General features: G+C 48.6%; 17 protein-coding genes, 2 long non-coding RNA genes and 4 other non-coding genes across 69 annotated transcripts; 11 read left to right on the top strand and 12 right to left on the bottom strand.

Annotated features, from left to right (window-relative positions):
• The first annotated feature begins 7557 nt into the window (after positions 1 to 7557).
• MYMK (myomaker, myoblast fusion factor) lies at positions 7558 to 15414 on the top strand. The gene is made up of 5 exons (XM_030507316.1): positions 7558 to 7913; positions 10602 to 10716; positions 13069 to 13217; positions 14133 to 14249; positions 15261 to 15414. The coding sequence occupies exons 1-5, from the start codon at positions 7779 to 7781 to the stop codon at positions 15405 to 15407; spliced, it is 663 nt and encodes a 220-aa protein (XP_030363176.1). The 5' UTR covers positions 7558 to 7778; the 3' UTR covers positions 15408 to 15414.
• Positions 15415 to 36889: 21475 nt separating this feature from the next.
• SLC2A6 (solute carrier family 2 member 6) lies at positions 36890 to 41866 on the top strand. The gene is made up of 10 exons (XM_030507317.1): positions 36890 to 37117; positions 37710 to 37872; positions 37959 to 38165; positions 38709 to 38808; positions 39382 to 39593; positions 39741 to 39893; positions 40225 to 40333; positions 40569 to 40742; positions 41047 to 41192; positions 41275 to 41866. The coding sequence occupies exons 1-10, from the start codon at positions 37017 to 37019 to the stop codon at positions 41428 to 41430; spliced, it is 1521 nt and encodes a 506-aa protein (XP_030363177.1). The 5' UTR covers positions 36890 to 37016; the 3' UTR covers positions 41431 to 41866.
• Positions 41867 to 42014: 148 nt separating this feature from the next.
• On the bottom strand, positions 42015 to 53462 carry CACFD1 (calcium channel flower domain containing 1). The gene is made up of 5 exons (XM_030507315.1): positions 53087 to 53462; positions 48216 to 48288; positions 47749 to 47874; positions 47498 to 47605; positions 42015 to 47046 (listed from the first exon to the last, which is right to left on the bottom strand). The coding sequence occupies exons 1-5, from the start codon at positions 53208 to 53210 to the stop codon at positions 46953 to 46955; spliced, it is 525 nt and encodes a 174-aa protein (XP_030363175.1). The 5' UTR covers positions 53211 to 53462; the 3' UTR covers positions 42015 to 46952.
• Positions 53463 to 54323: 861 nt separating this feature from the next.
• On the bottom strand, positions 54324 to 75121 carry ADAMTS13 (ADAM metallopeptidase with thrombospondin type 1 motif 13). Of its 7 annotated transcripts, none has more exons than XM_030507298.1 (29): positions 75013 to 75121; positions 74640 to 74706; positions 73530 to 73813; positions 73193 to 73334; positions 72705 to 72844; positions 71864 to 71947; positions 71665 to 71789; positions 70763 to 70909; positions 70295 to 70429; positions 69591 to 69741; positions 68848 to 68952; positions 68250 to 68401; positions 68071 to 68134; positions 67409 to 67535; positions 67042 to 67190; positions 65628 to 65748; positions 64887 to 64967; positions 64433 to 64614; positions 63869 to 64004; positions 62097 to 62226; positions 61247 to 61436; positions 60434 to 60551; positions 59972 to 60101; positions 58397 to 58601; positions 57616 to 57916; positions 57114 to 57260; positions 56463 to 56639; positions 55931 to 56115; positions 54907 to 55645 (listed from the first exon to the last, which is right to left on the bottom strand). In XM_030507298.1, the coding sequence occupies exons 1-29, from the start codon at positions 75085 to 75087 to the stop codon at positions 55487 to 55489; spliced, it is 4209 nt and encodes a 1402-aa protein (XP_030363158.1). In that variant the 5' UTR covers positions 75088 to 75121; the 3' UTR covers positions 54907 to 55486. The 7 variants fall into 7 exon arrangements, 5 of the variants coding, with proteins under 5 accessions (XP_030363155.1, XP_030363158.1, XP_030363156.1 ...); XR_003994507.1 differs by having other exon boundaries at positions 55434 to 55645; positions 57616 to 57699; positions 57803 to 57916; positions 74640 to 75105; XR_003994506.1 differs by having other exon boundaries at positions 54324 to 55645; positions 56463 to 56560; positions 74640 to 75105.
• Positions 75122 to 75149: 28 nt separating this feature from the next.
• On the top strand, positions 75150 to 80582 carry REXO4 (REX4 homolog, 3'-5' exonuclease). Its single transcript, XM_030507312.1, has 8 exons — positions 75150 to 75620; positions 75903 to 76261; positions 76551 to 76706; positions 76873 to 77066; positions 77505 to 77593; positions 78186 to 78266; positions 78988 to 79062; positions 79799 to 80582. Exons 1-8 carry the CDS (start codon positions 75441 to 75443, stop codon positions 79898 to 79900), a joined length of 1236 nt encoding a protein of 411 aa, XP_030363172.1. The 5' UTR covers positions 75150 to 75440; the 3' UTR covers positions 79901 to 80582.
• On the bottom strand, positions 80210 to 94256 carry STKLD1 (serine/threonine kinase like domain containing 1). Of its 12 annotated transcripts, none has more exons than XR_003994510.1 (20): positions 94046 to 94256; positions 93626 to 93721; positions 93104 to 93148; positions 91727 to 91801; positions 90930 to 91034; positions 90654 to 90724; positions 90316 to 90431; positions 89716 to 89828; positions 89454 to 89614; positions 88878 to 89008; positions 88161 to 88244; positions 86858 to 86974; positions 86155 to 86289; positions 85134 to 85262; positions 83959 to 84087; positions 82928 to 83056; positions 82255 to 82802; positions 81860 to 81939; positions 81263 to 81316; positions 80210 to 80499 (listed from the first exon to the last, which is right to left on the bottom strand). XR_003994510.1 is itself a non-coding variant. In XM_030507301.1 (20 exons), exons 1-20 carry the CDS (start codon positions 94058 to 94060, stop codon positions 80452 to 80454), a joined length of 1971 nt encoding a protein of 656 aa, XP_030363161.1. In that variant the 5' UTR covers positions 94061 to 94253; the 3' UTR covers positions 80210 to 80451. The 12 variants fall into 12 exon arrangements, 9 of the variants coding, with proteins under 9 accessions (XP_030363161.1, XP_030363162.1, XP_030363163.1 ...); XR_003994509.1 differs by lacking the exon at positions 81263 to 81316 and having other exon boundaries at positions 82255 to 82392; positions 82703 to 82802; XM_030507301.1 differs by having other exon boundaries at positions 82255 to 82392; positions 94046 to 94253.
• Positions 94247 to 106828, top strand: SURF4 (surfeit 4). Of its 2 annotated transcripts, none has more exons than XM_030507313.1 (6): positions 94247 to 94497; positions 101504 to 101690; positions 102863 to 102939; positions 103535 to 103578; positions 104526 to 104712; positions 104960 to 106828. In XM_030507313.1, exons 1-6 carry the CDS (start codon positions 94450 to 94452, stop codon positions 105224 to 105226), a joined length of 810 nt encoding a protein of 269 aa, XP_030363173.1. In that variant the 5' UTR covers positions 94247 to 94449; the 3' UTR covers positions 105227 to 106828. The 2 variants fall into 2 exon arrangements, with proteins under 2 accessions (XP_030363173.1, XP_030363174.1); XM_030507314.1 differs by having other exon boundaries at positions 94307 to 94497; positions 101382 to 101690.
• A 1208-nt stretch (positions 106829 to 108036) lies between these two features.
• SURF2 (surfeit 2) lies at positions 108037 to 111486 on the bottom strand. 3 transcript variants are annotated; one of them, XM_030507288.1, is made up of 6 exons: positions 110875 to 111486; positions 110446 to 110589; positions 110149 to 110252; positions 109580 to 109762; positions 108839 to 109005; positions 108037 to 108137 (listed from the first exon to the last, which is right to left on the bottom strand). In XM_030507288.1, exons 1-6 carry the CDS (start codon positions 111111 to 111113, stop codon positions 108054 to 108056), a joined length of 921 nt encoding a protein of 306 aa, XP_030363148.1. In that variant the 5' UTR covers positions 111114 to 111486; the 3' UTR covers positions 108037 to 108053. The 3 variants fall into 3 exon arrangements, with proteins under 3 accessions (XP_030363148.1, XP_030363150.1, XP_030363149.1); XM_030507290.1 differs by having other exon boundaries at positions 110446 to 110600; positions 110941 to 111087; XM_030507289.1 differs by having other exon boundaries at positions 110446 to 110600; positions 110875 to 111021.
• Positions 111036 to 116097, top strand: LOC115617120 (surfeit locus protein 1). 2 transcript variants are annotated; one of them, XM_030507286.1, is made up of 9 exons: positions 111036 to 111174; positions 111857 to 111938; positions 112053 to 112180; positions 112546 to 112628; positions 113427 to 113618; positions 113918 to 113990; positions 114368 to 114530; positions 115273 to 115354; positions 115599 to 116097. In XM_030507286.1, exons 1-9 carry the CDS (start codon positions 111112 to 111114, stop codon positions 115663 to 115665), a joined length of 933 nt encoding a protein of 310 aa, XP_030363146.1. In that variant the 5' UTR covers positions 111036 to 111111; the 3' UTR covers positions 115666 to 116097. The 2 variants fall into 2 exon arrangements, with proteins under 2 accessions (XP_030363146.1, XP_030363147.1); XM_030507287.1 differs by lacking the exon at positions 112546 to 112628 and having other exon boundaries at positions 111085 to 111174.
• Positions 116098 to 116800: 703 nt separating this feature from the next.
• On the bottom strand, positions 116801 to 121289 carry RPL7A (ribosomal protein L7a). Its single transcript, XM_030507292.1, has 8 exons — positions 121124 to 121289; positions 120392 to 120512; positions 119804 to 119953; positions 118821 to 118961; positions 118434 to 118513; positions 117964 to 118094; positions 117468 to 117537; positions 116801 to 116964 (listed from the first exon to the last, which is right to left on the bottom strand). Exons 1-8 carry the CDS (start codon positions 121124 to 121126, stop codon positions 116860 to 116862), a joined length of 801 nt encoding a protein of 266 aa, XP_030363152.1. The 5' UTR covers positions 121127 to 121289; the 3' UTR covers positions 116801 to 116859.
• On the bottom strand, positions 118168 to 118240 carry LOC115617262. The gene has a single exon (XR_003994553.1). It is a non-coding gene; the product is annotated as a small nucleolar RNA SNORD36 (small nucleolar RNA).
• LOC115617263 lies at positions 118674 to 118750 on the bottom strand. The gene has a single exon (XR_003994554.1). It is a non-coding gene; the product is annotated as a small nucleolar RNA SNORD36 (small nucleolar RNA).
• On the bottom strand, positions 119032 to 119097 carry LOC115617254. Its single transcript, XR_003994547.1, has one exon. It is a non-coding gene; the product is annotated as a small nucleolar RNA SNORD24 (small nucleolar RNA).
• LOC115617264 lies at positions 120024 to 120096 on the bottom strand. The gene has a single exon (XR_003994555.1). It is a non-coding gene; the product is annotated as a small nucleolar RNA SNORD24 (small nucleolar RNA).
• Positions 121209 to 127463, top strand: MED22 (mediator complex subunit 22). Its single transcript, XM_030507293.2, has 4 exons — positions 121209 to 121392; positions 121578 to 121658; positions 121970 to 122178; positions 126293 to 127463. Exons 1-4 carry the CDS (start codon positions 121270 to 121272, stop codon positions 126489 to 126491), a joined length of 612 nt encoding a protein of 203 aa, XP_030363153.1. The 5' UTR covers positions 121209 to 121269; the 3' UTR covers positions 126492 to 127463.
• Positions 126572 to 158699, top strand: CCDC180 (coiled-coil domain containing 180). 12 transcript variants are annotated; one of them, XM_030507259.1, is made up of 36 exons: positions 130824 to 131189; positions 132027 to 132109; positions 132672 to 132781; positions 132878 to 133006; positions 133171 to 133281; positions 133849 to 133944; positions 134226 to 134389; positions 134487 to 134606; positions 135290 to 135369; positions 136026 to 136114; positions 136647 to 136769; positions 137392 to 137565; positions 138113 to 138228; positions 139119 to 139245; positions 139445 to 139484; positions 139583 to 139812; positions 140396 to 140613; positions 141103 to 141278; positions 142373 to 142553; positions 143100 to 143246; positions 143519 to 143663; positions 143873 to 143989; positions 144397 to 144495; positions 144836 to 144961; positions 145351 to 145550; positions 146275 to 146330; positions 147130 to 147262; positions 148343 to 148417; positions 149400 to 149466; positions 149807 to 149957; positions 150377 to 150537; positions 151309 to 151446; positions 152503 to 152614; positions 152852 to 152948; positions 154440 to 154578; positions 158173 to 158699. In XM_030507259.1, exons 1-36 carry the CDS (start codon positions 131083 to 131085, stop codon positions 158227 to 158229), a joined length of 4494 nt encoding a protein of 1497 aa, XP_030363119.1. In that variant the 5' UTR covers positions 130824 to 131082; the 3' UTR covers positions 158230 to 158699. The 12 variants fall into 12 exon arrangements, with proteins under 12 accessions (XP_030363124.1, XP_030363125.1, XP_030363123.1 ...); XM_030507258.1 differs by lacking the exon at positions 158173 to 158699 and adding an exon at positions 155012 to 156297 and having other exon boundaries at positions 144848 to 144961; XM_030507264.1 differs by lacking the exons at positions 130824 to 131189; positions 158173 to 158699 and adding exons at positions 126572 to 126609; positions 155012 to 156297 and having other exon boundaries at positions 132027 to 132781.
• On the top strand, positions 127559 to 130517 carry SURF6 (surfeit 6). Its single transcript, XM_030507284.1, has 4 exons — positions 127559 to 127938; positions 128355 to 128570; positions 129152 to 129243; positions 129691 to 130517. Exons 1-4 carry the CDS (start codon positions 127791 to 127793, stop codon positions 130360 to 130362), a joined length of 1128 nt encoding a protein of 375 aa, XP_030363144.1. The 5' UTR covers positions 127559 to 127790; the 3' UTR covers positions 130363 to 130517.
• Positions 134562 to 153250, bottom strand: LOC115617126. Its single transcript, XR_003994505.1, has 3 exons — positions 153238 to 153250; positions 147920 to 147924; positions 134562 to 135168 (listed from the first exon to the last, which is right to left on the bottom strand). It is a non-coding gene; the product is annotated as an uncharacterized LOC115617126 (long non-coding RNA).
• On the top strand, positions 158294 to 165079 carry LOC115617122 (globoside alpha-1,3-N-acetylgalactosaminyltransferase 1-like). Its single transcript, XM_030507291.1, is given in 6 exon segments — positions 158294 to 158376; positions 158710 to 161208; positions 161307 to 161342; positions 163355 to 163489; positions 163949 to 164243; positions 164245 to 165079. Coding segments are annotated over 5 exon segments (915 nt in total). The 5' UTR covers positions 158294 to 158376; positions 158710 to 161161; the 3' UTR covers positions 164647 to 165079.
• A 3443-nt stretch (positions 165080 to 168522) lies between these two features.
• Positions 168523 to 225920, top strand: RALGDS (ral guanine nucleotide dissociation stimulator). Of its 6 annotated transcripts, none has more exons than XM_030507277.1 (18): positions 168523 to 168748; positions 217333 to 217443; positions 217964 to 218157; positions 218552 to 218626; positions 218829 to 219022; positions 219432 to 219553; positions 219709 to 219924; positions 220042 to 220145; positions 220477 to 220561; positions 221257 to 221334; positions 221434 to 221520; positions 221810 to 221842; positions 222082 to 222203; positions 222376 to 222471; positions 222637 to 222838; positions 223172 to 223417; positions 223562 to 223676; positions 223875 to 225904. In XM_030507277.1, exons 1-18 carry the CDS (start codon positions 168728 to 168730, stop codon positions 224048 to 224050), a joined length of 2277 nt encoding a protein of 758 aa, XP_030363137.1. In that variant the 5' UTR covers positions 168523 to 168727; the 3' UTR covers positions 224051 to 225904. The 6 variants fall into 6 exon arrangements, with proteins under 6 accessions (XP_030363137.1, XP_030363135.1, XP_030363133.1 ...); XM_030507275.1 differs by having other exon boundaries at positions 168525 to 168748; positions 223058 to 223417; XM_030507273.1 differs by lacking the exon at positions 168523 to 168748 and adding an exon at positions 181498 to 181982 and having other exon boundaries at positions 223058 to 223417; positions 223875 to 225134.
• A 1327-nt stretch (positions 225921 to 227247) lies between these two features.
• On the bottom strand, positions 227248 to 236608 carry GTF3C5 (general transcription factor IIIC subunit 5). 5 transcript variants are annotated; one of them, XM_030507282.1, is made up of 11 exons: positions 236497 to 236608; positions 235159 to 235381; positions 234713 to 234911; positions 233162 to 233357; positions 232704 to 232808; positions 232044 to 232158; positions 231312 to 231392; positions 230665 to 230762; positions 229911 to 229993; positions 228731 to 228873; positions 227248 to 228221 (listed from the first exon to the last, which is right to left on the bottom strand). In XM_030507282.1, the coding sequence occupies exons 2-11, from the start codon at positions 235199 to 235201 to the stop codon at positions 228064 to 228066; spliced, it is 1221 nt and encodes a 406-aa protein (XP_030363142.1). In that variant the 5' UTR covers positions 235202 to 235381; positions 236497 to 236608; the 3' UTR covers positions 227248 to 228063. The 5 variants fall into 5 exon arrangements, with proteins under 5 accessions (XP_030363142.1, XP_030363141.1, XP_030363139.1 ...); XM_030507281.1 differs by lacking the exon at positions 236497 to 236608 and adding an exon at positions 235852 to 235996; XM_030507279.1 differs by lacking the exon at positions 236497 to 236608 and adding an exon at positions 235773 to 235963.
• LOC115617125 lies at positions 236108 to 258088 on the top strand. Of its 6 annotated transcripts, none has more exons than XR_003994502.1 (4): positions 236108 to 236197; positions 251621 to 251717; positions 255063 to 255164; positions 257387 to 257879. It is a non-coding gene; the product is annotated as an uncharacterized LOC115617125 (long non-coding RNA). The 6 variants fall into 6 exon arrangements; XR_003994504.1 differs by lacking the exon at positions 236108 to 236197 and adding an exon at positions 251566 to 251580 and having other exon boundaries at positions 251676 to 251717; XR_003994500.1 differs by lacking the exons at positions 236108 to 236197; positions 251621 to 251717 and adding exons at positions 253117 to 253194; positions 257905 to 258088 and having other exon boundaries at positions 257387 to 257501.
• CEL (carboxyl ester lipase) lies at positions 236621 to 244643 on the bottom strand. The gene is made up of 12 exons (XM_030507278.1): positions 244583 to 244643; positions 242699 to 244162; positions 242034 to 242184; positions 241483 to 241605; positions 240942 to 241139; positions 240711 to 240841; positions 240169 to 240276; positions 239824 to 239941; positions 238717 to 238903; positions 238038 to 238241; positions 237338 to 237535; positions 236621 to 236830 (listed from the first exon to the last, which is right to left on the bottom strand). Exons 2-12 carry the CDS (start codon positions 242762 to 242764, stop codon positions 236644 to 236646), a joined length of 1671 nt encoding a protein of 556 aa, XP_030363138.1. The 5' UTR covers positions 242765 to 244162; positions 244583 to 244643; the 3' UTR covers positions 236621 to 236643.

Below are 258088 nucleotides of genomic sequence, written 5' to 3'. Positions count from 1 at the left end.
ATATACGTATCGTATCTGATCTGTGTGTGTGTCAGGGAGAAATGCCTATACATAAGGAAGGACACAGTTACACAGTGTATAACCTATATACGATATATGTGGTCCATTCTCTGCAGTCTTGACATTTAAAATGTGGTTAACGAGACATCTCACCCCTATAGTGACCACACTCCTATGCACTCCTTGGCACATCCCCCTGCACACATGGCAGTGTCATGCCAGCTGCTCTGAGCAGCCCACCTGAATGATTTCCTTTGTTGCTTCAGCTCGAGCCTCTCTCCTTCCCCTCTAGACCTGCCCTGCATAGGGTAAAACCAGTGCTCCCAGCAGGGCACTGCACCCCATCACTGGTTTTGTACCCAAGGCGATCACTGCAGCTTATTGTGGTTACGGCTACTGGCTGCTCCCAGCCCTTGGTGGCAGCATTCGACCCCATCATCATCTGCCATGGGCCAGGAGCTCCCATCTGCAGGGCCTTGGGGTGAGCTCCCACCACACCGCGGGGCACAGATCCCTGCGCAGCTACCAGCACCTGGTGAACCACTGCGGGTCCATGGTGGTGTTCATTTGGAACCAAGGGTGGCTGTGTGAAGCTGAGCAGAGAATCCGTCCCAGGAAAGTTACATGGGAAATGAAGTCTCCTTTTCTGTTTGGCTAAATGTCTGCCAGCCTGTTCTAATTTACCAGCCAGGTTGATTTGCAGCCAGGTTGATTTGCAACTTTCAATTTTCCATTGGTTGGCTGCGACCAGGACACTGCGAAAATTTAGCACTTGAGTTCACCCAACTTCTGCATTTCAAAATATCCCAGCCAGAGACACGCAGGAGAAAACCCTTTCCGTTTTGGAACGGCCAGGAGGGAAAAGTCTGAACACGAGAGGTTTTAAAAGCATCTAAATATTTCACATTGCAAAAGCCAGAGCAGCCCCAGCGTCCCCCCACTGTCCCCCCAGCCCAGGGCTTGGCAGGAGCTTGCACCCCAGCAGACCCCATCCCAGGGTGACCCTGTCCTGCCGCAGGGATGCCCCAGGGCTGGGGAGCTCTGGGGCTGGGGGGCTGTCCCTGACGCAGGCGCTGGGCAGCGGCAGCAGGCGAGACGCGGTCGGTCGGTCTCTGCCTTCACCAAAGTTCACCAAAGCCAAAGGATTTTTTTTAATTTTTTCATGAAGCAGTTGAGATGACTCAGCGGTTTCTGACGCAATCCTCGTTTCATCGGAAAATTCCTAACCAGCTCCTAGTGGCAACTGATTGCTCCCATAAATCACGCAGTGTTATCCCTGGCTGCAGCAGCGCAGCTTACGCAGCCCTAGCCCATCCTCATGAAATCAGCAGGAGCGATGCCATTGCCTCGGTGGGAGCAAAATCAGCCCCAAAAACAAAAGGCACCAGAGAGCAGCACGAAAACATGAGCCTCTGTCCAGCTTCATTTCGGCCAATCCGCATGGCTCCACCTTGGGGCTGGACCGGTCCCTGCTCCCGACACCCCAAAACCCTCGGGGCCAGTGCTGTCCCCAAAGCCCTGCTGCTGCTGCTGCCGGGGCTGCTGGCAGGTTCGGCATCAATCACCGGCAGCCGGGCTCAGATGACAGCAGTTTTTATCTCCCGGTTTTTGGCATAAGCATTAGAAATTATTTGCAGATGTTATTTACTGCTTTTGGGATTGGAATAAATTGAGACAAGATGCACCTGCATGGACAGTGAGAGGCTTTCCCACCCAGGGCTGGTCACTGAGGGCTCAGATCGGACTTTCCCAGGGAAATTCAGGATTCAGGCGAGGGTCCCTGAGCCAGACCTGCTCCTCCATCCTGTGCTCTGGCCAGGCGGCCCAGCGGTCCCGGTGCTGCGCATTCACCTCCCAGCACTGCACAGGGTGGCTCAGAGCCACTGGCACAATACCCGGCCCCACAGCGGCGTGGGGCTGGTGGGCTCCTGCCCCAAGGGACACATAGCAGCCGTCCGGCAGGCAGCTGCCAGCCTTTCCATCCCAAACCAGTGCCATGCATCATTCAGAGAGCAAATAAAAGGAGCGACAGACACTCAAAATAACCTCCTCCAGCCAGGGGAATGTCGCCGGCAACTGGTTGCTGGTTTGGCCAGAGAAGTGCCTGCAGAGGAGAGGAGTTTCCTTGGCTGACATGAGTTCAGCAAAGGGCTGGGCTGGGCACTGCCGCTGCTCAGCAGGAGCCGGGGCTGCTCTCTGTGCTCTGCAGGATCGGGCCCTCTCTCCCCTAGGGAGGGGTGGGGGGACCCCTTGCTGTGGTCGAGGGGCCTCCATCCTTGACCTGGAGCAGAGAGTGATGGTCAGCTCTGATGCAGGCACAAGACAGTGACTGTCTCACTGTGCTCCCCATCATGGGCCACCTTCCCCATCCTGACCCAAGAGCCAGCCCTCTGACCCACCGGAGCTGACACCCAGCACCACCGAGCCCCAGGCATGTCCCTGGAGCAGGTCCTGCTCTCGGCGAACCAGAGCCATGGCCTGGCCATGGGCTGAGGCGTTCCAGCACTGCTTTCCCAGCAAAATCAGCCCTTTCCTGGCTCGGGCCTGGTGCTGGCATGGCAGACAGGATGGCTCCACTGTAGCCAGCCCCACTGAAACACTCACTGAAGTCCAGGCAAGCCATGCTGGAGCAGGAGCAGGAGCATGGTCTGGAGCCTGTTGGCCCAGGACCCCCCAGCAGCTTTGTCTTTGCTCAGGGCCACACGACTAACCCATTTTCTTCTTTAAGACTTCTGACAGAAGCAACCCATTTGTTCAACACTTCTGCACAGCCACAGGCATTATTTCCAGGCGAGCCTGGTGCTTCTTGGGCAAATTCAAGCCACACATGGAGCGGGTGAGGTCCTTGCATGGCCAGAACATTGCCAGGGGGGTCGAAATGTGGCAAAGCTGCAAAAAAAGGCCCTGGCATCCAGCCCTACCTTCTTCTCAAGAGCTGTGGCTATGGCCTACCACTGGGTAACTAAAACAAGCAAGAGGAGACCAAAAAAAGTGTCCTGTAGAGACAGTGCGGTCCCTTGCAGAGTGACCTGCGGCGCAGTGTTGGGCAAGGCACTTCATCTCTGCGTGCCTTCCTGGAATGTGAATAGGATGATTTATGTCTGTCAGCGTGAGGGCTGCGTCCACAGAGACTTGCAAAATGTTGAGTCAAACCGAAAAAGCCGAAGCCACCAAACTGCTGTTGCCACCAGACTCCTGCTCAAAAACATCTCTGGGCAGTTTGAAAGCCCCAGGTGACCAGAGTATCCCCAGGTATGGTCCCGACTGTAGAGCTTCAATGGCTTTAAAAGGCCCTTTTCTTCTGTGCAGACTTGAATTTTACCTGCCCCCAAAGAGTCAACATCCCTGCAAGAACTTGGAGGAGCTTCAGACGAGTTGTGCTTGGTTCACAATTTTAGCTATACAAAGATTAAAAACCCCAAAAGTACAAAGCCTTTTCTTTTAATGGAATGAGTCTTGCAGGGAAGCTGTGCTGAGGGACATCAGCTATGAGGCATTGCCAACCACAGGCATTCAAAAGTCATGAGTCAGACTCCCCAAAAACCCAAGACCTGTTTTGTTCCCTTCTGGATTTTGAGCCTGGAAGCATCACAGCTTCAAGCTTTTCTCTTCAGAAAATGACATTTTTGACCATTGGGGTGAGAGAGCTGAGACCCTCACATTGTCCCTGGGCTCCAGGAGTCGTGACTGTAAAAAACCCATCAAACACCATGAAACTGGCAATATACCCTTGCTCTGCCTCCTGGGATTAGGCCACCCCGGACACAGCAAGGGGTACAAGCAGTGACAAGAAAAGACATGTCATTGCCATTAGTGGTGACATGCTTGTTATGGGCCATGACAGGATAGAGGAGAAGGGAAGAGTGAAAAAAAAAGCCCTAAAGAAAAAAGAAGCAGGGATACCTGTAAGAAATATGCATAATAGGTTTATTCAACATCGAGACAGGAAAGGGGAAATTTTAAGGGCAAATATTCAGTAAAGCTGCCTAAAATGCGGCCAGACCTTACAGAGAATGGATATTTTAAGTGGCAATTTATTCCACTAATAAAAAAAAGAAGGATGCAGGTGCTTTGGCAGGGCTGTGGACGGGACTGGGCGAGCGCTGTGGCAGATCAGAGCTGGGTCTGCAGCGCAAGGGGCTCAGGCACAGCTGGTGGCTCTGCCTTTGCTTGGCTCCTTTTCCCTGGTGTTTGGATCCCAGCTATCCAGAAAGCACTACCCGCACTGGCGACCCATGCAACAGCTCTGGCCACAGGCTGCAGTGGATGGTGAGAGGCGTTTTATCCAGGTGCTGCAGCCGTGCCTTCTCCAGCTGGGCAGGGAAGGGATTGTGCCCATGGGCTGCTCCACACTTGCACCAGGTCCTTTCACACGAGGAGGTTTCTTGATCAAATTCCCATGGCAGAGCAGCAAGAAGACAAGGAATCTTTGCCAGCTGGATGGTGCTGTGCTCATCACATTGCTCGGGGCTCCTTGGGGCTGACCGTGCTGCTCCAGGGCCACGGCTCTTGCACATCATCCTGGCCAGGCCATCGTCCAGCTTTTCACCATCATTCCTAAGACCAGAGTGCACAAGTCACAGTGTTGTGGAGATGCAAAGTTGGACTCTGAAGAAATGGAAGTGGTAAACAACACTCTGCAGTAAGCACTGAGCTGGCACAGCCATCCGTGCATACCTGCTCACATTGAACTCACATTGCAGCACCACGAGGTGCAGCCTGTATAGAAGCTGCAACCTTGACCCTGCATTTTAGTGCCACTATCACAATTATTTCAAACCTGGCAGTAACTGGGGGCACACAATGGAGCAGGTTTCAATTCTGATGCAGTCTGCACCCCACACAAATGAAAGATCATCCTATACTTACCCCAAGAAGAATATACTCTCAATACTCTCAATAGGCGCAGGCTCTGCATCCTCTGTTCCAATATATACTACTTTCAAACTATCACCTTAATATTAAAAATAAAACAAAACTATCTATGTCTCTCTCCTTCACTGCAATGTCTGAGTTGAAAGGATAGGCGTGCTTACAGAAAGCCATGGTTAATGTTACCCTGGAAGGATCCAGGACAGCATACCAGAACCTGGTTTTGGCATCTGGGAACAAGTTTTCAGCCATATGTATCACCGTTGCTGCGTGCACTCTGGTCCACACAAAATTAGCTCTGTGGAATGCAGATTTAAAATTTGCTTTCCAGAAGTACTTAAATGCACGAGCTAAAATTTGCTCTTTCTACATTTCCTACCTGTTTAGGAGAGCAGGAACAAAGTCCTGGCCTTTTGTTACTGGGCTCCTTCCTGGGAAGGTCTGCAAAGACCACGTCTTGCACTGTGGCTCGTTTGCAGCCTGAACAAAGACCTTTTAAGCAGCAGCTCCCAACAGGAGCTCGCCACCTGCCTGCCCCTTTCCTTGCACTTCTCTTTCGGGTCTCTTTTTCAACAATGGCTGGAACACGTGTGCAAACCGGTGGGATTTTTTTCCCTCAGTGCCTACAGCGCTGGCTGCAAACCAAACACCAGCCCCGGGTGTGCAGCTGGGGGAGAAAAACTGGGAAAAAACAAAACCCCAACAACCTGTGGAATGTTTTCTTGCTCCTGACAGCTCCAACACTTCCCTGCTCGGGCGAGCGCTTGCCATAGTTGGCACTTGCTGCATTCAGCAGTCAGCGGGGGTTTCCTCTCCAGTGGGCTCCAGCTAGATTCTGGGCACATGATGGGGGCAAGGGGAATGCATTTAACTGCGTGATCTGATTTTTCACCTGGTGCCATTCAGCTTGTCGCACAACCACCAGCCTTGCACATCCTTGCAAGTAGGTGGCTTGTAGCACCACTGCATGGCTTTGCAAATGGTCCCACAAGGATGTGGGGGGCTCCTTTGCACACAGATGTGGAAGTTTGTCCTCACCAACGGGTTCTGAGCTGTGTTCTCACCTCTCTGACACCAGCCTCATGGCCACAGAAGCAAGGTGGTTTTCTTAGCCACCTGGTGGTTTTCTTAGCCAGGAACCCAGAGCAGTTTGCAAAACCAGCCAACCCCAACCCCACCGGGACAAGCACTGCTGTGCAGTGGCCCCAGCACCTTCCTCAGTCCAAGCAGCTCATGTAAGAATAACAGGGAATAAAGGATATGTCTGAGAATGTGGCACAGGAAAGCAACAGGTACTTTGGGGCACACTGGCTCTCGGTTCCACTTTCCGCCCAGGGCTGGACGTCTGGGGAGAAGCAGGTATTTATGTGCTGGCCTGCAGGGGTTAATTTACACAGTAAATACAGACACCAGTTTTTCGCTGTTTATGGGTAGAGAGATTAAATTTTGCAGGGGGTTGTGGTAAGTTTATGGCTTGTCCACGCAGGAGGGCAGCCGGAGACGTGGTGTGAGCATCATCCCGCAGAAGGGTGCTGCCTGCAGCCAGACAGGGACCGTGGATGGTTCCTGCAGTATCAGCTGAAAACAGGAGCCATACCCAGCTCATCTCAGCTGAGCCCCGAGCAAGGCTCTCAGCACAGCCCTCTGGGGTCAGTGCTTTAATGCTGTCATGCCATTCTCACTGCACACACAACCCCCAGTTGCTCCCCTTCTCAAAGCCCTTTCCAACATGGAGTGGTTTAAAGAGCATTCTTTGCTGTGTGCATCCTGCTTCCCAGTGGACCCTTCCCAGGGACAGGCAAGCCTGTCGGCCTGTCAGCCTCAGGAATGGTGGCTCATACCACAGCTCGCACCCTCCCCCCAAATCCACAGCCACAAGGGCGGTTGCTCAAGTGCAGCATTCCTGGTCCCTGCGTCCCGGGAACAGCTGTACCGAAGAGATGCCGAGAATCCATGCGAGGCTCCAAGGAAAAGATATTAACCCAGGAGGGGAGCAGCAGTGGTATCATAAAAAGTCATAACAAAAAAAGGGAGAAGCCACTGAGTGGATTAACAGCCCCAACGCTGGTTGGCTTTTGGTCTCCTTTCCTCCAGTTTTTCTGCTCAAATTCCTCCAGCCCAGAGAAACTCAGCTCCTGAATTTCAGACAGAGCTCCTGGAGGTGGCCACGCTGCAAAGCCTGAGGGCATGCCTGAGAAACTTCTCTGCACTTAACTCCACTGAGTGCACAGGAGGGCACATAGGCACGTAGCTGGTGTTAGACCCTGCACCAAACAGGCTCCCCATGCCTGTGCTCTGCTAGAGCAGGACAACCTGCTCCAGGTATGTCCTCGTGAGGAAATAAAAGGCAGATCTGGAGCTTGCTGTGTATTTCTCAGGTACAGCAAAGGTAGCAGGACACATCCCACTGTTTTAGAATTGCCTGGTACCTGCCACGTACCAGTTCTTCCCTACTTCATGCCAGCATGGCACAGAGGATGGTTTTTCTCTGCAGGGCTGCTCCAGCAGCACTGGCCCAGGCTCAGCACAGGGGCAGTGGGATGTAGATGCGGGGTGTCCCCATGGGGAGCAAGCAAACCCTCAGTCCTCGCCCACCATGCACCAGGTCTGACACCCAGCACAAGGCGTGCGAGGATGACATTCCCCCCGGCTCCTTTAGGAACACCAGCACAATACTGGGGACAGAGAGCATCTGCTGCAGGAGCCGCCGGCTGTGCCAGGAATGTTGCTGCTGGGGAGAGCCGGGAGCAGAGGGGCAGCCGCGGCGGCAGCTGCTCCCTGCCCGAGCCCTCCCGCACCCAGGACATTTAAACTTTAAAGCACGCTAGACACGGCTCTTTCCTGCACTATCCCCGTCCAGCACGTGGAGATCGGGCCCCGGGAGCCACCAGCACACAAGGGCACCCATGGGCTCACTGGTGGCCAAGCTCCTTCTGCCCACCATCAGCACCTTGGTCTTCCTCCCCACCATCAGCATCGCGGCCAAGCGGCGCTTCCACATGGAAGCCATGGTCTACTTCTTCACCATGTTCTTCGTGGCGGTAAGATGCACCCAAACCCTCCCTGCATGTTTCATCCCCCAAATGCCCCTGGCACTGGTCTCCATGGGGAGGGGTACCTGGATCTCACCCAGCAGCAGTGTGACCTCCAGAATATCCATTTTCCCACCATGTGCAGTGCTGACACTAATTCTTCAGTTTAGGATGTCCTAAGGGGTGGCCTTACATAGATTTAATGGTGGTTTATGATTGTGACGTTAGGGAGGATGTCTGGGTGCAAAGAGACTTTATTGATTCACAGTGTTTTGGAGCTGTTTTTTTCTCTTTGTTTACAGCTGGTAAGTGGCCATGCTGAATTTGGGGTTTAAATTGTATCCAGAGTCTTTTTCTATGCTTCTGTCAGTTTAGCCAAAAGCACGTAGTCAAATTATTGATTTTGCAATTGCTAACTGGTGGTGGGAGCAATGCTGGAGTCAGGGGAGTTTCTGCACTGTGAAAGGAAAGACTAAAACACGCTGCTGAACTATCAAGAAAAATGATTATTAACCCTCCATCCTGGCAGAGCAGTTTGAAACCATGTGTTTCACCAGGCTCAGGATCACCCTCCTTCCCTTGGCTGGGAATACTGAGTGGAGAAAGTCAGTTGTCTTTACTTATACAAAATAATTCATATCCTTGCTCCTGGCAGTAAGCTGCCCTGCACTCTGTATTCCTGCTGAGTGCCTCTGCACACACACGGGCTGACCACCTAAAGCAGCATTCCTATTAGGAAAAATCTCCTATTTTACCCCCTGGCAATGCTCTGCTAAAGAATATGAAGGAAATAGCCCATCAACCCAACCAATACGGCATTTACCTCTTTTCCCTACCCATCTCAAGGCATCTCCATGAGGGTTGTCACATCCCTTGCACAGAGACAGAGAAACTGAGGCAGGGAGTAGATAAAGGACCTTCCTGGTGTGAAAAACTCTTCCATATTAGCAGGGCTCTGAGCAAGGCCAGTCTCTTAGTCCTAAGGATCCACCATTTAATCCTGTAATTAGTGCACAATGCAAGTGGGGAAATTCTGCCAGTTCCATCAAAACTACAGGACTAGTTAATAAAACGGTCCCAACCGAGCCTCCCCCCCCCCTCCAGCTCCCTGGGGAAGCCAGACATCTACGATTTCATTTGCAATGGTTTTGTGTCTGCTTCACCTCCCCAAGAAGTCAATAGGAAAATTGGCATGTGTTTCGGTGGGAGGTGGAACAGGTCCTCACCGAAGAGCCTGAAAAGGCAAAATATCTGTGTGTGGGGAAGGGAAGGGAAGGGAAGGGAAGGGAAGGGAAGGGAAGGGAAGGGAAGGGAAGGGAAGGGAAGGGAAGGGAAGGGAAGGGAAGGGAAGGGAAGGGAAGGGAAGGGAAGGGAAAGCAGCTGCCAGCATGGTCGGGGGGGTAGGAAGGGCAGCAGCTGCTGCTGTTGCCTTTCTTGTAGCATCCCACTCCTCCTCCCTCAGGAGACCTCATGAGAGCAGTGAAAGCATATGTCCATCGCAGACAAGTGCTGCGATGCCGGCCAGAAACACGCTCTTTGTCTTCCACCTTTCTTCCCCCTGTCTCCAGACTCCCCGAGCCCAATCTCAAACAGAGGAAAGAATTATGGTTGTGGTGCAATCTTTTCTAGAAACTGCAGCAAGCCAAAGGACTTGCAGCTATTCCCATTATAAATAATATCAGCATCCCTGGTGGGCCATGGCAGCAGGGATTGTTCCAAGGGCGTCCTGCCAAGCAGTGAAGGGACTTCTTCAGAAACAGCAGAACACACTGGTGCTACCACTAGCAGATCTGCAGGGCTGAGTGCTAAGAGGAAAAGGCGAGAGCCAGGCAAACACTGGGAGCATTCCTCTGGTTGCACTGGAAAATTTCTCTTGGCTCAGTTTGCATTTATGTTGCATGACAATGGGCTTTTTGCAAATAAGCTGATCAACGAGCTAATGGGCAGCAGCCAGCGGCTTTTAGGAGACTGCACTAATGAGTGAATTCCCCAGTATTCAGACTCTGGCCATGTAAACCCCGTCTCGCTGGCCAGTGACCTGGCATCCATACACATTTCATCAGGACACTCCTTTTTTTTTAATTGTTTTACAAGAATCTTTCGCAATTAGAATCATAACTCCAGAGTCCTCCTTCTGCTGGAGAGGACATCCTCGCACTGCCTGGGGCTTGACTCAACACAGCTTGGTCACAGAATCACAGAATCACAGAACCCTTTATGTTGGAAAAGACCTTTCAAGTCATCCAGTCAACATCGAGCCACTCAAGATGATCTGCTCCATAACCTTCCCTGCCACCGAGCTCAGGCTGACAGCCTGTAGCTCCCCCGATCCTCCTTCCAGCTCTTCTTGTAGATGGGCATCCCATTTGCTAACTTCCAGTCAACTGGGACCTCTCCAGGCCATCAGATTGCAAATTCTGGCACAGATCAAGAGGCCAACTAAAGCTCATCCACAAAGAATGTGTACTAAGAGAAGAATTCTAATTCTCTGGAAATGTGTGACAGTATCTCTCAAATATATTCATTACTGTATATCAGTAACCCTGGTGTATTTGAGACTGTGCTGTTGTGGCTGGCCATCCTCTCAACAGCCACAGAACGGCTGTTTCAGACCAGTTGGTAAGGGCCTTTACCTCACTGCTCTGTGAGTAAACAACTAATTTTCTATTCCTTTCTTCTTTTTTTTCTTTTCCCTAGATTTACCATGCGTGTGATGGCCCCGGCTTATCAGTGCTGTGCTTCATGCGCTACGATATCCTGGAGTACTTCAGCATCTATGGGACAGCTCTGTCCATCTGGGTGTCCCTCATGGGTAAGCACTGGTTTCTCGTGGTTCCACCAGTGTTTGCAGGTAGGGCAGGATTTGTCAGCATCGCTGGTGGGATGGTTAGTGGGTTCAGCCCCCGTGATGCTGTTGAGCTTCCATCCGCAAGACTTTGCTCTGAGACTGTCTTTCATAGCAGTCAGCCCATGCTATGGTTTAATCCATTTTTATATCACTAATGCCTTGGAACGCCATTGCACTCAGTGGCGTCCAGACATACATGCAAACTGTCCTGAGTGGTGGCTGGGGAAGTTTTTCTCTTGGATAAACAGAGCTGTGGCACCTCGCGTTTATGTTAGTTGGGTGCTCCCCTGCCCTCACCAGCTCTTCTGCATGTTCTTACCACAGTAGAATTATTTATTTCAAATTGGCAAGTCACACATGCAGCCTTGTGCTTTAGTTCAATGAGCCCATCAGCTTGTCCTGTCATGGCTTCGGGGACATTAAGAAATGCAGAATCTACCATTTCTGTTGGTAACATGCGAATCAAAGTAGTTTAGTCAAAACAAATATATCTTCCTAGTCTACCAAAAGCCTAGTCTGGGTTGATGAGAAATACTAGATCTGCTTAGAAAAAACAGAAATACATTTTACTTCCTTTTTATTAAAAATCCTGACCCTTGCCTTATTCCTCAGTTTTCCTTTTCCCACATTCCCTTCACTCTTTTTTCTCATTTTGTCCCTCGTTTGCCAATGAAACAAGGTATAACAAATTGAAAAAAGAAAAAAAGTACAGTACTAAAGAAGGATGAAAACGTCAAACCTATTCTCTTCCCATTTTGTCAACATCTTTTTTGGAAGGTCATGAGTATTTCTGACAGAAGAAGAGAGTAGGGTAAGGGGAGAGATGAGGGACAGTCACTTTCCAACAGCAAACGCTTTGCCCAACAGACCCGGACCATCTTCAGCAGCTGCACACCCAGTCCTTGCTCCAGCAGGCGGGGATCCCAGCCCTACCAGTACTGAACTGGGGTCACCACACTGATGTACAGCCCCAAAACGCCCACAGGACTCTCCCCTCTGCTCCTCAGGGCTCCAGGGATGGTGCAGGACCTCCGGCCGGGATGGGGGGCTCCTGCAGCCCCTGAGCCCAGCATGAGCTGTGGGGCAGCATCCCCTCCACTGGGCACAGACCCATCCCTCCTCCCTTCACCACGAGCAGTGCAGAGAGCGCATCATCCCCCTTGTAGGGTATGCAACAGGATAACTCTTCCATGCAGGGAAAACTGAGTGGGGAAAATATTAACCTTAGAAATGGCTCTGTTCCCCCAAGATGCAAGTCTCAAGGTGGGCTCCCAAACTGGCCATGGCACTTCAGTGCTCTCTCTGCTTAGCTAGAAAAGGCAATGAGGCAAATAATCTCTGAAGGGCATTTTCAGTAGATAACAGCAGTGCCAGGGTAGGTCAGAGCTGATCCAGACACTCTGGCTCCTTGCGGCAAAATTCAATTTGATTGCTTCATTACTGCATTCAAAAACCTTGCAAAAAAATACAAATCCTGGACTCTGGTGTTTAAAATACTGACCCGCAGGGAAACAACAGAGATTAAAATGCGGACATTATCCCTTAGCCAAACTCCCTATAAAACCACGATCCAAGGACATGGAAGGTGTGGTGACTGAAGCCCAGGGAAGCCTCTCACTGTGGCTTGTAAAGCCCAAGTGCACATGTGTGGACGCAGACCCTTGGGCACGCTTCCCGGAATGCAAATCCAGGACAGCCATAACACAGCTGTGTGAGCTGGAAAAGCATGGAGCCCACTGGGATCCATAACTTTTATCAGTTATTACCCCATTCTGTGCTAAACAAAAGCCTCTAATAATTCACTCACACTGGCAACTTCCAGCTTGGAACCTCAGGCAGGTGCCGGCGGGGCCGGGCAGCCCAGTCCCGTTGCTCAGTGAGCACGGTCCTACCACAGCGGTGTGGTGGAGGCTGCTTAGCGCTGAGCCAGCAACTTCGGGAGGGCTGGAGATGCAGGATGAACCCAAGAGCTGATGGAGGGCTCACTGGATGCAAATGTCTTTGCAATCACCTCTGACTTCTGGGTCGAGGCAGGGAAGGGGAATATGGGTAGGAAATCTCCTTTAGCTCCCACACACAACACTGAATGTAAGACTCTTAAAATCAGCTCCTACAGCCACCACTCAGATGTCTCAGGGTGGTTTGCTTTGCCCCCGTGTGCCTCAGTTTCCTTATCAGTGAGGCATAAGAAGGGCAAACCAGACCCGGATGCTGAGGGTCCCCAGGGCAGGCAGGACAGACCCCAGTAAGGATTTAGGGGAGCAGCCAAGGAAGGGGGTGGGTGAGCTGATGCTCCCTGTGCTCGGTGCCATGCAGCTCTGGCAGAGTTTGATGAGCCGAAGAGATCGACCTTTGTCATGTTTGGTGTCCTCACCATCGCCGTGAGGATCTACCACGACCGCTGGGGCTACGGCGTCTACTCGGGACCCATCGGGACGGCCGTGCTGGTGATAACCGTGAAATGGGTATGTGGGGAAGGGCTCAGGTCATCACGGTGATTAAACAGCACTTGTCCTTCAACCTGAGCAGAAAGCAGGCAGACAGCAAGCAGCCCTGGTGATAAACGCCAGATTCGATCAGTCTGAGCAATCTACCACATCTCCTGTCCCTGCATTTCTAATCAGGAGGAACATATTTATGGAGTTTTTACAGCTACTTGGAGGCAGAAGGGTCTGGTAAACTGCCCCGGAGCTGGTGGAGGATGTGCATAAAACACAGTGATAAAGTGGGAAGGAATCTGTCTATAGCCTGCCTGCAGCGGGCTGGGACAGCCAGGCACTGCGCTGCATCCTGTGCCCCACGCACAGCAGATGCTGTGGGCCGAGATGAGAGAGCACTGGTGGAGCCACTTGCAGGAGAAGGCAAGGAGAAGGATGCAGTGATGGGATAAAAACTGCAGGAAGATGCTGCCAAGCATCACAGAAATACAATGCTGCAAGTCGCAGCTATATACCATCACTAAGCCCTGTCCAACTGCTCAGCCAGCAGCTAAAAGCAAGTGGCCATGATGAGGAGGGGATGGGCAAGGAGGGGACCAAGGCAAGGGACCACCCTGCATCCCCCAGCTCGCCGATGCTGTGCTGGGACGCACTCTCCCAGAGACTGGGTTTGTGAAGGCAGACTCCCTGAGCTGGCTTTGGGGCTGAATATTAAAAGAGCATTATGATCAGGAATGAGGCAGGAGGATCTACTGCAGCACATGGGTCCTCCTGCACATGACAGGCAGAGGTGCTTCCCATGAGCAGGCAGACCCCGCAGCCGAGGGGAGCTGCTCTGTGGGTCTTGCCTGGTCTTATTTCAGCATTCACGGGATCTTTCAGATGCGGAGCAGCAGCTAAATCCGAGTCAATACCCTTGGTGTGCTCTCTCTTTCCTTCCAGCTACAAAAGATGAAAGAGAAGAAAGGGCTCTACCCAGACAAGAGCGTCTACACCCAACAGATCGGCCCTGGCTTCTGTTTCGGGGCATTAGCACTGATGCTGAGGTTCTTCTTTGAGGTACCTGTTTGCGCACTCAAACTGACTTTACAAGGTGTAAAGGACATTACCAAGATAGGAAACCTACCCGTTTGCACTGCTGGGCTGCCTCCAGCCTTGGACAAAACCCAGCCCAGGTGTGGGTCTCTGGGGTTAGCAGCAGGGATGAGGGTCCCTCCCTGCCTGCCTCCATCCCAGCTCCTGGCCCGTTAACTGCGGTGTGGGCAAGGACAGACATGGCAGCAACTGACATGCAGGGTGATGCTCCCTCTTTCCCCCCGGTTAAGTGAGTCACAAAGACATGGACCGTGCTTTCTTTAGCCATACGTGGTCCTCAAAACAGCTTTGTCAAACACAAGTGGGGTTTTTTGGAAACTGGGCATGGGTGACCTAAGGACAGCGTGCGGAGCAACGACAGGGCTGGATGCGGCCCAGGCATGGCCAGATCCAAAGCTGGCTCACGCCAAAGAGAAAACAATCAGTGGACTCCCAGGGGCACTCAGTCCATGTTTACAAGCTCTTGCTCCCACCGCTGGCCAGTCGCCTGTCCGGTACGGAAGGGTCTGTCCATCCCGTGGGGACGGTGATAACCCCCCGACATGGCTCCGGTCCCGCCTGAGCCCAGCCCCGCCGCTGCGGCCACTCTGTGCATCAGGAGCTGCTATGCACAACCTCGCAGCCATCCCCAGGGGTATTTTTCAAAGCATTTAGTAATTGCACATTCTAGCAGAACATAAAACCGTCACTTAGCAGAAGCCGCCTCCCCCCGTGCTGCAGCCTCACCGCCGCGGCCTTTGCGGGGTAGTGAAACACTTCATTCAACGACTGGGAAAAGTGCAAATTAGAACGTGTTAAATCCACTTTGCTGTTTTGTTTTAAAGGCTGCACATCCTCTCTTCTCTGACAGAAAAAGAGGCAGAAGGCTCAGGAATTTGTTTTTATTCCTTTCCTTTTGGCTACTTGTAGAATCCTAATGTTTTGCACCTAACACAAACACCCCGGCAGGTCTCACTAATGCTCTCCCCATTGTAGGAGTGGGATTACACCTATGTGCACAGCTTCTACCACTGCGCCTTGGCCATGGCCTTTGTGCTGCTGCTGCCTAAGGAGAACAAGAAGGCCGGGGGCAGCGGGACCCCCGCCAGGCTTGACTGCTCCACGCTTTGCTGCTGTGTCTGAGGCGCCCGGCCGAGCAGGGCACTGGCTCTTCTGCTCCTGGGGCCATGGAGGGGCACAGCCAAATGCCCGCTGCATTTCCCTCTGGGACACGGGCATCTTTTCCCATCGGCTCTGTGCACACCCTGGGATTTTCTTCTCTGGAAGGTCTTCACCTTTCCACCATCAGCCCCAGCAGATGTTGGGCTTCCAGATGGCCACATACCCATACTGCTCCCTGCAGAAGCACCTGCCCGGGCTGGTGACCCTGTCCCTGTCCCAGGAGACCCAGGCACTCCCAGGCTGTCACCACCCAGGCTGTCCCGTGCACTGGCCCAGGAGGACCCGAGTTGTCCCCTTGGTGCAGGTTTGCCCACCCCAAGCGCTCAAGGCTTCATTTGCAATGCCCACTTAACAGAACCTGTATTTTTGTTAGATGATTACTATTTTATTTATGCGTTCTCTTGATGTAAATAATACATACTAACAAAGACTTCACAAATGTGCGATGCCAGCATTTCTTAAGCACCACAAGACACTTCCCAGCTTAGCTCCACACAGTTGGGGGCTGATGCCAGCCTCAACACAGAGCTCAGGGCATAGCAGTGCCCTCCCCTGCCCACAGCCCACAGCCTGGGGGGTGCTGTGACACTGGGCACGCTGTGCTTGCAGCCTGGCCAGGCTGCAGGTGCCTCCTTAGCATGGGAAGTGCATGGAAAATAGAGGCAGAGAAAAGAAGCTCCTGCGGCGGGGAGGGGGGGGAGCTGTGAGCCTATAACATCTCCTCTAACAGACTATTTACTATAGCAGAAGTGTATGATTTATTTAGACTGTCTGGGAAAAATGCCAAGACTGTATGTCATGGACAATTAGAGCAGTATTGATATACAGTGATGTCCACAGAAAGCCCACATTAAGCCTGGGTTCCTCTGGAAGAGAAATCCACCCCAGTCATTCATCAGAGCAACTTCCTGCGACAGGGCAACAACCAAAACCAACTGGGCTTCCAACAAAAATATAAATGAATTATGAGCCCTGAGCATCCAAGAGTCACTGGCAAGCAGTGGCACAGCTGATGCAGCTGCATGCAGAGGCAGTGCTAGCAAAGAGCTTTCAAAGGGCTCGCCAGCACCTAAACCAGCACAGCACACTGGGTCTTTTTCAGCATCCAGCCCTGGGGAGGTTTTGCAAAATGTGCTGAGGGTTTACGTGCTTTCTCCTCTGCTTGCACGCTACTGGAGTACCTTCACATGAGAGGACAGCTCAGGGCATCCCCGAAAAATGGTCCCAAGTGCTCCAACTCGTGATTCAGAGCCGAGCGCAAGCAGCACCTCGGCAGCATGTGTGGGAGCTGGTCCGAGGGTGCGCAGCCGCTTCCTGCAGCCAGGCCAATGCTGAGCACCCCGAGCACGTGTTTGGGTGCAAACACTCAGTGCTGCCCGTCCCCAGGAGCCAGACCAGCCATGCCCACAGCCTCCATCCCTCTGCACAGCCATGGCCACTAGCTGCAGCCACTGAGCAGGGGCACCCTGAGCCCCCGGCTCATTTGGCGACTGTCAGGTCCCTCCTGGGCTGCAGGGACATGCACAGCCCTGCAGCAAGCCATGGGCACTGTGGGCATGGGGAGAGCCTTGTGCGGGTGAAGCGCTGAGAGGAGAGGCGCTGGGTAACTGCAACACTTTACCATGGCTGAGCAGGAGGGAAAATAGGTTGGTAAACCCCATGCAAACAAGGAGGACACATTAGCTAAGGCCCAGCTGAGTAAATGAAAGGTCCTGTGCCCACCTGCCGTATATTTAGGTTTTACACCAAAAAAACCACCCCAAGAGTATATCGCATACAGTAAAATCCCAGGCAAGGTTTCCTTTTCCCCTCTCGCTGCTGCTGCCCCAGGGCACTGCTCCGACTCTGCAAACCATCCATCCCTTTGCACCCTATGCAGCAGGACCAGCATCACCCCTAGGGCCTAAGTGCAGCTGGGCACCTCCGCAGGGTCCCAGCCAGCGGCAGCACTGGCACCCAGCACCCAACAGCCGGAGGTGCACGGCCGGAATTCGCTATCGCCTGGGCAGGATATCCCCTGCAATACAAATGCAGGGAAATATTCTAAACATTTTCAGCAACTTAGACAAAACAGTCTTGCAACCTTTTAGTGCTGCCGAGAGCTTTGCCTGTAAGAGCTCTTGAGCTCCTGCCAAAAATTCTTGCTGTTTTCATAAGAGTAGGTGTTTTTGTCTAAGGTGCAGTCTGAGTGCTGTGACCTTTGTCATGTCTGCTACTGAAATTTCCTGCTTCTCTGTTATTCTCTTCTTTGGTAAGATGATATGAAACCCAAAACTTTTATTGCCCCTTTTAAAGTGTCTTTATAGCTCCCCGTCTACTTCATATACTGTCTTATTCTCAAACGCTGGGATATTACTTATGGGATCCGGGCTTGATGCTGCAAAAGGCATTTGGGTTTCATGAAGCCCAAACCGCCTGGGTTTTTTTAAGATCAGTCGAAGGGGGGAAGAAAAAAAGAAAGAAAAAAGGAAAGAAGGAATGAGAGGGGAGGGACTGGGCTTTCCGCTCCGGAGGCATCAGCTTCTGCTGCCAGCGCAGCGGCACAGAGCAGCGCCAAGGGCGGGCAGGAGCTGCCAGCATCCCCCCAGCTCTGCGATACCTCCCCAGGCACAAAACCCCATTTGCTCTGTGTCTGCGCCAGCATGGGGTGCCTGCTGGGCCCGTGGGGACGGCACCGCTCAGCCTCTTCCCGCACCTCCGTCCCCTGGCAGCTCTGCCCCAGAGCCAGCAGCTCGGATGTGACCGGACACGGCAGCCAGTGCCTAATGTGGTGTGCAGAGGCTGCGGCACATCTGTCCCGGAGCTGACACTGGGGGAGGCCGGTGCTGCCCGGGGGCTCCACGCATGCCATCTCCCTGCTCAGTCTCGGTCACGGAACAGGCCACATGAAGGACGCGTGTCCCAAGGCGAGGGCTGAAGCCGGGCACCAGTGCCAAGGCTCTGTGCTCCCATCCCACCCCATCGCAGGGCTTCCCGGGACCCTGCTTGCCTCCGCATGCTCCCCAGCGTCCCCAGCCATGGGAGGTGGGGGGGACCTCCAGGGACACACGTCCCCCCGCGTCACCTCCAGCAGGGCCAGGACGAGAGGGGAATTAGGACCTGCTCCTGCTCAAGGGGAGGCTTCCAGAGATGTCTAGTCGGGCTTGGTGCCAGCTAATCTTCCAGGCAAACTTTATCCAGATCCCTTTGGCTGCAGAAAGTGAAAATCTAGCCAGACCAAAACATAAAAGCCTTGTTTCTGCTGCCAGCTCTATGGGGCACTCCAGAAAACGTCTTATCACCATGTGATTTTGAAAGACTGCTTCAGGTTTTGTTCCAGACGCTGCTTTTCCCTCCTCACCCTCACACCACCATTTCTCTGTGCATGTTCAGGTTGTGAGCCAGCCCAGCCAGGTTAACCCACAGACCGTGGGGCCAAGGTTTTCCTTCTAACCATTTTTATGCCCTTTAGGCCACAGTGATGCTATCCCACTTCAGAAAGTCCTGTTGCTCCATCCTGAGGCACATGCAGCTCATTGTGATGGACAACATAAAGAGATGCATCCACCAGGACTACCAGAAAAGTCCTGCCTCCTCCCTGGCAGGGAAAGGAACCTGATTCTTCTGGAAATTTGAGTGGTGGTTTTTTGTGCAGGGAGGAGCAAAAGCTCTGTGGGGAGCCCCAGGGTGAGGTCTTAACCTGGGGTCCTCCATCACCCTCTGGTTCTGATGTGCAGGAGATGACTGTGCCCTGTAACAAGGATAAAACAGGTCTGCAGGGGCAAAGGGGAATCACTACCAGTGTCCTACACAGACCAAGGACATTGGTACATAGCACAGATGCACTATGAGACACCAGCCCCATCGTCAGCCTGGAAAAAAGGGAGATAGAGCAACTGAAGCACCTATTTGGGACCACTTTGTATGTCTCAGCTTTGCTCCAGCTATCCCAGCCCCAATACACATCTTTTTCTGGTGCTCAAAGAAGTTCTCCTGCACTTCAGAGGAGGCGGCGGGCACCCAGGAAGAGCAGGATGGGATTTCCAATGGCTGGTGCTGTTCTGCAGTACCACCACCTTCTGCACCAGCATGGGTGGAGATAGCGCAGATGCAGCCATGGGGGTCAGTAAAGTGGTTCCTCCTGTGTGCGTGCAAAGCAGCCTAACCCAGCACCAACAAGAGAGAAAAACCACGGACGCACCAGAGTTTGGCTTAAAGCAATGCCCTGCGGCATCCCGAAGGTTTCCCTTCTCTTCCCGCTCAGCCTTTCAGCAAGGTTTCCACCAGAGCCTCCCCCCCGTCGCGGGTGTTCCCAGGGCACGGGCGGGCTGAGCCCCCTGCAGGTGTCCGCTCCCCACGGCCGCGGGTGACGGACTCTGGCCGAGCAGCGCAGCCGGGCTCTAGCGAGGACGCGCTCGCAGCTGCAGCCCCGCGCCAGGGCCAGGGTCGTGTCTCCAGCCACCCCCCTCCTCCGGCAGAGCCGTCCCAGCGAGCCGGGTCCAAGGGGTTTGGTTTAGGCCAATCTCCCAGAAACTCTGTCATCATGCAGTGCATCACGCACGCTCCCGGATCCGCATTACACAGGGGATGGCCCCGGTCCAGCACCTCTTAAAGTCAGTGGAAAAACCCTCCCTCGCTACGATGGGAGCTGGCTCAGGCCATGTATGATCTGACAGATACCATGGAGCGGGAGAAGTTGTAATCTGGGAATACCTTGTGGCCCCAAAGCTTCTGGAGGCGGACAGGGCAGTGTGTCTGCAGAGCGGGTGCTGCTAAAAACAGTTCCCAACCTTGCAGCAGCCTTTCACTGAGCATTTAAGGAACCACCGTTATCTGATCCATGTGCTCCGAGTGCAAGGGAACCGCTCAGGTTTCCAACTGCACACATCATCAGATGCTCATAAAACAAGCTAATGTGTCTGGGAAGCCCAAAGAAACATTATTTCAGTGGGGAAATAATGCTTTAAAAAACACCCGCATGGACAGACAGAGCTGGTGGCTGCTCTGCCCTGCCTACCTGCGGTTTTCCAGCAAAGCAAATGTTCTTTGACGAAACTCACGGTCTCCTTATAAAGGCAGGATCTGCTTTGCCTGTAAAAGGGAAGCTTTGGGGAAATTTTACATGCCTCTCTCCTCTCTATGTCTTTATTTGCATTTTCGTTTTCACAGTAGTTGAGCTAATCTGAATGGAGCAGGAGCGAGGGTCCAGGTTATAACCAAAGTATCAGGTAGCACCTTCACATCTGGAAGGGATTTTGACACAAGTTCTCTCAGACTGTTATAGACAGTTTAAAAGTAAAATCTGATAAATAGCAAATGTTTAACAAGTCAATAGGAAGCTGCATTCACTAGAACATGTGGCTCTAACCCGTCTAGTGCTGCCACACTGCCAAGGCTCTTCAAACACATACACACACATACCTGCAGCACGTGGTGAGGGTTTGCCGTGCCTCTGCCTGGTCCTGGTCTCAGCTACAGAGGGAAGGATTAAAGACAGATGTGTCTTTGTATGTCCAGACATGTCCAACAGCCCTCTTCAAAGCCTGAACCTCCCTGCTTTGGTGGTAAGGGGCTTGCTTCTCCTTCCCAGCCTAAACTGATTCCCTTTCATTTTCTCTATGCCCCCAGCCTTGTGTTTAAGATGGGATGCACAGCCTGGAGTCCACCAAGGCCCCAACCCACCAGCATCTGCACCTTTGGAAATGCTCTGACAGCCCCAAGAGCCACAATCCCGAGCAGAGGCTGCTGCTGCCCGGGCAATGCCCTCCCAGGAAAGTGCCACCGCAAGCAAAATATCCCGACACAACAGCTCTTGTAGTGTCGCAACCCTGCCTGGTCTGAGGAGGCTTCAGACCAACAAACAATAACTACACAAAATGTGGAAAGAGGCATCAAAATAGAGAGAATTAAGCAAGGAGGGGGGAGCAGAGGGGGAGACGGAGGAATAAGAAGTGACCAGGAAAACCACCAGAAACCCTCTGGGATGCTTGCCTATATTTAAAGATAATGCATCCAGCCATTTTGCCAAGTCCCACTCATTTGGAGCTGGGCTCATGTTTTGGATTAATTTTAAGGCAGTTCCTAAAGCATCTCACTTGTGCAAGGAAGAATTTTTGCCTCCTTGGCCAAGGTGACCTTTTAAAAATCTCACTCGCTATTTTTCGACCTCTCACTCTCTTGCAGCCATTGTCTCCCAGGAGCTGTGGGCACTGGCACTCACAAGCCCCGCAGTCCCAGAGCATCCTGGAGCAGGGCTGGGGCTGGAAATGAGGATGGGGGACCAGGAGAGGCATTTCTCTGTGAGTCTGAGCCCTCCCCTTCTCCTGTAAGCATCGCTCAACCAAGTACTGAGAGCAGAAGTCACCCCTCCTGGATACCTGAGCCCCTCCAGGCACCATAGGCTGGTTGAAAGTCTTCCACAAAAAGTCAGATCTATCTTTAATTTTTCAACCAAAATACTGTGTGGATGCATGCACATGCTCTCCAGACCGGCGCCTTCGAGACAGGGAAAAGTAAATTGCAAATATTGCCCCCAAAACTGTGCCTGTTCCATTGCACGTGAGTTTTCTGCTCAACTCTTTGCTCAGAGCTGCCCCAGAAGGAGCCACCTTAAGAGATGCCCCAGTTGCTCAGTGTCTATGGGGAGGATGAATTCAAGCTCCCAGCCACAACAGGGGCAGAGGTTTTGAGCAGAAACATGAGAGTGGTTGCCCCCAGAACCACCACCCAGCCCACCTCACCCCGGCATCCGCAGCATCCTAATCGCTCTGGAATCCAAAGCACGTCCATGGCAGGGCCCTCAGATGCTTCCCATTTAGTTTGCAAAATGCTCAGCCACTGACTCATGCAGGGCCTGGCTGCCACTGGTGCTCAGCTGCCCTCACCTCAGCACTGTGGCAGGATCGTGCCCACTGCCATGGGGGTGTTTGGTGAAATAAGGGGATTTTTTGATGCTTCCTTTTGCAGCTGTCTCAGCATACCCAGGGTGCTATCGGGGAGTCCCAGGGTGTCAGGCAGTCAGGAGCTGCTTGGGATGCTTGAGCTTTTGGAAGCATAACAGGTAGGGCCAAATACTTTCCTTCTCTCACACCTCACACCCTAAAGATCCAGCGGCAATACCCAGTGATAGCAGTGATCAGAAATTGTCCCTCTGGCTAGAAAAGAAATAAATCACAAGATCTCACTGCTCTCCAACTCCAAAGGTGCCAGACGCAGCACCAGACGAGGTCCTGCTGCATCCTTCCTGCAGCAGCTTTGGTACATTAGCATCCAGCCCCTGGGGAATGAAGACACACAGAGACAGCCACGAAAAGGAGACAGACATTTGGGGTTTCAGCTAAGCAATTTTCTTCCAACCAGCAAGAAAAGTCGAGCTTGGATTTGGCAGGATTTGGGAGATGAAGTTTTTGGGCAGCTCCATGGTTTTAGTTAAACTAGTTCGACCAGCCATCGCATAACCTCATCCCACGAGGGGGACGCAGAGACTCAAGGTGCCTCTTGTGCAATAGATGCTGCTCTCTACCCAAGCAGATCTGGGATAGTGCTCAGAGTTTTGCTCCATCTCTGTCCAGGCTAAAGGAAAGACCACACACAAACGGTTTCGGGATGCCAGCAGCTGTGCACAAAGCATTTGGTTTACATTAATTATGTCTGGACAAAAAAAAAAAAAGGGTGAGGGGGATAAGGAGAGCAAGCCGGGAAGACAGGAGGGATGGAGAGAGGCTTCTGCCTTGTCCTGATAAGATCTGCTCAGATCCCAAGGGCAGATTGCAGCACATGCTGCGTGTCTTAACACCTCCCGTCCTGAACAGCTTCTGCCACCCAGAGCGGCGCAGTCCCGCAGACGCCAGTGAGTGCGAGGCACAAATGCAGCTTCTAACACTCTGGAAGACCGCGGCGGGACCCTTTCCCCCAGGCTTCGCTCCCCACTCTGCTTCCCTATTTCTCCTTTTCTGAGCAAAAACGGTCCCAAGAAAGACTGGGGAAAGTAAAGCAAATGCTGCTGCTACAGGGGGAGAGATGCTAGTGGGTACCAGGAGGGGAAGCAGCAGAGGGGGAGTAAATAAAATGGGGAGGAGGAAAAGGGTAGGCAGTCATTAGAAATTAAAAATGCCCTTTATTCCCCAGCAGTGGGTGAGCGAAGCCCGTCACTGCTCTCTGGATCTACATGAAGCAAAGCCCCATCACGGCAGGTCCACAATGCCACATCAAGCATGGTTCCCACCTTGGACCGTGCACAGGGCTGCACCAGCATCACCCCACTAGCCCAGCTCAAGGTCATCAGCATGCAGAGGGGGGGACATCCAGTCCCGAGCCCCCGCCAGCAAATACGCACCTGCAGAGACTGGGGTGAGTAACTACAATAAGCTGCCTATGAGCTGCTGTGCACCCACAGCAGCTGCACCCCTTCTATGTCCTGCACTTCTCCTGCATGCTGCTCATTTCCCCAGCCTCTCCCAGGCTCTGTATGCCCATGAGCATGCCAGCAGCCCCTGACCAAGGACTCTGCTTTGCCAGAAGCTGCACAAATCCTAAATACATTCCTGTCTCCCAGGGGCTGCAATGTGCAGCAGCCCAGCCAGGCCCCGCTCCAAAACAGGCGATGGGTACTGTCAGGCTTTGGCATCACCAGACGCTGAGGGTTGTGCCACCAGCTGTAGCCAGCCGAACCCCCCCCAGCAGCAGCTGCACCCTCCCAGCCCAGCCACAACACGCTCCTCTCTGGGCAGCCTCGCTCCATCATCAACTTCAACTGCAGCAGCACCGTCTCCCCTCGGCGGCTCGGGGGGCCCAGCCTGCACACGCCAGAAGCTGGACTGACCCATGTCAGAGGTGATTAATTTATCAGGCTTTTGGCACCCACCGCTCCCCGCCAGAAAAACAATATCCCAAATTCCAGGCCCTCCCGCCCAGCAGATGTGTCTGCGGTGAGGGCGACGGTTCCAGCCCGTCTCGCAGAAGCTGCCGCAGGGATGCAGCACCCGGGGCTCCCGCACTGCTGGCGCCTTCCCCATCCCCACTGTGCATCTGCGGGAAAACCTCCCCTGGGAGCAAAACCCAGGGGCTTTGTGCCGGGGGCCCGACCTCTTGCCCTGCAGGGGTGCCCATGCTGATGAGCCACCAAGAACCGGGATGGCAGCAGGGGCCGGGATGGCAGCAGGGGCCAGGATGCCACCGCACGGAGCCCTCGCATCCCAGGGAGGAACAGCACTGTCCTGTCCTGGTGCTCAGCACCATGGAGCTGCTGGGCATCAGGGAGCGTGTCTGAGTTTGAACCAAACAGGCACTGATTATGGCCTAATTAATTGTCATTAATCTGTATCACCAGGGAAACATACCAGGCCTTTAAGTGACAGATTAACATAGTTATCGTCATTAGCAGAGGGGGTCAGAGGATAGGGATGGGGTGCAGCATTGCTGCAAATGCTAGCTGAGCCCTGCAGCTCACCCTCCCTGCCACCATCAGGGGCTTAAAGCATGAAACCAAATGGGCAGTGGTATCATCCAGATGCCACAGAGCACTTGGACATGGGGGAGAGATTTTTCTTCCTCTCCCCACATCCTGCAGCCTCTCCCTAAAATTTGGAGGAGGGTTGGGAGCCCATCGGAACATGGGACCACTCATCCCCTCTGCCTCTAAGCACTGGGAGAGCTGCTGCCCAGACGAGGGCTGAGCTCGACCTGACGTCAGGGTGAGGCGGAGCGGGGGGGACACAGGCAAACAGCCTCTTATTTATCCCAAAAGGTCACAAGCGCCTTGGAAGAGGCCAGAGCTGGATCCCCGCAGTCCAGAGGAGGCCAGTGTCTCCTCGAAGGAGAGGTTTCACAATTCATCTCATTTGTTCCCTGTAGCATTTTCATCACAGTAGTTCGACTTATGCAATTACATAAAAAACATCTAATGAAATCTCGGTGACACAAAACATGAACGTTTATATTGGCATCCCCGTGCCGCAGAGTTGATCTTGGCTGCGGCGTCCAGACAGACATTCTGCATTCTTCAGAGATTAAGCACTGAAACGCTCCGGAGAAACCCAGCTGCCCGCTCCCCCTGCAGCCGCGCTGCTAATTCCAACCACATGCTCGCCGGCCGGGAAGGGGAACACGGACCTTACACACACACACACGGGTACCCTGCGTGCCCCCACCCGCATCCCCCTCACCATGAGTCCTCATGGGTCTCCATAGCTGGAACACATGCACAGCGAGTGTGGTGGCTGGTTGGTACAGTGGTAGTTATAAACAAGGTACTGCAGCAAAACTGTTAAGGAAAGGAGTGATGGGTAACCTCAAGCTGGGGCTGGAGCCCCCAGCCCTGTGGTGGCAATGCCACCGCTGCCCACGCCGCACGTCACTGGGTTATCAGCCTGTGAGATTTCAGTCCCCAGACAAAACCAGTGAGCCAAGGAGGCTCTGGGCAATGAAGCCCACATCCTGGCTTGGTTCCCACCTCTCCCCTTTTAAAAAATTCTTCTGTCTCTCATTAAAAATCAAGCTGATCTTTAAAGAAAGGAAAAGGAAGGGGAGGACGAGGCATGGAAGGCAGGGACTTTGTCCTCAGTAGCACACGAGGAGCCATGTAAGGAACCACAGCGATTCCAGAGGTGGGGATGGGATGGGGGCAGAGGACACCCCATCCGATGCTGCCCACATCACCCATCATGCACGAGCGTGCCCTGAGCTGCTCAGACCTGCACCCAGGTACCACTGGGCGACGCTGCTCATGGGTGGCTGCAGTGCCGATGAGCACATTCCGCCACACAGTCCTGTTCCCTCCACGGCCATGCCTGTGTTTCAAGACCCAGGGCAGTGACTTGAATCTGGGTCTGCAGATCCCCAGCCCGGTACCCACTGCAGCTTGGGGAATGCAGCTCATCCTGCAAAAGCACCCATGGGCAAACACGCTGTCTGGAAGGACACCCATCATGCCAGGTGACATCCTGCTGGCACCATCAAAGCAAAAGTCACCGCAGCACTGTTTGCATCATCGGGGCATGTGGCTGGCTGCAAACCCTGCACGAGATCTCACTGCCATTGCAGGACGAAGAGGGGCAAACCCTGGCCAGTGCTGCTCACACCACCAGCAGTTTCTCCAAATGCAGCTTGGTTCAGGGACAGGGACCAGCACAGGCTCATGGGGCCAGGCGCGGCCACCAGGCTCCTGCCCTGCACCACTGCCTGCCGCTGGAGCTCTTGAAAAGGCCCAAACTGCCTCTGCTGCGAGGACAGGGGGGCTGAAGTACAAAACCTGCCTCTCCTGTCTGCTGCCAGCACCCTCGGTTTAAGGGCAGAACATTTCTGATATACTACAAACCATCAGCAAAACAAGATGTCAGGGCTGTAACTGCTGCTGGCACCGATCCTGCCCGGGCGTGGGAGGGATCCAGCAATAACAAAGGGGGGTCAGCGAGCAGCAGCCCCTCTTCTGGGCTGCAGCCGGGCTTCAGCCCTGCAGGCACATAACCGGCTGCCCGCAAGGGATGTCTGCACCGGCTCGGGCTTTATCACCTTGCATGGGAGGAGGAGGAAAGGCAGGAGGGGGCGAGAGAGAGAAGGGGGAGAGGAAAAATAGCCCCTTATTCCACTTTCATCAAGGAAGCATCCAGCTGTCCAAAAAATTTAATGTCATATTTTAGCAAGAAAAACAGCTGTTGTGGTACTTTAAGGCCCAGCATATTTTGGCCACAGCTGCATGTTGTGGATATTGGCTGAGTCAAGGTTAGCTGTTAAAAGGCAGAAATTTTAGACCCATATGAAGAAACATCGTGTTCCTTTGTATTCAGATAATATTTACTCCCAGGCCTGTTTTGATTTGTTTTCTTCTCCTCCTGGAGGGGGCCTGGCCCCGGGGCTGTGGCTGCCCGTGGCATCGCCACTCCACAGGCAGGGGATGGCAGTTTGGAGGCGATGGAAGCAATGGTAAAAGCACGTGAGGCTTCGCCTGCACCTCAATTTGAGGTCTGCCCTCTGGTTTTCAGCACGGCTTTGAGCACAGGCAGAGGCAGCGGGGCAGGAGCCGGAGGTCCGCTGCCTGTCGGGAGGTGACAGGTCCATTCCAGCAGCTCAGGACTAAGGGGGGCAATTGTTTCCCCACGGTGCCATAGGCAGGATGGGGACCCATGAGACACCCCCTGGTCTCATGACACAGCACCTACAAAATAGCATTTTGCCATTCAGACTGGGTGTTTTTTCCCAAGGGAAAAAGATGCCAACAAATCCGTGCCATCAACCCCACACCCTGACCCAGCATGGGCAGCTCTACTCTGGCTAAGGTACCAGCACACCTACAAATCCCGCACAACATTAACCAGACAGAAATCAGGTGCAGTTCTTACATAGTGCTTTGCAGCATTATCTTTTCATAACTTTGCTTTGTTAGAGCAGATCTGTGCTCTTCAAGTCATGGGCCATGTAAATGTCTGAATGTAAAGCCTGTCCCCAAATCAGCTGTGCCGTCCAAAAGGTCTTTGTGCGATGGCTCCTGCCAGCTCCCACCTGCACTGTGCCCTGAGAGGAAACAGAGCTCCTGGGGCGAGAAAGGGTAAGAACCCCAAAAGCGGACAGAGAGCCGCCGGGCCCCAGCCCTGCGCCCAGCCTGCGCCACCAGGCTGGACGTGATGCGGCTTCTCGTGGAGCCGGTTTGTGGAGGAGGGCAGAAAAGCGCTCGCACCGAAACAATTGCTCTGCGCTTGCCAAGCCCGGCAGGAGCTGCCCACGCGGTGCCTGCGCTCCGGAGCGCTGATGCCACCCTGGTGCCACCTCTGGAGCCCCCGGGGCCCCGCAGCGCTGGGCCCAGCACCGAGCCTCCGCACGCCACGCGCAGGTCACCAGCCTCAGACACCCGGGAGGGGAAAAAGGAAAAAGAGGGGAAAAAACCAAAAAAAGTCCAAGGTGGAACCACAATGTTTATAAAGTGGGTCACTGAATTATACATAAAAATATTTTCCTTGAGGATGCAATTACTTCCTGGACTTGTTATTCCACAGATGCTTAAGTTCGCCTCAAGCAACTCCAATAAATGCTTTACAGTCTGCTAGATCAACAGTAGCAGCGCTGGAGCGGATTGAGCAGCGCTGTTTCAAATTTGTCAGAAAACCACACAGTGTTTTCATGCGCACGTTAGAGAAACCCAAACAAAATGATTCCCAACCGTCGTGCTCCCTTTCCTTACGCTTTTAATGGGTTTCACATGAGCTCCTCCAGACGCAGGCAGAGCCCTCGGGGCTCAGGACACCCAGGCAAGTGCTCCCCAAAAGGCAGGTAGCCCCAGGGAGGAGACAGGAACCAAGCAGGGGCAGCAGCTCCCACCAATGAACCCTGCTCCCTCTTGCTCCTAGATCTTCCTGACTCATCCTCCTGGCGGGTTGGGACCACTTGAGCTGGGTCACACACAGTTCTTGGGGCCTGAAAGTGCAATGGAAACCCCAGAGGAGCTGCAGCAAAGCTGAGAGAAGGGGAAGGAGCTGAGGCAGCGGCTGGATGGTTCCCAGAGTGGGCACAGGCTGGCTCCAGCTCTTCCCCCAAAACACTGGTTCAGGTTCTTTCTCTCCTGTCCAGTCACCAATTTTCACAAACACCAGAGAAACTCAAAGCCATAGAGATGCCTTAAGACTTTTTTTTAATGCATGTAAGGCTTGGCCCAAAGGCCCCTGAATAAAATCCTCGTCCATCTGGTGCATCTTGAGCTTCAAAAACCTCAAAGCTTATTTTGTTAAAGACCAATTAAAAGTATTTAGTGTCCCTTTCAGTGACCTTGAATGGGAAAGCAATCGAGGGCTGGGGTGTTGGGGGACACCCCAGGATCATGGGACAGAGGACTGTTATGCCAATAAGACAAATTAATATCTGCCCAGGAATACTCAAGATTCACTCCAGGACTAGCAGGTGGCTGTTACAAGATTATCGCATTTACAGATCACCAGCAGAGCAGAAATGTGCTTTCAGGTCTCTGCTTTCACTCCAAATTTCATCCATGAGATCCTCTGTCAGCAGGATAAACAGGTTAAAAGGTGCCTGCAAAAAAAATGGGCTTAAAAAAGCTCCTTATTCTCCTGCTTTGAGGACACAGCTGCCTCCCATTCCCCTTATATGGGAATCCCAGCTTATCTTAGCCTTTTTATAGGCCACTGCAGCAATCCTGCTCCTCTCCTGCTCTTCTCTGCCAGCAGCTGGGGATCGATGGCAGCTGGACACCATCGTGCCTGTGGTGCCGCAGCCAGGGCACAGCCTTTTCCCCATCCCTTACCCCGTAGGGAGCCAGCAATGGCAGGCTTGTGGCAGATGACGCACAGCATCAAAGTCCCAATGGACCCAAGAGAGCATCATCCTCCCTAGCAAAGGCAGCCCAAAGGTTGCAATCCCGGAACTCCCGACGAGGCAAAACCTTCATGAGCAATCCCCGCCCCACCACCAGTGGAAGATGCTTTGCCAAAGGGAAGAAGCAGTGTTTCCCTCTGCCCTCGCAGGATGGGATGCCCCGTGCATCCTCGCATCCTGCCCTCTCAGGGTGGGGATAGGGACAAGTCCCGCACACGTGGCTGCATGACCAGCACGGTGCTGCCCACCTCGGAGGTTAAACCAAGGGCCCCGCTGGGAACACACTGGCATTTTTATTTTGAATAAGATCCCAGCACAACTCAATTTTCAGTTCAACCACCACTGAAAAGAAATACAAAATAAAACGAGCAGCAGAGGTGGGGCGGGACGAGGCAGTGCCAGGGCTGCCAATGGCCTGAATTAGCCACAGAAAAATGGGAACATTCCTGCATTGGCTCCCAGCCCATGGACAGAGCAAGTCCGGAGATGGCAATGCAGGCACTAACAAACACACACATGGTCCGTGGGTCCTGGTGCCACAGCAGTGCACAACCCCAGGGAAACTGCTGTGGGGAGAGCATGAGCCCCGCACCCTGCTCCTGGGAGAAGCCTCCAGGTGCTTCCAAATGCAACACGCATTTTTCTTCCCAAGGCAAAGCAGCTGAGAAACACCAGACAAAAGATGACCATACTATGTCAGAGAGGTCAGATCCTGCCTCCAGATGTGGGAGTCACTGTGATTTGGGGGAGCACACCATTCCCCGGAGCACACCCCGTACCCTGTGCCAGCCCTCACTACAAACAAGCATCAACTTGGGTGCCCCCAACTCCCGGGGTCCCACGGGTCCATTGCAGACCCCAGCACTCCCCTGCAGACCCCCCAGCACCCCTCACAGCATCCACCCAAGCCACAGCCCAGGCTCTGTCTATAGCCCACGAGGCCGGCCGCCCCAGCCCTCCTGATTTTGCTATTTGCAGGGCGCGGGAGGCAGCGTGCCGCACTCGAGCAGCTCCAATCTGGTCCTCATTAGGAGGGCAGACAGCCCAGCAAGCAAGTCTGAGCCCTAATCTCCTTTCCAGTTGGTATCCATCAGCAGATGTACAACAAGTGGTGGGATATGTGAGCGGGCATGTGTGTGTGACAGAGCCAGCCGGGGGGGGATAAATGCCACAGCTTGAGCCAAGGTGCTGCTGGTTGCTCACGGTGCACCGGCACGGCGGCCAGCACCGCCCTGCTCTGCCGGCACAGTGCCTTGCTTTACCAACGTCTTTCTTGAAAGAAGTGGTGATGAAGTTAACAGCCTGCGAGCCATAATTGGCTCACATTAAATCAAGGAAATGATATGTTTTGTTTTGCCCTTTAAAAAAAAAAATATATATATTAAACAGGAAAAAACCTCACAGAGCCAGGGAAGGAGCAGGCAGCAGCTCTCAGGAATCTGTGTCCCAGTCATAAAGAAATCCAGTCCCTGCCATCAAAGAAAAAGCAGCTTCACTTCAAAATACCCAGCAGAAACACCCATGGGGAAGGGAAGGCGGATCCAAAAAAACCCAAGTTGTGGCACCACAACAGGCACCGCTTCAAAGCCCAGCCCAGCAGCCCATGGGCACACTAAAACAAAAAAAAAATCTTCAAAAAAATTATTGTTGAAAGTTCGTTTATTTCTCTTGCCACTTCTCAACCAACACAGGGTGGCAAAAACCTTGATCGTGCCTGTCCTGGGACAGTGCCGTAACACGTCTCTGGATATGGAGAATATTTCAGAAAGGAAACTTTCCTGTGCTTGTTCTTTAAATTCCTTTCAGCCCGTCTACACCCTGGAGGTGGGCAGAACCAGCCTCCCAAGGCTGCAGATCACTGAAGACATCCCTAAGAGGGGCAACGTCCAGCCCCTGCAGCCGGCCCAGGGAGCTCCCGCAGCCGGGCTGGGCTCGGTTGTCTGCTCTCCTGTCCCACATGCAACCGGCGCCGTGGCTCCACAGCACTCGACCCCTTCCCAGCTCAGCACCGAGAGCCACCAGGGCTTGCCCCCACTGGAGGCAGCCACATCCCAGCTAATCCTACTGGATTTTGTGGAAAACCTGAGCTGTTTCCCAGACCTGGCCTGTCCAAAAGCACAGCATCCATGGGGATGCTCAGCCCCTGCTCTCATGCTGCATCACTGCACAGGTGACCCTGCACGAAGATCAACCACATCACCTGAGCAAGGCATGACATGGATCCATGGGGTGCAAGGACCACAGTGGACCAGCTCGGAGCTCTGCTGGCTGCATCCCTCCCTCTCTCGGGAGCCACCACAGCCCTGGGGAAATTGAGGCTCCAGAAGACCGTGGCCCTGCACTGCCCTGACACTGCTCATACACTGGCCTAGGCCAGCGACCACCCAAAAGCTGCAGCAGAAAATGCAGCAAGGGACAAAGCCACCACATCGCACAGGCAGGGCTGGAAACCTGCAACCTGCCCTTTGCATCCACCACCTCAGTTTCACTTATACCCATGGGCACTCAAGTTGCCGGCTGCAAGATTTCACGTGACCCAAAAAAAAAAGCCCCGCAGGCAGGAAAAAACATCCCTCTTGTGGTAAATCCCAAGCTGCAGATCACACACACATCTTCCAGCTCATCCCAGCTTCTGGCTTAGCCAGGTCAGAAATCGAACACCAAAACCCCTCACTTTAAGCAAGGGGGGATGAACAAGTCTTCCATTTGCACAGCAAACAGGAAACCCCCCAAGTTCAACCCTTTTCCAACTTAAAAGCAACAAAAAAATCCCTCAGTGGGAAATTCTAATTTTGCTTGGAAATGTCATTTCCAAATGGTACATGAGAAATCATGCTCTGACCTAGCGTTGCTGACAGGCAAATATTTATCCCCACAGAATTTCCACATAAACCCATCACTTTTGTCAGTACGTCTGGACACCAGAAGCAGAAGGGGAAGGCCACAAAGGGGACCCAGGAGGCACAGGGACAGGCAGCCCTGCCGGGCAGGTCAGAGCCACCGGCAGCTGCGAGCCCCTTGACGAGATCACTTCAAACACAGCGGGTCTCCATGGGACTCATTTTGAGGCAAGGTGCAACCTTTTACAACACATTCATAGCGAATATCAAGTATTTTTCCAAAACTACTTGTACCATTTTTTTCCAATACATGAAACCAACACAAGCCTCTGCTCCCAGGCCCCACAGCACTTCATCATTCAGTGCCGCCCTCTCGCCTGGGTCAGAGAGGATCCTGTCTGACATACATTTCTCAGTCTATTAGGCAGAGTTATTCTTTTGCTCTGTGTTTTGGTACTTACAAAGCCATTACCATCTCTCGCATGCACATCCATCATCAGGCCTTCAAACTCCAGAAAGTCCAAAAAAACTATTTTCCATTCACCATGCAGCCTGCCAGGCTCTGTTCTTCTACTCTGCGTTCCTTCATCCATCGAAAGACATTTCAGCAAGTTCCGAGTCCAACAAAATAAACAGATGGCAGCCTGAAAAGGTGGTGATTTTCTGTGAGGGGGGAGTGTGGTGAGGGATACAGCAGGGAAGAGCCGACTTCTGCCTGGCTGGGGAAGCTGAGCTGGGCTGCGGGCGCCGCTGCCCACCTGGGGCCGGGGTGCGAGGCTACATTCCACAGAGCCATGAGGGTGCCCCCAGCCTGGTGCCGGCTGCCCCAAGCACCCACCCTCCCTGCATGTGCCCCCAGCACCCTGCGGTCACCAGCCTCCCCACACACAGCTCTGGAAACCCAGCATGTGCTGTTCACCCGCGTTCTGCACGGGGATGGCTCCCCACCGCACCTCTGCATGGCCCCAGTGCTCCCTGCAGGGACCACGTGCTCCCCAAAGCCATCCACAGGCCAGCACCCACCAAAACACCCACTCTGCTGCAGTGATATGGGTGATGCAGAGAGAAGCAACTGCCCCAGCCAAGGGCAAACCAGCCACAGGGCTGCCCTGAGCCCAGCGCAGGCCCTGAGCATCACTGCATCTTGACCCAGCAATCACCAGTTTGGACTTACAGGTAAGATGTATGAAAGGATGTGGCCAGATGAGCTATAGAGATGAACAGCCTTGAGGAATGACTGATTTCTCACTTACAAGAGGAATAGAAATTAATTTATGAACTTAGTTAGTAAAGTTGCCAAGTGGCTTTGATGCAGTTTATTTTTTTTCATATGTTCATGACCTATTGCACAGCTGCCAGAGAGGGAGGAAGGTCTTATTGAGCTGGAGCAATGCATCACTCTGGCTGAGGCAGCCAACAGCTCTCAACAAAACCAGACTGCCCTTTAATTGGCCACAGGTTGGTTTGCTGCTTTCCCAAAGTGGGCACCTCATTCCTCCCGGTTCCCTCTCAAGGGCCTGGAGCCCTGCTACTCGCCGCAGAGGTGGGGAATGAGGCAGGACCCTCTTCCCTGTGCCAATGGCCAAGCACAGCCCACCAGAGACTCTGCTGATGTGGAGTCTTCTTTCACCTTAGCCAGCCTTTGTGTGTTTTGGTAGGACCTACAGCAAGTAAGGAGAGTCACCACAGAGATATGGAGCAGGAACAGGCTGGTGGATGCTTTATCGCTTACCGAGACTGCACTAGAAAGAAACCACAGAGGGCAGAGTGAGGATGTGCACATCAAAAGCGAGTGCTGGGACACTGGGTGACCTGAGGGACCCCACTCCTGAGGACCCCCCCTTCCCTCCAGGGGACACTGTCCCCTGCACACAAGGAAGGGCCTGCCCGGGAGCTCGGCCACGGGGCCGGCTCCCCCGTGCTTCCCACATTACAGGTGCTTGGAGGCTTGTCAAGACACGAAGTAATTTCCTGCTTGAAGCAGTTGACAAATCTGCACAGAGACTGGATAACCCTCCACGACTCGGCGAGATCCGGCCGCTCCGGCTCAGCCCTCCTCTCCAACACACTTCTTCCCCCAGATACAATGGGGGGAGTTTGGGTCGAGTGCTCATCTCTGCCACATGTCCAAGGGGCTTCAGGTTTGGGACAGATGCGCACCCTTCCATGAGGTCAGCAAGAAGGGAATGCAGCAGCCACAGGCACCATTCGCGGTATCTCCCTGCTCTCTCCCAAAAGCCTCCCACAAACAGGGCTATGTAGGGAAAAACCTTGGTGATTAAACTATTGCATAAACACAGCAAAACCAGCCAATGCACATTTACAGGCTTGACGCTTCAGTAAATAGTTGCTTTGTAGCCAGAAGCATGAGAACTAAATCAGATGAAGGCAACAGTCCCTTTGGGGCGGGAAGTGTCACTCGGGGCTCCAACCCTGTTGCTGTGTGCAGATGGCCATTTCAGGGTCGCCTGCTCTGAGCTGTCTTCTCCCTGTTCACGTCCCCAGCCTGCACAGCCAGGTCAGCACCCCACGCCGCCGACCCCCCCATCCCATCAGGGCACATCACTGCTCCCTACTGCAGCTTTTGCCTCCACAAACAGGAAGCTCCCATCCCTCACCTTTGAGAGAGGTGAACATCCATACGATACACAGGCAAAAGAACGACACACCCGGAAGCCTTTCTTCAACTCAGCCTGAAGCACACCAGACCAGCAATGCAGGTTTCACACCTTTGCTCTAAGCACAGACCCACAAACCTCTGCGAGAAGCATGAGCACAGAGCTGGCCTGTCCGTGCACAGGGCAGCGCCCTCAGCCCCACCAGAGTCCCAAAAAGCAGCAGCCAAACAGCTCCATGATGGAAAGGGCCAGAGATAACGAAATAGCAAGCCCAGAGCTTCCTCCTTGCCAGAGATATTTATAGCAAAAACAAGCAGCAGAAAAGAAAAGGAGCAGCCCTTACCTTGCAGCAGCCTCAGCCCCAGAGACCACATTCCCCGGTGAGCACCATCATGCTCAGCGCCTGCAGCCTTTTTTCAGCCAGAGCAGCCCCAGCAGCTCCATTCTGCAGCCCTCCACCCCCCACACCCCCTGCTGCAGCACTCTGCTTTTGGGCTCCTTGTAGAGCTGCAAGGCAGCTGCCTTGGGGTGGAACATGGCAAATACTGCACTGCAGAGACTCAGTATACCTGGTTTGGGGAAAGCTGAGGCCTGGGAGAGGCAGAGGGGATAAAAAATAACTTTCTTAATGAGTGGCCTTGGGGAACCTGAAGATGAAGATGCTGCCGATTCATGCAGTGAATTTCCTCTCCAAATTCCCCCAGGCCACTTGTTTGCAGATTTTCCTTGGTATGCAAGATGCAACAAGCACCCCAAAGTCCCCTCGCTCCGTGACCTTTCTTCCCGCAGAGAAATCACAGCCCCGAGTGCCTGAGTCAGCAGGAAATCCCCAGCATCAATCAGATACTAAATGCAGCACTTGGTGATGGCAGAAGAGGAACCGGATTGCTTGGAGGGAAGAGAGTAGTCGGTCCTGGCTAACACCAAAGCATCACTGAGAGTCCCATGCAGGTTTGGAGGTGCAGAAACCCTCCATGTTGTCCCAAAAGCACGAGGGACTAAGATGAATGATAGAAATAAGAGGAGCACTACAGTAGTTTAGGGAAAGACATCATTTACTAATTTAAGTGCAATGCCAGTAGGTGTGTTCCCCTTTTCTACAGGGTGAGTTTGGACCTTGCAGCCCCCTGAGACCTGCAGATGCCCCAGCACAATGCTGTCCACAGAGCCCTATGGGGTTGGGGAATCAGGGTGAGGGGGCAAAAGCAACCGGTGGGCAGCCCAGGGCTCCCAGCAGAAATGCCACCCTCCCCTTTTCCGTTCTCATCAGCAGTCTTCATACCCCTCACCTGCTCCCTCCATGTTCACCTCCCTCTCATTTCCTCATCTCTGATCTGTGTTGAAAACCTTTCTCCAGGCTCAGACAGATGCAATTTACCCTTGTAAAAAGCAGCAGTGTTTGGCCAGTCTAACTGCTACCAGTTCCTCGAGGGGAGAGATGTGGCCTTAGCAAAGGAACGTTTCTGCTGGGGAAAATGGTCCTGTGAGTGTTGTACCTGTAAGTGCCACTGCAGCAATGGGCATTTGTGTAGATGTGAGCTGGGAGGAACAGGCACTGACTGGGAGCGAGGTGAAGGCTGCAGAGCACCATCGTTCCCCCATGGCTCTTTGCCGAGTGGTGTTCCGGCCCCCCCGGTTTCCTCCCCAGCGGGCAGCTGGGTGGGAGCCCACGAGGCACAGATTTCTGCGATTAGGCAACGCAGGGCAGCCTCTCCCCTCGCGCCTCCCGCTGCCTCTTCCTCCGCACCCGCAGCCCCAAGCACCCGCCCGAGCGCAGCAGCACCCGCACAGGGACAGGCACCGGCTGCGGCACCGCCATGGAGCCGAGCGCACGTGAGCCCCTCATCAGGAGGATGAGCTTCTCATACCGGACCTTCCCCGAGAGCACTGGCAAGAGGCTTGACAGGGAATACCTGCAGTAAGGGCCAGGCTGGGCCATGGGGCTGCCTGCGGGGTGGGCTGTGTCCCCCATCCCGAGAGTGCTGGGCTGGGGGGAGCTGGTGGAAAAGCTGCTTCATGCTACTGGTATTCCTGAATTGCCTTGACATGGGGTCTCATCCTGCCCAGGGTGTGCAGTGCTGGATGAGCCCGCCTGGGAGAGCTGCGGGTGTGCATGCCTTTGGGCCATCCAGCTCTCATGGGGACACATGTTACTGCTGGGGTTCTTGAAAAGAACCCCCTCCCTGCTGCACTGGGACAAGCCAGCTGCCGCCTGGCTCCAGCTTCTGCTTTTCTCCGTCTGTTGAACCCTCTGAAAGCTGGCTGGTGCAGAGGAGAGCATTGGCAGCGCCCGGGGTGCGGGCTCTTGCTCCCCACCACACGGCAGCAGCAGCTGCTGTTCCACTCAGAGAAACCCCCCAGCCTGGTGCCGTGCAGGACCATTTCCCAGGAAACCCCATGGGTGTCACGAGAGCCTCGGCCAAGGCTGGGGGAAGCTGCAAGAGAGAGTTCAACTTTCTGCAGGGTGCAATAAGGGCACCCAACCTCCTTCCTCTCTGTCCCTCCCTCAGGAGCCTCCACAACAAGCGGCTCTACCTGGCTGTGTTTGCCGCTGTTCTGGGGAACTTCAGCTTTGGCTTTGCCCTGGTTTACCCCTCACCCGTCATCCCTGCCCTGGAAGCTCACCACAGCCCCGCTCTGAGGCTGGACCAGAACACAGCATCCTGGTTTGGGGTAAGGAGCAGGGTTGTCCTTGCTGGGGAGGGAGCCAGAGCCAGAGGATCCCAAACCCACCGGGCTCCCTCTCTGTGTCCCTGCAGTCGGTGTTCATGCTGGGGGCGGCGGCGGGGGGGCTCAGCGCCATGCTCCTCAACGACCTCCTGGGCCGCAAACTGAGCATTATGTTCTCGGCACTGCCCTCCGCCGTGGGATACGCGCTGATGGCCGGTGCCCAGGGGATCGGGACGCTGCTGCTGGGCCGTGTGCTCACAGGCTATGCCGGCGGCGTGACGTCCGCCTCCATCCCGGTAACGTGCCACGGGATGGAGCTTGCCGGGGGGTTGCGCTGCAGGAGATGGGGCTGTAGCTGAGCCTGGGACATCCCAGTACTTTCTGAAGGCATCAGCAGAGCTCCAGCGCTGGGGCTGGTGGCTGGGGAGGATGCACTGGAAAGTCCCACCGTGCTGGACTTTCTTACCTGCAGAAAAGGGAAGGCAAGTCCTCAGCCTTTCCCTGTTCCTCCCAGCAGTGGTTCCCTCCGCGTTTACCAAACGCTGATCTCATGTCGCATGCAGAGGAGAAGGCGAGCATTGAGCAACCCTGGGGCACGACTTTCCAGTAATGGGAGTCTGAGCGTGCTGCTGGAGCACTTCTCCCATGCTGGGAGAGGGAGGAAATTGGCGGTGCCTGCAAAGCTCCTGGTGCCGGATCAGTCAGGTTTCCACCCCCAGTTTCCCAGCAGTTTGGGTTTCCGTTGGCCACAGTGGACCACTGCGAGGCGACAGAGTTGAGGTTTTGGTGGCAACAGCCATGTATTGGAGCTCTGTTAAGCATGTGTCGTCATTCTCCAGGTGTACATCTCAGAGATCTCCCATCCCGGGGTCAGAGGCATGCTGGGCGCATGTCCTCAGGTGATGGCAGTGCTGGGCTCCCTCGTCCTGTACGCGTTGGGCAAGTATCTCAGTGTTCAGAGGGCAGGAAACCCTTGGTGGGACCTTGGGGAAGGGGAGTTTATTTTAAACGTTGTCAGCAAGTTGGTGAATTCCTTTCCCTCACAGCCACCAACACAGGTGTGCAAAGGGGGCCTGGACAGGATCACCCCTGTGTGACTTTCATTTGTGTGTGTGTGTGTGTGTGTGTGTGTGTGTGTGTGTGTGTGCCCAGAGGGATGAACCCATGGACCCTGCATGGACCCATGGCCATTACCACACCTACAGACCCAGGTCCTGCCAAGGTTTTGCCAGGGCTGGAAAACAGCACACGATGAACTGTGTGTACATCTGCGAGCATGTGCCCCGGTTGCTGCAGGATCTTGCTGGATGCTCTAAGACTGGGGGAGCTTGCTGGAATTTCCTTGTATTATGCAGCTGAAAATGCTTCTTTTCTAGGAGAAAAATATGTGCAATTACTTAATGTTTTCCCCCTGCTGGATTTATTAAATTTAAATTGTGGGATTGCCTACGTGGAGGCACCAGGACACCCTTCCCCATGTGCCTTCTGCTCCTGACTGTACTGCTCCCGCAGGGCTGGTGCTGGACTGGCGCTGGCTGGCCATCGCTGGGGAGGTGCCCGTGCTTGCGATGAGCATCCTGCTCTGCTTCATGCCCAACTCGCCCCGGTTCCTGCTCTCCCAGGGCAAGGAGGACGAGGCGTTGGGGTCGCTGTGCTGGCTGCGGGGCAAGGACAAGGACTACACCCAGGAGTACGAGCAGATCAAGGACAGCGTGAGGAAGCAGGTGAGGACACTCACCTCCAGCATGGGGGGGATGTTACCTGGAAACCGCACGATCCAGCCTCCTTTAGGCAACTCCTGAGCCACCTTCTGGGAGCCACGGTGGTGCCCAGAGGGAGCCACTTTGGTTTCCTGGCTTTGTCCCCTCCAGAGCCGGCGTGTTTCCTGCGCTGAGATCAAGGACCCCTTCATTTACAAGCCCATCCTGATCGCAGGGGGGATGAGGTTCCTGCAGCAGCTCTCGGGTGTCACTTGCATCCTTGTGTACCTGCAGTCAATATTCAAGAAAACTTCTGTCATTCTGGTGAGCCCTGGGATTGGGCCCATGCTCCCATTGCCTTGACATCAGCAAAAGCTGCCCAATGCTCCAAGTCCCCTGCAGCCCTACGAGCCCAACTTTGGCGCCTTTTCTAAAGCACTTGGTTAGCAGCCAACAGCCATTGAGGATGTGCGAGGCTGGGGAGCAGTACTGGCCCCGCTGTTTCCCCACTCTTTGAGCTTCAGATCTTCTGGTCTCTTACTATAGGAGAACAGCTTTGACAAAGTCATTAGCCAGAGTCAAGGCAACACATGTAGGAATCTGCTCTTTCCCCGACTCTCCCACCTCAGCTTCCCCACTGCTTTTGCCATTGCAGAAACCAGAGTACGATGCAGCTCTTGTCGGATTGGTACGCCTGTTCTCAGTGGCGATCGCTGCTGTGTCAATGGATAAAGCTGGGAGGAAGATTCTTCTTTTTGTATCAGGTATGTCTCACGTACTGTTGTGCAAGAGAAGCTGTTATTGAAGGACTTCCAGGGGCTCTGCAAACATGCAGGAGTGGAAACTTCAGCCATACAGAACTAGGGCAGGGAGTGGGGAGGTCTCTTTCCATTGATGGTGACTCAGCTCCTAAGCAGAGGCGTTCCCAGGAGATCAGTCCTTGGCATAGGAGGGATCAATCACCCATCAGTCTCACTGTGCTGTTGCATCTCTCCACAGCTGGTGTCATGTTGGTCTCCAACCTGACCATGGGGCTCTACATCCACTTCGTGCCAGCTTCTCAGAATGGCACCATTGCCAACAAGACCCTGGTGACCTCTGCCAACCCTTTTGCTGAACTGACAAACTGCATCACCCTCATCCCCCTTCTGGCAACCATGTTCTTCATAATGGGTAGGTGCAGAAAGCAAGAGAGCCCAGGACCCACAGCACAGGACTGAGTGCCAGGCTGGGGGGACTCTTCTTACCCAGGCAGGGTGATACGGAGCAAGGAGATTGGGCTTGGAGTTGGAAGGGAGGCAGGCATTCCTGGAAGACCAAGAGAGATGGCATCTGAAGTCACTCTGAGGGCTGACAGAGCATGAATGGGCAGGAATAAAGATTTATGGGGGCCAGGGCAGGATTGCACAGAGCTCTTCTGCACTCCCCAGCAGGCTTCAAATCCACAACAGCCTCCCCTTACTCCTCCTCCCTGCAGGTTATGCCATGGGCTGGGGCCCCATTACTTGGCTGCTCATGTCGGAGATCCTCCCTCTGAAAGCCCGTGGGGTGGCCTCGGGCCTCTGTGTCATCGTGAGCTGGCTGACAGCCTTCGCCCTGACGCAGTCCTTCCTCCTGGCCGTGGTGGGTACTGCCCTGGGAGGGGGTTCTGCAGCCCCTCCTGACACCCTCTGCACCAGCTCACATTTTCCGTCCCACTTTCCAGAACACCTTCGGCCTTGAGGTGCCATTCCTGTTCTTTGCTGTCATCTGTGCCGGGAACATCTTATTCACAGGCTGCTGTGTTCCAGAAACCAAAGGCAGGTCCCTGGAACAGATCGAGGCCTTCTTCAGGACTGGCCGGAGGTCATTCATGAGGTAGGAGCTGCCATGTGCCAGCTGTGCCAGACTACCAGTCCAGTCCACATGCTCAAGGGCAACACAGAAAACTGTTATGCTGCTGGAGGTAGAGGCTGGAGCTCTCTGTGAAGGCAACAGGAGAGGAATGGGCAGCAATGATCATCTCACTTTGGATGTAGAAGTTGCCAGCTGGAACTTTACCTTCTTTTCCCATTATTCAACACTACCTGTTGCGCTCTGGGTAACCAACTCAGGTAACCAGCACCAGGCTGGAGGTAAAGATGTCCTGGAAAATAAAACATGTGCTGTGGACAAGAAACCACAGAAGTGCTTCGTGCAGCAGCCACCAAAGCAGCCTGAGAGCCCGAGGGCTTGGCTGGAACAGAGTTAGCAGCTGTAGCAGTTCTGGCAAAAGTTCATCATGTAGTTGCAAGAATAAAACGGTTTTGTCTCTGCAAGATGTTGCCTTGATTTGCAAAGAAGGGAGCTGCAGGCGGGTGGGATGGGAGAGGCGGATGAGGACTGCGACAAGGGGACCACAGCAGCCTGCGGCTTCCCGGATGAGTCTCTTGTACTTAAGGACTGTGAAAGAGGCAGAGCCAGATATTTTGTATAAAAAGCTGCCACATTTTATTGCTCTAAAAACACACATTACACTAGAAGCCTAATAAACAAGACTGAATACAGTTCACAGAGAAGATCCAAGACAAAACAAAGAACAGGAACAGACACACATTCAGCTGTAGTGCAAGCGATTCACTGTAGGAAAGACATGGTGGGTACTGTAATGGGGTGGGTGCTTCCCACCACAGGGTTTTACTCATCCACAAAGAAAGGTGGATGCGCCTCCATCACAGTTGTGTGTGAAGCCTCCACCTCCATCACTTTAAGATTTCAACGTCATAGTTAGTAGCAAATTGTCTTACCATTTTTTCCTGTGTGTCCTGCAGGATTAAGGACATTATAATTTATTTAGAGCCTAACTCCAGGTAAAACACAGCTGCAGGATGTGGTTATGGAAGGAACGAATGGCCTTGCTGATTACTTGCTGAGTAAAAGCTTCTCCCAAAAGAGCAGAACAACAAAGGCTGAGCTGGGAGATGATTTGCCCAAGCATTTGTCCAACCTTCTGAAATGCACTTGGCACCCTGAGAGCTGGTGGAGATGCTTGTGTCCTCCCATTCCCAGAACATTCAGCCCACTGTGACAAGGAAGCACGGGTAACACAGCATGTATTTGACCCAGATCTCAAGATATGCTAGCTACTACTTAGAACCCCTACAGCGGGAGATGAGAGAAATCCCTGAAGAGAAGATATGCTTTATCAGAGCATTGATTTAAAGCAGCCTGGGAGAGAGGAACAGATGGGCCAAAATTAAACCCACAAAGAAAATTCAGCATTAGATCCAACCTTTGCTGCTGAGACCCATTTCCAGAAAGATGTTCAGTCCTGGCTGGAATATGATGTTTCTAAGCATGGCCTGATTATGAGAGGTCTCAAGAGCCTCTGCTTTCCACTGACCTTCTGAAGATCAGGATCTCTAGCAGCCCTGTGCTAAAGTGTTCTCTTGCTCACACGGCTATGGACCAGGTCTTGATATCTTCACTTCAGTGAAACCCTTCCCTGAAGACAGTGGCTGTTTTTTTTCCTGAGGAAAAAAAAATGACAAAGATTAATTGAGCTTTCCAAGGCTTGGCCTAAGGAGGAAATGCCCAAATATGAAATGAGATTGGACTCTTCATGTTCTGTGAGAACCTCATTGGAGAAGTATTTTCTGAGTGACTCCTTTGTTCAATATAGAAAGTCTGAGCAGTTTTGCTACAATTTTTAGAGTCTGAGAAATCACAGTGGCTCTTTCCAGAGGTAGAATGGTCTTTTTATTCACTGCACACACAGAGAATCAATCGGTGTTACAAAATCAGCTCCTGCCCAGAGCAGCGAGGTCCTGGTGCGCAGCAGAAGGTGAGCTTCTGCTCTTCTCTTCAGGCCCAACAGACAGCCCCAGGGGACAGCGGAGTTAACATGCATGAGTGCTGTCAACTTCATGACTGAATGGGACATGGAAGCGTTGCAGCTGTATAAATGCACCTGGGTAAGAAGTGCACAGCTCATGGTGAATAGTGTAACAGTCCAGTGCCAAGTGCATGTGTGCTGCCAATGTCTTTCCACACTTGCTATCAACTCACTATGGTCAATGCATCACCTGCTCTTGAGTTCTCACGTAACAAAACTTCTGTCCCATCGTACCCCAGAGGCCTTTCCAAGACCTGGCAAGCAGAACCCCTTCCATAGAGACCCCGTGGACTAGCCATCCATTAGCTTGGATGCCATCAGCAGGGATTGGGTTGAGCCTGTAAAATCTCTAGAGCAGGCTTTTAACTTCATTTATCCTTACACAGCCCCAAGCATCCCAATGGTGCCTCTAAACACAATTAACCACCATGCACTGTGAACAGGCATATAACTACTGTGATGCTACTACTCTAACGGTCCTTTCTATCTCCACGAAAAGTGTCTTGTCCACACAGAGGTCAGACCATCCACCAACTGTCACAATAACTCTTCTGTGCCCACGAGCCCTTCAAGTGACCTGGAGCAGCACCCGCCTGCAACAGGGACTGCTGCTGGTCTGCGGCATGAGGACAATCAGATGAAGCCAGTGAGGGTCCTATAAGTTCTGTTGTTCATCACCATGGATGGAGACCAGGCTGCAAGCATTTCTCTATCATCACCTCTGCTTTGCTTTTCACCTCCTGTCACTAAAACTACTGTGGAACTACTCACAGAGCAAAGCAGTCACTACCAAAGACATGCTCGTAACTATGTGCATCAGTGTGCAACATTCCTCTACTAAGCACTACTTAAGTCCCCAAACCCCCCTGAAATCACAGCAGATGTCCTGTTTGCTAGGCAGGACTCAGCACTCGAACCAGCCAGTAAAGGTTCTGCACAGAGACACCTCTGGCTCCAAAAGCAGAGAGGCTGTCACCACTAAGGTACCCCACAGGCTGCCATGTACTCTCCCTGCAGCACCCCATTGCTGCAGGCAGCGTGACCCACTCAGGAGGCTGTGTTCCCTGTCAGTGGCCCATGTGTTGCGTGCGGCAGCAGGGATCAGCCCAGGGGCTCTGAAATGACACAGTTTTTATTGAAACAAGCTGCGTCTGGGCTAGTGGCACCTACTCTGCGTCTCACACGAGCTGGTGCCAGAGCAACTACAGTTCAGAGGCCGTGGGGGGAAAGGGGCTTAGCGCAAAGTGGCTACCCAGCATCCAGCTGCAGGGGCCCATGTGTGTAAATAAACCCAAGCCGCGTTCCTGGCTGGTGTAAATCCTCACACCTCCCTGAACTCCAAGGAAGAAACAAGAGCTAACATTAGCTGGCAGGTTAGCCCGCCGATCTCCAGGGACCGCTTTGCTCCCGCTGCAATGCACAGGCTACTCCCATACGCAGCCACCTCTCCAGGCCCTGCCAGGGATGTGCTGGTGTTCCCCTGATGTGAACACACACCGTACCTAGAGGAAAGACATGTAATATAGATAGTCTTCAACACAACACTGCTCCGAAGCTGCAGAGTGGTTGGTGGACAGACGCGTCTGACGGAGAGCAGTCAGCCTCCAACAGCATTTCTCTGATCACAGCACAACCCCTCTGGTATCCCAGGGATTCAAATGGGTCCCACAGAGTTTTGGTGGCAGCGGGAGCTCTGCTCCCAGGGCAGAGGACAAAGAATAGGCTGCAGTCCCCACTGCCACTGCTCACCATACCTGCTACCTGCCGTGGCTGCCAAGTGAGTACAAACCTGCAACCCAGCAGTTACAGCCCAGTGTTCCTCCCTTCTCTCTCCCAGTAGAGGGGGAAACCAAACTTTGTCAAGCCAGTGGCCCAGAAGAAGACAAAGGGGTCAAAAGACAACACACTTTTCAGAAATCTGAGAAATGCTCTGAAGGCTGAAATAGGATTCTACAGTTACAACATCCCAGTCACAGCAGCCAGGGCTCAGAGGGTTCATAGACCCCCCTCAGCGGAATGAGGCAGTCCTTTGAAGGACAGGAAACAGAGCGCTCCTTCCTCCTGCGTCCAAAGAAAATGACCCCAGCAAAATACTTAAATAAACAAAACTAAATTATTCCACCTTTTCCTAATGACAACAAAAAGCAATCATGTGAAAAACAAATAAATTAACCTCCACAGAAGAAACCATAACAAGCAGAGGGGGATCTGAGCTTTGTGAGCAGTTTTGTTCTGCATGTTACAAAGCAAACAGAAAATAGGAAAACCACCGATGGAGCCTGGAATAAAGAAGCCAGACATCCCAGCTATCTGCACTGAAACGGTGCAGTCTTCTCTGTGTTTGCAAAGGAAGGATATGCCACCTTCCCATACAAAACCAATTCACGATTGATACAGGAAGAACATGAGCCCAAAGCAAAGACTGCACCAAACAGAAGCAAAAAGCAGGTCCCTTGTGGGGAAGGACGGGTCACAGGAGCAGGAGCAGAGAGTGAGAGGTAACGGAGCAGAGTCCCAGGCTCACAAGAGAAGGATGCTCCTTAACACCGATAAAAATCCCTCTTGGTTCAAGCAATCGTACCCTTTCCCAGCTAAGGTAAAGCAAACCTTGTTTACCTTCTTCCCCAGGAAAAGGTAAAAAGTTTCACTTTCCCCAGGAAAAGTGAAGCTTAAGAGAAGCACCCTTATTAAGACAAAGTAATTAATTCTTGTAATTCAAGTAAATTGCAGGAAGTGCCTGCAGCTCTATGCAGAGGAAGCAGGGACTGCACTTTGTAGGTACCAGGATCCGCCCCAGCACCTCTGGCAGCTCCTCTGCAGAGATGGTTCTGGTCTTTGCATAGGTTTTTGCAGTCCTTTCCCATGCCTGCCCTAACTGGACCCAGATTAAAACATACTGAATGGAAGAAGACCAAGCTTAAGCATCACCATGCATTGCCAAACCCTGGGTTCATGTGTTATACCTGGGAAGGGCCACACCAGGGAGCGTTACTATAAATATGTAATGTGAAATGGCAGGTCACCCCCGGCGTGAGCCAGCAGCTCCCTGACTCCCATGAGACCAGTGCAGGTGAGAAGCTGGTATGTCAGCTCTGTCCCTCCTCACCCCATGCAGAGAGCAGTTCCAAAAGGAGCACTGCATCTTCTACTTGCTTGCAGGCATCACTCCAAAGAAAGGCTACCTGCTCAGGCTGGTAACAGCACTCAAAAGCCAGCACCTCTGCAGAAAAGAAGAAACACCACCACCACCCCTAAAAGAACAAACAACAAACCACAAAAACCTAAAGAATAGGGAGACTGTGAGATATCTGGCTGAGGGTTGAGGAGGAGAAAGGGGCCAACACACTGAGGTCTGGCTGCTGGTGTGAGAAGAGGGCACAGCCTGCCCCAGGCCCTGAGATTTCCAGTTGCTGCAGTGTCCAGGGAAATCGTGGTGTAGCAGAGAGGGGAGTGGGCAGAGGGAAGGGCAGTGGATTTCCATAGCTTCACTATTGCAGTGTCCAGGAGAGGTTACCCTGAACTCGCATGCTTCAGAGAGCCTGTCCCTCCAGGGCCCCTGTGAGCTTCTCTTCATCCATCTGCTTCTGCTGCTGGTGAATCCGAGCGTAGGAAATGGCATCTCCCCTGCAGAGAGAAGGGACAGTGGGGCTCTGGGCTCCAGGTGGCCACCATGGTGGGTACAGCACCCAGCAGACAGGCCTCCCAACTGGGGCCTGGGTCTCTCTGCGCTGAGGGATGCCGAGAGTGAAATGAGACTTGCTGGCCCTCTCCAACCCCACCAAAGTGGGTCGCTGCCCCCGGAGCTGGGCCCATCCATACAACCACTGCACAAAAACAGCTGGGACCCATAAGGCAACCCAGACCGAGCTCCCACGGAAAAGTTCAGAGCTTCAGCAAACCCTAGGACCTTCCCTCCCAGGGCTTGGAGATGATGGCAGGGAAATGTTCTCTGGCACCATTTACACTTGAAAGCATGGTTAGTACAAGAGGAAAGCATAGCCTTAGCAAGGCAGATGGGGTGAGGGCTGGAGGTCCACCTTCCCCTCCCCTCCACATGCAGACAGTGCTCTCTTACTTTTTGCCGAGCGCCGACAGGCCATAAAGAACCCCAGTGGCAAATGCAATGGCATTTCCAAAGAGCGTGGTGAGCGTCAGGCTGAGCACGACAGGGAACACAGCCATCCTGCAAGACAAGGCAGCCCTCAAAGCCAGGCTCCACGCCCCGCAGGATGTAGGGATGCTCATGCATCGTGGCATCCCATATGCATCCCAACGCGGTTCCCAGGATGGCTTCAGCACCACAGCGCACCCCAGGAGCATCCTCACCCGCAGTAGAAAGCAGCTTTCTGCCAGGGCCGCAGCTTGTCTGCCCTTGCAGAGACGGCGTTTGCAAACTCGATAAACTGGCAGCAGAAGGGGGCTTCACACAGGAACAGGACAAAGGCGTTGAGCCTCCAGACAGAGCAAACCAGAGTTAATCCTGCACACTTGGCCCAGAGAACGGTCAGCAGTGCCCCCAACCCCATGAGACCAGCCGCTGCCGGCAAAAGGGAATGGCAGGGCTGGACCTCTCTACACTCTCCCCACACCTTGATAATTCCCAAACACTTGCACCCCAGATGTATTTTGGATAAGGGCATCTCAGTATTTACCTAAAAAGGGGCAAAGAAAGAACAAAAGAACTCATGTCCACTGCTCCAGCAGACAGCTCTGCCCCAGCAAACAGCTCTGCCCCTTGCTCCATTAATGAACCAACCTCCCTCCTGGTGGAAAAGAAAACAGAAACTGCTCACATCATCCACACGCCAGCTGCGATGTTCAGTGGGTTGATGGTGACACAGCTCCAGAGACCAGCGAAGGCACAGGCTGGAAAGCAAAGAGATTTCAGTAACCATAAGGACCAACCTTGTGTGCCCACGGGGCCAGCAAGGCCAGACTCAGCAGGCAGGGCTGGCTGCTCCTCCCAGCTCTGCCCACACCAGACCTTCCAACCACACCAGTGCGATGCTGCTCTCCCGTATCTGGGCATGTTTTGCAGAGCACACGCTGCTCAGAAGAGCCCTTGCCTTGGCTGGCACCTCCAGGCACTGTACAGACCAGCACAGGAGGGTGGGTGGAAAAGTCTGGTGGCCTGGACAGGAGCCCAGGATGCAGCGGAGAGGTTTTCATCCTGGCTGCTCCAGCCAGGTATCCTTTTGCTCCAAGTGCTGGGTCTCTTAGCACGACATTTGCACAACTATTTCACTTGCGGAGAACAGAGCATTTGCTTTCGCATGGAGTCACGTACGTAGCACCCTGATTTTTATTTGCTGAGGAATTACTGCTTTGTCCTGGGAAGAATAAAGAAGTCCCAGCAGGCACCTGTCTCCAAGCAGCACAGGCGAAGTTCAGCAAAAACATGACTTGCAGCACCAAGGCACCCAGGCAATAAATAAAGCAGAGGTGAACCCAGCCTCTGCCACACACTGCCAGTGCTGTGCAACTCCGCTAGAGATGGGCAGAAAAGAGCCGAGTTTGTGTCCACTAATATAAATGGGAGCAGATAAAGCAGAGCCCAAAGTATCCCCCACACTCCTGCCTCTGTCATGCAAGTTGAGGACGGAGGCAGCAGCGCCCGTGCCAAGGCTGCTTATGCCTTCCTGCCTCATGAAACTTGCAGAGCATCCCCAGCACTCGATATGCCTGTTCCCTGCTCTGACAGCAGCAGTTCCTGCTGCTCACCGGGAACCCAGACCGGGCCGGAGGCAGCAGCGCATGGCTGGGGCCACAGTGACCACCCTGCACAACTCCAGCTACATTCCATAACCCTTAAAGGCTGCTTGCAGATCACTAGCAGCACAATCAAGAGCAGCAGAGGCCATCTAGAGAATGAGACCAGCCTGGGTTTGGGTATTTCAGATGGCTGCTCCTGTTTTGCTAAGGGCATCCCTGAGCAGAGCTGCTGCGAGCAGAGCTGCTGCAAGCAGTCCTGCCCTTCAAAAGCCTGGCACACGTTTGCAAGGTTTCTTTTAAAGTGATTCAGTCACTGCTGAATCCTCAAAGTTCCCTTAAAAAGAGCTATCCTTATTTATCAGACTGGAAAACAGAACCGCAGGGCTGTGACAGGAGCGATCTAAGGTCACCCCACAGGTAAGTGACCTCCTGGTTTCAGGAGGCAACCAACAAAGGTATTTTTAAAGAAGAATCCTGCAAGAACAAGATCAGCCAGCAGAGGAGATATGCCAGAGGACATGTTAATATCTGTGCTCCAAGGGCGCTTCTCAGCCCCCCAGAGCAAAGGGACCGGCGTCAGTGTCCCCAGGCTGCAGGGGAAACTGAGGCACTGGGGTGGGATGATCTGCGCAGCGCCACACACGCAAACAGCTGGAGAGCTGGAAAAGCAACAGCAGGATTGCTGGGAGCAGCAGGCAGCATGGAGAGCCGGGCACAACACAGAGGTTTCCAATTCTTCTCTGGTACCAACAAACCCTTGGGTGCTGATAGAAGAGGAGCTCAGGGGAAGCACCACAGGCTTGTGAGACCTTTTCCCCACAGGAAAGCACACTTGTGAAAATAATGCTAAATGACTTCCTGGTACTTTATAATTATCAGAGCCACAAAAAACAGCTGCATCTCAGACATCCCCAAAATGCAACCAAGGCTGGGGCAGAGGCCTGCTCTGCTGAACTGCATGGCACAACACAGAGCTCCAAGTGGTTCACAGCTACAAAACTGGTCTCCACCACAGAACAAACTGAGTGAAGCAGAATATTACTTTCCAAGCAGGTTTTTGGCCTTAGTCTTTTTTTTAATCTAGCCAACCAGGAATCATTTTGCTAGGGTTCTGGTGGGGTTTAGTCCTCAAACACCCCTAAACAACCCTTGAGCACTCAGTATCACTGCAGGAGTCTCAGCTACGCAACCACCCGCATTGCCAATGGACTAATGAGCCAACAGGCCTGAGCTGAGCAAGCCCCTGAGCACGAGCAGCCACCAGCACAGAGGAGCCAAAGGTTTATAATCGCAGGAACACGGCAGCCAGCAGCAGCAGCCACAGCCGTTGGTGACCGTTTGGTGACCTTCGGGCTCTTCTGCAGAGCAGTGTGTCCCGCAGCAGCCTTGCACATCCTTGTCCCACCGGGACGGGTTGGCTCCTGCCTCAGTAGCCAAAAGGGGATGGAGCTGCCAAGCCAGAGACAAAGGCCTCGCAATGGATTTAAAATCCAGGTAACGCTCAATGGCATGTAAGCTACAGGAGACAGGCAGTACTGCCATTTGTTTTGATTTGCTGACCCATCCCAAATCCCTGAGGTAGCACAGACAACTGGGAGCTAAAATGGAGAAAGAAGAACGCTACCCCTCACACACACAAAGGCTTTATTCATTTCGAGCAGCTGGTCACTGTCCTCATCACAATCCTATTTTTGCTCCTAGAGCATTTCACAAAAGCCACAGACTCTCCTTGTCCTATTACAAACAGGAACGCAAGGAAGAGAAGGGACTTGGCCAAGGTCTCCAAGCCAGCCTGTGCAAGAGCCAGGAACAGATCCTGAACCTTGTTTGTCTTGCTCCTGCTCTGGCCTTTGGACCCTTCTGGCTTAAGCAAGTTGTATGCTGCAGGTGTTTGCATGTGGTAGATGTCTCCCAGTCTCAACTCTGCTAACAAATTTTCTCTTCCTTTCTATAGGGAATTTCTCCTTTTGTAATAAATAATCCAGCCCTGGAGCAGGACCACAATCCAGTTGCTCAAAATCCTTATAAATGGGTTCTGTTCTTTCATAGCAAGCTCTGAAAAGAGCAGCAAACTCCAGCCTTGCTGTTGTATCAGTCACCCTTTTTCCAAACTGTCCACCTTCAACGAGGTGAGGCTGAACAAGGAGCATTTTGAAGAGAGCCATTACTAGCACAGGGGATTGGAGGGTTGCCTCTTTCCACAGTCCCCCATTTACCTGCTTCTAACAGGAAGGAATGCTGCCTCATTCTGTGCCTGACAAACCTCATGAAGGAAGACTGTCAGGGCCAAAGAGCAAGCTGTCCGACTCCCCGGATCATCAGTAATCCTGCTGAGAGCCTGGCTCTTCTTTGACTCACCCAATGTCTCGCTACAGCTGAACCCAGGACACCTAACTCTGCAAAACTCTCAGCTTCCCTTTAAAAGCAAGTCATGAGTTCTCAGAGATGTGAACAAAAGGTTGGGAAAATAATCCAAGTATAATTCAGCTGCTTTGAAACATGCAGACAGAGAAAAAAAAAAATCTTCAGACTTACACTTCTAAGCCACTTGTGTGCTGCTCTAGCACGAGGTGGGCTATGCCACCAATGCAACCCAACAGCATCCTCCATCCGCATGCCTTCCCCTGAGCTCTGCATGGGCCAGAGACACACAGAAAGCGCCGAGGCTGTGGCGGCAGCCCCAGCCCGTGGGAAAGCGCTGCTGCACTAAACCCGCCCCGGGCCCTGCGCTCCAGACACGTCCCAGCTGGGCTCTTGGCCGCCGGCCGGGGCTGGGAGCGCGGGCCTCAGGCAGAGCGTGGCAGGGCCGGCGCGTTCTGCCTCGCAAGAGCAGCCCTACCAAATCCTTTCACACCTCTGGGATTTCAGCACCTCAGACATGAAACAGCAAAAGCAGCATGTGCATCCCCAGCCTCGCCAGGAAGGGGTGGACCAAGCCTGCCCAGCGCTACCACAGGCTACAGAGTCAACTGCAAAAACACCCAGGGCTCGTGCAGTCGAGTCCTGAGGCAAGAGGCAGGGGCAGGGAAAAAGGGGGATCAGACCAAACGCTGTGGCCAAGGGAATAAATCAGGGCTGACTGCACTGGCTGGGAAACATTCTTGTTTTGCTCAAAGTCGTGGACCTGAAGCAGAAGAAATTCTCCATCCTGTGCTCTGCAGGAGATCAGACTAAGCGGTCGTAACAGTCCCTCCTGCTTTTAAGAGCCATTAATCTCTCCACAGTACGTAGCGAAACAGCACTGCAGGACAGGCTGATCTCTGGCAAAGTTGCAAAGACTCTTTCCCTGGGAAAGTTTTTTTCAGCAGGTAATTCCAAGCGCAGCCAACTCACTTTACTGTCTGCTGTCTCCCTTCTCTGTGTCCAACGCTAAACCCGTTAAAAACACACAACACAAACCAAGCCCATTATTCACCTTCAAAACACAGACAGGCCATCAACAATCTACAACGGGGTAGCAGGAAACATGCTCTGACACTCAGGACAGGGAAAGAAAGTGACAGGAACATACAAACACCCAACAACCAAACAGGATGAACCGAATTTCATGGCCCCTCTTCAAGCCTTGACCCTGACCCTGCTGCGCCTGGTCAGGTTTATCCGCCTGGAGCACCAGGGCTTGGCTGCTGCTCCCGCCGAGGGCTGTGCCCCACAGAAACTGGCGGGTTCACAGATTCCCCAGGGATGTCCCTTCTCCCAGGTCCCAGGTTCAGCAGGTTTGGCATGCACAAAGCACATCCCTTGGGCGCCGGATAAACCCACCCCACGACTCTTCCTTCTGCCCCAAACACAGCAAAGCCCCGTCTGGGGCAGACACAAACCCGTGACCCCAAAAGGCCGCCTCATGGCGCAAGCGTGACCCTTGCACGGGGCCGCAGGGCGCCTGGCGAGCGCTGCCGCATGCGCGAGCGGGGCCGGGGGCACGTCTGGCCCAGGGGACGGGGATACTTACACAGGCCCCCGGCGACCCCGGCCATCCTGCAGAGCCACCTGTACCACCAGGTCATGCCGTCATCGGCGCAGGGAGCCCCTGGCTCAGGGGCTGCCGCCTGGAACTGCTCATCCTGGGAGCTCATCGCACCCCTGCTCCCGGCGGGCCAGGGGCACCCCTCCCCGAGCCCCGGCAGCACAGGATACCACCCCCGTGACAGCCCCCCCGTGCCCCCTCCAGCCAGCCCCTAGCGCCAGCCCTGCCGCCGCTGCACCTCTCCCCGCACCCCCATGCAGGGCCCGGCCCCGCCGCCCCCCCAGGGCTGACAATGGAGGGTCTCTGCCTGCAGCAGCAATGCCAGCGGCCGGGGAGCTGCCTCCACGTCTGCTGCGTGTTGCATTGTGGGTCCCCCCCTCCAGCAGGCAGGGCCCTGATGTCACGTCATTATAAATGCCGGTGGGCAGAGCCCGTCGTGTGCGTGTTCATCCGCAGCCGTGGGCACGGACCCGCAGCAGGGCCTGGGCGCGCAGAGCTCTGGGACCTGCTTCTCCTGGGTACCAACTGGATGCTGTCATCCAGGCAGGCAGCACACGCTCAGAAGGGAAACATTCTGCCCTGGACACAAGACGTTAACATTCCCCTTAATCTGAACGGAACCAGGCTTTCTCCGTAGAAAATGTGAGTAGAAGTAGTACTTTGCAAGTAAGAGATGTCCCAGCAGGCAACCTGTTGGTATCCAAACACATAGTACATGAAAACAGCCTGAATTCTCTTAAATTATAAAAACAGCTGCATTTTTTGCAAATGAACATTAGACATACAGCCAGTAACCAGAGCCTACCTCTGCAGAGCAGGGATTCTGCAGAGCTGATCTGGAACAATAAATAGCAGTGAGACTTGGGATCCAGAGCAGAGAGGGAAGACAGATCCCATCTGCTAAAAGGTTACAAAAAAGGATTACGAAAAGGATGTCTTTTCATTAACATCTCCTGTTAGGCAGGAAATGAAGGCCCAGTGCCTGCATCACCCACGCACGGCAGCGGGATAGCTGATATATCCAGCTCCTCGAGGATCTCACTTCAAGAATCTACTTTCTAGCTCTTCCAGGAACAGAATGTAAAATCTGGAGGCTGGCAAGCAAAAAACTCCAGGCGTAACTAGCAAAAACACAACTATTAACAAGATGATAGAAGAAAGTAAGACTGTGCAGTTGTAAAAAGATTTCAGAGAATCCAACTGAAAGCAAGCAGAAGCAGGGTTAGAACTGCCCAGGCAGAATCATTTATTGCATCCAGCACAAAGAGCAAGGGCAGATGTGCCCATCAGGCCCAAGGTGCAGAAAATACCCCTTAAGCAGTATGTTGTGGTTTTGAGGACGGTGACAGATTTGGACCAAAGCATGGTCCAATGTTGAAGAATATTAAATAAGATCAACCTAAAAGTGTATTTAAATCAAGTATTTGTCACTACTCTAAAATACTTCTTCCTGCTACAACTTGTATCACACAGTCTCAACCATCTCTCATTGCACAGGTCCTGTGAGATGAAGATACAAGCAGATTAATAGCACAGCTACTGTTCTTACCCGAGTAATGTTTTGGTACCAAACCCATCATTAAGAGACAGAATTCTTTTCCCATTGAAAAGAAGTACTGGTATCACTATCAGATATATAGTAGTAGAACCACAGAAGTGCTGCCTAGGGAGGGACCTCTGGTTGTCATTTAGTCCTCCCATATAAAGCCAGCTGTCAGCAGGGCCTGACCAGGTCAGCAGTGCCTACATCCTGCCAACTCCTGAAAACATTTCAGCTTTCAGAGTGACCTGTCCTAGTGTTGTGCTCCCCCCTCCTAGACAAAGAAACTCTCTTGCCCTCACATGTCTCTAGTCTTCTTGTGCTAGCAGTTCATCCTCATACACATCTCTGCCTTTATAACGTTCCAGAATTCCAACAGGTCTCAGTTTTAAGGGGTATTTAAATTGCAGGAGAGTGAACTTAATGACTAAACCATAATCACAGCTACTTGTTGTATACAGAGGTTTGTATTGGAACACTAAGCCACAATGAAATTAAATTACTATCCTAAAAGGTCACAGCATGTTACAAAAGCAGAAGCAGGACCCCAAGACTTCAGTGTCCAAGTCACTAACTGCAGACATGTAAACTGCATTAATACCAACAAATACGGGCAGAAAATCCATATGAGGACTAGCTGCTAAATATTTGGTAGTTACATGTCCTTTGCATAAGCTTTATAATTATTAACTGAGATCCCAAAGGAGTCAGAAGGTATTACTGTTCTTAATAAATGGGGAAGCAGTTCCAAAAAGATTAAAAGATTCATATGACCTTGAACAGTGAACAGGCAGCAGTGATTAAATGGACCATGGCCTTTCTCAGTGCAGTGGCCCTGGACCCTTTTATTTTGGCTCAATAGCATGATATTCGGCCCAGAAACTGGTTTGATGATCCTTAACATTTTCATGAAATTCAATTTCAGCTTGGCTTCCTGTTGATTGCCAGAAGAACTGTTGTTTCCCATGGAACACCATAGTCTTCATGGTGTTTACATCACGGACCTGCATAAATGAAGACCAAACCATTATATCACAGCAGCCTACAAGTGAAGTACCAAAAAAATACTGGAGAGCTTGCAAATTGGTCACTCAGGAGGAAAAGCTGCCCTAAACAAAGGTTAGAAGAAATACTGTAAACATCAGTAACACTCATTCACGTCTATGTTTATGTAAGAGATCAATCTGACACTCTAGGGTTTATGATTGAACTTCACATCTGGATGGAAATCTCTATTGAGGACATGGACCCATTCCCTTCAAACCATCTCCTTTAGGTTTCTGACTCACCAAGATGTAATTAAAATGTGTTTGGTTGGTCTCATTGCCCAGGTCAACATATAGGGCACGGATAGCTATGCGATGCCGAGGAGCCACATTGATGAACGTCCGACACACGACTTCTTGCCTTTGATGAGGCAATTGCACAGGATTCACTATTTCACCTTGGGGACCAAACAGTTGCTTATCACAGTCTGAGGGGGAGAAAGGGAGCAGAGAATAAAATTCAGAGGAGTGTCCAGCATCTCCAAGAAAGAAATAATTTAAATTAAACACAGGCAGAAAAGTTTCTCTATGTATTTTCATCTGGGAACCTCCAAGCACCAGCAGACACCTGCAGGGAGTTTGCCTTTAAAATGGAGAGGTAGTCCACAAGTAATATTAATTCCAACACTCCTTAAGAAGGGGCTTATTAGCTGCTAAAAATGAAGCAAGGTTTCCATAGATTTCCATAGGCAACCATGATCTGTGGAACTCTATGGGCTTTGTTGTGGGTGCTTTAATCTAAAGCAATAGCAAAGCTTTCCTTTCAGTAAGGTACCTTGATAATATTTTTTAGTTGCAGTTCTGCTGTTGTACTGAAGAACGACCCCGTTTCCTGGCAGCAAAACACGCTGTTTCACAATCAGTGTATTCGTTCTGGAATTTATCAGTGACAAAGTGAGCTTCCTGCAACCCGTCCGCCACATCATTCGTGCAGAGAACAGCACTACCTCACCTGAAATGGATGAGCACAGGGACTAGAAATGCTTTTCCTTTAAGCAAAAGGCCACAATCTGTCTTATATAGGTCTAAAACCAAGTACTTTCTGCATCTTGTCCCTATCTTATCAACACTTGTCATTTAAACAGTCCAGTTAAGTAATTAACTGTACTGATTCCAGCAAGAGGGTATATTGCAGAGAGAGTTTATAACAGGCCAAAGCAGGCAGCTTCTTTAACCCCATAAACTTTCGTCTCGTATCTATCAAGAAGACAGGTAAGAAACCAGTATGTATGGGGAGGACAGGCAACATCTTCACTTAGTCCCATTTGCCAATGACTTGGTGGGACAGAAAAACTTGTAAAATGGTTTCAGAGGTTACACAGGCTCCAAGGCAGCAAGAACATTCCAGGGCACCAAAAGCACATGAGCAGAAGAGGTGCAGGTATCCCAAAGGACCAGGCTAGTCCCCAGCACACCCAGGCAGTACCTGCACTGCAGTTGAGGGAGCTCTCCAAGATGTGGACTGTTATCTCCTCCCTGAGAGGACGTCCGATGGCCACAGTGCAGTCACTGCTCTCTACACCCGTCATGTTGATGATCCCGCTGGCATTAAGAAACAGCTTTCCACAGACACCTGTACAGCAGAGACAGATGAGAAACACATCCAGAAGAAACTACAGCTGCTGAAAAAAAAGCCATCATTCCCTTCGATCTGCAATGAACAGACAAGTGCACACCTTCTGGGTAAAGCACAGGAAGTGCTGCCCCAAGTGCTGCCCCAAGGAGCCCCATGTCAGAAGAGTTTTGGGAAGCCCAGGGAAGGGAGTCATTGCTCCTAGCTCAGATAACATGGACAGCTCATGGCATGCTGGAAGGAACAGCATGTCATCCCTTCTATGTAGAATTCCCTCCCACACTCCTGTCCCTGTATGGCAGTAGGGTCACCACAACCCAGCTGCAACGCAGTAAGCACCTATCTCTACCCTCACCTCCACGGGTCTTAGTTTGTTCCCGAGGCACAGCAGATGGAAGAAGATCCAGGTCCTTGTATCTTGCCTCCTTGGCAGCCACAGCTGTGGTCAGACGTGTGGCTGGTGTCACTGTCTGCAGTTGTGCTCCATGGGACCCAGTCCCCACCACTGGCTCAGGACAGGGCCCTGGGGAGCAGCCACGTACCACAATGGCCTTGGGGAAGTGCCTGCAGAAGATGGGCTTCACGTGCTTACGGGTTAGCAGGTTGAGGCAGAAATCCTGCCGTGTCTGAATGCCGTTCCCACATGAAGTTGAACACTGCAAGGAAGAAGCCCACAGGCCTTTATACATGTGTTTCAGTTGGTATTTATTAATAAATGCATTTATTGGCTCAGGCATGACTGGGGGGGAGTGTGGAGGGGAAGCTGATCTTTTGTTAACTGATGCTGCTTTGTCACTTGCTCTTTCAGTGCTCTAGTTTCATCAGCTATAAGATGGCCCACCTCCCAGGGGATTTTCCAAACTAGATCTTTGAATTGCAGAACCACTTCCTAAAAAGTCTGAAAATACCTGTGTTCCAGAAGAAAACATACCAAGGACTGTTTTCAAACTGCAGCCAAAACCTTATCTGAGAAAGGTGGGAAGCAGACCCTACAACTGCTAAACACGGGGCAGTGGAAAGGATGGAAAACATCCCTAGAAACAGTTTAGCATTTGTTTGGGAAGTAAATATACAAGGCAAAAGTGGTATTTGTCCCCTGCACGCTTTAGGGAAGTGAACTGAACAGAAGCCCATACCTCTGACCACTCGCTGAAGCTCCATTCATACGAGCACATTCGGATGACACAGGGGACACTGGCAAGAGGCTTCTCTGCCACGGGACACAAATGCTCCTCCAGCAAAACCTCCTTGTCCTGGTGAATCTGCACACAGGTGACCAGCTGAACAGCTAAGCCGAGACCACAGCTTGAGGAACAGGGCCCAGCTGGGGTTACCTTCCATCTGACAAAGGACATGGAGGAGGGTGAGTTAGTGATGAATCTCCATCCTCTACTCTCTCTCACTGTAGAAATGCACTGCAACTCCCACATCCTCCCCTCTTTTGCTCGTTAGCAGCTTTCTTCACCCCTCCACCCCAGACACTTTGTTGTCTATGAAGGCAGCCTCTGAAACAGGGCTGGGCAGCCCAGAGCAGGTTTGAAGCTGGACCCAAACGGAGGGCACTCACATTTTGCAAGAAGCCCACAGACTCAAAATATACATCGAGTCTTATTCTGTGTCCATTACAGCCTTCCCCAGGGTGACATACACAGGCTTAACTGCAAAAACAATCTTATCTCTGTCCAAAACACACACCACTGAGCAGCTAGATCAGAAACCAACTCAGGGTATTTCATCCTGGGAGTGGCATCCTGTACTGCACATAAAAATAAGCTCAGATGCCAGTGGCTTTCCAGTTCCACAGCACAGGGGCAGAGCAAGCTCTGCGCCATTCATCAGCCCTGAGTCATACCCTAGATCACACCATACATATTCAGAGACAACCACTCCTCTCCATTTCATGCCCTTGTGGCTCATGTGGCCATTTGGAGGACACAGCTCCAAATTACATGGCTCCTGCTCCTCTGGGCAAGGCAAACCATCACTCTGTGTGTCTACCACAACCTCTTTTGCCTTCTCCCCAGTCTCTCTCGCATGGTGGAGGACTTTGTGCATCACACCTTACACAGCGTGAGCCCATTTTGTAATGCCATCTGGGAATAACGCAGCCATCAGTGATACTTCCAGGTGCCACCCACCTTCACTGGATTTAAAATCCAACCAGCTTATGGAAGTACAACTGGAACTCTTTTAACACACACATACACACCGGCTCATGTATGAGAGATCAGCAGTCACCCCACTGAGTGCAGTCTGCAATACCATACATCCTGAGGAAAGCGCAATCAATTTCCTTCAGTTCTCAGAGGAGCTATTCCAGATTCTTCGAACATTTAATCCTAGCTACTTTCCTTGATGCTATGTGGAAACTGTACAGATGGCAAATGTGCCACCATCACCTTTTGCAGTTATGGATTTGTTCCTACTTCCCCAGGGTAATAAGGGACCAAGAGGTTTTCAGTTTTTCCCCAGACTCAAACTCCAAAGACTGCACTTGGTTCTGCCCGAGAACGTAGCAGCCTGGGAAAGACTCTAGGTTCACTGAGTTTGGTTCAGTGTTACTGTTTTTGCAGCCAGCTGTGCTTTCAAAGCGGGGGAGAGGAAGATAACATCCTCGGAGTAGTTTAACCCTTCCTTTACTGTGTCTCTGGAAATAGAGAGAGGAAGGAATGTCCTCTCACTGGCCTGTTATCTCCTGGTAACTGCTTTACCTGGGTGGGCAAGGACTGAGATCACAGACTTCCATCCTGTTCTCTGGCTTTGGCACTGGATGACAGTTTTCTTCTTGGGTTTCTTCTTTGGTGTCAAAAGCCACACATACATATTGTAGCAGAGTCTTACCTAGAAAGGGAAGTGATCTTACTGCATGGCATGCATGCAAAGATTGCATCTGCATGCACAAAACAAGCACACTCTGCCCAAGCTCCAGGCACACTTACTGCACTCATCCCCCCCAACTCTGAAGCACAGCAGCAGCCAGCCAGCCCCCTAAAACTATTCCCTGTCTGAGCCAGGCCCCCTTGCCTGTTCCAGGCTAAAAAAAAACCCCAAACTGTAAGCTACACATGCACTTAGAACTGTAGAGGAGAAAAGACCAGGTCCCTGAGGTTCCTAGGCACTGAGCTCATGGCTATAGCCAACTAACACTTCCCCGCAGCACTGAAAGATCTCACCTCTACCACAGGAGACGGAACACTCTCCAGCTAGAGGGCTCCAGACATACAGAGTCCGATTTTCCAGTTGGGTATCCCCAAGTGACTCCAAAGTCTGAAGTACGTGTGCATCTTCCTCCTCAAAACAAAGCAAAAGGACCCAGACTGACACTGGCACCTGCTTTCCACACCAGTCCTGATCTAACGAAGCTGGAAGATGCCTCCAGATCAAGCCTACAACATATTTCCTATCACTGAAGAAAGAGGCACATTTAAACACTTTCTCAATTTCTGCAGAACATGTAAGGATCAGCAATAGCTAAGGACATCCAACAGTCAAGACCCCTCTTAATTCACACTACCTGAGAGATACGCGAGACTGGAGATGCCTAAAGCAGTATCTTCCCCATCTGTAAGTGTAAACCTGGCAGCGGCTCCCCAGTATGGATTTGGACCAGCGATCCTGTGGTGAGAAGCCCTCTTCCCTACTAGCAATCCTCCCTACCACATTAGAACCTGTTTGCCAATGAGGAATTTCCTAGTTGACCAGGGGTTATTTCTGTTTCTGGTTTTGTTGGACTCTGAGAAATTAAGAAGGAACAGCTAACTTAAACAAACCACCACTATGAACTGATGAATCCAGCAGCATAAATTAAGAGGGACAGAGCTGTCTAGAGTGACAGGATGAACCTTTAACTAGGCAGACGACATTGACGTGAACCACCCTCCCAGACTCCAGTAGTAAGGTGATGGTTCTTAACGGTAGCCTCCTGTGGATCACAAGAGCAAAGCTCCCAGTGAGACTCCTGAAACAAGCCAAGCCAGTAAACTCACTTTGTCCCAGCCTAAAGGGCAGACATTAACCACACACGGCACAGTGGAGAGGGGTTTTTCTTCTGCTGGGCACAAGCTGTCATCCACAACAGTCTCCAATCCACCATGAAACTGAACACAGGTCAGATTCTGCTGGGCAACTCCAGTTCCACAGGCAGCAGAGCATTCACTTATCTGAGACATCTTCCACCTAAATGGGAAGTAATTGTATCACCCTATTTCTCTTCTGATCATGAAGGTTTATTACGCCACTGATTACAGAAGTGGCTTATACAGAGTATTCAGCTTCTCTATTTCAAGAGCCTTGTCCAGATGTGATGGAGAAGACAACTACTGGAAATTTAAGTCCTTGCACTGACAACTCCCTAGGACTAAAAGCACCTAAAAGCCAAAGAGCTGGAGTTCACCGTGTAATCACTTTTTGTTAAAAACTAAAATGTATGAGATCAATGTCTGGGCAGGCGTGGCTCTCGGTCCTCTTTCCAGTCTAAAGAACACAAGGGTCACCTGCAGGGTAAGATCAGATCTTTATCGGCACAATCTTGGAAAGGATATGAGCAGACATCTTTTTCTGGCCATGCCCTCAAAGCATTTTCATTAGCAGACTACTGCAAAATATTGGAAGGACAATCTCCCATTGATTCGGCTGACATCTGCATTACCTCATGGGACCAGCAAAGACAGAAAATGGTTTGGGATCTGCTACACCATTATAATTGGGAAGAAATCACTTCATACTTTTTTTTTTTTAAACACCTTGCACAGTGCAAACGAGACTGCAGGGACTGCGTTCGCTGGCACTGAAAGGACAAGCTAAGCAAGAATTTAGCTGAGCTTCCAGAACACCAACCTGTACAAGCATGGCTCCATGGCACAGGGCTGGTGCTCTGGAAGGGGCTGCGGGAGCTCCAGACACCACTGTTCCTCTGTTATTTCATTCTTTGTCTGGTCAAAGCACACACGATCCACAGGCTGCATCCCTTGGATACAAAAGGAAAAGGAAAGGAAGTTATAAACAAATTGAACAGTTTACCTCCTTATGTTAGGAAGATTCATAAAGCAGTAATTTTGCTTTACTCAAATCGTGTGTATGAAAATGGTGTATTTGGGAATACAGACTTTCCATAAACACACAAACCCCTGCTTTCTGACAGAACTTTTTCTCAAGACTTTCCAAGATGAACACCCTGAAAGATGAGAAGTTTGATGGATAATCCACTGCCAAAATGGAAACATTGCTCTAAACTGGCCATTTGCAAGAACAAGGATATCAATCATAATTTGGTCCAAATAACTTCTAATGATCTTGAAGTCTGACTGATGAGGGGCAGGTTGCTGACAATAAGCTCTAGTAGTCAGCCATCTGTAAGTGAAATTCTGTACAACTTATCATGTAATATCATCAGAGCTGTGCCAATGTCCTCAGGAATCAATAGCCAAACCTAGACTAGAAGTACTGCAAGAGAAGCTGCCAACTTGCCGTTCCTGTGGCACGCAAGAAACAATATTCTTAAGCTACAGCTATAGACAAGATGTTTAACAATACTGAACCCAACAGGCAAAGCAAGTGAAAATCCAAACTCAAGTTACAAGCAGAGCTGGAAAGAGCCTCCGTTACAGTGAACGAGCTACCCGCCCAGAGACAGGCATTCCCAAATCTCAGAAAGCATGACGCTAAGATGCAAATGCGAAGAATCAAACAGCAGTGCTATCTTTTCACTACCCTCGTTTTCAAGTAATGTCACTTTCAGCTCTCAGTATGCAATTTCAACTTGAATTCTCAACTTTGTGTTATTTTAAGTCCCAGCTTTCTCATTTTTTTATTTGTGACTGCATCAGCTTGGAGGCCCTAAAGCATTTTGAGTTCTTTACTTCAGGGTTTCAGCAATCAGTTCTACTGGGAAATGTGCTGGAGAAAAGCTCTCCAGATATAACTAGTCCTATAGGTGGACTTCCAGAAGTATTCATTACTGTATTTTCTAAATCCTTATCATAAAAGTCTTGAGAGGCAGTGTCACATGTATTATCTGATGAACAATATGTCAGACCGTCTGCCAGAGTGATCTGTTACAATCGGCATTACGATTTCTTCAGGGAGACAGAAAGGATTAGCCATGGCACAGGAAGAGAACTCTAAGAAGGAAGTTTCATAATTAGCTATGAGGCTTTAGGTAGACACTAGATACCACTTTGGTCTCAGGCTTTTGATGTTCAGCCGAATTCAAACTATAGTCTTCGATAACTTTGAAAAATCTGAGAAAATTATTTAGTCTTTAAACAAAAAGTTTGGTTAAAACCTATTTAAAAATCTTCTTCTCGATCAGACATTTGTACTATCATTTTGATGATTCAGCTCATTTGCTGACTTGCTAATTCAATTCAAAAGCTGCACCACCCTTTTCTTTGGTTCAGTTTAACACTGGCAACCACAGCTCACTTTCAACAATTTGTTTTTAAATTCAGTTCAGTTGTTTAATAAGTTCTAACCAAGTATCTATTACTGATGACACATTTCTTTCAGAGCCCAGGAGAGCCCATGGAGTAAAGGTCTTGGCTGCCTGGTAGGTACCCAATAAGCAGCCTGCCCACATCTCCATACAAAATAGAGTACCGCTGCCTCACCTTCCCCACAGGTTACTGAACACGGACCCTGCTGAGGAATCCATATATACGTCAGATTCTCTTTGGGGACAAAGTAGCTGAAGGTGATGTCTGGGTTGGTGGCATTGCCATATTCCTTTCCATACCTTCGATAGACCTGGTGAAGAAAAAAGTCCTGGTCAATGCACAAATCAACTCAGACTCATTTCTTCAGATGCAGATAAGAGAAGCTAGTCCCCCTTTTTTCCATCCAACCCTGAGCCTCCACGCTATGACTCTCAATTCTTTGCAGATGCAGTCAGAGCCTCACCCTGTGATTTCTGTGCACAGGGCACAGATTAGACCAAGCAAGATGTTTAACTCAGAATGCTTTTCCCCACACCTCCATCCCCCAGACCTGCAGAAAGCCAGTAGGCAGACAACCCTCAACTTTTCCCAAGAGCAACACCATCGCTCTTAGTCAACACCATCTCCACTGGCCTTAGACACCTGGAACCTACTAAATCTGGATTCTACACTGAAGCAGAGCTACAAAAACCTGCCCAGTTCCGACTGCCCCCTTCCAACACTGCAATTTTAACTTACCTGTATCTCAATTTCTTCCTGTGTTGGTCCATCCACATGGACTTCTTCCAGACTTGGCAGGTTGTCCTTAGTGAGAAAAACTTTGTATTTGATCTGGTTATCCTCCAGAAGTGACGGATAGGTGACATTCAGTGAGATTTTGCCTTTTCCAGCAACAACATACTCTCCTTTAACTTTCACAGCTAGAAGAGCAAAAGTAGCAGTGAAGTTAACAGATATGATATGATCACCAGGGTCCCCAGGTGCTGCCAGCTACAGACCACCCATTTGTTAGAAACCAGTTGGATCTAAGTAGGGCATCCCAAAGAGCATGGCTTCTACCATTTCCCATTGGAGAGCATCCCACAAACAAATTCCATCATCAAGAACTTTCCACCCAAATTCCATTTTCTTGGTTTTACAAGCCTGTTTTAGTCCTGCCTGCAGATCCTCCTCTCTTTTCCGTTCAACTCACCCAAATGTGTGAAGAGTGGTCTCCAATTGGTAACACGGACCAAGGTGGTATTATAACGCAGAGACAGAAATGTAACATATTCTGGAAGGATGGAGAGAAAGAAGACACAGTCACCTTCCATTACTGTACCCCTGTTAAAAAGGCTGGGGATTACAGATCAACCCCTTTTCACCTTACTGGCACATTATCCATTGGAGGACAAGCCTTACAGGCAGCAACAAAGCTGAATAGCAACAAAACATAACCCCTGAAGACAGGGGTTATGTAGCTAAATTCACAGTGACCTCACAGTGCTGCCAGCTGGGCTTGAACACAGCGATAGCAAATCCAGCAAATTCTGTGTCCTGTTCTCATCTTTATTTTGTTCTTTTTATGTTCTCTGCTGATATCTCTATGTCATATTGCAAGAGCCAGATCAGTTCCCAAATGAATGTTTAACATCTCAGGAAGCATCTGACACAGCCCCCAGCTCCCACTAATTTGCTGGACTTCCCAAATGGCTACAGTTCTGATCCATGTCCAGAAAAAGTCACTTTGCCTACACAACAGCTTCCTGCTACAGATCTTAGCTGCCTTTTCTGTTGACTACCCAAACTCCACTGCCATATACTCCACAAAACAACATCAAGCAGAAGCAGGAACATGAAGTCACAAAGAAGATTATGAACACTGAATATGCATACAAATATGCAGCATATAAACAGCACCATAATGTTGAGCCTGAGGGTGAGGACTACACACCTTTAGCTTTTCCTTCTGTGTAAGATCCACTCACTTCAGTGCAAGTGGTATTATCACCCCCACAGACCTTGCAAGAGTCCATTGTCTTCCCAGAGTCCATCTGGCCATCACACCCGAATGCCTAAGCAAAGAGGACAGTCTGTCAAGACTTGCCTATTCTGAGAAGAAAACAAGTGAGTTAAAGCAACGCTGCCTGAACTCCTGAAACTGCCTAACTGCCTTTTTCATTTGTAATTCGAATTTAAGATGACAACATAGAAAAAGATGCATTTGTACCTAGATCTACTGCTGGACAGCAGTATGCAAAGCCAGGGATTGGAAAGTCTTAGCTGAGCGCACATCGAGTCTCATAATTGTGTGATGTTTTCTTTCCCATAACAAGCAGCCCAGAAAGATTTCTCCTGTGACCTAGAACAAAAGCTCTGCACTCCCCCTCTCTTCTTTAGCTCCCCAAACCCCAAACCCAAATCTAGCTCACATCCTTCAGCCTGGCCTTCAATCCCATGGAGCTCAGAAAAGAGATTCTATCCCCATTCCAATGAACAAGCCTAATTTACACAAAGCTACAGGAAGATCTCAGCAGGCTTAGCAGCAAAACATGTGCAACTGCTGAATTTATGCAAGAGGCACTGATCCCAGGCTTTAGATGCTGCCATAACATGCAGATTTACCCCTGTTGCAAATAGAACAGCAGAAATCAGAATAGGTAATGCCTACACCCTCTGCTGTTCACTAGGTGGAAATGCATTACAAAACATTGGGAACACCAGGACCATGAGAAAAACCTAGAATTTTAAAAGCGTACTCTGGGAATGTAAAGAAACGACAAAAAACATAGAATTGGGTCAGCACTGAGCAGTTACTAAATTGCAGCCAGCACAGGGGAGTTATATTCAAGCTCTTCATGAAAGAATGCCTTTCCTCACAGCAAACCCAGGAAGAAATTTTACTTCAGTTTTGATTAGTGATACTGCAACAATCACTTTGACAACTTGTGATTCCCGGGTTTTACTCCTCACTTTGGCACTGACTCAGTATGCTCAAATCATGGAACTTCCCTCCAACAGAGTCAGCATTTTATAAGGATATTTATACCACACAAACTGAACAGCTAATTCTGTCTCCTCAACCAGTGCATAAACCAATTGCCTCTTGGCTTAGGGATGAACAGCTTTATGTAGTTAATTGGAAGAATGTCTTTTCTAGAGGTCATTGGCATTGGATGCACAGACAGAACAGTATATTTCCAACCCTAACCATTCTATGATTCTATGATTTGCTGGACTCCATCCAGGAAGCTTAGAACAAAACTCTTTTTTGGTTGGGGGACAGTTTCTTCCCCTGCTCCTAGTAAACTGCCTCCTTTGGTGCAGATTACATGCCAGAGGTTCACCTGGATTCCCCAGGCACTTACTCTGCAGCTTCCCATTACACACAGATTGAAAGCCCCGTGGTGCTTGGAGTCATCCTGCTCACATCTGGTTCCATCTATGAAACTGTCTCCGCGGCTTACCATGAATTCGTTTTCAACGGCCCTGCACATGTGTTTGCATAACATGTCCCCTGGAGGAGGCAGACAGAAGAAGAAAGGAGTTTCTCTTTCAGAAAGGCACGTGGCTGACCATGAAGCAATGGGAAGAAGACAAAACCATCTGACAGGAAGAGTACCCAGTTTTCATGAGAAAACTAATCAGTGAAACGGCCTTTTGACTTCCAAGTACACGCATGTTCACGAGCACTCCCCTTCACAAAGGAGCCACGTTTTTTCAGTCTTTCCTTACCTTTGGCAAAGCCAACAGCAGAAGTCCAGGTATAAAAGGATGGTGCTTCCACAGTGAGATACAGTGGCTTTAAATTTGTTGCCGTGCATTGTTCAGCCATAAAGTCTTGCTGGGTCATCAAACAGGCCTACATCCCAGAGAGAATGGTACAGGTCACAGGAGGAAGTTACTGAGCACAGAATCCCAAGCAGCATTTTACCCACTCGCTAAAGGCAGAAAGAAGTGTAAGTAAAACACCAGAACAACTGCAAATAAAGAGAACCGCTTTAAAGGCAAGGTGTGGGATATGCAAAGAATTGTGTTTGGAAGCTGGTATCTACTTATTTTCATAAATAGCAAAGATAAGAAAGACAGAAACAATGAAAGAATGTCCCTCTGAAGAAAACTGTCATGAGTCACTATTTTCTCAGAGTCTGCCCTGCTATGAGGGTATAGAGAAAATGTTTCATTACACATGAACAACGCTATTAAATAATACTGCTATCTTCGGACACAGTGGAACAAATACCTCTCCTGTTGTCAGACAGATGGAGGCTGAATGCCAGATCTTTAGTCCTCTTCCCAGAGCAGTCAGCTGTGAGAAGCAGTCCCAAACCATGCAGCTCTCAAAGGCTTAAAGAGAGTTAAAAAAAACACTTGGAAGATGTGATGAGCTCCATTACCTGAGTATTGCACATCTCCACTTGGATGCTGGCACCACGGCATTCCTGCCCTCCAAAAGCAGGCCTGGAAATAATAGAAGAACTCCTCAACAGAGGCAGATTTGTCCCAAGGAAAAACAAGTCTCGGATCCCATGGCCCTGAATCAGCCAAGAGGCACTGCAAACTCCCCGTCACTGACCTGGGGTTGTTACAGAACCGCTGCCTTATCACAACTCCACCTCCACAGCTGCGGGAGCAGGAAGAGAATGGGCTCCAGCCAGACCACTGCCCATGGACTACAGCCGTAGGGTTCAGTTCTTCCAGCGAGCTGCACTGTCCCTTGGAGCACCACTAAGACCAAGAATACACAAAACTGGCAGCAGCACCATAGTGAACCCAGCAGGGCTGGGATCTCAAGGGTGGCACAAGTCCCCATCTTCTGGCAGGACAGACTAATATAGAATCCCAAAATGAAAGAGGCACCTTCTCACAAGAGGCTAGAAGAATCCCATTCCTAATTATGATCTAACATGAGGTTGGGGCTAAAACAAAGAGCTGATAGGTCATTTCAAGTAGAAAGCAAAGCCCTGGAGGACAATTCAAGGAACTGCAAAGCAACTCGAGAGATACAAAGTGGAAACACCAAGATCAGCTGGTACCACTTTATGACTGGAGAGTCTGGCATTAGCTCCCTGGCCAAAGGGCAGTGAGTGCCATGTACCTTCCAGCCACCAAAGTCTTGCTGTCTGGTGAGCTCCATAGCATCCACAGCCACTTCTGATCAACAGCCTCCTTACCTTATTGATTCCGCACTCTGTACCATCCAAGAGAGGTACAAGAAGCCGAGTACAGCTGGACTTGTCTGCTGGTTGTACATGGCATGAGAGAACTTCACATATGTCCTGATGTGACAAGAAAATCAGCAAATTCAGGGAATCATCAACACAACAGTCCCAAAAGATGCTCCATTTAAATGCTGCATGTCCTGGATGTTTGCTTTCCCCACAGCTACCCAGCAATGCAAGCAAGTTCCCTCATTTCTCCTGCTATTGGGCAAAAGTTGTGGGCATGACAAGACCATCACCGCCAGCTGTAATGCTGAAGCAATTAAAGTTTCACCCACCTTAGTGCTTCCTCATTAACAAGACATGTTCAGATGGCAGCTATAGCCATGCTGCATCTCCCAGACATGGAGACTTGAGCAAAGGCGGGAAGCTGAAGAAATCCAATGCACACGAGCTCCCTAAGACAGGGTCCTGGGTAGGTGCACCGATCACTAGCACCACCAGGCCCCTTTTTGGACAGAAGGCTCTGGGTAGTGTGCAAACTTTAAGGGAGACTTATGTGGATAAAGGAGGTGACAGAGAGAAGGGAAGCATTTTAAAACCCTTTGAAGGTTTGTTCTTTGCCAAGAAATCTGCAGCAGAAAAGCACCTTCCATCCCGTTAAAATAAAAATGTTCCCAGCTCCCTTTTCCCAAATCTTGGCTCCAGATCATTTCCCTGCTGCCCCTAGCAAGACAGACAAACTTTCTACCTACAACATTACTGTCAGCAAAGGTGCATGCTGTGGCAACAGTCCCAAAGGTTATTTTACATTGCTCATCTGCTCCATAGTACAAGCCAGGCTTCCACCCAGGGATGCTGCCATCCATGTCCGGCAGGTCATTTAAGCAGTTTGTTTGGCCTGCGCTGATAGAAACATAAGAAATGTCACTTTCCCAGCTGTGGGCAGTAAGGACAATGGCATGTTTGCAAACTTGTGCTGAGCTTCATTCTGGGAGTTGGCTGTTGCTTTGCCAGACAACACATGCTTCCTGTGGGCTGTGATGGATTTAGTTGCAGCAGCTGCCTGGAGACGCTCACAGTTCCCTGCTGCTGAAGTTATAACAGAAACCCATTCCTACCCTTCACGCAGCCAGCTCGCAGCCCGCAATGCTTCTTTTAACCTAGATGCTCCCACATTTGAAATAAAACTTCCAGGCTGAGCTAGTGTCTGAGAAGTTCAACACAGCCCAGGCATGTCAGCCACTAACCAAAGTAATTTCCAGCTACTTGAAGCAAAAACTGGGTTTAACCTCAGCAACAGACAAAAGTGCTAAGAAATAAACAAACCCCCAGCTTTTCAATGTTCCTCATTTTCCAAGAGTTTTATTTTGTCCCTTGACTCTCCCTGCTCTCTCCCAAGATCCCAGCACAGGGAATCACTCCCACATGGGCACACAGAACTTGACCATTCCCTTACTTGACAAGGGCCAGGAACACTTCCCGACTGCACTGAGACCAGGCAAGGTCGATGCTGTTGTGGTTTCCTGCTGAACCCATGATGTAACCGCTGCTGCTGCACTGATTCCCCTCGCCATCATGGGGGATTCCAAGACTGTAACAGAAGCAGCACAGTGCCCTGAAAAGAAGCCGAAGCCCAAGGGTTGGGTTCCCTCAGAGCCTCTCTTCTCTAAGCAAGGACTGAGCTCCCTCTGCAGTCTTTCCTTCTACTGTCATCACAAAGGTTTTCTCTCCTCTGCAACTTCCAGTTGTCACAGAGCATGCAGGAACGCAAGAAATGCAAGGAATTCTTTCCAAAAGTTTTGAATGCTCTATGGGAAGTCCCCTGTTACACCGAGATCTTCTTCCTTCTTCAGAATCCCCTAAATTGGGGAATGTTTTTACTTGAATAAAACATACTGCGCTGCTCTGGGGCTTTCCTACTGACCTGTGCCCAATCTCATGGGCTATAGTGACTCCAAGATCAAAGCCAGTGTCCTGGGTAATAACACAGCTCCAAAAGGAGGAGCAGACTCCACCTAACTGAGTCACTCCACGCAGCTCCTTGTTCCCATCAGGTAACTCCAGGTCAAACCTAAAGTAAGGAAGACAGATACAAAGGAAAGAGCAAAGAACCACTGCAGCTACTGAAGTCAGGTCTAGACACTCAGCTGAATTTATTTGGACTTTCCTGATCTAACTTTGCCAGCCAGCTAACACTTCTTTTGACACATGGAGCTCCCTGTGGCAAGCTGGTAGCAGTGTGCCAGATGGTCCCACAAGTGCACATTGTTCACAATTTGTGGTGATTCTACATTAAAAAAATCCTGATATCGCTGACAAGCAGAATAGAATAAAATAACCTAATCCTATTTGCAAAAGACAGACCATGTCATCATCTCTTTGAAGAAAGAGCATCAAAACAAAGCCATTACATTCAAAAGAAGTTTGCCTTCGACAAATTTAGCTGAGGCAATTTAGAGCAAGGTGCCTAAAAGTCAGACAAAACGTCAGAGCCAGAGTAGCACTAGGAATCTTCTATAGAAAAACTTCCAGTTACTGTTTGACTCTTCTGCCCACAAAAAGCTGCAGTGGGTTTGGCTCTGCTGCTCAAGTCTGGCTGGTCAGCGCCCGGGGAATATTCCAATTCCTTCAGCAACTGAAGAAACAGCACCTCTGACTAACTGCATTACACTAAGGGCAGGAGAATCAATCCCAAAGAGGACATTTCCAAAGGCTCTGTGATGCCCAGCTGCCGGAAGACCCGGTGCAAATCACTGTCACGTGCTAACGGCTGGATGCCACCAGCCGTGTTTCCAGTCCCCTCCCAGGGCAGGGGAGCTTCGTTACCTGGTGACGTAGAGGACAAGGTCAGCATGCTGGGGGTCAGAGTCATTCTGGGGGTTGACCTTCTTGCTCCATTCACAAACGCTGATGAGCGAGGAGGTGATATTAGTCGTGATGTTTACCTCTGCCTAGAGTGAAGGCACATGTTTGCACATTTCATACAGATTTTAGCAACCACTTGAGCATAGTCCTCCCCACTTACCTCTGGCTCTCTCAAAACAAGCATTTGCATAAGATGAACCCTGAAATGAGCACCCAGTGAGGCATCTCTCAGCAGCTCTGCCCCCTGATAAGAGACAGAAAGGATTCAATAAAAGAGGCAACTCGGTGACTCCCACTGCCTGTTTCCAATGACAGGCTGCATTCACTACAAAGGTAACACACCTGGTAACCATAAGGGGCAACTATAAAATCACCAGGAAGTACATTAAAATATGCACTATAAATGTAAATAACTGTTAATAGATGGCAACTGTTGTTAGACTTGTCAGATACTCTGAAGCAGAGAGAAGAATCTGCATGGAAAACAGTTTCATAGGGTAGGAAAGTGAATGCTAAAGACTTTTTTGCAATACACACAGAAAATGCATAAACGATTAGACATTTAGAGAAATTCTGTAATAGAAATAAAATGTTGAAATGTGAAATACAAGATTAATTCAGTGGATCTGGCTCAATCTCAGTGAAATCAACAGAGAATGGATCAAGGCTCTGGTGATAAAACTCTTGCTATTGTATCTGACTTACAACAATATTAGTAATGCAATCAAGAACTACGTTTTCTATGTGGGTTTTAAGGCTACAACCCCAATGCTTCTAACATCCACTTCTACTCACACAGCTCCTTGTACAAGGGAAAATTTGCCATGCAGTGCCAAAGGAAGCAGAGAGGAACACCCTGCACCTGAGCAGTCCTCTGTACTAGGAGCAGGTAACCACCAATACCTCTGAAAGTGCACTCAGAGGTCTGTGTGCTTGTGACACAGTCCATGACCCTGTGAGCTCTCACACTGGGACAGCAATCCAAACAGAAATCTACTCACAATGTTCAGGTTGGCAAGAATATACCGCTCCGTGTCCTCTTTGTGGTACAGGTAAACATCTGGACCTGCTATGACCATCAGCTCCAGATGTTTGACAGTTCCCTCAGCCCTCTTCTGCAGGCGAGGGGGAAACCACCCTGCTGAACAGCATAAAGGGACACAGGGAGTTTAAAATGCAAGACAACATAAACGGTCCTGCAGTTCCATTCCCTTTTCCTGAAAGACTAAAATAACTGAGGTGGGAGACGACTTCTCCAGTTGCGTGCTCAGGTTTCCCACTTCTGTTGATTTCTTTCACCTGCTAGCAACCTTCTGCTATCAAAATAACAAACACCTAAATGAAAACACACTAGTTAAGCCTCCGTGAGGTGAGAAACATATTCAAGTATACCGTTTGTAGATACCAATTTTTCCTTGGAGCTCATGCAAGCAACCCCACTACCAGGAGACAAGCAGAACAAGCAAGACTTCCCTTCCATGTGCATTACCTCTTGCTGTATTTGCCTCTCTCGCAGCACTTCTGAAGACAATGTGAGGTCTGGAGAAGCCGAGGTCCTTCAGCAGGGCCACATCTTTGCTTCTGACAGGCCTGATATGAATCTTTTCCTCATCTGCAATGACAACTCCTTGCTAAAGGAGATGAAATTCCATCTGAGTTATTCCAAAGCCATCTACTATCAGTGGAGAACCATGTGCCATATCCTTCCTGTTTCTCCTTTGTAATGCTCAGATTTCTTAAATGGATGATTCACACGTTTGGTGCATCAAGCTGCAAAGCTACAAGGACTGTAAAAGCTTGCAAGAATAAGTTCAGTGCATACTCACCAGCTGCCCTTCACAGTAAGTGACTCTACACTTCACCCCACGGGGTTGCAGTGGATTTCCACCTGCAAAACAGTTGCCGGGGAATCGCTTCAGTAAGCTAAAGGAAGAGTTCACCACCTGATTGCTCACAAAGGAAGAGGAAAGGAGGGCATGGTCCTCCAGAAATTCAAAGGCATAGAGCTCTCCCCAGGCCTCAATGGAGCAATGTTGAATATAACAGGACTTCAGCCCAATCTGTTCTTCTTTACAAGGGCAAGTTGGTTCAGCAACAACAAACTCGGGTACTGAAAGAAATGAAACAAGACCAGAACAAGGGGAAAGGTTATGAGAAACAACAATACAAGTGTAATAATCTATCTCCTTAAGAAAAAAATACTCCCCAAATGACAACCATGGCCTTTCAGGCTCATCGTGTCAATAGCCAAAGAACTTCTATGCTTTCATGCATTCAAAAATGAAGTTAATCTGATTGGGAACAGACGAGCTCTGGAAGCGGCTCCTGCTTTATCAGCGCTCTTGCTCTCTCAATAAGGAGAGCAGCTCATTTATCCTCATTTAAGGATGCTTTTACTTCCTCTCACGTTAAGTATTACTAAGTGAGAATTATTATAATCCAGACAGAGACACAGTGATGAGCACTGGGCGAACTCACAAGTAGACAATCCCCTTTCTTTTCAGGATTTGAGAGTTCAAAATGTATCTTTATTCTGAACTACCATCAATCCAAAGCCAGAATACTAGTTTCTCCATGTGCTAGTTGGTTGGGGGTTTTTAAAACCAACAAATGCATTCAAAGCTACTTTTAGTCTTCCTGCTCAGAAGACCTGGATCTGTTCATCTTGCAGAAAAATATCAATGCAGTGAATGAGGACTGCAGCAGAAACATGCACAAAGTTTTAACATCTCTCCTTCAGCAGAGTTTAAATACTGACCCAGTTCTTCAACCGCTTTCACACTGAAACAGGGATTGCCTGAGTAACAAGACTCAGAAGTGCTAAGTGCTTGTCAGATCGCAGTTCCTTAATAAGTGTTCTTAGTGTTATCAAAAATAGAGGATTAGAAATGAACCAAGACGTGTTCTAAAATCAAGGAGGAAGTAGCCCTGCATACCATCAGACACCAAGCTGGTTCCAAAATATAAGAAAACATCTTCTGCATCCAAAGCGCCGAGAAATTTCTGTAAGAACAACAACTTTACTGTTTTTTTAAGAACAACAACTGGATACAACGCTGTCGTTAACTGAACCCAACCTGGAACGCACACAGCGAGCAACTCAACAAGTACTGATGCCAAGTTCTCGTGGCTTTGTTTTACCCTAAGCATGGGCTGCACAACGGCCACCCAGAGGAAGGGAAGCAGCTCTATCTGCTCGATTACCCAGTTTGATGGCTTCTGGCTCAGAACACGTCGCGTTGCTTCTTTTTATTTCCTAGAAATAAGAAAGCGTTCCTGGAAACTGCGTTTTCTGGAGGTCACACTCACCTCTCGGGCCGGCGCGGGCCAGCAGAGCCCCCAGGGGAGCACCAGGAGCGCCCGCAGCGCCAAGCCGCCGCTCATGCTGCTGGAGGAGCCGCAACCGGCGCCGCGGACTGCGCCGGCCCGGGGCGGGGAAGTTGATCCCGGGCCCGAGGCACCACGTGGAGCGGGAGGGGAGAGCGCAGGGTTCAAGCAAACACGGTCCCCGCCGCGGGGGGAGCTCGGGGGGGTTTGCGCAACGTTCGCAACCTCAGAGCAGCCAGAGGCGAGCTCCGTCCAGCGCCGCGGCCAAGCGCAAGGGGCGCCCGCGGGGGACGATCGCCCCGGAACCGAAGCGCGGGTCCGCGTTCCCAGCCGGGCCGGTGCGGCGCTGCGCGGCCCCGGTGGCGGGGAGCGGCAGCCCTGGCGCTGGGGGAACGCGCCGCCCGCCCCGCATGGCGACCCGGCGCCCCGAGGAGCCCGAGGCGGCCCGCAGGAAGCGCGGGAGGAGGAAGGGCTGGCGCGGCCGCGGGGAAGCGGCGACGGCGGCCGCGCCGAAAGGCACCAACGTGGCGGCGGCGGGTCCCCCCCGCAGCCCCCGGGAGTTCTCCTCCAACTGGAAGGCGCTGCAGGAGGTGAGGGGCAGCGGGGGACGGGGAAGGCCCCGGGGCGGGCTGGGCCACGCTGTCATTGCCTGAGCGCAGCTCCGCCATGTGCCTGGTGATGAAGAAAGTCGTGAGCTTGGTGTCGGTAAATAAAGCAGAATGCCAGGAGCCATGTAAGGTTGGACGAGATGAGCCTTGAGGTCCCTTCCAACCTGGAATTCAGTGAGCCCCCAGGAACGATGGTGAGGTCAGAAACGGGGGGAGATAATACTTTTGTTTGGGGGTTTATTTTGTTTTGTTTTGTCGTTTTAGCTACTGAGGCAAAAGGCAAATAGCTCCAATGAGTCCCGCGCTGCATGTCAGACACACAGCAAAAAGACACAGCCACTCAAAGCAGGAAATAGCCAAGAAGTCCCAGTTATCAATGGGAACGGGAACGTGGTAAAGGTCAAATCCACAAATAAAATGGACAGTGGTTCTGGTAAAGACAATCCTCCTTTGGCTAAGGCAAAACCCAAGGGTTGTGCAATGGTTAAGAATATGAATGGAACCAGAAGCAATGGAAAAGACTGCAAAGATAAAAAGAAAAATGGTGATATTTTAAAGGAGAAAGATGATATAAAACATAAGAGGAGGAAAGCTGAAGAACATGCGGAGCAGCAACTCAAAGAGTGAGTACTTTAGGCATCATACATTTACGTGAACATTTATTTTGGGAGGTGTACCTAAGGAGCAGAGGAGTACACTCAAACCAGCTGCACACAAAGTCTAAACTTTGTGGCAGCATGCTTCTTATATCTCCCTGTTCCACAACCATAGCAAGGAACATGCATCGGTGACAGTACTAGACTAATTGTCACAGAGCTGATTTCTTAATTTTAAAATAAATTATTTTTCTACACTATAAAGGTGCAAGAGTGCTTTAAAACCACCAAATGCAATTAAATCTGTACTTACCAGGGCTGAAATCTGGTTTGATGACGTCGATCCAAAAGATATTGAAGCAGCAATAGGACCTGAAGCAGCAAAAATTGCACGAAGAAATCTGGGACTTGAAACAGGTCAATGCAGTCAGTCTGTGGAGCAGGTGCTGGTTAAGGAAAATGCTTCTGAAGGGTGAGCGGCATTCCAGCGGGAAGGGTAGCAGTAGAACTGTTGAGATCATTTTCTCATAAGCTGACAAACTGCGGAGTTTCCTGTTCCCGTCCACACGGGAGCCTCGCAAACGCCGCTCCGTGGGCCCTGACACACCGGCATCACTGGGCTGCCCTTTGTCTTTTAGGCTGACGCGAGCTGTGGCCATGGACTGCGAGATGGTGGGAGTGGGACCCAAGGGAGAGGACAGCATCGTGGCTCGCGTCTCCATCGTCAACCAGTTTGGAAAGTGTGTTTATGACAAGTATGTCAAGCCTACGGAAGAGGTGACCGATTACAGAACCACTGTTAGTGGCATACGCCCAGAGAATATAAACACAGGTAGGATTTTTTTTCCCCAAAAAAAAGTTCATTAAGGAGGGAAAATTTAACAGGCTGTCACAGAAGCATTGTTGGCTGAGCTTGGAAAAGTTTTAGACTTACGTTGGGAAATGAAATACAAAATGTAGCCTGAATGCCAAGAAAAAATTTGGGAAGAAGTACTTTTCAGAGAGTGGTCACTAATGCCTAGCAGAAATGTACGTGTGGATTATGGTATGGGAATAATAGGAAGTTTATTTACTTTTAGTGCTATGCTCTTTATGGAATTCTCTATGCTGTTCTAACAAGCAGAGGATTTAGTGTCCTGTGCCAATTTGTGTAACTACAGTCCCAAGGATACAATTGCTTTCACAGAAAAGAGACAGCATTTTAGTTTTTTAACTTGCTTAGTTGTCTCCCGCATCTAATGGAAATTGTTTCCTTTTGTGGTATTTTTAGGTGAAGATTTTAAAACAGTTCAGAAGGAAGTCGCTGACATCTTGAATGGAAGGATTTTAGTTGGCCACGCTTTGCGGAATGATCTAAAGGTACATGGCTGCATATACGGTATTTTGAGGAAAAGGCTGCAATAATTTTTAGATTAATTTTCTAGTACAACATTCTGGATCAGATGAACACACCTGAACTTCTAGAAACTACAGCTTTATTACTGCTATCTTGGTTTCTTGCCATTTCATGCTGCACCAGTTACAGCCTAGTCACTTGCCCACTAGAGTTCTTCAGCTTTCCAACTGCTTGAGGGTGCTGATAGCACTTACCTGCCTACTAAAGAGGCAGGAAAGAAACAGAATGATGAAAAAACTGCATGCTTTGCTTAGTCCCTAAAACTTAGCAGCCTGATTGTTGTTACCAGAGACAAGTACCTTACATCATGCTGTACCAGCACTGCAGAGGTAGTCTCTACAGCTGGTGCCTTCAGATTAATTTCTGTTTCTCATACTAAGTAGAACTGTGGTTCTTTGAATCCAGCCAGGGTCTGGATGATCTGGGTCTTGTCCATTCATGGTTTTGAACCCTTCTCGTATAACGGATGGAAGGAAGCAGCAGTAAGCTGTACGTTCAGCTTTATAAAGTTTCATGCAACAGCACACTTTGGACTGTAAATGTAACTTCTTCTAGGTCCTATTTCTTGATCATCCTCAGAAGAAGATACGTGACACACAAAGATACAAACCTTTCAGACAGAGAGTCGGAGTCAAGGTAAGAGACTGACGGGAAGATGCCCCTCAGCTCAGTTAACTGACTCTTGAGCTGCTGTCTCCCAGTGCTGGCTCACCCCTACACTTGCCTCTACCTGACCCTATTTCTTCTTTCCTACCTGAAATAGGGATGCCTCTTTTTGTCATTTGAAAACACTAATCTAGGTGAATCCTTTCTTAGTGTTTGAAATACATCAATAAGTAACTTTGGTTCAGTACAAACATTACCAGTAATACCTGTGCATAAAAGTCAGTGACTTTCCCATTCTTTAGCATTTGCATGGTCTTCCTAATGCTCTTCTGGATAGCAAAATAAAATGGTAGAGTTCTACTTACAGTAAGGCTTATGCCATCTTCTTAATGGTGCCATTTCCACAGGGATATTAAAAAAAAAAAAAAAGGCTTCAAGTTTCTGCTTCGACTGTAGGAGTAAAGGGTCAGATTATGGGGAAACATTTCAACTTTCACAGCTATATACTTGGGTTTCGTTTTTCACAGCAAAGCGCCCCAAACGCAAATCCGAGGGTTATGGCAATACACAACATCCTCTCAGCAGCGTACACAAATCTCAATTCATTATTCTTGACAGGTCACCAGCAGAAACTGAGATGTGCCATATTTTGAGGCTTACGCAAATGAGTATTTTTATATACATACACACACATCTCTATATGCATTTTAAGTAGTGCAGAACAACATGATTCTGTCTTTTCTGTCTCCAGAATGGGAGGCCATCACTGAAACTGCTCTGTGAGAAACTGCTAAATGTTCAAGTGCAGACATCAGAGCACTGCTCGGTACGTATCTCCTCTTAACATACATTTTTGGGTAGATCAGGAAGGTACTACACATTAGCTCTAGGATCTGGGTTCAGTCCAGAATGCTGTGGGTTCATTCTAGCCTCTCAGTAAAAGTTAACGAGCTCTGCTTAGACACCAGCATGCAGCAGGACTGTCGTCTAGCTTGCTTACCATTACGTCTCATGCCACTTGGATTATTATCTTCATAAACTGCTTTTGCACAAGTCAACTGCATTTTGTGTAAATGTTATTAATTCTTGTTATTTTAAGATCCCCAGGGGAAAAAAGTAATTTCCAAGTATTGACTTGCTTAAAAGCAGAATTCTGCACAGTTGTACTGTGGCAGGTTGGATAAAATAGTGAGAGCCTACTACTGAATTGCAGCCATTACTTCCTTTCTTTCAGTGGGCAGGAGGACATAAGAGAAGAATGGACTGAAACAGGAGGGCACATAATGATGGTGTCTCCAAGATACTATATCAAGAGTATTTTTTCATTATGGCTTTCCAGATCGTGGCCAGACACACATAGCCTTGTGTTGGGCCATGCATACTGAATACACATTCATCCCCTTCCACCAGTCACAGAACCTAAAGCTAGAAAACAGTTATGAACTGTTAATTGAAAGGATGCATTAAAATGATGAAAGATTTAGCTGCTTATTAATAATAATGTTCTTAACGCATGTCAGCTATGTTTTATTAAGCCTCCTGTTTGTTCTGTTCCCTTTTAGGTTCAGGATGCACAAGCAGCAATGAGGCTGTACACCTTAGAGAAAAAGAAATGGGAAGCTGCTGTTAAGAACAAATCTAACAACAAAAACTGTAAAACTTGAATGATTCTACCCCTGTGTTTTTATCTGCAGCATTTGCTGGTTTCATGTCACTTTCCAGGGCAAATTTAGAAATAACTCAAAACTGACAGCAGCAACTTCAAAAAAATCAAGAGACAGTACTTCCTAACCTGGTATGTTAATGCTGCCACCCAAGAATACTGCTGGCACCCCCTTTCTGATGCCTACCACTGTGTTTCAACAATATTTGTAACTAATACCTGCATTTGTGAAGTACTTCATCAGTTAAATTTCTGAATAAAAGTATTTTTAAATTACAGTAGATGAAAGAAGAAACCGTCATTGCTTTGCTGAAATTCCCAAGACTAACATCTTTATTTAAAATACCTCACAGTCTACAAAGTAGGGTGAATTCTTAATTATTGCTGTTAGTCTCACAGCTGTGGTACCTAAATCAACAAGATGTAACACTGTTTATGTATGACTAATAGCCCAGTATTAATCCTGCTCCTGAGAAAAATCTTTAAAAATCTTTGTGGAGCTTTTCTCTCTGCTCAAGAAGTACAAGTCTTGTTCTTAGGCAGAAGTTTCTTTTACTTCTGCAGTTTCAAAAGCGTTGCATCCACAAGGGTCATTATCTCCTGGAGAGGAATGAGAGTTGTCCAAGATTACCTTGTTGCTTCACTTATTTTTATATTCATTAATAAAAACAGTGTCTAACATAGGTCTTTAAAGTGGCTGGTGTTTTAAACATGTGGGGTCCAATCCTACAAAATCCAAAGCGTCTGTAATTACCAGAGTGAAGACTAATGCTGTGATTTAAATTATGTAAATGGATACTGGAAGGTAACAAGGAATCTGCTTCAGAGATTTAGCAGTTGCAGCTCACACACTGTACTGCCAGAACAAGAGTGTTCTGGCCTTCTCCGTCTTTACTGTCACCAGGGGACATAGGGAATGACAAGTGAGGTTTACAACAGAAGAGGGAGCCTGCTTTCTGCTGTGATTTTTTTTCCACTGCACTAATAGCTGCAGTGTTCATTCAAATGGTGCAGACAATGCCTGCAGGAGACCGTAGAGAAGTGGTTTGTGTGTATTATGTGGCAATTTATGTAAGCAGGCTAAATGCATAACTGAAAAGAGCAAAGCTAAAAGACTAACCAGTTTCACTGGCTCAATGAACAAACTTCCAATTACTGCTTTCCTGACAGCAAGTCATTGCAAGGGAAGTGTTAGTGTAACATTAAATAGCTTGAATAACTTTGCTGTTTCTGGTGTGTTCTACTTTCAGCTGGGATAGAGCTGATTTTCTTCCTAGTATCTGGTGCAGTGCTATGTTAGTCTGAGAATGATGCTGATAACACACTGATGGTCAAGTTGTTGCTCTTGGTAAGTAGCACTTACCCTGATCAGGGGCTTTTCAGTCTCATGCTCTGCCAGTGAGGAGGGACACAAGCCCTGAGGGAGCAGAGACAGGACACCCAACCTGAACTAGCCAAAGGGGTATTCCATACCACAGCATCTCCCATCCCATCCAGGGGGCAGCAGCTGTGTGGTACTTAGTTGCGGGCTGGGGTTAAATCACAACATGCAGTTTCAACAGTTACACTACATTTCAGCAAGTAGTCATACTGAAAAAAGTAAGTTAAATCTTCAGGCAAATGGTCACAAGGGTTTGGTTTGGTATGTTGGGGGTTGGTTTGTTTTTAAGGATGCTACTTGCAAAATAAAAGTAATTGGTGGTAATATACTTACATTTTATTCCTGTAAACTTCCCTGGTTTAGTATGAAGAGTGTAGTAAATCAATGCAGTGTGGCAAGTGTGACATAAAGAAAACCTCCAACTACTTGTTTTCAGTAGATATACAAATGCACCCTTCACCCCATTACACCTAACTCTAAAATTCTGCACTATGTAATTCCAGCTACTTAAAAACTATAAAATCAATAACCAGAAATAACATACTAAGCATGCACTCCATCTCCATGACTTCTACATACCATGCTAGATGGAAACCGGCATTTTATTTCAAACAGCAGTTCCTCCATTTTCTGGGACAGCATATCCAGCACAACATCATCTGTAATGTAGATGAACAGGGTCATTTATGGTTGCTAGCACAACTGCCAATAGTTTCAGCAGGAGTTAAAGGACAGCAGAGAGAGGACAGATGTACACAGGGGAGGTGAGAGAAGTTGCAACGTTACATCAGAGTGGCATTTATTACTCAAGAACAAAGGGGATGAACTCCCAGTTCCAACTCATCCTCTCAGATACAGAGCAAGTCTTTCCCATGAGCAATAAAGACATCCCTCAGCAGCTGCTGCTTCAGTTTTTTACTATCTTTTGGGGGCAGGGGACGGGAAGAGACACGACAAACACCACCCCATCTCACCATACTGAACCATCTCGTTAATCAGCATACAGATATTTTCCACCACTTCTGGATCATCGAAGTGAAGGCAGTAGGCATCTTTGATCAGGTTTATTCCACTGCCTTTTGAATCCATTGTAAGTCTCAAAGCTGCTGTTTCTGAAAGGGAGACAAACACTGCTGGGCTACTCGGTAGCTGCAGGCTGCATTACCTGCTTTCCAGTCTCCTGCTCCAGCTAGCACATGTGATATTTTTCCAGAAAGTCATGCCCTTTATTTTCAGTCTTCCTAAAAGCTATTCTGAAGCGTATCTGGGCAACAAGTAGCAGACCACTTAGGCAGCTGACACCATCATGCAATGGCAAAGTGGTATTTTAACATTTACTGTTTTCATATTCATTCAGCTCTAGCCTTTTACGCAGTTGAAGCAATTCCATCATAAGCAACAAAACACTCTGAAGTTACTAACAGATCAGCTTGTGCTGATCCAATACTTCTCATACACGCATGCTGGGTCCATGGGAAGAAAAAAATTCACACCTCCAGTTTCACTATTTCCTCTTCCAGCCCTGCAAGAAAAGATTAACTCAGGAGAGCAGCTGTCAGTCCCAATCCCACCATGAACTCTTGATCTATACAGAAACATCCACTTCTGAGCTGATGTGCAATTAATAAAAGAATAGCTGAACGCTACCAGATAGCCTTAGAAGGCTTGCTAGTGCCAGGCAGGCATTCTTCACCAGCACTGGTCTTCCTGGGTTCATCCTGAGCGCATCCAGCAGAAGTGCTGTTGTGGGCTCATATTCATTTTCAGTTAAGCAACCTTAGAAAAAAGACAAACACACAAACCCCCAAAACTTCAATAGGCTCAAAAGCCTTTACACTGATCAGCATTTCAACTTCTGCCTCCTGTTTCTGAAGCGATTTTTTAATATGCAATAAAAGTTACAAAGAAAACGTTTGAAAGCCTGTATTGCAGTAAAAAAAGGCCCAATGTGGTCTTTCCATGAGTTGATTCAGGGGTCTAGGAGAAACTTCTGATATATCATCTATGTCAAGATCCCCTTTCATTCTCCAAGCCAAAAGGAATGGAGAGTCCTGAACGGTCATCCTGTTCTGCTGGTGGGTACCAGAAATAAGATTGCTTAGGGTGTTTTACTTGGCTCTTCCTCGTGGAACAATGCCATAAGCACAGGGCAGTAGGTAAACATATGGCAATATTCTGCATGAGGAAGAAATAAGACAGTAGCGCTGAAGGATGCATTCCTTAGTGCACATGATCGTGAAAGATGCATTTTATTTTTTTAATCTGAAACATTATTCCAAATTTACAAAGCAAACGGCATAAAAAGAAGCCTCCCAGCCCATGCTGCACAACACTAACGCTGCCATCAAAGGCGTAACACAAATGGGATCCTTGGTCTTAAGAGATAAGCCAGAGAGCGCTCTGCACAACGTGGGATGTTGTAGCCGCCCATCATTACAGTAACCACTAGCAGCATCAGGTACATAATTGCTACAGCTCATCAAAAATAACTTCATTAGGGAGTGTCAGAGAGTGAGTGCAGGGAAGACTGGTTAAGAGACTATGCAAGTTCGTAACTCTGCTGCCACCTGCAGAGGCTGCTAAGGCCAAGCAGCCTGTATTTCAAAGATCACCACTGACAGACAGGCACGTTTAGCACACCAGCCTTTGCCAGGGGCAAGGACACTGTGAAAACACACCTTGGAGTGACAATGCCCATAGAGCTGAGCAAGCAGACTCTGCAACGGCTCCATTCTGGAGGTGCTCTTGAAGGACCTCAAAGACAACAGGGACAGCACTTGCCAGCAATGCTTGGTCTACATTAGTCTCTGAATTACCAGAACAAAAAGGAAAAGCATCAGCATTTTTTAATAAACTAATATCATATGCACATTGCATGTCAAACTATATCAGTAAAACCTTAATGGGTGATGGCATACAGTAATGTGACATTATCTTAGGATGGACAACAGCAGAGGGAAAGCATATAAAGATGTATAAAACCAAATCAAATTTTAGAGGACTAATAAAGAGTTTATCGCAGAAAGCTGAACTTCTCCAGCAACTAGTTTTCTTTGCCATTTAAATTCTATGGGGGGATCACAGCAACAAAACTCAAAAAATAGCCATCTTTCTGACAGAATATTGTCTGCAGGATGGATATTTGGCTAGTCACATATACCAAATGGGTGGTTTGTTGCACTGAGGGAATCCTGTGCTTTCAGCCTTCCTGGATGAGTAGAACACCACACACCTACACAAGAACATGTCACAGAAACAAATCCCCTAAAAAACTCCCAGTGTGGTCTCATAAGAAAGGGTCAGTTCAAGCAATGACTTGTGGCTCTACAACTCTGTGGGGTGATGCTGGTTTAGTTCTGAGGCAATGGGAGGAGTACATCACCACCTTGCTAACCACATTTCTTTTGGAAAAGCAAGTCTCTAGCAGATGTCCAACTCAAGATTTAGCCCAGTGCTGCCAAGGTAAGTGTGATGCAAAGCAATATGTTATTAACTCCAAATGCTATTCTGATAGCTGATCTGATACGCTGTTTGCACTGCACAGAGCAAAATTGTGTGTACCCTTTCATTTCCAACACCCTGTTCATAAGCTGTATCTTGGCCCAAACAGTAAAAAAATTGACTTTGACACCTTGTCACAAGAAAGCTTGCTAAAAAGTCTGAATTAGTATTTAATTTTCTCTCATTTAACTCTGGATCACTTGAAGTTATTCTAGTAGCGCTGAGGAGACATCTCTCCAGAATGGGAGAAAGGAATAAGATCCAGTCCCAGCAACAGGAATGTTTGAATTCAGGTACGATAGCTGCTGCCTTTCAGTCAGTCTAGGCACAACACTTGCTGTGTTCTACTCACCACTCACAGCCAAGCTCCAGAGAACCCCACAGCAAGGGAGGCAGATACTTTCATTATGAAGAAAATTTCTTAAAATTGACAGAAGGTCTGGAATTATTCCAAGTTCCCACAGATTCTCTGCAACGACTTCTGAAAAACACAGGAAAATAAATTCTATAGAATCTGGTTATTTTTGTCCCACTCACTGTCCTCACAACAGAGAGCACTCGCTGTATTTAAACAGTGATAACAAACCAGCAACATGCTACCACCAACCAGACAAAAGCAAGAGAACAGACCAAAGTCTTTAACAAGATGCACTTAAGCACAGTGCTCAGCACAAGTGACCCTTTCAAATGGATGTTTGGCCATTTTTTGTCCTTAGAGATCTGAAATTTACAGAGCAGAAAAGGACTTGGAGGGTATAAATTGCTATTTTTCAAGTGTCTGCAATTTAGTGATTCAAGTTACCTCAGCTTTAGAATTAGGGAACACTCTAAAAGTAGTTTGGTCTTAGACAAGTTTACTTGTACATGACACTGTACTTTTTTTTTTTTTCTTTAAGATTAACCTCTTGCTGCTAAAGTCTTCTGTAAGCATTTAGAAAAGCAGTCTTCTGATGACTGTTGAACTGACACTGAAGACAGGTAAAAAATACTGTAAGTATTTAGCAATTAAAATCTCAGGAGAAAAATAAGAAACAATTAGGTAGAAGGGTTTCAATTCACCATGGCACAGCCAAAAATACAATCCAGGTTCTATGTCCCCATTCTCCCAAGCACTACTATATGCACAGTTTGTACTTTTTTCCAAAACAAGATGAAATACAGAATTGCATTTATTAGAGTGATCCTGTAAGTACCTGAAGCCTCAGCAGTGTATTTTATACTTTCTAGAGTGTTATCTTACCAATATTACCACTATCAAACCAATACCTACAGACATCCATATCTCTCAGTGAAGTCACAAGTTCTGTATTATATATTAGATTACAAAAGCAGAAACACAAGAACGTTCCCCAGAAATGAACCAGGTCACCCACCGCTGGCTGAAAGCATCATCACTAATGTGTAGATCAATGAAATTAACTCTTCAGTTTCAAAGTGTTTTCTCGCTGTGTCTAACAGAGAGCTGATCATATTCTTATCCAGGGCCATCACCACATCCTGCTCTAGAGCTGTCAAAAGTAGACATTTGTACAGAACAAAGTCTGAACTCCCTGCTGTCAGTGCAAGTAAAATATTCAGTTAATGGCATTTCTTAACATAACATACCCCAAAGTTAACTTAAATTTTTCTTTTTCTGAAACACGTTTCTTACTATTTTCAAGCTTGTATCATTACCAGGTATTATTCAGGTAAATTGCCAAGAGAGTGACAGCAGGGACCACACAAACAACTGAAACACACTTTTACGGTTTGAAATTCAAATACCAGAACATTGAGACTCTCTTATTTACACACTCTAGTAATACTCTACATAACATTAAAAGAAACTTGGTAGCCTAAGATCGGTAACCTGTACTTAAAATTAACATTAACAGTCCTGAATCATGTCCTGAACATGCCAGTCCTGAATCAAGCCCATGAGAATCCACAATCTTACAGCTGATTAAATTTCTCTATTACTTTTAATTTATCCCCTAAAATCATTACTGAACCCATTTCAAACCTTATCTGCTACATCTAACTTTACAAGATATAGGCTGTATTACTCGGCATAAGTTGGAAGTCTTATAACTGTACCTGGATTAAGAATTTCAAGCAATAAACTGCAACCATCTACTTGTAACTTCAGAGAATCTACATGAGTCTTCATGGCAGAAGTGATCAATTCTGTGACCATTAGCAGATAGGGAAAGGCTGCGGGGAAGAGTTGAGACAACAGTCAATTTCACAGCTTCAAACGCTCAGTGGGTATCTATACTCCAAAACACAAGAGTTCCAGTTTCAAGTAAATTTAAGTCCCTATGGGCAATGTGATATGGCAGAAGAATATTCTTGAATCAGAGAGAAGAAAATGCTAGTACAGGTGGAACGATACAGAGTGAATTCTGTAGCCTCTATGGGAAATGCCTCTTTAACAGTGACAGCTGCAAGGCTATGTAAACTAAGTGCGGCCAGCATGCTCCTCATAAGTCACACTGGCATGGTTCACTGGTCATGCAGCAAGTTGTGGGGTAGAACACTGTGCATGAGCCCAAACCCATGCTTTTCAGAATCTGTGGCGAAAAGTATTTCCCTAGGTCTCCTAGTTCTGGGAAGACACTGAACTTCTGGAATAGCTAATACAGCTATTCAGTGTATCCACAAAGATACGATAAAGTGTTGAATTAAAACTGGATGTTTTTCAGGAATACATTTTGAGCACCTTCAAAGATGTGAGCAGTCATGGCAAGCCACAGAGCAGAAGTGACAAACAAGCCAATCAGATGTGTGCACAGCCTTGTATCGCTGCCAATAGGATTGAATGAGAATCACAAAGATCCATTTGTTTGGTTATTTATAACCAAACCCTGCTGTATTACTGAGTAAAGATTCCTTCAGTAACAGAGTTGAATGACATGGGTAACTAAAGAAAAAAGCAAATCACTGTTTTTCCTTATCGATCACAGATATGAACACCTCTGTTTAAACCTGATAAGCTAATGCTAGCATTGAAATGCTATCAAATGACAGCACATTTAATGACTGAGTTAACATGGTGCTTTGAAAATACCAGCCTTGATCTGAAAGATTAATCTGAAAAATGTGCAGATGCCAGGAGAAAGTACAGTCTTCCCTCACACAGCTTTACTAGACACACAGGAATTAGACACGTGTAGCTTCCTTTGGCTCCATCAGTCTTTTAGCCCCAGGCATTACCCTCAAGTTGCCCAGCACTGATATGAATTCCCTTCCTTAAATGTCAGTTTGCCAATTCAATGAGTTGCCAATTAAAATATCACTAAGGCTTTTTTCAGTGCCTACTTTTCTCACCCGGTAAAGAACCTCTCCTGTGCACCAGAAGCAGTTACAAAACAAGTTCATTAATAAAATAGTGGCTTACCACTTTTCTCTCTTACGAAGCTGGCGAGGTGCTGAATGGCTTTCACCTGTACTAATTCTATATGCCAGAAAGCCTGCATGATTTCTACATAAACCAAGAAAATTCTTTTAACCATTAGATACAAACACTTAGAAAAAGCACCCAAATTTTCTCTATTTTGTTCAAGATGCGAATTCATATAAATGAAAATAATGTAATTTGTGGTTGTTGAAAAAAAGAAAAGCTTTTCCCCTAATTCACCAAACATTTAAATACTGCAAAGTGTTACGATTCACCTGCCTAATCTGTGAATTTGGCATTATATACTTTGGGGATCTGTTAAAATATTAAATGAGTGCAGGAATAGGGGATCTAAATGCATTATTCAGATAGCCTTTTCAGATTAAGAAAATAGCTTCCTTATTTAGAAAGAATTAATGGAGCAGATCCTTTGCTGGCATAATTTGGCAAACATTGTTAGAATGTAGACAAAGTAAGTGGGCCTCCCCAGTTTTCTGAGGAATGATCTGACCCCATTTACTGGTGCAGTAAGTATAGCTGGTAATCTTACAAGCTTACATAAAGGCTGTGTAAAATCCTTCCTCCAAATAGCATCCCACTTTATTTCAAGTAAAATTAATGTCCAATAATTAATTTTCAAATAAAATACATGCTTACTGGGAAACACATGGGTTTATTTCCTGTGAAAATCACTATTAATTTCATTTTCCTTATTACCTAGGACATTTTCAATTCCTCCCTCAAGGAGCACATCTATTATTTTGGGAGGCAAAGACGTTTTCAGTTTTACTGAAGGCGCACCAGCAACAATCAGGTAGTCCCTAATAAATGGAACATCAGTCAGATCTCTAGAATTACAAGAGACAAAAGCAGTACCAATAAGTTAGAAATGGTGAGTTACAAAGAAAATCCGTAGGCTTTATTTCATTTTGATATAAAAAGCTAATATTTCTCTCAAGACCAGATTATTTTTGACAGAACTTAAACAATTTACTTCAAAACAGCTAAAGAAAGAGTTTACACTGAGCAAGCCATGCTTAGGCTTCAAGTTAATGGCTTGTAAAACTGTATACAACATGATTTTATGAAGTAACTCTATCAGAATGCCCACTTCTGAACAAACACCAAGTCACTGACTTTTCCAATACCCCAATTTGTCATGGCACTATGATCCAGCAACCTTGACTCGAGCTCTTTCAAAGAGCAGCTAACATTCCCATCTTTGTGAAGGTAGGTGAGGCTTAGGACCAAGAAAAAAATAAACCCAATAAAAGACAAGAATCCAGAACTCACTCTGCTGTGGGCCTCATGCTGGGCTGAATCTGTAGCATCATAAATAAAACTGGAAATAAAGTCAAAGAGCTGTTATCTCCATTCTGCATTAGTGTCTGAACTCCCTCAAGACAGCTGGTATCCTGTCTAATATCCTGCAGTAGAGAAGTTATCTCTTCTCCCTGTGAGAAGTGTGGTTTCAGAAGGGCTTTCACACACTTGTTTACAGACATCCTAGTAGGTCCATGACATTTTTAATCTATAATGAAGCACTATTACATACATTCAGAACGAAGCAGGTCATCATGTCAAGTAGAATACAACCTAGAGACCAGACGTCAGATTTCTCAGTAAAAATAGAATCAAATGTTTCTGGAGCCATCCAAGACTTGCTATCTGTTGAAACACAAGTCATGCAGTAATGTTGCTAACATTGTACTATATACAGTTTCTGTTAGCACATGCATGAACTGCACGCAATTGTTTTATGTCAAAAAATAAAACCTGCAGAATATACTCTGCAGGTATATTCTGCAGAGATTAGACACTTTTTACTGGTGACATGTCCCAAGAGACTAAAACACACTGTAACTAATGAGCAATTTTCTAAGATGTTACTGCATATGTATCAAGCTAAAAAGGATTCAAACTGTATCTGTTGCAGAGGTCTGAGACTCAGACATACCTATAGCTTTCAATTGCGAACACACTGCTGTAGGCAACTGCCTATGAATATCCTATTCACACTTTAGAAGACAAATAGCGTAATGCAGAAAAGGAGGAGGGAAGATTAGTTCTTCCTCTTTGGCTGGTTATTCTGAGGGCTAAGAATATCCACTATAACCAAATCTTTTAAAGTAAAAACAGTAAAACAAATAACTACTTTCTTCCACTCTTATTTTCCATTTCATCTCATCTGTCATAAGTGTTTCTGTACTGAAGTCGCTAAGCATGAAGGATGCTTCGCCAGTCACAAGTATGTTTGATGGCTTGAGATTTCTGCAACACAAAGATTTTCTGTCAACCTGTGAAATTGGAGTCTAGTGATACATAACTACATGTTCCCAGTATCTTTACACATCTGGATATGAAGTCCAGAATTTCTAGCTCCTACTCCCCCTTTTGGAATAGTAAAATCACTGCCTCTGAGCAGCTATGCTGAACCAACAGTCACTGCAAAGAACAGTGACCTGTCAGACACAGAACAAGATTTCTACTCACCTGTGGAAAATATTTTGTTTGTGTATATAAAACAAAGCATCCACCATCTGTCCCAGGAACTTCAGAATCACCTATTGAGGGGAATATACATGAAAGCATAACAAGCAGAATAACTTCAGATACCTTTTGGAAGACAGCTTCCAAAGCACCCTTCAGCAAAACACTGTGCTTTGAAGGTTTTAGGCAGAACTTTGAGAAAGAGGGAACAAAGAGGAAGAAATATAAAAGCAGTGAAGCTCTGTCACTTCAACCAGATGCCTTTTCTGTACTTTTTACCATGTCTGTTATTTTTTCTGACTTCTGCCTTTTTTCCTTGATGACAGATGAAAGATCTCCTTGGCCCGAGTGCTGCATTACCAGACAAAGGAACAGACATGACACCTGTAAAAAACATCACACCAATTTTGTCCCATTGTTTGCATGGAATCCCATATCCGGTAAGATAAATAAAACCAAGCACTTGCCCAAACTGGTGGGTGTGCTGTTCACCAATACCAAGGTGTTCTAAGACAAGTAATCTCTCACAGAGGAGACAATATTTACTCTTTTATTAAAAATACACCATGTTTGTTGTTGTTTGGGGTTTTTGGGGATGTTTTGGGTTTTGTTTATTAGCTTTTTTTTTTTTTTTAAAAAATCATCAAGCATCTTATCTGAAGCCATGTGGAACAATTCAAGTCAAACACACATCCGTAAAATCAACACAAAGTTTGCCTGAGCACTGAATAAATTCTGCAAATAAACGAGGCAGGGCTTTCAGCTTCCCACAGTCTCCTATAAAAGGGTTTTCACGCATGCATGAAAATCAGTACTGCACACTGGTTCATATCAGAAACTGGGGCAGCGTGCAGTACTGCATGCGGGTGACTCCAATCCATGTATCTGCAGAGCTTCTCAGCATGTCTATTCAGGAGTTAAAGCAGGCTCATTTCAGATCAAACCACCTCTTTTTTTTTTTTTTTTTATTTTTAGCATCTCACACCAACAACCCCAGATTTAAACTTGCAAAAATGCTGACATGCCTACAATGTTAACCCTGTGTTCCAGTGTAACCAACCCTTCTTCATTCTCACCTTATTATCCCAAGTCACAAATGATTCCTTGTAAGTACAGATGTTCGAGTGATGAAGTTTTAGCAAATCCATTGCCTGCACAGAATAAAAAAAAAAACCAAACAGAGAGCTTTCGATAGCTACACAGTCCTTCCCGTTAACGGGTCCTTAAATAATATCCTAAGTCAGTTCCCAACTTGTTCGTGTCGCATGCCTGCTCAAATTCTTTCAGTGTGCAAGCTCTGTTATCTGTTTGCATTCGCCAGTGTCAACTTAAGGAAAATACTTCACTAAGATTCTACTCAATATAATGCTGCAACAGCCTTGTAAGATTCAAGAATATAAACTGATCCTGAGGGAGATGATATGTGAACCACCCCCCTTCTTCAGTTCCTAATATCCAAACCTGAAAACACATCTTAGAATATGAAAGTCAAGATGATTCTTCTAACATAGCCATTATTTCTAGTAACTCCTATGCAATATTGACACTGGTGAGATGCGTACCTCCTCGAAGCTGTTTTCAATCTAAGGATTCTAACAATTACCAATTACTTCAGCAAGCCTGCTGATGATGTGAAAGTTCAGAAGAATTCACCTTACTCTCCTATAGCTGTGTTTGTGGCTGTGCAGACACAACAGAAGAACTCTAAGAGCCATGCTCCCAGCTGGCATAACTGCGTTTATTTCAATAGATACATACATCAGCAGAAAAATTGGACCAAGCTATCAGTAAAGCCTTGGCACATAAAGAGGTCACCCCTTGAGGAGGATGAAGCATCTGTACAGATGTGTGTTCTCACTCATTTATATCTGCAGATGTCATGCATGCTGGATATTGTGAGACTAACCTGTCATCTGCTACTGCACAAGTTTTATTGAAACAAATTTCAGTATTTTAATAGTATTTCTGGTGTTGCTTCTTATTCAAGGCATTGAAACAAGTTTAAAAAAAAAGTATAACAAAAGAAGAAAATCAGTCAAATCATTCACATCAAAAAACATCCAACTCTGAGAAAAGAACGTATCATGAAATATGTTAACTAGAAATTGAGCTATTAGTAAAACTATAAATAGACCAAGATTCTCCTTCAACTTAAAGGCCAAAACAATGAGCTTTGCTCTTTGTCTTCAGCACAAAACAAACGCAAACTTTGAAAAAGGACTATCCTCTGAGAACAGCTGTCCACTGGAATCTACGTATGCAAACAGAAGAGCAATTAATACAAAATCCTGGCCTAAGCCCAAGCAGAGGGCAGGGAGAACACCCCTCAGTTAGTCCTACCTGATTTACATCTTGACTATTTACTTAGTTAATCCTTACAGATAAAAGACTTTGTTTATTATTAATGACTTTGGTCTTTGCAATAAAGTACTAAAGAAAAACTGCACTGATACCTCCTTCAAGGCATCATTTGCTTGCTTTTCTTTAATGCACTGCACCTGCAACAAACAAAAGACAAGGATGAGATTATATTATAGACATGCAAACTTTAAGCCTGAGCAATCTTGCCAAGAATACTAGAACTGCAAGTTTTGTATGAATTGGCATAAATTTTCAATGATAGCTCCAGTCTGTAATGTTTAGAGCAGTCTTTTTGGGAGATGGCCAGAAACAGTTTCAAACAGGTCCGCAACGGTTTTAGCTGGTCCTTTCTTGCACTGCCTAACATGGAGTAAGCCAATGTGAAAACACACCAGATGGACCTAACTAGGCTGCTCCCCTTTCCCACTTCTAACTTCAACATTCTAGTAAACTGATCTGAATCAGTCAATTTCCAAAACAGAAGCACAGCAAGATGTAAGCTTACTCTTACCTAGTGGCCAAGCTACCTGTATGTGTCTGTTACCATCAAAGGAGCCACAGAGATGGCAAATGTGCCAATGGACTCTTTGTTTTCCTAGCGACCAGCTTCTCACCTGCTTTATTACATATTTCTTCTCCACACCTTTTTCTGTTTTCCATTCAGCTACCAGCATCGTGCCCAGTGCCCCAGGCTGGAGCTGCTCCAGCACCTGCAGAGCACAGGAAACACTCACGCACTTACTCAGTTACAAGTAGTAGAGCAACCAAGGCAGAAAGCCCCTTCAAGCCGCTTTCCCTGCGGGCACCCTCCACGCATCACCGTGGCAGGGTGCGTGGCACCCGCACCTCCACCCCCCCCTCAGGAGGCTTCCCCTTCACCTCTGCGGGGCAAACAGCCCGGGGTACCCACGCTACCGCCCCTAGGCCACAGACCGCTCTCCAGGGCCACGTCCTCCCCGGGGCCCCACACCATTCCCAGCAAGGTTGCGACCGCCCCCTTCCTGCCGGGCGAGGCCTGGTCCCGCAGGCAGCACCTCATAGTTCTCCATGGCAGGACAAGGGGAGGCAGAGCAGGCTGCTGGTGTGGGGGGGAACCCCCGGGCGGGGCGCGCTGCCCCCTTCCCGCAGCGGCACCTGGGGGCCAACAAATCACCGCCACAACGGCCCCCACGACCGCGCACCCCCAGCGCCGCTGCCCCGCGCGGGGCTGCCCCTTTAACGCGCGGCGCGGAGGGACGGGGTCGCCCCGCCCTCCCGGGGCCCCGCCCCTCCCCGCGTGCGCCGGCGCCGCCGCCCGCGCGGCGCCTTTAAGGGCTGGCCTACGTGGCAGCGCAGTGATCGGTGCGGGCCCGGCCCGGCGCTCCCCCGCCACGCTCCGCCCGCCGCCGTCCCTCAGAGCCGGGCCGAGGCGCGCAGCAGCCGCAGCACCCCCGCCGCCATGGGCCAGAACGACATCATGAGCACCGCTGAGGACTTCGCGGACCAGGTGCGTCCCCGCCCGCCTTCCCTCCTCCGGCCGGGCGGCCTTTGTGTGCTGGGCCGCTTCCTCGGGCGCTGGGGCTGGCTGTTGGGGGGGGGGTAGGCTGCGGGCCTGGGGGCTCAGCGGGGCCGCGGTAGAGCAGCCGGGATGGCAGCGTGCGGGAGCGGGGTCGCCACCTTGGGGCCTGCTCCTCTGGTGGGGGTGCGGGCTCCCCCGGCCGCGTCGCCCTCGAGGGAGGGCTGGGGCCCGGCTTCCCGCCGGAGAGGGGGTGGCCGGTGCAGGCCCGGCGGCTGGCTCCCTGTGGGAGTGGCGGCCCCCTGCCTTCATGCGAGCTCTGCGGCCGCTCCTCAGCCTATGTACGGCGAAGCAGACAAGTTCTCCTTGGGAGCTGGGCTTCTTCCTGGGAGTGGAAGGAGAGCAGGGTCCGAGCCGCTCTCGTCTTCCTGCAGGCCGTCCAGGCTGGCAGATAGGGCTTAAAGAGGTGCGGGAAATAGGGGTGAAGTGATGGGGACAGGAAAGCGAAAATCTAAGCCCCGACTGATACCTGAAAACCCACCCTGGAAGGGGCTTGCTAGCACTACAGTGCTGTGCTTGGATAAAAGGAGTAAAAGGGGTGAAAGGAGAGCAAGCCACTTGATGTTGTCTTGTAATCCTCTTTACGTCTATTTCAGTGAAGGTTCTTACAGATTTTTCTGTTAAATAGAATTTTGTAATCTCTTATGTGTAAGAGCAGAAACATTTTGAGCATAAGTAGTTGATTGGCTGGTGATGGTTATAGAAAGATCTTCACTGTTGTTGTGATTCGTGTAATTGAAAATAAAAGGCAGCATCTTATCATATTTAACAGGTTCTCTGGAAAACCTGATTCTGCCTGGTTCTGCAACTCTGGCTATTGAAGTTGTGTGGTGCGAGATAACATGTCACATCTCTGAGGGGGCTGTGCTGCCTCTGTGTCTTTAACCGAGTTTCACTGGGAAAACCTGTTCTGTGCTTCCTCCCCACCCCCAGATGGAAGTTTCAGAGACAGAACTTCTTATAGTGCATGGAGCATCCATTTTAAAGGGTGTTTGGATCGTCTTGGTCATCCTCTGTTTACCTTCTCCTCTCACTCCTTTTAGAGAAGAAAGTAAACTATCACTATAGTGTTCAAATTACTTGCCAAAATTTACGGCACTTGTCCTGACCTTTTTATAACTCCTCTCTATTTATTCCTGTGTGACTATTTCTAGATGTCCTTAACACCCCTTTATTCATACTACTGAAAGCTCTTTTGTCCAGCTAAAATGCAGTTTGCTTCCTCCTGAAATGAGTTTTAAATGGCACAACTTTATTTGTGCTTGGCCACATCCTATATAAAGATGAGTCTTTAGCTGCAGAATTTAGAGTGTTTGCCTACACTTACCCATCAGATTACAAAATAATTTTTACGCTTTCCAAGTAACTAGTCCCTTTGATAATTCTGCCTCCAAATAGCTGCCTAGCAGCTCAATCGTGCACTTTCTGTATGTGTATGCTGCTAAAACTCAATATCTCACCAGTGTAGGAGTGATTTACTAAATGATAACCTTTGGTATATATTGCAAAGTTAATACTTGGCATTATGAAACTGTTAGTTCATATTGGATTTAAAAAAGAATAAATACTTGGAACATTTGGACTGATTTGGACTGAAATTGTGTTGAAACTCCTCTTGATGGAGGCGGAGGTGGTAGAGCTGGACAGTGTCTGTTCTGGGAGCTGAATGCATTCTCAGTGTATCCTGGATTTCTCCACTCCCTGTACTAGTGGTCAAGAATAACGAGTCTTAAATTCTGTAGCATAAAAGCCCTGTGGTAAAATGTTACAGCTACTTGCATGGTTTATCAGTAAGTCCTGAATGTCACTTACAAAGGCAATAATAATCCATTCCTTAAATTGAAACACTAAAGCTTAACTTTTCTCAGATACTGTAATTTCTATTTGAATTAGCAAATTATGCCCTAGATGCCAAGATACTCAGCAGTAACAAGTAATCCAAGGGTGAACTAGTGCAGTGAAGACATGGTCTTACAAGGCAGCTAAGCTTTTCTGACAGCTAGCTGTCAGGGAAAGGCGCTGTCCTGCTTCTCCCATGGCTGTGGGCCCCTTCCCTCTCACACCAGCACTTTTCTGTCACTGGCCTGGAGAGCTGAACTGGCGGGGGGGGGAAAAGAGTTTATTTTTTTTGTTGGTTCGATTGTATCATTGTTTAGGTCAAGTGAGCACCAGTGCTGGTGGTGGGATCACTTGTGATGAGAACTAGCTGTGAGTTTAGCTTGGCTGTGGCATGTGTTCGTAGCCTGCAGGTGCACAGTATGGGTGGTGAGCTGTGCTCTGAGCTGTTGGTGGTTTCCAAGGCCTGCAGCAGAGGAAACGGCTGCTTGGGGCTGGGCCTGTTGAATTTGGGGAAGGCAACTTGTTAGATACTGGAGAGGGTGGGAAAAGCTATTAAGGGCTCTTAAAATCTGGGTGACCCACAGCGCAAGGAAATCATGATCTTGGTTCAAAATGATGCCCAACTACAGGCTTCATGGGCTGGTTTCTTTTTAAGCACTGCAACACCAGCCCAGTCTTAACTTCTGAGTATTTCAATTATTTATTTAATAAGCCCTTCTTTAGTGATTCTTGTTTAAAATATTACATGCTAAGCACTTCAGTGCAGTTGCCATGTACTGCTGGCATTATTGTCCTGAAAAATAACTCTATCTGGGGCCTGTGCTAATTGTTTAGGGTTCGAGAGCTGGTTGTCTCTTCCCTGTAAACCTCGTAAGAGGGAGCAGATCTCAGGAACTTTTCTAGTGTCTGTGCTAATCTTTAGGAATGTGGGTGCTGGTATTTCTGCTGTTCTAAAAAAATTATGGACAGAAGTGCAAGGAGACTATTGAGTCATTGTGCTGCAGTGAAAGGGCTGCAAGGGACACCCAGACTCTGGGGGTTTCATTTAGTTTTCCAAAATAAATGCTGATGCATGTTGTTCAGCTGATGCCAACATCTCTGTATCCTATTTTGCAGAAAACGGAAGGGAGAATAAAACATTTAATTGTTAGTCTGAACTTTTTTGTGGTTTATATTAAAAAATGAATTTGGAAATGTTCTCTGTAACTTAGTGATGTCAGTCCGTCAATCCTTTAGCATTATAAGCCACGTACCCTGTTCTGGTTAGGCTGGAAAATAATCTCCCTGTGAAGAATGATAACAAATTGCAATATACGAAAAAATCCCATGTTAAGATTTGATTACTAAATGGCTTTTTGAAAAATGGAATTGGTATAAGGCACATTCTAGAAGCGAAAAGCATTATTACAAGAAATCTTCCTTCAATTAAAAATTTGATTTAAGATTGCTGGCAATGTTCTAGTGTGTCACAGCTCCATTCCTGCCTTTTGGAATAAGTAGGAAAGCCTCTGTTCCCAGCTTTCCCAAGGAGCTCACAGACACTGATCAGCTCAGTGTGGTCAGTGCTGTTGTCCTTGTGGTGTTTAGGTGGGAGCTCTTTCAGTGGATATACGCAGGTTGGTGAAAGAAGTGATTTATTCTTTTTTCTCTGCCAGAGGACTGAGCAATCCTATTCCATGAAAGATCACAGGCTGCGGGAGGTCTCTCTCCTCCTGGAATAAAGGAAACCCTTAAATGAATACAATTTAGACATTTGGAATACGCGTTTATGGGAAGCTCTAAGCTACTAATGCTGTTCAGCACACGAGGGCTTTCTGGGTACATCAGCAGGCTGCTCTGCTCATCACCATGATCAGTGCTTCCCTGATGCAAGAACACACACGTGTACACACACAGAAAAGGCTTACCTGTTTGGACAGAATGTCACCTAGGTGACATAAAAAATTCCTTCCTCCTGGCTATGTATTGGTCTTAAAATACCTGTAGTTATGCTATGGTATATGCACTTTGAACAGCACGGACTAGAGTTTTAACAAATTTGACACTGCTAGAGGTAGAATATAGTTTAGAAAGCATCATAAAGAGTCAAAACAGAATGACTTTATTACCTCTCTTTGAGCAGGGGGGCCTTGTCATGGGTTTGAGTATTTCAAGCCTCCTTTTGAAAGATCCTGGATCCTCTTGTGCATCTCTGCTTGTTAAGCTGAGAGGAACATTGAACTCTCTCTCTGCCCCTCTGATGCTGTTAGAGGGGAAAGTGGCAACACAGAGCCCCTCTGGTGTATGCTAGTGACTTGGCTGCCAATACAGAACCAGCTGTTCTTCAAAATAGTTTTACTCCAGCATTTTGTTGTCTCTTCTCAAGTTGTATTGCCTCTTGGAAGGAGGCAGTATGTGCTAAGAACAGGTGATGCAAAACCCACAGTGGAATAAGCTATCCCGTTACTTGGTGTCATGAGTTTAGCACCGCAACCTCCATCAATCTCAACAGTTTTGCTTTGGTTTGCAAGTATTGTGCTTAGTGGTGTGCATGTTTCCAGTCCCACATCTTAGTTGGATATGTTTATCAACTGCAGTTACCAAGTTTCCTGTATGTGCTGCTTTTATCTGTGTGAATTGTAAAGGAAGTAGGAAGTGGTCTAGGCGTCAGCATTTGAGCCACAGTGATGTGCAGAGCAAAAAAACAGGGTGTCTGGTACTATTAGTTCAGTCCCACTTCTGGAGATCTGTTGTTTCTTAGAAGTTATCCTGTCCTTAGTTAAATTACTTGGGTGATTTATACCCAAAGCCTCTAATTGCAGAATCACTTGGTGTGTATGTTCTCTTCCTGTAGTTATCACATCACTGTGCTTTTCCTTTCTCTCTGGATCTCCATGGCTAGTTGTTCTTTTGGTCTTGATTTTTGTTCATACGGTCTGTTTCTGAAGCTTATTTACTTCAGGCTTGCTGTGTACTGGGGCATCAACTTGTGCGTAGCTAAGTAAATGCAGCTACATGGGTTATGGGTGTCCAGTGATGATAAGGTTGCTCCTTTACACCAGGAGAACAGGTAAATGTTAAATGCCTTCTTGGTTCCTTCACCTGGACTGTTGGCAGTTGCCCTTTCAGGAAAGGGGAAGATGAGATCAGCTTACATGACCCATTTCAAAAGAACAAAGATGAGGCCTGATCCTTTCTAAGGTTTCTGCTTTGTTCTGCCTCTCCGCAGCAGGTTTCTTCCTTTTCCTTACAGATGCCTCCCACTTTCATTAATTTTTTTTTTTTCCTAGACCAGAGTTGCTTGTTCTGTATCTTGACACAGCAGAGCTACTGCACGAACCGCTTCTGGGTTTCTACTAGTTCCAAAATAACTTTGCCCTTAGTATTCCATAGCAAGTTTGCCCAAACGCACAGTGAAATCCAGGAGAGACGAAAGCTGTAAACCAAGCTGTGTGTCTCATGTAGTGACAAAGATCACAAATTTTCTTCTGACTCATTCATCCAACTGTTGACATGGCTTAAAAAAGCCTGAAGTGGCACCCCTGAATCAGAGTACAGCTGCACTTAAAATGTACTCGATTGACTTGACTCTTGACCCTTAGACTCTGACTGCATGCAGTACAACTGCTGTAGTGTGTTCCCATAGTCACTGTTTAATTAACTATTAAGTGTGATTGCTGGGGTTCTTTTCTTGTGATAGTTTTCAGTTATACAGTAGGCAAAGCTTGACATTTGCATAAGCTTTAGAGCAGCCTTTAGTAATTACTTGTTACTTTGGCAAGGATAAACTTTATGGCTTCAGTCTTCTTGCTTCACGCTCCCATATATACTGAAAGCATGCAGTGCTGCCAGAGCTGTAAAGATGCTGCCCAGGAAGAAACCAATCAGCTGTACAGTCTAACCTGAGGTCAGTGGAGATACTGAATTACAAAAGAAAAGGCTTGTGTGCCTTCTCAGTCCATTTTTTATAGCACAGTTCAATACTGTCATAGAATCATAGAAGGCACATACACACATGGGTTCCCCCACCCCCTTTCATGCTCGAAGTATTCCGGTACTGCATAAACAACATGAATCAATGTGCCTTACAACACATGGAACTTTGTATGGGATAGTGGGGTTTTGTTAAACAGCAGCTCCTCCTAGTTCTAATGCAGGGATCCCTGTGGAGTCTGGCAGCTAGTTCTGCATGAAGCCTCCTGGCATGGGCATTCACTTTCACAAGTATTAACCTGCCCAAACTGCTCCTGTCATCTGAAAGCAAAAACCTGCTGTTTAATCTTGTAGTTAGTTTTAGGTTAAATTTACATTTGTCTCTTGCTAGATGGCATTTGCTCAGACAGGAGCATACACGGGCTCCAGTTGTGTCCTCCGAGAGATGTGGCTAAGCTGAACCTGTGCGTGGAAGAGGCCAGCCGGGTGCTGGCTTGCACCGAGTGACAATGCAAATCCGAGTGCTATTTCTTAATGGAAGTAGAAACTGTGTATACTTCGAGGATAGAGGGTGCAGTTTCATGCAATGGCCACACTGATGTGATTGCTGCTGCTACACAAGTGTACATGCTTTGCACTGTTGCTTTTCTGAGCTGTTGGGAAGAACTGGCTTGGAAGAAAGCTTATTAATGTTTTTTAATTTGTACAGAATGAGTCTTCTGTCCGCCTGACTCCCTGAGTCGGTTTGTTACAGGGTGTTGAGTGCCTGAGCATGTAGGATTGTCCTTTCAGCTCCTGGCTGGCTGACAGCTGAGCTGTAACAGGAAACCCTGAGACAGAAACTAAAACCAAGGTCAGCCTTCAGCTAGTAAGAGCTTCATCAAACACAGTTCCACTTATGTAGGAAGGTGTTGCTGGATTCTGGTTTTCTCCAGGTTTTTGTCCGAAATGCTCTTGGGGTGGCATGTGACAACAGGTTTCCCCCTGCTGCTCCCAACTGTTCTCAACCTGGAGTGGAGAAGAATTTCATTAAATCCAAGTCCCAAGTATGTGTTTCTTTCCAGATGTTGATGACGTGTGTGCAAGAGAACTGCCGACCTCAGAGTCTGCAGAGTGCATGGATCTGTTATGGCTTGAGTATCACCTTGCCTTGCTCCCCTGCTAATGATGCTGTCTGCCCGTGCAGTTCCTGAGGGTGACGAAGCAGTACCTGCCCCACGTGGCCCGCCTGTGCCTGATCAGCACCTTCCTGGAGGATGGCATCCGCATGTGGTTCCAGTGGAGCGAACAGAGGGATTACATTGATGGCACATGGAACTGTGGCTATTTCCTGGCTTCCATCTTTGTGTTCATAAATCTCTTTGGACAGCTAAGTAAGTGGCTCTAAGGCTGTTAAGGTGGATGCCAGAGCACTCCAGTGTGTCTGCCACCCTGGCTTGTGTAAGCACTGTGAATAATGTAAGCACAGGATGCCTCACTGACTTCTTGATAGCCACTGAAAGCTTAGAACTGATAGTACGACATGGGCTGAATGAAAAGAACTCAATTGGCCTGCTTCAGCCTTTCCTGGAAGTGATCTTGGAGAATTTCTTCTGGCACACTACCTCTGAGTCAGAGATGCCAAGAATCCAGTAGGACAATCTGTTTTCAATTCTGTACATGCCTCTCTAAACACACACACACACACACACACACACACACGCACACACCCCCCGAATTCTCTAAATGAAATACTCTTGTTTCTTAAACAGGGCAGTGTTAAGACTTTCCTGGTGTCCTGCCTGTAGGAGTATTAATCTCAATGGCAGCCTTGTCCTGCAGGTGATGTACTTAGGCCTGAGAGGGGCTTGCATTGGAGATTTTTCAAAGCCCAGGAATAAAAATAAGCCCAAAAGCAGAGCTTCTGTGAGTGGTGCTGGTGGGCCTAGAGTATCAGAAATGGAGAGAAGTCAAATTCTTTGCTGTTCATATTGTGTCCCTTGATTGCTCTGCCAATTCCTTGTCTTGTGTCTGGGTTTAAATTACTTTTTTTTTTTACCTCATATTTTTGTGTAACAAATCAGCTTAATTGAATGCAGTTACCAGTCCTCATGTCAAAGTAGCAAAGGTTGTCAGTGCTTTGTGATGAAGACTTGAGGAAGGCCATAAACCAAAAGCTTTAGAGGAAAAGGAGTACAGCATGTTTGCCCTAACGCTTCTCTCTTTCACCAAAAAAATAAAAAAAGAAACCCATAATTGAGTTCCTTGTTAACTTGTAATGCTTCAACACTGGTGGCTGCTGTACAGTGCTGTGTTGGGGGCTGCATTCAGCATGTGCTTACCCTTTGTAAAATAAAAGATATTTCTGGAATTAGAATACACTTTAAAATGCACTGACTTCCAGGTTCTCACACTGATTTGTGCCAGTAAAATTTCCCGCCTGATGTTCTTTGTGGCACAGTGGAAAGAAACCAGTGTCTGCTCAGTTCAGAATAAGTTAGCATTCCTGCAGCATCTTTTCCTGTGCAAGCCAGAAATGTAACTGTGTTCAATTTCTCCAACTCAGGCGGCTGCATCCTGGTGCTGAGTAGGAACTTTGTGCAATATGCCTGCTTTGGACTGTTCGGAATTATAGCGTTACAGGTAGGAGGCTTGAGTCTTCAGCCGTTCTAAATCGTATCTTTCAAATCTTCTCACTTAGCCCCCGTACCACCAACATAGTGAAATACAACTTGCAGCCCTGGAATTCTTCTCCACCCTGGCCTAGTGCCAGTCCTCAATGGCACTGCACTATTTTGCTGCTTCTGATGTGCCCAATAGATCCTGAGCTGTAATTCAGTTAGCTGGAGACATTGATTCAGTACTTGACCAATTTAGCAGAAGTAACTTGCACTTTACCTGTTTGTCAGTAAAGTGCCAAATGTGGAACTTGCAGTTGCTTCAGCACACAGCTGTTATAAAAGATCCTAGCTAGTAGCATCCTTCCTGTTCAAAACCAATGAATTTGGGGGGATTGGGGGGGGTCTACAGCACAAGTCAATCCTGGCTTCTGTTCCCTGTTTTACACTGGTTGGCTGGACCACACTGATGTAACCTACCTTGTTTCCTTCAGTATGACATACTTGTAACTGACTTCTGCTATGGATAGCACAGGCTTGAGGCTGTAACATAAATTCAGAATGTCAGTGCAGTTTATACGGTGTTTTAACCTGCTTGGTTTATTTTTTTCTTTGCCTAGACTATTGCATACAGCATTCTATGGGACCTGAAGTTCTTGATGAGGTATGCCTACTTCCTAGAGTTTGTCAGAACAGAACCAAAACTGTTGTCTGTCACTGACAGAGGAAATGATCTCTGTACTAGAAATACACTAGAAGTATTTACAAATAATGCATTTACATTAAACAAGAAATGTCAGCACTTAAAACATCAGTAGAGTCTCTGTTAAGCCATAGACCAGTATTGTAGAAGGCAAAAGACTAATCCTAGCCCTCTAGGATCTAAGTGCTTCTGCTACTAACCTTGCTGAGCACTCACAAGCCACTGTCTAGACTGGATCAGTGAGCTGCTATTATTTCCTAAATGGCTAAAATAGCAACTGTGCTTATGCATGAGTGAAGCCATTTTCTGGGATAGCTAAAGCGTATAGATACTAGAATGGTTTCTGGGATTTTAAATCTCTAACACCTTCTTGAAGTACAAGACAGGGTTCTTAAACATGAGCTTTCTTGCCAAATCCTGACTAATGGCTGGCTGTTACCTTTTCACCTCTCTCCTTTGGGGGGGGGGTAGGGGGCAGCACAAGAACTGTACTCTGGGCTTACTACAACCCTGTAAATGTGTAACTTTTAGCAGTACTGCTATTCTGTTTTCTCAAAGCAACCTCTGAACTGCTTTGGCATGTGTGGTTAAACCTGAGGTACAGAATAACTTCAATGCGACTAAATCTGTGCTATGACAGATGCTAAGGAACTGTGCGCGAGCTGAGGGTGCTGGACTTCCCTGGCAGGCTGTACGTGTCTGCACAGGTTTGGGGAAATCCTTGAGCCCAATGCTGCTGTGTCAGCTGTGAAGCCTGATGCAGACACACAGTGCATGGGGAGGAGTAGGTCACTCCTCCCCAGCGTGCAGATTCTTACAGAGTTTAAATTGTCGGTAAAACTTAAAATCAGTAGAGCAGTGCAAAGTGTAGTAAACTGCCTTTGGTTTTTTTCCCTGTCTTCCTGCAGGAACCTGGCCCTTGGGGGAGGTTTGCTGCTGCTTTTGGCCGAGTCACGCTCAGAGGGGAAAAGCATGTTTGCTGGTGTCCCCACCATGTGGGAAAGCTCCCCAAAGCAGTACATGCAGCTGGGGGGCCGTGTGCTGCTGGTCCTCATGTTCATGACACTGCTACATTTTGATATGAACTTCTTTTCTGTAAGTATCTGAGTATGAAAGTATGAGTTAAGGAACTAGAATATAGTACCAACTCCCTGATCAGCTGCAGGACCTGCTCAGATCTTATCATTTAAGTGTATTTTTTAGTAGAATTAATATGTAGAAAAAGTTACTAGATCATCTGTGCCATGACAACCTGTTCTATTGAACTTGTCTGTGCTCTGTTCTGATGTTTGTGTATCTATTTAAGAGCCATATGTAAGCTTGTGGGGTTTTTTATTTGCAGATTCTGCAGAACATTGTGGGCACAGCCCTGATTATCTTGGTGGCAATTGGCTTCAAGACTAAGCTGGCTGCCTTGACGCTAGTCATCTGGCTGTTTGGCATCAATATCTACTTCAATGCCTTCTGGACCGTCCCAGCCTACAAGCCCATGCACGACTTCCTCAAATACGATTTCTTCCAGACCATGTCTGTAATTGGAGGGCTCCTCCTTGTGGTTGCACTGGGTCCTGGCGGAGTCTCCATGGATGAGAAGAAAAAAGAGTGGTAACAGGAATAGCAACGCTTCTTGGGACATAACATATTAAGTCCAGAACTGATTCTTTATGGATTCAACAAAAACTGCCAGCATTTTACACGTACATGCCCCCTTCCTATTAAAGGCACAGATGTTCTGAATTTGATTTACAGTGGCACCTGTAATGTAATAGACAAAGTCCTATTTCTTCAAGAAAAGTTGCCTAGGCTTATTCTAACTTCCTAGATTTGGAACTAACCCAAGGAACCTGCATTTTGCTGATGCTTCAGTGAGTTGCAGTAGAAACAGTAGTTGCTGTCTTTAATGTCAGCAATGTTTTCAAATTTGAAGTACTGTGAGCAGATACAGCTGTATCATTGTGTGCTGTTGGGTTCTAGCTATAACTAAAAAAGTGGCTCCCATTTCTCACCCTCATTAAAACTGTCTTGTGCACGAGGAGTTCCCTTGCTGATCATAGCATTTCTTATCAACATGGAAAGCAGCATCAAGAAAAATCGCTGTTATTCTGCTGCTCAGAGGCCTGTAATTCTATTTTGTTTAACAGGGGAAGTATTTCCTGCTCCCAAATAGAAGGTAAAAAGAAAACCCTGAAAGTAGTTGTACGCCCTCTAGGTAAGAAAAGGGAGGCGTTCTTCTAACATGTCCCAGTTCCCCTCTCAAGTGGAACAAGGGATAATCCTTTATTGCTAATCAGGAGTTCTGTTTTGCTAATCACATTTCAAGAAGCAGGGGGTGAAGTACTCCTGAAGAGACAGAACGTCAGATTCTGTGAAAATTCTGTGCCAAAAGAACTCTTTATTCAGCATTCTTTCCCCCGCGTTTCCTCCTGAATTCCCAAGAAGAGAGCCAAGTTGTGCTGCAGGTTCCATAACAGAAGCTCCTTTCTGCTATTAATCAGCTTCCATCCATGTATGCCCCAAATTCTTACCTGAATTGCAGGTTATCGGTGAAAGAGTCTCGAGAACTGCAGAACTCCCCTTTTCCCTGCACTCGGTACAGGCGAGACGGGAGCAGTCAATCTTCTCATCTGTAGGGTTTGCTTCTGGGGCTCACTTCTGTCGGTCCCGGCTGTGCCAGTCCCCGTGACAGCGAGGGGCCAGTCAAGGGCAGCCCCGTCTCTGCCCCATGGTGGCTCACCCACATCAGTTCTGTGCTGCCAGAGCCCTGGTTCTCAGTTCTGATCCAAGGGTTAGAGCTGAAGAATGCAAGTGCAAAATCCATGCAGTGAATAAGCAGCCAGAGATGTAACTTGTGTGTTCAGAGGGAGGAACTCCTCAGTGTAATGGTGGGGGGAAGACCCCATTTCCACCTTTCAGTGCCACAACCTCTGTGCCATGAACATGCTTAGTGCTGCTCAGAGGAGGCATTTTGTCCTCTGCCAGTCAGCTAGGTAAGCCTGTTTCACTAGATCATGAAAGAATTCTAGAAAGCATGAGCCCTACCAACTTGCTAATGTTACACTGATTCCACGCACTGTTGTCTCCCTTGAGAAAGCTGCTCAACTGTTTGTTCAAGGAGTAATTCAGCTGAATGTCTCCAGCAGGAGCTATTTACCAGGGTCTCCTGGTAAGGACACTAACCTGGACAGTTCAGCTTAATGGTTGCTTTTTAGGAGAGAAAACTAGTCTGAAAGAACTGATGACCAATAGAAGAGCACTGATGAATGTTAAACCAATGATTTCATCATCTTGAAGGGAAAATGGCCAATGTAATAGCAAGATGTGCTGCTGCTGAAGGAAAGGAATCAGTTGGGGGGTAGGTGGGAGGGGAAGCCAGCAGTTAAGGTTCGGTCATATAGAAAGTTTTCTTTTTAGATAGGTTTTGCAAGAGAAGTTTTTTACCTCAAGTGTTCACTGTGCCCGTCTCTTCATAGCAAAACCAGTCTTTCCAGTTACAGATAGGCAGCACAGGTGCTTTTGCCCAGTTTCACTGCAGGTCTTGTAATGGTTTTAGACTACATCAAGGCAGCCGATCTCAGATACCTTAACTGCTGGTGGTGTTCATAGTATTTATAAATGGAATGATAGAAACTATGCCTGTAAGTAGCCCTTAAGGTGGCTTTCTCAACTTGTGTCCTGTCTAAGGAGCTGGATGACAGCCTAGTCTGAAATGGTGACTGACCATTTCCTCTGTGAAAATCAAGTCCCTTTTCCAACAAAAGACCCCAGAAAAGGAACCGATACTGTCCCTTGCAGCAGAAATATTTTGGTACTAAAGGGGCCTGGTCAGGAGGAGGGCATTAAAGGTATTTCCAGGCAGCGCAATATGCAGACTTACTGATTGTGAGTCCTGATGCAGAAGATTCTGCTTTCCTACCTAGGCTGCTGTATTTGTGCATCTCCCAAAAATCCCATGACCTCTCCCTGTGGCTGAGAAGCTCTCGCAAGCAGGATATCAGCTGTCAATTGGCTCTGCAAAGTGTTCTGGAATTCATTCTGAATATATTTTTGCTTTCTATGTGGAAAAAAGAAATAAGTATAAATTCTCATTTTATGCTGTATTTTGTACCTTAGTTGTGTTTGAAAATGTTTTGATTTTTGGAAACAATCAAAATAAAACAATGGCATCTTTGTATCCAGCTGGCGTGTGTGACTGGTGACACTCCCCAGCCAGGCTGCTGGTTACTGCTCCTGTGCCACCCACTGACAGTCACCTTCGCGAGGAAGTCCTGAGCCCTGGGCCGCCTGCATGCGGCAGTGCTCCTGCCTGGGGGGCAGCTTGAGGCTCTTAACCACCACTTGATTCTACCCCACTGCTGCCCTCCTCAGCTGTAACAGGTAACAGTACCCACTAGAGTTGTTAGACAAGAGGCTTCAGACCACTCTATTTATCACAAAGTTTATTTGCCATTGGTTGCTTTCTTCAAGTTCTTGGGTTTTTGATGATGACTCTTGAATTTCTTCTTTAAAGGGCCTGACTGTTTCTGTAGAGGAAAAGAAGTTAATCGGCTGATTTCCAAACCCCCAAGACAGCTTAAAGAGAAACTGAGTGTGTTTTCCTTCCCCAGGTGGCAGAGCAGCAGAGATCTCTCCCTGCCCCTACCCTGCAAGTTGGTGTCTCTTTCCCTGACAGGCCCCTGGTTTCATCAGATACACTGTGTAGCAATGAACCCAAACTTCACCCAGCCTCAACTCTCTAGTTTGATATACAGGATCTAGCCCCTTCCTCGGAGTCTGCCTTGGAGAGTTAAAGGTTTGTCTATCTTTATGTAGGGAACATCTGCCTTCTTCCCAGTCTGAGAAAGAATATTCTTGTAAGGCAAGACCTGACCAGCTCCTCAGGAGGGATAAAAAGGGCTTAGAAGGACCCTGTGCCTTCAAAGGGTTTAATGTGTGTTTGTGTGTGTCTGGGGACACACTTCAGTCTCCCTCTTAGGCCAATGTGCAGCAGGATCCTGTCAATGGCCTCTTTGTGCAGGCAGGAACAATCCTAGTGACCGCAGACAGGGTGAATTGCTGGTGGCAATTCACAACTCGGGACGCAGCCAGGGGCTGGCACATGGGGAGAACCATTCTGAGTAGCTCTGCACCTTCTGCTGGTTCTCAGACAAGAACAGATCAAACACGTACGAGATGGGATCCCAGCTCCACGCTCCCCTACTGCTGCATGCGGCGCAACTCCCACCTTTCCCCGTTTGTTGCCACCAGCTCTGCTGACGTCTGTTCTTCCGCCATCCTCTCCGTTCATGTCACCATTCTGCTTGGTCCCATCATCCTCACTGTCTGTTGCAAAGTCATCACTGCCCTTTGTGGTTTGTGGAGCTGCTGGGCTTTTTCCCGGAAAGAGTGCAGCTAAAATACAAACACTTAGCTCGGCATCAGCCCCCTGTGCACACAGGCTTCCCCCCAACTTGACTTTGAGAACATCTTAAAGGCAATTTGCAAAGCTGCTTCCAGTCACTGAGCTCATATGTGTTGCTACTGGAATACTTGGGAAATAAACATGCTGGTTTATGAGGAGTGTGCCTGGTGCTCTCACTCACCCCACTCCGGGGAGTGCTCAGCACAGGCAGTTCTGGGGTGTCATCCCTGTCCCTCCCGCAGCCAGGCAGCGCCTGCAGGTGTAAGAGCATGGCCTGACCAGCTTCTGTGAGACTCAAGGATTTGCTAAGAAATGAGGAAAGCAGAGATACCTAAAGCAGCAAATCCCAGCGGATCCTGGATCCCTCCCCTAGCACCTTATGTGATCCAGCTCTGGTTATTAGTGATAACTGCAATTTCTTATCTGGTGGTGGTAAGCTTTACTGAGACCCAAGAACTCCATGCCTCTGGCATGTGAGCAACAAAGAACAGTATAAAGAAGCTGGCAGAAAATCAGCCAACAAACTCCCTTCAGGACACAGATGATAGTGACGTTCTCACTTACGTGGGTACAGGTCACTCATGCTATCGTCCGTCTCCTCTCCATCTTCATTGCTGGACTCTGGCTCCCAAAATTCCTCTTTCCTGCAAGGCTGCCTGCTCCCGTCATTAGGGTGCTGTGTCCGCTGCTGCTTCTGTCGCAGGCAGGCAGGGATGTACTCCACTCCTTCCTTCTGGCACTCCTCATCTAAGAGAGCAGCGCTTAGGAAGGCCACCTGAGGCCTTTTCATTCCCAGCTCCTAGCTTGTACTAAATGCAACTCAAAAGCGAGTCAGCCTCCAACTCTGATATACATTCATGTAATCTACAGGATGCTACGGACCATAAAAGAGGGGAAAGACATTTACACTGAGCCTGTGCTGGCAGAGTGAACCACCCTCTCCAGTAAGGATGTTCCAAGGTATTTGCTAGAGGCCGATTGCTCCCTACATCTGGGATCTTGCTCCCTAGCTGAGCAGCACGCTACTGTCCATCTAAAGAAAACTGACCTACTCCCTTCACGTAGATCTACTGGAATCTCCAAAGTTCAGAGAAAAAACCTTGTCTGCTTGTATCTTCAGAAAAGCTACTTACATGTTTTTAGGGCCTTCCGATAGCGCTTCCCCTGGACATGAGACAGCACTTGCTCTGGACACTTGTTGATGTGCCTGAGAGTCAGCTTGCAAAACAGCTGGTGTCTGACAGAGGCAGAAACAAAGAGCCAGCAACAGAGTTTAAGTTTGCTATTGCTTTAGTAACTTTTCACTTACAAGGACTGTGCTCTAAGTTGATAAATATTTTATAAAGACTTTTCCAGTCTCACAAAACCCACAAAGACTCAAGACCCTTTGTAAAACTCTACCACTAACACACAGGGGGAAGAATACGTACAGGTTCTTTGTGCTGGGCACTATGTGGGGCTCAAACGTGCTGTAGTCAAACTCTCTGGCTGTCTTTATCAGCCGCTGGTACTTCTTGCCATTAGTGTAAGCCTGCAGGTCCGACAGCCGGCACAGCATCTCGTGTCCCGTCAGCCTGCACCGCACCTGAACAAAACCTCTGGTCAAGGGCGGGCAGGGGGTGACCCCAGAGCCGGGGGGCACCCCGAGCCCCCACCAGCGCCCCTCTCCCGGCGCGCCCCCGACCTCGACACCGGGAGAAAAGCCTCCGGGCCCGGAGCTCACTGGGCCGAGCCCTCGCGCCGCGCTTCCCCCCGCCCGCTACCGACCGGCCTCGCCCCGCTCAAGGGACGCGGCCCCGGCCTCCCCTCGCGAACCCCCCCGGAGGCGGCCGCGGCCCCGCACAAGGCTCCAGCCCCACCCGGCCCGGCTGCACGAGGCTGAGCAGCGGGTGCTGCCGCAGGAAGCGCCGCTCCGCCTCGGGCACCTCGGCCGCGCCGCCCGCAGGCCCCGGCGCGCAGGCCGCCATGCCGGAGCAGCGCGCCCGACTTCCGCTGCCGGAACCATCGAGAGGGGGGGCCAGAGCGGAGCCTGCCCACGCCGGGACGCTCTGGGCCGGAGGCGGGTGGGGGTCGCGGGGAACGGTGGCGGCGTTGCCATGGCGACGGGGAGGCTGCTGCTGCGCGCGGGGCCGCGTATGCTGCGGGAGCGGCGGGGCCGGGTGAGGGCCGCGGGGAGCGGGGCCGGGTGAGGGGAGCGGGGAGTGGTGCCGCGGGGAGCGGGGCCGGGTGAGGGCCGCGGGGAGCGGGGCCGCGGGGAGCGGGGCCGGGCGAGGGGAGCGGGGTCGGACTGAGCCGGATAAGGCCCCGATCCCCGCGCCCCGTCCCCGCGGTGCTCGGCGCTGTAGGAGCGCACGGCCGCTGCCCTTTTGCTGCTGCGGCCCGAGGTCTGGCTGCGGTGGGTGCGTGTCCCCCCGCGTCGGGCGAGGACACGGGTGCTACTGCGCGGGGAGAAGCGGTGCTGCCAGTGCGCGGAACCGGCGGCGGAAAGGCTGTGGATGTGTCCCTGCGCTGCCCCGGCGGGGCCGGAGGGCAGGTGCCCCGCTGGCATCTATTGCAAAACCAAGAGAGGCTGGTGCGGTGTGTGCAGGCAGCGGGGATGGGAAGGGAAGGCTCGTGCTGTGCTGTGGTCAGCTCTGCCACTGCAGTTTCATTTCGATAGATATATACATTTTTTATTATAACCTCACCCATAGTGTTTCACAGGCAGTTGCTCAGATGAAACTTAAATCCACGGCTAAACAAAATTTCATGCCCCATTGAGCAAATGATGTAATCTAGATACAAATTCTACAAAGCAGAGACACAACAAAGGATCTTTCTTATTTTTCTTATTTCACGTAGATACCACACTGCTTGATCAGAAGAACTTTTTTTGGATATCCCCTAACTAAAGCAGGTTCTGGTCTAGTCCAGCAGACTAAAGGTAAGGTTTGGGTTTCTGTTCTGTTTCAACCTTACACCAAGAGGTGGCATTTCTTGCAGGAATTTGGCATCTCTTCTCCTATACAAATCCTGATCCTTAGTCTGTTTTCCTCAGGTGTTTTTTTGAGGTTCTGCAGACCACGAAGTTCTACAACAGCTGCTGATGCGTCTGGAGAAGATATCTTACTCAAATGGGGTCTTTTCCTGGTCCCTCTGACCACGTTCTGTCTCGGCACGTGGCAGGTACAAATAAATATTCCATTTTTTCAGGAGATGAGCACTTGAGGGCTGTCAGCTTGTTCTGTCTCTGGCTGTTTAATCTAGTTCAAATCTCATGTGGGGGAGAGATTTGCTGGTAATTTAAATTTCTGTTTTCCAAGTGTCCATTTGAAAGTTTTTAAAGGAGAGATTCTTATTTTTTACACTTTTATTTCAGTATAAATATTTCCTCAAATTCAAGTCAGTAGCCTCTATTTTCATATCTCTGATTCCCCTGCTTTAAGGCAGGTCTGACAAGAAACTTGTAGCAAAGGTTCTCAGGCTGACTGGGGTTACTGCATTGCCCTGCTCTACCCTGAGGATTTACTTTTCTGTTTGTGTACTTTCAGGTTCAGCGACGAAAGTGGAAATTAGATTTGATTGCACAACTGGCATCAAGAATTACATCAGAGCCCATCCCTCTGACATTAGAGTATGGAAGCTGACATAGTTCATTGTCTGCAGAGCACTGACAGTGTGCTGGGGATAGTAGAAGTGGTCCCTGCACTAATGAGCTTACTCTAAATTAACCTGCATGAAAATGAAGGAATCCAATGGGAATCGGGATGTGCGAGCAAATTAGAAAGACATCCTGTTACTTTTCTTATTTATAGTAAAAGAATAAGTGAATGCTTCCCTGTGGGATACTGTAAATGCAAGTAAAAAGCATTAATCTCTGTTCAGGAGAACATGCTATGTATTTTGTACCGTATGTAATCCTCCTGGAGAAGAAGGAGGGCTTGGTAGTTGGTGTCTGTGATGTCCCAAGGGAATTATTCCTGCCACAGGGAGTCTTGGATTGATAGCTCGCCCTGCCCCGGGCATGGGGCAGTTGTGTCAGATGTGAGAGAGATTTTTAAGGTCACTTGGCCATATGGCACAACTGTCAAAGAGTTCAGTAGTTCTATGTCATGGTCTCAGATAGGAGAGCAATGCTCCCTGTTGGCTGGACACACGTGCAATGTACCCACCTGCTGATCAGCTCTGTGTGGGTTACAGATACCATGGAAAAGAACTGCTCTCTGCCTGCTCGTGAGCATCCCGATTTGATTCACTCGGACAGTAATAAATATTAAGCCAGATGGTTATTCCATGAGGTGTTTATCTTCTGTTGCTGTTAGTCAGCTGGCTCTAGAGTGAACCATTAGGGAAAAGGAGAACCCACAGTAAAGTCTCCCAATTTGATTTGCCTGTCGCAGCCATGATTTTATTTTCGTCTTTTTCCACGCAGCCCCATGGAATTGAAGGAGCTGGAGTACAGACCTGTAAAGGTCCGGGGCCGTTTTGACCACTCCAAGGAGCTCTATATTTTGCCCCGGTCACTTGTGGAACCTGAGCGAGAAGCCAGAGCAGCCACGCGGCTGATGTCCCACCCGGAGAACGGCGCAAACGTCATTACTCCTTTCTACTGCACAGACCTGGGGTAAGTTAATGAAAGTCTTGGTTCATGTGAGCAACCAGCTTCTGTTGTGAAAAGCTGGATCGTAGTGATTGGGTTTATAGAAATGGCTCCCTCTCCTTCAAAAGGCATCTCTCAGTCTGTTGGATCACTGAGGCTTGATTTGAAATTGTATTTAAATTCCCCTATAATGTGCACTCAGATGACAAAAACGTGGCACTAAACATACCGGTTGCTTCTTTCTTTCATACTTAGTTCTAGGCAGCAGCAGCAGGAATAAATTTTCTTCCACTCATGAGCCGTATTTTTTTATGTAATTCTAGGGTCACGATTTTAGTCAACCGAGGATTTGTGCCCAAAAAGAAATTGAAACCGGAGACCAGGCTGAAGGGACAGGTAAGGGGGACACAGGGATCAGGCCTGTTACTCTCTGCCCACTGGTCACACAGAGGCACTACAGAACAAACAAGCAAGGCAACAGCCGTGTTCAGTGTCATGGGGGGCTGCCTATGGTAGTCACTGTGCTTTTCAAAGAAGGCAAACCTCTTCTTCCCACCTTTGTGTTACATGAATGTGTTTTACAAACATTTTTACAAACAAAAGGAGCTTGATCTGCTTTTTTCCCTGCTGTGTTACAGCACTGCCTCACTGCAGGGCACAACTACTTTATAACCAGACCCCGCGAGTGCCAAATTTTTCTACCAGGACTTGATATGCCAGAAAATGAAATAAATGTTGCAAGATTCCTTCCCCCCCCCCGCCCTGCATTTCAGATTGAAGATGAAATTGATCTCACTGGGGTGGTGAGATTGTCAGAAACCCGGAAACCTTTTGTGCCTGAAAACAACGTCGAGAAAAACCGCTGGCACTACCGGGACCTGCAGGCTATGGCAGCGGTGACGGGTGCTGAGCCCATCTTTATCGACGCTGACTTCAGTAAGACACAGAGAAACCCAACCCCACGTCCAGTTTCCACCAGTCTCACTCCCTTTCTGCTCAGTTAGTTATTTCCCCTGGGCACTTGGAAAGGCAGACTCATGGAATCATTTAGGTTGGAAAAGACCTTTAAAATCAAGTCCAGCAAGGTACTGCATCTTTGTCTGTGCACTGTGCTAGGTCTGCTATTTTGAAGGTGATAGAGGCCTACAAGAAACCTGGAGACTTTTTACAAGGGCTGGTAGTGGCAGAACAAGGGGAATGGCTTTAAACTGAGAGAGGGGAGACTGAGATGAGACTTTAGGCAGAAGCTCTTCCCTGTGAGGGTGCTGAGGCGCTGGCACAGGGTGCCCAGAGAACCTGTGGCTGCCCCATCCCTGGCAGTGTTCAAGGCCAGGTTGGACACAGGGGCTTGGAGCAACCTGCTCTAGTGGAAGGTGTCCCTGCCCGTGGCAGGGGTTTGGAACTGGATGAGCTTTAAGCTCTCTTCAACCCAAACCATTCTATGCTGGGCAGCCAGCACTGGGGAACAGCAGCATGCTCGGCCGAGGTGCGGGTGGTGTTCCATGCCTTTAGCACAACCAGCCCCTTACCACCTGCCCTACAGCTGTGGCTTTGCTGGTAACTTGGGAATACCATAACCTGAGGAAGAAGAGCAGAGTATGCACCTAATGCCTTCATCTCACAGCAAGGACAGCTCTGCATAGTGCGGGTATAGGTTTAACTCCTGTTGCACCTGCAGGAAGCACAGTTCCCGGGGGTCCCATCGGAGGCCAGACACGAGTGAGCCTGAGAAATGAGCACATGCAGTACATCATCACTTGGTAAGTTACCCAGGCAGCATGGGGCTGACCTTCCACAAGTTTCTTTTGCATGTGAAGCCCTGCCTGGCATTCTGGCTCCTGCATCAGTGCAACCACATGAGCTCTTAAGCTGTAATAGCCTGAGGTTTTAACCCCAGTAACATCATCCAGGTGATTTGAAGTAATTGTGGGGTTTTTCCACTGCAGCAGACTTAGGAAGGCCCAGTTCATCTGGAAAAGGTTTAAATGCAGCTTTCTTTCACAGGTACGGCTTATGTGCTGCAACTGCATTCCTGTGGTACAGAAAATTTATTCAGAAGATACCTCTGTGAGAGGAAGGGCAAGTCTCTTCTGTACTACAGTCAAGAGCAGACTTCTGGAAGACAGCAGCCTCATCAGTCCCGAATAACTGCAGCACAGAGTTTTAGGGCAACATGTGCAGTAAAGGTGCACAGCTATCAAGCTGCAAATAGACTTTAAGTAACTGATAGAGACTCTAAGCTCCTACCAGCATTATTTAGCTGCAGCTTGGAAGCACTGAATTTAAAATTTTAAGTGCCAGTTGAGACTTCCAGGGAAGCTCATTTACACATTCATCTTAAGGATACATGTTTCTCTTGTGGCTGGTGGTAAGCTACAACATTTTCACTTCTCCACTGCTGTACTTTCCAAAAGATGGGAAGGTTTCTTCACACTGAGTAGTCACTCCTGAAGTCAGGAGTGGTTCATAGCAGTTGCATCAGAATAAATGAGGAGGGATTTCATGTGCTTGCCTTGTGACTTCCATTGTGCATCTTGCATCCAAACAGTGACCAAAAGAACAGCTGTTGCAGATGCTTGAGACAAGCTGAGTCAGGCAGCCTAGGGCTTTGCAAGAACGTGCTGAGGTGTACTGAAAATAAGCAGCAGCTCCCACAGCTGGAGCCTTATCAAACCTGGCAGCCTCCCACAATCCCAAGAGGCCAAGTCAGCAGCAAGGAAAGAGAAGCACAAGGTGGTCTAGATTTCCCCCTGCTTTCAGCCTGCCTTCCCTGGCCATTCCTGCCCTGGCAGAGGCATGAGACACCTCCTCATATGCAGTGCCTATCTGGTTAGTCTGCTAAAATGAACTATCACCCTGTATCACCCACAGTGTAAACCAGTCGTAAGTACTCATGGAGATGTCCTGGAGCAATTTTCAATTGAGACGCACTTGCATATGCAAGCTAGGCCTAAAGCCAAAAGTAGCCCAGCACATTCAACTGTATGATTGCACAGCACATGCTGCTGAGCTGCTGTAGGTGGACTGTGTGTTAAAGAACAGGAATCACTACTGAGGACTAGTAGTTAAGAGGTGTTCCAAGTACCTGCTCCATACTGCTGTTTGCGTGGCCCTATTCAATCATTTGATGAAGGCAAACAGAGGTAAGGCAAAGCCACTGTGCTATCCACTGCCTGGAACACTCCCATTAATAGAGGCCACCAAAACTGAATCTGAGGGTTTATTCTTTTTATGTACAGAAAACACATAGCCATCCAGTACATCTTTAACCCAGTTTAGTAGCCAGTTCTTTAGCCTTTGCTTTTTCAAGCTTAGCGATGCGAGCCACCGATTTTGGACCCAAGACGTTACCACCCCAGTGACGCCGGATCTGCAAAGAAACAAGAACAGGTTAGATACCTCATACGACCTCTTACTGCACCAGTCAACCAACCTGCTCAATTCCACTCCTTTCTGCACAAGGGGACAAGCTCCCTCAACTAGGAAGTCCTACACATTTCAAGCAGTGAACTACATTTCTGGGCAGTGCAGAGATACTAGAGTTTAAAAGCCTTTCCCAAGAATGGTGCTGGATTCAGCCATCACGTAATTTCTGGACTCGGGATGGAGTCAAGCCCAGCAGAACCTGCTGCCCTCACCACAATCCTAGCCCTGCGATAACTCTGTTGACTTCTAACTTGGTGAGAGTGTTCACATTTACCCCGCTCTGAGACAAAGAAGCTGCATACATCACAAGCAAATCTTGGTACAACACACCAAACAGGCTTTAAGTTGATGTCACTATGTCTGAAATAATCTGCATTTCATTAGGAAGCTTTTGGGATGTTAACAGTGTAAAATGAAAGACAAGGCTAGCAGCGCAGAGAATCTTACCTCATCATATCTGTCATTGTAATTGGTCTTGACAGCCTCCACCAGCTTTGCAAGGGCTCCCTTATCCTCCCTGTTGGTGACAATTTTAGTTTCTTTAGAGCCTCAATTTAACATTTTCCATAAATCATTTGTCTCAGCATTTAAGAGCTCCTAGTAGCAACGTGATTTTTCAGGTTAAGCATCATTTGCAAAGGCTTAACCACTCCACCTGTCAATACTTCAGGCACCTGCACTGCTCAGGTTAAGGTTAATAGTTCCATCTATGTATTTCAGAGTAACCATTCACTTCGGTAAAGCAAAATAATCTCTATTTTCAGGGTCCAATAGAGCTCTTCATACAACAGGACACATGTATTAGACATTATAGAGGTAACAGTTTAGGTTTACTACTTTATACTAGACAGACCCAGGTTTGCTGTTCACCTGCCCTACAGCCTGTGCCTGCGGGCAGTTTGCTTTCACCAAGGAGAATCACATCAGATCACAGAACACTCACGGGTTAACTTGGGTGAAAGCAACAGAGGTACACGTTTTCCTGTGGACCAGTCGCCCCAGTCTGGCTTTGCCTTTGATGATGCAGTATGGCACTCCCATCTTGCGGCACAGGGCTGGCAAGAAGACCACCAGCTGAAAAGAAAAGGAGCATGCTGTAGAACTGAGGGAGAACATCTGTGTCCTTTGGATCAGCCTGGGCTGGGCAATTGCTCAGTGTTAAAAAGCTCGTTTTGCTCTTCACTATTAACTCAGGTGAAGAAATTCACACATCATTGCAAGGGCCAAGCCTCACTGTAACACCAGGACAACTATGAACATGCATACACATTCCAATGCTGGTAAATATATTTTTATGCACTCCCTTTTCACACAATAAATTTGTCCTAAAATGCATTTTCACCCCAAGTCCAGTTCTGACCTCAGCCTGGGTTACATGGGTAGCCTGTAAGATGTGCTAGTGAGTACACTTACCTCGATGGGGTCTACATCGTGGGCAATAACTACAAGCTGAGCCTTCTTGTTCTCCACCAGAGTTGTGACACTGTTAATACCTGAAAAACAAGGAATAGATAAACTTTGATTCCAGTCAGTCCATTTTCAGAGCTTCAATGTCAGCCTCATAGAACCAGCTCAGACTCCATAGCAGATTCATTACAAAAGTTACGAAAACTTTCCACATCCACTCAGAAGATATTCCCTGGACAATCTGCTAAAGCTCAGGGTTAAAAAGCTCGTCTATTTTGCTCTTCACTTTGAGCTCAGGTGAAGAAATTCATACATCATTGCAATAGCTTGTCCAGTCCTGCCTGGCTGAAGCAGAGACTCTTTTCAGAGGCTCAAATCCATGTACAAATTTACCTGCTCGGAGAACTGGTGGCCGCTTAGTTGGAGCATCTCCCTTTCCTGCAGCTTTCTGCTCAGCACGAGCCAGCAGCCTCTGCTTCTTCTCTTGCTTGTTTTCTGGCCTGTATTTGTGCGCCAGCTTCAGAAGCTGCGTAGCTGGAAGAGAACATCCACTGGTCAGCTGCACAGCCCAAAAACCTGAACAATACTTTTTAAAATACTGAAGTGCATCAATGATCTTGGTAGTTGTCATCAAGTGTATTTAGACAGCAAAAGGTTAGCATCATTTGCACAGCGCAGGAGTGGAGCACCTCCAGAGCGCCTATTTACCTCTACGTGTGCCTCTGTTGGCAATGAGCTCCTTCACCCTTTGGATAAGGGAATGCCTGTGGACCCCCTCAGCAATTACAGTTAAATGTGGTGCACTTTCTCCTTTACAGCAAGCAAGTTGAATTACAACATCTACAAAGGAATTGCTCTACATAGGTCAAAAATTTCTTGCATAGATGCTACCACTTGGAAAAGGCTATTTACTTCAGAAGTAAATAGTTCACACAAGACACCGAAGCCCCTTCCTGCCCTGTTTCGATGTCAGCCTGCAGGGTGCCAGCATTCCCCCAAGGCCTGTGCTCACACACATTGCTCAAACTACCTGTTTATTCAGATAACCGCAGGTGGTTCTGCAGCAAGCTGGAAGAATGGCCTCTGATGGAAACATGCAGTTGAGATAACCTTGGGTTTGCATCCTTAAGTAGGAGCTTTGGTATTTTCTATACCCCTTTCCAAGGTACACAGCAGCCATCAAGACTTAAGCCAGCAAATTCAGACAGCAGCTTGCTATGACATCACCCCTGTCACTATTAAAGGCTCCCTAAAATGCTTCCAGAGATTCTCCCCAACTTACCTTAGTTACGTCTTATTTGGGTTTCTTTCCTCCTCTCCGAAGCATATCCCATCAACGACCCAGGTCAAGAGAACTGCGTGTGGCACATCCTTACCTGTCTGGCGGTCCAAAGCCTGAGTGAACTGGTTAATGGCAGGAGGCACCTTCAAGCGCTTATAAAGGATGGACCTCTGGCGCTGCAGCCTGATGTAGCGCGGCCATTTCACAAAACGCGTGAGGTCCCGCTTTGGCTGGATATCCTGTCCTGGAAACACAAGCCCTTTAATGCACAGCTGTCCCACAGCCACAGAGCAGCAGGAGGGAACAGGCACGAGTGCATCAGAGATCTTGGTGGTGATATGTCAGCACTATCACTCAGATAGCAAATATTCTTTCACATCATCTGCACACTGTACAAAGATGGCACTACAGAAGCTTGAACTGATTTACCACACCACATGCAAAAAGGAAAGATTCATCCCAACAGAATCAGGGAATGAATCCAGGCAGCACAGGAAAAGAACACTGGCCATAACTGCCCATCAGATACCTAACGAAGGGCAGCTCTTAACTGCAGGCAGCAAGGTAAGTGCCTTTATCATCGTCTCCACTCCACAGCTTAAAATACGTTCCTGTTTACAATTTCAACATCTATTAACAAACCCCCCCCTTGAGCGAGTAGCCCAAACGCTCACTTACTCACCAATGCCAAAGTTCTTGGGCCTCTTCTCAAAGAGGGGATTGACGACTTTCTTGGCCTCCTGCTTCTTGACTACAGCAGGGGCTGGTGCCACCTTCTTGCCCTTTGCCTTCTTTCCTTTCGGCTGTAAGAAAGAAACACTCTTTCTTCTTTTGCTTCCAAGACTCGTGTACTTAAAGAGCCCTCAGCCCCCCAGAAATGCATTTTTACAGGCACTTCTCCAGCCTGGCAGCCTCCAGCCTGGCAGCCTCCAGCCTGGCAGCCTCCAGCCCAGCCCTACTCTTCCAGAGATACCAAACCTTTCACTTTGGCTGCACAAGGTTTACAAGCCTCCCGCGAGAGCCGCCGTTTAAACCCGCGTGCTGATGCCCGGGGCCGGGCAGCCACTGCCCGCGAAATGCCGGCGTTCCACAGGCCTGCGGTCCCCAACACGCCCACCGTGAGCTCCTGCCCACCGAGCGCGGCCCGGGACCAGCCACACACCGGAAGAAAGGATGCGGCCCGAGCCGGGAGACGTCCCAGGTCCCTGGGCCCCGCTGCGGGCGAGGAGGCCTAGACCAGGCACTCCCCCCACCAGCCCCGCTGACCGCAAGCGGGGCACGAGCACCGCTCCACACCCGCCCCCCCCGCCAGCCCACCGAGCACCCGCGCGCTCCCCCCCGGCGGGCCGCGGCGCAGCGGCGGCGGATGGCGGCGGATGAGCCCTGCCCCTGCCCGACACCCGCGGCCGCTCACCATCTTCGGCTGCGCGAGAGAGAGGGCGAGCGACGCCTGCCGGGAAATATCTACGGGGCGCGACGTCTCGCGAGAGGACGGCGGCACGCGCGCGGCGGCGAGGCGGGGCGGGGCGGGGCGCGCGGCGGCGGGGCGCGGGGGCCGCCATGTCGCAGGCGCGCGCGCTGCCGCAGAGCAAGGAGACGCTGCTGCAGTCGTACAACAAGCGGCTCCGCGATGACGTCAAGTCCATCATGGACAACTTCACCGAGATCATCAAGACGGCGAAGGTGCGCGCGGGCCGCGGCGCCGGGCGGGGGGGAGCCGCAGGAGGGAGGGCAGCGAAGGGCCCTCCTGCGGGAGCGGGAGGTCCGGAGGCCGCCGCAGGGATTGCAGGTCTGGATTGAGCAGAACCCCGGGATCGTCTTCCGAGTTTTTAGCGTGTAAAGGTGGCCATGTACGCTTTTTTCTTTAGATTGAAGATGAAACTCAAGTCTCTCGAGCAACCCAGGGCGAACAAGATAACTACGAGATGCACGTTAGAGCCGCAAACATTGTGAGTAGCGCTCTGCTGTTCGGATCGGTGGGCAGCCCACCCTGCAGGTTCTGCCGGGTGCATTACTGCACCTGGAGCAGCCTTTATAAGGCTCACAAGGACTGCTGCTAGCAGAGTATCCGGGCCGTTGGGGTGGCTGGGGAGGGCAGGGCAGCCTGGCTTGTCAGCTGCACGCTTCTGCCAGAATCCTCACCTAACGTGAGGATTATTTTTCAGAGCTTGGGCTGGAGGAGCAGCTTGGGAGATCTTGCCTCAGAATTGCAGCAAAGCACTGTTTTGATACTCTCTGTGATTTTTCTCCCTGCTACAAGGTCCGAGCTGGGGAGTCCCTGATGAAACTTGTGTCTGACCTGAAGCAGTTCTTGATCCTCAATGATTTCCCCTCTGTGAATGAAGCTATCAACCAGCGCAACCAGCAGCTGAGAAGCTTGCAGGAGGAATGTGACAAGAAATTGATTGCACTGCGGGATGAGATCTCCATTGACCTGTATGAGCTAGAAGAAGAATATTACTCTTCCAGGTACAAATAGGGCAGTGGACTTCTGCCTCATGACTCCATGGGGTGGTCAGTCCAGACAAACAAGTAGTCTTTAAAGTACAGGTCTTGAGAATGTTCCCAACAAAACTTTACTCCTGTTTTTAATTAGGTCAAACTCTTTCTCTGCAACTAAACTGCCTTTTCCATGTGGATACCCTACAGGGTATGAACATCATGGGGAAGGAGGTGTTCACAGTATCCAACTCTAGGTCCCTGCTTTAGTTGGCTAGATTTGACAGATAATCTGCTTAGGCTTCCTTTGTAATCACTGTAAAAGGAGATGAGCTTCCTTGGGAGTATAGACTTCTGTCTAAGTATCCCTGTGGCGAAGCCTCTGTCTCTAGAAAGACTCGGTTGCTGAGCTGGGTCCTAATGTTAGATGAGATCACCACGTCCTCATGGTGAGTGCTTTCACAAGTGACCTGGTCACACAGTGTGCCTTTTCCCCTATAGTGCCCGGCCGCCTGGAGTCCTCTGGGGGTGAGCGCTTGAAATGAACAGAAGAGACTCGCTTGGTTTCATTGAATAATGAAGTAGCGTGATAGGATTTTTTACAAATTGTTACTGATTTGTGGGATTTTTAATATTTTAAAAACACTCTTACTTAGAAAACAGGCTTTAGAGGATTTAGACACTTTATCTTTTTATTTTATCTTCTGTCATGCACTCCAGCACTTCTAGTTGACGATGCAGTAAATGAAAGTGGGAGAAAACAACTGAGAACGTGATTATTTCGGCTGCACTGTCCAAGCTAAGCGAAGTCAGTGCAATAATGCTAGGACTTCTAAACAAAAACTTAGCTTTTAAAAACCTTACTTAAAATTTTAATGCCCAGGATTTCTATTTTTGCCTTTCCCTTCTTTCTAAAAATGCTGAATGCCTGTAACCCCCGCTAAGTCAACTAAACCTTAATTGCTCACTATTTTTGGAAGTTAGGCCATTGGTTTTGAGTAATATATGCATTTTAAGAGTAAAAAAATGTTGATATGACATAGCTTAGGAACTGCTACGACATTGGAAGAGAACTAGACGTAGATGTTTAGAGTTGTTTTTCTAAACAACTCTATGAGTAAAGTTTTACTTTACTCATTCTTGAGTGGAGGGGCAGCAAGAGATCCTAGAAAGAGCACAGCAAACAGTGACAGTCGCAAACCCACGTGCCAGCCCAGGCTCTGATGGGTCAGGAGTGCATCACCTGCACAGGCTGCATCCGCACAACAGCGAGCTGTATCCAGACTGACACGCTGTGGATGACAGTGCCTCACGTGTGCCAGATGTGCTTCCCTCATGCTGTCACCAGACTGCCACCGCTGTGCGTCAGTAGCTTTGACTTTTGGCCTAGGGGGTTGTGGCCATGCTGGCGTGGTCTGTTCACCTGCCTGGCACCAGGTGTCGTGTAAAGCGACCCTTTTTATCAGAACTAGCATCTAAGAACAAGGGTTGGCATACACCAAATGGGTTTGCCTTTGTGCTCGCTCTTGTAAGAGTGGTCAGGAGGTGAGGAACCTGGGCAGCTCTGCAGAGCTATGATCTGAAACCTGTTATCATGTAGCACTTAGTCATTTGCTTTTAGCACTTATTCCCTTCCTGTGCTCTTTCCTGTCTTTTTCTGCACCAAAGAAATTGTGTGTGTGTAAATACAGAAATAGTAATTTATTCAAAGTCCTTTTATAATCGGAGTACTAAGATATTTTTAATGAAACTTTAATGTCTCATGTGGGGAAAAAGGGTTTCTGTTATGTCACGTAGTTGTAGAGTGATAATCATGTTGAAATGGCTGGAGTAGCTGGTTTGCCCACAGACACACATTCTGTGCAGTCCTAGGAGCCCAGCTGCGGTTGCCTCTTTGCACCATCTGTTACTTCCTTATGGGTCCTGATCCCACGGGATCTCATTACAAGGCGTGCAGTCCCATGAGGCCCGGCCATGGGTTCCACACAGCCATCCTGCCAGACTTTCTTCCATGTTCCAGTGCCCCTGCAGGTCACTGGTTGGTTTATTTTAGGTTGTTCCTCCAGGGGAGGCTGCAGCAAAGCAAGCTCCCTGCAGCCGCACACCTCCAAGAGCTGCCTGAGGCTGCAGAGCTTTGGTCTCTGTGCTCTGTTCCTGACCACTGTGACAAGCCTGTGGAAGGGAGCGTCTCCTGTCCAGTTCTGTCACTGTCACTGTGCTAAAGGGGCTTAGGAGGCAGGCCCTTGCCCATAGTGAGCAACTAGCAGGACGCGTTGCAGTTGTAGGGCCAGGTTTCACTGCTAGTCTTTTATTGCATACATGAGGGATTTGATGAGGAGACCTGAAAGCAGGTCTTTGAAACTTAAAGGTTGTTCTGAAGGAATCTTTGCTCTCAGTCCCTGTGCTCAAGCAGTTTCCCAGAGACGTTTCTCAGCAGTTTCTCTGCGCATAGACCTGGCTGCATGCCTCAAGGGGAATAGTGAAGTCCCTTCCATGCACTGAGAAACCCTCAGTCAAAGGACAGAGTAGCAGTGGGCTACAGTGAGCAGTAGCTGCTTGTTGACCCCAACTTTTGAGGAGCATAAGGTGAGAGGTGAAGCTTAGACTTTTGGAACTGTTCTATCTGAAGTAGCAGGAGAAGTGGTTATGCTTTTGACAGAGCTAAAACGTTGTTAGTAACTCCCCTGCCCATATGGGGTGGATGCTGTGACCAGGTTCTCCTTGGAAACCCTGGCCTGAGGTCTGAGGCTGACAGAAAAGGAGCTGTAGTTCTGGTCGGGTCCTGAAGGTCTGTGCTAGTTGAACCCACCTGCACTGTGTGTTGGGGGCTGTAGGGAAGGGTGCTCTTCCAAGGGATTTTACAAAGGCTCCAGATACAAAACCTGCATCCACTGCCTTCTCACTTCTTCTGCAAACCCGGTGGGTGATGCTGCCAGAAAAGAGCTCAGAGGTAGATGCTTGCAACTCGTGCTTTGTGTGCTTATTCCCCAAAGCAGTTACTCCAAGCCCAGCTTGCCTTCTCTCATCCTCAACCCCAAACCTGCATTTATGTTCCATTGCTCCCTTCTCTGGGACCATGGAATCTGTCTTGAGTGTGGGGTTGGATCTCAGCACGTTTCATGCTTGTGCAATTTGAAAGTGTCTCATATTTCTACACTTAAAATATTTCCTGAAGCATCTATTCAAGTCCATACATTAAAAATCTAAATAAAGCTGCAACAACAAAATCACTTGACCCATTGGGTTTGTTTTACTCTGAACACAAGCTGCTTTCCGCTCTAGCACTCATTTTGTCTTGGCTGTCTCCTGTGTGTGCAGCTCCTTCCTCTCAGGAATTTGTTTTGGTTTTGTTGTGGTTTCTTCCATAATTTTCCTTTTCAGTTTTGGCCTTTCCACCTTGTGTTTTTCTCAGAGCACAGACCAGAGTTAGCCAGTTCTGTACAAAACATCCCTTCCCACAGTGCTGGCTCACCCAGCCCCACAGTCTGCAGTGGGCAAACCCAGCAGCTGCTTTTAGCAGTGCCATTGTCTCAGGTTCTGCTGAATAGGAGCCGTCGGTACCTTGTGGGCTTGGCAGCTTCGAGAGAAGACCCGGAGCTGCTGCAGAGCTTTTCTGAAGAGGTGTGCATCAGTTCCTTCTGTGTCATGACAGGGACAGGCCCTAAGCCAGTGGTGCTAGGGGTGTTTTCCGTACTGAAATTTAGAGCAGGATTTGTCTTTTTTTCCTCACTTAGGTTGTGATCTAATTCCAAGTAAAATAATGATGAGTGAGTTCCTTGCCTCACTTAGGTCAGTAGCAGGATTCCTGTGGGGTGCCAGGACTTCAGTCCATGTGTTTTCAGGGACTTGGAGCATCTGCATTGGAGTTGAGCTCTGTTTCAGTTTGTAGCAACGATTCTGTCTCTGAAGTTCCCCCGATGTCACCAGACCCATCAGGTTCAAGACCAGCCCTGAGCGGGTGTCCTGGGGAAGGCAGGTGTCACAAGGCTTGTGATGAATTCCTGAGCACGGGCCTGGCATCTAGGAGCCGTGTTTTGCCATTTTCTTAATGCTTCGCTTGTGTCCTGCTCTCCCCCTCCCCGCCCCTCCCCTCCTCTCGTACTGCACTGCTGTCTCTCCTTACTGGGTTGTTTGTTCCGTAAAGCTACAGTCTGTGTGACAGCAACGACCTCCCGCTGTGCGAAGCGTACTGGAGACAAGACCTTGCCACGCTGTCTCCCGAAAGCCTCTCCGTGCCTCTGCCGGCTGCTGCAGCAGAGCAGAGCGCGGCCGCCGCGCAGAGCTCCGCCCCAGCGCCGCCCCCCGCGCACGGGCACGGCGCAGGCCCCGCCGAGCACTCCTGAGGAGCATTCTGTGGCGCTGAGCGCGTTCCTCCGGCGGCTCTGTGCTGCGTGAAGTCTTCCACCTGCTGAACAGAGGAGCGTCGCCCGTGGCCAGAAGGCACTGGAGCTGTGTTTGCAGGTTTCTGCTCCCTGGACAGCCACGGTGCCTTCTCCACTGCAGGACATTGCCAAGAGCGTTCCTCTCCCCTAAGAGATTGTTGTAACAAGTTAGAGTCAGGTTTGCTTTTACATGATAGTTACGTGTTGTGTTCGTTTGATATCCCGTTTGTTTCTGTGTGGATCTCAATAAGTAAACACTGGAGCGTTGGGAGTTGAATTTTTTGGGGATAAACCTGAGCCAAACCAGGAGGCAATGAATGTTTTGGAGTATTCACCCTGTTTCCCAAGGTTACTGACATCCTGCTGCTTTAAAACTCTCAGGATGGCATCCCAACACCCTCTGTTCTGCTACACAGGACAGTAAGGACCTTGCAGTATTTCTTACACAGCAGGCTTCACTGTCCGACTGCTTCACAGGCTTCAACTTGCTCACAGCCATTTGGGAGGAGGCTCTCGGGAGGCCCTTACCGAGGACCAGTGTACTCCCTTTGAAGAGCAAAGGGCACACAGGAAGGGCGCAGGTCCTGGTGATGCCACCTGGCGAGGCCGCAGGCAGGAGCAGTGGCACACTCTGGTTCCTTTCTCAGTGTTAACACAGAAACTTTTCATTAGCGCTGTCTGAGCTCCCCGGACGCTGGTGCTCGTGTTGCCGGTGTTGTGTCTAACGGAGCCGTGGGGCGCGCAGAGCAGGGCGGTTCTGCTGTTCCTCTCGTGGTCTCTCCCCGCGCCGCGCTGCTCCGCCCGCGGAGCGCGGCCCCGTGCGCCTGCAGCGCTCTGCCCGGGACCGCGTTTCTGAGCGTGTGGATTTTGGTTTTCCTTCATTCCGTTTATCTTTGTAATTAAGATCACTTAATAAAACTCTTTTGTATCCTCTGCCACGGCGTCTGTTTTAACCGGCTTTCTGAAAACAGCGGTGTTGAGCGAGCGCCGGGACGCGGTTCCCCGGGGGCGGGGGGAAGCCCCGCGCCGGGCGGCAATGCGCCGCCGAGTCCGCGAGCCCCGCGCGGGCTGCGCCCGGCCTCCCCCGGCCCAGCCACGGCCAACGCGGGACCGGGCCCCTCGGACCCGACCCCAACCGGGGCTCCGAGGGCCGCCCTCCTGGCGGCCGGCGCGCCGCCGTCACTTCCTGCCCGGCGCGGGCTGAGGTGACGTCCTGCCGGCGGCGCGGCAGGCTGGGTGGCGAGGAGGTCCCGCGCCGCAATGCCGGGCCCGGCCGCCGTGCGCAGCCTGGCCGCAATGCCGAGCCCGGCCGCCGTGCCGAGCCTGGCCGCGCAGGACTCATACTTGCAGGGCCTGGCGCGGAGGGTCCGCGCGCAGCCGGCACCGGAGTCGCGGAAGAGGAAACTCGGTAACGGAGCCGTAACGATTCATCGTCTGCCGCGCCGGTGCGCGGGGCCGGGGCTCGGGCTCGGGCTCGGGCTCCTCACAGCCTCCCGTCTCTCCGCGGGTGCTTGGCCCAGGGAAGGCTGTTGTGCCGGTTTGTAAGGGACAAACCCCGTAATTTGTGCTGCAGCTCTGCAGTGTTACCCGGCGGAGCGGTGGTCTCCGCTCACTTTATACACGTGGCGATTGGATGTGGGGGAACTGGGGCTTTACTGAAGTGTACAAACATGTTATTGGGCTATTTAAATAAACCCTATAATACGCAATTTTTAAAGGTTGAGATATGCCATTGAAATGCTGGAACTTTAGTGTTCACTAATACCTTGACGTTGTGAGGTGGGAGTGTTGTCCTGGTTTGCGTGATTTGGTTTTGCCTTCTAGTGCCTCATCCAGGGCAGTCTGAGGATGCTGGCAGGCAGCTCAAGAAAAAGAAGAGAAAGAAACCCAGGAAGCAAGCTGAGAAGGTGAACACTCCGTCAGTCAAACAGGCAGTCTCTAACACGAGCAAACCTGCTCCGGGACAGAGGGCAGCCCCTCAGGCCAGCAAAGCGTCTCCAGACGGTGCTGCACAGAGCAGAAATGAGAGCTTGGTCACAGGTGAGAATGCCAGCATTGCCGTGGTCAGGTTAAAGTGCCCTGAGCTGAGGTGGCTGCTTTTCGGTTGCTTCACACACGTGTAGTTCGGAAAGCCTGTAAAAAGTTCATCTGAATTGAAAACATCTTTGCTTATTCCATGTGCCCTGAAAGCTGTTGTGTACATACAGAAATTCGTAATGTCGCCACTGGGTGGCTCTTGGAAAAACGCGTTTAACCCGAGCTGCACTTGTAGTGTATCTGCTAAGTCTCTGCTGCAGTCTCTGCCGTGCCAGCCCAGCTTTCCACTGACTACCTGAAAAGCCTGGTCACGAAGAAAACGTATCCTCAGCGTCTTATTTTCCAACAGCCTGGTACTTGTCTTCTGACAACCACAGGGCATGCCAGGCCATGTCCAAATGACAATATGGGTAGAAAAGAGGGAATTAATTCTAAAGAAACCAATGAAACTTTTGGCTTGTTTAGGTTTTCCATTCTCTTCACAGCATCTGAAGAGTTCTCAGAGCTATTCCCATAGCCACAGAAAGTTCTGCTTAGTTAGTGCTGTCTTTTGAGTATTTTTATTTTCTTCCTCTTGTTTTCAGGGAGCAAAAGTGAACTGGGTTCCCCTTCCTTTTCTGCAATGGATCTCTTGCGTCAGAGACTGCATGAGAAGATTAAAAAAGCTTCTGGACAAGTATGAGAACTCTTTAACATGTATCCATACGTGTGTTAATGCAGTAGGCACTCTCCCTGGCCTCCCGCGGGTGTGGGGACAAAACTCAGGGTTTGGGCTCTGTCCATCCCCTCAGGAAGTGGCAGGGGGGGTTGCTGGGGACCAGCACGTGTTCTGTGGTACGTGAGAAGAGCAAGAGCCTGGCCAAGGGGACAGTGCTCCCAGTGATCCATAGTAAGAAGAGCACTAAGAACCTGAAAGGCAGCATAGCTATAGGGTGTTGAGAGAGAATAAGGGGTTTGAAACACCTTTACTGTGTTTAGTGTCTCTAAATGCTGAGCCCACAACTCCTTGTCACAGTCACACATTTCTTGTGAGAGATTTGAAATTGGGAACTTGAGGACATCCCACTTTTAATTCTGATTTATCCCTGTAAGGCTCGTGATTCATGTCCATCCTCCTTCTTAGGATGATGCCAAAGAGTTGCCCCCTGCAGTCCTGGAGAAGAGGCAGCGAAGGAAATATGAGAGAGAGAGAAAGAAGCGCCGAAGAAAGGAGTTGAAGATGAAGGCAAAAATGGAGAAGAAAGAAACTGAGGAAGTACCAGTAGAGCCAGAAAGCAAAAAGGAGGAGAGCAAAGCTGAAATCGTCTTCAACAGGGTTGAAGTCCATGAAGAGAATGAGCTGAGCAAGATCCAGAAAAAAAAAGAGAAGAGGAAAGCAGTGAAAGGCAAAATCACTCCTCTGACAGGCAAAAACTACAAGCAGCTGCTGAGCAGGCTGGAGACCAGGAGGAATAAGCTGGAGAAACTCAAGGATAAGGATGAGAAGAAAGCTCAGGAGCTAGAGAACAAGATGAAATGGACAAATGTTCTCTACAAGGCGGAAGGTGTGAAGATTCGTGACAACGAGGAGCGCCTGAAAGAAGCCCTGAAGCGTAAGGAGAAGCGTAAAGCGCAGCGCCAGAGGCAGTGGGAGAAGCGGACAGAAAAAGTGGTGGAAAAGATGCAGCAGCGGCAGGAAAAGCGTCGCAAGAACATTCAGAAGAAGAAGAAAGACAGGATAGAGAAGAAGAAAGCCAGGGCTCGGAAGAAAGGCCGAGTTCTGCCAGAGGACTTGAAAAAAGCTGGCTTGAATTGAGTGCGGGGCTCTGCCATGGTGGGCATGGGGGGACATCGTCTGTCTGTCTGCTGCGGCTGCGGCCCAAGCAGGCAGTGCCCGAGGAAACCGCTCGTGGTTTTGTAATAAACCAGCCCGTTGTGTCCGTGGCAATTAAATTTCCTGTCCTGGAGAAACCCCTTCTGGTTGATTTATCATCATCATCGTTGTCCCAACGGGACGGCGCCGGAGGGGGCGCGGAGCCCAGTGCCGTGGTTGCCCTCGAGGGGGCGGGACGCGCTGGGGCCCCGCCCCCCGCGCTGCTATGGCAACGAGGATGCCGCCACGCCCCCCTTGGCGTTGCCGTGGCGGCGCGCGCGGCGCGGCTGTTGCGGTGGGGGGCGGCGGCGGCTGGGCCCCGCGGCCGCCCAAGGGCGCTTCCCCCTTCAGTCCAGGCCCGCGGGCACCGCGAGTCACCGCTTACCTTCGAATCGTCGGAACGCTCCTCCTGCAGCAGTGTGAGTGGAAACCATGTGGTTGCCATGTAGTTTCTCCCTGAGCAGAGCCATTAAACCATTTGTCCCGCAGCTTCTAAACGGCAGTTCTTCTGGAAACAGGACTGGAAGCTGGCTGCGGGGGCTGCGTGCCAACGGCGGGAGCTGTGCGCCGCGTTCCAGGCAGGGAAGTCTACTTAGTATGCTCTTTGGATGAAGTAAGGAACGAGGCTAGGTTTGCTATGAAGAGAGGAAGGCTCGCTTGGTTATGGATTCAGAAATTCCGACTGATGCCAGGCTACTACAGCGTTACCAGCAGCAGAGCGCTGAAAGAACGGCCTGCAACGCCTCCACACAGGAGCCACCGTTGTACAGGTAGAGAACAGGAGCATAAAACCCCAATTATATGTTGATGATTACAGGTATGGAGGCTGTAAAATTTACACTGGGAGCTCGACACGCTCGAATTCTTGGTCACAGCACTAACGACTTGTAACGGACTGTCTCCTTGCCAGATGCAAATGGAGTATAGTGAGCTGCTGCCTGTTGAAGTGCTCATTAACATGCTAATTTTGCAATGGCACGCACGTTGTATGGCTTTTCTTTTAGAAATAAATTGTATGTCTTTTTTATTCAAAGGAATCTAAAACATGCCCGGTCTGATGTGTATTTTTGAACTCTGTTTTAAACTATGTTAATGGTTTACATGATGATGCAGTAATGATTATGTAATGAGCAAGAAAACAGATTAGTGAGTCCATCCTTTTCACCCTGACCCTTCTGCTGAATAATGACACCTTTATCCTCATTTCCCCTGAGGAGAAACACAGTACCCCAGCTGATGGGTAGAACAGTGACCAGGTAAAGGCTATTTACACATTTCTTGCTAGTTCTTACTAAACAGTTCGTAGATTTTTATACCTTTTAGAGATAGTATGTATGTCTTTGTAGTTTATGTATATAAAATCTAGCATTTATTGCTTTTATGCCATCATAGCAGATTGGAGGTTGTGATCTACATAGGCTAATTCCTCAGTTCAGTTCATCTCGGAAGAAACTTTGATTCTTTGAATTGTATTCTTTGAAATTAGAATGATGCTTATGTTCACTTAAATGCTACATTTTGCCAATTAATTTGAATATTATACCACTGCAAGTCCCTCCTCTTATGTATTTAGTACAAATCAAAGCTTTATTCTCTTTCTGTTTCAGAGAAGCTACAGTATTTCAAAAGGCTTGGAAAAGTGTCAGTCTAAATGCAGCTGAGGAAGTCAGATCCCTTCCTGATTTTGTCGGTAAAATTTATTTCCCTTAATCATAGAATCAACCAGGTTGGAAAAGACCTTTAAGATCATCAAGTCCAACCATTACCCCAGGACTGCCAAGTCCTACTTGGCACTAAGCTATGTCACTGAGGGAAATGTCAGATATTTTAATTTGCCTTCTTAGGAACCACCCTACATATAATCATTTCAGCTGAACAAGGTATAAAATCAAACTCAGAAACAACCTGACATCTTCATGTGGATCAGGTTGCCCAGAACCACATCCAGCCTGGCCTCAAATGTCTCCTGGGATGGCGCAGTCGATCAGTCATACCTGAACTTAGTTCATAGTTTCCATGCTTTTATCCTTCTGAAAATTACAAATTAATAAAATTAAAGGAAATTTTAATATATGCTTTGCTATTTTTAACCTACATTTGCATAGGTTTCCTTCCAGTGGAAAGCTGTCATGCACCATAACAGCTGCACAAACTACAGAGCTAAGAGCAGCGATTTAGGGATTCATTGTGCATGCATAACATTTTCTGCAGCAACAGTTCCAAGCTATATCGTCCTCATTTCTTCCTGGCAGTTCCTGAGGAAATGAGGAGTAATATCTTGCAATGCTTGTCAGAACACCGGCGAGGCCGTCATGATGAAGCACTAACCTCAATGTATCATGAGCTTGCCTGCATTACCAGGGTAAGACTGGGTTTTGTAATTCAAATAGTCTTAAGTACTATACTAAAGTCAGGGCCTAATGCTGAAAAGATTGCACCGACTTGCTTACTTTTTTAGGAGATGGAACCCTTTGTTTTGGAGCCTGGAAAATTCCTTCTGACAAAACTGATGGAATCCGATAGAAAAATTGAACTTCTGTTTAAAAAGATTGAGTTTGACACTACTCTGGGAGGTTTCTCAATTGAAGTAAGGCAGCTTATGCCATTGTCTCCTCCTCAGTTCTTTGTACCTGGTCTGTGTAACAGCTTCTTATGTCTTGCTGCAGTTTAAAGATATATATAAATGCCCTTTTTTTTTTTTTTTTTTTATATTTCCTTTTCAATGAGGTTGACAATAAATCCTTCTTGCAGGGTTTGGAAGAACTGTGGAGTATCATCCACCAGGAATCCTTAACCAGAAGGAAGTGGATTAAGGAAATGGACGAATCCCTAAAAAAGGTTGAAAGAAGTCGAGCTGATCAAGTGAGCTGCAGTTTTCATAGCTGTTAATTCAGCAGAAGATGTTTTTTTGCTCCTGGTGCTGGGTGCAGAGCAGAGAGTAGCTTGTTTACGCAGGAGCCAAAGACATCTGCCAGGGGTTCCGTTGCGTAGGCAATTACTGTCTTTTCACGAGTAGATCATTCTCTCGTACCCACATAATCAGAAGATACTTCTTTACCAGTTACAAAGTGTTTGTTTCATTCACAATTACCTGTATTAAAGATGCAAGGGACATGTGAGCTGCTTTTATTTTTCTGCAGAGTTATATAGGTCAAACTGTAGCAGGTCTGAGGTTATTTTGTTGGGAAGCACCTACTCTGCAGCTCGGAACTGAGTAGTAACAAAATGGAATGTTTTAGTTACTATTTATATGAGTGATTTAAAAAAATCAGTATTTAAGATTTTAAGTATTTTAAGATTCTCTTCTCAATCTGTCAGATTTTATTTTAACGGAAAAAAATGGTTTGTTCATAGCATTGCTTAACTTTGGAAAGTGACATTGGAGTTATACAGATTTTTTTTGTTGTTCTTTATTCTTTTATTGCACAGATAACAGCTGTACTGAGGAAGTATACTGTGATACTGGAAAACATTTCCTTCTTCTTGTCAGCTGATGTTTACAGGCTTATGAACGATGAGGCCATGGTAAATCTTTCATACTGAGAGGCTGGTTTACCTGGGAGAAGTAGCAATCAATATTCCCAGAGTGTCTTCTTTTCCAAGTGAAATTCACTATTTCTGCTTACCAATCCCTGCATGTAGAAGAGATTTTTATTTTGCGGGATATTCTTTATCATTTGTATCATTTGTATTTCCCACTCATTTTACACAGAACAGACTCTTTTTTCTTTTTCTTTCTCTCTTTTTTTTTTCTTTTTTAATGTTTTATGCTGCTTTTATCCCTGTTTTGAATTTTTATTGCACAGCTCATCAACAGAGCACTGTTGGCTAATCAGAGGGCAATTGCCAAGCTGTTCTTTAATCTAATAAAATCAGAGCTGAAGAAGGAGTTATTCCACCGATTGAAATGGCAAGACAGAGTCAAGGACTGGAAGCTCATCCAAAAGAACTGTATAGTTCACAGTTTCAGGTCAGAAATTTTACACTTATGTTTTGATGTATGAATAAGACACAGTGACAAGTGTCCCAAACAGATACTTACTTCAATGTATTCTTCAATCCTACAGAGAATTTATGGCAAATGAAGAAATACAGAATCCCCCATCTGTGAAAGCAGAAATGGAAAATATGATAACAGATCAGATTTTACTTAGTGAAAGGAGACTGGAGTTTTTGCAGCACCTGGGGTATGACAAAAGAGAGAACAGGAACAAAGGAAAATAGAATTCTTTCTAGAGTTAATGATTTGATAGCAAAATGCAGTTTGCTCTCTTTCAGTGTGTGATTGTACAATGTAGCAGTAAGGCAGGGCCAGGATTTCTTTTGTAAAGCTATTTTTAATGGAAAAAAAAGCACTCTTGGTTTTCAGTGCACCAGTTGCACTAAACAGGGGGTGATCAAGGGCTAGAAATGCAGGAACATAAAAGCAAATCTTCCTAACATTTAAAGCATGTTAGAAAGTGGCAGACAAGTATGGATAGATTGTATAAATTGGTGATCTTGTCAAGGCATTATTGCTGGAGGGGAGTTTAATTTGCATCATAAATTAAGAAAGGAGTCTTAACGGAAATCTAACACTGCTACATTTGCGTGTCCATCCTGACAACAAGAAGATGGTTTGGATGAAATGCATTTTACAATATTTTACAATTTTTCTTTTACAATGTATGTAGCAGCAAGATAGATTACAGTTAGTTCCCTGTTGGTGTACAGTGGTCTTGGTGAACAGCAGACATTTTATTTTTATTGCTGATATGGCTGTAAATAAAATAAAGCACAATAGTATCTTAGTCTGATTCATAATTTTATCCTTTAAGAACCAACTGGATTCTATTTGAAGATATCTGACTCTTGTTTTGTATTTCAATAGTGATTTGTTGCCTCCAACACACACAAAAGCTGAGATAAGTGAATGGTACAGATCTTTGGTGAATTTAAACACAAGTATAGGTAAGTTGGGAAATCATAAAAACAGTCTGGAATTCAAGCAATTCCAGGCAATACTGAGTCAGACAGTTGCTTTGAAAGTATTTGTTTGCTATATTTGTTCCACGTATTTTCATGTATCTATCTTCTATGTTGCTTTGAGCTGGCAATGTGACCCAAATAAGCTGTCCATTGCCTCACATCCCTTTTGCCAGCAAATGCATTTGTTCATGGTGAGATCCAGCAGGAGCTGACTTGGTTAGAGTTAATCTGGGGGAAATAGAAGGTTAATCTTAATGCAGGTCAGTTCTAAATCATACAAAAGTACTCCTCTTGGAGAATGAGAGGGGAAGTATTTGGGATGCTTCCTTCCTATAGTGTGCCCTCCTTCCGTGTGTCTACCTTCTCCTGAACACATCCTGTCTTCATGTTTGTAGTCTCTATAGTAGCAAATAAATTGCTAGTGGTTGTAAATAACTCACTACGTTTAAACACAATGATAAAAAGATTTGTGTTAAAACACCTTATTGGTTGATAATGTCACACAAGTGTGAAGACGCTACTGGGATTTGTTACCTCTGCTGAGACTCAGCAGAGGCCTTCTCTCGTGTTTCCATTTCACACTGCATTGTGAAATACAGAAATCTTTACACTGTTCCCTGTTCTTCCATATCCTTAAGATACCTACAATGTGCAGTGTATGAGGAAAATACGCATTCGGTACGAGAGAGTCCAGCAGACGTGTTTGGCAGCAATGCAGAGACACAAGGTTAGTATCAGCTTTGCGAGTTCTTGGTAGGATTGCTAGTAACAGTGTACAACAGGTTGTTACATTAATACATGTTTGAAGATCCACCAAACATGAGATGACAAGTGAAATTACTTTTTAACCTGTCTTATTATGTTAGAAAAGTTACTGTCCGTTTTGTTTCACAGTATCATGTGGTATTTGTACTTGAAATGTGTAAAAGCAGTAACAAATGCCAGTAGTGAAAGGAGTACTGTGCCACTTTTAGGTGGAGGATGCAGAGTCACAACCCTCAGTCATTGTGCTGGATCTTTCTTGTCTTGGGAAAGAAATTCCACCTATCTGCCCTGGTTTCTACCTTTGGGTCCAAGTGCAGTTGTACTGTTTGCTAACAGAATATGAGATCTGGGAGGAGGTGGGGGGTGGGGGTTGAATCTTTTTCTGTCCATTCACAAGAAAAGAAGAAACGCCAAGTTCAGCCATGCTCTCTAAAAGCCACACAGTATTTGTTACCTTATATGCATGTCAATAACTTAGCATTCTTTTTCTTTAGAATAACTTGTTGACTCTAAACATTTGCACAAAAGAAGAGGCTGAAGAAATCGTGAATTCTGACTTTCTTTGGTTGACTGAGAAACTAGAAAATCACTTTGAAGAAGAACTGCAGCATATGGATGTATGCTTATTACGTGTGGTTTTATTACTCTCTGTTCTTCCTGCGCTACTGCCTGAAATGCTACGTGCATCTTAGGCTGCTGCTGTCATGTCAGACAGAGGTCCAGAGTGTGACTCAACACCTGCCCCACAAATAAAAACAGTTTGGTATGATTCAAGGGGAAGAGTTCCTAATTGTTTGGTTTATATTTAGAATAGGTCATCAGGGATGACTTAGCTATAGCACATCCTGCCTGGAGGCAGGGAATAGATGTAAGTGATATGCCAAATTTCTTTCAATGCTATCTTTTATGATTCCATACATGAAAATGGCTGGGCACTTGTTCCTAAAATGATAGATGGCCAGATACTTCAGGACATGTGCTGAACATGGTGATTCTGTGCTTTACAGTACCAGAATAATAAATAGGAGTTTTAGTGTCTCAGCTTCTAGAACAAAAGTCCATATTCTTCCTTGGTTTACTTGGACTATTTTTTCCTCTCTAAATAGAAGAGGCCATGTTGAATATTGGTAGCACACTGCCAGACAGCCTTTTAACACGTCATATTTCCCCTTACTCATTCATTTCATCTTCCAGCAAACAGTTTAGTAGTAACTGGTTCACTCAAATATCTTTCTTTAGAGAGACTTTGAGGAGCTGGCTAAACAGCATGACCAGAATTGTAAAGACTTGTACAGCTATTTTCAAGAGGCCATGGGTCTCTGGGATGTTCATCAGCTCAAACTGTCCCAGCGGGAAGATGAACTTCAGAAGAAATTAGATGAATGCAGACGGGAACATGATAACTTAACTCAGGTATAAACATAAACTCAAGGATGCAGTATGATGTAAAGAGAGGACTTCTTAATGCAGAGAGCCCTCTGGAATTCAAAATACCTGCTATAAAATTTACAATGTTAATTTTGACGTAATACTGGTGTTTCTACAGGGTAGTTTCATTGAGTCAGGTACATTTTTTGCTGCTTGATTCACACTTAATGTACAGTCATATTTTATTCTTGATATGCAAAGGTGATAAAGATTATATTTTATGTATTGAGTGGCTACAAGTTTCTATTACTCGTAAGATCTTGTACAGGTGTAGGGTCTTGTCTGTATGTCAAGTTCTTGAATTATGGGTATAACATGCAACATGTGTGGCAATGTCAGAGGTCTTCATTACCTATGAAACGTCTTCAGAGTATATGAGTTTTGCTAACCTAGTTTTGCTAGTTTTGCTAGTTTTTTACCCTTCTTGGTGTAGAATATATGTACCTAATTAAATTATTTGAATCCTAAATATTTATGAAGCATTTTAGTAATTACAAATAATTTTTACTGGGTTCTTCTTATGTGGCCCTAGATGCTGGAAGCTAATCTGGATATAATTTTGGATAAAATGAGAAGAGAAAGCTCTGAAGAAGATCTGAAGAAATATTTGGAGAATGCATTTTCTTCTTTAGATGACATTAGAGCTAGGTATGAGTTTTGTAGTGCAAACTTAAAAAGTAGAGCACATTTAAAAGTTGCTTATATTGCTTAGGTCTTGTTTATGCTGTAGTGTGAAAGTGTGAAAGGCACTGCTTGCTACTTCATCTAAGAATGTAAAATAAAATCATTTCTATATTGAAAGAGGTTGAGGCAAATAATACCCACATCTTAGAAGTAAGACTGATAGAAATTTTAAGACATACCGGATCAGTATTATTATGTGGTACCACGTCATCCATTCCAGAGGGCTGACTGTTTATTCAGAAGATGAAAGTAGTGGTTCAATTCTTGAATCACATGCATCAAAAGGAAGTCAGTGCCCTCACCTATGCTCACAGATTTGATCCCTTTCAAAGTAGCAAGGACTAGAAGTTACTAATAACTTTCAGGTAGCCAAAGTACATATTTTGGTAATCTTTCTGTTACATTTCTCATGATCAGGCATTTCCATCTTTAAAAAAATCACATCAAAATGGCACATACCACTCTCCTTGCTGAAGATCTTAGCCTAAGTTTTGAGGATTAAATAGCCAGAGAGGAAGCAGTTATATTTTCCCACCTAGAAAAGTCTTTTTATCTGTTAGATCGGAGACATATTAGAAGGGTGATATGCACCTGTGAGGCAGATACTCACACATGCACACACATCCCCTGCACCTGTGTTTAGAGCTGTTGGTTCAGTGCTTTTCCTATTCTTTAGGAAAATTTAAAAACCCCGAAGGTAATGTACTTTTTTAGATGAGTGAAAATACAGATAGAGTACAATGTTTAGCATAAAGGTTTTATGAGATTGGTCGAAAAGTTAGACATTGTAGTCATATTTCATTTTATTTCTATACATACTCGAGCCTATTAAACAGTGACCTTAAATTTGACAGGTTTGAGACCTTCAACCAAGTTCTAATGGATAAAGTAATGGCTTACCCAGAAGCTATTTTGCAGGAATTGATTTCTTATAGTATGTCCATCAGCCAATATTTTAAGGTGAAAGAAATCTTCAAACAGGTATAAAGAAAACAAACTTCTGGTTTAAAATCTTACTGGTGTATGAATTTTTCACTTTGTGGAAAATTTACGTGAGCTTTAAAATTTAAATTACAGAAGCTGAAGCATTGTTTTGGCCATAGGACTGAAGCGGGTTTGGGTTAAGCAAATCCTTATTTTTAAATTGGGGGTGGGGGGGGTGTTGTTGTTTTGCTTTTAGAACTTGCAAGGAAAGACAGACTCCACACTTCAAGATCAAGGTAATACCTCAACGGTGCAAACAGGTAATTTTGCTTGCTTGTTTTCAATCTGTATTTCTTTGGATTGTGACCAGTAAAACTCTGCTTTAACTGGAAAGAACTAGTTAAGGTTCCAGAAGCTGAATGCCTGGTGGAGCAGCAAGCTGAGAGCAGTGTGCAAGAAAATGAAGGAGAGGAAAAGATGAACAGTTGTCAACAGGAAAATGAAGAAACAAACATAGCTGAGAATGAGGAGATTTTTGCTCAGGAAACTGAAAAAAAAGAGGAAAATGAAGATGAGGAGAGTATTCCTCATGAAAGTGAAGAAACTGAGCATGCAGAGCAGGGGGTAAGTTTTACACAGGTAGATGAACAAGAGAATAAATTTGAAGGTGAAATAAGTCTTGCACAGAATAGTGATAAGAAGTCTTTTTTATTATTATTGTTATTTTAATGGTGTGAGTCTAAATTCCTTTAAGCAGATTAGATTTGGTTTATAGTTTTAATTTATTTCTGGAGTATTAGGGCTTTGGATCCTTTTTATGGGCAAATGGAATATATAAAACAGTTTACAACCATTCCTTTTGCACTGCTTTTACCCTTGTAAAAAACCTTTTGCATAGAATTTTTTTGAAAATACCTTTCTTTCTTTCATCATGGTATTCTTAACCCAGGGTGACTGATTTAAGCTGTATTTGTACCTAAATATTAGTTTTTCAGGTGTTTAGTTATGTGAATTTATCACCATAACAAAAACATTTTAAAACATTGGTGACTCTACTGAAGAGACTTGCAAACACCTATTCTCTATACAAAGGTTGTCCAAATTGAGCATGTTATTCTTAATATCCTTAGAATTCTTACATTAGCTTGTGCACTGTTGATTCTCTGCCTTTAAAGGTAACAGATGATGATTTCCAGTTGTTTCCTAGGTTATGTTCAACAGCAGCAAGGCAGAAAGCTCTGAAATTGCCATTGAGACTTTTTCCACTTGTAGTGGCAACTCTTACACAGTTCTTGGCGTTGAAGAGGCAGGAAAGACTGGCATCCCAGAGACTTACTTTACAAAATATGAACAAAAAGAATCACTTCCTGTGTACCTGAAATACGTACTTATCAAAGAAAAAGTGTTTGTAGAGCTGAAAAAACGGTTAGTAGAAAACACTTTTCTGTTTGTTCTTTACCTTTAGGTAATAGACAAATTTCACCTGTTAGAAAGAGGCATTTGATTAAAGATGCAAAAATAATCTAATGATTTTGATGTTATTCCTCTTTTTAAATCAATACGAATAAGAGAAAATTTGTGTATTGCTTTTCATCCATAGCTCTCAAAGTACCACACCAACATGGTAAATGATTGGTTTTACAGACCATTCATATTTTACAGAAAATTATTTAGTGAGAAAACTTGTTACAGAAAGGCAACTAGTTTGCCCAAATTCCCTGCAGAGCCACAGAGGTAAAATGCTTGGTACTCAGCAGCATACAGCCAGCTCAAAATCTCTACCAGTATTGTGCAAATGGTAGTGAAACCACATCTTCCTATAGTCAAAATTTAAATTCTTAGAATTAATATATTTAATAAATTCTTATTTACTACTTACTGTTCCTCACTGTAATATTTCTGTTTCAATCACAGGATTCGCCTCTGCTTTTTTGAACACTTGGAGAAATGGTTTGCAGAGTCCTTGTCCAACTCCTATGTCTTTGTGGCTGCCAAGAAAGAGGAGCTGAATTCAGAACTTCAGCTGCGTCTTCACTTGCACCAGCAGAAGCAGGAGAACATAGAGACAAATATCTACAGTGTTAGAGCTGGTACCTGTTTGTTTTCACTCTGAGCATTCCATATCTTTATTTAGAGATGATCATAAGTGGACCAAAACCTGTTTCGGCATCAGTTGACTCAGTAGTAGAGGACAATAGGAAGCAGTTCAGTGCCTCCTAATTCCTAGTATAATATGTTACTCATATTTTAAAAAAGATGTTTCTGTCCTATAGCTTATGCTGGCTCAGCTGCTATATTGTGCTTGGAAAACAGCCAGCAGTGTCTTGATCAATTGCTTGATTGTAAAAGAAGTAAGAAACGAACATTCAGTTTCTATTGTCAGTATCTGCGAGGCCCTGTTCTCCTGGAAGTTATTTAACAAGAGTTTGCAATGTACAAAAAATAACGTTCAGAGTTGCAGAAAAAGAATCGGCAAATGTTGGGAGAGCTGAAATGCCAGGGCCCGGTGCTGCCCCAGGAGGGGCTCTGTGAACAGCACCAAGCAGCTGCAGATTGGCCACCAACCACAGCTCTTTTCTGTACAAGAAGTGTCAGGTTTTTCTCGTGGAAAGAAAATGATTTAAGACTGGTTTGGTGACCCTGAACATCTAAACCGGAAATTTCTCTTTTGGGAGAACAGGCAAATAATTTGTCAATTCCACTTTTTCCTGCAAAGAGGGTAGATGTCTTTCTGGCAGTTTTCTTGGGGGTGATTTGATTTGATTTACCCACCCATCAGTCCACAGCAGAGACCAAAAAGGATTATTTTTTTTTTCCCCCACAAAAATAGAGAGTGGTGTATTTTCCATTAAAAAAAAAAAAAAATCCTTTACTTTGGTTACAAGACTGAGAACAGAGATAATGGAATGTCAGGAGTGACCAAAACTAAAAGAAAAAAGAGGGTTTAGAGCAAACAAAAGACATTTGTGGTTTGAATGGATTAGGAGCTGCCAGGGATACATATTAAACCCATGAGTAAAATCAAGGAAACAGAATTGGGTGTGTTTTATTTGTATGTTTTAGCCACTCTGAGATCTGCCTTGGCCTATTCACAGCTGCTTCTGCTGATAGGTTGGCTGATGGTTCTGGTGGTCACAGTAAACAGGGAATAATGACCGTACTGTAACATTTCTTTTCTTGTCAGTGGAACTGTTGCTTCACAAAGAGCGTCTGGAATGCCACTGCACGGGGGTGGGGGAGGCTCTGGAAAAGGAGAGAGCTGAATTTCTCAGATTTTGTGAGCAGCAAGATAATATCTGCAAAAACTTAGAATCACGTCTCCGTGACATGGAGTCTGTCTTCCTCAGTGCTCCTATGACTGAGAAGTAAGTGTGTCACAGGTGTTGCTGGTGTGAATTTCCATAGTTAACTACTCCTCATTGCTGTCTGCACCATTCCTGGTTTGTGCTCTGAGGCTATTTTGTCTGTCATTACTCTTCAGTGAAGATTGCTTCATGAAATTAAAAAAAAAAACCCAACCAAAAAACGGGAAATTTTTCTTTCCTTTCTCTCTCCCTGAAGAAATTAAACCCAGAACTGAATGGATGACAACTATTCTCATGCATTTTCAAAGTCCTGGAAGTCTTAAAGTAGAAAAGATGTTTCATCTGTTTACATTTTATCTGGTTTATTGAACCTACACAGTAATAGCAATTGACTAATTGGTTTTGAAGGGTACCCTTCGACAGCATCAACTGCTGATCTCTTCCCAGTGTCCATCCAGACAGTCACAATTCAGTGGGTTGCTTTCAGAATACTATAACACTCTTGAGTTCAGAGATTGGTTTATGTCTCTATAGCCAGCAGCCTCTGAATCATCATGTGCGTTCCTCATTTATATGTTCTCCCTGTCTTTTATTATTTGCTATTAGGTTAGTTTCTTTCAGCAATAATCTGCACTCAGAGCTACATAATCATCTGGAAATGATCCAGGTTTCCCTGAGGAGTTACCGCAACTATTTGGAGGAAGCTTTTGGAAAATTAAGAGATTCAAATGTGGATTTTCTTAAAGCTTGCAGGTATAGAAATTTCATTATTGTTGTTTATACATAGTTACTATTTTTAGGCATCCGTGTTTGTTGCATAGGCAGAACAGCAAAATTCAAGTTTATTTTGTTATTCGTCTAGTTTGCTATTTAAAAAAGCAAATGTATTTTGTTGAGCCACTATTATTATACTGTTTTCATTACATTTGTGTTGATATCTATGTTTTAGGGCTACTTAGCTAAAATAGTCTTTGAGAAAAGGAAGACTCCTGGCCAATTGCTTTTACTTTGCTGGTTGCTTTCAGATTATTTTTGGAGGGAGGTAACTTTTCTCCTGAGGAGGTGAAGTCCTTCAGCAAGCGCCTTCAGGAGGAGAGTGAGCGTATTGATGCTTTTGAAGGTTTAATCAAGACAGATATGGAGAAAATGGAATCGAGCTGCCTGGAGCAGGTGTGCAGTTTCCTTCCTTCAAATGGTGGATTGGATTGGTATATTTGATGTGGTTTATAATCAGCCCACCCCTAGATTAGAACTGTAAGACTATTATGCATGGCAATTACATGATGGAAAAAAACAAGCAGAAATGGTGAGTTCTATTATAGAAGTTTTAAAAAGTCAAAAATAATTAGTTCTGTCTCTTGTTTCTGACATTCTTAAAGGCTACCGAACTTATCCACCAGTCTGAAACGAAATTCCGTTATCTCTTTATGAATCGAGTCTTTATGGAGAAGATCCAACAATTTTTGACAAATCTACGAGTGCAAATCAAGTCAGAGGTATAAACAGAAATGTCAGAATGTTGTTTAAATGAATTATAATAGTTTCTCTCGTATTACATTGAAGACATTTTTGGCTGAATTCACAGTGGACAAACATTAAGTGACTTTTTATATTCATTCAAAACCTGCTTTCTGTCATTAAAACCTTAAAACTACATTTTTACTGCTGCTGTAGCTATGCTGGAACACTATGTGATCTTGCAGCATGTTGAGTATGTACATCTGAATAGACCAGCATTTTTGTGTGGTGCAGTAAAGGACACGAAGTGTTGCTTTTGTGAATTGTTTTCAGCTTCTCCTCTGAGTACCAGTGCTTGAGTGTTTTTACCAGCTAGTCTCAAAGTGGAGCCTCTGAAAATCCCTTGAACAGGATTTCGCTTCACCAATATCTACTTCTGTTTTAGGTAGCAAATTCCAATTTGCAGGCAGTGACATTAAACTCTTATCTGGAGAAGCTCCGTCAAAAGATAGATGCTTGTGCCCATCCTACTGCATATGCTAAAGTAAGTTCTAATCAGCATGAAATAGTATTTAATTTGACTTGGTTTTAATTTGATTCACTGTGCATGTTTTATAATGTATAAACTAATATTTTTAAGGTAGGCTTATGTTTATACACGTTTGGGGGTGGGCAAAAAGTGTACTTTACCACAGAATTTTTGCTCAGGAAGGTCGTGTACCTGTTTTCCTGTTTGCCAAACAAAAACCTTAGCCTCTATACAATCTCATCACTTCCCTGTATGTGTAAACGAAATGGAGACAAAATCATACGATTTTGTATGCAAGAGTCAGCATGCTTGAAAAGTTTGAAACATCTAGCTTAGCAACTACCACCTCTAATATCATCTCTTTCAGGCCTTGACTTCAGAAGAGTTGTATGATTTTGCCAAAGTAGCATTGAAAGAACTGAAAAAGAGGAGCCAGTATCTCGACTGCTTGCTAGTAAAAGCAATGAGCCTGCATGAGAATGTAAGATAGGATTTAAGTTCTATGTTTTACTTAATATCGAGTGAATTTTTGTGTGTGCGTTTCACAGGTTTTTCAGAATCCATGCTTTGAATTTTCAAATGGGGAAAGATGCTGCATTATGGTAAGCTGTACACATGTCCAAGACTTTGTAACGTTAGGTCAGCTTCTTTAAGAGGATGAGTAAATCAGTCGCCACTGAGTTCACTAAATGTTAAAGATGTACAGTTCTTCACAATTATTTTCAAAATGTAGCACTGTTCATAGACATGTATTTCATGGGTTTCTTTAAATAATTAAAAAAAAAAAAAAAAAAAAATCTGTCCTGATGAAATCTTTTTTATGAAATGGGTTTTTTTTTGTTTGAGGTTTCGTTTTTCCTCCCATTTCAGGAAGACTTTGCCCCTCTTGCAACGGATGTTACATTACAAGATCCAGTTGCTGTTGGCACTCGAACAGAGTGTCTCGGAGATGACAACAAAGTGATGGTGATGGGGCTGGATCCTGTCAAATTTCCTTTGTTAAATCCGAGCAGAATGGGAAAGTCTGCAGTTGATGATTTAGCAATAAGCGTTATCAAAAATTTGCTTGAGTAAGTACTTGTTTGCCTAAAGGTGTTTTTCTGTCCCTGTCTTTATTTATATTTCCTTTGCTACATACACCTCCTCTCTTCATGAGGCTCACCATAACACCACAAGGGGCTTCCTTACAGTATTTCTAAAAATTATATTCCAGAAGCATATAAAGGTTTTCCTGAATTCAGTTTGCAGTTTACCTTTGCATATAAAAAACTATTGAATATATTATTCCTAGTTAATACTAATACATACTTCCTGATAGCTGAGACTGCTTTCTTTTTAACAACAAGGTTTCTAATAGCCAAAAATACCCCATTGTGAGTAATAAGTAACATCTAGTTTCTAGCACTATGATAAATTTTAGGTATTAAATTTTTGTCTTCTAGAGCCTTATTTTTAGTTAAGAGGTAATTCCATGCTACATACTTGAATGAACATACAAGGTGTGAAATGAACAGTATGACAAGTGTGTGATCTGCAAATAAATATTTTAATGCAGTTTTGCTTGCAGAAATTCTGAAATTCCAGCTCAACAATTAGTTAGTCCCATGAAAGTACTTATATTTACACTGTCAGTTGTAAAAGTAATCCTATCTGCTAAATATTATCTCAGAAATTTAACTGCACTTAGCACATAGTAGGGATAAAGAACTCCCATAGTCCTCTATATGATGTATAATTTAGTATATAATATAAAATACAGTATTGAATAGCTCATTAGCTCTTTTTTTGTTTCAGAATTCAGCCACACAGAAAAACTTCAGGCCTAAATCAAGATCACTCATCAGGAGCAGGTGTGTCAGAATTTCTTCTACTGTATTACATTAATCTAAATTGGAGTTCCTAGCATGTCACTGAGCAGGTCCAGCATGTTCCAGGCCAGAGGGTTACATGCTAACTCCAAGAGAGTTGCGTATCCCAAATATTTCTTGGCTATCTTTACTTTGCAGTAAGATTATTTTTGGCTTTTAATAATGAAAGCTGCAGAATGAGATGATAATTTTATAAAGAGTACCCATATTTGTGATAGCAAAAGGGAAAAGGGGTGGAGAAAAGAATTAGAAGTCATGAAAATACATGGGGGATCAGGGATCCTTCTCGGAGTGTATTATCATTCACTCAAAGGTGACCACAGGGGAAACTTCGGTAGGGCCCAACTGCTCCCTACCGAAGTTTCCCATTTTCTCATCTCTCCTCTCCTGAGCTTGATTCCTTCAGCCACATCGAGAGATACACTCACTCTCTTCCACATTCCTAAGTTCCCATCACAGCCAAGACTATAAACGTAGCACTTTCATTTTCCTTATTCCCTGCCTTAATGCTGTTTTAAACCTCCTCCTATCTACCAAATATTCTTTATGATGTTCCCACTCCCCAGTTCACAATCTATGTTGCTGTTGCCACTGCTGGGCTACTTCAGTTCTGTCTGCCAGAAATTATTGTTCCTATAGCTGTCCCCTTAATGTTGTAACGAAACATTATAGAAATGAGAACACAAACCATAAAACCATAAAAAAAACCCCAAAACAAAACAAAACAATCTTCAGCTGGCATTTATACAATGTTCTTACTCTTTCCTTGTTAAATATAAAGCAATTCTCCCCACATCAAAGAAGAGTTCTTGCTTTAATGTATCTGATGAAGATCCTCGGAAATCTGCCTGTTGCAGCTCTGCAGCTCTGACTACCAGGAAGACATCTACTAGAAAACCGATGCGAACAGGAAGGTAAGACCCCTGAAGGGAGGACTTCCACTTATAATATTCCTATGCAGAAATTCACCTAAACTTTGTCCACTGCCTGTTCTTTGAAAAATTGTTAATGCTTATTTGTATTGGCCTTCTTTCCATCTGTGCTTATCGTTTGGGATCTCTTCCCTGTTTATGTCCTCGTGATCAGCTCTGCGTTTCTTTTTTTCAGGTTTTGGCTGGAAAAACATTCTTCTTTTTCTCCTGCATCTGCTGCTGTTTTGTTTTTTCTGAAGTTGTTGAGATAGAGACTAACCCCCCTCCTAAATCAATATGGCTTAATTTTCAGGTCTGGTGTCTAAATAGTACGTCTTCAGCTTAGTCCATAGGTAAATGAAATGAGCTACTGTAATAGAATAGAATCATAGAATCATAGAATAGTTTCGGTTGGAAAGGACCTTAAGATCAACTAGTTCCAACCCCCCTGCCATGGGCAGGGACACCTTGCATAAAGCATGTCACCCAAGACTCCACCCAACCTGGCCTTGAACACTGCCAGAGATGGAGCATTCACAACTGCCTTGGGCACCCTGTGCCAGTGCCTCACCACTCTCACAGTAAAGAATTTCTTCCTCATATCTAACCTAAACTTTCCCTGTTTAAGTTTGAAGCCATTACCCCTTGTCCTATTACTACAGTCCCTAATGAAGAGTCCCTCCCCAGCATCCTTGTAGACCCCCTTCAGACACTGGAAGCTGCTCTGAGGTCTCCACACAGCTTCTCTTCTCCAGGCTGAACAGCCCCAACTTTCTCAGCCTGTCTTCATATGGAAGGTGCTCCAGCCCCTGATCATCCTCATGGCCGTCCTCTGGACTTGCTCCAACAGCTCCATGTCCTTTTTATGTCGAAGTGAAGCAACAGAAGAGTTTGAAGAGCCGCTGAGGAGAGAATCCTTTTTTCCAATCAAAAACTTATTTTCATATAACACTAGTTTTAGAATTACATTTTCCTGAATTTTTCTTCAGTTTCATGTCCATCATATGACTGACCTGCTCAAATAACCAACCAGAGAAGGAAAATACTTGTGGATAGTTTCAAATTAGTGTTTTGCCTCCCTAGAATACAGAAGTACACCAGACCAGTTCTTAGTGGCAAGGAATTCCAGATATTTGAAGAGAAGCCTCCAGAATCTGAGTAAGTTATGTATATTTGCAGAAATATATGTTGATCTGCAAAAAAACCCCCTACCTATGTATTTATTTATAATTGTGAACTGTAGAGTTCACCACTGAACTTTGAGGTATTTAACCTTGATATCTTTGGGTTGAAGTGTTTACAGAACAGTTCCTTTTTGCAGCATAATAATAGTGAATCCATAGTCAACCATTTTATTCTGTTTAATGTCTGAAATGGGTGGCCTCATCGGAGCTCATTTTGTACATTTACAAAGAATGGGCTGGAAAATGTAGAACAGTCTGTCTTTCAGTTATTTTCACCTCTAAGAAGATTAATAAATATTATGCACTACATTCTTGTGCTCAATATTACATTTATATGGCTAATCAGGGAACAAACTGTTTAGAAGGTGATTTTTATATGGTTCTATTCTCCTTCTCTAACAAAATTTAATTTTTTTAGTATGTAGAATTGAGATATTTCATATGCACTACACAAAACTATTATAAAATTGATGCCTAAGGAGTCTAAGTGCTTGGGAATTTTATTTCACATTGTGCTTCAACATACTTCCAGTAAACAGCTAGACCCACCTTCCGATATTTGTGGTTTATCTCAAATGCCTAAGCTCCTAAGGTGAGGTTTCAGCATAGGATGCTGGTTCCCATGGCTGCTTTGTTACGTGAAGTGTTCTCTGTTAAGTGTTTCCAATAGCTCCGCAGTTCTGGTGCTTCTTCAGAGGTTCTGCACTAATGGGGTGAAGGTTCTGGGGCATTCTGAACATTTGTTTGTGTATACTCTGTATTAAAAAATGTATTAAAATGTATTAAAATAAAAAAATGTATTAAAAAAAAATGTATTAAAATAAACCCAAACAAAACATTTGAAAACCAGTCAATATTGCCAATATGGTCACTTTACAGAGGGATTCTCTATTGCATTTGGTGGGGTTTATCTATTTATTTATTTATTTATTATTATTAATTTCGTTTGTTTTCAGTACTTTTAAGGGGATTATTATGAATATTCTCTGGATGGGTAACAACAGCTTGCTCTGCCTTGCTGAGGTAAGAAAACCCAGTGGTGTTCAGTCACTTGTGCTTTCATAGGTCTTCTCCCATGTCAGCTGAATCATTTGGTTCTTTGCAATGTCTGGATGGTCATCCAGAACTTCTTCTTTCATCACCAGTGCATCTAATTTTTAAATAGTATTTGGCACAGTGTATTTCTAATCACAGTTTTCTTTATAAACATTAACTAAGCATTTCAGAATCAGAGGAGGAAAACTGGTCTCAAATAAAAGGGTGCTTGATAGCCTTATGTATCCCTGCTGCTGTTACATGCCTACATGTGACTCGTTTGAATGTGTTATCAATAACTTTGCTGGTTTATCTTTACCTCCTGAAGGAGTTTTACCAAAAAGAGAAGCCTCAAGTCACAAAAATCACAATTCCCGAAGATCTGCCAGAGACATTTGAACATTGTGCAGAGGTGCTCAGACAGAATCTTTTGTCATACCAAAGTCAGACAGATGATTACTACAATTCCTGTCTTATAGGTAAATTCATTCAATAAAGACTTTTAGCTTTTTGTGTATGTAATTTTTCAGTTACGTAAGATGCAAATTGCAGTGGTTGAGATTTACGGAGCTTTCTTAATCCATCACACTCAGTGGAAAAAGTCCAGTTGATTTTACTGGAAATGGGGCCAAGATTCTCTTTTCTATACCATCAGCTACAAAAGGTGTGGCAGAAGGGCACTTGACTGAGTTGAAAGACCTATACAAGGTCACATCTTTTAGCAAGTGCATGTTTCTCAAAACACTGGACCTAGAAAAAGGAATGGCAGGGACAGAATCTTTGTCAGAGCAAATTCCAGGTTGTTTGGCCCTTGCAGCATACATGCAACTTGGCTGAGTGGTTTTTCTCCCTGCAGTTAAGACTTCTGTGTCACATAAACATCTTCTTTTCCAAAAAGAATTTCAGGATCAGTTGAAGTTGTTTGAGAAGGAGCTCTCTTACGTCTCCCTGTTGGCGGTTGAAAGCCTTTTCAAAGAACACGAGCAGAAGCTCAGCTATTCCACTGGTCAGATTCGGCTCCTCTTCAATAAACGGCTGGAAGACTGGGAGAACCTGAAGGTATGTGTCATGGACATCCTGGAATGCTTCCGGTGGAAGCAATGCTAAGTGCATCGGATTTTTAAAAATATTGTTTTATTAATCTCACTGTTTGTTTAATAACTTGTTGCTGAGCTGGCCACACATCTGGTTTCTGTGCTTGCCATTAGTCTGTGCAGTTCTACTGGAAGCTTTGTATTTCCCTTAACTCAGTCCTTCCTCTCACTGCTTCCACCACAGGACTGGCTCTTCATAATCTTGTGCAGCTCTGCTTGCCATCTGACAGATTGTAAACTCTTTCAGGGCTGTGACATTGTGGTATGGCTACACAGCTCATACTGCATGGGTGTACTTGTGTGTAGGTACTGTGGCATACGGACGGGTAATGAAATATCATTGATTACAAGTTTTCAAAGGAGAGGTATATTTGTCCAGTAATATCAGACCTGGTAATAGAATCATAATGAAGATCACACAGGAAATGTTACAGAGCTGTATCCTGAGATTTCAACTCAGAAAAAAATACAAATACAAAAATATAAACCCATCCTGTTTACCACTTGATAGGAGAGATTATTATTCATTGAAAACAAACCCCAAGGTGAGATTAGAGGTGCTATTCTCCAGCAGACAGGCAATTTGGTATATACTGCATTAGACAGCCACAAAATACACTACATTTTCTTTGTCTTTCTGAATACTTTTATATAGAATGTGTGGGTTTACTTCTTCCTTATCATGTCCCAATTGCACATTCTTTACTGAAGGCATTTCTTATGTATTTACTTAAAGGCTGCACACAAGAATCAGTTACGTCCCTCCCTGGGACACCCAGACAACTTGCTGCAGCTGGATGCTTTGCATCAAAAGGAACTAAAAAGGCAAAAAGAACAAGCTGATGGTATTCACCTCAACATGCAGATGCTGCAGGTAATTGTATAGCCGTTGCTCAGCATGAACTTAGATGTTGCATTTGGAAAGAAGACTACGCCTTGGATACATTTTTCCTCCCCATCAAAAGTAAACTGGAAAATGTTTTCAGTTTTAGGCAATCCAATTCATCTGACTTGTAAGTTATGCATTATAAGCATTAGATCAATATATACATAAATGCATATGCACATGTACACATGCATAGATTTATTGTGGAACTAACTGGTCTTTTGTATCATTCATTGAACATACTAAGGAAGAGATGACTTGGATCTTAATGGTAAGAATAAGGATATAAGTCTAAATTGGGAGCAACAGTGATATTACTAGTTATATAATCTAGTTATATTACTTGCAGACAACAGATGTCTGGAAGGGTTTCTTCTGTGTGCATTTCATTAGTGCAAATAATTGACATTTTCCTACACAAGAGTAAGAACTGGAATAAGCAGACATTTACAGGAGAGTTTTGGGAATCAAAACATTTTTCCCACTCCATCCTCTGTGGTTATTGAATATCAGTTCCTTGGCATTAATGCTTTTAGTTTACTTCTCTCAGGCCACTGACTCAAAATGCTACAGTGTCTGCAGAGTATATACATGTTTAATTCTGAAGTAATATCTCCTTCTCCTCTTAGCTCTGCAAACACACACAAAATCACACATACTGTGTTTTAGAATACTACCTGGGCAGAACATTTGCACCCAAAGTACCCAAATTGCAACATGGCCTTTGCTTTGGGCAGAAGGATGCATTCACAGACAGCAGGTTTTAGCAGGTTTAGGTTCTGAACCCAAATATACAACTACTGGGCACCTAACACAGATCTGTATAAGTTTTTGTACTTTAGGTAATCAGGTAGTGTTAAGAACACTGCAGAGAGGCACTTCTAGACTCTTTTATGTGCAATTTAGAGCCTTTCGTGTGTTATCTGCAGCTGCTGCAAAACATCAAAGTTAGATGCTTGTGTAGTTCCTTTGGAGATAAACTAAAAGGAGAGGAGATCAAATCATCGGAGGAATTCCTCTCACTTGTCTCCAATGTCTCAACAGGACTGTGCTGCTGAGTGTGCTCAGAATTTTGTTTCTGCACTAGCTGCCTTCACCGAAAAGCTGCTTCTGGAATTAGATGAAAGTGTCACTACTGATGATGTACAAGTACCAAGTAAGTAAAGAAGAGATTTCTTGATCAGGCTTCTGCTTCCTTCTCAAAGATTGCAGCAGACTTTTCCTGGGAAGAGGAGGCTTTTATGTGCTATAGTACTTTAAATGGGTAGATTTGCATGATCAAACGTGCAAAGCTATTTCTCGAAAGTGAACTAGCTGCATATATTGACTTCAAAACAATGGTATTACTGCTGTTGTTTTGTTGCTACTGAGTATATCTCTTGTTATCTCCCAGAAATTGAAATACCAAGAGAGAAAACATCCAGCCGTAAACAAGCTGGACTTCCCCTTGAAATCTGTGAAGTTAAACAGATAACTGAACGTGGGAGCAGGTAACATTTGAAGCTGCTAAGTGCTGCTATATGTAATTTCTCTTCTCCAAACTCGTATCAGGCACTGTCCTCCCAGGTTTTTTTCTGCAGTTGTTGAAACCGCTGAATGCTTTGCTCGTTACTAGTGATGTCATTTAACTAGTTAGGGTCAATTTGGGTAGGCAGTGATTTGAAAGAAGGAATAGCAATGGATCCAAATAAAAGTGAATTATGTATTGTATTGTAAAGCAATACAATTTCAGTATTATTACTATCATAGAATCATAGAATGGTTTGGTTTGGAAGGGACCTTAAGATCATCCAGTTCCAACTCCCCGCCACAGGCTGGAATACCTCTCACTAGACCAGGTTGCTCCAAGCCCCATCCAACCTCACCTTGAACACTGCCAGAGATGGAGCATTCATAACCATCTTGGGCACCCTGTGCCAGTGCCTCACCACTCTCACAGTAAAGAATTTCTTCCTCATATCTAACCTAAATCTGCCCTTTTTCAGTTTGAAGCCATTACCCCTTGTCCTACCACTACAGTCCCTGATGAAGAGTCCCTCTCTGGCATCCTTGTAGCCCCCTTCAGATACTGGAAGCTGCTTTGAGGTCTCCACACAGCTTCTCTTCTCCAGGCTGAACAGCCCCAATTTTCTCAGCCTGTCTTCATACAGGAGGTTCTCCAGCCCCTGATCATCCTCGTGGCCTCCTCTGGACTTGCTCCAACAGCTCCATGTCCTTCTTATGTTGAGGACACCAGCATTGCACACAGTGCTGCAAGTGGGGTCCCACGAGAGCAGAGTAGAGGAGCAGGATCACCTCCTTCAACCTGCTGGTCACGCTGCTTTTAATGCAGCCCAGCACACGGGTGGTTTCTGGGCTCAAGCACACACTGAAGCAGTTCGTGTTCAGTTTCTCATCAGCCAACACCCCCAAGTCCTTCTCCTCAGGCTGCTCTGAATCACTTTTCTGCCCAACCTGTAGCTGTGCCTGGGATTGCTCTGACCCAGGTGTAGGACCTTGCACTTCGCTTTGTTGAACTTCGTGAGGTTGGCATGGGCCACCTCTCAAGTGTGTCCATGTCCCTCTGGATCCCGTCCCTTCCCTCCAGTGTATCAACTGAAACATAGCTCAGTGTCGTTGGCAAACTTGCTGAAGGCACCTCAATCCCACTGTCCATGTCACTGACAAAGATGTTGAACAGGACCGGTCCCAACCCCTCTGCTAGCCACTATTTATCAATTCAGCACTTTCAGACCTATGAACATACTGTGTATTTGCACTCAGAGGAGATGGAATTGTATTTAATTTGCAGAGATCCTGAAGTTCAAAAAGAAAAGGTGCTTGTACTAAATAAGGTAGTTTTTAGGATAAATCTTATGTGGAGATTAAAAAAATCATTAATCTTTTGCACTTTAAATACAAGTAACATGAATTAGTATAATCTGCTCTCTTTTCTAACTTGTTCTCTCTCATATGGTGTTTGTTTCTTTTGGTTTTTAAAGGACTTGGCCAGGAATACCCATGACTACTCTTGCAGACAATGCAGACTATGTTCTTTGCAGGGAAACTGCATCAGTTACAACAGCTAAGACTACACTGGGCCATGTAGCAGCAGTAGAAGCAAGAAATGCTGTATACGAGGTTGGTCTGTGGGAAGGGACTGTGACTTAGGAAGTTTGGGCAAGAGCCAGAGCATGTTCTGTGTTTGAGATGCATGCTTTCCTCTCCGTTCTCTAGAGAAGGAAGTTTTTAATCTTAGGAGATAATGGAAGTGAGGTGAAAATATTGCACATATGAATATTTAAATTGCTGATCTTGATTGAAGATGTCAGCAATTTAGATATTGCTGATAATTGCTGATATTGCTGATAATTTAGTTTCAGAAGTCTTTAAAAGGGACACAGAAGGAAGGCAATGAATAATTCATTGTTCATGTAGTTCTACTGCCAAAGGCAGAAAATAAGTGGCCTGTATGCAATCCTCTGACACAGTGAATCAGGACCTAGATTTAGGCAAAAGAAAATCATATTTCTTCACCACAGGACAATTTTGTCCTTTGTTGTTGTTCATACAGAAATACAAACGTAAACTTGAGCAGCAGTTTGCCCAGATCAAGGAAGAAAGCACAGCTCAGCTGCAGGCAATTCAGCATGAGGAAGAGTGGTGGAAAAAATCCATCCAGAAGATAAAGCAACTCTATAGATGAGATCAGTCAAATCTTGCTGATGTCCTTCTGGTCATTGTTGGTGTAAACTGACAAGTTTGTACTAATGTCCATGATGTTATAGATTTAGTCCATGAGAATCTGTTTTCCTGTTGCACTGAACCAGTGCAGTGGTCAAAGGAGCTATATCTTGCCTCTTGAAAGAAACAAATCTGACGAATGTGCTGTAAATGAAATGTAGACTCTGTGCAGTGCTTCCTAGTTGGATCTCAACCAGAGAAAAGTTAACTCATTGTGGGGCTAGCTGTAATCTGAGAATCTGAAAAGCTAGAAGCCCAAGCAGTGGATTTATACTGAAGTTCATATTCAAGAGTCAGGCATGATTGAATATGTCTGTGTCATGGGCAGTCTGAGGTTATAATAGTCAAAGGCAGCCTCTTTAATAATGGAATCCAGCAAGGAAACATTTTCTTCAGCACGGGTGAAGCCCTTCCCATGGATATCCTCTCTTTCTTCACCTTCTTAACGACACAGCTCACTACTTGAGTTTTAGAAATCCAAAATACAGGTTTAGAAATTTTAAATAGTTGATCTGCAAAGAATATTTTCCATGGAATGGTCTACAAGTAAGGTATTTACCTACAATCTGGCATGCTTTCCAAAGCAGGGCTTGAAGATAAAGCACTGCTTTGTTCTAGGAGGTCAAGCAAGTTTATTTAGGAGTAACAAAGCTACCTTCAACCATATCACTTTTAGAAAACTCTCTGAACAAATTTGGGGAACCTGAGTAACTATTAAAAATGCTTTAGCTGGTTTTTGTGTTTATTTGAGAGACTTTTGTGTTTATTGTTTTGTGTTTATTTGTGAGACTTTGACATTTACTGCAACCACATCTCTTTCGTGTTTGTTTGCATTCGTTGTGAACCCCAGAGTTGTAAATCAGTTGAGGACAAATATGGTAAATGTCAGCGAGATGGTTTTAGATGCAAGGAGACATTCTGAACTCATCCGGCTCCTGTGTTCTTGCACATTTGTAACACAGAAACTGAAGCAAAGGGGGAATGCATAAGCTGTGCTCCTAATGATGCAGTATTTCAAAACATGTGTATTACTTTTCCTGAGGGATTAGATATTTACCCTGTAAAGACACCTGGAAGTAAACTATGCTTATTAAAATAGCTGAAACTACATTAAAATAACCAGAATGCCAATGTCTTTTTTTTTTTTTTATTAATTGTGTTAATTTTACTACTGAATTTGAGGATAACTTTTATTCTCCTTTCTATCTGTTCATTATCCTCTGTCCTTCCCCATCACCCAAGTTCTGTGTTGCCAATCTCTGTACGCCATGGTGGTAAGTGCATGAGGATGGTCAGGTGCAGAAAACAAGAATCCCCAGGAGAGCATCTGCAGAGTGGTTCTGTCTTATGTTTTCACTCATGCTTTGGGGGAAAATTCTGAGAGGATGCTTATGAAAATGGAAAGTGGTATCAAGCTGGGAGGGGCTGCAAGCACCACAGAGACAGCATTGAATTGAGGCTTGATGTTTTAGAAAAATAAATAGCCTGAAAATTGAGTAGAATTCCGTAAAGTCAAGTACAAGGTTTTATATGTCACAGATGTGGCTAGGAGAGAAAACATGTGGGGGTTAGATTTGGCCACAGGCTGAATGTCATCACCACTGCTGTGTTCTTGCAAAGCAGGCAAAGCATACATTGGAATGTATGAACTGCACAGTATGTCAGTTTTGTGGGGTAATCCTGCTTAACTTAATACTGGCGAGGGGTCAGCAGGAGTATTTGGTTTGGTCTGGCACCAGGTTTCATGAGAATGGACTGATTAGAGACAGTCCAAAAAAATTGAAATAGAAATAATCATGGGTCTTGAAGTTAACAATCTACAAAGAAAGACGGAAGGAGTTGTAGTGGTTGAGCTCATAAGATAGAAGAGGGAAGGAAACGTTATAGCTTTCAAATATATACAGGGAGGCTCCAGGTGCATGACCACTGTCATAAAAAGGTACAGACCTGAACTGCTGCAAGCAAGATCCTGGTTGGAAATTAGGAAGCCTACTGACGAGGAGGGCAGTCACTGGCACTGGTTGCCTGCCCACTCCATGTCTAGCCAGCTCTCAAAGAATGGTTGGGCCTGTTGAACCCCCCTCTACACACTTGTCCCTTTTGCATGTGCTGGAGACATCAATCACAAGGTCAGATATGTGGCACTGAAAAATCCTGGCATCAGGGTAGCAGCTCTCATTACAGAATGAGCTGGGCAATTAGCTAAAACTGGTCAAAGCACAGAATGACAACCAGAGGGGAGAGGCTGGTTGCAAATCCTTCTACGTTTGTGGATTTGCAGCATTTTTAGGCAAGAATCCCAAACTGCTCAGCATGAATCTGTGAAGGCTTTAAATGGTGGAAGGCCTTGAGATATATATATATATATATATATATAAAAGATATTTTTTAAGTTGGATTTTGTGATGCTTCTTGGTGAAAACTGATTAGATTCATTGTCAGGAGAGTGTGGAAGAAGCACCGGGAGGATTTCTGTATGGCATCATAAAGCAAATTGAAGAATTTTTTGCTACCTATCTTTTTATAGGGAAAGGAAAGAAATTCAAGTGGGAAAATGGCCACTGATATTTCAGCTCCATTGGCACTGTTGCCTGTCTTGCCAAGGGCTCCCCAAAGTAGCAGCCTGTACTGGTTCCTCCCACTAACATCAATGCTACTGACTGTCTATAAATAGGAGTTTGACGAACAGCTCTTTTTTTCCCCAGGCTCCAGTCACATGCTGAAAGTGCTTTGCTCTAACTGGAGGCTGCATTACAGTCTCCACAGCAGCAGCCTGGAAAGCTGCTCTGCAGAGCAGCACTTTACGTACGTATAAAGGTTGCTGAGGAGGCAGAAGCAAGCTTGCACACACAGGAAACTTCTCTGCAGTGTTGTAGTTCTGTATTCCCTGAAGGTACTAATGAATGTAGCCTGTAAAAATGAATGTGCTTGTAACAAGCCCCTTTGGAGGCCACTTGCAAAGGCGTTGTGGTTTGGTTTTTTTTTTCACAGGGCCTGTGCTTCACACTGTGGGAACCTTTACTTCCCTGTGAACAGAAAAGGGATTAATTTGAGCTTTTAAGGTAAGTCAGCTAAGCTAGGTGAAGCTTTGGAGGAGCTGTCTGTGGCAGTTACTCTTCTGTGAAAGATGGAGTTTATCAGTGATGAAGTGATAACTGTATTAGCTTTACATATGACCTGGTAGGATTGGTTTTGGTGAGTTTATAAAATTGCAAAGGGTGTTTTCTTTAGGTGCATAAATGGAATCTACAGAAACTAGAGTCAAATCAGGAAGGCTCCCCATGCATTTACAACTGTGATTAGAGCTCACTGAAATTGACAGGTTTCTCAAACAGTTTACAGGAACTGCCCCATTGACCAAGGGGCCTGACTCTTACAGTGTAGTTCCTTCTGTGTTCCTGATTTCAAAAACACTGAATTAAAATGAAACTGCTTGGTGAGACACATGCTGCTATGATAAAATAATCAATTTGTCTCATAGTGAGATATTTATAGCCATTTCACCTTGCTTTTTTTTGTTCTTTGCAGATTGAAAGCTGTTTGGAGTAAGAAGTTGCCCTTCCTTTTACTCTAGAAGACACAATTTCCAGGAGAGTGGTGGGATCTCTTGTCTGTCTGTTTGTTGTTACTGCATTTATCTGGCAAGAATTTGCTAGCAAGGTTGGTCATACTAAAACCATCCTCTCTATATCTATACTGTGGTAAAAAGCATAGTAGCAGAAAAATATAGGCAGTGCTTTTCATGGAAAGTCACTGTTAAAGCTGTAAGAAAGAACTCTAATTCCTGTAATAGATAAAGCAACACTAGTAGAGGGACAAGCCTCTGAAGGAGAGAGAGAAAAAAAGACCAATTGTGTCTAAATTAGGCTTCTAACACCATATCCGACTCACAAACAAATGTTCAAGTACAAAATATTCCAGTTATATTTCAGTTCTGGCCTGAAAGGATGTGATTATCTGTCTCTTCAAACAGCCCAAACTCACTCCAGTGTAACTAGGGGTGGCTTTATAGCTATCAAACATTGATAATGTTTGTAGCTTTGAGTATACCAACTACTGAGTATGCCTTATAGGTTCTCTTGAGCAAACTCAAACATTGTTTGAGAGGAATCTGAGATCAGCCATTTCTATTAACAGTTAAATTATTATTAATGCTACTGTACGTCTAATATTGCAGTTTGCTTTTATGTCACATTGTGGGTAGTTGCATTTCACTGGTAGCCAAGTGATTGTATATAAAAATGTATATAGATTGTGATAAAAACTGAAAGGAGCCTGTGCAGCCTATTTGTCTGCTATGCAAGTGAAAGGACACACACAGAGTATTTAAAGTTCCAGGAAGTGTCACTGTGTAGCACCCATGATGTTGCCTATTTGTGCATTTTGGGCGTTGCCTTGTGTGTCCTCATTTGTGTACACTTTTCAGAAATGTGGAGGCCTACGTTTTGCAGACCACTTGATGTAAATACTAATACTTAGACCCGATGTTACAAGCTGGATGCTTCTGGGATCATTTTGTCCTGAGCTTTCCTTTTATTCCTTAGCAGCAGTGTATGACATCAAAAAAATGAATACGCTGGTAAAGCAGACATGCAGTCAGCTCGAGTTACTTCTCAAAATATGTGCCAGCTTCTCAGAAGATCTTGGAAAATCCTAGGAAGATCCCTTTCAGCATTACTTCTTATGTTTCTTTGCTATCACACGATTACAGCTAGGAATGGAAAAGTGCACTACCTCCCATACTACCTTCCTTGCCCTGAAAGTATCCTGTTTTATACGTAATGAGTAACACAGATCATTGTTACAGGGGTGTTCTTCACCGACAGCATAAGTAGTTATTAACAAGTAGTAACTTGTTCTTTATCTTACGAACCTATAATTAGTCACTCTCTTAAATCAAAATGGTAATAATGCAACCTTTTCTGCTTTAGTCTGCTTGCCCTTCAGGACAGCTCTGTGTTTGTACAGCATAAGTGAGGCCTTGTTTGTTGTGGGTTACAGAGACCACGAATAACAGGCTAACACTGGCTTTACTATGAGGGTGTAATTGCACATATGGACATGTACACACAAGTCTCGCTGTGCCTTGAGATGGGGATTAAGTATCCCGGCTTGCTAGATGGAGAAACATAAGCCAGCCAGGTGAAATGAGCAATCACACAAGGAGTTCTGGCGGAGTTAGGAATAACCACCCAGTCTCCTAATCACGTTCCTCCTCTTCACCCTATGACCTGTGCTTTCCGCTCACTTCATGAAAGTCTCTGTGTGGTGGCAGTACGTGAGTTGTGGACCAGAAGCCTGCTCCGAACAAGTGAAAGGGTAGCTGCTTACAGTTTTAGGGGTCAGCTTCACAGGGAGTACATGGCCTAAGTGACTTCACTGTCATATTGGACCATAGCTGTGACATGACAAGTCATGACAAGCCACAGCTTTTCCCATCCTTTATCATGACCTACTGATCTTGTAAAAACAAAACAAAACAAAAATGCAAATAGAAAATATGATATTTTATAGAGGCATTTCTGATTATTTCAAGCCATTAAAAACCATCGTGTCTAGTAAAATGCCCATTTCTCCAAATGCTGTTTAAAGTGTGATGTGTGTCAGGTAGTTCAGCCCTCCAGGTGATCTAGTTATGGAGGGAATAGAGCACATAAATGACCAGTACTGACAGACTCCAAGCAGCATGTGCTTCCCTGGATTTTGACCCCTAAACTGATTTACCCACAGACTCGGAGAGCTGCCAGGATCTCTCTGACCCTGTTTTGTGCTCTGTTTCAAAACTGTTACTCGTCTGACAGCCCTTGAAGGTGTGTACAGGCAATGTCTAACTCTGTACTAGGGACAGAGCAGTGTGCACAGCAACTGGAGCAAGGACTTGGTCAGCTGTCAGCAGCAGCAGGTCCTGAAGCTGAACCTGGTTCATAATCTAGGAAAAGCATTACAATCCCTTTCTTTTCCCACTCCACCATGCAGCTCCATGAAACTCCAATATACAGAAGAGAAGCTAATCCAGCTTTTCCCCCAGTAAGTACTGACTTTTTATTTCCTGACCTTTAAACTGCTATTCCTCTCTTCCAGGCATATTCATGTATTGTTCAATGGATATTTCTTCCTTTTTACAGATTATTTTATCAGCAGCCAAGAGTGCTGGCTCCAAGGTAAGTTTCTTTCTTTGAGCTTTGGCATGTGTTTCTGCCGACTTTGGTTCAGGGGCTCTGTGGCACTCAGTTTCAAAGTCGTGGTACAGACTGAACAGCACCTTGTTCCATGGGAAGCCTGGCTGTATAGTATGTCTATGGCTGTTTGTGCTGCTATAAGATTGAGTTTAGTCCCTGTATACTTGTTAATATACCTACTAAAAATTCCCAAATACATTAGCACACACACTCAGCCTGTCTACAGAGTTGCTGCCAGGAGCTCTTATTGAGATGGGAGATACATAATAGCTGGAAGACAGCAAGAAATACCTTCTGGAACTGTTGTAGCTGTAGCCAGCTGTGGGAGAGCTTTGAATCTATTTCAGGGCAAAATCAATCAGGTGCCTTGTATGACCTTCAGCAATGGTTTCAGCTAACCTGCTGGATCTTACTCTGGAACAAATTGCAGGCACTCACATGGACAAGTGTCTATGGGAAGCAGACAAACACATGAGTTTAAACAGCCATGGAAGGTTTCAGGCAGCAGCAGCTAAGAAGTGACTTAGGCAAACAAACACTCCTTTGTCAGCTCGTGTACTCTCCTTTGGTCCAGCTCCTGTGACCTGACTCTTATCTCTAGCAGTTCACCTTCAACAACCACCATTCTTTTGCATGTTAATAAACACACCCTGTTGGTACCTACCTTCCCCTACCCTCCCCCACTATTTCAACAGGACATGAGGCCTGAATATTTCTCTCCTCCATATCGGAATAAATTAATGTGTGAAATCAGCTCATATACACTGGACTAAATGAGGAGAGAATCTTGTAGCTTTCAGTGTAGTGTCTTCTGAAGGGAGTTCACTAGCATGCACTGAGGATGCATACCATGGAAATGAGTCATCAGGAAACCCAGTGCAGCTCTTTCAAATGAAATGAAACCTGCCCTGCTTAGAGAAGCAAACCTGCAGATTTCCTTTTCTCTCTCTCAGATAATTAACCCAGGAAGAGAATAGCTCATCTTCTACAAACCAAATTCTTCTTCCTGTATAGTTTAATCTTTTAATCGTATGCATTACTATAGGAGGGAGTGAAATTGTTATTCTCTTATCCACTCAGACTGAAAGTATTAGATCTGGGTTGAAAGCGTAGTGCTCCTTCAGCTGTCAAACTGCTCCCCACAAGTTTGGCTCTTGTGGTATTATTGCCTTCAGGGAGCAAGTCAGATGAGAGACTGCTTCAGCCTCCCATTGTAGCCATGTGCCGTGCATGACAAATTTCATTAGCAGAGGGATACAGATCGCAGTCTGGGGCGGATGTGAGCGGGCCAGGGTGAAATACACATCACAAATAACATCTTGATTTAAAATCAAAAAGGTAAGAAACCCTGAAAACAAAGAAGTTGAAATGGCATTGCATAGCTGTAAAAGGACATAGTATCTTCAGTATTTCCATTACCCACACAGGAGATGAAGGATTTTCTGTAACTTTGTATGACAGCCAGCATTCAAATGTGTAACAGAATTCTAAATTATATCTAAATGTGATAAAGCTATATATAAATACTGGAAAAATAAACTGTCATGCCACAAGCTGTGTTTTAATAGCGCAGCAATAGGGTATATTTTTGTAGTAATTTCATATTCTTACTTGTCTTTTAATCTGTATGTAGCAATCTGCATCAGACTGATAGCAAATATGCAGAGGTTCTCATTCTGTGAGTTCAGTGGTCATTAAGCTCTCCACATCAGAAAAGTCCTATGAGTTTAAATGAGCTTTTAGTACATCCTCAGGTTTTTGCTAATTCATTAAGCAATACTTAACTTCATCCCAGTAACTGAAATGTCCATGCTCAGTAACCTTAAATAAGAGGGGAAAAAAAATCTCTGGAGATAATCCCATCAATAATGAGCTAGTGCTGATACATACACTCTTCTCCTAGCTGCCTTTTTTAGTGTTTCTTTCTGATTTACTGGACTTTAAACCAAAGGGAGCAGCTACATTTCATTAACATTCCCTTTCTTTTCCTTCAGGTGTCAGGATGTGCTGACAGTCACACCATGGCTGGCTCCCATCATCTAGGAAGGGACCTTCAATTCTGAGATCCTAGACAATGCCTACAGGCCACTGAAACTCACCATAGGGGTTACAGCCTTTGCCATTGGAAAGTAAGTGAGCCACTCAGTGGGCACAGTTCTTAGGTTGATGCACTTCCTCTGTGGAAAAACTATTTTGGCTTTTCTTGTCCTCAGCAGAACTGAAATCTGTCGCAATCTGTGACATAAATTTTTATGCCCATGTATTGTGTCCATAAGCATAGAAGCCTACACACAACAGACTCGACACCTATTGCACCTGGAGCATGTTCAGTATTCCTGAAGAACTAGCATGTGCCTTAGGCATTAGAGCTGTAAATAGGTGGTTGGTTTGTCAAAGCAGGGATAATATATTTGTTCCTTGTCTTCCTCTAAACTTTATCTATTGCATGTATAGTGCATGAATCCTTGCAGCAATAGCTGTACAATACTCTTCATCCCTTGTGTTCTTCCATTCATTAAAGTACCCTTCATAAGCCACCATGCATCCCCTGGTGTCTGCTGTGTTATTCACATGCGGTGTCTGCACAGGTACCCCAGGTTTGTGGGCCACTTCTTGGAGTCAGCAGAGAAACATTTCATGAAAGGCTATCGGGTGAACTATTATATCTTCCCTGACAACCCTGAGACAATTCCCAATGCATGGCTGCAACCTGGACAAAGGTTTGCCATTGTCCCCATCAAGAAATACCCCAGCTGGTAAGAGATCTCCATGCGCAGGATGGAAGCCATAAACAAGCACATTGCAAAGACAAGCCGTCAGGAGGTGGACTACTTCTTCTGTCTGGACATTGACATGGTGTTTTACAATGCCTGGGGGCCTGAGACCCTGGGGGCCTGAGACCCTGGGTGATACGGTAGAAGCCATACACCCTGGCTATTTCAATGCCCCTCAAAGCCAGTTCCCTTATGAGAGGAGCTCTTCAGCAGCCTACCTCCCTGATGAAGAAGGGGACTTCTGTTATGGAGGAGCTGTGTTTGGAGGGCTGGTCAAGAAAGTCTATGAGTTTATTGAGATTTGCCACATGACCATCCTGACAGACAAAGCCAATGGGGTCATGGCAGCCTGGCAGGAAGGAAGTCATCTTAACAGGCACTTCCTCTCCCACAAACACCCCAAGGTGCTTTCTGCAGAGTATTTATGGGATGACAGGAAGCCAAAGCCCCCTGAAATTCACCTCATACATTTTTCCACAGTGGATAAGAACTACAATGAGATACGAGATTGACCATCTGATCCCTGCAGAGATGTCCTCCACACAATCAAACCAACTAAATATTAGCTCCCACAGGACATGCCCCACTATGAGTTTTTGTTCCCAGTGTGAACAAACTGAGAAAGGAAGATGTCATAGTTTCTCTGGAGAACAGAAGTCTTAATGCATTTTAGAAGCAGCAGCTGAAGTGGAGGTGAGAATGAAAATGTTTCTAAGTTCCTAATCTTTGTCAATACAAGCATCTTCTTAAGGCTGCAGCACACAAAAAAGCATCCAAAAGGCCAGTTACCAAATGCAAGACTGTCTTTATAGCAAGGCTGCAGATACCTTTGCCTGAGTGTTTTCCTGAGACCTAGCAGAAACTTGGCAAAATCACAATAGTGTTTGACATTCCTGTGGAGAAGACCTAAAGTTTTTGTAAAGACCTTTTCACTTAAAAAAAAACCCCGAAAAACAAATCAACCAAGAAAAAAAAAACCAACCAAGGAAAAAAAAAACCAAACCCCTAAACAAACAACTTTGCTGGGCAATAAATTTCCATGCTGTGTGTTTCATGCATTGGGGTTTAAACTCACACTCTTTGTCAAGATCAGGAGGAAACTTGTGCTCAGAGCAAGTTATCCCTGACTAGGGTGCAGCAGGATTTCTTGGACCTCAGTAGAAAGCTGATGCCAGCCATTGCCAGTGATAGGAACCCTGGTCTGACCGGACAAATAATGTGAATTCATATAGAAGTTTTCTTCCAAAATCCAATCTGTCTTTTGGAGACCTGAGTTTAGACAGACCTGGCACAGCTCAGACCCAGACTGAACTTCTTTGGGTTTACTGCAATCACAGATGTGCTATGAACCTTTTCCCTGGTTTACATGTCTCTGTAGGCTATGTAATCTTTTCCTATCGATTCCTTCAGCCTTTTCCAACTGTTCTAAGCTCTGTGAAACAAATTGGCTAGAAGCTGCTGGAACGTACAGTAAAAACCTGTATGATGCATTTCCAGCAAACAGGGTGATTTCATTTTATAACGAAATGCTCCAGTGAAGCTGTGAGTTCAGTATAGAGCTGGAATTAGGCTGAGTTTAACATTTGCTCTGTGGGAATGTGATGAGAACCTGAACCAGGCTTTAAAACCTGGCACTCACTCAGGGGAACAGGCTGGGGGTGTCCAAACAGGGGCACAGCCACGGCTGGGCAACAACGGCTGTGTAGCTGCGAACTGTGGTCACAGCATGGAGGTCCGTGTGCCACCTCCCTTGCTACAGCAAGTCTGCCGTAGCCAACATCTCCGTTACCTCCTGATGTGTGCTACCAGAGGGCTGTGCACATCTGTGGCCTGCTCATTTAATGGGAGCAGGGAGAGACACCACAGGGGGTAGCGTGGCAGCTCTCTATGGCACGGAGAGGAGAAGCAGGGGCGAAAGGGCTAAGCTGGCTGTTTCTAAGGGAACAGGTTTTTAAAATGGAGAAAAGAGAATGGAAAAGGAGCTCTTCAGGCAGAAAGAGAGAAAATGGGAAAGAGCTGCCTGACTTCTTGCTTCTCTTCACATGAGCAAAATGCTGTATGGCAGTGTATCAAGTATTCAAAGCTTTAGGGCCCCACCACTGATTGCAGATGACTTAATGAGCCATTTCAGTCCTGTGTTAGCTGGAATGGACATGGCTGGGCTGTGCTAGATTTCTTACAAAAGCATTCAGATCAAATATAACCATGAAATTATATAGCAGCCACACATCCATAGATCAGCTCTGCCAATGCCTAGCTCCGTTATGCCTTAACTCTCCTCTAAACTGGTCTGTGTTTGCAGGCATTGGGCTTCATGCTGTCATACTGAATTACTTGAATTCCTGTGCAGATATTTACAGCCTATATTAAATCCACCATGAGAGGGAGTTCTCCAGCACAAATCATGTGTGATAGAGGGTAGTCTATGTTTCTAGGGTACCTGTTCTGAAAATCTTTAGTGAGAGGCTTGGTCTGCAGCTCTGCTTCATAGCCACCTTTTGGCCAAATCCAGGACTCTGTGGGCATTGTGGTAATGACCTGACTTGTGCAGTGTCATTCTCCCCAGGGGAAGGTCTTGTGTCACATATTAGGTGACATAGTGCTGCTGAACAGGGTTTCATTTTGAAGCAGTACCTAGAAACTCCCTGTGTCTCCAGAGAGCAGAAGAATGTGACTGCAGAAACATGCTCCCCAGTGCAGTGTGGGAGATGCTCCCTGAATCAGCTCATGCCCTCCTCTAATTAATGAAAACCTGGCCTTCTGTTGTCATCTCCTGACGATTAATCCCCTTCCCCCAAAACCAGCAGCAAGCTTTCCTTCTCTCATTTGCATTGTGCAGCCTGAGGCTTCTGGGCTGGGTGGGAGCTTCCTAAGGACATACTTTCTGATCTGAATTCCCCCAGCACCCTTTTTTGCTCCTATTCAGAATTCCCTAACCTTCCCACACATTGTGTTGCCTGACATTACTGACCAGAAATGTTATTTTGAACCACTTTGATATGTTATATAAAAGGATAGTTATGAAAGGACTGGCCTGGTCAAAATTTCTCTGTGGGAGATCTGTGGCCAGGATCACAGAGATGAGATTGTCCCTGAGCAGACATGGATGAGGAAGGATAAGAACATCAGTTACACATTCCCTGAATGAAACCAGCATGGGGAATGTGTGTCTGGCTGGGTTAACGCAGCTAAAGCACCGTGGTGGTGGAAAGGAACTGGAAGGCTGTGAGCTCCCTGCCAGAATGGCTGGTTTTACCATCCTGCCCTTTGTCTTGACCTGTTTAGCCTGTGGCTTTCTGAGGAAGGGGCTGTCTCTCTGTGTCTGTGCAGGGACTAGTCTTGGTCCCCACTAGCAGATGAGATGCACTCACCTCACTGCTCCAGCAAGTATCTGTAGGATCCCCAGAGATGAAACACACAGAGAGCAACGGCTGCTCTGCAGGTGGAGTGACCATGACAGCGACAGCACTTTCAGGGACAGCAGGAACTGAAGAAGGCATTTACAGGAGCAGGTTGCACCTTACTCATATCAAATCCCCTATCCTGCAGCTCTGCTCCACATGTAGGTCCACAAAATCAAATCATCTAGGAAAGCATTGCCAGCAAAACACATGGGAAGAGTGACTTATAAATGTCTGCCTACCCACCCATCTCTCTCCTTTCTCTAAACATAAGAGTAATTGCCGTACTGACTTGGCTTGTCTTGGGCTAGATTTAGGTTAAACACAGAAAAACCCAATGTCTCTGTTTCATGTAAGACCAATATAAAGCCACAGGAATGGCCAGATAGTTTTAACCAGAAGTCTCTGCTGCTTGTATGACTTCCTCATCCCCCTGCCACTAACGAACCTTTAGTTAATTTAAAGGAAGTCTGATACATAGAAATTACTTTTTAAAAGTGCTTCATTCTGGGTTTTTGTTTTGGTGGTTTGGTTTTGGTTTTCTTTCACTGTAGCGAGACCTTTTGAAGTATGTATTTTCCCAGTGTCCAGCACTGATACAGTTACTATAACTACACGATGTTGCCCTTCAGCAAGATCCGGTGCCAGGACGCTCCCGTGGGTGCCGACAGGGGGGTTGGTCCCCCGGACAGGGAGCGTCGCACCGGCTGCGTGCACTCGGCCACGGAGAGTGACGCGGCCTCCTCTCGGGTCCTGCTTCTCCCGACATCAGTGCAACGGCGCAACGTCGGCCTCGTAAATACGAGCGGCGGGTCTGGAACCGCTGCGCACAGCTCCGCTCTTCCCACGGCAACCCTGCATCGAAGCCTCCCGCAGCTTCTCCCCGGGGTCCCCGCGCGGCCCCGTTCCGGGCGCTGGGGCGCGTTCCCCGCCCCGCAGACGCCCCCGGGCCCCGAGCCTGGCCCCGCCCCCGCCCGCGCCGCCCCGCCCCGCCCCGCCCAACCCTCGGCGCTCCCGGCCGCGCTCGGCGCTGGCGCGGGCGGCGGCGGCGGCTCCCGGGGGTGGCGGAGCCCCATGGCCGGCGCGGTGCGGCTCCGGCCGCCGGGCAGCGCGGGGAGGCGGTGACCCGGCCCCGCGGGACCCCGGAGCGGGGCCCGGCGGCTCTCCCCCGCGGCGGGGCTATGCTCGGGGCATGATGATGATTGACACTCAGGTGAGCTGCGCGCTTCGCCCGGCGGCTCCGTCCCCCCGGAGCTCTCTTGCGGTGCCCCCGAGCCCCCGGCTCTGGTGCGCAGCGGCGGGGGCGGCCGGGCTCAGTCCCCTCCAGCATCCAGCGAGGGGGGGCTCGCGGCGGGTGCTTAACGCGTGTGCGGCGCTCTGGCGCGGTGAGCTCCTGGGATCTGTAGCCGCAGGTGCCTGTCCCCTGCTGCCCGCTGCGGCAGGGGGACACCGTACGTGCAGCAGTCCCGGCCCCGGTGTGCAGCGCGAGCTTTGGCCGGGGAGAGGCTGAATCTTTTGCGGGGGGGAATCTGTTTTGGTGTTTTGGTTTAGGTGGTTTTTTTTCTCCTTTCGCTTTCTCGCTGCATAGTGGATAAGTGCGGCCGGTTGAAGCGGGGATGAAAGATTGGGAGTGAAAGCAAGACAGTCCGGGACAGGGTCTGGCTGGCAGTGCGATTCTGCAGCCGTTGCTGAGCTGTGTGGCTGCTGGCAGGCTGCAAAGCTGCATGCTGTGCCACCAGGCCAAGGCCGCAGCTCTTCAGGCAGCACCTAGGCCAAGTGACACCCAAAGGTCCCTTGTCTTTGCCTCGTGTGTTGATGAGGCTAAATGAAGCTAAACTGAGCCAAGGTGGACAAAAGCTCTGTGCTCACAAATGCACTGGAGCTTTGGGGGCAGGATGAAGCAAAGGCATGAAATCTGGGGTCTTACCAGAATGGGGCGCTCTGTTTGGTCCTGATGCTCTTCTGGCTTTATACTTCCTCTTCTCATGTTCCCCTCACAACACCAGCCCTGGGAAGGGAAGGGAAGTCTGTGCTGCTGCCCTTGTGGGGGTGGTGAGAAGGTAAGTGGGCAGCGATGGCTCCTGGGAGCCCAGGAATGAGTAAAGGGAAGGGCTGATGCTGTGATGGAAAAGTGGGCAGAGATTCATTTTTGGACTGGAAAATGTGCATACCAGAGCCGCCTCCTGCACCCAGTGGGTCTGTTTGGTCTGGACCTCATTTGCCTTGATCCAGCCCTATAAACAAAAGCTGAATTAACTCTATTGGGGGTGTGTGAGGCACGAGCCAGCATGCATGTGCACTGGATTGTGGCATGTCCCTTTGGAAAAGGGGATTGGCAACCAAAATACTGGGGTTTGGATCCTGACCGGTCAAGAACAAGAGTACTCTGTCACCATGGCTGTTCACTGGGAGAATAATCTTGCTAGGAGATCCACAAAACTACAGGTGTAAAGCTGTCCGGAAAAATGATGTTCAGAGCTCAGTCTCCCTTCCATGCTGGGAATGCATGTTGCGTTCCTATGGGGAGCTTTGTATTAAAGTCTCCACTTTAGCCTTCCCATCACTTTTTGTACTCGCTCCCATTTTATATCTGGATAAGCCAAGGCATGTAGAGATTTCTGTTACAAGGCTGGAATCCTTCATGGCAGGTGTTATGGTGGAGAGCACAGGTTAGAAGGCTGAATCCTGCTTGAAGAGGTTGGCCACTTTGCTTTAAGGGGTGCAGTTCATCCAAGTCCCATCATTTGTGACTGTCAGTTAAAAGGAATTTCCAGCTGCACCCACAGCCGCACCCTGCCAGTTCTCACCACTGTACAGCTACATTTTTCATGTCTCATAAATGTTTCTCTCCCTGGTTGCTAAGGGAAAGACCCACACAAACAACTAGGAAAACTCAGTGCTGCAAAGTAAATAAGCTGAGCAAACAAGATTTTTTTCATCTCTGATCTAATTGCTGCAGGTGTGTTGTTCATGGTGTCATGACATCTGAAAGCAAAGGTTCATGTGCAAGGGTGAATTTCAGCCTTTCAAACCAAAACCTGTCTGTGAGCTGGGTCTGAAGGTGGCTTCCATCCTGAACCAAGCTCCCAGAGCTGTCGACTCGTCTCCTCTCTCCCTTCCTGGCCGTTGGGGCTGGAGAAGGGAGCAGATGGCACACAACCAGGCTCAGGGCTGGCTGAGGGCAGGGCACAGAGTGCCCAAGGGCACGCAAGCTCTGTCATCTGCTCTGAGGCAGGGGAGGGAGCAGTGTCTGAAGCGACTCCAATGGCTGGGAGTTAACTCTTGGTGGTGCCCTGCCATGTGTAGGAGGGAGAGCTGGCAACAAGTGACAGCAAGCAAGGGTCCAGCTGGCAGCAGGCCTGCGAGGAAGCGGGTGGAGAGATGAAAAGTCCCTCCTCAGCGTGGTTCAGCTGCTCCATCTGGAGCTCCCACTCGTGCATGTGTGCCTGCAGATAGTGCTGATCAGATGTGAACAGAGGACGCAGTGACTGCTGCAGGCTCCAGAATAAATCTCTGGGATACAGTAATGATTGATTTTATCCAGTAGCTCAATGCAGTTTATTATCTTTGGTGCCAGTTTGCTTTGAGATGACTCTCTATGTGAAGAAAGAGGGAGCTTTTCAGAACAGGGCAGACTTAGGTTAGATATAAGGAAGAAGCTCTTCCCTGTGAGGGTGCTGAGGTGCTGGCACAGGTTGCCCAGAGAAGCTGTGGCTGACCCATCCCTGGCAGTGTTCAAGGCCAGGTTGGACGGGGCTTGGAGCAACCTGCTCTAGTGGAAGGTGTCCCTGCCCATGGCAGGGGGTTGGAACTGGATGAGCTTTAAGGTCCCTTCCAACCCAAACCATTCCATGATTCTGTGTCTTGGGGAGGATGCCAGCCTGCTTTCCAGGTGGTGTATGCAGAGAAACTGCTTCACCTGCTACCAAAGTGCTGTCACTTGTGTCACTTGTGGAGCAGGGGTGGCTAACTGGCACCTACACACAGCCACTGGGGCTGGAGGTGCAGAGAAGCTGCAGTTGGCTCCCTCAGGCTGATCCTGCTCTCTCAGGTGTCCCCACTGCCTGGAGTTTCCCTGAGATAACAGGGTGACATGGTACATGTGGGAGTGCATGGTATCTAGTGACAGGATCTGGGATTTCTCTCCAAAGGAGATACTTGGGAGCATGTCAGCTAGCTTGCCAAGGCTTTGTGAGTGTTAGGGACTGTTTGCCTCTTCTCCTATCCCCTTGCCTGTAGAGAGGCTGGAAGATGTGCTTCACCTGCAGGGTGCTGGTGGAAAAGAGGGGTTGTTTGCTTTTGCCAAGGGAGCTTGTTTGCTTCTTCCTCCGCCTTCTTCACACACTATGGTCCCTAAATGGGCTCTGGGATGCTCTTGTTCTGCTCTGCTTTCCCCCATCCTGTTGTCCTTTGCTTTGCTGCGCAAGCCAGAGGCAGTCCCAGGCAGTCAGCTGCGAGTGCCCGCAGGGGCTGCCGCAGGCCTCCTTCCTGCTGCAGCAGCGCTGCTGCTGCTCCCGAGGCGTGCTGCTGCCCGGGGATGCGTTTTGCGGGCCGTGGTGAGCGGTGAAATTCGCTGTGCGGGCAGGCCCGGGCTGCGGGGCCGGGCGGGCTGCGCGGCAGGTGGCACTGTTGTTCTCCCTATCAATCACCGCCTTGCTTTTTGCCTTCATCAGTGCTGAGAAGGAGCGCGAACGTGGCAGGGGCTCTCTTGGAAAGCGGCGAGCATACCGACCTGGGCTCTGCTGCAGGGAACAGATCTGCTCAGAGGAGGTTGGTGCTTGTGTCTTGTCTTGCTCACGAAGGAGAAGCTGTGTTTGGCTTCTTGGTGATGAGAAATGTGAGCCAGCTCCATCCTTAGAGAACTCAGGTCCAATCCCAAAGCCACCATGGGCCTGCTGTGACACCTTAGCAAGGCCAGACCAGTCACTGTGCCTCTCCTATAAAAAAACCAGCCCTGATCTACTGCTCCCTTTTGTGCTTGTTCCCACTGCCACCAGTCAACCCATCCCCCAGCTCTCTCTAGCACTTGGTAGACAGGCAAACACATGACCTTTCCATCAGCAGTTGCTGGGAGAGGTGCCTTTGCTGCTTTTCAGGCTGCCCCAGCTGTGCTGTCAGTGTTGGTAGAGCTTTATTTAAATGCGTGCATGGGGCAGCGTGGGTGGATGTGCTGTGTTGCTGCCCCCAGCGCTGGGGTTTGCTGTGCCTGGGGCTGGCCCCAGCTGCTGCAGGACCCGGTGGCACTGGCAGAGCCTCCAGACATTAGTCAGGTTTTCCTGCTGCGACTGCCCAAGCCCAGCCTGTGTGACCTCCAGTGAGGGTTCACCCATCTGTTTTCCTTGGGGATTTTAAATGATTTGATTTCTTGGGTACCTTTTAGCTCCCAAGTCAGCTGGGCGAACCCCTGCATGTTCGCCTCTGTCTCTCGCCACCAGCTGGTGCTCTTGGAGAGGGCTCTCTGTGCATATTCGCTTTCTCCACTGATATTTCCCTGCACTGCAAGTTTTGGCTGTAGGTCAAAGACAATGTTTGTAGACACGTGCTGACGTCAAAGGCAGCTTGGTGGTGGCATCCTGCGGGATCACAGAGTTCCCGCTCCCTTGAGGCCCAGGAGTGCAGTGGGAGTTCATCCTCTGCAGAATTACAGCCCCTCGGTGCTCCTGGGTTCGCTGAGCTCTGGGATGGCCCCATGGGCTCCTGCCCTCTTGTGTTCCCTGGAGAAGGTGTAGCTGCAATACAGTGTCCTTCACCACCCTGCCTGGAGAGAGGTTTCAAAGACAGGGGAAAGGAAGGAAAGAGGCAGCGCAATGATGCCTGCCCACGAGAGGCAGGCTTGTGGGGAAGGAAGGGGTTCAGCTGTGCCCTGATGGGCCATTCGCCTGCTGCAGCTCAGAGAGGGTGGAGAAGCTGTCCCTTAGTCCGCCCTGTTTCTGTGTAGAATCTGGAGAAAATCAGAGAGACTTCATATGTGGCGCCAGAGCCCTGGGATGAAAAGGCATCGCAGATAAGGCTCCACACTTCCCTGTAGGACCTAGAGAAGAAAGAAAGGGGAGAGAAAATGAGTGAGATGTGTAGATACTGACTGCTACAGGCTGACCATTGCTGTTTGGAGGTATTACTTGTGTGGTGGGAGAAGCAGTCCTGGCATTATCAGAGGAGGGAATGTGCAGCTGGGGTGCAGGTTGCTGGCATAGCCTAGAGGTAATGCTTTGCCCAGGATCCACAACGTGGCCATGTGAACATCCTCCCTGAACACCCTCATGCTGGCTGATATTACCCTGCAAACTGTGCCTGGCTTACACCCTTGCTGGTTTCTTAGGACATCCGCTGTTCCTTTTTATCTTTTGTCCTCCATGTGGTCCCAATCTGTTTCCCGCTTCCTTGCTATAAACACCCTGCCTGGCCTGAAGGCAGGAAGCAAACACTGCAAAGGCCACATTCAGTACTGAAGGAGCCTGCCTGGCTCCGTGCAGGCCGTTGGCGTGGGACGGGGAGGTTGGGGTCATTTCACAGGGCAGGCTGTAGGTCCCTTTGAAATCTTTGGCAGCCACCCTGCCTTGTTCTTTTGGCCCTGCTGCCGCCATCTCACAGCAGATTTCCCATTGTGTGTTTCCTGCCCGTCCCTCTTGGCACTGTCCCCCGTGCGGTCACGGCTCTTCCTTCGCCTCCCTGGGGAGGAGATGCCACTGACATGAAAAGCGGCAATGGCACCTGGGGTGGCACAGCAAGGTCCACGGCGGGTGAGAACATCCTGGTCAGGTTGGCTGCTGCATTATGCCTGTTCTGAATTACAGGGAACAGGAATACGGCCAGCCCTTGGCTACTTTCTAGCCCCTCGACAAGGAGGTTGGGCGGCCCTGGCGGGAGCAGTGGTTAGGTTTGCTTGGGGGGTATGGAGGAGTCTTTCCATGGCAGTGCTGTTCAAGGTGTGCAGAAGCGTCGACTGCGCAGACCCAGGAACCCACTGCTGCAGACCTGGTGGTCACAGCAGGAGCGGGCAGCTGGCCCAGGGCAGGAGCAGCCGCAGCATGAGGCTGAGCTCTGCCTGTGCGGAGGTTGGAGGAGCAGGGGGTGTCCTTTCTGCAGGTGTTTTTTTTTATCCTGGGAGAAGTCCCATGTTAGTTGCATGATGCCCAGCAGGCCAAGGGGAGCGCAAGTCTCCTCCTAAACAACCGCGAGCCCTGAGCATTTGTACAAAGGGCCCTGTTGAAACACCCAGCAGGCTTCAAACCCTCCTGTTCAGCATTTCCATGGTGACAGGCTGGCACTTCTGGTGGCTGTGCTGTCCTTTGTGGCACCAATATAAGGAGGTTGGTGCAAGTGCTGTGCCTTGCTGTGGTGGGTTTGCCAATTAGAGCCTGTGGCCCCACGGCCTTGTCCCTGTTATGGGGGTATTGGACAGGCTGCTGTCCCAGTGATCGTGGAGGGCAGTCTGTTTTGCCCCCCGTGGAATAAACACTAAAAGGAAGGGAGGGTTTTATTTCAGAGAGGTGTGCCCAGCCTCCTGCTCCATCGCTGCACATGGCACTGATGGGGATGCTGGCAGCATCGTGTCCTCTGACAAAGTGCCCATCCTGTGTCTCTGCATTCCTAACCCATTGTGGAAAATATTAGGTCTGGCAATCTGCAATGCTGTGTGATTAACTGATTGAAGAGAAGGGAGATGACTGATAAATGCTTCCACAGTCTGGGGAAGGTGCATTTCCTCTGGTGAAAAGGCATTTATCTCCCTCCTGCTGCAGTGCAGACCCTTGTCCTCAGGCTCACTGCTGCAGATATCCCGACCATGCTATTTGGAGGGGGATCTGGACCCCAGGGAACTTTGGTCAGATGAGGCATCAGCCAGGCACCCACATGTTATACGGTGGCACAGCCCCTCCTGTGGCGCTTGGAGGAGGCCTGGTCACAGTGCCCACAGCTGCACCAGTGCCTGTCCCTCTGCGTGGCTCAGCAGTGTCCTCGGAGCTCACTGGACGTGGAGGCTTCTTGCCCTTGTGCGGAGATGTGGCGTAGCTCTGGGCTACCTGGGGCTGGCTGGGAAACTGGGACTTCACATCCCTGGCAAGCTTTATTTTTGTTTTCATACTGGCTGTTGCTGCAAACTAGGGAGGAGGGATGTAATCTTGAAACATTTTGCAAATAGTATTCTGAGATATATCATTTCTCCTAGGATGAAATTCACATTTTTCCATGAAATGTTTATATATTTTGCCCAAAGCAGTCTATCTGTTGCAAGGAAACACCTACCAGTATGACAGGGCTGGTGGTAATTAGGAAGAGATTGAAACGCAGTGATATTTGTCAATATTTCAGGGCTCAAGTCCTGCCAAGTTTGCACGTGTGGGAACCATTTTCCTGGGCAAGGCCTGCTAGCTCCTTTGCACTCTTTGACCTGCAGCCAAAGCTCTGTGTTTCTTGGCGGGATTCAACATGCCTCTGCGCGGGCCACCACTGACATGGCACCAGCCATTGCAGGTGTCACAGTCCTGCTTTTGGGGAATTTGCTCCAAGCCAGCACCTCTTGGAGCCAGGTGCTGCACAGGGTGGATCTAACTGCACAGCTCCCCTCTGCACTTCCCAGTGCTGCTTGAAAGGGTGTTTAGTTAATAGGATTATAAAGCTTTCCTGTTGTTAGGCAATGAAAATCAATGGTGGGCCTCCAGGGCTGAGTTTCATCCTGTTTACAGCACAGTCAGTTGATGGCTGTTCTGGGTCTGTGGCGAGAGACCAGTATGGTGCTGGAGGGAGGCCGTTCCACCTCCCGCACTGTGTGCTGCTCTGGTGGGGGCCTCCTGTAAAGGCAGAGGACACTGTATCAGTGTCCCCAGCCTGGGCTCTGTCCCCACCTGGGGAGAGGGTGGTTATGGAAACTCAATAAACTGTTGCCATGACAGCTTTGAGCACGGCTCCCTCCCGATGCTCTACCCACTGTGACAGCTCAATATTATCAGCTCCTGTGGGACTGATTTCAACAGGATAAAGTGCTTTCAGCACGGGATGAGGCAGCTGGATCGCAAGCAGCAGAGCCCTTTTATCTTGACGATGCAGGGAAACGGTCTCAGAAACAGAAATGAGGCACTTGGGTACCTGGTGGTCCCTTTCCTATGGGAGAGAGGTATCTTTGGCCTCGTTTGCATCTTCTTGCAGTCAGTCCCATGAGCTGCACCTCTTGTCTCTGTTGCTGCAGTGACAGTCTCCATGGAGACCGGTCCAGCACAGCTGCATTACAGGACCATAAGGGGGAGGCCATGGGGAAGTGTCCCCGTCCCTCCCCTCTGGGACATGATGGCTTCCAAGGTGCACTCTCAGCCCTCAGGAGAGTGTAAAAATTGAAATCTCCCAAGTGGCAAATGTGTGGAGGAATCCCAAGAAAACTAATTGGTTCCCCCCACTCCCCCTCTAATGCTTGTTGGCTTCACTTTGCATGGATAGTTGCTGTTCTGCACCTGTTAAAAGGCCGCCCCATGCTTCGCTCGGGCTTGATTGCAAATTAATTTTGCATATGTATCTATTCTGGGGAGCATGGAAATTTGTCCAGCTCAGGATGCTGAACGCCAGATGGGCTTTCCAGAGGCCTGAGGTGCAGCATGAGCTGCGTCCGCTGTTGGGAATAACTTTGAAGGAACAAGGGTGGCTTCTTCAGACAAATATATCAGAACAAGGGCGCACTAGGATTCGCAATGGGATTTCTTCTCACGACTCATTTGGGACAAAGTAGATGGATTTCAAATGGGATATACAGAAGCACCCATGAACTTAGATATCAAGATGCCTTTGATTTTCACTAAGAAATGGGTATCCTACTGGCTTCTGGTCTCCTGCAGGTCCCGCTAGGCATCCATCGTCCTGTGCGGTGCCTGTATCTGCCTCTCTAATCTATTCACAGGCTTTCTGTAAATACCAGATTTCTTCAGGGGGATGCTATCAGGTTGGGATTTCTGTGTTTTTGAAAGCAGGTTTCCTCTTTCTATTACCAAGAACTATTAAAGGGGAAGAGCTGTTGGGATTTTCCATTTGCCTTTCACCCATCATGCTGCTTTGTTTCCTCTTTGCCTTTCTATCAGCCTTGCACAGGAAAATAAACCAGTTGGGTTTGTGTTGTTTCAAAACCAACTGGTGCGTGTGTAGGATGCCGTGACGTTTGGGCTTGCAGACAACATGCGGAGTTGCAATTTCCTTTGAAAAACAAACTTGCTATTGTTATTTCTGTGGAATTTCTTTAATTTTGTTTAAGTCTTTGCTTGACTGCATCAAGCATTGGAGTCAGCCCTTCTTAGGTGGGCCTTTGTCCTCGTGAATCACTTGGTGTAAGGAATAACCAATGTGGTGGGAGAGGTTGGTCACCAGTTCTTGGATCATTCTGAATGTTTATGCCAGTGTAGCTATGCTGGGTACTAAGATCCTCCTATGCATGAGTTTGTCAGTGAAATCTGCATCTACCTATGCAGACATTCAGTCCTGGTCCATCATGGCGTGCCCAAAATGAAGTGCTTGCAGGGTGGTAGAGGCCATTCATACCTTAAGGAATGGGTGCACTTTCCAGTGCAGCAGTCCGTTTCTCCCTGGGGCAGCAGTAAAGCAGTTGGGAGCAGGATGCATACAGATTAAGGATCGTAGTTTATTTGCCCTGCAGTTGTTCTGTTCCTGCCAAGACTGTTACTGGAAAACAGTGTTTTTCCAGTAATGGTTGCTACGCAGTTAGGTCTCATGATGGGCTTTATCTGCTCAGCTGGATCTGCGGGAAACAATAGAGCTCTAGTGCAAAATGAAATGGGGAAGTATCAGTGGCTGTGCTAGGGCTTCGCTGCCTGCCAGAAGTGGCCACTGTGGCAAGGTGGTACCAGGGGGAGATTTCTCCTGCACCCTTTGCAGGGCTTCCCCGCTCCTTGGGCTGGAATGCGCTGCTGCTGGGCTCCAGCAGCAGGTTCATCCTGTCTGTAGGAATGGCTCTTCTACTATCAGTGCAGTGGTGTGTTTAAGGTACTCTGCTGCTGTTGCTGGAGGATCTGAGATTGTAGCACTCATGCCAGGCAGACTGGAGGAGCAGTAGGATAAGGCTGTCATTCAGAAGCCTGCATAGGATCATCCTGTCTGGGTTGGTTTGATGCCAGGGAAATCTTTGCTTTGTAATTCTGCAGAAAATCTCTCGATGCAAAATCGTTCAAAATCACTTTGCCCGTTTCTGTTGAAGGAACGTTGTTCCCCAGTGACTTATGCGGGTGTCTGGGGAGACCGGTGGGTGGATGTGTATGAGTTGGCATGAGGAGGAGAAGGCTTTGTGCTGTCTCTGGGACTGTGTGAATACCCAGATCTGGCTGGTTACCTTTGGCTGAAGCCTTCCATACACAGCAGCTCTCATGTCCCGTCAGCCTCTGTTCACTGTGTCCCGTTCCCGTTAGCTTGAGATGGTTTTCCAGAGTGGCTGTTCTTTTGCCCAGCTGCTGCTGTGCTGCCTGGCATCTCTCCTGGGACTCTGCACTTGTAGTTTTGCTTTCCTTCGCAGTCTGCTTGCGTGGCTTGTGACTTTTCCAGAAGGTTCAGGACAACCCTTTGGTGTCTACAGCTGCCTGGTGAGAGAGTGCTGTGCTCTGGGAACCAGCAAAGCAGACTGAGCTGCTGCCAGAAGTGTGTGCTCTGGGGTAGCAAACTCTGCTGTCTGTCCCTTGCTGTTACCATGAAGTCCAGGGGAGCCCCCGCAGACCCAGGCACCCGCAGATGATGGGACTTCTACACCTCCACATCACCTTTGCAGAGACTCCTGTTCCCATGGTAAAGAACAGCTGCTGAACAGGGTGTTAAGTGGGTTCCTGGGGATGGTAGCCCTTGGAGACTCTCGCACTGGACTGTGAAATCTGTGTCCTTCTCAGGATGTTGATGCAGTCACTTAGGCCCTTTGGAAGGTGCAATCCTATCTGGCCAAGCCCAGCTTGCTACTGGAAAACTGTTGTTGGAAAGCCATGCTCTGCTCTGCATGCTGTTGTGGGAGGTGAGTAACCTGAGCTGGGACTGAGGCAAAGGTTTGAGTCACCTTTCCTGGAATCAGAGCTATGGGTACTGTCCATGCTGGGGACAGATTTTATTGCTGATGATAGCAGTGTGAAATGTGGGACTGTCCTCCTTGGGAGTGCACGTTGTATTGAGTCACCAAGACATCATGCACGTAGAGGGATACTGACTGGCCATGCCAGGGTGTTTCTTGGGCTGTGGCACTATCTCTCTGCCATCAAAAGAGGCAGTTGCCAAAATGCTGTCAGCTAGAAGTTGGGAGATGGCCCTGGAAATACTGCTTTGTCCATGTGCTGAGCTGTGATCTGCCCTCTCTCTTCTGCTTCGAAGCCATTCCCAGGGCTGCTGCAGCGCTGCCCTCTGTGTCCTTGCTGCTGCTCATCTCAGCTATATGGTGATTGAAAAATCTGCCTAGTTTCCAGTTAAAACTTATTTTATGGTGGGTTTAATCCTACCTGGTCTTGTATCAGGCTTGTTCATGAATTCCCATTCCCGCAGGATGTAAACACTGGTTTTCTCACCCTTGCATTTCTGTGGGGAATGATGGGCTGGACCCTGCTGCAGTCCCACACTCCGCCCCAGTGCGCTGGGAAGGTGCCCAGCTCTGCGAGTGGCAGAAGAGTCTGTGTGTGTGTGCTTGTGTGTGTATATGTCTGTGTGTGTGTGTGTGTGTGTGTGTGTGTGTGTGTGTGTGTGTATGAGATCTGTCGAACCCCGGCGTCTCAGCTAGCTCTGGCTCCTGGGGTAATGACTCAGCCCCGCTGGCTGGGCGCTGAGCAGGGCTGGCCAAGCCCAGCTTACCTAACGCCACAGGAATGCTGGGCTCAGCAGGGCTCCTTGCTCTGCTCTGAGGCCCGGGCATGCCACATGCTGTGCTTGTGGCCTCAGCAGCAGCTGGTTTTGGGAAAGCTGGGACAGGGCTGCCCTGTCCCAAAACTTTGCCTGGCAAGGGGCAGCCCCAAAGTGGGACCCACTGCTTCCTGTAGTCATGGGAAACCACCCAAAAATGCCTGCTGGAGCAGGGTCTGTTCACCCTACTTGTCATCCCTCCTGGGCCCAGCAAGAAGGGCAGCTCGAAGGACATAAACTCCTACTTGAGGGCAATGGGGACTTTGTATTGACTTGCCCTGGCATTTCTCAGCCCCTCTGTTGGTGCTTAACTGGTCCAAATGAGTCCCCTCACTGGGTGTGGCTGGATGAATCCACCAAACTGCTTCTGTCTACTGCTGCCCTCACTGGAGAGATGTCTTCCCCTGTTACTAAGCCTGGTCTCTGCAGCTGATAAGGGTGAGAAAATGGCTCAAGGACTTGGCCCCAGGTTTACTCTTGTTTGTGAGAGTTTTAACACCTCTGAGATACACATTGCTCCATGTCTGCTGTCTGGTCCTACTGCTCCCGTTGGTGCACATTCTGTAGGAAGATGCTCTTCGTAGCAAAACCACCCAATTTTGTGCCACACTCTTTTTAGCAAAACTGTTTCAGAGCCGCTGTCTCTCTCTGGTGGAAAAGTCAGCCAGTGCCATACTCACCTGGGCGAAACTTTCCATGCAGGATTGACCTGCACACCAATATTCACTGTCTTTTAGTGCCACGCTGCACTGCCATAAGGCTCCCAAGCACTCTCTGGATGTGAATTATTTAAGCCTCGCTGTGGTCCTTGGAGTACAGGAGGGCGTTGAGCTGATACTGCCTTGGACAATGGAAAGCAGGGGTGGAAGAGAGAAGGAAAGAAAAAGGGAGGCTCCAGCTCTGATCATTCATGCTCTCTTTCTCACACCCTCTCAGCCTTCCAGCTCTGCTTGTCTGCCTGCCACAAAAGCCAGAGCGAAATGCTGTAGCTGCTGCGCAGTTTGAGCATAATCTGAAATCAAAAGCAGGCAGGACCTGTTGTGTGTCTGAGACAATGCACGGGGTTTGTGAGTGCCGTGCATGTAGATGAGGCTGAAAACCTCACGGCAGTGCAAAGCAGCAGCTGGAGCCAGCACTGAGCTTGCCCTAAAAGAAAGGAGAGGCTGGGAGAAGGCAGTGTGCCGTGGCGTGCTTGCAAGGGGCTGCTTCACCAACCTTGGGAACATCGCTTGCTACACACACGCACACACAGGCGCACTTGCTCACACACGCGCACACACAGCCTCTTGGTGCAGCTCCTCACTGCTCTTTGATTTGCAAGGAAGGAAATAAGACCTCTTAGAGCAGCAGAAGCAGCCGCTGTTGGTAAGATGTGCTGACAAAATCGAGCAGGGAGAGATCTCAAATCTGTTTTGCTGCCTGGGCTGGACCTGCTCCTGGAAGAGGAGTGGCAGAGGAGACAGAGGAGGATGAGCAGCCCCTCCATCCCTGGGAAGATGGAGGCAAAACCTTTGTTCAACGTGCAGAAGGCTCTGGTGCAGCCTGTGCAGATGTGCATGTTGGATATCCCCCTGAGCGTGCAGGATGATGATGTAAGTAGAAGGCAAGTGAGCTGCCAGCCCATTTTCAGCTGCAGGGATGGGGGGGTGTGTGTGCAAGGAGAGGTGCTGTGACCCCACCCCGGCACTATCCAGGGGTGGTGAACTTCTGGCAAAGTTAAAGATGCCAAGAGCTGGCACTGCCTCCAGATGTGACTGTTTCCTCTCTGAAGTAGTGTATTTTGAGACAGACCATGTCTTGCACTTGCCAAATCCAGGGCACCAATTTGAAAGGAGGAGTTTGGGAGGGAGAGGAAGCCTTCCTACATGGAAAGAGCCTTGTGTTGCAGCTCAGTGCAAAAGGGAGTGCTTGCAATGTATGTCCTGGCTCTGCTGCCTTGGCGTGGCTGATGGGTGTGAAACCTGGCAGGCAGCAATCAGCTGCAGAGCTTGGCTCTGCTTCCACACACCTTGGTGGCTGCCTTGCCTGGTCTCCCATCTGTGTGGGCATCGATCCTGCTGCCTTGCTCTGCTGCTGTGCTGCAGGTGCAGCCAGTGTAGAGTAGGGCTTGGTCCACTAGGCAAAAATTGGTGTTGATTGCAGCAGTGAGACAGAGGTTTCCTGACGTGCCTCGGGTCAGGGGATTCCTGCTGAGGGCTCCTCTTGTCATCTTAACTCTGCCCCTCACAGAAATACGCCACAAATCTGACTGTACAAGAAGGCAACCTGCGATAAAGCTACTGGAGAACCCAAAATAGGGGCCTTGTTTTCCAGAGGGGTAGGTGGTGAGCGGTTAGTGTCCCACCTGTGTAAGGGTTTTGGATGTGATCCAGGTGCTGTTAAAATTCAAGGCAGAGCTTCCTTTGATTTTGGAGCAGGGAAAAGCCACGATCTTGCTGTGTGTGTTCAGTGTTTGTACTGTCACTGCAGGAGCCTTAAATCTCGATTTTCTTGATGGGAAACAATTGATATGTCACCTTCTCTTCAACATCATCTGTGTGTTCGAAGAGGTGAAACGACAGTACAGAAAGGAGCTTGCTTCCCTGGGAGGAGGGAGGACTTTCTTGCAGGGCGGTGTGTTGGATCTTGGCAGGGGCAGTAAACCCCAGCGCAGCAGCCTCTGCAGGGACAGGGGACTTGCAGGGAGCCTCCTATATTTATAACCCCCCCCAGGACCTCCTGTGCTGCTGCTCTGATGAGGATACTTGCGATGGCCACTGCAGAGCTGGTGGGGTGTGCCGGGAAACGCGCCCCGGGAGCGCGGGTGCCTCCAGCAGCCGGTGTGAGGAGCAGGGCGGGAGCGCGGCGGGGCGGCGGGTGGAGGGGAGCCCGCGGCTCCGTGCTTTCTTCTCATGTAGCTTCATTTTTTAAGCAGCAGGTTTCTCAAGGCTTACACTACGCAAGACCCATTCCTGCTCAGTAGTGCGATCTGGTGCTGGATTTCCCTGTGGCCTGTCATGCAGCACAGGGGATCCTCAGGGTTTGCCTTACAGGGGTGGAGGCTTTGCTTCCTCCCCTCGCGGCAGAGCAGGAAACCTGAGCTGGGGACCTGGGCAGTGGCTGGGACTTGAACGCTGAGTTGCTTGGAGATGATCTCTGCTGCTAATCACATCCCTGGGTTTACTGCAGAAAAGTATTTTTAAGGTTGTTGTGCGCTGTTTTAGAGGTTGGTGGGATTTTTGGTTCGATGCGCTTTTAACAATTCATACTAACCCTTTGGCGCTGCGGGGTGACAGCCAGTCTTGGAAGTTGTGTCACGGTGGGGCACTGGTCAGTAACCTGGCACATGGGGGCGTCCCGAACCCTCAGGTCATTACTGGGGTGTTGGCTCCATTGTGCAAGACTGAAAGGGTTAGTGCTTTTCTTGTGGAAACTGCCATGAGGCTAGGCTGGGAGCATGTTCTCCAGCATCCCCTTTTCCATTTAAGTGGAGGCTCTGGATGTGCACTCTGTGTGTTTCCCAGCTGGAATCACCTATCCTAGCGCGGGGCTCCACTGGTGCTTTCATCCCCTGCTCTCATGCTTTAGCAGAGCAGGATAGGATCCTCAGGGGCGAGCATTGGCTGGAAGCACCTGTGAGCAGGAGGTGGATTAGGGATTGCTCTGCCTCTCTGTGCTTGCATGCTGCTGCTTCAGCACTGAGGATGCTTGCCCCATATTACATTCCTGGAAAGTGGGGGCATAGCAGCTCCTGTGCACCATGGAGCTGACACCTCCCTCTGCTGCAAAGCATGGGCCAGTGGGGAAAAGCCAGCGGGGAGGTCCTAAGTGGTGTTTCTGTCTGTGGAGTGATGGGAAAACTCTTCTTTCACAGCTGAAAGATTCCCCTCAGCCAGGCAGGGTTTGGTGTCTCATGCCCACACTGCATGTGGATACCTGCTCATCTCCCCGCAGTCACTTCTGCCAGTTTGCATGGGCATGTGGAGGGAGCCATGTTGGCATTTCCCCCTCTATTTCAGGGCTTTCAGACTCATGAACGGCCTTTCTTCTTGGAGATGGAACAAGCAGGTTGGGAGAAAGTTTAGGAGCTGTGTTGCATGGGGACTTTTAGGTGCTTGAACACAGAGGAAGCTTTACTAAGAGATGGGGGTCCAGAAATTGGATCATCCAGGGAATGTCCTAACAAGTGGTCAAACCCTGCCTGCTCCGCAGCGGCCTGGCCCAGCGCTGCCTTGCTGGCCTCTTGCAAGTGTGCAGGAGGCAGGGGTGGGAGAGGGTAAAACAAATGAGCTTCAGAGGAAGAGAGTCAGAGGTCTTCCTAGCACTGCTGGTCTCAGCTCCATCACTCACCAGCTCCGAGCCCTGCTGCCCTTTGCAAAGGATGTTCTGGAGTGGTGGGTGCACCGCTGCAGTTGAGTTGGCACTTTGCAACCCTCCCTGCCCTTTCCAAAAGGAGCATCATGCCCCATCAGCAAGCTCCCCTCTTCCTGAAGCGCCCTGCAGCCTCTCTGGTGAGCAACATCTCGTACTCATATTTTTCAGGAAAACTGCTCTGTCCCAGCATGGAGTGGGGCTCTTTTGGGGAGCATTTCACCAGCAGGCAGTAGACCACTGGAGGGGATGGAGGGACATAGGCTGCTTGTGCCTGTGTTCAGTGGGTGGTCAGCTGGAAGGCGAACGTGGGGTGCGTGTCAGGCAGAGGTGGCTCTTGTTTCTGTCTCCCTTGCTAGCTTTTGATGGGGCCATCATTCCTTCCCTTTCATAATTCAGCCACAGCAGTTGCAAAATTTCCCAGGGTTCCTCTCTTGCTATTATGGGCAGGGATTTCCAAAGCTTTGCTAATAAAAGAGCAAAAGTTTCTATATCTGGGAAATGGGGAAATCAATGAACGGACTGTTGCAAGTGCTATAACAGCTTTTTGTGGCATCTCAGGCAGTTGCCTAACACGATGGAGCTTTATGGCCAGCTCTTTGGTCAGCAATACCTGCTCCCTGTGAGCAGGAGCCCGCAGGGCTGGGAGGGACCAGTGGGCTGATGTCATGCAGTGGTGGGTGCTGCTGCCCAGGCCGTGTGCAGTCCCAGTGCCTCCCTCCTGCCTGGTCAGTTGGCCCACTCATGGTCGTGCATCCCAGGCTAATGCTTAGCTCTTTGTCACAGTGAAAATCACTGGGAAATATTCCCTTGTTGCAGCGTCCAGTAAATGGCAAGTTAGAGGGGAATACAGCACAGCCTTTGGTCTCTTCCAGCACAGCTGCGTCTGAGTTGGACACTTAATGCAGCTCTACAGAGCGAGAAGAAAAGAGACATGATCAGGTGAAACTCTGTGTGCTGCTTAGGCACTTGCATCCTCTGGAACCTGTCCTGGTGGTCTCCCCATCTTCACTTCCTTCCTTTCTCCTCTGTGATGTCCTAATAAGTACGGTAGGTTCAACTTCAAAGTAGTTAGCAAGTATTTTCCACTCCAGTGGGGTAATTAGTTAAATTACATTTCACACGCTAATTTATTCCTCTAATATTATTTTTTCCCAGGTACTGGAATACAGGAGAAGATAAAAGCTTGGTTTGACCTTAGGGTCAGGCTGAGAGGAGTTGGAGATGGGAACAAATGATTAGTTCCCAGGTTTGCTGTAGCACAGGCTTATTCCCTGATGCATTTGAGATCTTGTTTGGTTGAGCTTTAAGTGTGTTAGCTGACTGCAACCCAGGTATCTTGGGTGAAATGTTGTCCTTTGACACATAGAAGAAAAACTTTCAGATCAGCAGTGATGAACTACTAATTTCCAGCTTGGTTGTTCCTGTCTGCAGCATGGGTATCACCTTGGAGTGCTGCGTAAATGACACCTAATTAACCCTTGCAGGAGTGGGTGGGAATGGTGTTACTTCCTGTGCACCAAGGAGTGAAAGCATCTGCTTGGTCTATGGGCATCAAGACTGGCACCGAGATTTGGTCTGGCACCGAAGGGTGCCCCACAGCAGCAGTGATGGCTGTCCTTCTCATAGCACTGTAAAGGGGCTGGAAATGCGCGTTCCTTGCCAAGCTTAGAACGCTGAATCCCCAGGGCTGGAGGTAGATGTTAGGTCAGTGGGGCTCAGCTCCCTTCCAGGGGCTGCATGTGGGGCACAGACACAGTGGGTGCCTTCGGGCCATGGGGTGAGTTGGTGAGTGGGTGGGTTGCACAGTGTGAAAGCCTCTTGTCCTGCTGGTGAATGCTTGCTGGCAACTGAGCCCTGCCGAGACACTCGACATCTCCTGCAACCACAGCAGCATCCCTCTGCTCTTTTGGTGTGGCTCTGCCAGCCTGTGCCCCATGGGCGCAGAAAGGCTTTAACCAAGAGACAATGGGGCTGATGCTTCCGTTCATTACAGGGTGAAGCCATGCACCAAGCTCTGAGGTGAAGCGATAGCTGCAAACAGTCTTGCAATGAATCACACTATCATGTTTATATCAAAGGCTGTTTCTTTTCCACTGCCTGCATATGGTAGATGTTATCAAGAGGGAGGAGCTGAAAATGAGTGCTAGGACTGTTTCCTGACCACATCACAGTAAAAACCAACAAATCCCTCCGTCCCTGCTCTTGGCCAAGCTCTCTGTTTCTCTTGGGTGAATCATCACCCATTTTATTGGAGCAAACTGGAAACTTGGGAGACTTGGAAAAAGTCTCCCAAGTTGAATTCTCATCTGCAAAGGCAGGAACTTAGGAGCACACTGTAAAGTCTTGGATTTCTGGGAATTGCTCTGGCTGGGCTAAGGTCTGAGCCAATGCAAGGCCTTGTGTGCATGGATAGGGCAGCTTCAAGCCTGGCCATGGCTCCTGCAGAAGTGCTGCAGGGTGCTGCTGCGGCGCCCCTGGGCAGCATGTGTAACCTCCCGCCACATCCGTACCTCTGGGCTGGTTTCGTCAGCCCTGTGGCAGGGTATTTAACCACTGCCCTGCAAGCCAGCTAAACCCTCATGGGCTGCAGACGTGAACAGGAGAGGCCATGAGCCTTTGGCAGGCTTTTGGGGTGGCATCAGTCCCTGTTTCCAGCTCTTGGTGAGGCTTCAGAGAGGGGAAGGGTTGGTGTGGTAGCTGAATATTTACAATGGCTTAAAGGGTTGCGGAGAAGGGTCTATGTTTGCTGCTATGTTTGGTTCACTGGTACTAAAGTGTCCAGAGTCTTCCCCGCCACATGTGTGTGTGTGTTGACTGAATAAACAAGTGAAGTGCAGCCATGGGAGTGCTGGGCCAATAATATCAGGGTTACTTTAAATAAGCAGTTAGTAGGACTGTTGCCAAAGGTTGACAAAGTGAAATGAGAACACAGACCTCTGGAGCCTTGACCAGTGTCTGGTGGAGCTCCCTGGGGCACAGCCTGCCTTGGGTGTTCATTCCGCCCAAGGGTTTGTCATTACAGCCCAAACGTGATCGCCTCTGGAGTGTCCTATTTACAGGTTTTGAGATGTGTGGTTCTCACCAAGCATCTGTGCTTGGCCCATGTGTAGCTGGCAGGTCAGGCTTGGTCCCACCAGTCAGAGGCAGGTTGCTTGGTGCCCACTTGGGGTCTTTGCAAGAGCATAGGGGGTACTTTGGCCCTGGCTATCCTGCAGAGATGGGAAGACTGCCTGCCAGTGCAGCCCCATCGCTCCTCTGCATGGCTTCCCATGCCGCATCCTAGAGCTGGGCTGGCCTGGGGATGAGGCTGTCATTGATACAGCTGCTTGATTTGGAGTATATGCCAGCTGCAGACACAGCAGAAACGGGGATTTCACCCCATTCACAGCCACAAATGTGACAGCATAGCATGGATTTAGCCCTAGGCATCTCTCATCCAGGGACTCCATCAGAGCCAGCCCTATTTATTTACCCCATGTTTTGGCAGCAATCAGCAAGCCTCAGAGCTGAGACAGCAGAGAGTGGCAATACTGAGGATGAGGTGTGTTCTGCATGTGCCTGACACGCAAACCTTGAGCTGGACCTGCCTGCTGTCAGATGTGGTGACTCTGCTTCTTGCTCACATACACTCTGCTGTTGCAGTCCATGGTGTTGCTGAAATGTCCTCATGTCAGTGCGCAGTTGCTGTGCAGCTGCTGCTTGGCCAGTGCCTACGTGCCTTGGGGCGCTGAGCACCTCTCCAAAGCCAACACATGGCTTCAGTGATCCACTGACCCTCACTCTGCTCCAGTGTCCCCATGCATAGGACAGTAATTTTTTCTTTTTTGTTTAAGCATCATCAAGCACAGAAGGGCACTGTTGTAGTATTCAGATAGGGCTGAATTCTGCCATGTGAGATTCACATAGTGCTAACGCACTATGCTGCCAGGAATCGTGTCCTGAAACAGCTTGATTTGGCCACTGTGCTGGCTATCAAGTACCATTTTGCTGCAAAAAGCATCTTGGGTTTCAGTGTGATGTGCTTGCGAGGTGGTAAAACACTACAGCGCAGGTAACAGAGGACAGCCAGATGCAGCTCTGTGTTGGCTCTGTCTGTTGTGAACCTGGAGTGTTTCAATTGCATTGCTTTAGTATTAACATTGCTCAAAGGATTGGCTCCATCTTGCCCTGCTATTATGGTCCAGAGCAGAGGCTTTCAGGCATTACCTCCATTCAAATGCTGGTCATGAGCAGCATCTCAGGTGCTCGTCTTCCTCTGTGCCTCTATGGTGAGAAATTTCCTCTTTCTTAATGTGAAGTCTTGATTTTATGAACTCCAAGGGCTGTTTACATCCAAAGGCCGATTTTTTGGCTTTCTTGTGTCATCTTGGACAGAGCCTTGAGCCACATGGTTTAGGGCAAGGTGTCCCTGCCCATGGCAGGGGGGTTGGAACTAGATGATCTTAAGGTCCTTTCCAACCCTTACGATTCTATGATTCTATGATCTGTGCACAGATGCCAGTAGGCATCTCCTCTGGCCCGTGTCCTTCTGCTTTTCCTGGCTTTTCTGGGTTCATGCTGGGGTTGTCCCCAGGTGCTCTGGGGCTGTGGCAGCTCTTGGCAGCTGCATATCATGGGTCTTTATTACCTCTGGCAGCCTGGGAGTAGGGAATCCAGATCCCATCCAGCTGACAGCTGCCATTGCCTTTTTAGTTTAGGCGCTGTGTGCTCTAGAGAATAGCCGGCAGGATCAAGCCCTTGACTTGGAGGTATTGAGGAGCAGTTTGGGATGAGCTGTGTGACAGTCTTGGTTGTGTCTGACTGTGATGTTGGTAACAGGGGAAATGAATGCAGAGCAACATCCCTGGTAACACTGGTGGCCTGAAAACAGGGAGCTTGCTCTCCTGCCTGCCAGGAAACAGCACCCAAAAAAACCACCTTCAAAATAACCTATTTCTGCTCATCCTTTTCTTCTCCCTTTAGGGGCTCCTGTGTGCATTGCTCTGAAAGTCTGGGGATTTCTTTCGTCATAGTACCCTGCTTCCCACTTTGGAAATTAAGTACAAGTTAGAAACTGCAATCAAGTGAGGAAGGAGGGAAAGTGTGGCTTGTTTGCAGTGCCAGACCCTGGGCTGACCGAGCAGAGCAGCTGGGAGGCACATCTGGGGGCACTGGGGAGATGTGTGAGGATAGGGGGAGGCAGGATGGAGATGGCTGTTGCAGCAGTTTGGGGTCCAGCACTGTGGCAGTCGTGGTCTGGGGAGCCCCTGATGGGGGGGTGGAGGGTCCTGCCAGGGCAGCCCTGTGAGCTGCTGGAGCCAGGAAATAGAGACTAATCCCTTCCTGCCCTGTTGTGTGTGGAGCAAGAGGGGATCAAAAGCAGCTGAAAATCCCGGATTTCCCTTTCTATTTGGCAGAGGGATGGGAGAACCACAAGAGGAGGAGGTGGACAAGCCACGGGGATGCAGCTCCACCTTTTCCTGCTGCACAGGGCTCGATGCTTCCGTACCCACAGCCCTTGCCCCTGGGAGAAGTGGCCCTGCACATCCCTCCCCAGTTATTTTGGGGTCAGCACAAGGCAGGACCCTCTCTCCAAGTGTCGGAGAAGTGGCTGGTGCTCACAGCCCAGTCAGTCACAGCATGGCACCAAGTCTCCATCCCAGACCTATAACAAACCTCAATTGCTAAATGTACCCACGACTCTGGCCCTTTTGCTGCGAGCCCGCTCTGGAAAAGAGCTTTACAAGAGGTGGTGAATCTGTGCCAGGGCCTGGAGTGAGGAAGAGGGGAAAGGAAACTCTCCTGAGGCTTGGCTTTTGCAGAAAGGTGACTCGGCACATGGCTGGCATTGCTCCTGCATGCCGCGTGTGATGGAAACGCTGACACTGCTCTTCACCAGCTCGGTGCACATAGCAATGGGGTAATTAACTATTGATGTGTATCCAATATATACTGCTACAATGTAAAAAAATTTGACTTGCAATGGTGCTGGCTGCTCAGGAATGGATTCATCAGCCCATGCCTTCTGTGCTGTGAGAGGCAAAGATAGGAGAAGCTCATCGAGGGCAGGATGCTGCCTCACTGCTACAGAAACTCTTGCTGAAACTGGATGAGACCCTTAGCGAGCAGCTTGTTTCACTTGCCCTCTGGCCCCTGTCCCTCCTGCAAAAGCTCAGGTCATGTTTTCTAGCTGTTTTCCCTGCAATTAGGGGGAGGCAGAAAATTCTTAAAATCTGATTTCCTACCAAAATAAGGTTAATGCTGTCGTGGTGTCTGTCTGCCTGTGTCCCTTCTCCCCAAATGAGTTCTGAACCTGCTGGCCTGCTTCATGCAGATTTGGCTGAGGGCTGGCAGATAATTTAGTCTGTGCAAAAATGATGAAACAAGATGGTTGAGAGGAGGAAAAGAATCTTGTAAATGCCCCAAAACATCTGTAGCATGAGTTCATGTATTATTAGACACCAGAAAATCCACGTGGGAGATGCTTCTTACAAACACTTTAACCACAAAAATATTTTTATTCTCAGTTCATACATTTTTAGACACCAAAGACAGTCTCGATACACAAAACCATAGGAAACAACACAAGCAGTTTCAGTGCTCAAGGATGACCTTTTTTAATGAAATCTGAAATTCTTCAGCACTCAGTGTGATTCCCAGAGCCAAGACTTGAGGGAAAACCAGCATAAATCATAGACCTGAAGGTAGAAAGTGGGTAGGGTCGGCAGCACCGTGGCCAGATTCTGCGCCGCGGTGTGACTCAGTGGCACTCGCCCAGTTTGTTGATATTTGTGCCACTGTAACCGGGAGATGACTCTAGCCCTCGGCCAGCAGCGTGCAGTATTGTTTGGAAGAACGCTGCTCCTCCATGCCAAGAACCCACAACAAAGAGTTTTGCTGGCCATTGAAAGAGGCAGTGGAATAACTTCCCCCACTGGAACAACGCAGAGCAGAAACCTTCTAAAGTAGTCATTACCGAAGGGAAAAAAAAAATATATATATTTAAAAAAACCCCCCAAACAACCACCTCCTTTGTCTGAGGGTCTGACAATAAATGGGAATACTGACAGGCTCTTACAATTCTTAGTTGACTTTTCAGCCATGTCAGTGTTTCGTCTCTGTCATACCTGGTTCAGGGCTGGGCAACGAAACTTTCCAGCTCTTGCCAGCCTCTTCCTGACTCTCGTGTGGCTAACACCAGTAAGTGTGTACTCAGGCTGTCAGAGCGGGGTATTTTCACATCCACTCACTGTGTCCCAGCCCAGACCGAGGTGAATTTGACCCAAGCAGCTTGGCAGGGGCCACAGTGTCAGCAAGCCCCTGGGTGCTCTGGCTGCTGCTCAGCTGCTGGATGTCTCCTGCCACGCTCCTGCAGCTCCTCTCCCTCATCCCTTGCGGCTGCGGGCCCTCTGGCTCCTCTCTCAGCTGCTCACTTTCAGTCACATCAGCATTTCACTCCGCTGAAGCCTGGCTCCAAGGTTTCACTTCTCACTTCAGCCCAAGTCAACTTTCCTACAGCTTTCACAGCAGCTTTCCGACACATCTGGGTTTTGATGTATGCTTTCCTTGACGTTTGTGCAGCCAAAGGAGATAAAGGACCATTGTTGGAACATCCTTTTCCATATCCCCTGCTAAGGGGCTTTGTTCCTGTTTAACTGATTTTTCTTATTTTAAGTAACCTCAGTTATTTACTTGTTATTAATGTTATGTGTGTGGTACACCTTCCTGTTGCTTCACTTATTTGAGGATCTGGCATTTAAATCTGTTCCACCTTATTCCTATACTGGGCTAACTGTACTAAACCTAGGCTACATGTAAATCTGTTTTATTTTGCTACCTGTAGCTCTTCAGATGAGGTCAGCACTGCAGCTCAGCATCTTGCAGCTTGTTTGGCTCCCATGTTTAAGCTGGTCTTTGGACAAAATTTAGTCTCATGCAATGTCAACTCTGTGTGTTCTTCTCTGTGATACTGTGGCATCAACTTTTCTTTTGGACTTCTTAGCAGCTTTGTGGCACCATTCCCTCCCCTGTGTGTGTTTGGACACATCATTCCAGCGACAGGGGAATGCTTGGTGTTGATCAGGTTCAGGGAGCCAAGTCTGAGCATGCTGGGGAAGTCACATGGTGCAAACCTGCATCCCTGTCCCCAGGGAGAACCAGCAATGTCAGTCAGAGCACGTCCTCAAATGTAATGCGAGTGCAGGCACTCAGTGATGCCGTATACTTGCTGGTAGGAGCTGTTGCCCAGGCAGAGGGCAGGAGGTGACCTCCTCTCCACATTCTCCAGACCACGAGGAGAGCCAGCAGGATTGCAGAGTGAGGCTGCCCTCCCTCTCCTTTGGCTGGGAGCGGGATCCAAAGGCCTGTCCGAGTTCTGCGTCTGTCTGTCTGCCTGGCACAGCAATGTACATGTCGTCTTCATGGATGCAGCAGTGCAGCCCGCCCCGCGTTGGCCAGGGAAGGTGTGAGTGAGAGCAGGGCTGGAGAACGTGCTGGGATAGGAGCTGATCATGAGGACAGATGCTCTGCCAAACGATGCTGCTTTGTTACCTGCTGGGATTTCTCTGTTGATCGGTTGCCAGAGCTGCCTCTTTCTGAGAGCCTCCTTTTACACAATTCAGGTGAACATGTTGTTTTGGCTAGTTGTCGTTGGTGGAAAAATTTACTGCCTGCCCTTAAATGTATTTTTGAAAGGTGAGCAGAGCCAGAGCTTTGTTCTATTTCTTTTCCACCTGGGCTCAGGAGCCTGGCCATGGAGAGCACTTGCTGCTGTCCTGGTGATTTGACGGGGGGGGGGGCCTGGGAGGGGAAAGATGAGGCCATTCAGCCCTGCACAAGCAAAGACATGAGCATCCCAAAGCTGTAGCAGCAGGTGGTGCTGCTCCCACTTTCACAGGTAGTGGTTGTTGCAATACATATTTTGCATATTGAACAGAGCAGTGTTTTGAACAGAGCTATTGCTCCCAGTCTGGCCCCAGTAGGACGGTACAATGGTGCTGGAGGGAGGAACAATCACCTGCACAGAAAATCCAGCACGTAACAGCTGGACTTCAAGATTTTAAACATCTTTTTCAACCTAAACAACTCTGATTCTATAACCTCCCTTGCCAAAGGTTCAGTGGGGGGAATAAGTTTAGGTTGAGCTTCTCCTGGGAAGTGCTGCAGCTGGGAGGCAGGTTCACTTTGCTTTGTGCCTCTGCGTGGCCCATGGCTGCTACGTGTCTGAGCAGGACAGGGGCTGGCAGCACTCGCGGTGCCCTTCAGGAAGTGAAGGGCTGCCTGTGGGAGCACGACTCCAGCTCTTGGGGGACCCTACAAGGCTTGGGGTGCTTTGCTAGAGAGACTACCACCACTGGACATTGCCCAACACCAGCAGTCACATGTGTGTTTCAAATATACTATGAAATCTCACTGTGTCAGGGCTGGTTTGTTTTCAGGAATGAGTTTTCCCTATCTTCAGGGGCTGCACACATTCCCGTCTTTCCCTGCCAATTTCTGTGGCTTCATAACCCTTCTCCTCTTTTTCTACCAGTGATTTTTCTTTACCCAACTGTTATGCAGAGGACCCATGCAAGGAAGGATGGAAATTACAATAACTCTGAGCACCTGGGAAACTTCAACTTGTCGAATGCTGATCGCTAAGCAACACAGAAAAATGTTTTTCCTGTTTTCCTTTTGGTTACAAGCACCTTAGGTGGTATTTGTTAAAAGAGCTGACTGAAGCATTCTGGCAGAAAGGTGATAGGGAGATAAAAGCCGCCTTTAAAGACAAACAGCCCAAGAAATAGTCTTTACCAGAGGAGCTCTGGTGTGTCTTCAGCATGTCAGGCTTCAGCAGCTTAATGCCTGCTGAACCCCGCACTCGGGGGAGTGCTGTGGATGGCAGCAGAGAAGCAGATGGAAAAGGAAAACGCTGTGACCCAGCTCCCTGTCAATGTGTAGTAAAATTCCTCGGATATCTTGTGATCCTCTTTGAAACAGTGAGCTCTGGGCAAGCTTTCTTGCCTCTTTTCCTGCATCCCCCTGCCACCAGTGCCCTGCAAAATGCTCGTATGTCTTGGTGCTTTTCACGAGATGGACCCTATTGTCTTCGGCATCCTGGGCATATTTTAATCTTAGTAGTCATATTTTGCCTCTTATTTTTTTGATTATTTTCTTTTCACTGTAAATGGCTGTGTGGCACTTTGCTGCGAAGGAATTAAGGCTCCTATCCCCAGAAATGCCTACACAAAGTGTGCTGTAGTCAGTTGTTTCTTAGAAAATGGCTTGGTTCCCCCTTACCCCGTGTTGGCTTTGTTCTGCTGAGTTATTAGAGGTCAGCAAGCTTGAAAAACAGGTTTGTGTTGTCACTTGCCGCCCTAATGGAAGATGCTCAAATACTTACAGCCAAGTGGATGGCATAAGAAGTAGGATTGAGGAGAAATATTCCTGCAAGCTCTCAAGTCTCCAAGGCTTGTGGCATAATTGTATTGCCACTGCAGAGCTTCAGGAGCCTGCAGTCTCCACAGGAGATGCTGGAGCCCAGCTGTGTGCAGGGGCTGCAGGAAATGAAACACAGACTAGCTGGATGGAGAGTTTTGGATCCTAATTGCTCAGGGATGTGGTGTGCTTCCTCTGCTAGGAACTGACAGTATTTAGGAGCTTGCCTTGCTGCGTTAGACATTTGGTGTGCTCAGAGAGGCTGGAGGCAAGCTGTGTTCCTGAATTAACCCGGCGCTTAATCCGTAGATGCCCATGGAGGCTGTGGGGAGGAGGCAGTGTCACTGGCAGAAGGGACACGAAGTGCAGGAGAACCTGAGTCAGCCTCAGCTTTCCTCCCTGCCAGCACAGAGGGTTCATAGTCCTGATCCGCTGGGGAAATGGCCCTGAGAAACACCCACAACCTGCGGGCAGAGCGAGTGATCCAGCTGCCCTGGATCCGAAATACTCGGCAGACAATGTCCTAAAATCCATGATGCTGTAAGCTTTGGCAAGTGGTGTGTGTGTGACTCACCCTAAAATCCAGTTAAATAGGGGCATTGATCGTGTTTGCAAGTGAGAATTGGGTCTGGGAGGGACTGAGGGCTGGCTGTGGTCTGTTGTTCCACAGATTTTGGAAGCAACTGCTCTAACCTGACATCTGTATACAGATTGTACTGAATGAAGCAGTGACATTGTTTTCCCTTCTTGCACAAGCTTGGTGGCTTTTCCCTTGTCCTGAAGTAGAAGAGATAGTACTAGTTTATTATTATTTATTATAAATAATCTTCCAGTTGAGCCTGGGCAGTGGAAACTAAAGTTTTTCAAATTAAAATCTGAATGACTAAAAGTTTTGATGTAAGACTCAACACAAGTGTAACAAACAGCCTGACTTTTAAAAAATTCTTTTCTATCGGTAGTGCTTTTCCTCCACAGTGCTTTACAAACAGCCATGGAAAGGGCTTCTACCAACCCCTACGTTAGAAGGAAGTATTATTGTCTCCATTTTATAGCAAGCAGCCTGACACAGAGCACTGCAGGGATTTACTTGACACAGCTTGTGAGTTGGTGCCTGAGCTTGGGGCAGAGGCTGGATGATGTCGCAACTCTCACACAAAGCAGTCTGGCTCCCATCGGAGGCTGCCGGTTTGGGTCCTGGTTCACAGCAGAACCTGGTGGTGTGCGATGATGGAGCGGGGCTCTGCTAGAGGTGGCTGGGGTGGATTCTTGCCTTCTGTAGTTGGGGCCAAGATAAGCTTTCTTCAGTTTTCTGCTCTGACATCTGTGCCGCTGTAGGCTCACTGAGGCTCAAAGGAAACACAGGTTTTGCAAGGCGGTGCCAGTGCTTTTCCTCGGGACAAAGTGGCGGGGCTTTGGGGGTGTTTGCAGGCAGCCTGATGCCATGTGGGAGGCAGCAACCCCTGTGAAAGTGTTTCAGAGCAATGGTTTGGGCTGGGCAGCCTTGCTCACTCAGCCTGTGGCCTCATGTAAAAAAGAAAAACCAAAACCAAAACACACCCAACCAGCAATATTGAGCACAGGAACTGGGCCATGAGGAGTTTTGTCCTGTAGGAAATACATTGGAAAGCCCTTCTTGGAAGTGGAGCAGTGAGATGAAAGTAAAGGAGAGCAGTTGCTGGGAGGGCTGGAGAGTGGAGCTGAGGAGGATGCTCACAGGCCATGCGTATGAGCTTGTATGTGCTGGGGAGAGATAACTCGAGGTCATTGAGCCTGGTTATTAAGAAACAAAAGGTCTGAATCTGCAGGTCCTGACCCAAATGCATGGAGCTAAACCAGGAAGCTGGCTTTGTGTTTGCAAAAGCCTGTGTTACCCACTCCATGAAACTGTGGCAGAGGAGCACAGATTAGTGGTCTGTAGGTGCTCCGGTGTTGGCTGTATGGGTTTGCATTTACTCAGCCAAGTGCGGATTGTAGAGTGGCAGAAAGAAACAAAGTGAGGGATTTCCTGGAGCACCCAGTTCCTGGGCCTGCTGAAGTCAAGGGGGCATACACAGCTGATGTCAATGCAAAAAGCTCAGTGTGTTGTGAAATGGTTTTGCTGAGTTTGCCAAGTATAAATCAATGATGATATTTTCTTTAATGAATCACTCAATCGTTGATCATTTCCTTAAGTCCCTTGCTCCTGGAGTCACGTGCTTATAAAATACTTGCATTTTTCAACAATTTCTACACCTTCAGGAGTGTAGGGGAGAGTTCTGAGGGTGTGATCTTGCGTGTCCTCTTTCGGCTCTGTGCTTAGAGGCAAATCAGCAGCCCTGAAAAGTTACTTGCTTTGAATCTCATTCTTTTTAAGAGTCTGGCCTCTGATGGCTGGGTGTTTGGGGTTAGCTATGCTGAGCAAACATCCTGAACTTGGGCTCCTGACCCTGCTTTGAGTGTTTTGCTTTTCAGACCCAGAAGGTTCCCAGGAGAGGAGAAAGGAAACTGGCAGGCTATTTTTAAACCCTTGCAGTTGCCTTCCTGCCTTATATTATTTATTATCCATTATCAGAAGTGTTTCTCCCCTGAAACCATCTTTAGTGGTCAACCAAGGGACCAGTTAAAATTGCCTATGAGAGATGCATTTTTCTATAGAGGTCAGATAAAGCTGGAGGGTTTTTAAGGGTTTTGCCAACTGAAAATGAGTAGTACTGTTGTTTATTATATGTACTTGAGCAGTGCCAAGCAGTTCCAGTGGTGGGCCATGATTACACTGCCCTAAGAGATAAACACTGAAGAAAAGTACAGTCTCCCTCTCAAAGATCCTACAAACGCTGATTTCTGCGAGGGAACTCGGTGCTACCTCCAGGTTCTGCGTGTACCGGGTGAAATGATGCACACCACTAGTCTCATTTCATAGCACATCTTGCAGTGTCACGCAGTCCCTGCATGACGTGCCAGTGGGCCAAAGTGGGATGTGAGGATGCCTCTGTGCAGAGCATCCTCACATCCTTTTTGCAGCGGATAGAGCTCTGGGGACCTGACTGGCCATGTGGGGTGACCTGTGCAGTGATTAGGGCTGCATCCCTGTGCCCAGGCAGCGTTAAAAATCCACAACGCCCCCAAGAGAGCATCCGGAAAGTGCCAGGCTGCTTGGGGCAGTGCAAGGCCATGGTGCGGGGCTGGGTGCCCTTTCCCAGGATGTCCCAGGAAGTCCCCTTGGCCTGCTGCAGCTCCTGATAAGCAGGACAATAGCTCGCGTTGTCTTTGCTCATCATCGTGCCTGGTAAACCTCTGAATTTGAAGGTATTGCATCCCTGGCAGCTTTGTTAATCCTTTCCTCCCCCAGCAGGAGCTGCTGGTGCCCTCGGCAGAGCTGGATGTGCAAGCCTCGGCTCCATGTTCTCTTTGGAAATAAAGCCAGGGGTGGGAAGGTCCTGGAGGCTGATGTTATTTCAGCTGCACAGGGAGCTGAGGCGCAGAAGTCTGGGTTTTGGTGTTGTCAGCAGCAACTGCCCCGGACCCTGTCACACGGTTTATCAGCAGCGTGTGAGGAGAGAAGGGGAACAGCCAGGGGAGGGTGCCAGCATGCTGCGCTCAGCACAGGGGGCTAATGAATGACAAAGAGTTTTGCCTGTTTCTCTTTGCCTCTGGAAACAAAATTATGTTGCAGGGTTTCAGGATCATCTTGGAGGCTCAGGGCCTCATGAAATCAGTGGGATCTGAAGCCATGCTGTCCCCTGGGCCCAAATCTCTTTCCCTGAGTCCCTGCTGGGTTGAGTGCAGAGGCCTGGTCCGTTTTCACACTGGGGCCTAGCACAGGCTGCAGGGGCCTTGGTCACATCCTTTCATCTCCTTGGGGATGCTGCCTGTGGGGCAATAACTGCGGACCACATAAAGTCCAGCTGTGGACAGAGAAGGACCAGACAGAGCTCTGAATACACGCAGCCCTGTTGGCGGGGGCTCAGCTCAGGTGGTGAGATAAAACTTGTCTGTTCAGACAAAACCACGTTATTAATATTCATGCACTTGAATTTAATACTTATTCTTTGGGTGGTGTGTGTGAACCCCAGATCTAAGTGCTATCCTCTCCCAAAGCTGCTGCCACCAGTATAGCTTTGCTCCCTCCCACCCTAGTTAAACCCCAGGCGCGCACGCCCCCAAGCTTCACTCCTCCGGGCAGCAGCGCTTCGCCGCAGCTCGCGTTTTCGTGCGCTCGGGGTTTTTCCCAGCCTTCCGTGGCTCCGCGCCCCGTCCCCCGCCCCATATCCGTCCTCCCCCGTGCCCCTCCACCCCGCGGGGGCCGGGCCGAGTCGGGCCGGCCCCCGGGCGGGCGGAGGCTGCGGGAGGAAATCCAGTGCCTGGTTTTGCAGCCTAGCCGGCTCCGTCCCGGCCCCGCGGTGACATCCGGCTGCGGGCGCTCCCATTGCCCCTGTGCCCCGCCGAACCGCCCGCTGCGGCTCTCCCTGCCCGGTGGCCCCGGGCAGCCCGCGGGCGCTGGCGGGGCCGGCGGCGGAGCGCGGCGCCGGGGATGCGGCGGGGCCCATGGTGAGCCGCCGCCGCCGCGCCCCGCTGCACCATGCCGCCGCGCCCGTCCCCGAGAGGATGTTCGAGGGCTGCCGGCGTGCGCGGAGCCTCTGGGGCGGCGTGAAGCTGGAGGTGGCCGGCGAGAGCAGTCCCGTGGTGCTACACAGCTTCACCCAGCTCGACCCCGACTTGCCGCCGCTGGAGGTGAGCGCGGGGAGCGGGGTGGTTGGTGGAGGGGAGGAGAGGGAACGCAAGGAGCAGGACCCGGCACACAGCCCGCTGTAGTTTGGGTTTCTCCACCTCACTGGCAGCCTGGGCAAAGCTGGCACCGAGTCTGGTCAGGGGGTGGCTGTGGGCATGCATAGAGCTGTTTCATTTAATAAATGGGTGCCCCTGCTTGGCTGTTTTTGCTGTGCGTCCCTGTGCCATTGACTGGCGGGCAGGCTGCCAGGCTTTCTGCTTTCACTTAAGAGATGCTTGAGATGCTTTCCCTCAAGGCAACAGAGAAGGGGGCAGATTGCTAAAACTGGGGGCTTTTAATATTTCATTTGGTACTGCTCACGTCTGAGCTGCTTGTAAAGGCTTTAGGCTTGTCCAAACCACAGAAATGTTCTCTGGGAAGGTTATGGGACGACTTTGCTGGAGGATGAAAAATATTCGTGCTTCTTTGGCTTCAACCTGGGGCCGTTCAGAGTCAGCTGGTCCCCGGGGGGTCTCAGCCTGAACGGTTTGTTGGTGGCAGGTGTGTATGGAGGGACCTGAAATAATCTGAGTCAGAGCTGTACTTTTTTTCTTAGTAATCGATGATCATCTTTGGCGTGCCAGGAATGTCATCGATTGTGAGCAAAGGGTGTGTTAGGAGACACTCAGCTGGAGAAAGGTTTTGGCATTGGAGGTGGTGCTTTCATGCAGTGTATGAGCCCTGCACAGTTTGCTGGTGGTGCAGGGGTTAATATCAGCAAGGGTCAGCAAGTCTGGCTTTGCTGGGATTTAGAGCCAGCTGCAGATGTGCTTCTCTGCTCTGGATGCTTCCTGCTGGAGCGGGGCGGCGGGGGGGGGATCTCCGTTAAACCTTTTGGGTTACTGTGTAGATACCCACAGAGGGCAGCCAGCATTTCAGGAGGTGACGGCTCCGTCTCCCAGTACTAAATGCTCTACCCCATAACCTAGGACGGAAAGGCTTGTCAGCCATAGATGGGAAGGGATTATCTCAGGCTCTGGCTGTATTATTCAGCTCTGGCCTGCTGGAAGGGGCTCATCAGCTCTGCTGAGAGTTCATCAAAGCTCCAGCCAGCTTCCTTTCCCTCCTTTCCCTTCCCTCCTCCTCTCTCGTGGGGGTGGGTGTACTGACATGCTTTAGAGTACATCATCTGGTTTGTGTTATGCCTGGCAGGAAGTCCAGCCTCTCCGGCCCACACCGCTCCGGGAGGCTGAGGGGCCGCACTTTTGGCAAGGAGAGCAAAAGGAGTGGGGAGGAGCAGAGGGGGTGATGCAGCGTACTGCTCCTCTTACCCCAGAGGTACCTGGCATGTTGTGAGCCCCCCGTGCACCCTGGCCAGAGGAGGCTCTGGAGCTCAGGAGAGGTGTTGGCAGCATCTCGGGTGATGGGGGCTGAGGGAGGCTTTGCATGGCCCCCACTGGTACTGAGTAAGCGCCTGCTCTTCTGAGCACAGTGGAGAGAGATGATTGCTCATCAGACCTTCTCTGAAGTTGTCTTTACCCAAATTCCTGTCCTGGGCTGTACATGGGTCTGTGCCATTTAATGGTCAGAGCACAGCATCTGATCACTTGGCCTTTCTTCCAATTCCTGAAAAACTTGCAGACAAATTCCTCCCTTCTCTGTACCATTCATTTGCAAGTGATGGCAAGAAAAGGCGTATCCCAGAGTGGTGTATGGTAACCCGCTGTCTCCCAACTGGCTTTGAGGTGCTCGGAGAGCTGCTCACCTCGAGCATGTTCCTGTGCAAGGGCCTACACGTTGCTCACTAATCCCCGCCAGACACATTGTGCTGGTTGGCATTGCAGGGCATGACTGGGGCAGGGGAAAAAAGTGTCAGTGTTGAGACAACTATCGTGGCAGCAGTCTGGTGTGGTTATAATCCTTGGGTAGAGAGATTCTGCAAGATGCTTGGTGGGAAGAGAAGGCAGATTATTTGAATAAGAAAATCCCCTGAGATCCTCAGTGTTTGGGTGAGCCCCATTGGGTGCCCTTCAGTGCTGCTGGGTGCTTGGTCGGAGCCCGGCACTGCTGCCTCCACCGAAGGGAGCTCTACTTCCCAGGCTTGGGATGGCCCCTGCGCTAGGACAGAACTGTTTTCAGCAGAGCTGTGCCAGCTTGTGGGGTGGCTAGTCTGGTCCCACAGGGAATAGAGGATCTCTGGAAAGCTGCTGGGCAGGTTGCAGGGAATGTGAATCTCATTTTCTACTCCTCGGCGGAGCCCTGTGGGTGTCAGCAGGGCAGACCTTTGTCTGTGTCCCGCAGCAACAGTATTGATAACCCTGGCATTGCTTTGGGGTCCTGCTCAAGGTCTGGTGGCCACGTGTTTCCAAGTGTTCTTGCCGGGGAATGGAAAATTTAAACCGTCTTAAGCAAAGGATCGACAGAGCAGCTTTGCAGACCTTCTGCTTTGACCTTTCCAGTTCCAGTCCATCCCAAATCAGCAGTAAGTGTTAATCCTTTCTTTCCAGCAGCAGACACAAAGGGAATTTGGTGGCCCTCCTCCTTGTCCTTGCTGGACAAGCATGCCATAAACATCACTGCAGATGGCACAGACCAAAATTGTCATGAGGCTGATGTTACTGAACCTTGAGACAAGTGGCTGGGCTGATGCATTCAAAAAACCTTGTGTCCTTGTGTTCTGGCTTTATTTGTTTTCTGAACAATTAGGAGATTTTTAGTTGCCAGACATCCTCAAAAACTGGAGTTGCTCAGCCTGGATGCCTTGGAGGTCAGTGCTTGTTCTTTGCAGCTGGGAAGGAGGCGAGGGAGGGGCAAAGATATCTCTTAAAAGCCATTTTCTTTTAGCTTCCTGTGGTGCCTTTGGAAGAAGATCGTTTTCTCTTAGTCTGTTCTCCTCCCCCAGGCACAACCTGATATGCCCCTTGCAATTTGCCAGATGAACATCATCTGTTGGTGTCTCTTGGATGGGTACCTACCTTCTGGCTCCCTTCCAGAAAGGTTTGGAGCTGGTGGTGAGGCTGGGAGCAGGCTGAGATGCTGATTGTTGGTGGCTGCTGCAAGGCGGGAATAACAGGAGTGGGAGGGATTTTTTTTATTACTATTTGATATGATTAGAGAGAAGTTGGAGAGAGGCTTCTAAATGTGTCTGTGTAAGAATCATGTTACTCGGAGGCTGTGCCATGATTCCATAGTCTTGGAGAATTTCCACACTTCCCTGTTGTCTGGGTTGGGCTGTGATGAGCAAAAAGGGCATCAGGCTGGCTGTGCCTGTGAGAACAGGTCTGGCTGAGCTGGCACCGCTGTTCTGGAGCTGGGGGGTTGGCTGTGACCACCCCCCTGTTAGGCCCATAGCACAGCCTAGTTTTGGGGCCACCTGAGCTCATCCAGCCATAGGGAGGGCTCACCACTAGCGGCTCCTTCATCACCCTTTCTGGCTTTCTAATTGCCAGCCACTCTGCCCCCAAGGGATGTGTAACTGAAGGAGCAATGAACTTATTGAGGTCTCTTTAGGCCACATTTAATGTCTGGGTATCCCCTGCTTGTACTTTCTCTAACGCCGTTATTTCCAGAGCTGTCTGGTGACTGGCTTTCAAGCAGACATGTTCCTTTTATTTAAATATATACATGCAGCAGGGCTGTTTCAGTTCTCAAATATTTCTTCCATCTCCCACAGACTCAGCAAGGGGGGGGGGAGAAATGTTGTTGCTAAGGAGCAGGATTTGGATACAAAGCTGGCTGAGCTGCTGGCAGGGGGCACAGGAGGCTCCAGCGCAGCTCACGGTGGGTCAGAGTTTGTGCATTGCTTTGTGGGATGGCATCTGTGGGGTCTGGGTGAGCATTGAAGCATTACTTGGGCATTGGGGAGAAAGAGTTGAGTTGTAGGACTCATACCCTCCATAGATTAATTTGTTCATCCCATGCTGTGGTGCCGGCTTGGACACAATACAGCATTCATGGCCTGCCCAAAATGTATGGCATTTGCTGTGGGGGTCTGTTTGACGTTCATTCTGCAGCAGCATCTGGAGGTGACGCAGGCATGGGGGCTTCTGCAAGGAAGGACTTGGTGCCCAGGGAGACCTGTTCACCATCGCACTGAAACTGCATCACAGCCCCTGGCTGGAGCTTGGGAAACTGGCCGCGGGGAAGGATTGAGCTGTTTGGCTACTTCAGTCCTTGGTTTGTTGTGTTCCTGTCCCTATGCAGGGACTCACCACACACCACAGCAGCCCCAGCCCTCCTGGCTTGTGAAACTCCGATAATGATGCATTTGGACTTTGCTCCTGAGTCGTTAGGGAGGTGCTGAAGTCTGGCATGGAGTAATCCCAGCTGCTGCCGGGGGCTCTGCCTTGCCCCTCAGGTGGGTTGGCCATCTGAATGGAAACACGGGAAGGGGGTTGGAGCAAGGACAGAGGTGTGAGAGTGCTGCACCGTGAGCCTGCTCCCGAGCACACGCTTCGGCTTAGCACAGGTGTAGCTTTGCTCACACGTAAACTGGTGTTTGCAGAAGGGCTTTTGTGGATGGGCCTTTTGTTCTCTTAACACCTGGGAACAGCTCTCCCAGAGGTGGCAGGAAAGTCCTTTACTAAATCTCTGCATGGACCGTGCAGTTGCATGGGCTGCAGTGAGCAAACACCCGTCTCCTTCCGTGCAGTGAAGCGGAGGCTCTGCCTAAACTCTAAAACCTCTGTCTCTCTCCACCTGAATTTGTTTTGTTTTTTATGATGTTGTGTAAAATAATCTCTACAGTTTTTGCTTACATTCCTGGGGCTCTGTTGGTACAGGTTCTTATAGGGCAGCACTTTTACATTAGATAACTGCGGAGAGTTTCTCTAACATACCTAAGGGTCAGTAGTTATGTGACAGTTAAATGCCAGTGGAGATTAAGCGCATGCAGAGGCACATGCATGTCCCTGTTCTGCTTGCACAGCTCGCCAGGAGTGGGTTTGTTTCCAACACACAGTTGGTATTTTGATGAGCCCTGCTGTCAGAAGCACTGCAGCAGAGAAGGCATCTTCCCACTCTGCGTGTGGGGTGCTGGGTGGCCGTGCAGCAGGGCCAAGCTGCCTGGCAAGCCCTGAGCTCGATGGAGGCAGGACAGAGATGGCTCCGGCTGCTAGGCACCAGCTGAGTCCTTGTAGCTGACAGGGGAGGAGAAAGTTCTTTTAACTTGCAAACAGAGCAAACTGGAGAGGAAACTCATCGAAGGCAACTTCATCTGGAATGCTGAGGCATTATTTTTAGAACAGCTTTTCCTTCAGCTAACCACACTTTAACAAACAGCAGCTGAGCTGAGGGCCCATGTGGAAACCTGCTTTTCAAAGGGCTTGCTACCCATCTTACCAGAATTTCTTTTGATGTGATGGAGCAAAACCATGCAACCTTTCCCTGCTCTTTGCGGTGGTCAGGTCTCCATGGAGACTTGCAAGCTGAGAACCTGCCCTAGGCTCCTGCTTCAGCTGGTGTTTTCGTTTGTGAAATGATTTGTTTGGTTTGGGTTTACCTCTTAGAGTTAGAAGTCACTTCAGGAAACCATCATTTAGCCAAGCTGGGCAAAGCAAAGCAGTCTCAGTTGCCTGAGACTGACAGGATGGAAACTCAGCAGTAGGAAGCAAAGAAGGATGCTGAAGCGCACACCTTCACATGGTTGGGGAGCTTGGGACCTCACCTTCCAGTTTAAGACAAAACCCTAGGGATTTTGTTCAAAGACACTTTGAAGAAGTGTCAGCTGGTGGCCTTCTGCTGGTGGGGTCTGGCTCTGTGCATCAGAGCAGCAGCAAAGCTGGTGAGCTGCAGGAATTGGGAAGTGTGGGAGGTGTGAAGTGGGGCTGATGGTGTCACCCCCATTCCTCCCATGCTGTGACCCCAACAATCACTGCAGATTTTTCAAGGTAAGGCAAATGCTCGATTTGGTGTATCATCTTCAAACAGCCCAGCCTTTTTACAAACATTGCTTTTTCACAAACATTCCTTTTTCATAGAATCCCAGACTGGTTTGGGTTGGAAGGGACCTTAAAGCTCATCCAGTTCCAACCCCCTGCCACCAGCAGGGACACCTTCCGGTAGAGCACGTTGCTCCAAGCCCCATCCAACCTGGCCTTGAACACTGCTAGGGATGGGGCAGCCTCAGCTTCTCTGGGCACCCTGTGCCAGCGCCTCAGCACCCTCACAGGGAAGAGCTTCTGCCTAAGAGCTCATCTCAGTCTCCCCTCTGGCAGGTTAAAGGCATTCCCCCTTGACCGGTCCCTACAGGTCCTTGTCCAAAGCCCCTCTCCAGGTTTCCTGCAGCCCCTTTAGGCACTGGAGCTGCTCTAAGGTCTCCCCTTCAGGAGCCTTCTCTTCTCCAGGCTGATCCAGCCCAGCTCTCTCAGCCTGGCTCCAGAGCAGAGCTGCTCCAGCCCTCCCAGCATCTCTGTGGCCTCCTCTGGACTCGCTCCAACAGCTCCACGTCCCTCTTGGGCTGTTGCCCCAGAGGTGGATCAGGACTGCAGGAGGGGTCTCCCCAGAGCGCAGCAGAGGGGCAGGATCCCCTCCCTGACCTGCTGCTCACGCTCTGGGGGTGCAGCCCAGCACACAGAGGGGTATTTGGTCCCAGCGGCAGTTCTGCTGGTCAGGACGCTATGGCCAGATCCCAGTGCAGAGCAATGTGGCAGCAGTGCCCATTGCTGGTGACCATCGCTATGATTACTGGGTTTCTATACAACAAATCTGGTGGTTTACTAGATTCAGTTTGAGTTGCAACAGTGAGAACTGGCATTAAGATGGGCCGGCTGGTCCCTCCCTTGCAGCATGCTGGGCTGACTCAGAACATAGCTATGCCTCATGCCAGTGTCATAACAAACAATCCTTGAAGCATTTCTTGAGGAGGGAGGTATCCTGCAAACTCTAGCTGTCCCAGTGCTCATTCCTATGGAAGTCAGTGTGTTCCTCAGCAAAACTCAGCTCTGGGAGGATGGGGCTGTTTGAGGTTTGACCTGTCTTAGCCCAGGCAATGGCAAAGGAAAGGAGCCAGGGAAGGAGGGTGGGCACCTCTGCCCTCTTCACACTGATGCTGTCCCATGGTTGTTCTGCACATCAGCTTTCTGGGTATCCCAGGGTTTGTCCCCCCCAGATAATTTTAAATGGGAGTGCGAGCTGCAGGAATGCTCACCTGTGGCTGGTAATCCCAGGGGATGAATGCGTCAGGAACAGATGAATCGGGATTGAAGCATGCCTGTACTGGCTTGCCAAAGTGACGTGGCTACGAGGAACAGGCTTACTTGTGTGGTGTTTTACCTGCCATGGAACAGCTCTAGTAACGTGAGAGAATGCTTGCCTGCAAATGCCTGTAGTGAGGAGCACCGGGTTGAAAACCCGGTGTCCCTGTGCAGATGCAGGTGTGCTCCAGGCTCTGGTACACCCTTGTCATCAGCCATCACTGGCGAAGGGCTGTGTCTTAAGCAGTGGGAGAAAACAATCCCCAAAGTCTGTGCTGAATCAGGGTAAGTGGGAAAGTGGAGCAACCGTGCAGGGAGCTGCCTCCTGTCTCCCTGCCACCCTCCAGTGTTTGACTAGTATCTGATGGAGGGTTGGCTGCCTGCAGGTCTTGCTCTGGCTGATGCTCAGACATGGTCCATGGCAGGACCCGCACCTACAAGTACAGGGCGGAGGGTCCAGGTAGGAAATTCATCCCACCTCCCTGCCTGGACACCTGTGTTCCTCGTACTGCAGGCGTGCTCAGCCCTCTCGATGCGCAGGATCTGGCACACCCGGTGCTCAGGGCAAGGCCCAGCTCCAAACCTCACTACTTGGGCTCTTGGAGTGCGTGTTCAGGCACTTGACAACAGCTGGCATGGTTTTGGTTTTGTTTTTTGCCGTTGTTTTCTCCCTAAAGGTGCCAGTTAAACTTAAGCTCTCAGTTGCTTCAGCTGTGGAAATCAGACTTAGTTGACTGAGCATCCTGATTGCAGCCCCCCCAGGTGTCAGCTTGTTGACTCCTGCCCCTGTACCTTCCTATATAGGACCTCCTGCCTCGTTGACACCTATTTAAGTAATGCTCAGAAGGTGGGATTTTCTCTTCCCCCTTCCAGGTTCTGACAACTGCCCAAGGGAGAGAAACAAGTGGTAGTGGGGGCAACATCCCAGAGAATGATCTCTCTCAGCCCTTCCCAGAGCGAAGGGAATGGGCTGAGACCTGCAGCTGGGATGTGGTGGGACATGCTGGGACCGCAGGTGTCAAGAGGAGGCTGGGATGAGATGGGCTCAGCCCAGACCTCTGGGAAGCATGCCAGCAGCAAATGGAGGCATCCTACGTCATCCTGGCTGGGGTGGGAGTCAGGCATATGAGGGGCATGACCAGAGAACAAAGGCTCGCATTTATTCCTTCCTTCCTTCCTTTCACCACAGTCCTTTGCTGCCTCCCAGCACTGGATTGTTTCTGCATTTTCTCTGCTTCAGCTGTTTACTGGGTCACCCTGATGCAGACATGCACACAAAGAGTGAGCCATCCAACGAGGCCATTCCTGTGCCACCAGCACTGTGACCCCCTCTCCAGTGGTGCCACTGAGACAGGCTGGGAGATGCCTGAGCCTGCCCTGCTCTGGGTCAGGGGCATCTGTAGCTCCCTGGGCATCCTCTTCTGCACAGGCTGGGGCAATGGGGTTTTAAGGAGGGGAGGCCCAAGAGGTCTGGGCCTCTTGGCTTTGCCCATGCTTCAGTCACAGCAGCTTTAATGGAGGGAATTTAAGTTGACATAAGGCAGTGTAAACATGTGGGTGGACACATTTATTTCATGAGGGCTTATTTTGGTTCAGTTCATCTATGTGTCTGAGCTAAACTGAAATTAACCTTGTTCAAATTGAAACAGACGGTGATGGCACAGTTACCGTAAGGCAGACTGCAGCCAGGCAGGGCTGTGGCTTTTGGACGGGCTCCAATTTGCCCACCCCAACCTGCGCACCTTCAAAATTACAGAAAGACAGGACGTTGTTTTCTTTTACCCTCTGCAAGCTACAGCAGGTGAGTTACTGCATAGGCAACCATTTACAGCTTATCCAGGCTGCTTGGGAACAGTGTGTGGTGGAACTCCCTGGGAGTGTCGGCGTGCTGCCGTTGGGATGGTTCAGCATGGCATGGGGGGCTGCAAGCTGCCTCCTGGGGCTGGGCCTGGCAGTTGCTGGTGCCACGCTCGCTGCTTTGCCCGTTCTGCATATCCTGTGTGCCTTGCTTGTGCCGCCGCCGATGTGCACTTCGGTTGTGTCGGTATGTGCTGGGGAGAAGAGAAGGCTTTCCAAAAAAGGCTGGTTTAGAGCAGCTGAAATTTCTTAAAATTAATTTTTTTGGCTGTCTGGACTGGCACCTGGGCTACAAGCTGAGAGCAGGAGAATATTCAATGCTTTAGGTGTCTGAGGTTGCAAAGACTTGACTTTTGAGATAGGTGAACTCGCTAGCTTGCAGATGCCAAAACATGCGAGGGACAAGCATTGCCCTGGAGTTGCAACAAGGAACAAATCTGTGTGTTGTGGTTAAGGTGTAAGATGTAACTGACATCTCAGGATTGACCATTCCAATCGATTTAAAGGTACAGCAGCTCTGAATGCCAGCCTAATTGCCATCCTTTTCCAAATACATATGGCAGTTTTTGCTGCCACAGAAATAACACAGATGGTGCAGAAGTACCCTGGTTCAGTATTCCTGTTTCAGGAATCCATAGAGTAACTTTAGATCAGGTATGCTTGAACTGTATCCTCTTTGGGACACACACCCTGCTTTTTTTTGTGTTTGAACAAGGCACTATAGAGCTGTCATGTTGCATCTGACTTACAGGTGCTACTGTACACACACACACAAATAATTTTTTAACTTGTTTCTGTTGTGGGTTTTTTCAGATTTTTCTGTTCCATCTTGGTGAAATATAGACCTTTGTTCTGAGCAGAAATTACTTACTATGAGACACTCAATCTTTATTAACCTTACAGAGCAATATGTGTTATATTTTTTTATGCACTGGTTTTCACCAGTCATGTCATTCTGGTTTCACTTCCAGCAATTACTCTTCAGGCTCTGGGCGAGTTTAGCAGAGCTGTTGCTCTGTAAGCCAAGGCCAGCTGTGTCCCTTGTATGCGAGCCTGACTCTGTAGGCATTGGCACTGAGCATGAATGCTGCCAAAACGCACGCTGAGGTGATCACGAGCACAAAGCTAAGGGCTGTGGAGCAAGAGCTAGAACTGCTGCCTCAGCAGGATCTTATTTCCATCAACTTAGAGAGGAAGCAAAACCTGCTGCACTCAGTTTTCTTCTAACTTTCAGCATCCTGGGAGGGGAGCTCATCCCAGCATGTCCCCTGGTAGGAAACATGAGGGAAGTCCCGCTTTGGTAGTGTTTTCACATAGGGAGAAAATGTCTGGGTAGAGGTGTTGGTGGTCTTCTATACTCCTGGGTGTAGGAAGCACAGGGTTTGGACTTAAGCCATTGTCTCTGGCACTGCCAGTTACAGATGGAGTTTGCTTTTCCCTGGGGCATCCCCCTAGCAAGGCTGATCCACCAGCACCTACATCACCCCCTGCATAAGGGCAGGATCAGGCCCCTTGGAGGCTGGAGTAGGCCAGAACATCTTTGTAGATCTTTGACTTTTGACCATAAAAAGAGAAAAAAAAAAATGTTTCTGCATATGGGAGGGCTCTTAGTTTTCTTTAAAAGCAAAAAGAAAAGCAGATGGGGGAGGAATCCTATGTATCTCCTCCGTCTCATATCTGGACCCAAGTGCTGAGCTCCTAATCCTCATTCCAGCCACTCACTTACTGCATGCAGGTGACAAGATGCCTTTGTAACCAACTGCTGTTTTCTTCCTAAGCTACAAGGATGGAGAAGGCTGCCTTTGAACATTGTTCTAACCCAGAGGGTTAGAACAACCTGCTGTTGTTCTCAGGCAGCGCCAGACCCCAGGGAGGAAGTGTAAAATCCCCACAACAGGCAGATACAGGGTGATGTGTTCCATTCCCATGTCCCATCCTGCTCCCTGTGAGTGTGTGATGCTGGGTGATGCTTAGCTCCAGGGCTTTTCCCTGCAGGTGCAGCTTTGCATGCTGAAACACCTGAAGCAGAGAGCAAGTGCTCAGGGTGTCAGGAAAGCCCAGCTGCAGAGCCCAGCAGCTGATGGGGTGAAAACAGGCTCTTGGCTGTCACTACTGGCCTAGTGTCCCAGCAAAACCACCCCGTTTTCACAGTGGGTTTCAATTTAGCTTCTGGCCCTTTTTCTATTCTTTTTGTGTTTCCCCCATTGTCGCTATGTTTTAATGAGCTATTGGAATTAGTCCTGGTTTGAGGCAGCTCTGAGCAGGAAGGCAGAGTGTTGAAAACCCAAAGGAATCATGTCCATCTGCCTAACGTCTCTGTGCAGGGAGCAGTGCCCAGGAGGGGCCGGGTGCAGCTGAGCTGTGGCTGAAACTTGAGTTTCATCAGCGGCAATGGGAACATGGCTCAGGGAGAAAGGGGGCGATGGGAGATCAACTTGCCTGAGGCCAACATTGGCTAGAGACAACCATTTTACTCCAGTGCTGCTATGGTCATTGCTGGGATGGTGTTTGGGATCAAGAGTGCTCCTGACTTCAATGGGGCTGCTATTCCAAAGCACATGCCGTGGGTCACCGGGGTAGGCAGGCACCAGCAGGGGGCACCTTTCTTTTCCCTGAACACGGGGAAGATTTTGCAGTTTCCTTGACAGCTTTGGGTAGTCTCTGTAGCTTTTCTGAGTGCAGCCAGGGGAAGGAAACTGCTGACAAGGGTGAGGCACAGATGGACGATCCCAACTGGCAGAGCTGTGAGGGAACGTCCGCCATGGGGCTTTTTGCCTGAAAGTCCTCGTGAGGAAATGTTATGCTGTGTGCGCTTATTTTGGATGTGTAGGACAGAGGGTACTTCTGCTTTTGTGGTCTTTATCTTTGCTTCACGGAACTGCAGCTGTTTTCCTTTCATCAGACGGGGGTGATATTTTTCCTATTTCCTTTTACATAATGTTGTACTCTTCAGTTTACGTAAGAGGCCCCAAAGTCACTGCTATTTGTTGCATGGGTTTGGAATTTGCTCCCAAGAGTGAAATGAAAGTTACCTTGGGCTTGTGTCAGCCATGGAGGAGATGGTCCTTGGTGGAGCTGGTATCTTTTTCTCCTGTAAAGGCCCATTTCCCCTTGCCAGTGGAAAGGGCTTATTATGAGAAAGGGCTGGGGGCTGTAAAGACCAACTCCCCACTTTCTGTTTCTGGCTTTTCCCAGCTTTCTTGAAGTCCTTTCAAACTTGTGCAAATGCAGAGCTTCAATGAGAAACTCCTGGTGATGTCTCCCAGGTTCAGCTCTGCCTTTTCTGGTCTTTTTTATGCCAGTGAGAATGTCAGTTCCCAGCAGGTGCAGGTCCTCAGGTTCCCTTGGACAGGATTAGCATCTGCTTCTCTCTGTGGCTGGTAGTGGCCCTTTGAAATCACGATGCAAAGATACTGTGGGTGCTCTGTTGTACCTGACTATAAAACAGGCATTTTGTGTAGCCCAGCTGAAAGGGAACAGAGTAACATGAGTATCTTGATCTTTAAACCAGCTGTTGTCCAGGGAGCATCAGTAAAAGCACTTTAAGCAGTTTTGCCTCTTCCATGTGTGCTGAAATTAATACCTCTTTCCAATAACAGTTAATTATTTTGTGTCTTTGGAGGCCAGTGTGCTAACCCAGGACACGTGGGACCAGAACTCTGAAGACCTGGTAATTGTTGGATAATTGTCTGTGTGTAACACACAGGGGTGCTGTCATGCTCATGCTTAATCCTGTACTTTGTTCCTTTCTTACTAAAACCATCTTTGTGACTGAACTCAAACACGCAAATCCCTAGCCAATATTTCGCTTTGCTGTTTGGCTTTTGCATTTTTCCCCTCTCTTCAGCTAGCAAGAAGAGACAAAGGCAGATTCCCTGCTGCTCTCTGCCTGGCTCCTGCAAGGATCTCTCACACCATAGCCCTTTATCCAGGCTCACAGACCTCGTCTATGTCTTAGAGCTTATTATTAAACCTCAGTGTGAAGATATGGTTTGACACCACACCATGTATTAGAGCATTCACCAGAGGGTAGAGAGTAGGAATTCCTCCCTGGTGTAGTCACAGAGGTTTTGAACTGTGGGAGGTTGCTTATGCAGCCTGGGGCTATCCGCAGTTGGAAGAGGCAGCCTAAAACCAGGCAAGCCATCTAGTGCCAACCTCCAGTTTCATGTTTCTAGGGATGAAGTCTTGCGGAGTTCACTTACAGCTGCTTCTGCAAAAGTTTCCACTCCGCAGAATTGGGTGTCTGATTCTGTGTTAAATGTGGATTTTTCTTGTGCCCCTCCATTGAGAGGCCTTTTTCCTGCTGTATGGAGAGGAGCAGGATTGCACGCTGAACAGGAGAAATCATGGTCAAATGTTCATTAACTGTGTCTTCCCTTTTTTGGTGCCCATCTTGAAATGCATCGGATCACACTTTCTGGGGTGCTGAGTCCCTTCCACAACAGTATTGTGGAAAGTGCAAATGCCATAACCATCAACCTCTCAAAGCTAGGGCTTTCACAGAAGAGCTTTGCTGAATCTTGTTGCACCTGTTTAAAGCGCTCTCTGGGCTTGTCGAATGCATCTCTTGATGCAGTAAGCATAAAGGATCTCTGCTATGATGTGGTGCTCAGTTATTCAAGTTGAACCACTGCGTGCTGGGCTGTGGTTGTGCTGTCTGAGCCCTGACTCATGTTCCCTTCTTCTATGAGAAGCAGAAAACTCCAGCACATGTGTAGGGCAGGCAACGAGGAGCAGTAGCTGTTGCAGTAATATTTACTGGCACTTGTCTGTCAGAGCTCTTTAGAGACTATTTTGAAGACTTTCATCTTTGGTTGACTTGCTGGAAATTCTGGTGGGAGTGCCATACTTAGGATTGCAGTGTTCTTGATGGCCGGCATGTACATAAACCACAGGTCAAGGGTTTTTGTCCCTCCCAGCCCTGCTCCCACCCTGTGTCTCCTCATCTGCGTGAGAAGTGTGCAGATTCAGTGCAGGTGTTGAGCAGGACTTCACTGGCTCCACCCTGCTGCTGGCTTTTGCTTCCTTGGTTTTTAACCAACATGTGCAGAATGCACAGTCAGCATCTTGGAGAAGCAGCCGTAGGAAAGAGGAAGCTCACATGGAATATAAATAGCCAAATTTTAAAATGTGCCAGTGTAGCAGCTTGGCTGGCTCTTGGCATGAGCCTGGCTAAAGACTGCTGGGAAGCTGCGGTACTTCATGTGTGGTTTGCAAAGGGGGAACTTTGGGGGATATCACACAAGTCAGCAAGACAAAAAATGAATGAATTTGACAATCGTGAATATGGGAAGGAAATGAATTTTGCTTCTATGCACATCAAAATTGGGTGTATCCTCTGCATGTGACATGAAACACAGCAAAAACCCGTGCACAGTTGTGGCAATACTTTCCACTGTAGTTTCGTAGCAGCTGCCAGTGATTTATGGATTGATCCAAGCACATTTTGTCTTCCTATATGATTTAATTTCTTTATTGATTTAATTGCATCTCTAAAGCATCTGATTTTTCTTGATGTTTGTGTCTGGGGTTTACAACTGCCCAGCCAAATCTCTTTTCTGAGAGACTGTACAGGGGTCTGCTGGTCCTGCTGGACCCAGAACTTTCCTCCAGCCCAAAGTCAGCATAACTGGAAGACACACAGGATAGGGCTGATGTGCATGTTGGGTGATAAAGCCTGGGGGAGAGCCTGGGAAAGCTGATGTAAAGCATCGTTGGTAGTGATCCCCCTTCTCTGTCACTGCCGCGTGGGCAGTGGGCTTGCATGCTCAAGAGGCATCTACTGCTGTCATTTCCTGAGGACAGCACATAGCTGTAGACACCAGGATCTGATGGTCTCTGTGGACAAACTGGGAAGAGTTTCCTCAGTTTTTTTTTGTTTTGCTGGAAACAGCATCTATAGGTGGAAGAAAGACAACTTGGCTGACTTGGGCTCAAGTTAGGTAGCATCACTGTGAGGGGTTGATTTAGAGCAGGTGCAAGGCTTTAGCATTGCTGGCAGCTTTCTCCTGACGTCCTATCAGTCCCTCCAGTTCCCAGCTAAGGCACCTTGTGGAGTTGGGGAGTGACTCACCTGGTATAGAAGCACCTCGTTCCTGTGAGCTTTTGGTGGAGAGGAGAGGTGATGGGGGAGAAGCCCAGTGCTCTTGGCTGCCAGTGCCTTTAGCTATGTACCAAGCTCACATTCCTCTCGCTGATGTGTTTTCAACAGCTTTGTCTTCCCACACTGGGGCCAATGTCCTTGATGGCTGCTCTAGTGGGGCTCCCAGCGCACGTGTGACATGGTGCTGCAGAGGAGCAGGGAGTCAGGGTGGACTCAGGGGCTTGTTCATGCCCTTGCCGGTGTCCAGGCTGTGTGGTGCCAACCGTTGGGGCTCAGGGCTGCCAGCCTGCCTGGGCCTGGGCCAGCTAAGCTGGGGGAAGGTTGGACTTAGAGCTGCACTACCCCCAGCAGCCAGCGTCATAACCTTGAGAGATTTATGGAGGCAGGAGGGAGATGTATTTTCATGTCATGCTGTCTAGGAAGGTGCAGGGCATGTGTGCCGCTGGGTGCCTTTTCCATTCTTGAAATTCAGACATGTTTATACTTGAACACAAATTTATGTCATAATTTATCCCAGAGCATAGAACAAGAGGGACTGACGCAGGTGTCCGGAAGGATGTCTGTGTCCGCTGCCTTGTGTGGGTGCTGTCAAGGCTGGTCTGGAAGCCAGTGAATCCCAGGAAAGACATTTGATGATCACAGCACAGCTGGAGTTAGGAGCCTTACAAACCCTTGAGCTTCAACAAACAAAACCTCTCCATAGTCTGGCTTGAAATGAGACGAGCAGGTTCAGCAGAAAGTAAGAAGTCCACCAACACTGCCCCAGGCTCTGTTCTCATTCATTACAACCACGAACAACAAGCTTTTTAAAGTTTTCCCCTTACTCTTTGAGCTGGCTGTGGTTCCTGCCTTGATTCCTTGCTCATAACAAGCACTTGACTTCAGCAGGGTGTGATAATAGCACAGTGACCGCTGCTGCGATGGCAATGATATAAGATGGTGGTTAAAGAGCATGTTAGGTGTGCGTTCAGTATATCAGCTCAGAGTCACGTTCAGTGCTTTCTGCTCAGTGTCTCTTGAGATGGGCAGTGCCATCTGGAAGCGGGGCCTTGGGTATGGCTGTTCCCATGTTCATGGGGAACAGTTTGGAAGGATAATATTTTGCAGGGAGCAGCACTGCTCCTGGGGCTCTGTCGTGGGTCGCTCCATGGCAGCATCTCCCCTGGAAAGCCTTGTGTGGTTGCATTGCTCAGAGGTTTTTGTGCTCCTGAGAGGCAGATTTCAAGGAAAGCTGTGGGCTGGCTCTAGGGCCTGCCTGCATTGTCGTATGCAGAGGGGCTTGTCCCTGAGCCCCTGCACCTCAGCATGTGGTCACCTCCCCCTGCTAACTGCTTACTGCTTCCAGGCATTGTTTGAGCAGTGGGTTTTGCTGCATGTTATGCTGTGTCCCACCATTTGGCATGGGGGATGGAGGGCAGGGGAGATCCTGCAGTGTTTAAAAGGGTCTGGATAAATCTTCCTTAAGAGAGGCATTGACTGAGCAGAGTGTGGTTAGAGAGGAGGAGGGAAACAGATTGTCCTTGTGGGGCTGGAGCTGCCATGGAGCCCCATGCTGGCATGTGAGGCTGGGGGAGACGCATGCCTGGGCACCTGCCCAAAGAAGCATCCCTTCTTTCCTCCCAAAATTTTAGACGGTCTCCATTCCGCAGAGCAGAAATGTGAACCTCGTGGCTGGGTCGGGCTGTGGGCCAGACGTGCCTGTCCCCACGGGCGTAGGGACGTGTCCCTGCTGTGCCCAAGCCCGTCTCAGTGGTGTTCCCTGGGGTTTCCCCCCAGCTTTGAGCTCCCCCTTTGGATTTCTGCCTTCTATGTGTGGCCAGCACTGCCAAAGCTTGTGGTCAGCTTGCTTTGACAGTTATTATTTATTACTGTGCAGAGGTGCTCAGTTCCCGCAAGGGCAGATTACTGAGAATATGGTCAGACCAAGCAGCAATGACACCTTATGAGAAAGGCAAAGGCCTGGGGAGGAGGAAACAGCTGGGGCTAGGTACAGGGGTGTGCTGCCACCCGCTCCCCTCGCTGCCTGGCAAGGGCTCCCCATTCTGCCCTGTACCTGGCACTGGCACAGCCTTTGTTTGTGGAAGGGTTGAGACACCGAACCAGGGAAAATGGAGTAGACAGAGAGCAGCTTCCCAAAGTCCTGGCTCTGCCTGTGTGCAGGCTCAGGTGGGCCCAGGCTTAATCTGGCCAGAAAGATGTCACCTGGTTTGCATTTCTGCGAGGGAGAACGAGGGAGACTCTTACTGCCTGCCAGCTGTTGCCTTTGGCTTGCTGGGATGAGCCTGCAAGAGCATCTCTGCCACACTTTATTGTCCTTATTTCATGGTGTATCGTGTCCTTTCGTGCAGAGCTCCACACAGGAGATTGGAGAAGAGCTGGAGGATGGTGTGATCTACAGCATATCCCTCCGGAAAGTGCAGCTCCATCACACAGCCAACAAAGGGCAGCGATGGCTGGGGGTAAGCTAGGGGCTCCACCAGTCTCCTACCACAGGGTGTTTTAAAGATGTTTTCCTGCCAGAGTCAGGGCTTTGCAGGGTTGATACCAGCACATGTCTTTCCCTCTTCTTGCTCCCCCAAACACTCCTGTCCTGGGGGGTCCTTCCAAGCCTTATCTGGAAATCATGTAATTATTTGGGAGCGGTGGCATGGGAGCACCTGCTGGCCTCTGCCCCACAGGAAGGGGCATGGGGGAAACAATCTAAAGCCTATTTTGCAAAATAGGGCAACTCTGATTTGCATCTAGATTTTGGCAACCTTGAGGTCCTTCCTGGCATTTCCCAAATGCTCGAGTTTTCTCAGCTGTGTTGCTGGTATTTGGTGTCTGAAGAGACCCGGCTTCCCTTTCCCAGGCCTGTCCTGAGAGCCCCAGGCCCTGTGTAGGGTGTCCATGGTCCCAGCCTAGACCCTAACACTGTCTTGTGAAGCTGAAAGTGTCTGTCTTCACCCAGCCTACTGGCTTCTGATCCTGTCCCCACAGTTTGAGAATGAGTCAGCCTTAAACCTCTACGAGACATGCAAGGTACGGACAATAAAAGCTGGGACCTTGGAGAAGCTGGTAGAATACCTGGTCTCAGCCTTCAAGGGCAATGACTCCACCTATGTCACCATCTTTCTCTGCACTTACCGGGCCTTTGCTACCACCAAGCAAGTGCTGGACCTGCTGCTTAACAGGTGAGGCTGCCCTGAGCCCCAGAACACAGCTGGGGTGGTGTCTGAGCCCCCTTAACAAGGAGAGCCCCAGTTTCGTTTGCTGCCATGCCTTGGAGGGCTGATGGACTTCTCCCAGCTCCATCAGCATGAAGGTTTTGAGGCAAGGCAGGGAGGACACAACCTCCCAGAGAGCTGGAGCCCTTCCAACTGGTACTCTGCTGTGAGGTGGCCAGTGCTGGCTGCTTCCCTATTCCCATAACATGGGGGCTGTGGCAGAGAGGGGGGAACAGGACAGTGTATGGGAAGTTCATCCTGACCCCCTGGCAGAGCTGGGGGTGATGTGGAGGGAGAAGAGGCAGCACTGAGAGACAGCTGAGTCCAGAATGCTCACTGCTTCCTCGCTGTGCCCCACCAGGTACGGCAAACTCCATGTGCAGGTGAACGGGGACCATGCCAGGCATGCTGTGGATGAGAGGACGGAGCTGAAGAAGTAAGTCTGACTGCACTGTGGGTGAACAAGATGGGTAGCTCTGGTGACAGCTCTTTGGTTCTCGCACAAAGGCATGTGTTGTCCTTCTTGTCCCAGGGGTGCTCCTGAGGATCATGGGGGTGCTCATGGGGGTGCACATGGTTGTCTCCTGGCACCTGATTCTCACACAGGCTTGCCTGTGTTTCCCCCCCCCCACCTGCAGTACCATCTCCTCCATCCTGGGTGCCTGGCTGGACCAGTACTCAGAGGACTTCCGCAAGCCCCCAGACTTCGCCTGTCTCAAGCAGCTCATCTCTTACGTGCGCCACAACATCCCTGGCTCAGACCTGGAGCGCCGAGCCCGCATCCTGCTGGCCCAGTTCCAGCAGCAAGAGCAGAGCGAGTCCGAGGTGGAAGGTGGGTGTCCTTTCCCTGCTTGCAGGGGGTCGTTTGGGGCTGCAGGTGGAGACAGTGGTACTGGTTGGCATTAAGGGTCTCCAAAACCTTGGGTCTTGCCACATGGCTGAACCCCCATAAACCCTGCCTGCGTTTACATGGAGGTACACTGGGAAGCTAATCCAGCTGCACCAGAAGTGGGATTTCTAAATGGATTAGCTTATCTGCCTTTAATCCTCTGCAGATACTTGTGTCCAGGTTTAAAATGACTATGCTTTTATCTGAGCCTCATTTATCATGGTGTGAAGCCAGATGGGAATTAAGAGCCTGGGTGGTGGGATGTGGGTGTCTGCAGGGGGCTGGGGTGGGTCAGCATGGGCCCCAGCTCATGGCAGCACTGTGGTGCTCAGCTTCACACCATCTCTCACAGCTGTGGACCACGGTGGCTGTGCCTTCCAGCTGGTGGAAGAGAACGGGGTCGGGGATGGGAAGCCGGATTTCCTCTCCTTCTCCCCGGAGATGGTAGCAGAACAGTTCACACTGATGGATGCTGTGAGTACTCATCCAACAGCTGGGTCAGTGGTGCTTTGCCTGCCTGATGCCTGCAACTCTGGGCACAGGCCTGTCTCTTTCCAGCCATCTCTTCCTCCTGGCTTGTTCCTTTCCCAGGAAAAGCAGACACCCATCTCCATGCCTTTATCTTCCAGGAGCTGTTTAAGAAAGTGGTGCCTTACCACTGCCTGGGCTGCATCTGGTCCCAGCGAGACAAGAAGGGCAAAGAGCACCTGGCACCCACCATCCGTGCCACAGTCTCGCAGTTTAATAGCGTGGCCAACTGTGTCATTGCCACATGTCTCGGAGACCGGTCCCTGAAGCCACAGCAGAGGGCTAAAGTGGTGGAGCGGTGGATCGAAGTGGCTCGGGTAGGACAGCTCACTGTCCCTCTCGGCCCAAGGGCTGAGGTTTTGCAGTGCATGAATCCCAGCAGATCCCTGAGCTTTCTTTAATGCTGAGTCCTGTCATCTCCTTGTCTGCTCCAGGAGTGCCGCATCCTGAAGAACTTCTCCTCCCTCCGAGCCATCCTCTCGGCTCTGCAGTGCAATGCTGTTCATCGGCTGAAGAAGACCTGGGATGAAGTCCTACGGTAAGGAGCACCTGCTGGGTCCATGTGGCTGCTGGGAGGTTTCAAGGGGCAGGTTATGCTGTGACTGCTGTGGCCCTTGAATGTGTAGATGGGATCATCTCAGCTCCAGCACTGTTTCTTGGAGTGTGCCCAAAACACAGGGACCAGTGTAAGGGGTCAGGGAGGAGATAAAAGTATCATGACCTCCTTTCCATGTGAAACACCCTGCAGTAGCCCCCAGAGAGCAAGGCCCCTCCAGAGCTATAAGCAGAGCTGTGGTCATTTGGGTGAGCAGAGGAGGAGACCCACTGTGACAGCACTGCTGACTTTTGCCCTGGTTTTCCCTGAGCAGGGAAAGCTTCCGCACTTTCCATGAGCTCTCTGAGATCTTCTCCGATGAGAACAATCACTCGCTGAGCCGGGAGCTTCTCATTAAGGTATGGGGAAGTGGCATCCATGTCTCCCTGTCTTTGACATGGAGCTCAGGCTAGTGCCAGCACAAGTTTCTGCAGTGTTCCAGTCACCAGGATAAAGCCTTGTCAGTGCTGCTGGGGTGTCAGGCAGGGGTACAGGCAGGGTGTGCTGGGTCTGGGGAGCAGGCAGGGGTTTTGGACTAGGCTGGGATTTCTGCTTCTCCACCAAAAAGTCGACATTGTCTGCAGCTTGCAGAAAAATATTCAGCAAGCAAAGATAAGCAGTGGGATAGGATTCAGTGCATCAGGTGACAGCTTCTCCCCAGAAGCAGCTGCATTTTAACAGCACAGTGTGAAATTCTCTTGATGTCAGGTGGGGTTGTAGGGTTTGTGGAAGGATGCAGCAAAACTGTCCTTCTTCCCCATGGAGCCTCTCCGCAGCTTCCCAGTTTGGGGGCTAAGAGGACACAAAATGCAAAAGGGAACAAACCATTCCATTGCGAAGGTTTATACAGAGCTGGAAATGGGAGCAGCAGTTCCTGTTCACTAAGCCGCTTTCCCTGTGAGCCATGAAAAAGCTCAGGTTTGATTTCTTCCCTTTCCCTTCATCCCTCTTTCCCTCTACAAGGAAGGTCGTACAAATAAAAGGTGTGAATTTTAGCTCATCTGTTAGTGCAATTTCCCACCTGCGCTGATTGCCACCTCTCCCCACCATGCAGGAGGGCACGTCCAAATTTGCCACCTTGGAGATCAACCCAAAGAGGGCTCAGAAGCGGCAGCAGCAGCAGCGAGAAATGGTCAGTCTGGCACAGGTGCCCCCCTGTGCCCCCTCCCTGGTGGCTGCTCAGGCTGGTCCCAGCTCTCTGCTGACCTTGCTGTCCCTTCTGTCCTCACAGGGTGTGATGCAGGGCACCATTCCCTACCTTGGCACCTTCCTCACGGACCTGGTGATGCTTGACACCGCCATGAAGGATTTCCTGGACGTATGTGCCTCCATCTCTGTTCTCCCCTTCCTCTCCTTTCTCCGTGCAGCCACCTCAGAGCCTGAGCCGATAAAAGGAGGGCTTGTCCCCCATACATCCTACATCAGACTGTGCATCCTGCACATGCTATATTCAACACTGCTGTCAGCCCATGGAAATGGGCCAGTTTCACGCTGCCCCTCGGCAAGGGATACAGGCACCGCAGTGGCAGCGAGCCACGGGGCAGGGAGGGATGAGAGCAATATTCTTCTGCCTGCTGCACACTGACATTTGGCTCCCTCTTTTCCAGGGCGGGCTGATCAACTTTGAGAAGAGAAGGAAGGTGAGAGCTTTTCCCTGTCTGCAGCACAGCAGGGTGGAAGGAGGAGGCTGACGTGGTGCTAGCCCAGGCTATGCCAGTCTCTTCGGGGTCAATCCCTCTCCTGTTTTGCTGTCATGTTTTCATTTTTGGGGAGAAGGATTCTGGTCCTTTATATCTGTCTCCGTACATGGGGCTGGCCTGTTTTGGAGGAGGCTGTGGCTGGCAAACAGATCTGGTCTCACGGCCTCTATTTACTGCAGGAGTTCGAAGTCATTGCCCAGATCAAGCTGCTTCAGTCAGCCTGCAACAACTACAGCTTCACACAGGAGGACCAGTTCGTGGACTGGTTCCACAGCCTGGAGCGGCTCAGTGAGGCTGAGAGGTGAGTGTGATGAGGGACCAAGGCTGTGCTGCTGCTGGTGCATGGGGAGGTCCCACCACTGGTCTCCTCCAGCTGATGAGCAGCAGCTGCCCCATGCTCCGGTGTCTGCGCTGCCTCCCCTCCACAGCCATGGCAGCACGGAGAACTCAAACCCTCATCTTTCCCCTCCTAGCTACGGTCTGTCATGTGAGATTGAGCCACTGTCAGAGTCAGCCAGCAACACATTGAAAGCAAAGAAAAACACAGGCATCATCAAGCGATGGAGCGAGTGAGTCTGCTCGTCCCCAGCAGGATGCAGGGTGGAGGCAGGGGCCAACGTGGGGCATCTCTGGCTGAGCATTGCAGGGGACCAGGCTGGGGTGGCTGCTGTCCTGCCAGCCAAATGCACACCCACTCTGCCCCCTTCTCACCTGCCCTGCGTCTCTCCTGGCAGCCGGCAGCCACCAAGCACCGAGCCCTGCGCCAGCAGCAGCTCCCACTCAAAATCCTTTGACCAGCTCAAGTGTGGGCAGTACCTGTGCAGCGGGGATGCCACTGACTCGGTGAGCGTCACCTCCGCTGGCTCCAGCAGCTCCGATGTGGAGGAGATTAACATCAGCTTCATCCCCGAGTCCCCTGACTGCCAGGAGAAGAAGGTATGGGGCAGCTCGTGGGGTCCGGGCCTCTGGAGGCAGGTGTGGCCATTGCGTGGGGACTGCCCCAGCGCTGTTGCTGGCACTGGGTCTAGGGGGTTCCCAGGGGTTGTTTCTGACCTGCTGGGGTGAGGGAGGCCCCTGCCCTTTGCTGCTCCAGCAGAATGGCAAGGCTCTCGCACCTCTGGTGGCTGTAGTCATGTCAGTCCCCTATTGTCACAGGTCAGTGAGATCCCTCTGGCCTCCCTCCCCCAGCGCTGGTACGCCCTGTCTGTGGCCAATGGAGAAGTTAAACCCACTGTGTCCTCCGCATCCCCTCTCCTCCCTGCCCTCCAGTTCTGGGAATCCACCTCCCTCTCCTCCCTGGACACGTCAGGCATCGGCTCAGGCTCCAGCAGTGCCTCGTCCTCTTCTGTCTCCTCCACGCCAGTGACGGCCTCCCGTACCCACAAGCGCTCAGTCTCTGGCATCTCCAGCTACTCCTCCCTGTCGCTGCCCCTCTACAACCAGCAGGTCGACGACTGTTGCATCATCCGTGTCAGCCTGGCTGTGGACAACGGCAACATGTACAAGAGCATCCTGGTTAGTGCGGGGCATGTGTGGTGATGCCAGGAAGGGGTGGCTCACCCCACTCAGATGTGGGCATGGCCCATTTTGGGAGTAGGCCATAGTGAGAGGCTTTGCAGTGTTTTGCACCCCTGGGTTAATAATGTTCTCTGCTCACAGGTGACAAGCCAGGACAAGACCCCAGTTGTTATTCGCAAGGCCATGGCGAAACACAACTTGGATGGGGACCGGCCTGAAGATTATGAGCTCATTCAGATCATCTCAGAGGAGAGAGGTGTGTGCTGGGGTGTGGGGGCTTTCATGGGGTCTGCATCCCCAGCCAGCCATGCAGCCCTGTAGCCTTGCAGCCTGGGCAGCACCAGGTTGGAGCTGGACTTGGAAGTGTCATCACCTGGGGCCAGCTCTCAGCCCCAGTCTGGCCCCCCTTCAGGGAAAGGGTGCCCAACTGACCCCCATCCTTGGTCACTTCCAGAGCTGAAGATCCCTGACAATGCCAACGTCTTCTACGCCATGAACTCTGCTGCCAACTATGACTTTGTGCTCAAGAAGCGGGGCTTCTCCAAGGGGGTGAAGATCAAGCACGGCTCCAGCTCCACCCTGCCCAGGATGAAGCAGAAAGGCCTGAAGATTGCCAAAGGCATCTTCTAGCCTCAGCCCCACTGCCACCCATCACCAACGGGGCCTTGGGGGCAAGCTGATCCAGGCTTGGCTGGGGCCGGTCCTTGTGCTGCCTGGCATGGTGAGAGGAGCGGCTATTGCTCGCGGGTCCCACCATGCATTGCTCTCCTGCACCAAGAGCCAGGCGCTTCGGCAGCCGGTGTCGGCCTCGGCCCATTTCAGTTGGGTCCTCGTTTCTGCACAGGAAGGCAGCAGCGGGGGGCCTCTCTCTCTCTCCCCCTTTCTCTTTCTCTCCCCCTCCCCCCTCCATGTGACACTAGTCCAGCCCAGCCGCTGGCCAGCTCTCAGCTGGAGCCGCCTCTGCCGTAGGTGCCTTGTGTCCGAGCGAGCCAGGGAGTAGTGAGTCACAAGAGGGGCCATTTGCAAGGAGCAGAGCACAAGCACGTGGTGGGGTGCTCTCCTTCCCAACTTTCCTGGCATTGTTTTACCTCCATGTCCTTCCTCCCTGGGATAACTGGCATCGCTGTCGCCACACGTCTCTGCCTGTCCTTTCTTTGGGAGAAGCTATGGATGCCCTGATCTGGGAAGTGAGCTGGAAAGGATGCAGCCCTGCACCGATGCTTGGAGCCCTGTGGAGAAGGGCTGTGTCCATGCCATGATGGATTGGGTGCCTTGTGCTCTCAACAACTGAAAGCCTGCGTGGTCTCTCTTCTCTCCCCAGTCCAGCATGTCCTCAGCTGGACTTTGACAGCCTGTGTTCAAACTTGCACCAAAGATCAAACGCCAGTGTCTCTTCTGCCGTCGGGGAAAGCTTTGGGCCGTGTCCCCAGCGCTGCCAGCCCATGAGGAGGAGAGCAAAGTTCTGTCCAAACTTGTGTAAATAGGGACCTCGGGTCTGCATGGGCAGGTGAGGAGCCAGAGCTCCCGGTGCTCCAGCTGCTGCCCCTGACCCACAGAAAGTGCCACTCGTCTTGGGCTTCAACCAGACTTTTTCAAACACTGACCATGGGAGAAGCAGCACTGAGACTTCTTTTGTATAAAACAAAATAGTTTACTGATTCCGCCCCCCCCCCCCCAATATTTATTGGTTGTAAATAGAAGAGTCAAACTTGTACATTTTACTAATCCAGCCTCCCCCTGCCCTGCAGTCCAGTCCCTCTCCCCACCCTGGTATTTAAAGATGCCTGGAGGGACAGTGGCAGCAGCAGAGTTGCTCTGCCATGCTCATGGGGTGCAGACCCTGCTGGCCACCCCCTCCCTTGTTTCTCTACCACTAGTCATTCAAGCAGGACCAGAAATGCTTGTTTTAATCACTGTAGGAAACACTAACCAAAAGGGGACCTTTTTTTACTCCTGCCTCCATCTCCATTTTCCTTTCAGAGTGCTTCCTTTCAGCGTATTGTTCCTGTTTGGCTCTGTCCATGCTCGTGGGGGTTGCAGCACCTCTTCTGTAGAAGAGGGGCCTGGGCAGAGCCTGGGGATGCAGCAACACCGCATGGCCATGCTCAGGGGCCTGGGGCTGCTGGCAGTGAGCTCTCCCAGCCCTGTGTCCCCTTGGGTAGCATTGCCCACCTCTGCACATGATGGAAGCCCCTGGCTCCCTGATACAGGGGCACCTTCCTGCCTCCCACCCTGCTCAAAACCCAGCCCCTGCCCTTGGGCACCAGCACCGGGGGTCTTCCCTCTGCTCTATGCTGCCAGCTCCTGCCCCCCCGGGGCCATGCTGGTCCCCCTCCCACTAGTGTCTCCCAGCAGCCCAGTGTCACCAAAGGGACTGGCTGTACCGTATGTATTTTGTACCACTTCAGTGAAGGAGTGCACTGCCTGGTGTGAGTTGTACACAGCAATGTAATTAGTCTTTGCAATAAAATACTGATGCTCAAACATCTCTGTCCCAAGACAGAGCTTGTCCTGTCCTCCTTCCCTAAAATGCTGGCATGTTGCTGGAGAAAGAGGAGTAGGGCTGACTGGGGGGGGAAAGTGGTTGCTACCTTATGTTAATTTGGCTAAGCTGAGTTTTCTTTTGTGTTTGAAGTAAGATACGGGCTTTTTGTTTGAGGGACCAATACTTGATTTTCAAATGAAACCTATTCATTTGAACCTGTGAGTTATTGGGACTTCTGCATTTTCTGGTTGCGTCCAATTTACTGAGTTTACTCCTTTCGATATAAGCAATGGCTTTAAGAGCAAATGTAGTGGTTGGTCCTTATGGTTTAGATACAGTGGTCTGTCTTGGTTTGAGGCATCATTCTTTTGGTGCTCAGAAGCTCATTTCCTAGCATGGCCAGCATGTTTATTTTCTATTCTACAACTGCACAAACAGCAGTGGAGATTACTTGGATGGTGTGGTTACTCAGAGTGTGGATATTAAGGATGCAGCAGCACGATCAAGAATTTCTCTGTGCCTGTGGCTATGTAGATCAATTTAAAGGCTAAGCTTTTGGAAATGAATGGACTGCATTGTACAGAGAGGGCTGGTAATGCTGTTATCTGTTCAGGCAGAATTAAACATCCAAATCGCTACAGTCTTCCAATACAAGGGAATTTTGAAAATGGCTGGAAAATAAATGAACTCTCGCACAAGTGATTGCTGGCTCCTTTGGCTTCGGGCCTCCTGTTGATAGAAAGCCTGTGTTTTTCCTAGCATTTCCAAGAATGTTTATTAGTGGTGCCTGCTAATACCTGAGCACATATTCTTACATGGCAGTGGTACGTCCACTGCATCTTTTCTTCTTAGTGCCCTGTTGCACTGCACCAAGAAGTGTAAGTCCGTTGGAGAGCCACTCGTGCCTCGGAATTCCCACATTGGTATGACCTACAACTTACCTTGGCCGCGTTGCCCCTAGACAGACCAACAGCTCTGTAGTCCCCCTTCTCCCCCCCCCCCCCAAGTCTTAAAGCCATAACGATGCCTTTGTACCTACAGCTGCAGCCTGTGCTACCCTGAGGTAGAAGCACAAAGCAAAGCACAGGATCTCCCAGTGAGCCATGGTGAGCACACACCGGAGTCCTCAAATGCAGCTTCTGCGTGGATAGACGCATACATAAGTACGTATGTATCCAGCAGCACAGCTATATGCCACTGAGTGAGAGCCCTGCAGCTGTTCCTTTTGTGGGCTGGAGGCCAAACCTAAGGAAATAGCTCAGTCTAACAAAACTCCAGAGAACACCAAAAAAGCTGAAGCTTTGAGAAGCCTCACACAAGCGCAAGAGTCTGAAAACACACCGAACATGCAATAGAGCATATTATTGGCAACTAATGAGAAACCTTGTACTCATGACACACAAGACTCCGAAAATGCCAGCAGATCCTTAATTTCTGCGACAGGGTGGTACCAGTCCAGCTGGCAGTGGCAGACTAACGAGTGGCCAACCTCTGTGGACCTGAAGCTCTGCTCCATTGCCTGCTTCCTTCTGTCCCTGCTAACTACCAGAGAAGTCAAAGCTGGCTTGAGAAGCACATTGGCTCGTGAGGACAATATATGCTACATCCTGTACAAAGGAGTTATTCACTGCCAGAAAGTGTTCTTTCCTGCTGGCTTTATTTCCAAGGTCACCAGCGAGGCCCGATGCTCAAGTCATGGCCCAGGATTTTCATTCCCCTTAGACAAGCAGAAGGGCAGCACCTGCCTTAGGGACTCTGGCAGGACAAGAGTGCTCCCTCCTCATGTACATTTCCCATTTTCCACATGGACACCAAGCCAGCTAAAGTGCACTTCCCGCACATGGAGAGATTTGGGAATGCGACTTCTCCTCTTTTCTGGTATATTACCAGCTGGTTTGGATTCTGGGCTCTGTCTTAGGAGTTTGTTGAGCTTTACTTGAGGGCTTATTAGCCAGCAGTTATGAAAATACAGGTAATGCTCCCTAACATCAAGAATGACAGCCATCAGCAAGTACCGCAGTTAGTGCAGAGAGATCATCGTCATCTTAGTACAAGTTCTGCTTTCCCATATCCTGGGCACGGTTGCTGAACCCTCAGCTCTCAGGGACCAACAGCAGAGATGATGTTAGTCCAACAGCAGCCAGACTGCTCACCGAGTTCACACATAGTCCAGAATTTCTGTCTCCATTTCATTTTCACTCCCATCAGAAGGCTTGAAGCCCTCTTCCTCCTCCTCGTCATCATCCTCATCCTCTGCAGACTCATACGCCAGCTGCTCTTCACTGTCTTCACTGCTTCTTGTATTTGAGAAAAGAGCTTAATTGGGAAGAAAGAAAGAAAGACACCATGTTGCCTCTCTCAGTGAAACTTGCGGGCATTGGCACTAGAGTTCTTAAAAAGTATGAGAGAAAGGCAGAGGCTGGGGGGGCACAGCTACTGTTTCACATCTTAACAGAATTCGATTAAGCCCAAAGCAATCTGTTTTCATACTCCAGGAATTCTAGCAGAACAGTGGCAGATCTGCAGTGCTGTGCCTCCTCTCCCAGCTGATTCTGACCTCTGTCACTGGGAAACTGCTTTGGCTCAGCATGCAAAAATAATTTCCTTGCTTGTTGTTCGATTAATAACATCAATAAAAAGTAAAATGCCACCAACAACTATATCATTAAGAATAGCATCTTGATTATCACTGTGCAAAGACATTTAAAACCTGAAGGCTGTGACACTGGGAAGATGAAATAGAAGACCTTTACTTCCAGCTATTCCGAACAGCAGTAGTAGGCAGTAAGATAGTAATACACTTTGATGTTCAGAAGCATCCCTACCAGGTCTTGTGGATCTGATTATCTGCTTTATCATCAGAGACATGGCATCTCGCAGCTCATCGCTAGTCTTTGGAATACACCACCCATCCCGCTCTGTGCATTCTGACTCTGTGCCGTCATTCCGACGGATGATTTTCTGCAGGCTAAAAAGCAGCAAACAAGAAGGAAATGTTAGCCTTCTACTTTCAGATACAGGCTTCAAATGAGCCAGGTCATGGCTTACTTCCCTTTTACTACATTGAGTTGGAATAGCGTATTTGGGTAATTGTCATACGAGAAAGGAAGTTCATGTGTGAAAAGTCTGTTCTATTTTAATGAAGCTAAACATCACTCGAATTTCTGGTCAAGGAGAGAGGGGAATGGACTGACTATAAACAATAGGGACAATCCCAGGCACAGTTACAGGTTGGGCAGAGAAGTGATTCAGAGCAGCCCTGTGGGGAAGGATCTGGGGGTGCTGGTTGATGAGAAACTGAATATGAGTCACTTCAGTGTGCGGTTGAGCCCAGAAGCCACCCGTGTGCTGGGCTGCCTCAAAAGGAGCGTGACCAGCAGGTCGAAGGAGGTGATCCTGCCCCTGTGCTCTGCTCTAGTGAGACCCCACTTGCAGCACTGTGTGCAGTGCTGGTGTCCTCACATAAGAAGGACATGCAGCTGTTGGAGCAAGTCCAGAGGAGGCCACGAGGATGATCAGGGGCTGGAGCACCTCCCGTATGAAGACAGGCTGAGAAAATTGGGGCTGTTCGGCCTGGAGAAGAGAAGCTGTGTGGTGACCTCAGAGCAGCTTCCAGTACCTGGAGGGGGCTACACGTGTGCTGGAGAGGGACTCTTCATCAGGGACTGTAGTGATAGGACAAGGGGTGATGGGTTTAAACTGAAACAGGGGAAGTTCAGGTTGGAGATAAGGAAGAACTTCCTTACTGTGAGGGTGGTGAGGCGCTGGCACAGGCTGCCCAAGGTGGTTGTGAATGCTCCATCCCTAGCAGTGTTTAAGGCCAGGCTGGATGGGGCTTGGGCAATATGGTCTAGTGGGAGGTGTCCCTTCCCATGACAGGGAGGTTGGAGCTAGAGGAACTAGATGATCTTAAGGTCCTTTCCAACCCACACCATTTTATGATTCTATGTTAAAAGGCTTTGAAATCTAGCTCTAACAGGAGACTCAGCTGCCAGTGTGCAATACCTTTCCACATTCAAATCACAGAGCTGGTAGAACATCTGCCGATAAGGGGGTAAGGCTCCTTCTTGGAAAATATAGATGCATTCCTAGGAGAAGGAAAGAAGGAGAAAGGATTAATGTGCATTTTTATGGTGCAACAGGACAACTTTGGCATAACTGATCAGTACTTCCAGTGGGCTGCATCAAGATCAAGGCACTTCCAATGCAAATCAGTTCCAAGGCACAGGGCTGCATACAATAAAAGATAAAGCTGAATGAGAAATGCAGCAAAATTTTACTGCAGCAATAGTCACAACAGCACAGTTGTGCAGAGAACCCACTTCATCTCTTCAAACTGCAGCTATGCTATGCAGCCTGTTACTGTTTACCAATGGATCATAGGTTTCATTCTAGCAAAAAGGGAAGAATAAAAGACTCCTGATTAAATATTTATTTTGCAGTGCTGGATTTTGTAGGACAACCTGATGAATACATGGCCACTTTTTGCATTTCACTGCTCACAAAGTTCCAGTTTTATCAACTGAAACAAAATGCTCATGACATCATCTAAGACTAGGGCTGAGAGTACTAATCCCATCTTGCAGAAATACGTTCAGTGCACAGCAGGTGAAATTCTGTAGTGATGTGTATAACTAGCAGCTTCCCAGGAAATCTGAGGACATCACTCACAACTGTTCCCTCACTGACTGACAAAATGAGAATCGGCACTTTTTCACTAAGTTATTTCAAGATTCTAGTTAAGGAGAGTAATACTTACCTTCAGTTTATACCTGCTGGAGGCAGTCTTCTTTACACTGGAGGCACTGGATGTACCAAGCCCCTGTTTCAGATCATGTACACTGACTGTGTGACTTACTGAAGGACAAAAAAAAAGAGAGTCCTAATTAGGGTCATCTTTCATCCTGTGGCATTGTATTGTCACTTCTGTATGCTGACTCAACTTTGCCAGTCAGCAAAAACCAGACCAAGCCAGCAACTAAGCACGTGTTACCCATTCTTCAAAGACATTTCTAGACAGGTGCAGGAAAGGTGGCGAGTTTGGTGGCTTTTTCCACAGCACACATTCTTCTGCTGTTCCTTGACAAAGAAAAGGGAAACCTCTCCCCTTACTCTGCACCATCACTGAACAAAGTGAATGCTGAATTCCCTCAGTACTGCTGGCAGAACTCCCTTCTGTCTGCTAACAGATACTGTGGCTCAGCCAGACATTCACCCAAGATTCTCACAACACTTCCCAGAAGGAGACTCTTCTACTGGTTTAACAGCAACACCACATTATAACCAGAAATAAAGCTCCAGTTTTGGCTCAGGTAGAACACAGGAAGACCCTTCACCACCTGGCACTAGGATGGACTAAACAAACAAACAGAAGAGCCAGAAAGCCCTTCTGCAGGCACAGCATACCAGGCTTCTTGACAGTGATGGGCAGACTGTAGTTATATGTACTGCGTTTTGCTTTCACGGGCATGTCATTAGGGGCATAACCTAGAGGAGAAAAGAGAAAGCCAATAATGAACAGAGGGTTAGCACCCTGCAGAATATCCCTAGCTCAGTAACAGAAGTGGTGGGCTGCTGTGTGAAAGGCAAGGTGATCCTTGGGGTACCGTGATCTTAGCAAGGTGGGGAGAGGAGAGGTGTCAGATCTATAAAACCCTTTAACTTGGGAGATGTGATCTGATGGCAATGACTGGATGATAGCTCTGTCACGGACTTTTTAGATGACATCAGAAAGGTCTGAGACTGAAGCATCCTGCACAAGACGTTGAGGTCCTTGAGGGAAAGCTACTACGTAAGTAACAGAATGTATTGCTCAGTGCCTCCCCGAGCAAGAGGGAAGATGGTCTGCTACATCCACTTGGGATTGGAATACATGGAAGAGGAAAGTCAGCCAGCTGACTATACAGTCAGTCCACTGAGTTTGGAATGTGCCAAATGAGGAAAGACTTATTGCATACTGTAGCATAAAAGTATTAAAGGAGTATATGGAATAACTACAATGAGCGATGAGCTCAAAAGGCATCATCTTCATCAGAGCAGAAATATGGCAAAAGAGTGTGAAAAACAAGTAAAAAGAAAAGTACTACCAGGATTAATCAGAAAGCAGAGAGAGCATCTCTGTGGGTTGGGTCCTTTTACCATATTTCATTCCACAGCGAATTCGGAAGTCCAGTACTTGATAAATCTTTGCTTCAGGGTGTTTTCTGGGGTCATACCCAAACCTAACCCATAGGCTTCTCCAAGGACCTGTTAACTATAAACACACATGAGGGAAGATGGTTACAAAAAACAGGAGAGTGTTGCAGAATTTCTTCAGTACAGTGTTGCAGAGGATCTTAGAAAATTTTAGTGTTTATATCATTTTAGTATATATATATCGTTTTCCAAAGGTTATTTCTTTTACCAGCTCTTTCCACAACAATATATATTTATATACTGAAACTCAGGCAATCAGTGTATCGAAGCACAAATATTTGTGTGCTTTTACAAACTGACTTGCAAACACAGTAAAGTGTTTGCTTGGAAAAAATCTGCTACCTATGCCAGTCAATTTGAGTGTCTGACAACTGCAAGGCTGATTAGAACCAGTGGTGCGAACAGTTTCTGAATCCTCCATGGCTTTAACTTCTGTTCAGAAGCTAGGCTTTCCTTCCAGTGTTCTCTTTACATAAGCTTAAGCAAGGTACTTTGGTGGTAGGGCCTCAAAAATGCTAAAGGGCCAGGAATACCCAGCTGATGCTCCCTTGCTCTGCCTCCTAGCAGCCTCAGACAGGCACAAGGGCAGATGTACGGACTTACCATGTAATAGGCCAAATATGGCAAAAGAAGTTTCAGCTTGTCTGGGTGGACACTGATATTGGCTTTCACTGCATTCCGAGACCAGACAGGACGGACTTCAAAGAGCTAAAATAATACAAAAACAACCATGGAACAGTGGGAAGTGAGTTACCAATGGCAGTTCAGCTTTCCAAGTGGACTTTTTTCTCTGCTGAGGCCTTTGGCTATCAAAATGGTAATGTCAGAACTAGTGGCAGAAAAAGGAATTTCATGTGAGCTGGCTGCAAAGACAGATAGAAATCTTGACTTACATGATTGAACTGAACACAGCAGTGTCAGTGCTGTCTACTGACACTTGCTATATCAGTCAGTCACAATCACCAAGAATTTTTGGGGAAGTCAGAGAAAATGGCTGCAGGCATTTTCTTCCTTTACAGTATGCTGCAGTACAGCGCTCAGCCCAGGAGTAAGGCACGTACCTTTCTCAGCTCTTCCTCCACCTTTTTATCCACAGGATTTGTGCACACTTTCTTCCAGGTCTGTACAGCAGCATCCAGTGGTTTAGCTGGGATTTCTTTGTCATCAAAGTTCACAAAGATAGCATTGTGTGGGCGACGGGCCCTGCTCAGGCCAATGAGGTTCTCTCCGGACACCTGGGGATTGTTGTATCCCTCCCTGTGAAACAGGGAAAGGATCGCGTCTGCTTTTTGCGCAGGCACACACAGGCCTGGGGCCTTCACAGGAAACTTGTGAAAATGGAAGCTTGTGTTCCAGATTTCAGAAGACAAGGGACTCGGCTGAATGAGCAATGGATCAGTTTGTCTTTCACCCCACCTCCCTATCACATACTGGTACCATAAAAGAATCTTGTGACACCAGTGAGGAAAGAAAGTCTAAATTAAAAAAAAAAAGAAAAACCCTGCAAGACGACATGAAAACTATGTACAGTTGCACAATGACAGAGGTCTCTGCGCTGCCTGGCAGAAAACGCTCAGGGGGTTACCCACTGCTCTGTATGAAATGCATTAGCAGCACAAAAGACTTCACACTCTGCACTTGCTCCTCTGTAGCTACTGCTGCTCGGTAGGTACATAGGATCATAGAATCAACAAGGTTGGAAAAGACCTTAAAGATCAAGTCCAACCGTTACCCAGCACTGCCAAGGCCACCACTAAGCCATGTCACTAAGGACCTTGTCTACATGGTTTTTGGATTCCACCACCATGATGGAATTCCATGAAGTCCACCACTTCCCTGGGCAGCCTGTTCCACTGCCTGACCACCCTTCTGGTGAAGAAATTTTTCCTAATAACCAGTCTAACCCTAGACAAGGCAAGATGGAAATGCATCTTGCATTATTAAATCAATCTAGAAATACGGTATTTCTTTTTTTTTTTTTTTTTTTAAGTGCCAATGAAGGACCACCGTGAGAAACCAAAATATGTTTCTTGTGGGAGATCTCACAGATTGTTCTTCTGGCAAAACCAACTGGTGACCAAGAGGGAACAGGTCCAGTGAGCACAGTCACAGGAACACATGGCCCTGACTCCTGCGCAGTCTCCCTAGGCTCCAGCCCGCTGGAAGCAGGCAGAAAGCCGGGCTCACTGCATGCCGTGCTTCCAGGAGCATGCTGGGGGAGGCCGTCATCTTCACCAGATCACCAGCTCTTCTCACCTGGCAAGTCCTCAAGTGGACTTTTGCTGGGGTTTCTGCTGTCCAGGCAGTTTCTGAAGCATGCCTGCTTCTGCTGTGCCAAATCAAGAGAGGTAAAACAGACTAAGGCATCAGCTTAAACAGGAGAAATACATGAATTAGGTATTTAGTGCTGCTCTGATGCTTCAAGAGCAGAGATCCTATAATAACACTGACGTCGGAACGGATTGGAGGCATCTTCAAGTGATGAAAAAGGAAATCTTAACTTGAAGTCTTACCTCAAGTAGATGTATATATCAAACCCGCAAAACGTTTCACTACCTGTTCATTCCAGAACCAACACAGCTATATGCTACATTGTGAGAGAAGGCACTAACCGGTGTTGTATATCTGGCCGATAAAAATAGTCAACGGGAGTGTCCAGACGTGAGAAAATAGGTGGTGGGATGTAGAGTGGTAACTCTCTACTGAAAAATTCTTCCTTCTCTGGTTTGAGCATTAGGACTTTGTTGTACATGGAAGTTTGTTTTCCATCAGGACCAGAGTGCATTGCCAGGTACTGGAAATCAGACATTCCTGTGAGAAATAAATAGAAGTTATAACATTGTAAAGTTCATTGTGAATGTAACAATATTTCTCATAACACTCAACTTACAGGAGCAGGAGTCTGATAAGTTTATGCAAAGGTTTATACAGCAAGTAGGCTATAACAACAGGACACTTGATTTTCCTTTCAGTCCTGAATTGTTTAAAGGGAAACACTTCTCTCTGCCATCAGACATACTCTGTCTTTAAGCCACGTGGACACAAACCCAAGTACTACCTTGAAATTTGTAAACAGTCACAACAGTCCCAAGAATTTCCATTTCAAATTGGACTTCAGGCTGGATTTGTTCTTTGGTGTCCAACTGCTTCTTCTTCTTGGTCCTCCTCTTCACTTTGAGCAGCAGGGTGGAGGTGGAGAAGCGATTGGCACATACGGGATGGCAGTAAGGGTCCCTGGGGCGGAAATACAGCTCCAGCCTTTTGGCGGGGTCCGCATAGATCTGTCGGCAAGGCCAGGCACACTCTCCGTCAACATCGCACCTGCACAGCCCATCTCCTCGGGCCTCTGGCACCAGCCCCGCACGCTCACACCGCCTCAGGGGTAGGAATCGCCGCCCCACCAGCACCGCAGCGCACTGGGGTTACGCGCAGCCGCTCCGGCCCTGCCCGGCACCTCCCGCCTCCTCTCTCGCGGGCAGCAGCGGCGCAGAGGAGCGGCGTCACCCCGGAGCCACGCGTGGAATCTCCGCGGGCACATGCAAGGCCTGGACGGCCGGACAGAGCGATCCCGCAGCGGGCGGCTCCCAGCCCCTCCCCAGCGCCCGAGCTGGCCTCCCCACCCCACAGCCCCTCCGCCCGGATCACCTCCACCCTCCCCCGGGGCCCCCTCACCCGCGACACCCCCTGCTCTCCTCCCAGCGTCCGCAGCATGGCCCCGACGTCCCGCACCAGCCCCGGGTATTCCACGCACACCAGCCGCGGCGTGCGGGGCAGCTCCAGCACAGCTGAGCCCGGCTCCCTCCGCCGCCCCCGCGCCGCCATCGCTCCCCTCCCGGATCGCTCCCGGCAATCGTTCCTGTCCCCGGAACAAAAGTTCCGCTGCAGGACGGTTCCTGCCGCGGCGGCGCGGAGCCGGGCGGGGTCCGGCGGGGGTGGCTGTTGCGGGGAGCGGACGCCGCCGGGCTCAGGCTCCTCCTCTGCCCGCGCTGAGGTCCGGAGCTCTGCAGTCTGGCCTCCGACCACAGACCTGTGCATAAAAACATCCTCCCTTGGCTTTATTTTCCCCGCTTTGAGCTTCTGAGCTGATTTCTGTGCAGGTATGACGATAGTTCATCAATTGGTTTGCATTCATATATATTACCACTGTAATTATCCAAGAGCTGTTTGTAATTAGCATGGATGTTTATGATGACGTGGGGATACCGAGAGGGCAGGACTGGGTTAGGCCTGTCCAGCCAGCGGTCACACAGGTGACGAGGTAAAGCAAACCCTGTCAAGGGCTGGCAGAGCAGAGGGAGCCATGGCTCTTGTGTCAGCCGCTTCCCTGGGACATCAGAGTGTAACGTGTCAGGGGAACATACATTGCCCAAAGGCTGGATGTCACTTGCTGCCTGACCTTAACGTTGGGGAGAAAATCCTGTCACAGCAAAGAGATGGAGAGACCAGAATTGCTCAGTTACAAGCAAGCCTTTAATGAATGGGGTCTCTGTTTAAAAAGGTTTTGGTTTTGGTTTTTTTTTTTAGCTCCTGAGCAGTTGCTCAGTCAGGGAGATGTTGCAGCCAGTGGCAGATTCTGATAGACAGAGTTCCAGAAGTTCACGTACTGGGATTTCAGATTCTGCTTCACGGAGTCCTGGTCCATCTTGTTGTTGATTTCCAGGTAGTAACTGCCCTCACTGGTGTAGGGTGGCCAGGTAACGGGCACCTTTGAATTCCCTTCGTTAGGATCACTGGGGGAAAAGGAGACATAGAAGTTCATTTATATTAGGGCAGCTTGTGGATACAGCAAGACCTGAGTTGTTTGGCGGGGACTGTGTCTGCTCAAGTGAGGCCTTAGGTGAGTGCAAAGAACATGTTTGACACTGAGACCAGCAATAGCAATTCTGCCTGCTAGGAGCAACCTGGCGACCTGCCGTCTTCTTCCTTGGTCCCCACTAGCATCATCCCTGGCAGCATGCAGGGGCTTAACTCCTCTCTGAACACCAGGACTTGGAAACAAACCTCATCATTAAGTTTTAAGTAGAGTTCACAAATTCTCAAAATGCTTCTGCTGTCCCCAGGTGTTCTCTGGATCAGGAGGACTCAGAGCAAACTCCACCACTGGGAAACATAGAGCCAGGCTCACATCAGAAGTACAGACAGAGGACAACCAGCTTTTGGGAGTTGCTCCTAAGAAGTTAATAGGCAAAGGCAGCAGCTTGAAGTGCTGCAGCAAATGTGGAACTGGAATCACTCACCCTGTCCTGGCAAAATTGGTCCAGTAAGCAATCATGGCCTTTGAGACAGTCCTGTGCTTGGGCAGGTAGCCCAGAGGTGTGGCAAAGGGTTTCCCAAACACGTACTGCAAGTCATCAGCATGGTCTGCACCTACCCAGCTTGGGTAGATGGGCATTCGGGATGGCTGGGAGAACAAGTAGCTGTATGTCTTGGCACTCCTGGGGAAATAAAATGGACTTGCTAAGCAGCTGCAAGTAGGGAGCAGAGAAAGGTGTGCAGATTCATAACCATGTGCCAAATACCAGCAGAGCTAGAGATTTAGCTTTGGAAGATGCTCACATGCATCTAAGAGGACCACCACTCCTGAGGTGGTCTCAGGAGAAAACGTCCTTCTATCTGGTAATTTTTAGCTTCCATTCTGATTCTCACCCTAACCCTCATATCATCCAACTGCCATGTCTCATGGCATCAAACAGTGCTAGGATGAAGTGTGAAGTTTTTAGGAAACAAAAACTTGTTTTAATGGGAACTTTAAACAAATTTCTAGCATGACTCCCTTGCAGCATTAGAGAAATAGTGTTTATATGAGCTATGTGTAAGTGTGTACTCAGTACCAAAAAGCCTGCCTCCTAAAAGTTCAGTCCTTTTAACCCACGCCGGGAACTCAGTGTTTTGGCTCCCAGGTGGGCTTTGGGCTCCTGCCAGGGCTGAGCTGCTCACCCGGCATTCTGCAGATGCAGATTCAGTGCCCACTGCGTGGGAATCAGGAAGATGTAGTCAGTAATCAGGTCCACCACTGTCTTCTTCATGACCTCCTGGTCTGGGTTTTCGCCCCATGCTTGCGTGTAGACACTGTATGTCTCATTGGCTCCACGCTCGCCCCTGTCCACAGTAAGTCCTTTGACCAAATTATAGATCTCGTCCCTGAAAAGACAAGCAGTATCAATTAATTACAGACCAGCAGCTTCAAGTGGGGCAGGGCTCGTGGAAATGGATCCCAGCCCTCACTGGCATTTGGATCCAACCCTGCAGTTAGTGATGGTTTGGTGGAATAAAAGCCAGTGATTTCATTCCAGGTCTTAGACGGAGGGCATGTGCTTCAAGCTTTCTTAGCAGAACAGCTTGGGGCCAAATTGGCCACAGGCTCCTTTCATCCCCAAAGAGGAGTCTTATGGGGTGGGCACCTAGCATGTCTGGCGTGTACCTGCTTTGGACAGAAAGCATCAGGGCTGCCAAGCCTATCACTGGTGCTGAGTTCAGGGGGACCTTAAAGGTATATGGAGAAGCTTCTCCACTAACTGGCCCTTTCTCTTGAAGGCTCTGGACTTGGCACCATATTCCCTAGGCAGCCTAACCTGGAGTGACACCCTATTTTGAAGGTAGTGCATCCTTCACTTACTCAGTGATTTTCACAAGTGGGCGGTTGATAACAGGTAAATCAATGCCAGCAAACATGTGTCCATCCATGTCATTAACTCCAGCGATATAGTCAATGTCAGCAGCATTGGCAAAGAGGTTCTCTGGCATGTCTGGGAGGAAGTCTCCGTCGATGACAGGAATGAGGGCGAGTGTGTGAACCACAGGAGCTGCAGCACGAGGCAAAAAGAGAGTCCATTAGGAGCTGAGAAAAGACAGATGTGTGAGTCATGGCATATCCCATGACTCAAAGAACTGTAGAAGGAATAGGCTGAGGTGAATAAGAGCTTGGGCAGTGACTTCAGCGTGGGCAGGATGTCACCCAGAAGCAGGATGACTACAGGATTGCATTCAGTTAATTTCACGCCTGTAGGTGGGGGGGGGGGGAAGCAAGAGATCTGCCAGCCAAGTACGAGCAGGTAACACCAAAAATTCCTCTCCTTCACCCAGTCCCTTCTCAAAAAGCCCAGCCAAAGGTAGGGAAGAGCAGAATTTCTCCTCCTCATCTCACCTGCCTGTGCCCACTCATTGCCAGGACAGCTGACTGCAGCCAGTACAGCTGCACACGGCTACTGTGTAGCCGCTCTCTGACCCGACCAAAGCTAAACACTGAGTCTATTTGCTGGAAGCATGAGGAGAGCAAGGGCAGGACAGTTTTCTTGGTAAAGAAATCCCCACAGGCACAAAAGCAGAAGCATTCCCGATGTGGTGTAAGAGTCCTACATTCCACCCAGTTACTCAGAAATGCAGGATTGTGGTCAATTATTTTTTTGTTTGTAAGCTGCATTCTGGAATTGCCCTTGCTGCTTTCACAGAACAGAAAGCCCAAACGGTTGCTCTGGAGCTCAGACATGGCCCTTTAATAATTCCTCTGCCTCTGCTGCCATTACATGATGGACAGTGTTCATGCAGCCCAACGGGCACCTGCCTGTGGAAGGGTTACTGCAAGATCTATCATTATTGTCCCTTTCTATAGGATGCAAGCACTGCTTCAACACTTCTGGCAATTGCCCATGTCCCACCAAAGGCATAGAGAGCCCTGGGTCTCTATGAGTGGGAGAGTTACCACAGCATGGGCTGGAGGACTTACAGGGCAAGTTGATCAGCTCCATATGGTAGGCCAGTGTCAAAGATTTGGGGCTGGAGATGCGCAGGCAGTTGGCTAAGGCGGTGGTGTTGTCTGTGGGGCATCCCACACTTTGTCCAAGCTGCAGGAGGAGAGAGAGAGAAACCTCCTAGCATTACTTTCTGAAGCCAGATTTCATTACTAGCTTCACAGAGGCAGAGGAATGGTTGGTTTTAATCTCAAAGCAGCACATTTCCAAAGCTCGGTTTGGCACCATGGCTCCTGCTGAATCCCTTGCTAGTTATGCTCTTCTCTGGGGAATCGGTTTTCTGTTTTTTTCCATTCCCGCAGGCAAGACTTCCATGTTACCTTCTTAGCCCAGGTGAGTGGGTTCTTCTGAATGGCCCAGCTGCAGAGACCAACGCCGCTCTGGCTGATGGCTCTCCTGAACAGGCCCTTGTTCTTTGGGGTCAACATCTGTAGTGCAAAATAGAAACAAGAGGGTTTCAGGTACAAACTGCTGGAGAGATCATCACCTCCCAGACCCGGCTGATCCCCTCACAGCTTGTGCACCAGGCCCTGGGAAGCTTCCAGATCTCATCCTATTTAACAGTCTCAGCAGTTAAAAGGTGATACGGTGAGAAGAACAGACTAGGGCGTTATGGCAAATAAATGCTATTTTACCAGAGGTCCCAAAAGCAAGGACACATCCGTGCAGCAGTGGGACAGATTAAACTGAAGAGGAAGGAGAAGCCACAAAGCAAAGAGACTGAGCATTGCTGACCCCCAGCAGGAGAGGATGTTAATCAGGTGGTGTGTGTGGAGGAAAGCAGCAGAATGCCAAAGGGATCATTTCTCTTGTTTGCAGAGAAAAGAAGCGGCTCTGGTGGACTCTGATAAGGACAACACACCTGCAGGGAGACACTGACAGCACCGGCTGATTCCCCAAAGATGGTGATGTTTTCTGGGTCACCCCCAAAGGCCTTGATATTCCTCTTCACCCAGGCAATGGCCATGTGCTGGTCTTTCAGCCCATAGTTCCCTGAGCAACAGAGAGCACCCACCATTGAGCAAGGACAAAGCAAAGCTGATAAGCGGGGGACCCATGACAGGGTCCCGTGAAGAGGGAGCAGCAACGATACCTGGCAAGTTTGCATCTCCAGTGCTCAGGAAGCCCAGGGGCCCCACGCGATAGTTGATGGTCACCACGATCACGTTGCCCCGCACGGCTATCTCCTCACCATCATAAAGGTAGTTATTGAGGAAGTTGGGTCCCTGGCTCCCTCCTAGAAGGAAGGCGCCACCGTAGATCCAGATCATCACTGGCATGTTGGTAGAGACTGGGAGACAAGGAAGAAAAGCAGTGTGAGATGCGACATAGCTAAGAGGTGCTGCCCATCCATCCCCATCCCCACTTGCTGAGCATCACTCCACCTGAGCATGAACAGACATGCTGCTTTGTGGCCTGTGGCCAAGAAAGCCCACATTCTGTAAAGAGGCTGAAACTCCCAACAGGCTGCAGGTGAGGGACATTGGTTCACATGGCTCCCACCTTTCCCTCTGAAAATCAGTGCTCCTGCAGTTGCCCACTATGGGAAAGTAGCTGCCAAGAGATGCTCCAGAGCAATTTGCCCACGAAAGTCAACTGAGAATCTCCTCCCCAGGTCTCTGCCATACACGTACCCTGTTTCTTCCCCTGAGGGATCCAGATGTTCAGATAGAGACAGTCCTCGCTCCCGCGGACATCAGTTTGTGTAAGTGTCACCTGCATGCAGCGATTTTTGAATTCTTTTGTCTGCAGTGTTCCTGAGAAGAGAGGGAAGACAGCAGGTCCTAGTTAGAGGCATCAACTCCATCTTTGGTTCCAAGCTTCCATCTATCCATCCTCTCCTTTGTGAGTCCAGGGCAGAGGCAGCAAAACCTCCCCAGCCACTCTTACCAGTCTGCGGGAGTGACCAAGTGGGACCCTTTCCCATGTTAACTAGCTCTGGACAGCCATGACATGGGAGGGGTAGATGGAGGTTCCATGCTTCAGTTTTGTCATGTGGTTACTTCAGTTGCTTGGGAACACTTAGACACAGACTTTAAGACCCAACATGAGACTAAGAGTTTTTCCTTAGCACTGCTTAGTAGATGAAAGCAAGCAACAGTATTTTTGGCTTGTCAAAACAGACTAAAGAGAGAGAAGCAAAAACAAAACCCCAAACCAAAGACATTCAAAATCTGGATCTCACCATCCCAGCCAGGATGAGGTTTGGGGTCTTCCAGAGTCTTTGGTGGGGCAGCAAAGGGGATCCCTCTGAAGATGTCAACGTAGTCCCCGAAGAGTCCCAGTCTTTTATTCTCGCCTTCCACAAAACCTCCCTCAGTGAACACCACACCCAGCTACATGTGGTACCATGGAGAAGAGAAAATCCATTGCACAGTTCTTCATGCCTCTGGCTTACCGTGTTGCCAGCACCCACACCTTGCCCTGGCCAGTCCCCCAGATAGACCCGCTCACAGCCTGCCTTCCCCAGCTGTCCCCTTGGAACCTTGGGGAAATGACAAGTAGCTGCTGCTGGAGATGTGCCCGTGCAGATGTCCTACAGGATGCCCTTTGGAGCAGACAGGCAGCAGCAATTCCCCTGCTCTCCCAAAAAGAAATAGCAGAATGTGAGGACCTTCAGCCTGAAGACGTAAAGCAGGCCAGACCTGACACAGAATTGTGCAGGAACTTTTGGAAAAATGTTATTGAGAGCCTTTGCCATGTTTAGGGCAGGAAAATACTCTGCTTTGGCTGTCACAGTCTGCAGGCTCTCCTTCATGGGCTCCAGACCAGGTGCAGCAGGAGTTTGCTCATTCAGGCAGGAACAGGCAAAATGTCTTGCAAAGCCATAAAAAGTGCTTTTGTACTTACGGTTGCACCTTGTGCTACCACAAGGCAGGTGCACAAAGCAAAGCACAGGATCTCCCAGCGAGCCATGGTGAGCACACACCTGAGGAGCCAGTCCCCAAATGGAGACTCACATATATATAGCTAGGAGTGCCATCGTGTGTCGATGCCATGACCCAGTCTTGGCTCTAAATTAAACCAGGGGAGCCTCTACACACTTGTCCTTCAGTAGGCTGAGGCCCCACCATGGCTGAGGTAGACTGGCATCACTGAGTGAGAGCCCTGCAGCTGTTCCTTTTGTGGGCTGGAGGCCAAACCTAAGGAAATAGCTCAGTCTAACAAAACTCCAGAGAACACCAAAAAAGCTGAAGCTTTGAGAAGCCTCACACAAGCGCAAGAGTCTGAAAACACACCGAACATGCAATAGAGCATATTATTGGCAACTAATGAGAAACCTTGTACTCATGACACACAAGACTCTGAAAATGCCAGCAGATCCTTAATTTCTGCGACAGGGTGGTACCAGTCCAGCTGGCAGTGGCAGACTAACGAGTGGCCAACCTCTGTGGACCTGAAGCTCTGCTCCATTGCCTGCTTCCTTCTGTCCCTGCTAACTACCAGAGAAGTCAAAGCTGGCTTGAGAAGCACATTGGCTCGTGAGGACAATATATGCTACATCCTGTACAAAGGAGTTATTCACTGCCAGAAAGTGTTCTTTCCTGCTGGCTTTATTTCCAAGGTCACCAGCGAGGCCCGATGCTCAAGTCATGGCCCAGGATTTTCATTCCCCTTAGACAAGCAGAAGGGCAGCACCTGCCTTAGGGACTCTGGCAGGACAAGAGTGCTCCCTCCTCATGTACATTTCCCATTTTCCACATGGACACCAAGCCAGCTAAAGTGCACTTCCCGCACGTGGAGAGATTTGGGAATGCGACTTCTCCTCTTTTCTGGTATATTACCAGCTGGTTTGGATTCTGGGCTCTGTCTTAGGAGTTTGTTGAGCTTTACTTGAGGGCTTATTAGCCAGCAGTTATGAAAATACAGGTAATGCTCCCTAACATCAAGAATGACAGCCATCAGCAAGTACCGCAGTTAGTGCAGAGAGATCATCGTCATCTTAGTACAAGTTCTGCTTTCCCATATCCTGGGCACGGTTGCTGAACCCTCAGCTCTCAGGGACCAACAGCAGAGATGATGTTAGTCCAACAGCAGCCAGACTGCTCACCGAGTTCACACATAGTCCAGAATTTCTGTCTCCCTTTCTTTTTCACTCCCATCAGAAGGCTTGAAGTCCTCTTCCTCCTCCTCATCATCATCCTCATCCTCTGCAGACTCATACGCCAGCTGCTCTTCACCATTTTCACTGCTTGTTTAACCAAAGAAAGCCCTTCTGCAGGCACAGCATACCAGGCTTCTTGACAGTGATGGGCAGACTGTAGTTACATGTACTGCGTTTTGCTTTCATGGGTGTGTCATTAGGGGCATAACCTAGAGGAGAAAAGAGAAAGCCAATAATGAACAGAGGGTTAGCACCCTGCAGAATATCCCTAGCCCAGTAACAGAAGTGGTGGGCTGCTGTGTGAAAGGCAAGGTGATCCTTGGGGTACTGTGACTTTAGCAAGGTGGGGAGAGGAGAGGTGTCAGATCCATAAAACCCTTTAACTTGGGAGATGTGATCTGATGGCAATGACTGGATGCTAGCTATGTCATGGACTTATTAGATGACCTCAGAAAGTCATTTCCCTCAACTTGCCCTTTGCAACATCAGAGCAGGGGAAGGCTATGTCCCAAGGTCTGAGACTTACTGTCCTGCATGAGATGTAGAGAACCACCAACACCCATCTGTTGCTCCCTTGTTCTGCCTCCTAGCAGTCTCAGATAGGCACAAGGGCAGATTTATGGATTTACCATGTAATAGGCCAAATACGGCAAAAGAAGTTTAGGCTCATCTGGGTGGACACTGATATTGTCTTTTACCGCATTCTGAGACCAGAAAGGACAGACTTCAAAGATCTAAAATAATACAGGAACAACCGTGGAACTGAACACAGTGGTCTCGATGGCATCTAATGAAACTTTTTATATAAGTAAGACTACGGATTTGGCCATTTTTATCCCCAGATAAACAGACAATGTCCATCCAGCAGCCAGTCTACTCTTCAAAAGGGCTGGAGAGCTCTGCAGAAAGCACATTGCAAAATTCGTTTTCAGAACATGGCCAAGTCTAAGGAATACTATTTCAGAGCCCTGGCCAGCATTTCAAACGCATGCTACTCACTCACATTCCTGATGTGACATTGTCGTGCCTTGACAAATTATTATCTCATCCATCATTTCAAGTGGAGCTGCAGCTGTTCAGGACACCAAATATTCCCGTATCCCTGATGGAATATGCCTGTACAGCCCTTCTCATTTGATAGATTACAGAAAAAGCAAATGTGTATTTGGCTTAGGGCACAAAGGACAGCTGATATCGAACAGGAATGGAACCCAAAAGCCTGGATTTGGGTCCCTGGCCTAATTACACAGGCCCATATCTCAATAACAAGGTTAAACAGGAAACACAATCACAAAACCTTCAAAGGAGTAGCAGTAGTTACAACCACAAGAATTTTCAGTGAGGTCTGCATGCTGCAGTACAGCGCTCAGCCCAGGAGTAAGGCACGTACCTTTCTCAGCTCTTCCTCCACCTTTTTATCCACAGGATTTGTGCACACTTTCTTCCAGGTCTGTACAGCAGCATCCAGTGGTTTAGCTGGGATTTCTTTGTCATCAAAGTTCACAAAGATAGCATTGTGTGGGCGACGGGCCCTGCTCAGGCCAATGAGGTTCTCTCCGGACACCTGGGGATTGTTGTATCCCTCCCTGTGAAACAGGGAAAGGATCGCGTCTGCTTTTTGCGCAGGCACACACAGGCCTGGGGCCTTCACAGGAAACATGTGAAAATGGAAGCTTGTGTTCCAGATTTCAGAAGACAAGGGACTCGGCTGAATGAGCAATGGATCAGTTTGTCTTTCACCCCACCTCCCTATCACATACTGGTACCATAAAAGAATCTTGTGACACCAGTGAGGAAAGAAAGTCTAAATTAAAAAAAAAAAGAAAAACCCTGCAAGACGACATGAAAACTATGTACAGTTGCACAATGACAGAGGTCTCTGCGCTGCCTGGCAGAAAACGCTCAGGGGGTTACCCACTGCTCTGTATGAAATGCATTAGCAGCACAAAAGACTTCACACTCTGCACTTGCTCCTCTGTAGCTACTGCTGCTCGGTAGGTACATAGGATCATAGAATCAACAAGGTTGGAAAAGACCTTAAAGATCAAGTCCAACCGTTACCCAGCACTGCCAAGGCCACCACTAAGCCATGTCACTAAGGACCTTGTCTACATGGTTTTTGGATTCCACCACCATGATGGAATTCCATGAAGTCCACCACTTCCCTGGGCAGCCTGTTCCACTGCCTGACCACCCTTCTGGTGAAGAAATTTTTCCTAATAACCAGTCTAACCCTAGACAAGGCAAGATGGAAATGCATCTTGCATTATTAAATCAATCTAGAAATACGGTATTTCTTTTTTTTTTTTTTTTTTAAGTGCCAATGAAGGACCACCGTGAGAAACCAAAATATGTTTCTTGTGGGAGATCTCACAGATTGTTCTTCTGGCAAAACCAACTGGTGACCAAGAGGGAACAGGTCCAGTGAGCACAGTCACAGGAACACATGGCCCTGACTCCTGCGCAGTCTCCCTAGGCTCCAGCCCGCTGGAAGCAGGCAGAAAGCCGGGCTCACTGCATGCCGTGCTTCCAGGAGCATGCTGGGGGAGGCCGTCATCTTCACCAGATCACCAGCTCTTCTCACCTGGCAAGTCCTCAAGTGGACTTTTGCTGGGGTTTCTGCTGTCCAGGCAGTTTCTGAAGCATGCCTGCTTCTGCTGTGCCAAATCAAGAGAGGTAAAACAGACTAAGGCATCAGCTTAAACAGGAGAAATACATGAATTAGGTATTTAGTGCTGCTCTGATGCTTCAAGAGCAGAGATCCTATAATAACACTGACGTCGGAACGGATTGGAGGCATCTTCAAGTGATGAAATCTTAACTTGAAGTCTTACCTCAAGTAGATGTATATATCAAACCCGCAAAACGTTTCACTACCTGTTCATTCCAGAACCAACACAGCTATATGCTACATTGTGAGAGAAGGCACTAACCGGTGTTGTATATCTGGCCGATAAAAATAGTCAACGGGAGTGTCCATTAAGGGATAAGGGCCTGTAGGTGCTGCAAGTGTTTGCAGTGCTGTCCCCCCATTCTTTTTCTAGCTAAGCCTCCTTTTTTTTAGGGTTGTATGTACATCTGTAAGTGACAATTATTAAAGTAATGAGCTGCTGTTTGGGACAGTTTTGCTCATTTTTTGCCTTTTTTTTTTTTTTGTCTGATGAAAAGGTGGGGGAGAATCTGAGCAGTGGTGGTATCATTTGGGGCACCCCAGTATTACTGGGGTGTGGCAATGATTTGGCAGAGGAACGGGTGATTAGAGGATGGGGGGTCCTCCGAAGAAAGGGGGGGTAACAGCCCAAGAATGCCTGAAAATTTGTAAGTGTAAGTACATAATATATATAAAATATATATACCCTAAATATATATATCTCTAAACAGCTATGCCATATAAGGTTTTTAAAATGCAAATAAACCGTATTTATAGTGCGGACTTAAAAACTCACCCCCACCCTCTAAATAACTGGTGAAAATGTAAAACTACCTTGAGAAGCTGCCCCTTTTCCCCCTTTTCCTTTCCTCCCTTTTCCTTTCCTCCCTTTTCCCATCTTGATTAAAGGACAATTCCCCCAAACAGCGACTTTTCATGGCAGGAGCTGCTGCCATGGCACAAAAATATTCCAATCCCCCTGATTCTGGGTCTAGAAGGGAGAAGGGGAGGGGATACCCACACAACTTGGGGGTAGAAAAAAAATCCTGTTTGGGATTTTTGTGGTTGCTGCTGCTGGTGGTTGTTGTTAAACTGTTTTTTTATCTCAAGCCAGGAGTTTTCTCCTTTCTACCCTTCTGATTCTCTCCCCCATCCCACATGGCAGAGATGCGAGCAGTTGTGTGGAACTCTAGTTGCTGGCTGTGGTTCAAGCACAACACAAGTCTAGTTGCAAGCCCTGCCTGACTAATGCTTTAGGGTCTCTGCTTTGTTTCTACCAATGTGATAGGCCAACCTTGTTCTTCATTGCTGCTTTATAGTGCCTTTTGCTCCGTAGGCAGCAGTACTTGTGCCATGCCTCCAGGAAGTAACTCTGCCAGAAACAAAGAGCAGGAGAGCTGTGTGCAGCACAATCTGCAGCAATTCTGCCTCTCAAGGCACCCAGCAGGCCCTTTCTCTTGCCTTTTGGTCTGTCTGACTTGACTTGGTTGTTGGAGAAACCGCTACACCCTGACGACAGCTCCTGAGCAGTCTGCAGAGGGTCAGACTCTGCACGGGACACGGGCAGGCCAGGGAGCTTTAAGCCAAGCTGTGCCTTTCCCCTTCGGGCAGCAGCAGTTCTGCCGCTGCTACAGGCAGCCACTTTCTCAAGTTCAAGGAGCTGGGACAACCACAGGCTGCCGCACGCTCCAGTTAGGTTTTCCTGTAGGGCACTTAAGGGTCCCTATGGGGCACTTGGGGGTCTCTATGGTGTATTTCTACCCCTACGGTGCACTTGGCAGCCCCTACCGGGTATTTGGGTTCGCTATTGTGCACAAGAGGGTCTCTATGAGGTTTTTTTGGTCATTACAGAGCACTTAGGAGTCCCTGTAGGGCACTTGCGGGTCCCTATGGGATGGTTGGGGATCTCTATGGGGCACTTGGGGGTTTCTATGGGTCATTTTGGGTTCCTAATGGACATCTGGGGGTCTCCATGAGTTCTCTGGGCTCCCTCTGTGGCACGTGGGGGGTCCTACTGGGCTCTTGTGGGTCTCTGCAGAGTATTTGGGGTACCTATGGGAGTCCTTATGGAGTACTCAGGGGTCCCTGTGGGGCACTTGGGGTCTCTATGAACCACTTGGGGGTCCCTATGGGTTATCTGCGGTCCCTATGGGGCACTTGGTTGTCTCTATGGCTGATTTCAGGTCCCTATTGGGCACATGCATTCCCTCTTGGGCTCTTGGGGGTCCCTATGGGGCATTCGAGGGTCCCTATGGGGTATTGGAGGTCCCTATTGTGCTCTTGGGGGTCTCCAAGTGGCACTAGGGGGGCCTCTATGGGGTATTTGGCATCACTATGGGGCACTTAGGGGTCTCTGTAGGGCATTTAGGGGTCCCCATAGGGCAGTTAAGGGTCCCTATGTGGCACTTGGGGATCTCTATAGGTTACTTGGGATCCCTATGAGGCATCTGGGGTTCTCTGTTGTGCTCTTGGGGTCCCTATGGGGCACTTGGGTGGGCCTATTGGGCTCTTGGGGGTCTCCATAGGGTATTTGGAGTCCTTATCTGGCACTTTGGGGACCCTGTGGGGCACTTGGAGGTCTCTATAGGGTATTTAGGGACCCTATGGGACACTTAGGGGTTCCTAAGGGTTGCTTAGTGGTTCCTCTGGGGCACTTGGGGGTCTGTATGGGTGATTTGGGATCCCTATGGAACATTCGGTGACCCTTATGGGTTATTTGGGGTCTCCATGGGCACTAGGGGGTTTCTGTGGGGTATTCAGCTACCCCTGTGGGTCATTTACGGATCTCTATGGGACAGCTGGGGATCTATGGGGCTTTTGGTGCCACTATACAGCACTTAGGAAACCCTACAGGGCATCTGGGGAACCCTACAGGACACATGGGCATCTCTATGGCTTATTTCGGGTCCCTATGGGACATTCTGGGGTCCCTATTGGGCTCTTGGGGGTCTCCATGGGGCAGGGGGGATCTTTATGCAGTATTTGGGATACTTATGGGGCACTTGGGGGCCTCTATGGTGTATCTGTATCCATATGGAGCACTTGGGCATCCCTATGGGGAATTTCAGGTCCCTAGGGGGCACTATGGGTTATTGGGGGTCCCTATGCAGCACTTGTGGGTTTCTATGGGGCATCTGGGGGTTCCTATAAGTATTGGGGGTCTCTATAGGGTATTTGGAGTACCTATGGGGCCCTTGGAGGTCCCTATGGGACACTTGAGGATCTCTATGGGGTACTTGGGAGTCCCTGTGGGGCATTTGGTGGTCCCTACAGGGTATTTGGGATCCCTGTCTGGCACTTAGAGGATTCTGTGGGGAACGTAGGGGTTGCTAGGGGTATATCAGGTCCCTCTGAGGCACTTCCTATCTGTATTGGGCTCTTGGGGGTCCCTGTGGGGTATTAGAGGTTCCTACTGGGTTCTTGGGGATCTCCATGGGACACTAAGGGGTCTCTTTGGGGTACCTGTTTGTCAGTTGGGGGTCTCTATGGTGTATTTGTGGCCTGTGGGGAATCTGGGGTCTCATCAGGCACTTGGGGGACCCTATGGGCCACTTGAGGGTCTCTATGGGAAACATGGGGTCCCTGTTGGGTTTTGAGGGACCCTATGGGGCACTTGGCTGTTTCTATGGGTGATTTGGGGTTCCTATGGGGCACTTGAGTGTCTCTGTGTGGTATTTAGGGTCCCTGTGGGCCATGCTGGGGTCCTGGCTTACCGCTCCCTGTCTTTCACTTTGTCCTGCCTCCTTGTCCATTTTTTAATCTCTCTGTATCGCCGTGTCCTGGTCCTTATCTCTGTCTTTCTTTTCCTTCTGCCCCGATACTTCTTTCCACCTCTGTCCTGCTCACTGTCACTCTGTCATGCTTCCTGCCCCCATTACTTCTGTCTCTCCTTCTCTGCCCGCTGCCTGCCCCCTCATTCCTTGCTATGCCTCTCCATCCAGCCTCTCCCTTTTTCCCTTTCTCTCCTCCTCTGTCCTGCTCCCTGGCCCCTTTTCTCTCTTCCTCCTTCTCTGTCCTCTGCCCATTTCTGGTTTTAGGTTTTTTTCCTTCTTGGTCACTTCTTACAAATCTGACCCTTTCTTTACTTCTTGATCCCTTTGTCCTCTTCCCTCTCTCCTTTTTCTCTCTTTGTCTGCATGCCCTGTGCCTCACCACTTCCTCGTCTCTCCGTTCTTCTTCCTCTCCTTTTCCCCCCCCATCTCTTTATACCCATATCCCGCACCCTCTGTTTTCCTGCTCCATCTCTCTCTTTGACTGTACCAAAGATGGTGCAAAATACTTTTTTGCTCTGCTCAGTCGTAACCTTCACAAAAAAAGGAAGCTTTAGACTCTGTCGTGGTTGAAGCCCAGCCAGTAACCCAGAACCACGCAGTAGCTCACACACTCCCTCCCTTCTTCCTACCCCGCAACTCCCGGAGGGATGGGGAGGAGAATCGAATGTAAATCCCACGGGTTGAGATAAGAACAGTCCAGTAACTAAGGTACAATACAAAACTACTACTGCTACCACCAATAACAATAATGATAAGGGAAATAACAAGGGGAGAGATTATAAAACTAAAAGGGGAAAAGGAAAAGAAAACAATAAACACAAGTGATGCACAATGCGATCGCTCACCACTGACCGACCAACACCCAGCCCAACCTTAGCAGTAATCTGGGCCTTCCGGGTGACTCCCCCCAGTTTCTATACTGAGCATGACATCCTGTGGTATGGAATACCCCTTTGGCCACTTTGGGTCAGGTGTCCTGTCTCCGCTTCCTCCTAGCTTCCCATGCCCCTCCTCACTGGCAGAGCATGAGACTGAAAAAGTCCTTGATCAGAGTAAGCATTACTTAGCAACAACTAGAAGCATCGGTGTGTTATCAGCACTGTTCTCAGACTGAAGTCGAAAACGCAGCACTGCACCAGCTACTAAGAAGGAGAAAAACAACTGTTACAGCTGAACCCAGGACAGGCTCCCACCTAGCTTGATGGTAAAGGTTTTGGTTTTGGTGTATTTTTTCCCTCTCCCAGCTGGATGTCAAGTGCCACCATTTCACCATAGTCACCCTTTCTTTTGCCATGGAAGGACAAAACTGAGGGAAGAATCCATTGTGGTCTGCGACGCAAGGTACGTCTATGATGTGTGTCTGCGCTTTTCCTAAGGTGCTTGTAGTATGGGCTTTAAAAATGACATAAAGAACGTGCCCACTCTCCTCTGTTTTTTTCTATGAAAGATTTAAAGACACATACTCAACATAAGATCCGTTGCGGAGCGTGTTATGCCTCTGCAAAGCTTCTTTGAGTTTTCTCTTCCTAAAAGAAGTGTCTGTGCAGTTAACTGTTAAATGATAGCTAGAAAATAGCTTTGCAATAAAAGAGGAAAGGAACTGTTTGTAAGAGTTCAGATGTTCAGAAGAAACAGACGGTTTTTGTGGTAAAAGCTGTTCTGGTTTGTTTCGTAGTAGGTTTTTGGTTCGGTTGGTTTGGTTGTTTTTTTTAACATGCAGAAATATAACTTGGGATTTCTGTTTTTCGGATGACTTGTTGCAGACGTTTCGTGATGCTCAACACGCTGTGGTGGCCCAAAAATACTCCAAACCCCTGATTCTGGGTCTGCAAAGCGGTGGCGGGGGGAATCTGCAGCATTTTTGGGGGAGAAAAACGTGTGTTTGGGATTTCTATGGTGCTGCTGCTGCCATCCTGTGTCCAAAACTTGATACTGCAGGCGGTGGTGGTGGTGGTGGGGCGATGTGGCTTCGGGCGCCACTCGCTGCTGCCATCCCGTGTCCAAAATTCTGTACTGCAGGTGGAGGTAATTGAGGGGGGTGTGGTGTGGCGCTGAGCGCGGCAGCCAATGGGAACGACAGAGGGGGGGGGGCGTCTCGGGAGTGATTGACGGGCGCGGCAGCCAATGATGACCGCGGGGGGTAGTGGCCAATGACAGCGGCGGGGGGGCCGTCCCGGGAAGGATTGAGGGGCCAGGCGGCCACTGGCTTGTTGGGGGTGCTGTCCCCCAGTCTCTTTCAGGCAGAGCCCCCCCCCCCCCTCTTAGGGGTATGTGTACCTGTGTAAATGGCAGTTATGAAAGTAATGAAGTAAAGAGCTGCTCCTTGGGGCAAAAGGATTGTGATTTTAATCTTGCACCCCAGGACCCATTAGTATTGCCGCTCGCTGCTGCCATGCCGTGTCCCTCACAGCGACCCATAGATGCACACCCCCCCCATCCCCCATCCCCATGGTGCCCTATAGACCCACAACACATGGCCCCCAGCTTCTGTTGACTCCTGGCATCATGATATCACCAGGACAGTGATGACATCATCAGCATCATCAATGACACAGTGCCCCACAGGGCCCCCACTACCCCCCCTGCAATCTCCGCAACAAGGGATTGGACGATGCTGTCCCGCCGCCTCCATGTCCCGCCCTCGCTGTGAGGCGAGCGGCGCAGTGATTGGCTGTGAGGCGGGCGAGGTTATAAAAGGGGCGGTGTTGGGGGGGGGGGGGGGTTGGTAAGGGGGGCGGAAGGGGGAGGTATTTTTCCGGCGGCAGCGTCAGGGGCGGAGGCAGTGGCGGTCTCCGGAGCAGGCGCAGCGGCGGGCGAGGTAATAAAAGGGTCGGCGGGAGCGGCGGTGGGGGGGTGGCAGGGGCAGCGGCGGGGGTGGCGGCGGCGGCGGCGGCAGCAGCAGCAGCAGCAGCAGCAGCAGCAGAAGCGGCGGGGAGGGCGGCGGCGGCTGGAGTGGTAGATGGGAACGGCGGCGCGACCAGGAGGGGCGGCAAGGGCAGGGGCGGCGCCGGCTGCAAGAGCGGCACGGGGGAGGGGCGGAGGCAGCAGCGGGCGAGGAAGCAAAAGGGGCGGTGGCATCGGGAGCCGGCGGGGGGGAGGCGGTGGCCAGAGCGGCGGCAGCGGCAGTGCCCGCGGCAATAGCGGGGCGGGGGGGGAGCGGCTGGAGGAACTGTACGGCGGGATGGGCGGAGGCAGGGGCAGCAGGAGCGGCGGCGGCCTCGGCAGCAGGAGCGGCGGTGGGCGAGGAAGTGAATGGGGCGGCGGGGGAGGCAGCGGCGGAAACCGCGGGAGGGAGGCAGGAGCGGCAAGGGCAGGGGCGGTGCCAGCGGCAGGAGCGGCGGGGGGGGACTAGGGGGCTCATGGTTCATCAGTGCATTTAATTAAATTTTACTTTACGTTTATGTACGACTACATAAATTTATTTGAGTTTTAGTCGAGATATTATCACTTTTGTTCACTTTATTCCCTTATGCAGTTTTTTATTGAGTTTTGTTCACTTTATGCTGACTTTTAGTCACTATATTAAATTTTTTTCTCTTTTCATTCACGTTATATTCGCTTTTTAGGCACTTTTTTCAGGTTTTGGTGGGTTTTTTTCCCCAATTTCTAATCACTTCTGTTTGCATTTGTTCACTTTTTATTGAGGCATATTCACTTTTACTTGCTTTTACTCAATTTTTTATTCACTTAAATTCACTTTTAATCACTTTTTATTCAGCCGTGTCGGGAAAACCTGATTTCCATAACAGCTCATGAGGCAGAGTGAGGTTTAAAGCTTTATTCGAACAAAGGGAGATCTCCACCAGGCACACCTGGTTCAGGGTTCTCCATTTGCAGTCGGTATTTTAATTAATTTTCATTCTTTTTTTTTTTTCAGACTTTCTTTCTCTTTTTGCTCACTTGTTGCTCACTTTATATTCTGTTTTCTTCAGATTTGGCTTAGTCACTTCTCAGAAGATTTTTTTTTTTTAGATACCCCGTAGTGACCCAGAGCAACCCCTGGACACCTCATAGAGCCCCATAGAGCCCGGAAGATCCCGTATAGGCCCCCCCAGCCTCATAGACTCCCTACAGACATCCCGTAGGGTTCCAGAACGACCCATAGACGCAGCACAACAACACTTGATGAGCCATAGTGACCTACATAGGACACGCCATAGTGACCTACAGAGACCCATAGACATGCCGTAGCCAGGCACAGCACGCCATGGACACTCAAAAAGAGCCCATAGAGCCCCATAGACTGCCCCCTAGATTGCCAGGAGGCCACCCTCAGCCTGATAGACAGCCTAGAGACATCCCATAGAGACCCTCAGCGACCGATACGTGTCTATTCTATGCTTCTGCACTTTGTCCCTGTTGTCAGCAGTGTATTTGTGTATTTTTGGCAAGGCCACAGCTTTTCTCCACAAGCTTTATGCAGGTTTCTTCAGGCTTTTTATTCACCTTTAGTCCCTCTTGAACTCCCATGTACTTGCTTTTGATTCGCTTTTACTTCACTTTTATGCTGTTTTATTCAGATGTATTTGCTTTTTAGTTCCTTTGAGTGATCTTCAATTCAGTTTTATTCCCTTTTCTTGGAGATTTGTTCAGATTTCTTCCCTTTTCTTCTTTTTCATTCACATTTAGTTCACTTGAGTTTTATTAAGGTTTATTCACTTTCATTGGTGTTTATTCCCTTTTCAGCTTTATGCCTGTTTTATTTAACTGCAATCCAGTTTAATGGAGCTGGAGCAACTGCACTGGGCCCGGCCCACGCCCCAGGATGGACCTGAGCCCCCCGCAAAGGTGAGACCCACAGCCAGCCCCACACTGCCCCATGGCGACCCAGTGGCACCCATATATACCCCACGGCGACCCATAGATACACACCCCCCCATCCCCATGGTGCCCTATAGACCCACAACGCGTGTCCCCCAGCTTTTATTGGCTCCTGGCGTCATGATGTTACCAGGACTGTGATGACATTATCAGCATCATCAATGACACAGTGCCCCATAGGGCCCTCACTACCCCCCTGCAACCCCTAAGTACCCCAACACCAGTCGATTTTTTTATTCACTTTCATTCTTTTTTTTTTAAACTTCCATTCACTTTTGAGTTGTCTGCATGATTGCTCGCTTTTTGCTCGCTTTTTGCTCGCTTTTTGCTCGCTTTTTGCTCGCTTTTTGCTCGCTTTTTATTCAATTTTCTTCAGATTTGTCTTAGTCAATTTTAGTAACATTTTTTTTTTAGATACCCTGTAGTGACCCAGAGCAACCCGTGGACACCTCATAGAGCCCCATAGACTCCAGTAGATCCCATATATGCCCCCCCCAGCCTCATAGACTCCCTATAGATATCCCAGAGGGTGCCGGAGCGACCCGTAGGCACCCTACATGAACTCTTGAAGAAGCATGGACATGCCATAGTGATCTCCAGACACCCGCAGACAGCCCCTAGCGACCCATAGACATCCCATAGCCATCCACAGCACCCCATGGACACCCTATAGACATCCCATAGAGAGTCACAGTGACCGATAGACACCCCACAGCAACCCATGGATACTCCAAAGTGACTCACAGATGCCCCGTAGAGACTCATAGATCCCCATAATGACCCACTGCGACCGACCTACAGATACCCCATAGACACCTTATAGCAAGTCCTGGACACCCTGTAGCATGCCACGGCCGCCCATAGACACCCCATAGAGACACACAGCAACTGCTAGATGCCCTATAGACCCACACGTGGCCCCATGGCAACCCATAGAGCCCTATACACACCCTGCACTCCCACATAGCACCCTCCCTGCTGCCCCATAGTTCTCTATAGGTGCACAACACATGCCTCAGTGTTTATTGACTTATGGTGTTGTGATGTCACCAGGACCGTGATGACATCATCAGCATCATCAATAGCATGGCACCCTATAGGGGTCCCCAGAAGCCCCATGGGGGGGTCCCCAAGTGCCCCATGGGGCTCCCACTGCCCCCCCGCGCCCCGTAAGTACCCCAACACCAATCAAATTTTTTTTATTGACTTTCATTCATTTTTATTTGAGTTTTATTTAGGCTTGTTCACTTTTATTCAGTTTTATTCACTGTTTAACCACTTTATTCACTTTAATGCACTTTTTATTCACTTTTTTCCAGTTTTCTTCAGATTTCATTTAGTCACTTATATTAACTTTTTTTTTTAGGTATCCCTTAGTGACCCAGAGCAACCCATGGACACCTCCTAGAGCCCCACAGAGGACAGTAGATCCCCTATAGACTCCCTCAGCCGCATAGCCTGTACGGGATGTAGACATCCCGTAGGGTCCCAGAGCGACCCGTAGACATCCCAGAGCAACTCTTAGCAACTCATGGACACACCATAGTTACGTAGAGGCACCCATAAACATCACATAGTGACCCATAGACAGTCCCCAGCCATCCACAGCACCCCATAGACTCCCTATAGACACCCCATAGAGACCCACAGCAACTCCTAGATACCCTATGTACCCACACATGGCCCCATGACAAGCCCTAGAGCCCCATAGACACCCTCTACTGCCACACAGCACCCCATAGACCCCCCACCCCCACCCCATAGTTCCCTATAGACGCACAACACACACCCCACGGCTTTTATTGACTTAGGGTGTCATGACGTCACCAGGACTGCGATGACAGCAGCAGCAGCAGCACCGTCAGCCACCATGGCACCACATAGGGGCCCCAATTACCCTGTCGCGCCCCATAAGTACCCCCACACCAATCGTTTTTTGATTTGCTTTCATTCATTTTTATGAACTTTCATTCACTTTTATTCGAGATTCATTCAGGCTTGTTCACTTTTATTCCTCTTTATTTGCTTTGTAATAATTTATAATCCCATTCTTCACTTTTGCTTTTTATTGTCTTTACGCAGTTTTATTCAGCTTTATTTGCTTTTTTATTCATTTTTTTCTTCAGATTTATTTGCTTTTTAGTCTCTTCTTTTTAAATAACTTTTTTTTGTTTTTAAATGCCCCATAGCAACCCGGAGAAAGTCATAGAGCCCCACAATCCATACAGACATCCCACAGAGACGCACAGCGACCGCTAGAGACTCGTAGAGACCCCATAGCGATCACTTAATGATCCCATTACGGTGGGTCTGGGCTGGGTGTGAGGCCAAGGCGGGGTTAATAAAGGCCTGGGGGCGTGGTCTGTGCTGTGGGAGGGGCTAATGTAGGGGGGTGGGTGTGGTTTAGGCTAAGGGATGGGTGGTACCAGGAGGCGAGGCCTCTGTTGGGGTGGGCCAATGAGGGACAAGGGGCGTGGACTCGGGTGAGGGTGTGATGGAGGCTGTGGGTGTCTGTGGAAAATGTGAAAGCATTCCTTCGTTATGAGGAACGCGGTTCTTTCTGATAATGAGCTGTATCCCCTTCATTATTTTATAGAGGCAAAGAAGTTGTATAACGTTTACTGTTTTCTTCTGGTGTATCTGATAGTAAAGATCTTGCCTAACGAAAAGCAGTCTTTGAAACAGATGGTCCACTTGTCTTGCACAGGCACGCTCTACTTGCATTGTTGAACGTGCATCCGTAAATCCTGTTGCTGCCTGTTCCAGGAGGGTTCCAGCTCTCTCAGTCATTACTCTTAATCCAACATCAAGTCCAGGAGCACTTCCTCTCCAGAACTGGGCAGTCACAGCTTTTTGTAACAGCACAGTAACAGCAAATTACTGTGGTATTG

The sequence above is a fragment of the Strigops habroptila genome, chromosome 15 (genome assembly GCF_004027225.2).
Source record: "Strigops habroptila isolate Jane chromosome 15, bStrHab1.2.pri, whole genome shotgun sequence".
Taxonomy (NCBI): domain Eukaryota; kingdom Metazoa; phylum Chordata; class Aves; order Psittaciformes; family Psittacidae; genus Strigops; species Strigops habroptila.
Note: the sequence above shows the minus strand (reverse complement) of the source record. Positions and strands in the feature narration are given on the sequence as shown.

What these genes read in the sequence shown, in the direction of transcription:
- MYMK (XM_030507316.1), top strand. Translation starts at nt 7,779, where the DNA reads ATGGGCTCACTGGTGGCCAAGCTCCTTCTGCCCACCATCAGCACCTTG. An exon ending in CATCTGGGTGTCCCTCATGG is followed by an intron (nt 10,717 to 13,068) that starts GTAAGCACTGGT and finishes GGTGCCATGCAG; the next exon opens with CTCTGGCAGAGTTTGATGAG. An exon ending in TGCTGAGGTTCTTCTTTGAG is followed by an intron (nt 14,250 to 15,260) that starts GTACCTGTTTGC and finishes TCCCCATTGTAG; the next exon opens with GAGTGGGATTACACCTATGT.
- SLC2A6 (XM_030507317.1), top strand. Translation starts at nt 37,017, where the DNA reads ATGGAGCCGAGCGCACGTGAGCCCCTCATCAGGAGGATGAGCTTCTCA. An exon ending in AACCATGTTCTTCATAATGG is followed by an intron (nt 40,743 to 41,046) that starts GTAGGTGCAGAA and finishes TCCTCCCTGCAG; the next exon opens with GTTATGCCATGGGCTGGGGC. An exon ending in AGTCCTTCCTCCTGGCCGTG is followed by an intron (nt 41,193 to 41,274) that starts GTGGGTACTGCC and finishes CCCACTTTCCAG; the next exon opens with AACACCTTCGGCCTTGAGGT.
- CACFD1 (XM_030507315.1), bottom strand. Translation starts at nt 53,210, where the DNA reads ATGAGCTCCCAGGATGAGCAGTTCCAGGCGGCAGCCCCTGAGCCAGGG. An exon ending in CGGGGTCGCCGGGGGCCTGT is followed by an intron (nt 48,289 to 53,086) that starts GTAAGTATCCCC and finishes TTTGCTTTCCAG; the next exon opens with CCTGTGCCTTCGCTGGTCTC. An exon ending in GCAGCTGGCGTGTGGATGAT is followed by an intron (nt 47,875 to 48,215) that starts GTGAGCAGTTTC and finishes CTCTGTCTGGAG; the next exon opens with GCTCAACGCCTTTGTCCTGT.
- ADAMTS13 (XM_030507295.1), bottom strand. Translation starts at nt 74,853, where the DNA reads ATGCTTAGGGTAAAACAAAGCCACGAGAACTTGGCATCAGTACTTGTT. An exon ending in CTTGTCCTCTACGTCACCAG is followed by an intron (nt 70,910 to 71,664) that starts GTAACGAAGCTC and finishes TCCTTACTTTAG; the next exon opens with GTTTGACCTGGAGTTACCTG. An exon ending in CACATTTTAATTACATCTTG is followed by an intron (nt 55,646 to 55,930) that starts GTGAGTCAGAAA and finishes TCATTTATGCAG; the next exon opens with GTCCGTGATGTAAACACCAT.
- REXO4 (XM_030507312.1), top strand. Translation starts at nt 75,441, where the DNA reads ATGGCGACCCGGCGCCCCGAGGAGCCCGAGGCGGCCCGCAGGAAGCGC. An exon ending in ACTGGAAGGCGCTGCAGGAG is followed by an intron (nt 75,621 to 75,902) that starts GTGAGGGGCAGC and finishes TTGTCGTTTTAG; the next exon opens with CTACTGAGGCAAAAGGCAAA. An exon ending in GCGGAGCAGCAACTCAAAGA is followed by an intron (nt 76,262 to 76,550) that starts GTGAGTACTTTA and finishes TGTACTTACCAG; the next exon opens with GGCTGAAATCTGGTTTGATG.
- STKLD1 (XM_030507301.1), bottom strand. An exon ending in TTGTGACTTGGGATAATAAG is followed by an intron (nt 91,035 to 91,726) that starts GTGAGAATGAAG and finishes TGTTTTTTACAG; the next exon opens with GTGTCATGTCTGTTCCTTTG. An exon ending in AGGAATTGAAAATGTCCTAG is followed by an intron (nt 88,245 to 88,877) that starts GTAATAAGGAAA and finishes TGGTTTATGTAG; the next exon opens with AAATCATGCAGGCTTTCTGG.
- SURF4 (XM_030507313.1), top strand. Translation starts at nt 94,450, where the DNA reads ATGGGCCAGAACGACATCATGAGCACCGCTGAGGACTTCGCGGACCAG. An exon ending in CTGAGGACTTCGCGGACCAG is followed by an intron (nt 94,498 to 101,503) that starts GTGCGTCCCCGC and finishes CTGCCCGTGCAG; the next exon opens with TTCCTGAGGGTGACGAAGCA. An exon ending in AAATCTCTTTGGACAGCTAA is followed by an intron (nt 101,691 to 102,862) that starts GTAAGTGGCTCT and finishes TCTCCAACTCAG; the next exon opens with GCGGCTGCATCCTGGTGCTG.
- LOC115617120 (XM_030507286.1), top strand. Translation starts at nt 111,112, where the DNA reads ATGGCGACGGGGAGGCTGCTGCTGCGCGCGGGGCCGCGTATGCTGCGG. An exon ending in AGACCAGGCTGAAGGGACAG is followed by an intron (nt 113,991 to 114,367) that starts GTAAGGGGGACA and finishes CCTGCATTTCAG; the next exon opens with ATTGAAGATGAAATTGATCT. An exon ending in CTTTATCGACGCTGACTTCA is followed by an intron (nt 114,531 to 115,272) that starts GTAAGACACAGA and finishes TTGCACCTGCAG; the next exon opens with GAAGCACAGTTCCCGGGGGT.
- SURF2 (XM_030507288.1), bottom strand. Translation starts at nt 111,113, where the DNA reads ATGGCAACGCCGCCACCGTTCCCCGCGACCCCCACCCGCCTCCGGCCC. An exon ending in GCCTCGTGCAGCCGGGCCGG is followed by an intron (nt 110,590 to 110,874) that starts GTGGGGCTGGAG and finishes GGTGCGGTGCAG; the next exon opens with GCTGACGGGACACGAGATGC. An exon ending in GTGCCCAGCACAAAGAACCT is followed by an intron (nt 110,253 to 110,445) that starts GTACGTATTCTT and finishes TGCCTCTGTCAG; the next exon opens with ACACCAGCTGTTTTGCAAGC.
- RPL7A (XM_030507292.1), bottom strand. An exon ending in GGCTTTGGACCGCCAGACAG is followed by an intron (nt 118,962 to 119,803) that starts GTAAGGATGTGC and finishes GTTCTCTTCCAG; the next exon opens with CTACGCAGCTTCTGAAGCTG. An exon ending in ACGATGTAGACCCCATCGAG is followed by an intron (nt 118,095 to 118,433) that starts GTAAGTGTACTC and finishes TTTTCTTTTCAG; the next exon opens with CTGGTGGTCTTCTTGCCAGC.
- MED22 (XM_030507293.2), top strand. Translation starts at nt 121,270, where the DNA reads ATGTCGCAGGCGCGCGCGCTGCCGCAGAGCAAGGAGACGCTGCTGCAG. An exon ending in AGATCATCAAGACGGCGAAG is followed by an intron (nt 121,393 to 121,577) that starts GTGCGCGCGGGC and finishes TTTTTTCTTTAG; the next exon opens with ATTGAAGATGAAACTCAAGT. An exon ending in ACGTTAGAGCCGCAAACATT is followed by an intron (nt 121,659 to 121,969) that starts GTGAGTAGCGCT and finishes CCCTGCTACAAG; the next exon opens with GTCCGAGCTGGGGAGTCCCT.
- SURF6 (XM_030507284.1), top strand. Translation starts at nt 127,791, where the DNA reads ATGCCGGGCCCGGCCGCCGTGCGCAGCCTGGCCGCAATGCCGAGCCCG. An exon ending in AAATGAGAGCTTGGTCACAG is followed by an intron (nt 128,571 to 129,151) that starts GTGAGAATGCCA and finishes TCTTGTTTTCAG; the next exon opens with GGAGCAAAAGTGAACTGGGT. An exon ending in TTAAAAAAGCTTCTGGACAA is followed by an intron (nt 129,244 to 129,690) that starts GTATGAGAACTC and finishes CCTCCTTCTTAG; the next exon opens with GATGATGCCAAAGAGTTGCC.
- CCDC180 (XM_030507258.1), top strand. Translation starts at nt 131,083, where the DNA reads ATGGATTCAGAAATTCCGACTGATGCCAGGCTACTACAGCGTTACCAG. An exon ending in TTAGATGACATTAGAGCTAG is followed by an intron (nt 138,229 to 139,118) that starts GTATGAGTTTTG and finishes TAAATTTGACAG; the next exon opens with GTTTGAGACCTTCAACCAAG. An exon ending in AGATCACTCATCAGGAGCAG is followed by an intron (nt 146,331 to 147,129) that starts GTGTGTCAGAAT and finishes TTAAATATAAAG; the next exon opens with CAATTCTCCCCACATCAAAG.
- RALGDS (XM_030507272.1), top strand. Translation starts at nt 199,666, where the DNA reads ATGGTGAGCCGCCGCCGCCGCGCCCCGCTGCACCATGCCGCCGCGCCC. An exon ending in AAGGGCAGCGATGGCTGGGG is followed by an intron (nt 217,444 to 217,963) that starts GTAAGCTAGGGG and finishes CTGTCCCCACAG; the next exon opens with TTTGAGAATGAGTCAGCCTT. An exon ending in AGCAGCAGCAGCGAGAAATG is followed by an intron (nt 221,335 to 221,433) that starts GTCAGTCTGGCA and finishes CTGTCCTCACAG; the next exon opens with GGTGTGATGCAGGGCACCAT.
- GTF3C5 (XM_030507279.1), bottom strand. Translation starts at nt 235,922, where the DNA reads ATGGCGGCGCGGGGGCGGCGGAGGGAGCCGGGCTCAGCTGTGCTGGAG. An exon ending in GAGAGCAGGGGGTGTCGCGG is followed by an intron (nt 235,382 to 235,772) that starts GTGAGGGGGCCC and finishes CCTTGCCGACAG; the next exon opens with ATCTATGCGGACCCCGCCAA. An exon ending in CCAGCAGGTATAAACTGAAG is followed by an intron (nt 229,994 to 230,664) that starts GTAAGTATTACT and finishes TCCTTCTCCTAG; the next exon opens with GAATGCATCTATATTTTCCA.
- CEL (XM_030507278.1), bottom strand. Translation starts at nt 242,764, where the DNA reads ATGGCTCGCTGGGAGATCCTGTGCTTTGCTTTGTGCACCTGCCTTGTG. An exon ending in ACCTCATCCTGGCTGGGATG is followed by an intron (nt 241,606 to 242,033) that starts GTGAGATCCAGA and finishes CTCTCTTCTCAG; the next exon opens with GAACACTGCAGACAAAAGAA. An exon ending in GGAGCTGATCAACTTGCCCT is followed by an intron (nt 238,904 to 239,823) that starts GTAAGTCCTCCA and finishes CTCGTGCTGCAG; the next exon opens with CTCCTGTGGTTCACACACTC.